Genomic DNA, 288,358 nt, shown 5'->3' with positions numbered 1-288,358 from the left:
GTGTGTGCGCACACGTGTGTGGATGCGTATGCTCAGTCATGTCTGACTCTTTGCAATCACATGGACCAGCCAGCCTCCTCTGTCCATGAAGTTTTCCAGGCAAGAATGCTTAAATGCTTAAGATCTCTAAATTGAAAGAGATTGAAATGTGGTGAGTTCCATCCAAAATGGAAGGTCCCTGACAAGGTCCAGAGAGCCATTTGGTGTGGACGGTCCTGTGTTTAAGGACAGCTTCCTTTCAGGAGTTGAATGCTCACAGCCCCTCTGGTGTGGAGGAGCCTAAAACACAGGTCAGCCTCAGAAGGAATCGCTACCTAAAGCCTTCATTAAAGTAAGTTGGAGGTGGAAGGACAGGTAAAGGTTGTAGAGGGCAGATGTGGTCAGATGAGGAATTAACGCTTTCTCCAGAGATAACTTCCTGGTGACCTCCTTTCTTAAAAAAAACAAAAATATATATATATATATATTAGAACAGGCATGTCTTCCTCCCCACCTCCACTCTTCTTTTCCTTCCTCCTGACAAGCAAACAATGAATCGGCTGTTTGAATGAGTGCTTTGAATGCCTCCTCTCTCACTTTTATATATTACCACCTGGATGGGTGCGGCCCATTGTTCTCTCCCTCTTTTCCTAGCTCCTCACTGAAAGGACACTGATACAAGCGCTGATACATTATTCAGGAGGATTCAATACCCAGCCTGCAGTTTAATAGGTTAGAGCAGTTTCCTTTCTGGGTAAAAGCACGGCCTTGTTTGAGTTGGAGAGGGACTCAGTCTCTTTCTGGCAGCTCCACAGAATCAGCGAAGGCATCTTGATGCCAACGTGGGCTTGGGTGGCAGTGGGGCCTGGAAAATCCACGCCTATGTAGCTGGTGTTCTCCAGCAATCTGCTCTCTGTGCTACCCTTGGCTTTGAAGGGCTTGACTGAAGATCCTGGACAGTTCCTGTGGATGCCTTAGGTTCCAATGGAACACCTTTCTCATTGACTTAGACACCATGTGGACTCTTTTGTTTTAAATTTTATTGGGGGTTATATATAGACTATTGAGAGTCACTTGGACTGCAGGGAGATCAAACCAGTCAACTGTACAGAAAATCAGTCCTGAATATTCATTGGAAGGACTGATGCTGAAGCTGACGCTCCAGTACTTTGGCCAACTGATGCGAAAGCTGACTCATTAGAAAAGACTCTGATGCTGGGAAAGATTGAAGGCAGGAAAAGCGGATAACAGAGGACAAGATGTTTGAATGGCATCACCGACTCAATGGACATGAGTTTGAGCAAGCTCTGGGAAATGGTGAATGACAGGGAATCCTGGAGTGCTGCAGTCCATCGGGTTGCAGAGAGTCAGAAGCGACTGCGTGACTGGCGACTGAGCAGCAACAGTAGTTGCTTAACAGTGTGTGTTAGTTTCTGCTGCACAGCGAAATGAATCACTTACACATATGCATACATCCCACCTTCTTTAGATTTCCCCCCATTTAGGTCACTACAGAGCACTGAAGAGAGTTCCCTGTGCTATACAGTAGGTTCTCGTTAGTTATCTGTTTTATACACAGTAGTGTATCGGCACCATGTGGACTCTTCAGTTCAGTTCAGTAGCTCAGTCGTGTCCAACTCTTTGCGACCCCATGAACAGTGGCACGCCAGGCCTCCCTGTCCGTCACCAACTCCCGGAGTTTACCCGAACTCATGTCTGTTGAGTCGGTGATGCCATCCAACCATCTCATCCTCTGTTGTCCCCTTCTCCTCCTGCCCTCAATCTTTCCCAGCATCAGGGTCTTTTCTAATGAGTCATCTCTTCGCATGAGGTGGCCCAAGGATTGGAGTTTCAGCTTCAACATCAGTCCTTCCAGTGAACACTCAGAACTGATTTCCTTTAGGATGGACTGATTGGATCTCCTTGCAGTCCAAGGGATTCTCAAGAGTCTTCTCCAACACCACAGTTCAAAAGCATCAATTCTTCTGCACCCAGCTTTCTTTATAGTCCAACTCTCATATCCATACATGACCACTGGAAAAACCATAGCCTTGGCTAGGCAGACCTTTGTTGACAAAGTAATGTCTCTGCTTTTGAATATGCTATCTCGGTTGGTCATAACTTTCCTTCCAAGGAGTAAGCGTCTTTTAATTTCATGGCTGCAATCACCATATGGACTCTTGCTGCTGCTAAGTCGCTTCAGTCGTGTCTGACTCTGTGAGACCCCATAGACGGCAGCCCACCAGGCTCCCCCGTCCCTGGGATTCTCCAGGCAAGAACACTGGAGTGGGTTGCCATTTCCTTCTCCAATGCATGAAAGTGAAAAGTGAAAGTGAAGTCACTCAGTCGTGTCCAACTCTTAGCAACCCCATGGACTGCAGCCTACCAGGCTCCTCTGCCCATGGGATTTTCCAGGCAAGAACACTGGAGTGGGGTGCCATTGCCTCCTCCGATATGGACTCTTGGTGGCCCTTTAATCACCAGAGGCCTCTAGTTTCAGAGAGAATCACAACAAAGCAGTGTGATACCAGCAGTCCCCAGCTCCAACAGAGGACTGCTAGTCACTGTAACACATTTCTTAAGCTTCTCCTGTCCATCTAAAAGCCCCTAACAAGTAAGATAGGGCCTGAGAAGCAAGAGGCTGGCGGTGTCAGAGCCAAGTCTTATCCCCCACACCCAACACACACAGACAGACACACACACACAAGTACACACTCCAAGCCTATCCTGGGGAAGGAGAGTAGAGCTTTGAATCCCTTATGAGATTAGTTTGGACAGGTTTTAATATCTAAAAGTGATCTGAGAGATATCAGATCTGCCTACAATGACACTAAGAAAATGATTGGACAGGACATGGTTGAAAGCAGTAATAAAAGTAGATAACAAGCCTTTTTCTTATGTATCCTTCAGTGTGAGGGTTTTCAAACAAACTGTTTACCTAAAATGTTTATTTAGTGCATGGTTTCTGTAAATTTTAAGTGTAGGAATAAAATAACACCATGGAGAGAAAAAGATATAGGCAAGAAATTTCACCTTTTTCTAGCTTTCTCCTCTGAGGCTGTTTCTTCTGTCCCTGAAAAGGACACCCTTGGCAGCCTGGGGTCTCTGAGCGCTGGGCAGGGAGTCATGAAGCTGGGGCCCTGGCTGCAGCCGCGGCACAGCTGCAGGCTCTGTGAAGTCCCCTGCCGCTATGGTCTTGGTTTCCTCTGTGCATCACCGGCATTCCAGGTGCTCCCAGATCCCCTCGACTTGCTCGTCAGGGACTCATAACCTGATCTTTGTAGGCACCAGAGCATGTGAAACACATCAGATGTAGGTTCAATACAACTCCAGTAATTTTCCCACATAAAACACCAGTGAGGTAAGTAAGGAGAGTCCTTCACTCCAGAGTTTATGTGTTTCTCTAAAAGTCAGATTAAATCTCTCTTACGTTCCAAAGTGGAGAATGGACATTGATGATGTAGCAAGAGCATAGTGTGGTGGCTGTGGGATGGGCAACCTGGGAGCCCTGAAGTCTCCACCCATCAGCCAATGGATCCTGGGAGCTGGCAGCAGGCTTCTTCACCACAGCTGTTACGCCATCTCAGCATTAAAGGATGCAAGGAAATACACTGAAGCTCCCGTTGAAGGAGAGGCTTATGGCTTCTTTATTTGCCCCTTAGAAAGTTTTTTAAAAGCTAATTATTATAAGAAAAATAATAGAAAATTTTCTTAATTATTAAATATTTTCCATATATGATAAGATGCAGATAAAACTAGAACAGCACTCATTTACCTATGCTTAGGTTTTTAAATTAACATTTGGCCACATTTGCTTCCAATTTAAAAACAATTAAGAAAAGGCAGGCGGGGAGGCAGGAAGGCAGGTAGAAAGAAGGGAGGGAGCCAGGAAGGGAAGGAAGAAGGGAAGGAAGGAAGGAAAACATCTAGTTGCAGTTGAAATGCGTTCCCAGTCTCATGTGAGAAGATAATTACCACTCCTCAAAGGTAGTAACTTTCTTATTGTTCATGCAGTTTTTCCTGCTCACATTTTTATTTTCTTTCTACATATTTGTTCATGAGTATATATATTGTGTTTTAATATTTTACATAAAGGGTATCCTACTGAAAATGATTTTTTGTAACTTGTACTTTTCATTCAGTGTTACTTTTTAGAGTAATCTATGTTGAAATAGGTAAATGTTATTTATTCATTGTACCTGGGCAAACTATTTCATGTATGGTGATGAAACCACACCATATGATCTCTTCCACTCTTGGAGAATAGTAACCTTCCAACCTATTCACATTACAACGAATGCTGCAGTGGACACCCCTGTGTTATATTTCCTTCAGTATCTGAGCAGCATATACCTGAAAGGGAAACTGACTTCTTGAAGGGTATGAGCCTCTTCTACATTACTATTTAGCAGATATTAAAAACTGAGTTATTGTGCAGGTTTATACCCCAACAAGTAATAGAGCAGTGTTTTCGTTCCTCAACATCCCTGCCAACTTTTGGTATTACCAAAGATTTGGATTTTAGTAATTTTGCTAAGTGTGAAATGGTATTGATCTCATTTGTGATTATCGTTGGCATTCCCTGATCACTGTAAAAGTTGAAGATCTTTTCATATGTTTATTAGTTTTTCAAGGCTACTCTTTAAGTAACTGTTTATAGCCTTTGCTCGCTTTTCCATTGGGTTGTGGCTATTTTCTTACTGATAGGTATTTCAAGCTATGAATGCTCTCTTCGTTGAAAATGTGAGTTGCAAATATATTGTTTATTCTGCTTCCTGCTGGTGAATGTGGCTGTCCTTCTTGTTGCAGTGGTAACAGCTGAGACTTGGGTTCAGATGTGGGGATGGAGAGAGAGTTAGCTCTTATTTGGCTTTGAGTTTTGGTTGTTCAGATTTATGCCAAAGCACTCATCACTAGCTCCAGCCCAGCTCACTACCAGTACTGCAGGGAGATTCGGGGCCCACGCTCCTGGTAAAGAGTTACCTGTTTTGTTTTCTTCTCATAGGAAAACAAAAGAAAACAAAAGAAGCCTGCTGCCAGGCTTCTTTGTGTACCTCATAGGAAAGGTAGTATTGTTTTAGAAGAGCTTGGGATCCCAGTATCTGTGTTTCATGGCTCCCTGCATTCAAATCACCTGACAAAATTCTAAAAATAATACTTTGGCCTTACCATAAAACAATTAAATCAGAATTTCTGAGGCTAGATTCCAGGAATCAATGTTTTAAAACTTTCCAGGTGATTCTAATGTGCAATCAGGGTGCTGAATTATTGCCTTAGACAGATACCATCTTCACCATGTCCCATGAGTATTTCTAACACTTTGAAGTTTAAGTCAAGACACCTGCCCTCATTAAGACTTATTAATTAGCTTTGGAGAGAGGTTGAGTTCTTTATGCAGATATGAAATAACTATTGACACATGTATTTTTAAATGCCCAAGAGACTGATTTTTATGCGATCCAACAAAGCTTCCAGATCTCATGCAGTGTTGAGGTCAACGAGCTAGGGGGTCCTGTATTCCCAGTGCCCACCCCCTCTATTATTTGATCTTTGTTTGGTCTCCTTGAAAGACAAAGATGCTCAGTCTGTAGCATTTTTGCAGCTGGAAGGATGGTCCCTGGAGCCTGAAGACTTCAATTTTCTGAGGTTTGCAGTCGTGACCCTGCAGGATTTACAGTGTTTTTGTATCCTAATTACTCCCTTCTCTATTTTCCAGTGAATCCATCAACTCAAAATCATTTCCACTGTGTTTTGCTGTGTTTTGGTTCCATGGAGGATCCTTTGGCTCTGACCACCTCAGATCCCATTCTCCAGGGCACCTGTGAGCTCCCCTCAGCTGCAGAGCCTTCTTGAAGTTTAGGCCAGAGGCCTCCTGCACACATCACAGGGGAAGGGATGTTCTTGAGTGATGCTGGGTCTCCATGGACAAACTGTTTCCACATTTGCCTCTCAGGCCACTCCATTCCTCTCTGTAGGGCAAGGGACATGGTTTCCTTTTTGCATTGGTAGACTGTTCAAATGCAGTCCCAGGGCTCCTTGGGGTATATGGGCTTGAGATAACTGGACTGTTTCTAAAAAGACGTGTGACTAAACTCTCGAAAGGAAATGTCTGCCGATGGAAACTACTAGGCTCTCCCTCCGTACTGTTTGACCAGGTCAATTATAGGAGGCCTGCAGGTCACTTTCCCCACCAGCCACCTCCCAGGTCTGCTGACTTAGGGTCTGTTCCTCACTATTCCTCCCTCAACAGCATTAATTTAAAAATTCTACTCGGCCATACTATTTAGCCTCTTTTCATGCTAAGGGCTTTTCCTTGATCTCGTTTTCCACTTCATTTCTTTATTTTTTTCTTAAAAAAAATGTTATTCTTTACTTCATGCTAATTATTTGCTTTGAGACTTGAGTTTTCCTTTAAAATTTTGTTCTCAATACTTCCTTCAGAAGGCTTATCCCACTCTGTAACCATTGGTGTTACCTCAGAAGGATGGATCTGAAGGGAATAACAAGATTTTCACTTTCTCTTAATAAAACTTCACTTTTTAAATATGGGCACATATTACTTCAGCAATTAAAATTATTTAGAAAATAAATTCAGTCATGAATAAAACTTAAAGTGCATCCTTTGGAATGTATGCAAACCATAATATATACATTTTATGATAAATGTATATATACATATATAAAAGCATACATATAAATATGTCCATGCTTATAAAGCACTTAGAACACCACTGAGCACATAGTAAACAAAAACAGATATGTGTGCCACCATTTAAGGAAACAAAGTGAAAATGAAGTTGCTCAGCCATGTCCAACTCTTTGGGACCCCATGGACTGTAGCCCACCAGGCTATCCGTGGAATTTCCCAGGCAAGAGTACTGGAGTGGGTTGCCATTTCCTTCTCCAGGAAATCTTCCTGACCCAGGGATTGAACCCAGGTCTCCCGCACTGTAGACAGCTGCTTTTACCATCTGAGCCATCAGGGAAGCTGAAGGAAACAAAGGGTTTGCCCTAAATCTGTATGTGAAAGGAAATTCTGAGTTAGGGGTGAAAATCCAGTGCTTAGCCCAGTATGAAGCCTGTCATACTGCTGACGGATACATTCCGATGTTTTCTTTGTTCTCATTTGAGAAACTGGAATGAGTTAAAGTCAAGGAGCGTGCTGAGGTTTAACTCGTAACATAGTTCCAAAGTGACACAAGGCATGATTTAAAGCCAGACAGCCTCCCCAGGTTTTTAGTTCTTAGTGGAAGTTGTCGTTCTTTGATTGATGACACAGGACTAGGGGTTCTGAACACCTATTGTGACTGACCCAGGGCTGAATGCAGCCAAGCAGATGGTTTGCTATGTTCTCCATACTTTTTCTGGTCCCAGTTTAAACCCTTGAAGTTAAGTAGCTATGACGTTGATCTAGGATGAATCCATCATCCGCTGCTCTGGCCCTGAATCATCTGGGCTATTTCCAGGCCAGATCAGGACATCCTGAACTTTGAGAGTGACAGTAGGCTTTGGGCCTTGACCAGAGCTTTGGTCACGTACAGAACTGGAGTTGGGCTCTAAGCTAAGATTCATTGGAGGTGGGAGGCAGAGTCACCCTGGAGCAGTCACAGGTGGGTTGGTCTGAATCAGACAGATTCCTGCTCAGACTACTGCCCAGCAGGGAGGTCAGGCTGGACCTGCTCCGACCCCAGCTCGGTGGGTTCAGCAAACTGAGTCAGCTGTTGTTTTGGCCCAGTTGAACTGGTGTCAGTATGGCTCTTCTAAGTTAGTTTTCCTTGAAGGCAACCAAAAATAGGATAAAACTGCATTTGCAGTATATTTGTTGCAAATAGATTTCTCTGATCTTTTTCTAAGACTCTTAGCTGCATTTCTTTTTTATTATAAAAATATTCTGAATATTAAATAAACAAAAAACTGTATTAAGTGGTTACTTTGGAAATGGGGCTCTTGCAAAATTAACAAAAAAAGTGTAACTTGCCTTTTTGGGAATGAGAGATTCTTCAGGGATTTGTGAAAAAGTACAGGGTCTTCTTTCGTGTTTATAGGCACTAATTCAAAGAATTAAAATGTTCATGGATCAATAACGCTACAACTGTTATAACTTCTGAGAGAATTCACCCTGCTGGGGTTTCTTTAAGGGAGAATATTTTTATGAGGCTTTACTTCGATGGGCGAGAATTAAGTGTGGATTCATGACTGCTTAGGGAGGAGTAGTTTGGGAACTTTCCTGATGACTGCATTCAGAGTGCGGAGCCAAGTCCAGCCCCTGGGGCCACAGAGTCATGTCCTTCCGGCTGTTCTAACTGTGGAGGGAAGTCCAGGAGCACCTCCCGTCCCTTGACAACTGGTAGGGTGGGGACCAGTCACTGCCATCCATGTCCCAGGCTTAAATTCTTACTTGGCTTGTTCAGTCTCTTTTAGCCCCATGGGTTCCCTTTGAGGATCTGGCTTTTCTAAAGGGATAGGAGTTTATTTATTTATAATGACTTCAGGACAAAATCAGTCATGCTGGAAGTGAATTGTATGTAGGTTTAATATATAAGATATTTAAGTATGTCAGTTTCATTCTCATTTCATGTAAGTTATCCAAAAACATAACCTGGCCAAAATATTGATTGTAATATTTCCACATGGCCCGAGTACTTCTATTTTTTATTAAGAACAGATGTGCTCCTGGTTGGAGTGTGAGTCCCCTTATAAGCTGTGTATACTTGATAGCATAGCAGAAATCCAATGAATATCTGTTAAATAAATGAATAAAGAATAAAGGATAGATTCCGTTGTGTTTTGAAGCATTTATCAAGTGCCTGTGTGTCCATGTATCAAATGTCTTGATCAGACACAAACAGCTACCCCTAAATCTGGCCAGTCTCAACCTCACACTTGGTATGTCATCCAAATAGGAGAACACCATTCTCCTCACTCCTAATCTAATGAGTTATTCTTGAGCATGACTTTAGGGTGTATTTCCATATTATACAATGGAGTTATCATATCTATATCAGCGTTTCTCATCCTGGTCACTATTGGCATTTTGGACCAGATAATTCTATGTAGAGGGGACTTTCCTATCCACTTTGGGATGTTAGCAACCTCCCTGGCCTCTATCCACCAGCTGCTGGTAGGACCCACCTCCCTAGTTATGACATCCAAAAATGTTGCTAGGTTGCCAGATTTCCTCTGCGGAAAACTCACCCTAAGTTAGAAACCATGGATGCATACAAAAGAGTAATATATGGTTGTGCCACCTTAAGCAATATTAAAATCACAGGAAAAAACCCAATAACCCACTTTGTTGTTGTTCAGTAAAGGTATTCTGTAATATTCTGTTGCAAGAAACACACTCAGTGGACTTTTCTCTGAGAAGCAAGGCTTCTGTTTTGGGAAACAAAAAAGTGTTAGGGCAGAGATGTGTAGTTATGAAACTTACTAGAAAAAAAAGCATATTTGACTTCTTTCGAAACAAATAGAAAAAACGAAGACCCAAAAGGTTATGAATGCTTCACATTAATAAAGTTAGTAATTAATGATAGTTGAGAAATGAATATGAGAAGGTAAGAATAGAAAACAGATATCTTGGTCTTTCTGCTCCAATCTCCCTTTCTCTTCCCAGAGCCCACCACTTTCAACATTTTTCATTTCAAGGAAAAAAAAATTTACAGTAAGGAAAGTTTAAGCTTTACTTAGGGAGAATTGGAATAGACAAATGTGTGAACTCAAGGTGGTGAACAGGGTGCTGACTTGAAGTGAATGCCAATTCCAAACAAATCAGAAGAAGGCCTGGGCTTTGCTCTCATGAAGAGAGTTTGAGACTATTTCTTACTTACCTCCCCTCCCTAGGAAGGCAGGATCTTCTTTTCCTCATGGTATACTGGCTACATATTTTGGAGACTGAGCTGTTTTTAGTTTAAATCTGATTGAATTTTCTCTCCTGGAGGGAGCTTACTGTGACGGGTTTTTTGGCCAACAGCTCTGTCCTGCCTTTGTTGAGGCTGACCTGTTGTGGTGATGCCAGGGACTCATTTACAGCCTTTTCCCTCGGTACACAGGGCGCCCACTCTTCACGGCACTATCCCGTTGTTCTGGAGAGAACAGTCCAGCCTTTGTCCTGCTGCTGAGGTCCTTGAATGGATTCAGGTTTCTGGTGAAATGGGGGCCTGTTGTTACAGTAGTTACTGTCCTCTCCTTCAGAGGTGCCTGCGGATTTCAGCTACTTTCCTTATTGAGTCGGCTCTTGAGAAAAGTCCTCAATGTGTTTGATGTCCTGAAGCTCTTGTGGCTCTTTATCTGAAAATGTAGACATTTTGAAGAATTTCTTAGCCTTCTCGTAAGCAGGCTTTTTATCCACTGAATGACTCTATTTATGTGTCCCAGCCACTAACACCCTAAAGTTCAGAGGCATACAAGTAAAAAGAGACATTTGTATGAGGAACAAAATATTTCAGGACAACAGAATTTTTCATTATTTGTGAACTTTCATGACATTTCCCCCCTCTTATTTCCATTTGTTTCTTGATTCATGTAGCTGCAGGCATCAATTAAGCAACAGCTGTATGCACGAGACTTCATTGGGCACAATGTGGGATACAGGGGTCCCTGGGAGGAAGGGGATCAGAGTGGCCAAGATTTAGAACTTGGGGATCTGAATACGTGCTGGATTTAGAAAAGACAGAGGAACCAGAGATCAAATTGCCGAATCATCAAAAAAGCAAGAGAGTTCCAGAAAAACATCTACTTCTGCTTTATTGACTTTGTCAAAGCCTTTGACTGTGTGGATCGCAACAAACTGTGGAAAATTCTTAAAGAGATGGGAATACCAGACCACCTGACCTGCCTCCTGAGAAATCTGTATGCAGGTCAAGAAGCAACAGTTAGAACTGGACATGGAACAACAGACTGGTTCCAAGTCGGGAAAGGAATATGTCAAGGCTGTATATTGTCACCCTGCTTATTTAACTTCTATGCAGAGTACATCATGAGAAACGCTGGGCTGGATAAACCACAAGCTGAAATCAAGATTGCTGGGAGAAATATCAATAACCTCAGATATGCAGATGACACCACTCTTATGGCAGAAAGTAAAGAAGAACTAAAGAGCCCCTTGATGAAAGTGAAAGAGGAGAGTGAAAACGTTGGCTTAAAACTCAATATTCAGAAAACGAAGATCATGGGATCCAGTCCCATCACTTCATGGGAAATAGATGGGGAAACAATGGAAACAGTGAGAGACTTTTTTTGGGGGGGCTCCCAAATCACTGCAGATGGTGACTGTAGCCATGAAATTAAAAGACTCTTGCTCCTTGGAAGAAAAGTTATGACCAACCTAGACAGCATATTAAAAAGCAGAGACATTACTTTGTCAACAAAGGTCCATCTAGTCAAAGCTATGGTTTTTCCAGTAGTCATGTATGGATGTGAGAGTTGGACTATAAAGAAAGCTGAGCACCGAAGAATTGATGCTTTTGAACTGTGGTGTTGGAAAAGACTCTTGAGAGTCCCTTGGACTGCAAGGAGATCCAAACAGTCCATCCTAAAGGAAATCAGTCCTGAATATTCAATGGAAGGACTGATGCTGAAGCTGATGCTCCAATGCTTTGGCCACCTGATGCGAAAGCTGACTCATTAGAAAAGACCCTGATCCTGGGAAAGATTGAAGGCAGGAGGAGAAGGGGAGGACAGAGGATGAGATGATTGGATGGCATCACCAACTCAATGGACATGAGTTTGAGTAAGCTCTAGGAATTGGTGATGGATAGGGAGGCCTGGCGTGGTGCAGTCCATGGGGTCACAAAGAGTCAGACACGACTGAGTGACTGAACTGAGCTGAACACATGTCAGCTTTGCCTCTTCTGGGCTATGTGATCTTGAGCAAGTCCTTTAACCTCTCTTAGCCTGAGTACTAACAAAATCAGAATATCAGAATACTAACAAAATCTACTTTATTGAGTTATTGTGAGAATTAATTGAGATACATTGGCAAAGCACATACTGCCATCGTTAATTTAATACTAATTTTGAAAAGAAAGCAACTTGTGGAGCAGAATAGAAGAAAGACATTTATGCACAGAATTATATCATGTGGTAAAGAACAATACATTCTAGGAGAAGTAGAAAGGAGGGTGTATCAGCAGAATAAATAACACTAGCTACTATAATGTACAAGCCTCAGGCCTGTGGTTTTGCATGGTAGGGATGGCTTTCCTCCAGGTGACTGGGCGGTCCTTGCTTCTTACATCTTGTGGTCTTCGAGCTTTCGAATGATTCACTTCAAGGTACATAGGAAAAAAGACAAGGAAAGTAGAAAGGTGGGTAGGGAAAAGGAGGGTGTGTGCATGTGAGATACTGCTTGGCATGTTTTGTGGCCAGGTATGTCTCTTATCTATTGATGTGTGATAAACTGCTCCAAGTTGAGTAGCTTAAAACAGCACATTATCTCTTTGGTCAGAAATTCTGGAGCAGCTTAGCTGGGTGGCTCTAGCTTTGGGACTCTCACATCTCAAGATTTGGCTGGGTTGCAGTCATCTGAAGACTTGAATGAGATTGGAGGAGCCTCTTCCAAGACAGCTCACTCACGTGGCTGTTGGCAGATGGTCTCAGTTCCTTGCCACATGGACCTTTCTACTGGGCTGTCTGAGTGTTCTTACAACATGGCAGCCGGCTTTCCCCAGAGCCAGGGATCTGAGAGAGAACAAGGAAGAAGTTCACGCCTTATGGCCTAGTCTGGGCAGTCACACGCTGCCATTTTTGCTCTGTTTGTTCACTAGAGGAGAATCACTAAATCCAACCCACACTCAAGGGGAGAGGAGTTAAGCTCCAATTTTTGAAAGGAGTATTGAAGAATTTGTGGACCAAATATATAAAGAGCACAGAGCTCCTGAAGCCCTTGGAATTGGCTAAGTGATAAGAGCAAAGTGAAAGGAATGTCTTTTATTTATAAGAAGTCCCTTTCAACCGTACCTGAACTTATTTTAATTTTTAATGTGGTGTGGGTTTTTTGAAAGCCTCTAAGGATGAGGGGCTGGTTGCCAGGGGAACCAACTTTCAGCCTCATTCCTTTCAATCTCCAGGCAAGGGAGAAGGGCTAAAGGTTGTGTTAATCACCAATCATGGCTATAGGATGAAGCCTCCATAAAAGTCCCTAAATTATGGGGTTCAGAGAGCTTCCTGATTGGTGAGCACATCCATGTGCTAGGAGGGTGGTACAGCCCAACTTCATGGGGACAGACACTCTGATGCTTGGGACCCTTCCAGTCCTTGTCCTATGTATCTCTTGATCTGGCTGTTGATCTATTTTATAATATTATAAACTGGTAAATGTAAGTAAGTATTTCTCTGAGTTCTGTGAATCATTTAGCAAATTATCAAACCTGAGGAGGGAGTCATGAGAACCCCAATTTATAGCCAGTCAGTCAGAAGTGCAGGTGGTAACGGGGACATGTAGTTGGTGTCTGAATGAGGGGGGAGTTTGTGGGACTGAATGCTAACTTCAGGTGGACGGGGTCAGAACTGGTCAAATTGCAGGATGCCCAGCTCTTTTGGGGTAAAACCCACACATCTGGTCACAGAAGTGATTAAACTAGAGGAAAGCAAGTTTTCTTTCACAGCTTCTAATGCCTTCTTTGCTCCTCAATACCTGTGTGTCCTTGGGCAACTTACTTAGTCTCTTTCAGCTTCAGTTTCTCCATCTGTATAATAGGAACAATAATACCTCTTTGAATAGGTATTAGGAGGATTTGAGAAAACACACATAAAATATTTTGGGCAGTAAATGGTAGCTCTGATGATCAATGGAGCCTGTTTATGGTGAAGGAAGAAACAGGCTGAGAGAGTTTTTAACAACTTGTTCCAAATCACATAGTAAATTAGGAACTGGATTAGAAACCCACATTAGAACCTCACATGAACAAAGGCATAGAGGTCAGAAATATCACCCAGCCTGGACCAGAGGTGGCAGAGGAAGGTTTGGGCAGAGCGGGGCAGGGCAGCACCAGCCCTTGAAAGCAGGAGACCAGCTTGAGATGGTGAAGAAAGAAACAGCAACCCACTCTAGTATTCTCTGCTGGAGAATCCCATGGACAGAGGAGCTTGGCAGGCTACAGTCTGTGGGATCGCAGGAGTCTGACACGACTTAGCAACTAAGCCACGCACCACCAGCAGCTTGAGATGGAAGCTACTCAGTTCTCAGGCGGGGTGGTGGTTTATGCAGACTTACTCTGAGGTTGGGTTGCAAATAGATGAATGGTATAATTAATACAATAGACTTTGAATCAGGGCTAGGAATACAGTCATTCAGCCACCATACTCAGTGGAGAAAGATCTACTAAACAGCAACCAGAGGCTTTTCATCATTCTCAGTCTGTAGTCAGGGAAACAAGGAGACTAAAAAAGATATTACCAAAGAAACACTGTTTTGAAAATATCCATAAAGGAAAGAGGGGAACTAGCTACGTATTCTGTGCCTGCGTTCCCATGGCAGCACATGTCTGTATAGGACATTACACCCCAAAGCATGGGCATAATCATGTGTGTGTGTTTGTGTGTGTGTCAAGGCAGGTATGGACAACCCACACCCAGCTCACATGAGTTGCAGTTGGGAGAAGGGGTGATAAGCCTGTGGTCTCCTGTAGTATTCCTTGTGGGTGAGGAATCCCCAGGAGCTTTTATTTTTCTTCTAAAAGCCCCCAAATGTGTACTCAAACCCAAACTTCTTTTCCAAGCTCCAGACCTAAATCTGACCTGCTTAGCAGACATTTTTATTTTCTTTGAATGTCACACAAACATCTCAAATTTCACATCCAAGTCCAAAATCATGATTAAGAGCCTTTTTCTTATTAAACTGATTTATTTTTATTTTTTATTGAAGTATGGTTGATTTACAATGTTGTATTAATTACTGCTGTACAGTGATTCAGATATGCATATATCATTCTTTTTAATATTCTTCCCCATTATGTTTTATGCTAGGATACTGAATATAGTTCTCTGTGTTCTACAGTAGGACCGTGTTGTTTATCCATTTGAGACATAAAAGCTTACATCTGCTAACCCCATCCTCCCACTCCATCCTCCCCAAATCCCCTCCTTGGCAACCACCAGTCTGTTCTCTTAAGTCCATGATTCTGTTTCTGTTTCATAAATAGGTTCATTTGTATCATATTTTAAAATCCATATATAAGTGATAGCATATGGAATCTGTCTTTTTTCTAACTTACTTCACTTAGCATGATAATCTCTAGTTGTATCCATATTGCTGAAGATTGGCATTATTTCATCCTTTTATATGGCTGAGTTTAAACTGATTTTTAATCTAGTCTTCAGTATGTTAGTAAATGACACCACATCCATTCAGGTATTCAGTCCAAATACCTGGACATCATTTATGTTTTTCCTTTTACTTCACCAAGTCCTATGTTCTCATACCCCAGATATAAGCAGCTGTCTTCTAATAATCTAATCTCAGAAGTGACATACCGTCACTTCTGCTGTGTTCCGTTCATTAGAAGTGAGTCAGGAAGCTCAGACCACATGCAGGGAAGGGGGATTCCACGTTTGGGGGCCATTTCAGAGGCTGCCCACAGCACTCCACCACTGTTGAAGCAGGTTCTAACCCTATTGTGCTCTTCCAAGCCCCACCAGGATCTTCCTTCCCCTCACCCATGAGGCCTGCTAGAAGTAGGGTGAATGCTTCTTTTGGAGTCCAGTGGTTGGCAGAGGCCTAACAGTGCTCTGCTGAACTGAGCTGAATTGTCCTTTCTAAGCCCTGGTCAGAGTGTGTAAACTGTGCTGATCATTGGGACTAAACTGAGGAGCTTCTTGAGCTTGTATCTCTTATGGCAAATGAGCTGTGGAGTAGCATCTCAGAAGTCATTTGTGGTGAGTATAGGAAACACCTGGAGCCTGGGGTCTTGCCTGTGAACAGATGGAAGGTGTTTTGGGTGGGGGTCAATCGTGTGTTGTCATGGAAGGAACTGAGGACATGGAGTCGGCTGTACTCTGGAATCCGGCCTCAGTACTCACTCACTGAGGGACCTTTGGCAATTTGTCATATCAATACATTAGCGTCTGAGACTCATCACTGAAAGAAACGGGAAGGTCTTCCTTTACTGTGGTTGTGAGAATCAAAGGGAGCATCTGGCATGTGGAGGCCACACATTTATTTCCTTCCCTCTCTTCTCTTCTCAGAGAGTCTCAACCTTTAGAGTCTCAACAAGCTGCCGGAGAGATTGCCAGCCTTACCTCACCCCCAAGAATCTGATCCAGTAGCCTGCAAATGGGACCAAGAAACCAGCATATTTAGATAGGGCCATGGTGATCAATGAGGTGACCCAACAACCACACCTTGAAAAACATTTTTCTGGAGGACACTGGAACTAGAGAAAAAAATAGAAGTCAAAGGATAAGGTCTCAGATGAATAGCAGGGGTCTTCTTCTGGCTACTTTATTATCTGGGTGGATGAGGAGTTGTAGGAGCAGCCAGGCTACTTTCCAGGGATGTCGGTCACAGTGACCTGAGGCCAGAAACCATGTTTATAGTAGAAGCCTGGTTTTTAAGCTCAGACAATGCAGTCTCCTTGTGTAAGGCCATAGGAGGAAACTGAGGACCCCAGAAGTTGTGCGTTACCCAAGTCCAGAGGTGTTCGTTTGTGACTTAATGTGTTCATTCATTCATAAAATTAATGGCCTATTACATTGAAGCTTATATAAAAGTACAGTACAGGTTCTCTGCCCTCAAAAAACGATGTTATAATATAACAATTTGAATCTCTATAAAGGATAACAGTATAGAATGGAGGAAAGTATAAACCGGGCAGTAGAAGGAACAAATTACGTAGTTGCAGGAATACGGGAGTGTGCGAGTGCTTGTGTGCTTAGTCGACTCTTTTCTTTGCGACCCATTGCACTGTAGCCTGCCAAGCTCTATGTCCATGGGATTTTTCAAGCAAGAATACTGAAGTGGGTTGCGTTTCCTTCTCCAGAGGATTATACCAACCCAGGGATCAAACCTGAGTCTCTTGTGTCTTCTGTGTTGCAGGCAGATTCTTTACCCCCTGAGCCATCAGGGAAGTCCCAGAACACAGAAGCTGTGGGCCCAAAAAAGATTTACTAGAAACCCTCGGCAGTCAGGATGAGACTTGAAAAGGGGATTTGATTTGAGGAGATAGAATGAGAGGAGGGCATTCCAGCTTTCCACCTTCAGTGAATACCTCTTTCTTGTGTATTGTTTTGTGAGTTGTTGCATATCCTTTGGTCTGTTTTTATATGTGTTACTATACATTGTTGTTATTCAAACTTTACTGTTAATTGTAATATGTTCTGTTTTGGGAAAAAGCTAGGCTCTGCTGTATTTCTTCTTTCTAGACAGTATTTTTTAGTAATTTCACCTGCATGTTTTCCCAACTTAGAGTGAATTTCTAATGTTCTAGAAAAATTTTATTAGCATGTATAAAGCTTCCAATTAATTAAGGAAGAATTAAAATTTCAGTATATAGTTTTCCTCTTCAAAAACTTTTTAAACTGCTTCCAGGCCTGCTTAGGTGCAAGGCCCACCCAGCATGCTGGATAAACTTGTATAGCCCCAGAGCATGTCACACTGGTTATCCAGTCTTGGTGACCCAGAGGAATATTATCACCACAAAGCCAGGAGAGTTTTATCTCTAGAACTTTCTGCCACACAATGACAACCCTAATTGACAGGATTAAACTACAGACCGTTGCCAGGCACCAGAATGATAAAGTCAGAGTGTCTCCCAGCCTGATTTTCAAATCAGGTAAAAAGAAAGAGAGAGCCAAATTCAGCCTGTGTGTGTCCTGATGCTGCCCGACTCTGCAGGTCTCTAAAAAGCTCTGGTCAATTACATGGGGCTTCATCGAGATGTTGTTAAAGAGAGAAAGGACTGACATGTGTTTATCTCCTGTTACGTGCCAGTTGTACAAATGTCAGTCCTTAAACCATACACCCGCTCTGTGTTTAGGTATACTCTCTCCCTTCTTTACCTCTTCTTCCAACGATCCCATGGGCAGTACATGTTCTTAAATTAAGACTTAAAGGTTAATTGCACATTGACGCAGAGCAGTCACTGATCTATTTGACTCCAAGGTCCATGCCTTTCTTCATCTACTACGCTATTCAGCCCCAACACCAAGCCCAAGATGGCACACATTAGTGTACAGATATAAACAGACATATAGATTGTCCAGAAATATTGGGAGATATGCACTTCCATTGAGGAAGTAATGACTGTGAGTTTTCCAGGAGAAAGAATACCCATAAAACCTTGCAATGCAGTGGTCTTAGGAGTGTGCTGGAGCTGTCTTGTATTGGCTTGCTAGACTTGTTTCAGTTTTCAGGAATTTTGTGAGCAAGTTGTTAAACACAGCCATTATTAGAAATATATAAACATTAAATAGATCTTATTTTAAAATGTCATTGTTACAACTCAGTGCTTTCTAATATTTTATTATATCCACTATTACCTCTGTTCTTGAGATAGAAATAATGTATAATGGTATCCTGCTGTGTACACTTCTTCCCAACTGATAAGCAGTCATGTTTGTTGATAGCTTGAGGTTGGCTATGGGAGTTATACCACACTCTGGAAATCAGTAAATATTGGGTTGGTCAAAAAGTTCGTTGGGGTTCGTAACATGTTATGGAAAACTTGAACAAACTTTTTGGCCAACCCAGTATTATAAACCAGGGCATAGTTTCTCCAGAAGCCAGTTGTTATACATTCACCAGCCACGGGGCAGTAGCCATACAGGTGTTGTTATGAAATAAACGATCCATAAGGACTAAAGAATATCATCCGCTGGCCACTCAATAGAGACCTGGTTGGGAAGTCAGAAGAACAGAAAGTCTGGAAAGTTGGTGAGCTGAGTAGTGAAGACTCCTTATATCAGAAGAGTGCTTGGTCTTTCAGACAATTGCAGCACAAAGATGCTTGTGTGAGCGTGACGGTGGCCCTGAAAGGGAGAGCCTGTGCCCTCAAGGAAAAGCAAGCCTCGTTTCTTGTGCTTACAGTAACAAAAGCCCTGGAGTGTGTTTAATATTCTGCTTCCTGGGCCTCAGTGCTAATGGCCAAGAAGGGGCAGCCCTGGCTGGTGAGGTGTGTAGTCACATACTCACAGCAGGTTGTAGAGCTTGGAATCTGTCTGGCTTTCTTTAGCTCACTGTGTTTGGCTCGTGATGCTGGGCACTGCCAGCCCATTGCCCCAAAGTATGTTCACTGGTTTATTCTGGGTAACTGTCACCAAAGGTCAGATTTAAACCTCCATGGAAATAAGGTATTTGGAAGTGAGTAAGTCAGAATAATTGGGAAGGGGTTCAGAAATAAAACTCATGGTCTCAAATGTAAAGTCATTCCTGTACTCTAGTGCCAAGAGTAGGGACCATAAAGTAAACTTGAACTTTTAGGGTAAATATGGTCTTGGTTGTGGTGGTGGTTTAGTTGCTAAGTCATGTTTGACCCTTGCGATCCCAAGGACTGTAGCCTGCCAGGCTCCTCTGTCCATGGGATTCTCCAGATGAGGATACTGGAGTGGGTTGCCAGTTCCTTCACCAGAGGATCTTCCCGACCCAGGAATTGAATCCTGGTTTCCTGTACTGCAGGAAGATTCTTTACCAACTGAGCTATGAGGGAAGCCCCAAATATGATCTTTCAGTTCAGTTCAGTCGCTCAGTCGTGTCCGACTCCTTGCAACCCCATGAATTGCAGCACGCCAGGCCACCCTGTTCATCACCATCTCCCAGAGTTCACTCAGACTCACATCCATCGAGTTTGTGATGCCATCCAGCCATCTCATCCTCGGTCGTCCCCTTCTCCTCCTGCCCTCAATCCCTCCCAGCATCAGAGTCTTTTCCAATGAGTCAACTCTTCGCATGAGGTGGCCAAAGTACTGGAGTTTCAGCTTTAGCATCATTCCTTCCAAAGAAATCCCAGGGTTGATCTCCTTCAGAATGGACTGATTGGATCTCCTTGCAGTCCAGGGGACTCTCAAGAGTCTTCTCCAACACCGCAGTTCAAAAGCATCAATTCTTCGGCGCTCAGCCTTCTTCACAGTCCAACTCTCACATCCATACATGACCACAGGAAAAACCATAGCCTTGACTAGACGGACCTTAGTCGGCAAAGTAATGTCTCTGCTTTTGAGTATACTATCTAGGTTGGTCATAACTTTTCTTCCAAGAAGTAAGCGTCTTTTAATTTCATGGCTGCAGTCACCATCTGCAGTGATTTTGGAGCCCCCCAAAATAAAATCTGACACTGTTTCCACTGTTTCCCCATCTGTTTCCCATGAAGTGATGGGACCAGATGCCATGATCTTCGTTTTCTGAATGTTGAGTTTTAAGCCAACTTTTTCACTCTCCTCTTTCACTTTCATCAAGAGGCTCTTTAGTTCTTCTTCACTTTCTGCCATAAGGGTGGTGTTATCTGCATATCTGAGGTTATTGATATTTCTCCCGGCAAGCTTGATTCCAGCTTGTGTTTCTTCCAGCCCAGCGTTTCTCATGATGTACTCTGCATAGAAGTTAAATAAGCAGGGTGACAATATACAGCCTTTGACGTACTCCTTTTCCTATTTGGAACCAGTCTGTTGTTCCACGTCCAGTTCTAACTGTTGCTTCTTGACCTGCATACAGATTTCTCAAGAGGCAGCTTAGGTGGTCTGGTATTCCCATCTCTTTCAGAATTTTTCACAGTTTATTGTGATCCACACAGTCAAAGGCTTTGGCATAGTCAATAAAGCAGAAATAGATGTTTTTCTGGAACTCTCTTGCTTTTTCCACGATCCAGCGGATGTTGGCAATTTGATCTCTGGTTCCTCTGCCTTTTCTAAAACCAGCTTGAACACGGTTCATGGTCTTAGGGATCCTCAAACTTAGTAGGTAGATACCCATGACAGGAACGTAGGTAAGATTTCTGTGGATATTATTTCTCTTCAATTATTTTTGTAAAAAAAAAAAAATTAGAAAGTGACTCATATCACTGTAAAAATTTTGAACAATATTTGAGATTATAAAACTGAAAGGGAGTTGCCTCTTTATCCTAGCTTTCCTGGAATAATCACAATATGTATCCCTCCAGAATGTTATCTACACACACACACACACACACACACACACACACACACCCTGCTACCTACCTACATAATTTGAAAAATTTTAGGTAAAAAATAGGATCATACTGTCTCCATAAATATTGAATAGTTTGGTGACTTGTTTAGTTCACAGTATATCTTAAAGGATCTAACCCATGCTTTCGGTGCATTAGAAAATTCAGTCATGTCAGTGTACCATAATATATTTAAAGATTTCTCTATTGAAGAGCATTGAAGTTTTCTTCAATGATATACAGTTAAAATAACATAGTCAATAAGCATCCTTGTAAGTATGTTCTTGTTTATAGTATAGTTATTTCTGTAGGATGGCTTCCAAGAAATAAAATTGCAGGGTAAAAATGTATGTGCATCTATACTTTTTATTCTGTCAAATAGCCCTTCAAAAGAGTTGTACCTGTTCCCTTCCCACAACCTTATAGTAAAATATCTACCCACCCCCCTTATCTTCACCAACATTTTATATAAACAGTCTTAAATTTTGGCTGAACTCAGGTGAAAACTTGTGTCTTGTTCTTATTTTACAATTATTTGACATTATTTACACATTTAAAAATATTTGTCCTTTGAATTTCCTGTTCATGCCCTTTGGCTTTTTTGTATTTATTTGAATACAAAATACTCATTTTTTTAATTTTATTTTACTGATTTGTTTGAGTTCTTTATATAGAACTTTTAATATCTTTATATATTAAGGAATAGATTAATATTTTGTTATACGCTACAAATATTTTCTCTCTGCCATTTATCTTTTATCTTTAGTAGAGCTATATTTTTGGCCATATTAGCATTTAACATTTTTTGTAGAAAAATCTCATCTGTTCCTTCTGGGTTTGAGGGTCTTGTTTTGGATAATTTTTTTTAAAGGCTGATAAGGGGAAGCCTTTAAGTCTCACTAAATGAATGTCATAAAGTAATAGCCAGGATTTACTTAATACTTCACTAGATAAACCTTAAAAAATGTTTTCCAAGTAAGATTAAGAAATGTTTTTCACAGCTCAGGGAAGAAAATGCAGAGTAGAAAGCTGCACCGAACCTTCTGTGCATGGGAGTGGAGTGAGGGAGGCAAACAGGACCCAGAAAGGTGTCCTGGTGTATGCATTTCACCTCTGGAGCCAATATTTAGCACTGGCATATTCTGTCTTTATTTGCCACATTAAAAGAAGAGAAAGAGAATGAGAAATCTGTCAAGTGCTCTGTATTTGAAAAGTGACCACTCTTTCAAGGCCAGGCCCATTCCAATTTTCTCTTTCTGACACACAGTTGAAGATAACGTATGACATCCTTCTAAAGGGACCAAAATGGGAACTGGTTGATGTTTCAGTTCAGTCCAGTTGCTCAGTCATGTCTGACTCATTGCTTGCCCATGAACTGCAGCACACCAGGCTTTCCTGTCCATCTCTAACTCCCAGAGCTTGCTCAAACTCATGTCCATTGAGTCAGTGATGCCATCCAGCCATCTCATCCTCTGTTGTCCCTTTCTCCTCCTGCCTTCAATCTTTCCCAGCATCAGGGTCTTTTCTAATGAGTCAGTTCTTCACATCAGGTGGCCAAAGTATCGGAACTTCAGTATCAGTCCTTCCAATGAATATTCAGGACTGATTTCCTTTAGGATTGACTGATTTGTTCTCCTTGCAGTCCAAAGGACTCTCAAGAGTATTCTCCAACACCATAGTTCAAAAACATCAATTCTTTGGTGCTCAGCTTTCTTTATAGTCCAACTCTCACATCCATATGTGATTACTGGGAAAACCATAGCCTTGATTGGATGGACCTTTGTTGGCAAAATAATGTCTCTGCTTTTTAATATGCTGTCTAGGTTGGTCATAACTTTTCTTCCAAGGAGCAAGAGTCTTTTAATTTCATGGCTGTGGTCACCATCTGCAGTGATTTTGGAGACCCAAAAAAATAGTCTCTCACTGTTTCTATTGTTTCCCCATCTATTTCCCATGAAGTGATGGGACTGGATGTCATGATCTTAGTTTTCTGAATATTGAGTTTTAAGCCAACGCTTTCACTCTCCTCTTTCACTTTCATTAAGAGGCTCTTCAGTTCTTCTTCACTTTCTGCCATAAGGGTGGTGTCATCTGCGTATCTGTGGTTATTGATGTTTCTCCCAGCAATCTTGATATTCCAGCTTGTGCTTCATCCAGTCCAGCATGTCTCATGATGTACTCTGCATAGAAGTTAAATAAGCAGGGTGACAATATACAGCCTTGATGTATTCCTTTCCCGACTTGGAACCAGTCTGTTGTTCCATGTCCAGTTCTAACTGTTGCTTCTTGACCTGCATACAGATTTCTCAGGAGGCAGGTCAGGTGGTCTGGTATTCCCATCTCTTCAAGAATTTTCCACAGTTTGTTATGATCCACACAGTCAAAGGCTTTGACAAAGTCAATAAAGCAGAAGTAGATGTTTTTCTGGAATTCTCTTGCTTTTTCTATGATCCAGTGGATGTTGGCAGTTGATCTCTGGTTCCCCTGCCTTTTCTAAATCTAGCTTGAAAATCTGTAAGTTCTTGGTTCATGTACTGTTGAAACCTGGCTTGGAGAATTTTGAGCATTACTTTGCTAGCATGTGAGATGAGTGCAGTTGTGCGGTAGTTTGAACATTCTTTGGCATTGCCTTTCTTTGGGATTGGAATGAAAACTAACCTTTTCCAGTCCTGTGGTCACTGCTGAGTTTTCTAAATTTGCTGGCATATTCAGTGCAGCACTTTCACAGTGTCATCTTTTAAGATTGGAAATAGCTCAACTCGAATTCCGTCACCTCCGCTAGCTTTGTTTGTAATAATGCTTCCTAAGGCCCAGTTGACCTTGCACTCTAAGATGTCTGATGCTAGGTAAGTGATCACACCATTGTGGTTATCCGGGTCACGAAGATCTTTTTTGTATAGTTCTTCTGTGTATTCTTGCCACCTCTTCTTAATATCTTCTGCTTCTGGTTGATATTTAAGTTCTTTAAATGGAAATAAACAATGTTGTTATTTTGAAAGGAATTAGTCAGTCTCTGAGAAACATAGGGCAAATATATTGGTTCTCTAAGCATTATTTTGCCTTTACTTAAAATATTAAAATCCTTATGCTCCTTTTGCCCTGGGATAGTTTTCCTTTTTACTTGAAATCATGACCAAATGAGAACATACCAGCAAGTTATTAAATAGCATTTCTCAAGTGGATAACTCAAATCTAATTACTCAAAATGCCTTCTATTAAATAGGGCTCCCAGTAGATGGGTGTATAATTGCTGGAAATATCTCATAATAGAATGAGAAAAAAGAAAAGACATTCATTTTCAACATTTTAGGATTGTATCTGTAAGAATTATAGTGTAGAGCAAGAAATGCTTAGTTTAGACAAGACTGTAAAACCAGTTACTATGGAGGGTATAGAGGATAAGAAAAAGAAAAGAACATTGCAGAAGGCATGTTGTGTCATAAAATACAAGTTAAGATAGTTGGAGAGGAAGCAAAAAAACTATACTTCTGATGCCAGGTGTCTGTATGCCATTGCCGCCATTGCCTAGGCATTGAGCAGTAAAGAAAGTGAACTTGCTGTCTTGCACCCAGAATGAAGTAGGACCTCATGGGTATTCCTGAGACTTGATGTGGAAACTCAGTGACAGGAATGGAAGGATAAGCATTGCCCGAGAGAAATAGACTATTAGGAAGATAAAATAGGAATGGAAATTTAAAAATCGAGGATGGCACCGTGCTGATGAATGTCTGGGTACAGACAAGGGGAGGGAGGGTTGGTCAGCGGCCCAGAGGTTGCCAGCACACACCCAACTTATTGGGCAGCTTCAACTGTTTGATTATTTTGCTAAGTCTCCTTAGTCCATAGACATATGTGTAGGTCACAGATGCCATATTAAGGAGTTCTGTCTTCATGTGGTGAAGAGCTGCCTAAATTTCTGAGGAGAAGGTGGCCTGTTGGGGTGCTGTATTCAAGAAGGCAGAGTGGAGATGATTCTTTGAATTAGGGCAGCAGCAGCGGAAATCCTAGAAGCACTGATAGAGCACCTATTATATGCCAGGCAGGCTACATAGTAGGCCCTGCAGATGCACAGTGTAGAGACAAACACCAAGCATGAGCTACAAAGTGACACCCAAACTGGAAAACAATGGGATGTACAGGAAGGAGCAGTTCGTTCTGTTGGGAGTTGGAGAAGGGTGAGCCTTCAGAGAGGGCGATAGCTGAGCTAGGTCTAGGAGGAATCAGAAACATGTTACAGACGTGGGGGAGGTGAGAGGGTGTGGGCAGTTCAGGCCGAGGGAACAGTGTGAATAAAGGCACAGAAGCTTGAACATTCCTGGCATATTCTGGAAACAGCGAGTAGCTCCAGGTCTGAGTGCAGGGCACTGGGCTGGGGGATGGGTGGATGGGGAAAGGCTACCTGGCTGTGAAGATCCTGTAAGTTTTTCTGGCAGCAATGGGGAGCTTTTAGAGGGTTTTTAGCAAGGCTGAGACTGATCAGAATCTGCAAAGACCAAGTGTGGCCGTAGTGCAGAGTATGTGCAGGGTGTGAGAAGCTAAAGACAGGCAGATCAGTTAGGAGACCACTGTCTTTAGATGAGTGAGCAGTAGATTCTGAGCGAGGAAAGGAAGAGGCAATGGAAACAGAAGACAGGAAACAGATGAGATAGAATTTGGTGACTAACTGGAGGTGGAACATGAAAGTTTCTGACCTACTGGGTAACCGATTTTGCCGTTCATCTAAAGGCAGAAATGAGGGAGGGGGAGCATAGGCAGGGACGAGTCTGAGTTGGGACATGGTGAGTGTTCCAGTTATCTATGGCAGTACAGTGAATGAATCCAAACACGGTAACACAGGATAACGATCACTTTAATATATAGTTATACGTGGCTCATCTGCTCCTGATCTGCGGCCTCTGCTGGAGACTGGGGATGACTCAGATGACTGGGACAGGAAGAGCTGGAGGGCAGGAGCCACTTCCGAGATGAGCTTTCTCCTGCTGTTTCTGGCACCTTAGTGGAGGAGACTAGAAGGCTGGCCTCAGCCCAGCTGGTACAATGCCTGCATGTGCCCTTCTCCACGTGGCAGCCTCGGAGAAGTGACTTCTCACATGGTGGCTCACTGTGTCAGTGGACAGAGGGCTTTAATGACCTAGGCTTGGAAGTTTGATGTCATGACTTCTATCTTGGTCTGTTGGTCTAAGCAGTCACGTGACCACTCAAATTCAAGGCAAGGGGCCACAGTAACCTCTCAATAGGGAGAGTGTCAAAAAGTTGCAAGCTATGTTTTGAAACTAGCTCAATAAATTTGAGAGAATAAAAAACAAAAGGACAAATGTGAGACACTGATGGACTCTACAGATCTCAGCAGCTGGTGGAATATTAGGTTAAGGAGGAAGGAAGCCTTAAAGCTGAATATGCACGTCAAAATTTCCCACATTATAACATTATTGCTAGAATCAGAGGGCAGACTTGGAATCAGACTACCCAGGTTTGAATACCAGCTCCATTGCATGTTAGCCATGTGATCAGAGGCAAGCTACATAATATCCTTGTGTCCCATTTTCCTTATGTTATCCCATTTTAATGGGTGTAATAATAGTAACCTACTTCAATGGGTTGGGGAGGATACAGTAAGACCTGTGAAGTTCATGGACTAGTATCAGGCACATAGTACCTTCAGTGCATGTTAGCAGTTACTGTTTATGAAGCATTCCACATGCATAATCTCACTTATTCCTTACCAGGACCGTCTGATGTATCTGTTCACATCATCATTGTTTAACAGCTAAAGGTGGGAGAGGTTAGGTGACATTTGCAAGGTCACACAGCTGGCAAGTGACTGAGCGGTAACTCAGAAACCTGCTTTCCTGCTTGCCTGGAGTTGGCTGTTTCCAGGCAGCCAGCACAACTGCTTCCCAGGCAGAAGCCTCAGGCCCACTCCTGCACCCACCCACACTGTGGGATTCGCTTCCTGGCAAAGCCACTATGTTTCTGGCATTGATATTGTCCTCCTGGGAGATGCTGTCGTGGCTGCCTAGGCCCTCGCCCACCGCCGGCATGTCTGATATTTACTAGAGGCGAGACCCAGACAGCTGTGACAGCAGGTGTGACTCCTGCTGCTTGAAGACTGCTTGAAGTCTCCAGACTGTTGCATTTGCTCTGGAGTCGGAGTGGGGTGGCGTCAAGCCAGTAGGAACTGGAGACTGGACGCTTCAATGTGCCCTCTGCTCCCTCTGAACCCAGCACCAGAGTAGATGCCGAGCCCAGATGTTCCTGCCGCCTTTCTGGGCACAGATGGCTGTGGAGGTTCGGGGCTCCTAAATAAGATGGGCCTGCCTTTCCCTGAAAAACCTAACACAAGCCAGCACCCTGGGGAAGGCTGGCAGCCTCCAGCAGCGGTCCCAGCTGGGTGGTCCCTCTCATGCCTTGGAGGCTCTGGCCTAGCTCAGGCCTTTTCTTAATCTCAACTTGCCCCATCTTCCTTATTTGGGGGGCTCAAAATCAAGAAAATAGTGAGGACAATGGTGGGTTTGAACAGCCTAAAACATCTGTGAGAAAATGAATCTTAGCTCATCTGAGATCCTGAAACTGTGGGGAAAGGAATAACAATGTCCCCTGCTTCCTGTTAAAGGTCGCCCTCCAGGCCCTGAGGAATTTTTCCTGAATTACAAAGGAGGAGCAGATCAAATGCCTGTCATAACACTCTTCAGAAAACAAGGAGCAACCAGAAGTTTCCATTCATCTAAGGAATCTTTGAAAATCCTGCCTTGGGTGGAGTGACATTTGGTAACAATAAAAACAGTCCCCTTGGCAGGGGCCCAGGGCACAGCCGGAGCTGACCAGTGGCCTGTTCCTCCAGGGGTGGGGCCTCACCTCTTCATGCTTCCAGGAAGTTCCCAAGAACGTCAGGAACCCTGTCTGGTCTTGCTGGGTCCCAGCCCGCCCTCCACCCAGGCTTCCTGTCCACCCCCATCACAAGAGAAGGCACCTTTAAGCCAGCGCTTTCCTCTTCTAAAGGCCAGTGAGGCTTCTTCACCTCTCCTCAGTGTAAGCAGACTGGAAGGAATCACCAGGCAGAGCTCCTCACAGATTCATATTTTCAACAAGTTATTTGGGTTCCAGCCCACTTCAGATCCTGAGGGGTGGAATCCTGGATGGCAAAACCAAAAAATTACCATGTCAGCTGTGCAGCAACTGGTCTGAGTGAAGCATCACCTCATGCTACTCTTCTCTTTATGGTTTTGTTTTTTTTAGACAAAGCTCTAAAATAACAACTAATATTTCAAAACAAAATATGTGCTTTTAAATCAATATGCAAAGTAATTTTTATAATTAACATCTCATGATTCCTACAACGGTTTGGAGAGATAATAGGAGATTTTATGTCCTTTCCCTTCTTCTCTCTGAAAAATGTAATTTTGATGTCTTTTTATAGCTGGCAGCACTGAAATATAACATAAGACTGAAGTAGCATAGAATTACCAGGTGTTTTTGTACTGTTGAATTTACTGGTAGTGATGTTAGGAGCAAAATGAAGAAAGGAACTTCCCACTTGACCATCTATCAGTGGGACACCCCTCCTTGCCATTACTGAATTCTTTTGAGTCTAGCAACTTCGGCATGATTGGTGTGATGAGAAATGTCAGCATGACACTGATGTCACTCTGTGGCCTAGGAAGGAATGTATCTCATACACACACACATATATATGAAAATATGCATTCAGAAGTATTCTTTTTCTCTCTTTAAAACAATGCTCCACTGTAACCATGGAATTGTTCCTAGTTATTTAAACAATTTTTATTTGCCCATTAAAATTTTCATAAAATCATGACTTCAAAGATGTGATAATGAACCTCACATCTGTCTGTCGCTTTGCAAATTTTAAAGCACTTTCCAATCAATTTTTAGTGGAGGTGATGGAATTCCAGTTGAGCTATTTCAAATCCTAAAAGATGATGCTGTGAGAGTGCTGCACTCAATATGCAGGCAAATTTGAAAAACTCAGCAGTGGCCACAGGACCTATGAGAGTGGAGAAATATCAATAACCTCAGATATGCAGATGACACCACCCTTATGCCAGAAAGTGAAAAAGAACTAAAGAGCCTCTTGATGAAAGTGAAAGAGGAGAGTGAAAAAGCTGGCTTAAAATTCAACATTCAGAAAACTAAGATCATGGCATCTGGTCCCATCACTTCATGGGAAATAGATGGGGAAACAGTGGAAACAATGGCAGACTTTATTTTTGGGGGCTCGAGAATCACTGCAGATGGTGACTGCAGCCATGAAATTAAAAGACGCTTACTCCTTAGAAGAAAAGTTATGACCAACCTAGACAGCATATTAAAAAGCAGAGACATTACTTTGTCAAAAAAGGTCCGTCTAGTCAAGGATGTATGGAAGTGAGAGTTGGACTGTAAAGAAAGCTGAGTGCCAAAGAATTGATGCTTTTGAACTGTGGTGTTGGAGAAGACTCTTGAGAGTCCCTTGGACTGCAAGGAGCTCCAACCAGTCCATCCTAAAGGAGATCAGTCCTGAGTGTTCATTTGAAGGACTGATGCTGAAGCTGAAGCTCCAATACTTTGGCCATCTGATGTGAAGAACTGACTCATTTGAAAAGACCCTGATGTTGAGAAAGATTGAAGGCTGGAGGAGAAGGGGACAACAGAGAATGAGATGGTTGGATGGGATCACTGACTCAGTGGACATGAGTTTGAGTAAACTCTGGGAATTGGTGATGGACAGGGAGGCCTGATGTGCTGCAGTCCATGGGATCGTAAAGAATCAGACATAACTGAGCAACTGAACTGAACTGAAGGGGTGTGAAGTGATTTTTTTCATTATGCTTTTGATTTGCATTTCCCTAATTATTCAAGATGTTAAGAATCCTTTCAAGTGTATACTGGTCATGTATATAGCTTTCTTGGAGAAATGCATATTTAGATCCTTTGCTCATTTTTTTAAATGGGCTGTTTTTAATTGTTGAGTTTGCAAGTTTTTTATATATTAAAAGTCTCTCAAATGATTTGCAACCATTTTCTACAGTGAGTTGACTTTTTACTTTCTTGATGGTGTTCTCTGAAGCACAAAAGTTTTTAAGTTTTATTAAATCTGACTTGTCTTTTTTTTTCTTTTGTTCCTTGTGTTTTGGTGTCATCTGTAAGAAACTGTTGACTAATCCAAGATGATAAAGATTTATACCTATGTTTTATTTTTAAGAGTTTTATAGTTTTCACTGTTACGTTTAGGTCAGTGATACATTTTGGGTTGATTTTTGTTACATGTAAAAAAAAGGGGGTTCACTTTTATTCTTTTGTATGTGGTTATTCAGTTATATCAATAACCTCAGATATGCATTTGACACCACACTTATGGCAGAAAGCGAAGAACTAAAGAGCCTCTTGTTGAAAGAGGAGAGTGACAAAGTTTGCTTAAAACTCAGCATTCAGAAAATGAAGATCATGGCATCTGGTCCCATCACTTCATGGCAAATAGATGGGAAAACAGTGGAAATAGTGACAGGCTTTATTTTGGGGGGCTCCAAAATCACTGCAGACGTTGACTGCAGCCATGAAATTAAAAGTCACTTGCTCCTTGGAAGAAAAGTTATGACCAACCTAGATAGCATATTAAAAAGCAGAGACATTACTTTGCCAACAAAGGTCCATCTAGTCAAAGCTATGGTTTTTCCAGTAGTCATGTATGGATGTGAGAGTTGGACTATAAAGAAAGCTGAGCAGCAAAGAATTGATGCCTTTGAACTATGGTGTTGGAGAAGACTCTTGAGAGTCCCTTGGACTGCAAGGAGATCCAACCACTCTATCCTAAAGGAAATCAGTCCTGAATATTCATTGGAAGGACTGATGCTGAAGCTGAAACTCCAATACTTTTGCCACCTGATGTGAAGAGCTGACTTCATTAGAAAAGACCCTGATGCTGGGAAAGATTGTGGGTGGGAGGACAGAGGATGAGATTATTGGATGGCATCACCGACTCAATGGGAATGAATTTGAGTAAACTCCGGGAGTTGGTGATGGACAGGGAGGCCTGGTGTACTGCAGTCCAAGGGGTCGCAAAGAGGTGGACACGACTGAGTGGCTGAACTGAACTGATCCAGTTATCTAGCACGATTTGTTGAAAAGACTATTCTTTAAATTGTTTTGGCACCTTTCTTGAAAATCAATTGACTATAGATGTATAAGTTTATTTCTGGAATCTCAGTTCTATTCCATCAGTCTGCATGTCTATCCTTGTCCTAATCCACACCATTTTGATTTACTGTAGCTTTGTGTTACGTTTTGAAACTAGGAAGTGTGAGTACTCCAACTTTGCTCTTCTTTTTTAAAATTGTCTTCCTATTCTAGCCCCCTTGCATTTCCATATGAATTTTGGAATCAGTTTTGATTTCTTTAAAAACAAAACAAAACAGGCACCTGGGATTTTGAAAAGTGTTGTATTTTCTCTGTAAACCAGTCAGGGTATTTTGCATTTTAACAATATCAGTTGTTCAGTCTTTGAACATGCACTGTCTTTCCACGTATTTAGATCCTCTAGTTTCTTTCAACAATATTCATAATTTTCAATTTAAAAGACTTGCAGTCTTTGAAACACTTATTCCTAAGTGTTTTATTCTCTTTGAGAGTGGGATAGAAATAGAATGAGTTAAAATACCATAGAGCTTACTGTTCTCACAGAGATTGTCATTTTTATTGAATTAATGTTCTTCTGGTTATAGTAAGTTTTTGGTTAATTTTCAAAGTTTTAAAGTACTTGATTTCAACCACTTTTGTCAGTGTCTCATTTCTTTCATGGAGAAATGAATTTTTCTGAAGTCTTTTCTACCAGAAATCAGGACTATTATTTATACCACTGCCTTATTTGGGTTAATTTGCTGCTCTCTGTGGAAATTTGAGACACAGAGACAGGTGACTCAAAAAAGAGGTATGAAGCAGAAGTTTATTGGGTCACAGGGCATCTTGGAGGCTTTATTGACAGACAGATAAATTGGGTTAAGGTTCCCATTACTAGGACCACAGAGTGGTGTAACTAAGACGTGGTATAACTAGACATTGTTTCTCCAGGAACCAGAAACGAGAGAGCCATCAGGTGTCCAGCAATAAGGCATGTTTCTTGGTACAGGTTCAGACCAGGAAGAATACCATTACGTCCAAAATCTAAGAATGACAAATGTATTTTAAGTGTCAACTTTAATCAATTTATAGTGATAACCTGGTGTTGAGAAGATTCTGTGATCATATGTGACAGTGCCAATCACTGTATCAATTTAGTCCAGCTAGAAAATAATGACCACTGAAATAGGGTGAATGTGGAGAACAAAGGGATAATTTAGGAAGCTGTGGGCAGAGTTAAATGAAGTTAATAAGTAGCACGCTGTACCATAGCCAGAAATAGTGATGACCACTTCAAGGCCAAAAGGACCTTTGATAGGATTAATTAAAGAAATGAGAGTTTTATTGACTGATGCACAGGTCTTCTTCTTTTTTGCCATTTCTTTACCACAACTGAGGTTAGTTGTAGTAAAATCAAGACTTTGTCCTTTAAAATTTCAGAATTTCATCTTGAAAATGCTTGGTTATACTTTTAGAGCTAAATAAATTATTACATTCTTCTGTCAAACATTCCAGCTCTATTTAATGTAGTGAGAGGTGCTATATTACCAGGCAACTTCACTGTAGACTTAATTATCTTAATTAATCCTCACAACAGCATTGCTTTGTTTGAGGGCCTCTAAGAGTGTGCTCACTTCTGACACTAACTGCAAGTTCTAGGGTCCCCAAGATCACCTTTCATTGTTCATTTATGCCTGACTCTTTGTGACCCCATGGACTGCAGCACACCAGGTTTCCCTGTCTATCACCAACTCCCAGAGTTTGTTCACACTCATGTCCATTAAGTCAGTTATGCCTTCCAACCATCTCATCTTCTGTCCTCCCCTTCTCCTCCTGCCCTCAATTTTTCCCAGCATCAAAGTCTTTTCCAATGAGTTGGTTTTTCACATCAGGGGGCCAAAGTATTGGAGCTTCAGTTTCAGCATCAGTCCTTCAAATGAATATCCAGGGTTGATTTCCTTTAGGATTGACTGGTTTGATCTCCTTGCTGTCCAAGGGACTCTCAAGAGTTTTCTCCAGAATTACTGTTCAAAAGCATCAATTCTTCAACACTTAGCCTTCTTTATCATCCAACTCTCACATTCATACATGAGTACTGAAAGAACCATAGCCTTGACTATATAGACCTTTGTCGGCAGGGTGATATCTTTGGTTTTTAATACAGTGTCTAGGTTTGTCATAGCTTTTCTTCTAAGGAGCAAACGTCTTTTAATTTCATGGCTGCAATCACCATCTGCAGTGATTTTGGAGCCTGAAAATAAAGTCTGTCACTGTTTCCATCTTTTCCCCATCTATTTGCCATTAAGTGATAGGACTGGATGCCATGATCTTAATTTTTTCAGTGTTGAGATGTTGAGTCATAAGTCAGCCTTTTTATTCTCCTCTTTCATCTTCATCAAGAGGCTCTTTAGTTCCTCTTCACTTTCTGCCATTAGGGTGGTATCATCTGCATATCTGAGGTTGTTATTTCTTCTAGTAATCTTGATTCCAGCTTCTGCTTCATCCAGCCTGGCATTTTGCATGATGCTGCTGGTGCTGCTAAGTCACTTCAGTCATGTCCAACTCTGTGCGACCCTATAGATGGCAGCCCACCAGGCTCCCCCGTCCCTGGAATTCTCCAGGCAAGAACACTGGAGTGGGTTGCCATTTCCTTCTCCATTCGCATGATGCACTCTGCATATAAGTTAAATAAGCTGGGTGACAATATACAGCCTTGATGTACTCCTTTCCCAGTTTTGAACCAGTCTATTGTTCCCATGTCCGGTTCTAACTGTTGCTTGTTGACCTGCATACAAGTTTCTCAGAAGGCAGGTAAGGTGGTCTGATATTTCCATCTCTTGAGGAATTTCCTACAGTTTGTTGTGATCCACCCTTAGGTTTAATAATTTGCTAGGAGTCACAGAATTCACTAAAGCTCTTATACTCACAGTTACAGTTTATTACAGTGAAAGGATACACATTAATATCAGCAAAGTTAAAAGGCGCATAGGGCAGGTCCAGGAGAGATCCAAGCGTGAGCTTCCAGTTGCCTCCCCATGGACTTGTGGACAGAACTAACTTCTCTCGGTCCTATGTTACAGATACATGAAATATTATCACCTGGGCTTTTGTGTCCAAACCTGAGTTTGGTGTCTAGAATTTTTATTGAGCTTGGTCATACAGCCATGGTTGACTGCCTGCATGGCTGACCTTTGTCTCCAGAGCCTGTAGTGGTCAAACTAAAACTGCATGGCTCAGGACCCACCCCCAAATGACCATATTGTTGCATTGACTATCTGGCATGGCCCAAGGTCCCCAGGTCAACAAAGACACACTTATCAGTCAGGATATTCCAGAGTCTTAGAAGTGACCTCATAGGAGCCAAGAGTAAAGGTCATTCCTCTCTTTGAAGTGAAGACAAAGTGAAGTGAAGTCGCTCAGTCATGTCTGACTCTTTGCGACCCCATGGACTGTGGCCTACCAAGCTCCTCTGTCTATGGGGTTTTCCAGGCAATAGTACTGGAGTGGGGTGCCATTTCCTTCTCCAGGGGATCTTCCTGACCCAGGGATCAAACCCGGGTCTCCCACATTGTAGACAGACGCTTAACCGTCTGAGCCACCAGGGAAGCGCTTCCTCTCTTTAGTCAGGGTTAATACTTTATTACACAAGCATGTAGGGTTATAGAATCCTAATTTAAAAAACAGAACGGAGGAAACCCTTAAGGCAAGCAGACATCTGATTGAGATTTTTCTTTTGTCCTTGTAGCTCAATGATACTTTCAGTTCAGTTCAGTTCAGTCGCTCAGTCGTGTCTGACTCTTTGCAGCCCCGTGAATCATAGCATGCCAGGCCTCCCTGTCCATCACCATCTCCCGGAGTTCACTCAGACTCACGTCCATCGAGTCCGTGATGCCATCCAGCCATCTCATCCTCGGTCGTCCCCTTCTCCTCCTGCCCACAATCCCTCCCAGCATCAGAGTCTTTTCCAATGAGTCAACTCCTCGCATGAGGTGGCCAAAGTACTGGAGTTTCAGCTTTAGCATCATTCCTTCCAAAGAAATCCCAAGGGTTGATCTTCAGAATGGACTGGTTGGATCTCCTTGCAGTCCAAGGGACTCTCAAGAGTCTTCTCCAACACCACAGCTCAAAAGCATCAATTCTTCGGCGCTCAGCCTTCTTCACAGTCCAACTCTCACATCCATACATGACCACAGGAAAAACCATAGCCTTGACTAGACGGACCTTAGTCGGCAAAGTAATGTCTCTGCTTTTGAATATGCTATCTAGGTTGGTCATAACTTTTCTTCCAAGAAGTAAGCGTCTTTTAATTTCATGACTGCAGTCACCATCTGCAGTGATTTTGGAGCCCCCCAAAATATAAAGTCTGACACTGTTTCTACTGTTTCCCCATCTATTTCCCATGAAGTGATGGGACCAGATGCCATGATCTTTGTTTTCTGAATGTTGAGCTTTAAGCCAACTTTTTCACTCTCCTCTTTCACTTTCATCAAGAGGCTTTTTAGCTCCTCTTCAATTTCTGGCATAAGTGTGGTGTCATCTGCATATCTGAGGTTATTGATATTTCTCCCGGCAATCTTGATTCCAGCTTGTGTTTCTTCCAGTCCAGTGTTTATTGTATATAAAAATTACTATACCACAAATTTCATGTACTAGACATCCTAAATGATGTGAAGGACTTTCAAAGGACTTTTTACTTTACAGCTTGACTTTTAAAAATTTCCTTCTCACTTTACTCAGCTCCCACCACAATGACATACTGAAGCCTCTAAATACCAAAGCAGAAATAAGCATAAAGAAACAGAAACAACCTAAATAAGGAAATTGTTTTTTTCAGTAGAGCTTAATCTGGAAACTCAGCATCCGTTAGAGCCACAATTAAGATTCTAGCCTTAAAAACTCTATTAGGTCATAGGCTTCTTCAACTCATTTGCTTGTGATTGTGAAACAAAGAGCTGAGAACTCTGGGCATCATTTTTGGGATGTTTCCTTCTAGTGCAAAGTTGACTAAAGAGTGAGGAAATGTGATTACCTAAGAGTAAAATGTTAGGCATTCTTTATCTACAGAATTTAAAAAGATAGTTTACAGAATCATTTGAAGAAAGTTTTATAATAAAGAAGTTAATCGGGCTTCTCTGGTGGTCCAGTGGTTAGGAATCTGCCTGGCAATGCAAGGGACACCAGTTCATCCCTGGTCCAGGAAGATCCCACATGCCGCAAAGCAGCTAAGCACATGTGCCGCAACTACTGAGCCAGAGCTCTGGAGCCCACGAGGTGCAACTACTGAGCCCTCAAGCTGCAAGTACCGAACCGTGCACCTTAGAGCCTGTGCTCCACTGCAGGAGAAGCCATCACGATGGGAAGCCTATGCCTCACAACTGGAGAGGAGCCTGTGTGCAGCGACAAAGAACCCGTGCAGCCAAAAAACTGAGTACATAAATCTTTTTTAAAAAAGTTTCCCAAAAAAGTTAATCATCACAAGCAAGCAAAAAGTAACAGGAAGGGGATAAGAGAGGATGAGATGGTTGGATGGCATCACTGACTGAATGGACATGAGTTTGAGCAAGCTCCAGGAGGTGGTAATGGACAGGGAAGCCTGGCGTCCTGCAGTCCATGGGGTCACAAAGAGTCGGACATGACTGAGCGAATGAACTGAACTGAGAAAGCAAACTATTTTCTCTCTTCCTCACAAAATTCACTCTTTCAGAGGTGTGAAGTCTGGTTATCCATCTTTGACTTTGTGGTACATGTAACAGCACTGGACTCTGCCTTCCTGGATGAAATACTATAGATCATCTTCAGCCAATGGCATTCTCTCCATAAATCTTAATAAGTTAGCAATAAATTTCTCTGGTCAAAAGCGCTTTTTTCCCTTCCTTTTTTACATTTTGATTTATAGCATGCCCTTTCCTGGGTGATTCTCCCTAATGGTTACATGTAGCCTGTGTCCTCTTTATACCATGAATTCAAATACCCAGTGAAATATCCTCTTACTAATAAGTATATTTTTTATATAACACATTAGTAATTAACTTGGCTAATTTTCTTTTTCAAAAAACAAACCTTTGTTGCACAATAGATTAAACCAATAGTTTCCAGACTTTATGGTTTCATAGACTAGGAAAATTCCCAAAGTTTTTTCTGGGGGAACTAACATAGAGTTGTCAAATATTTTCTTTTGCCAAGTAAAGACTCTACAAGGGAAAAAAGATCCCTAAAATCTAGTATCAGAATTATTTTACAAAAGAACATTTTTGTAGTTAATACATGAGTTACTCAATATGATTTACTGGTTTGTCTTATTTTTCTACTTACATCCTACTTTTTATTTTCAGGTTCAAGATCATTCTTTTAGTAATAATTTCAGAGAAGGTCAGTGGGTAATACAGGCCATTACTGTAAGTGATTAAAACCATGGACTCTGGGGAACAATGCCTGTGCTTGCAGCTGAATCCTACCAAAAATTTAGAGAAGAGTTAACACCTATCCTGCTTTCAAACTCTTCCAGAAAATTGCAGAGGAAGGTAAACTTCCAAACTCATTCTATGAAGCCACCATCACCCTAATACCAAAACCTGACAAAGATGCCACAAAAAAAGAAAACTACAGGCCAATATCACTGATGAACATAGATGCAAAAATCCTTAACAAAATTCTAGCAGACAGAATCCAACAACATATTAAAAAGATCATAAAAACATCATGACCATGTGGGCGTTATCCCAGGGATGCAAGGATCCTTTAATATCCACAAATCAGTCAATGTGATACACCATATTAACATATTGAAAGACAAAAACCATATGATTATCTCAGTAGATGCAGAGAAAGCCTTTGACAAAATTCAACATCCATTTATGATTAAAAAAAAACCCTCCAGAAAGCAGGTATAGAAGGAACATACCTCAACATAATAAAAGCCATATATGATAAACCCACAGCAAACATTATTCTCAGTGGTGAAAAATTGAAAGCATTTCCCCTAAAATCAGGAACAAGACAAGGGTGCCCACTCTCACCACTACTATTCAACATAATTTTGGAAGTTTTAGCCACAGCAATAAGAGAAGAAAAAGAAAAAAGGAATCCAGATTGGAAAAGAAGTAAAACTCTCACTGTTTGCAGATGACATGATCCTCTACTTAGAAAGACTCCACCAGAAAATTACTAGAACTAATCAATGACTATAGTAAAGTTGCAGGATATAAAATTAACACACAGAAATCCAATGAGAAAACAGAAAGAGAAACTAAGAAAACAAATCCATTCACCATTGCAACGAAAAGAATAAAATACTTAGGAATAAATCTACCTAAAGAAGCAAAAGACCTATATATAGAAAACTATAAAACACTGATGAAAGAAATCAAAGAGGACATAAATAGATTGAGAAATATACCATGTTCATGGATGGGAAGAATCAATATAGTGAAAATGAGTATACTACCCAAAGCAATCTATAGATTCAATGTAATCCCTATCAAGCTACCAACAGTATTTTTCAGAGAACTAGAACAAATAATTTCACAATTTGTATGGAAATGCAAAAAGCCTTGAATAGCCAAAACAATCTTGAGAAAGAAGAATGGAACTGGAGGAATCAACCTGTCTGACTTCAAACTATACTACAAAGCTATAGTCATCAAGACAGTTTGGTCCTGGCACAAAGACAGAAATATAGATCAATGGAACAAAATAGAAAGCCCAGAGATAAATCCACACACCTGTAGACACCTTATCTTTGACAAAAGAGGCAAGAATATACAATGGAGAAAAGACAATCTCTTTAACAAGTGGTGCTGGGAAAACTGGTCAACCACTTGTAAAAGAATGAAACTAGAACACTTTCTAACACCATACACAAAAATAAACTCAAAATGGATTAAAGATCTAAACATAAGACCAGAAACTATAAAACTCTTAGAGGAAAACATAGGCAAAACACTCTGACATAAATCACAGCAAGATCCTCTATTACCCACTTCCCAGAGTAATGGAAATAAAAGCAAAAATAAACAAATGGGACCTAATTAAACTTAAAAGCTTTTCTACAACAAAGGAAACTGTAAGCAAGGTGAAAAGACAGCCTTCAGAATGGGAGAAAATAGTAGCAAACGAAGCAACTGACAAAGAATTAATCTCAAAAATATACAAGCAACTTCTGCAGCTCAATTCCAGAAAAATAAACGACCCAATCAAAAAATGGGCCAAAGAACTAAACAGACATTTCTCCAAAGAAGACATACAGATGGCTAACAAACACATGAAAAGATGCTCAACACCACTCATTATCAGAGAAATACAAATGAAAACCACAATGAGGTACCATCTCATGGCAGTCAGAATGGCTGCTGTCAAAAAGTCTACAAACAATAAATGCCAAAGAGGGTGTGGAGAAAAGGGAACCCTCTTACATTGTTGGTGGGAATGCAAACTAGTACAGCCACTATGGAGAAACAGTGTGGAGATTACTTTAAAAACTGGAAATAGAACTGCCATACGACCCAGCAATCCCACTGCTGGGCATACACACTGATGAAACCAGAATTGAACGAGACACGTGTACCCCAATGTTCACTGCAGCACTGTTTACAACAGCCAGGACATGGAAGCAACCTAGATGTCCATCAGCTGACAAATGGATAAGAAAGCTGTGGTACATATACACAATGGAATATTACTCAGCTATTAAAAAAGAATGCATTTGAATCAGTTCTAATGAGGTGAATGAAACTGGAGCCTATTATACAGAGTGAAGTAAGTCAGAAAGAAAAACACCAATACAGTATACTAACACATATATATGAAATTTGGAAAGATGGTAACGATGCCCCAAATGTGAGACAGCAAAAGAGACAGATGTAAAGAACAGTCTTTTGAACTCTGTGGGAGAAGACAAGGGTAGGATAATTTGAGAGAATAGCATTGAAACGTGTATATTATCCTATGTGAAATAGATCTCCAGTCCAGGTTCAATGCATGAGACAGGGTGCTCAGGGCTGGTACACTCAGATGACCCTGAGGGATATGATGGAGAGGGCGGTGGGAGGAGGGGTTCAGGATGGGGAACACGTGTACACCTATGGCTGATTCATGTCAATGTATGGCAAAAACCACTACAATATTGTAAAGTAATTAGCCTCCAATTAAAAAAAAGGAATGCCTGTGCTTGAATCCCCATTTGGCCACTGACTAGCTGTGTGACCTTGGGCAAGTTACTTAACCTCCCTGTGTATTAGTGTCATCATTTCTAATATGGTAAATATTAATAATATCTTAAACTGTTGTGGAGATTACTGAGTGAAAACATACAAAGCACTTAGAATAGTACCCTGTAAAATTGTATTACATAGCACTTGTTGTTATTATTCATCTGTATATGTTAGAAAATGTCCATGTTTTGTCTTCATTCTTGAATTACAGTTTAATTAAGCATGAAATACTGTGTTGACCATTATTGCCTTTAGCATTTCAAGATATTACTCCACCATCTTCTTAACATCTGTTGTTGTGAATGCAAAGTCTGTTGCCATTGCGATTGCCTTCCCTTTATAGGCAAGAATCTCTTTTCTCTATTTGCTTCAAAGCTTTCTTTCTTTATACTTGATGTTCTGTGGTTTCATTATTATGTGTTCATGTGTGAGTTTAATTGCATTTTTCTAGCTCAAAATTATTTGCTCCTACAAATTGAAGACTCACATCTTTCTTCAGTCCTAGAAAATTCTTAATCATTGTGTAAATTAGGATGAGATTCTGCTGCAAGTGACAAAAGCAAACCAAAATACCCAGAAAAACTCTGAATCAGAGTAATGTATATAAGATAGAAGTTTCTTTCTCACATAAATTAGGCCTTTCAGGTGGTGTTTGATGATGCCATGGGCTCAGGGACCCTTCTATTTTATTGTTCCACCATGCTCCGCAAGTAGATTCTCTGCTCAAACCTTAGCATCTGCATTCCAGTTACTAGGAAGGAAAAAGTATAAAGAAGGGCCTACCTTCTCCCTTTAAGTATATTTCTGGAAGCTGTTCTGCTGTTTTAGTTATATCACAGAACACAGTCATATGGTCAGTCCAGATACAAGGGAAGCTGGAAAATACTGTCTTTAGGCAACCAAATTCCCAGCTGAAAATGGGTGATTCTATGAATAAGGCAGAGGGAGAGATTGGGTTACTGGAAACAAGTAGTAGTCTCCCTCATAACCATTTTTCTGGATGCAGATTTCTCACGTATTCCCTCTATTATGTCCTTCTGGAACTCTCCATAACATTACATTCTAACATTCTGTTCTCTTTGCCTCCTTCTAATATGTTTTAATCTTTTTGTATTATATTCTGTGAGATTTACTCAGCTTTATCTTCCAATTTACTGCTTTTCTTTTGAGCTATGTTTTGTCTACTGAGTTAAGTTTTTTTTTAATGATATATATTTTATTGAAGTATAGTTGATTTACCATATTATATTAAATTCTGGTGTACAGCGTGGTGATTCAGTATTTTAACAGAGTATACTCCATTAAAAGTTATTACAAGATAATGGCTATAATTCCTTGTGCTACACAGTATATCCTTATTACTTTCCTATTTGATACATAGGAGTTTGTATCTCTAAGTCCCATACCCCTAATTTGCCCCTCCCCATTACCTCTCTCGTTTGGTTACAGCTAGTTCTTTTTTTTTTTTTTTTTTTTTTACAACTAGTTGTGTTCTATATCTGTGAGTCTGTTTCTGTTTTGCATATACATTCATTTGTATTATTTTTTAGATTTCACATATAAGTAATATCATACAGTAGTATTTATTGTTCTTTGACTTACTTCACTTAGTACAATACTCTCTAGGCCCATCCATATCACTGCAAAAAATGATATTTTTTTTATCTTTAGAATTTCTGTAACTTTTCCCCTGAAATTTGCCTGTTATTTTTTACTGTATTGTTTTTATTCTTTTATGTCTCAAATCATTTAAGTGTACTGTACTTACTTCATAGTCTCTCTGCCCTACTGTCTGTAATTCTTGGGGGAATGAATTCTCCTAACTTCTTCCCATAAAATAGATAGACACACACACACACACACACACACACACACACACACTAGTAACTGATATGTGACTGATAGTCATGTGTTAGTCACTCAATCTTGTCCAACTCTTTGCAACCCCATGGACTGTAGCCTGCCAGGTTCCTCTGTCCATGGAATTCTCCAGGCAAGAATACTGGAGTGGGTGGCCATTCCCTTCTCCAGGGGATCTTCCTGATGCAGGGATTGAGCCCAGGTCTCCTGCTTTGCAGACAGATTCTCTACCATCTGAGCCACCAACAAAGCTGTGTGTGTGTGTATGTGTTTTCATCTCCTCTTGGGCATTTCTTTCTATACTGTCTCATGTATCTAGGATTGTAAAGGGTTATTATGGAGCAGTTTTGTATTTGTCTCTGCCGGCAGCCTTCAGGTTTTCGTGATTTGAGCCAGCTTTTCTATTGCTATCTGTTTCAGTTTCCAGCACTATTCATGAATGCACATTTGGCCTACACGCCTGTGCACAGTTCAGTTTGGGAGATACGTCATGTGAGTGGTAATCATTCTTCTCTCTCCCCTAATTCTCAAGCTAATGAGAGGAGATATTCTAGAATCCTTTTCAAAGCAGCAAATCTCTTCTGGAATCCTGGCTGTATGTTAACCCCAACTCCACTGCTTGGAATCTCAGCTCCCTTTTCAGCTCCGATATTAAAATCCCAGCCCTTAAGTTCAACTTCTGATTCCACTTCTTCAGTTGCCTCTCTAGCCTCACTCTTTACTCACCACTTTTTAGCATTCTCTTTATTTCTGGTATTTGAGAATTTTAATTTCTTGTTTTAGTGCTTAGTTGTATATTTCAACTTTTGAAATATATTTTATTGAGCTTTTATCTGTGTTAGGCATGATTGGTGTTTTCCATGTCAACTTAGTCCATCATAGTGATAAAAAGTCTGGTAAAGAGAATTTTAAATCTCCAAAGCAATAGAATGAAAATCTTTCAGTAAAAGTGTTGAAATTATTTGCTTTGATGCTTCTTATACTGTCTTTGTTTACTCATTTGTGATGAGCCAGCATTGCCCTGTGGTTGACATTTTGGAATTAATGGACAAGAGTATTGGAATTAGATTCAGGTCCTCGCTCTGTTGCTTGGTAATTGCAGACTTGGGGAAATTACTTAAATTCTCTGAACCTATGATTAGCTGTAAATTTGACATAGTATTATTTGCCTGCTTCATAGAAGTTTTATAAGGATCAAATGAGATATTAGACTAAAAAATATATTAAAGCTTAAATCACATAATGTAAATTTATGGTATTATTAATAACAGTGTCAGGGATTGAAACCATTAACACATTCATTAAGAAGGTTTTAAAATATTATGTGAAGAATTATGGTTTGTTTGATTTGTTATTGTTGTTTAGTTGCTGAGTTGTGTCCAACTCTCTGTGACCCCCATTAATGAAACAACTTTTTCCTGTTTCCTGGTAAAAGCTATCATTCTATGAAAATACCTAATAAGGGAACTACATGGAAACATTCAAATATTCTGGCAAAATTTAAGAGCAGCACTTACACTGACAGGCAGTTATAAGTTTAATAGACTGTAGAATTCATTGTGGAGAGACTCATAGCAGTTAGAAACAGAATCGAACCTGAAAGTCATCATTGCATTTTGTTCTTGTTTATGCAAACAATGGATACTGAAAGTCCAATTACTATTTTGTACGGAAACATAAAACCTTTATATAATGCAGAAAAGATGTCCTCATACTTGAAAATATTGAAAATGTCAGACCTAGCCTATGGCAGTAGTCCACTAACTGGATCCAGACCCTCTATCCTTCACTAAAGCATGTTGTCTAAGGCAGAAGGACTGTAGCAATGCTCAGTGATTATCAGTCAACTGCGAGGTCTATCTCAGAGTATCTGTGGTCTACTCATAATTAAAGTACTAAGTTTACAAATGATTTACTTGAAGAAAATTAAAGATTGACTCAAGATGGCAGACTGATGATATACCTTTATCACTGCATACTAAATCTCATGTGTGTGTGAGTCACTCAGTCATATCCAACTCTTTTGCAGCCCCATGGTTGGGGCCCGTCAGGCTCCTCCATCATGGGATTTTTTAGGAAAGAATACTGGAGTGGGTTGCCATTCCCTTCTCCAGGGGATTTTCCCGACCCAGGGATTGAACCCAGTTCTCCCGCTCCTGCATGGCAGGCAGGTTCTTTACTGTCTGAGCCACTGATTTGGGCTAAATCTCATAAAAATAGTTAAATATTGGAATTCTTTTAGTCTGCTTTGTAACGAGACACCAGCTGTTCCGGAGTTCTAGCTTTATGCAAATTTCAGTTCCAACTCTCTACTTTGGAGGCTATAAGGTTCCAATTCTGTTCCAATGTGAATTAAAATTCAAGTCCAAAGCCTTTTTTTTTTAATAGTGTATTCAGTTGAGTTCAGTCGCTCAGTCGTGTCCGACTCTTTGCGACCCCATGAAATGCAGCACGCCAGGCCTCCCTGTTCATCACCATCTCCCGGAGTTCACTCAGACTCACGTCCATCGAGTCCGTGATGCCATCCAGCCATCTCATCCTCGGTCGTCCCCTTCTCCTGCCCCCAATCCCTCCCAGCATCAGAGTCTTTTCCAATGAGTCAACTCTTCACATGAGGTGGCCAAAGTACTGGAGTTTCAGCTTTAGCATCATTCCTTCCAAAGAAATCCCAGGGTTGGTCTCCTTCAGAATGGACTGGGTGGATCTCCTTGCAGTCCAAGGGACTCTCAAGAGTCTTCTCCAACACCACAGTTCAAAAGCATCAATTCTTCGGCGCTCAACCTTCTTCACAGTCCAACTCTCACATCCATACATGACCACTGGAAAAACCATAGCCTTGACTAGACAGACCTTAGTTCGCAAAGTAATGTCTCTGCTTTTGAATATACTATCTAGGTTGGTCATAACTTTTCTTCCAAGGAGTAAGCGTCTTTTAATTTCATGGCTGCAGTCACCATCTGCAGTGATTTTGGAGCCCCCAAAAATGAAGTCTGACACTGTTTCCACTGTTTCCCCATCTATTTCCCATGAAGCGATGGGACCGGATGCCGTGATCTTCGTTTTCTGAATGTTGAGCTTTAAGCCAACTTTTTCACTCTCCTCTTTCACCTTCCTCAAGAGGGTTTTTAGCTCCTCTTCACTTTCTGCCATAAGGGTGGTGTCATCTGCATATCTGAGGTTATTGATATTTCTCCCGGCAATGTTGATTCCAGCTTGTGTTTCTTCCAGTCCAGCGTTTCTCATGATGTACTCTGCATAGAAGTTAAATAAGCAGGGTGACAATATACAGCCTTGACGTACTCTTTTTCCTATTTGTGTATACTTTAACAAATTTTTTTTCAAGTCCATAGCCTTTAAGACCTCTCTCCAAATCTTCTAACAACCTCCATTCCTTTCCCCAACACACCAAAGCTTGTTAAAATAATGAGGTAGTCTACAAATGAACTTATTTACAAAACAGAAACAGATTGACAGAAAAAACCAAACTTATGGTTACCAAAGGGAAAAGAGGGTTGTGTAGGGGTAAATTAGGAGTTTGGGATTGTCAGATATGAATTATTATATATAAAATAGACAGGGTCGTCTGGTACAGGGAAGTATATTCAATATCCTGTAATAAACCAAGATGAAAAAGGAATATGTACATGTATGTATAACTGAATCACTTTGCTGTACACCAGAAACTAGCACAGCTTTATTATAAATCAGCTATACCTCAATAAAAAAATAATAAGGTAGTCTACATGTGTTGACAAGGAGAGATCTTCACAATAGGAATTGATACATAAAATAAGCAAGTTCTCTGTTTTGGAATTGAGGGTTTCTCTGTTTTGTGAGCTGGGCTATGAATTTTATTGTTCCATTTTATTCAGCATTTCAATGTATTTGTAATGAAAAGGATTCACTATTTGGTTTAATCTGCCATGTTGTAAGAAGCAGAAGTCCCCAATACACAAATATTTAATAATGGCATTAGGTTGTTTGCAGTCTATTAAAATGTCTTTAGTGAAGGAATAGAAATATACCTAGAGTCTTACTAGTACTATGGATAATAGAGTGCAACTGATAAGTTCCCCTGGAAAGTTGTTGTGTACATAAATACTCTTTTAGGCATCAGAGGAATACTTTACCTACTTCCACTTGTGTGCAACACAATACAACAAGCTTATAATAGACACATTTTTTGGCACAAAATGTATCAAAGAGAATAACTGGAAGAATTAACCATACCAAACTGAGCCAAAAAGGCAAAGAGTGAGTTAGTGCTAGAAATAATTTAAGTAAAATAGAAATCAGTTTAGGAAATATTTTGATATTCTAGGTACTCATGTCTTTGAATTAAGTGGGTATGTTTGTGTATCTTGTACTGGGCGGAATGTTTTTAGTTTTCTTACTCTTAACTGTGCATAAAAGGGTTCAAAATTTTAGAATAAGGAGGAAAATTCAAGTATATGGGAGAATGTTATCCTTAAATTTAAATTTTATTTATAGTAATAGTGATGATGGTTACATTGGTCACTGATCAGTGTGCATGATCTCATGCTTAATATCCTTATGAAGTTGCTATTATCCTAATTTTATGGATGAGGAAACTAAATTCTAGAGAGTTTAAGTAATTTATCCAAGGTCACATCGCTTATATGTGCTGGAGCCAAAATTTCAACCCCAGTTTGATTCTAAAGCCATGATTAACGACTATCTAACAGGGCCTCTTATATTTGTTAATTACATCCATTGTTGTATAAAACAAAGTTGTTATATTTATAAATATGACATAGAAATATGTCTTATGTCCATCACTCATTGAAGACCACACTTGAATTTTTGGTGTATTTTATTATCCCTTTTTCATCTTCCCATTTTATATAAATTATAATTTTTGAGGTTATTGATCAAAGAAAAAACAAACTTGAGGGCCTGTATGATGATTCTGAAATTTCTCTATGTTCCAAGGTTTGTTTGTTTTTTTTCTAAAGAAGGTAATTTATCCTGATTTGTCTTGACTTTTTATTGGTGGACTTAAAGGATCATGCCTGGTGAGAAGAGCATTTACCACGGCTATTTGAAAGACTTTTGCAATCTTCTCCCTTTTCTCAGGCCTTCTGGGGGAGGCATTGGCTGCCACTCTGATGTCTGTTTCTGATAAGTGAGTTTTAGTCTCTAACAACTCCTGGGAATTTTGTCGGCAGAGACCGGGTGAGATCATTTTGCTTTCCGCTGAGTTTCCTTTCTCTGTTTTTTTGGACTATTCTGATGAGCGTGACCCTGAAGCATTCAGTAATACCTCTGTTCTCTCAGGAACTGTTGGCCTACTCCCTGGTTTTATCTCTGTCTGCACAAAAACTCCATGTCTCTGGAAAGGAAAACAAAGTTGATGTTAACCAGGGCACACAAGTTGCTGGAAGATGCAGCTGTGACCTGAGTTCATGTATTAGCTCAAGTCCTGGTTGAAACAGGCTCTTACTTCTCTGCCTGTTCATTAGCTGTCACCTTAGTCTGAAACTGTAGACTGCAGCAGCATAATTATTATTGGTGAACCATTCAAACAAAGTATGAACAAAGGTGCACCAGAAAATGAACAGGAAAGGAAAAGCAAAGTCAGAGGAGCATCTCATTATCTCTCATTCTCAATTTTTCTGTCATTTGGATTGTATGAGACTATTCATATCAAGTTTCCTTTCTTGCTCTTTGGTTTGCTATGGAAACAGTAGAAACTGCAGTTTAAAGACCTAAGGATTTATGATTGCATCGCAAACAGGTATTAGTTCCAACAACTAATAGTTGTGAAATGTTATTGTTAGCCATCGTGAAATAGGAAAACAAACATCTGTAGTTGGTAAAAAAAAAAAAAAATAATCCAGCAATTGGCTGTTACATTATTGTTTAAATTTATAAACCTGATATGCATCACCCTGCTACATATATACAGAAATTTATCAAATTGCTTTGCTTTCAGTTCAGTTCAGTTGTTCAGTCGTGTCCGACTCTTTGCAACCCCATGAATCGCAGCACACCAGGCCTCCCTGTCCATCACCAACTCCCAGAGTTCACCCAAACTCATGTACATCGAGTCGGTGATGCCATCCAACCATTTCATCCTGTTGTCCCCTTCTCCTCCTGCCCCCAATCCCTCCCAGCATCAGGGTCTTTTCCGATGAGTTAGTTCTTCGCATCAGGTGGCCAAAGGATTGGAGTTTCAGCCTCAGCATCAGTCCTTCCAATGAACATCCAGGACTCATCTCCTTTAGAATGGACTGGTTGGATCTCTTTGCAGTCCAAGGGACTCTCAAGAGTCTTCTCCAACACCACAGTCCAAAAGCATTAATTCTTCGGTGCTCAGCTTTCTTCACAGTCCAACTCTCACATCCATACATGACCACTGGAAAAACCATAGCCTTGACTAGATGGACCTTTGTTGGCAAAGTAATATTTCTGCTTTTGAATATGCTATCTAGGTTGGTCATAACTTTCCTTCCAAGGAGTAAGCATCTTTTAATTTCATGACTGCAGTCACCATCTGCAGTGATTTTGGAGCCCCCAAAAACAAAGTCTCTCACTGTTTCCACTGTTTCCCCATCTATTTCCCATGAAGTGATGGGACCAGATGCCATGATATTTGTTTTCTGAATGTTGAGCTTTAAGCCAACTTTTTCACTCTCCTCTTTCACTTTCATCAAGAGACTTTTTAGTTCCTCTTCACTTTCTGCCATAAGGGTGGTGTCATCTGCATATCTGAGACTATTGATATTTCTCCCCGCAATCTTGATTCCAGTTTGTGCTTCTTCCAGCCCAGCGTTTCTCATGAAGTACTCTGCATATTAGTTAAATAAGCAGGGTGACAGTATACAGCCTTGACATACTCCTTTTCCTATTTGGAACTTGCTTTATGCTAAGTGAATGATTTTACTAATTTGAACCAAATTCCAAATACTGTGATCCAAAATGATGATATCATTCTTTAGTTTTGATTATGACATGTGTTTAAGATTTTTATCCTCCTAATAACCATGTTAGTTTGTTTAAATCAACTTTGAGAAAGATGATTGTGACTTGAAAAAGCTTGGAGTTCTAGCATAAATCTATCCACCATCATAAAGTATTAAATAATTGATTCTAAATACTGTCTCACCTTTCCCCGAATGGGCTCATTGGGTGTTTTCCTGGCATCATATTGATGTATAAAAGAGATGCGCTCTCTAAAGTTCCTTTGAAGTTCTGCTGATGCATCGGGAGAGACAAGTGGAACTGAGGGGGAAAAAGATTTTCTGAAGGTCAGGATACAAGTTAGATTTGTATATGGAAACATAAGTATTTATAATATTTTGCTTTATAAAGAATGTGAATGAAACTAAATTGTTTTAAGTATGCAAGGTTACCTAAACATGTCTAAATAATACTATGATAGATTTATCATTCTTTCTCTATGAGAAGAACCAAATCAAAACAACCAAATTAGCCCCACATGTGGAATTGCTAGTAATTTAAAAAGCTAATATTAATGCAATTCAGTTTAGTTTAGTCCCTCAGTTGTGTCCAACTCTGCAACCCCATGGACTGCAGCACACAAGGCTTCCCTGTCCATTACTAACTCCCAGAGCTTGCTCAAACTCATGTCTCGAGTTGGTGATGCCATCCAACCATCTCATCCTTTGTTGTCCCTTCTCCTCTTGCCTTCAATCTTTCCCACCATAAGGGCCTTTTCCAGTGAGTAAGCTCTTCACATCAGGTGGCCAAAGTATTGTTGGAGTTTCAGCTTCAGCATCAATCCTTCCAATGAATATTCAGGACTGACTTCCTTTAGGATTAACTGGTTTGATCTCCTTGCAGTCCAAGGGACACTCAAGAGTCTTCTCCAACACCACAGTTTAAAAGCATCAATTCTTTGGTGCTCAGCTTTTTTTATAGTCCGACTCTGACATCGATACATGACTACTGGAAAAACCATAGCTTTGATGGCTTTTAAAAACCTACTGTTAGATCTGCTTCTTGCACATATACCAACCAAAGTGCTAGGAAAAGCATAAGTACAATTTATTTGTCAGGTTTTTTTTTTTTTTTTTTTTTTTACTACTAGAAAGGTTTTGAGAAATTTATGCACAAATTGCTCTCAGATAGCACTGACAGATCAACTGGAAGATTCCAGGGCTGCTGCACCTAGAATTAAACACATAATTCTTTTCATTTCCTATTAACAGAGGCTCTGAAACTTTGCAAGAGTATTAAGCTCTCTAAAAATCACTTTAAAGTAATCTTTTAATGTGGGTAATAGCTATCTATGCAGGGGTTTATTATGTTGGACTCTCAATGTTAAAACTTTTTAATTTTTAAAACTCACTTTATTTCTGCTTTTAGCACACAATGTTATATAAGCAGTCAGAGTAACACCCAGTTTAGTGACATAAAATTCTGTCAAGGAAAAAATTAAAACTTTCTCCTTTTTATAGAATAGCATTGAAACATGTATATTATCATATGTGAAACAGATCGCCAATCCAGGTTTGATTCATGAGACAGGGTGCTCAGGGCTGGTGCACTGGGATGACCCTGAGGGATGGGATGAGGAGGGAGGAGGGAGGGGTGTTCAGGATGGGAAGCAGATGTACACCCATGGCTGATTCATGTCAATGTATGGGAAAACCCACTACAATATTGTAATTAGCCTCCAATTAAAATAAATAAATTAATTTTAAAAAATAAATAAACATTTCTCCTTTTTATAGAAAAGACATACATAAGGTAATTACATACATATCACTACCATATCTATCGAGTGATAACAAGAAACTGATAACAGTGGTTGCTGCAGGAGGATGGAGTTAGCGGACTGGAGGATGGAGGTGGAGAAAGGTGGATTCACTTTCACTCTTCGTCCTATTGTACCATTTGAATTTTGTACCATATGCATGTATTCACTATTAAAAAATAAAATTTAATTTAAAAAATGCCTTTAAAATTAGGGAGTGGGTATAAAAAGGAAAAATGTTAGTAAATTTACATTTATTAAGTATTCACAAATTCAGTTCAATAGTCAGACATTAATATAAACTAATTTTACTAGCAGGAATGAAGCATTCAAACATTTATATATTACATGATATGAGATGGCATTCTTTTCCAGCTACCAGGAAAAAATGCTAATTGATAACATTTCCTTGATTTCTAACTGAGATCAGATACTCAAAACTCATTTTCTACCTAATCATTACCTTTCCTTTAGGATTTGCTATCACACAAAAGATAGCAGGTGCCAAAAATTTGTGGACAACCACTAAATTGAGAAAATTCCAGCCATAACATATTTTTCTACCAATTTGGAAAAGACTGTCAGTTTTGGGGTAAATGTCACGGTACAGCTCACAGAATGTTAATGTTTCCAGGAACATAGTCTGATAACTTTGTGAATAAAATGAAGCTCTTCTAATTTGAGGCATTAATTAGGTGGAGTCAATGGAGTATCCAAAGCATGGGCTTTGGGAAAAGATAGACGTGTTTTCAAATTCCAGCTCTCCCACATATCCCACCCGTGTCACTTTGGACAAATCACTTCTGTCTCTAAAATGAGGATAATAATACTTCCCTTTCAGAGCTGTGAGGATTAAAGACAGTGTCTATAAAGTCTCCAGGATGATGGACCAAATTAGAAAGGGATTTCCAAGTTAAGGCTGCAGGAGAGCTCTTTCATATCCTGACAAAAGGGAAACCATCAGGCATGAATTCAATGAACTATCAAAAAGACTGTGAGAAAACTATAGAGTTTAGTAAACCAGTATGAAGTGTTGGTGGCAGCTTGGGCTGGAGGATAGGAGATCCGAAATAGCCAGTGGAGAATAGGTTGAGAGCTTTTCAGATCTGCTCTTGACTTACCCCTGCCTTGCCTTAGGAAGATCATTGTTTGCCTGAAGGCAGCAGAAACTGGCAGCAACAGTCTAGCCATCTGTTGTCGACTTAGTGACATCAGTGAAACAGTACAGAAATCCCTCCAGGGTAAGAAGCTGATGAAAATGGATGCATGCGGCCCCCTTGGGCATTTCCTCCTCCAGCATTCCCCTAGCAACTGTCAGTGCTGGTGAATTAAAAACATCAAGAGCTTTCTCTCAGTGACGCCTCTTTTCAGGAGTTTAAAGGAGAAAGGAGTGGAGACCTGACTAGAGGATTGGTCTCAGTAGGGACAAAAAATAGAGATGGTCAAAACCTGGTTTTGTGGGGCCTGACTCACAGCTGGCCCAGCTTGACCTTCATCTTCTTGCCTTAAATTCACTGGGAGGCACACAATCCAAGCCCTGGTCTTTAGTCTTGCCCTCATAGAAGTTGATAATTCCCCTTGTGGAATATGACCTAAAGTTAAACTAGAGAGACACTGTAAAAGAAAGACAACAAAATTTAAAACATGTATGTGAAGGAGAATTATTAGAACCTATGCACCAAGAATAGAATAAGCATAACAAATATCCTCAAAGATATAGAAGGTATTAATAATAAAGCAAGAATGAGAACATAAAAAAGAATCATGTAAAATATTAGAAATGAAAAATTAATAGTTGAAATGGAAATGATGAGATAAATAACATTTATGAACTAGAAAGTCAGACTGAGATGCTCTCCTAGAAGACATCTGGAAAGGTTAAAAGAATAAAATTAAAAAGCTAAGAGACATGGATGATAGAAATACTAATACTAGAATTCAGGAAATCTAGAAGACAGAAAATGAAGTGTTTAAGGATGATAAATATATTAGAATTAAAATCCAGAGGCCTCAGAGTGAAAGGGGTCACAGATTACCAAACAGGTAGCAGGGTCAGAAGTAAGATGGAGCCGGTGAGGCCCATGGGATGCAAATTTAAGGAGGCACTTGCGCAATGCTGGGAGCGAGTGCGTCCCTACATTTTGCACCCTGGATCTCTCATTTGGCTCACACTCCTCCAAATCCTGCATGGTAGATAAAGAAAACTTATCTTAGACATTTTATAGAGAAATTTAAAGTCATGTGAGACAAAGAAAAAATTTTAAATGTTTTCAAAGAGGAGAGGTAGATTACCTGCAAAAGAGTAAATAAGCAGATTTATATCAAACTTGATAACAACAACATTGGACACATGATAACATTAATATTTTTTAAATATTAAAGGGAAAAGTCTTTAAGCCTGGATTTTCTATATCCAGCCAAACTGTCATTTAATTATGAAGCCAGAATAAAAAATATTCGGAGGCAAAGAAGGCCTCAGAATATTTTCCTGTAAAACAGATCACTTCAAAAAATTTCTAGAGGAAGAACTCAAGAATAGAAATAAATCAAGAAGGGTTTATGTTTAAACCTTATGTGCCTAAGGTTTATGTTCAACTTGAGTTTAAATATCAAAGAATAAGTGAAAGTTACTATCTACTATTATATTTAAAAATTAAAGGCTTAAGGAAAGAAATATCTTTAAATTTATAATGTTAAAACTAGAATATTAATTTAAATCATAAGTAACTATAAGCTCTTTCTGTATACAAAGACTTCCTTAAAACATAAAAAAGATCTACTGAAACATGAGCCCTTCAAAGGATTAACAACTGGCTTACTTGCACACTTGACGTAACAATAGAATCCAGATGACAGTGGAATAATACCTTCCTGGTATAAAAGCTAAGTAACTGTGGATCTAGAATTCTATATCCAGCTATACTTTCATTCATTAAAGAGTGAGGGCAATTTAGTTTACACAGTTTCAGACAAAGAGAGGTCACGAGTTGGCCATTCCTAAATTCTAATGGAAAGAACTATTTAAAGACATTGAACTAGTGTGTTACACTGATGGCCCCAAAGAATCAGGCCTTCCAGTATTCACATCCTTGCACAGTCCCTCTGTGAATGTGAACTGGCATTGTGATTAACTTCAGTCAATTGGAGGCAGAAGCAATATCATGCCAGTTCCAGGATAATGTTTAAGAAAACACTGTGTTCTTGAGAGCCCTGAACTGCCATGTAAGAAGTCCATCTACCCTGCTAGAGAAACCACATTCAGAGACCAAATGCAGAAGGAGAGGCCCAATTATTCCAGCATCCTAGCTGGGTTCCGTCCTCAGACGACCTGTCAACTAAATTAAGCCACTCAAGTGCCCAACGATAAGACCAGCCAAAGAACTGCCCAGCTGAGCACAGCCCAGATTGCAGAATCATGAGCAAATAAAATAATTGTTGTTTTAAGCAACTAAATGTTGGAGTGACTTGTTAGGCAGATAACAGCCAGAAAGACTTCAGAAGGAAGTTAATTAAATCATCTTTTAAATAGGACCTCCCAGAATCTTAAAAGTAGTAACTTAAAAAAATATCTTCATGGAGACTAATAAAGAGGCAAGGAAGGCAATCTAGAGTATTACAGAAAGAAGTTCCTTACCCAGACATTATTAAAAGTAGACATAACTACCATATTCATTTATGCAAATATATGAGATTTTAAAGGAAGCCCACAGTAGTGAAGATCATCTAAGTGGGAAAACATCAAAGAAGATATTCAAGTTCTTAGTGGTTACTTAAGAATTCAAATTGGACCCAAAATAATTACTTAAAAGAAGCCTTGTTAGATGAGGCTTCCAAAAGTAAGGCAAAGTCTATGAAAAATATTTGAAATCCACTCTCTGTTTCTTGGAAACTTCTAATTAAAATAGGAATTTTCCAAACAAGTTGGTGTCTGGCCATCTATATTTTATCAACAAAGGCAGGATTTGTTCAAGCACACAACTTGCTCCTCATATTAATGGGAACTTAGCAGTTTTTACTTTGAAAAATGTTCTTAACTTTTTGTTTGTATCTACTTAAGAAAGCATTCCTCAGTATAATTTTTCTATTAGAAACCCCATTCTTCAAAGTAGGATTTATTTTCATCTTAAATAAAAGATTATTAATGTAAAAACAACAGTACAGATTTTCAAAATACAGTGAAAAATAAGAAACTTAAATACAATTATAGCAAGAAATCATTGTCATACCCTGATACAGAAGAAGCAACACAAACTAAAACCTATTTTAGAAAAATATTTTTAGCACTGTATCTGAATTTGCAAGAATGTTAAAATATTAAGTAATTTATAACCAGTCAAAATTTCATTTAAATTAGAAATACCTCCCTTATAAACTAGATCAGCTTTTCCAATTTATAAAGTTTTATTATATAAAACCAAAAGTGAACACTTACTTCTACAGCGACTCAGATATGATGGAGTATAGCCATTTGTTAAACTGACCATGGATGGTAGCCAGGAAATTGTGTGGTGGTACAAGACATAAAGGGCACTTTCATTATCAGCACAAGATGACATTACTAAAATGCCAAAAGCCAGGCGTAATTAAGTGGGCTGATGGAAAAGAATAACTATGAGATGACTTTTGTTAGTAACGCATGTTTATATACACGTTTTCTGTCTGTATGCATATATATAAATATGTACACATGTATATATACATTAAAAATCGACATATACAGACTGGTTTGTATATACATTTTAAAATGTTATATAAACTAAAATCATTCTCATCTAGTATCCAAACACCATCTAAACTGAATAAATTGCAGGTTTATGTTATGTGTTATTAGTTTAAGTTATATTATGACTTTATATAATCTACTGAATAATATGAATTATCATTTAACTTAATAAATAATTGTTGAGTCTGGGCATAGTGGTAGGACCTGGAATATAGTAATGATCTTGGCAATGAGAAATACCAATAAAAGAACAAGAGAGAGAGAGGAAGAGACAGAAAGAGGAAAAAGATAGTACAGTGATAGTAAAGAAATTAAAATGTCTTAAAGCCTTAAGGAAACAAAAGAGAACTAAATATGAGCAAAGATACTAACAAATTTGGAAGTTGGGAAGCAGATGGATAAGTGGCAATTGACTTGAGTAGATCCCAGAAAACTGGAAGCTAAGTGCTTGTGGAGGAGGAGGTGGGGTGAAAATCAATCTAGTTCATGCGTTTGGCATCAGATGCTTCTGAGGCCAGCAGCATGCAAAGTGGTGCAAGGTGAATCTGTAACCTGAAGATTGCCTGAGGGATTCCCAGATTTTCTCTCCCCTACTCCAGGCAGAGCTTGGAGGATTCCTCTTTGAGAAAACTAACAGACCTATAGACAGTGATTATGGTTGTTCCTTTATGAAATGGCCAGGTCCTGCTTGTTCATCCTAGAACAAAGCCTGTCTCTGTGTTGTCTTCCACCATGTCCCTTCTTGAACCAGAGAAGAAACAGCTACTTTCAGAGAAAGTATTGGGACTGACTGGTTTGCTCACAAAAAAAGTCAGTAACTGGCAAAGAATCACAGTCAATGATGAAACATGTCTAGATATTTTAAGCAGTCCATTTACCAAAATTTTATTGAAGTGCAAAGGCATTTTCTTTGAGGAAGTGTCTGTTTGGAATTTCACTTTGTACTTTTTGCGCAAACCACACCCTGATGCATCCTTTTCAGTTTGTTTCTTTAACACAGAATGGAAACTTAAGGAAGCTTTTGAAGGAAAATGAGTTACAGCGTCCTTCAAAATTTTAAAAATTTGTGCTCTCTCTTCTTTTACAGTTATTTTACCCACTCTTAGTTAGCATTTTTAAGTTAGTGAATGACCTTTTAGCAAGTCTTTACTAAAGCATTCAACTTTGAATGTTTTATAGAAAAAACTACTTAAAAAAAAAACCCAACTCAGATCCTTGGAAGGATCTTGTAAAAACGTAAATGATATCACTCTCCCCGTTTAGAGCCTCCAGTTATTTCTCATTGTTTGTAGAATAAATGTCAGATTCTTTGCTGTGGTCTACATGATCTACCTACTTTATCTCCTGCTGGTCCTGATATCATGGTATGGGGATTTAGAGAAGGAGTATATAACTCAGACCAAGGAGGCAGAGAATACTCTTTTCAGAACCAATTTTCGCCTGTGTACTTGGTTCTGAAACAAACATGACTTTCAGGAGACCAAGTAGGTAGTGCCTGATCTGTGTGTTTGTGTTAGTCGCTTAGTTGGTCCTACCCTTTTTGACCCCATGGACTGTGGCCTGCTAGGCTCCTCTGCCCATGGAATTCTCCAGGCAAGAATACTGGAGTGGGTTGCCATGCCCTTCTCCAGGAGATCTTCCCAACCCAGGCATTGAAGCTGGGTCTCCTGCACTGCAGGCAGATTCTTTCCAGTCTGAGCCACCAGGGAAGCTTTAAAAAGTTCTATGTTGTGTCTATAGAGTGATGCTAAAAGTTGAAAACTACTATATAGTATTTACAATATATTAACAATCATATGAATTTTGTTCATTTAATGACCAAATACTGTGCTAGTACTACATTTCTTTCTCATTTGATCCCATGCCCGGTGTCACTAGGGGTTAAAAAAGGTTCTAGTGTAAATGTCAAATAGAATCCTCTTTGCTAGGTTAAAAATGGTTTCCCCTGAGATCTTTGAAGACATTAACTCCATTGTGCTCTTCCAGCAGTGTTGCTTAATTCCATATACTTATTCTTTAGGTGGTGACTTGGTTTTCTTTTAATGGAAACTTTTAGAATCTTTTTATAATTGTTGTTTACAGTTTCATAGTGATATGTAGGTGTGTCTCTTTTTTTTCCCCTTCATATTTTTAAGTACTCAGTGGACTCTTTCAGTGGCTTTCTTTTAATTGGGAAATTATTATTATTTTAGAGGCTGTGTAGAATACTGGTTATTTTTAATTTTAATATTTGCTGCATGGCATATGGGATCTTATAGTTCCCCAACGAGGGATCTAACCTGTGTCTCTTGCAGTGGAAGTGCAGAATCTTAACCACTGGACTGCCAGGGAAGTCCAAGTACTGGTTATTTTTACAGGTACTAGAGTCAGAGTGAGTTCAGACACCAGTTATTTGCTGTGTAGTCTTGGGGGAATTATTTTTTAAAACTCTTAAACTCTGGTTTCTTATCTGAAAAATGAGAGTATTAATAGTATTGTGCTCAGTCACTCAGTCGTGCCCAAATCTCTATGACCCTCATGGACTGTAGCCTACAGGCTCCTCTGCCCATGGAATTTTCCAGGCAAGAGTACTGGAGTGAGTAGCCATTTCCTACTCCAAAGGATCTTCCCAACCCAGGGATTGAACTGCATTGGCACACGGATTCTTTACCACTAGTGTCACCTATACTATTAATATTATATTCCATAATGTTGCTGTGAGAATTGAAAGAGTTAACATTTAGAAGTTTCATAAAGTACCTGGCAGATAGTATATGCTTAATAAATGTTTAGGGCTTCCCTGGTGGCTCAGATTATAAAGAATCTGCCTGCAATGCAGGAGACCTGGGGACACGATTGAGAGGCCAACACTTTCACTTTCAATAAATGTTATGTGTGGATAATTCTCTCTCTTTTACATTTACTCTTTTCTGGAGCTCCAGAAGAGTTGGAACTCCAAGAATGATTCTCTATTTTGTTTTTATTCTCTCATATTTTCTAAGGTTTTTGTCTTTGTTTTTTTTATGCTCTGTGATATTTTCTTGACTTTATGCTCCAAACTAAAAAATATATATAATTTGGCATAATTCTAATCTTTGGTTGTGCCTTCATAAGTTAAGAATAGGAGAGGAGACCAGTTTGAAATACTGAACTAACTAGTGTGGTAGTTGACATCTGGCTGAGACACTGGACTCTAGCAGCCAATGTGGGGAGAGGTTAGAGTGCTCATGACTTGGAGAAGTTATTTCAGTAACCCTCTAATTCTCCCTCCACACTTTCCATTTTGCTTTGTCTCCTGACTGAGCCTTCAGACACTTCTGTTTTTTTTCAGGCAGATTGGCTCTCCTTTGTTGCGTCTCCTTCTATATATTCTACATTATTGCTTCTTCGCTGTCTTTTATCCATCAGCAGTCTTCCATTCCTTCTCATATGTCAGAAAGCTCTTCCTTCCCTTCCTCTCATTTTATGGGTCTTTTGTGGGTTGACTGCTTTGGTATCATGTAGTAGGGTTGTGGGAGGCAGGGGATTTAGATGTTTCTGCTCAGTCTACCATCTTGAATTAGAAGTGGAAACTTTATTACATTCCTAAAAGAGACACCATTGTTATAGATTATCTCATGGCTTGTCCTCCCGATGTATTGCCCTTCTTGAGGTGGAAATGATATTAAATATGACTATTTTCTAATATCCGACCTTCAGTCTAGCTGCCTTTTGTATCCTTAACTAGACTGGCCAGTCACTGAGGCCAGAAGGCTACAACTGAGGGACTGTTGACCTCAAAGCAATCCTTCACTGCTTACTGTTGTGTTCAGAAAGTTTGATATTTATCTTGTGAACTTTTGTATAGGGTGAGAACAGAGAGGGTACTCAATAAATACATTTTTGTTTGGACTTGATCCTGCACTTCTAGTTGTTGTTAAGTCGCTCAGTCATTTCTGATTCTTTGCCACCCTATGGACTGCAGCACACCAGACTCCCTTGACCTTCTCCATCTCCCCGAGTTTGCTCAAACTCATGTCCATTGAGTTGGTGATACCATCCAACCATTTCATCCTTTATCGTCCCCATCTCCTGCCTTCAGTCTTTCCCAGTATCAGGGTCTTTTCCAGTGAGTTGGCTCTTCACAGCAGGCCAGGGTATTGGAGCTTCAGCTTCAGCATCAGTCCTTCCAATGAATATTGAGGGTTGATGTCCTTTAGGATTGACTGGTTTGATCTCCTTGCTGTCCAAGGGATTCTCAGGAGATTTCTCCAACACCATAGTACAAAAGCATGAATTCTTTGGCACTTAGCCTTCTTTATGGTCTAAATTCCACATCCATCCATGACACTAGAAAAACCATAGTTTTGACTATACATACCTTTATCAGCAAAGTAATGTCTCTGCTTTTTAACACGCTGTTTAGATTTGTCCTAGCTTTTCTTCCAAGGAGCAAGCATCTTTTAATTTTGTGGCTGCAGTAACTATCTGCAGTGATTTTGGAGCCCAAGAAAATAAAGTCTGTCACTGTTTCCATTATTTTCCCATCTATTTGCCATGAAGTGATGGGCCAGATACCATGATCTTTTTTGACTGTTGAGTTTTAAACCAACTTTTTCACTCTCCTCTTTCACTTTCATCAAGAGGCTCTTTAGTTCTTCTTCACTTTCTGCCATAAGGGTGGTGTCATCTGCATATCTGAGGTTATTGATTCTTCTCCTGGCAAGCTTGATGTCTGCTTGAAGACTTGCTAAATGGAGAAGGAAATGGCAACCCACTCCAGTATTCTTGCTTGGAAAATCCCACGGACAGAGGAGCCTGGCAGGCTACTAATGCAGTCATGGGGTCAAAAAAAGAGAATTATTAAAAATTGTATTCCCAAATAAACCCTTAAACATACATAAACTGCAGTGTTTTATTGGAAGTATTCTAGTTAATTAATACTGATGAAGATTCACATTCAGGACAAGAGCTAACAAAAATGGTTCTTTCTTCATAGGCTCTTCCCAGACCATGGTAAACCACCACTCAGCCTTAAAAATGTGAAGCACTGTTATCTCTAAACATGTATTGATATTAGTGTCATTGATCAAATACAATTCACCTAAGTGAAAGAACTCGAGTGAATTTTTTTTTTTTTTTTTTTTTGGTAGTCATTTGGGGGAGGAGGGAGCCATGTTTTACTTCATTTCACCAGTAGAGTCAATTGACCTAGACTTTTTTAGTTGGCTTAGAAAAATAGAAATAATTTCTCATTATGGTAAAAGTAAGTTAGTAAATGTGGGCAAAAAAAAAGGCTTGCCAAAAAATCCTACTCCTGTGGCAGAGATGGGTAGGACTGGGTTAAGAAATAGAAACAAATTGAATAAGTGTGAAAGACTTAGATATGATGATGATGCCATCAGGTAAAACAAATTTTAGATCTCAAACTCTATGAATAGTGTATAGAACAGTATTTCCTAAATTATGTTTTGTGAGATACCAGTCATGTAGATGATCTTCTGCAAAGGATGGAGTTGTCTTTTACATTCAAACATAGCATACTTCATTCCTCTTCTTGGAAACTCATTATGCTTATGCTTAGAATAAGGGTTTTAAGACTTCTGTAGTAAGAAAAAAACTGTTTCACTTTATAAATTCAGTTTTTCCCTGTTTTTTTTTTTTTGAGCAGTATCTATAAACATCATAAAAACTAGTGTCCCTCAGTGTGTTTTTTGAGAAATACTGCTTGTTAGAGTTGCCTCCTATTTTAACAGTTACAGTTTTAAAAGTTTGCTGGCAATAATGTGCAGAATGCCACTATATTTCTGACTTGGAGGCTAGTGTTATCAATGATTATTACAATTTTTATTATGTTACATTAAACATGTTTAGAGCTAAATTGTCCACCAGGAAGGGATGAGAAATGAACTTGTCAAGGGCTGCACTTGCCGCATATATATTTTCAACTCCTGTAGAGGACTAGTTTTTCCCAGGAGGTAAAAGCACATCTAATACATCTTAATTTGATAGCAGTAACTTGAGACATGGCGACATGCTAACCTTACCTATTCCGTAAGAAGGCTTTTGCAACTTGCTGTATTTGACTGGAGAAACCAATGGGCATGTTGGCTTCTTAAAGTCACTCCTCTGGGTGCTCTTAGTGTCATAAGGTGGTTGGAATGGATTTTTCAGTCCTTTACTATGTGGCCACCAGTCACCCTTCATGAGAAGGAAAATGGAAACATAAAATTGGATATTATAAGATATTTTCATGTGCTGTTTGATGTCTGTGAATGTTTAGTAATTTGAATCAACAAGTTACTGGATTTTTCTAGTACTAAAATACAGTTCTGAAATCTAGGAATAAACGTATTGAATATTTTCACAAAGGCTATATTTCTTAAAAGGCATCTAAAAATGCATTATCACGTACTTTTAGCTAAAATACAGCTGCTAAGTTTTTAAACTACCTTCTATCCACAGATGGAGTGGTAAAAATCAACAAAATAGTTATGTTTCTATGTTTTATACTATAGTTATATATATATGTACACATGTATGCCTATGTATTAACATATAGTAAACATGATTTAACCTAAAATTTACATTCTGTTCTTTTCCTTTCAGCAATACAAATAATGTATTATCATCTAAGATGATGGTTTTTTAAAGTTTTTAGTCCATGACCCCTACCACAAAATACATTTTATGTCATGCAAGAGTATCCACTGCATACATTCACATATAACTAGAGGTTTCACAAAACAATACTTATTTTTATGACATGCAGTGCACTTGGCTATTTTTCTATTATATTACTTTTTTATTTTCATTTCATAAAGCTGGTTGCTGTCCACATGGATTTATAACTCACTAATGACTCAGTTTGAAAAATTTTGTTCTAAGCAGAAATATCTCCAGTGTTACTGAATTTTTCATAATAAAACATGACCTAAGTGTGAAGCAAATGAAGAGTCTACATTAGCCCATTTGACAATTTGATCTTCTAGAAGCTGAGAAAGCAGTGAGGTGAATTGTTACTTGTCTTAGAACTGCCTAAAAAATTTTTCATCTGGTTGATCAGGTAGAAGAGGACCTTGGGAAAAGGGAACTGTGATACCTCAGAGTTCTTGGATATTAGAGAATGAGAGTAACCTTGCTGCTGCTGCTGCTGCTGCTAAGTTGCTTCAGTCATGTCCGACTCTGTGCGACCCCAGAGATGGCAGCCCACCAGGCTCCCCTGCCCCTGGGATTCTCCAGGCAAGAACACTGCCTGGAGAGTAACCTTGGGTATATTCAAACAGCTACCCAGGGCTTTAAAGAAAGAGATCATCCTTTTAAAATATCAACTGTTATTGCACAGTCAGAGACTTTAAAATATGATTCAAGGGCGATAAATATGAAATTCTAGTAAGTTAAATTCTGAAAATACAATTGAAGCTGCACTGATTTAAAAAAGGAGGAGACATCTAAAGAAACCTATATGGCTATATTAGGGAGTTAGCTTTCAACTGAGCTAATTTCCAAAGAGACCTGTATGTATAAAAAGGTGCACAGTAGTAGATTCAAAGAAAACATACTCTAATGGAGTCATCTTGTCAGGAGATTGTCAAGAAGCTTAGATAGCAGAAAGTTATGAAAATACCAAAGGAAGGAAAAGTAGGGTATTCTGGGGAAAGAAATCTATTATAGCAAGAAATCTCGGAAAGGCTTAGAATTCGAAGTGTGCCTTGTTTAGAGCTGAAGTCAGAGCCATTCAATCCAAGGTTCTTCCTTAAGAGAAATTATCTTCAAACTGAAAAGATGGGATGGGGACTTCCCTGGTGGTCCAGGGGTTAAAATTTCACACTGCCAATGTCCGGGGCAAGGGTTTGCTCCCTGGTTGGGGAACTAAGATCCCACATGCTGTTTGGCATGGCCAAAAGAGTCAATTATCTATTTATTTATTTTCGACTGTGCTGGGTCTTCATTGCTGCTGGCTTTTCTTTAGTCTCAGCAAGCAGGGGCTACTCTCTAGTTGCCGTGCACTGGCTCCTCATTGTGGAGGCTTCTCTTGTTGCGGAGCACGGGCTCTAGAGAGGGTTCCCTACTCACGAGGTTCAGCAGCTGCAGAACATGGGTTCAGCTGTTGCAGTTCCTGGGCTCTAGAGCACAGGCTCAGTAGTTGTGGTGCACAGGCTTAGTTGCTCAGTGGCATAAGGAATCTTTCCAGATCAAGGATTGAACTTGTGTCTCCTGCATTGGCTGTCAGATTCTTTATCACTGAGCCACCAGGGAAGCCCCCAAACGATTAAAAAAAAAAAAAGATAAGATGGACATGGACCAAAGATCATGTGCATGAACTAAGCCCTGCACAGTTTAAAAGAGTTCGACCTCCCTTTGCAACTGGTAATGAGGGCCAGTAACAACCTGTAACCAGAGGTAAAAATGAATGTTTGCACAAATCAAAGAATTTTGGAGTAGGAAAAACCGGCTAATGCCTCATTTTTCAGAATGAACTTAAAAGTGAATTGCGACAAAGACTACTTGATGTAGATCCGAGGAATTCTAGAACAGATCACTACACAGATGGCATCTTCTAACTCTGGCTCAAAATAGTTTCGTCTTACTGTTGTCAGAGTGCCTGCTTCTTGCTCTTCTCTACTCTGTGATTACTGTGGTGCTTATGTCCCAGGGTCTAGGCCTTCTCTCCCTTATTCTTGACACAAGGTGTTGAGGTGTGTACCAGTTCTACCAGATATGTACACACACTGTACAGATGAGAAAACTGGTGGCAGATGAAGTAACTTCCCCAAGGTGTATCTCTACCAGGTAGCAGAGCTGCACCCGATTCTGCCCCCATCTATTGGTGTGAGCCTCTCATTTCTGTGCTGCACTGCTATCGCAAATCTGCTGTGGAAGGCAAAGCCAGACAAACACCAAGTTATTTAAATTATTTCAAAAATAAAAAGAGGCTATAAGTAAATATCTTGAGAAAGATCTTCTATGATAAGGTTTTTTAAAGATTATTATTATTATTATTTTTGGCTGTACTGATTCTTCATTGCTATGCTGGTTCTTCATTGTTGTGTTTGGGCTTTCTCTAGTTGTGAATGAGTAGAGAGCTACTCTCTAGTTTCAATAGGTGGTGGTGGCTTCTCTTGTTGTGGCACCCAGGCTTAGTTGCTCCACGGTATGTGGGATCTTCCCAGACCAGGGATCAAACCTGTGTCTCCCACCCTGGCAAGCAGATTCCCAACCACTGGACAAACAGGGAAGCCATATGATAAGGTTTTAAAGTATTTTCTTTATATAATCTTCTGTAGGTCAGAAATTTATTTTGCTAACATCCAAGTTACTGGAGAAGTGACTCTGGAACGAGTGACTTCTGGTAGACTTCAGTTTTTTCCCTTAAACCAGAGTATAGTGCAAAAGCTAGCCTTAAAGCAGAGATTGTTCACCTTTCAAGAAAACTTGAATTTAGAATTTTACCAAAATGGTCTCTCTGGTTTTACAGATGCATATAAGGAAAATAATGAGCAATTTTTCTTGTTGTGATTGATGATTTTAAGACCCTTGGAGTTGGTGAGTGTTCTGATTACTGTCATCAATTGGATGAATCCTCACTTCAGGAGAATGAAATCCTACAGTTAAAAACTTTTTTTATCTTTTCTATTTCTGGATAGTTTGCCCTATGCCCCCAAAGTCTGGTTCCTTCCTAGAAGACTGAAAGCGAGTATGCACCCAGATACTTGTGTATGCCCTTTTGGTCCAAGCATTTGCTCAGATTATAAAGATGAAAGGTAAAGGTGGAGGCTTACTTTTTTTCCTTTACCTCACGCTGAAGGGGAGGACTAAGGATAAAACTTTACCACTCTGTGTACAGTCACTTACACTGGATTGCGAGGGGCTGATGTGGAGTTATTTATGATAAAGGAGACTGGAAAAGGCCCGCTCTGTAATTGCTCTGTCTAGGTTTTGGGGGTCAGACCACAATCCTGCAGATTGTAGAGGGAGTTTTGCCTAAAGAAAAAGTTGTTCCCCAAACTTTGGACCCAGAGAGAGGATGAAGTCCTCACTTCCAGCCCAGGGTCCCTGCCCCAGGATGGCCAGCACTGGGGCTCCATGGTAGGAAGGTACCTGGAGATTCCTAACGGCAAGACCTACTATGATGTAGGCTCCTGGAATGCCCAAGAGCCGTTGTACTGCAGGCCTCTTGGCTACACTTGGAAACCACTGTGAGGCCATCTCTATATTATACTTCTGTCATCCCAATATCTTCAGAAATGCATCACTAAAATTACTTCCATTCTTTGAGAAACTAAGGGAGAATCCTGGGGGGATATAGCGAAAGCAAGTGGGATATCCTGGAGAAAATAGTTAAGAGAATGTTAGAGGTGGTAAGCCAAGCTCTAGAGCAGCCTGGCCAAGATGACTGCTGGTCATGATGGGGGTGTGGTGATGGGGGTGCTGTCTGTGGAACATAACATTATACTGTAGGGATTCCTAGGGAAATACAGACTTTTGACAACAATTTACACATAGATAATCATATGTTTTTTAGTATACCTCCGTGGCTTTGAAAAATTTGTGTTATGGCAAACACTAGAGTTACATTGTATCCACATTCCTCTGTATTTTGTTGTGGATCAGAAAGAATGCTGAAAAATACCTTTTTAAGCAATTCATACTTTGCTCAATAACAGTTACTCTTTTTTTTTTTAATAGTGAAAACTTTTATATTTGGAATTAGCCACCTGGACTCAGTTTAAATGATCCCAATTTTGTTGGCAACATCCAAAGCAGCATAGTCAGGAGCCAGTCAAACATGCACCTTCTTCTCTCCATCAGGCCTGCTTAGGATGTTGTCCTTAGCCATGTCAATGTCATAGAGCTTCTTCACAGCCTGTTTAGTTTGGTGCTGGGTGGCCTTGACAGCCACAGTGAATACCAGTGTGTTGCTGTCTCTATTTTCTTCACGGCTGACTTGTGGTGAAGGGGAATCTCATGATGGCATACTGGTCAGCTTTGTTTCTCCTAGGGGCGCTCGTCCAAGGATATTTGGGCTGCCTCCTGAGCCGCAGTGTTTGGGCCATTGGAAGGTGGGTGACCTCCAGATCTTTTGTTTGTGGCTGTGGACGCCTTTCAACACTGCTTTTTTGGCCTTTGCTTTGGTTTCAGCTTTGAGAGGGGCAGGGGCTTCCTTCTTTGCCTTCGGCACCATTTTCAGGAAAAGGCAACAGTTATCCTTGAATTGTGTTCTGTGGAATACTAGTTCTGCAGCATGTTAATAAGTATTATATAAAAGAGGTTTCCATAGTTAAATAGATTTTACAAATACTAAGATAAGCAAGTTAAACAAGTTTACCAAAGGATTTCTCAGAACCTTTATCTACTGATGTGAATTGTGAAGCTCTCAGAAGGGTATATAAAAATACAACTTTTCCACAGCATATTTGACTTTGAAGCTTTATTTTGTTGAGCACATAGCCAAAGGTTAGTGCTCCAAAAAATATAATTTGTAAAACACTGACCTAGTATAATTGTCTTTGAAATATCAATATTTACCAATATTTTAAAATATAAGACAACCAAATTAGTTTTCATTGGAACTAACAGAGCTGAAACTTGTTTTTACTTTTTCTAATATCACCAATTTGATGTCCCTATGTAGAACTATATAATTGATTATTTAGTTTAAAAATCTTGCAAATAAGTAAAATCAACCAATCTGATATGCTAAAGACATTTTCTTAAAAAAATACATAACATATATGTCAATTTAAATATTTAAGTAACTTTATTTTCTTTACTCATTTTAAAGCCTTTATTACTATAAACCAGTTAATTTTTAAAAACCAAGGTAAACTTTATTTATTTATCTATTTATTTCACATTTACACACAGGGCTGTGGTGTGCTGTTTCATGACATGAATAGTTGATGTTATCTGTGTAAACAGAGCTCACAAAAAGCAATCTCTATTTAAATGTTAAGTTAAATCGGAATTATACCTAACCTTCTCTGGAGTAGGAAATGGCAACCCACTGCAGTGTGCTTGCCTGGAAAATTCCATGGACAGAGGAGCCTGGTGGGCTACAGTCCATGGGGTCACAAAGAGTTGGACATGACTAGGCACACCTAACCTTACATGGCAAAGGGACTTGGCGGCTATGACAGATGATCTTGGAAAGGGGAAATTATCCAGATTATTTTTTTCTAAGGATCCCAGTATAATCACAAGGGTCTATAGAAGAATGAGGCAGGGAAGTCAGTCACAGATTTGAAGATGCTATGCTGTTGGCTTTAAGAGGGGTCTGTGAGCCAAGGAATGCAGCAACCTCTAGAAGGTGGGAAAGACAAGGAAGTGGATTCTTCCTTAGAGCCTGGTGAAGGAACCAGCTCTGCCAGTGGCCAATGAGATTGACTGTGGACTTTTGAGCTTCAGAACTGTTGAGAATAACTTTGTGTTGCTTTAAGCTATGGTTTTAAGTTTGTGGTAATCATTAACAGCAACATAGGAAACTAATACAATAAACCTCAACAAACCTGATTCTAAAAAAAGATAATGGACTATATTTAATATAATAGTGAATGAAAGTGTGATTCAGCTAAACTGAGAGTCCTGGGTCGGAAATGCGACTGTGACATTTGCTTACTATGTCATCTCAGGTTATGTTAATTTACTGTATTAGAGCATGTCATCACTAAATTATTTCCAATAGTTTCTCCTAGAAATAGTTGTCCAGATTAAAGGATATAGTTTACATGAAACTCTTAGCTCATTCCTAGCACGTTGCACACTTTCAATAATCGGTAGCTATTTTTTATAGGAAGTATTTGAATTATTGAGTATCATGGAAATTTTTATAATATCTGTCACAAATACAATATTTTAGAAGAGATTTCTTCAATAGCCGCTCCTCTCCCTAAGCACTGCTGAGTGACTATAATCTGATCCAGTTGAGAAAAACAATTATTTGGATTCCTTCTATACAAACACACACATTGTTTGCATGCAAACATTATCTGTGAGTATTGTTCCAGATTACTGCTTTTAACTATTGGATTATAAAAAGGATTAGTCTGAGATATGTCACACCCTCTAAGTAGTCTGTGACAAAATGATCCTGCAAAACATTTCTGAATCTAAATCTATGTTTGTACGTAATGAACATCGATCCAACCTGATTTTCTGGCTCTTTTTTGACATCTATGTAGGGAACTGGTTCATTGCATGTTCTTACATTTGTGTTAATGAATTTAGCATAATATACACGTCCTCTCCCAACACATGGTTTTGAATGTTGAATACTTTTTCCAGGTTTTTTTTCATGTTTGAATTCTTCTTTTTCAGTTACATACAGTATACCAACATCTTCTATTTTATGCTGTCTGAAAAACATAATTAAATAGTATATCCTTTATTCCAATGAACATTTCAGTGCTGATTGATAATCATATAAAATAAGATTTAAATATATTTCGGGTGTCAAGACAATTTAGGCTTTATTAATAAATATTAGGGGATGGTGCAATTAAAATTTGAGAAGGTATCCTCTCATTTGAAATCATATAAAAGATAAAGATATTTGTTTTAATCGTGATTCTTTATTACTATTATACCGATGCAGTGTACAGACATTTGCTTGGAGTAAAGAAAGAGTAGTGATTTGATCATTCTTACAAATCATGTTTACAGTATTTATTCAGGTTCCTATGTCACATGCTAATTTTAATTCATCTTCTTTAAGTTAGTTATGTAGTAAATTTAGTTATCTGGACAAGGTGACGAAGCCATCTAGTTAATTTTAAAGGCCCACCTAGCAGACTTACAAAAGCTCCCAAATGAGCACTATTATTTATCTTTTCAGGAAGAGACCACTATGCAGACATCAGAACAGCTAATTCAATCTCATCATTTTTTGCTTCTAATGACTACCCTGGAATAAAAATAAAAATTATTGAGTTTTTTTCTAATGTTATCAATAAAAATATTTTAAAGGAATAGTTTATAAAGTTGTTTCTCCTTTCAAATGAGTAATAGACTTTATAAAAGGTGCTTTTTAAAAAATTTCAGATACTTGAAAAATAAAGGTAAGAACAAAATATTGAGTTTAGACTTTTTATGTAGAAAAAAGTCAAAGCCCTGACCCATGGAAGGTGAATGAATATTAGAAATTTATAGAGAAAGTGAATATTCTGTTTAGCTTTGTCCATGGCCCTGCTGCTACTGCTGCTAAGTCGCTTCAGTCATGTCCGACTCTGTGCGACCCCATAGAAGGCAGCCCCTCAGACTTCCCCGTCCCTGGGATTCTCCAGGCAAGAACACTGGAGTGGGTTGCCATTTCCTTCTCCAGTGCTTGAAAGTGAGAAGTGAAAGTGAAGTTGCTCAGTCGTGTCTGACTCTTCGCGACCGCATGGACTGCAGCCTACCAGGCTCCTCCGCCCATGGGATTTTCCAGGCAAGAGTACTGGAGTGGGTGTCCATGACCCTACCTTACTTCAAACCAAAGCCAAGTCCATCTCTTCTATCTTGTCAGGTTTTCCAGTTAAAACCCTCCAGTGGCACAACTGAAGCGACTTAGCAGCAGCAGCAGCAGTGGCTTTCCATTGCATTTACGATAAAACACTTCGTCCTTATCATAACTCTGAGACCCTGTGTGACCCTACTCCCGCTAATCTCTTCAGTCAGACTGCCTACCTTCAGTTCCTGGAACACACTAGTCTCCTCTCCCCTCAGGGCATCTGCTGGACCCCACAGCTCCCTGCACAGCTCCTGACTCATTACCATTTAGGTCTCCAGCTGAAACCTCATCTCCTCAGAAGCTTTTGGGCTTCCCTAGTGGCTCAGTGGGTAAAGAATCCAGAAGCTTTTCCTAGACTTCCCCTTCCCACACCATGTATTCTCTGTTTTAGTACTTTGTTCATTTCTTTCATAACACAAACTACGATTTATCATTTATGTACCTATTTTTGTTTACTTGTTCTAGTAAGCACTACAAATATCCTTTACAAGCCATTAAGTTCCATGAAGGTGGTGACTGGGTTTCATTCATCATTATGTACCCAGTATCCAGACAAGTGTCTTGCCACTATACTGTCTACACATTTCTGGTGAATCTGCTGGACTTGTCTGTCACTCTGGCTTTGTGTTAGCTATACACACCCAACCCTCACCCAGAACACACACAATATTCAGGACCCTTGGATTCCAGTTCCCTGTGTCCCAACAGAAGTTGCTGTCTGTGAAGGGTTTGGAAAAAATGATTACTGGTTAAGTGTAAATCACTTCAAAGGCTTTTCCTGTTATCTTTTCAGAAATGAATTTATTTAAAGGCCATTATCATCGTAGACTTCTGGCATTAGTTTTTTCCATCTGCTTCTCATAGTTGTAACCCAGAAGTACATTTGTACTAGAATCAGGTCCCTAAGGAAAGGACTGTGGCTGTTTGCTCACATACTGATGCAGTCATTTGATTAAGTATTTGTGGTCTGAGTGGCTCTAGATTGACTCATAAATGTGAAATATGGAGTTCTTAGTTATCTCTTACTAGAAAGAAAGCACAGTTAAAAATACTGCTGCTGCTGCTGCTAAGTCGCTTCAGTCGTGTCCGACTCTGTGCGACCCCATAGATGGCAGCCCACCAGGCTCCCCTGTCCCTGGGATTCTCCAGGCGAGAAGTGGAGTGGGTTGCCATTTCCTTCTCCAGTGCATGAAAGTGAAAAGTGAAAGTGAAGCTGCTCAGTCGTGTCTGACTCACAGCGACTCCAGGGACTGCAGCCTACCAGGCTCCTCCGTCCATGGGATTTTCCAGGCAAGAGTACTGGAGTGGGTTGCCATTGCCTTCTCCAGTTAAAAATACTAGTGGGCTCTGAAGTAAGTCAGACCTGGGTTGGAATCCCAGCTCTGCCATTTACTGTCTGAGCTTTGGTTTCCAATTCTTTGCATGGTAAGGACAATAATACCTATCATAAGACATGTGAGAATAACGTTAAATCATTCATTCTTTCAATAAATATTTGCGTTATATGCTCGCTGCTGTTTGAGGCACTGAGGATAGAGAAGCAACAAAGTAAACAGAGCTTACATTTTAGCAGGTGAAGGCAATTGAGAAATAAAAAGTAAAATATATAGTCTTTTAAGTACTGAGGACAAAAATAAATCAGGGAATGGGGGAAAGAAGCCCGTGTCTATGGGAGGTAGGTGGCATTTTTAGATAAGGTGGAGGCTGCATTATGAAGGTGGCAATGAAAAAAGGAAAGAGGGGAGAGAACTAAGTGGATATTGAGGGAGTGCATTCTAGCAAGGGAACTGTAGCTGTCAAAGCTTTGCAGCAGAAGTACCTGACCTTAGGACGGTGGTTTTTCAAGCGTGGTTCCTGGAGTAGCAGCCCTGGTATCAGTTGTTAATTTGTCAGAAATGCAAATTCAAGGGCCCCCTCCCTAACCTACCAAATCAATCTTTGGGGCAGGTTCCCAGGAAATTCTATTATTCTTATATACATTGAAATTTGAGAACCACCATTTTAGAGACAAAAGTATCAGGCTTTGGAAGCAAATAACCTGGCTTCACGACAGAACAAGCTGTAACAAGCTGCTTGATTGAATAGTTCTCAAAATTAAGGGTACATCACAATCACCTGGAGGTTTTGTTAACACCTAATTATCATGCCCTTCTAGAGTTTCTGATATGGTGCATCTATGGAGAGAAAGGGAACCTCTCACCACCTCCCAGAATGTGCATTTTGAATAAGTGCTCAGGTGATGCTGACGCTGTTCTGGGGACCACACTCAGAAAGTTACTGCAGATGTAGCAGGGAGGCCTCAGTGCTGGAGCAGAACCCTGTCAGAGGGAGGCAAGTCCAGACAAGGCCAAGGAAAGCAAAGGACACACAGTGGCCTCTGTAGAAGCTTTTCCTCTGCAGTGGCCAAGGATGAACAGGAATCTAAATTTATGCTGTAAAAAGACCACGCAGAACGCTGCCTTGAGTGGGAATGACGGTAGAGATACTGGATCGTGGAGGAGTCTGCATTTATTTTCAAGGTAAAGCCTACAGAATTTGCTAATAAATTAGATGTCAGAAGGAATGGATGATTCAAGATGGTATATTGTCAGGAATTTTAGGCCAAGAAATGCATGTAAATTGCCTGATACATTGTAGGCGCTCAGTAAACAATGCGTTTTAAAAAGTATTATTGCACTCAATACTAGAAGTTAGAGTAGGAAAGGGGATTGGCAGAGGAAAGGCCCTGATGGCCTGAAGACACCCTTCGGATCTCACTTAACCCTCCCCCCAGGGAAGAAAACATTTTCGGAAGGAGAAATAGAAAACCAATGCTCAGCACTTACTGCTGCTTATCCTCCTTTCCCTCCATGGGCTCCTACGGTCTGACTCGAGGCAATGAGGAGCCTCACAGGAAAACCATGGACTAAACCCTGCCAGGAAAGGGACGCGCGTAGAACCCGCGACTGGAGAAGCCGCGACTGTGACTTGTACGTTGCTAAGCGACAGCAAGCTGAGCAGGAGGCCTCGGAAAGCGTGGGAGTGGCGGGACTAGTACTGCGCAGGCGTAGTAACCCTATCGGCTCTGCAGCAAGAGGGTGAGGCTGGCGATGGGGAGGGAGTGGCTGGCTGGATCTGACTGTGTACTTCCCGGACCGCTGTAAGCTCCGCTCCCTATATCCGGCCGGGCGGGGTATTTATCAGGGCCCAGTCTGTCTTTTGGGATCATCAAGGGGCGATTCCGGAGCCTCCCGCTCGGCCCTTGGCCCTGGTGCGGGGTGAGGGGCTGAGTTATTCGCATCCCTGCATCGTCCACCCTCTAGAGCCCCGCAAGATGCCACCCCGGTTTTGCCCACGTCTGCCAGAGCTGGTTCCAAAAGGGCAGGCAGGCAGGAGAGAAGCTTGTTTCCCCATGATCCATTAAATACTTGAGTGCAAGTCATGATTTGCTGCTCCTGAGTTGCTTAGTCTTTGCATGAGAAAGCTTGGCTGTTATGTTCTCCATGATTTCTGACACATCCTCCTTACCCTGGCTGGCGGCAAACAGTAAAATAAAGCAAGGAAACACTTATCTCCTACAAATGAGACTCCCCGCATTGTGGGCATCTGCTCCAGCCTGAGCGGGGTTCAGAATCAGGTAGAGGAGGCTGGAGGCTGTGGCAGCAGATCGAGGCCTGTACGTATAGCCCTTATCCAAAAAGAACAAGTTCCTCAGAGAAGCAGCTGATGACTTGCGTCCACTTTCGGGCCCTGGAATGTCTTACCTCATTTCACCATTGCTTCCCAATTTCCACTACCAGAGCCAAATGTCTTTGGTATTGCTCGGGCATCTCCCTAGATAATGGGTAGAGAAGATTCCTTTTTGAATTGAATTCTGCTGTATATTGGACTATGCACATGTATATATTTTGTAACCCAGCCTCAGTCTTAGTATGTGTTTACATTTACCTTGAAAGATATGGGGCAGCAGAGGTTTGTTAAGGTAGGATCGCAGGAATCATTGCACAGAAATGAGCTTAAGAGGAAGAAGAGTAAATGAATAGAAGTTTGATGCATAGTGGGCTTCCCTGATAGCTCAGTTGGTAAAGAATCCACCTGCAGTACAGGAGACTCCAGTTCAATTCCTGGGTCGGGGAGATTCCTGGAGAAGGGAAAGGCTACCCACTCCAGTATTCTGGCCTGGAGAATTCAATGGACTGTATAGTACATGGGGTTGCAAAGAGTCGGACAGGACTGAGCAACTTTCACGTTCTTTCACTTTCATTACCTAGACACCTGAGTGTGGACCTTGTTGACAAAAAGACAAGAGTGTGTGTGAGTATATGGTTATGTGTATGTGTACTCAGGGAGTTAAGGAGATGAGTAAATGTGTGTGAGAAGAATGGGTTGAAATCAAAAGCAGGGAATTAACATTAAGTGAACTCCTGCTTGGGAGCCCAGCATTTGCTCTGACTGAATTAAGTGCCTCATACTCATCTATTAAGTTAGGTTGCATCCTAACTATTAAACTGTGGTTGGGAGCATAGCCTTGGCGGACATCAGTGTTTGAACTCTGATTCCACTATCGAGTAGCTGGTTCAGTTGAGTGAATGTTCTGACTTCTCAGTTTCTTCACAGAATAGGGAAAGAATAACCTAAGGTTTTGTGAAGTTTTTTGCAAAATTTCCAACCAACTGTAGAAAATTCTTCAAGAGATGGCAATACCAAACCACTTGACCTGCCTCCTGAGAAATCTGTATGCAGGTCAAGAAGCAACAGTTAGAACTAGGCATGGAACAAAAGATTGGTTCCATATTGGGAAAAGAGTATATCAAGGCTGTATATTGTCACCCTGCTTATTTAACTTATATGCAGAGTACATCATGCTAAATGCTGGGCTGGATGGAGCACAAGCTGGAATCAGGATTGCCAGGAGAAATATCAATAACCTCAGATATGCAGATGACAGCATCCTTACAGCAGAAAGCGAAGAAGAACTAAAGAGCCTCTTGATGAAAGTGAGAGGAGAGTGAAAAAGTTGGCTTAAAACTCAACATTCAGAAAACTAAGATCAATGGCATATGGTCCCATCACTTCATGGCAAATAGATGGGGAAACAATGGAAACAGTGAGAGACTATTTTTTTGGGCTCCAAAAGCACTGCAGATGGTAATTGCAGCCCTGAAATTAAAAGACTCTTGCTCCTTGGAAGAAAAGCTATGACCAACCTAGACAGCATATTAAAAAGCAGAGACATTACTTTGCCAACAAAGGTCCATCTAGTCAAAGCTATGATTTTTCCAGTAGTCATGGATGGATGTGAGAGTTGGACTATAAATAAAGCTGAGCGAGGAGGAATTCATGCTTTACAACTGTGGTGTTGGAGAAGATTCTTGAGAGTCTCTTGGACTGCAAGGAGATCAGTCAGTCAATCCTAAAGGAAATCATTCCTGACTATTCATTGGAAGGACTGATGTTGAAACTGAAACTCCAATATTTTGGCCACCTGATGCAAAGAACTGACTCATTAGAAAAGACCCTGATGCTGGGAAAGATTGAAGGCAGCAGAAGAAGGGGACAACAGAGGATGAGATGGTTGGATGGCATCACCGACTCGATGGACATGAGTTTGAGTAGGCTCCAGGAGTTGGTGATGGACAGGGAAGCCTGGCAAGTTGCAGTCCATGGAATTGCAAAGAGTTGGACACGAATGAGTGACTGAACTGACTTTCGAACTCTAGATGATTTAACTCAGGAGCACGGAGAGGAGAGCCAAACATGTACTAAGTCCTCAGTTATTATTAGCTATTATTTTCATTGAGCAATTTGATCTGCATATGCCACCAAATGTCTTAAGACTCAGTCAACTCTCATCATTCCATCTACTTTCTATTCTAGTCTTCACCAATCTCTTGAAGTGCCTAAATCCCGTCACTGTCAGGGACAATCTCAATTGCTTGATAGGAAAAAAAAAAGTTTTCTCAACTTTCTGTCTCTCCAAACAACATATTCACCTGCATTCATACAGGATGACAGTTGTTTGATTCTATTTTGAGTCATATAGTATTAGTCTAAAATATTAATGTATTTCTGTCAGTCTCTTTTCAGCTGTTAAGTAGTTTGTGTATGTGTAGGTTTATTAAGGGATATAAAAAAGATTGTTTAAAAAGAAATTGTGCCTTTTATCTAGTGTGTTTCACTTTTTCTATTTCTATTCAGTGCTTACATTTCATTTAGTCTATGTTTTCCAGTTTCTCCATCTCTTCTTGCTTTTTTTTTTAATGTTCTTTCTCAAGCCTTTGTCAAGCATAGGCCTTTGTGTGTGTGTGTGTGTATATATATATATGTAACCTACTATATATATTTTAGAAAACATGAATTTTTGCCTGGCTAAAAAATTTATGACAGTTTGATTCTACTTGTTTAACTTAGTATGAATAGAATGCTAGATTTCTAATTAAAAAAAAACATATGCAACAAGCAACAGAGGTTTACTATATCACACAGGGAACTATAGTCAGTATCTTGTAATAACCTATAATGGAAAATAATGTGAAAAGTAATATATGTGTATGTATATAACTGAATCACCTTGCTGTAAACCTGAAACATTGTAAGTCAACTATCTTTAATTATATATGTGTATGTATATATATACATATAAAGAAAAAAGATATTCTGCCAACCAGCAAAGAAGTCATAATCTATTTATGGATACAGGAAAAAATTCTGAACCACATGATATTATATAACTCATAGTCACAAATTTTCAATTTCAGTACTGATAATACAATATTATAAACATGTGCTCATCATTTATTATTGAAACATCCTCTGCAGGACACTGAAAAATAATATGAATTTTTATAATAACTATTGACAGTTTTATTTAGAAAAGTGTACTGAAGTACTGTTAGTTTTTTCTACCATCAACTGGTTAACCTGACCTAGCAGAGACACTTAAACCTCTCTGCTGTAGATTATTACTTCTACAGAGAGATAGTCAGATTACATTGTCCTTATGATCCATTCTAGCTGTAAAATACAGTGATTCTGTTGGAAATTTTTTGTCTGAAAATCAATGAACACACATGGAGTTTTCTCATTTGTGTTAGGTAATTTGGATACTTGTCAGTGAAGAATTCAAAGTGGTATACTTAAATTGTGCAAGATAAAAATACCAGTGCTATTTGAGCTAGAACACCATATGTGAGGAAACACAATAGGATGGAAATTGCTCATCCAAAATGTTATAGATGCAGAAAATTGTCAACACTTTTTTTTGAACCATAGGAAAATGCCAAAAATAATGAAGGTGCAGTTGTATAACCTGGTGGGAAAGCTGAGGCTCAGGAGGCTCCTGCTTCTCAGTTCTTTCTTCAGTGATGGGATACAGGTGAAGATCTCAAGAAGACGGCAAATAAACAAAGCTATCTCTAATTTTATTTATGGTTTTAAAGGGAGGTTTTTTTGCCTCATTTACATTTTTGTAAGGATTAAATTACAAAATACATGCAGATAACTTATCCTCATAAGTAAAGTGAAAAAAATACGAAAGTGTTAGTTGCTCAGTCGTGTCTACTTGCAACCCCATAGACTGTAACCCACCAGGTTCCTCTGTCCTTGGGCTTCTCCAGGCAAGTATACCGGAGTGGGTTGCCGTTCCCTTCTTCAGGGGATCTTCCTGACCCAGGTTTCCTGCATTACAGCCCAATTCTTTACTGTCTGAGCCACCAGGGAGCACACATTGAAAACTGGCTGTTAGTATTCTTCCTATTTTTATAATTAACAGGATAGAAAATTCATGAAGTACATGCATTACATTGTCTTTATTTCATTACCTTCGACTATAAGACTTTCATTAAGCCAAAATACACATTAATTTGAGGGCAGTGGGAATGAGAAATGTTAGTTTTGTTTATCTTTGAGGATGGATAAGTTCGGATGAATTACAGATATGAAGTGAAGTGAAGTAAAAGTCACTCAGTTGTGTCTGACTCTTTGTGACCCCGTGGACTATACAGTCCATGGAATTCTCCAGGCTAGAATATTGGAGTGGTAGCCTTTCCCTTCTCCAGATATGAAAGGGACTATTAATTTCCCTCTGGTCCAAGTTCAAAGTCAATTGATTATATAACAAGTAAGAAGTGTTGTGTCTCTTAAAAAGTAAAGATGTCTAGTATAAATCATATAGATCACTCCAATGTAAGTGACCCTGGATGTATTCATGAGTATGGATTTATTCATATAGATGTATAAGTTAAAACTTTAATTTTATGAAGTTTCTTGAAATAACTAAAATAATTACAGCCTGGGTTACTCAAAATCATTGTTAGAAATCAATAGTTAGGTAATTCACCTGACTGAAGGAAGAAGACTATATTTTACAAATTTGAAGGGTTCTATAATTTCATAATTCAAGATTCATTTTTAATCCAACTGTGGTCATTCATATAGAAACTGTGTAACCAAGGATGAATGAAAGGCTAGTCTTGGGTGGCTAAAATAGTAGAGGGCCATTTTGGTACTGTTCAAAGTAGAGTGATCATGTAGCTAAGATTTGTGAATAGCTGTGGACATATAGGCAACTTCACAGGTGACTCAGTATAAAGAATCTGCTCGCCAATGCGGGAGTTGCAAGAGACGCAGGTTTGATCCTTGGGTCCAGATGATCTCTTGGAATAGGAAATGGCACCCCACTCCAGTGTTCTTGCCTGGAAAACTCCATGGACAGAGAAGCCCAGCAGGCTATAGTCCATAGGATCACAAAGAGTTAGACATGACTGAACATGCATGCGTGCGCATACACACACACACACACACACACACACACACACACCACACATCAACATAGAACTTCTTAAAGAAGGAACAATGCAAAATGAAACATGGTTGGGTGTTACCATTATCAAAAAGTTAGAAATCACTAGTCTAAGCTGTCATTTTGATGGTTTTCTGTTTTTATCTAGCTGCTTTTTTAGGCTGTTTCCCTTTGTCTACTTGAAGACTTCCAGAGATAGTCATTTTCCTTGCATGTTATTACCACATCTTACCTAATTATTGAGCTGTCCAATATATATTGAGCTCCTTGTATATTCTGGCCTGTTCTCATAGGACCATGAGATTTTAGTCTATTCATTTGAGATTCTCAGCACCTAGAAAAGTACCTTGCAAACAATACATCCTATGAGCAAGCTTGTCCCAGAAAAATTCTTCATTATATAATACAAACTGTATGTTACCTTTCATTTTCAAGTGTTTTATGGATACAGATTATAATTGTCCAACAAATTCCTTAGAGAATCTTGACATTTTAAAAATGGTAATAAAAATCACCTTTAAATTTAAAAGTTTTTTTTTAAACTGAAGTATAGTTGATTTACAATGTTTAAAACTACTTATTAAGCTAAGCAATTTATATTCTTCAACTTCTGCCCTTAAAAAATCTATCTTTGATCCTTTGGATGATACAAATTGCTATTCTCTGTATTTTCCCTGGAGTAAAGAACAAATATTTCTTGAACTTCAGAGTTAGTTGACCTGAGTTTAAATACTAGCTCTGTGATTAAAGCCCTATGGTTCTGGGCAAGTTATTTAAATTCTTTTGAGATTTAGATTTTGAATATGCCTCTTATTAATCTTTAAAAAATAAACGAATAAGAAAAGATCCTGAAAGATTAGGGATAAAAGCTTTTATCTTGTAGGATTGCTATGTTAAATAAGATATGCATAAGGCATCTCGGACAAAGTGGGTGCTCAGTAAGTATGATTTCCCACCACTCCTCCCCATCTTTACCCCTTGTGGAAGATTACCCAGCTAGACGATGATACAGCTGGGATTTGGTTTCAGATCAGTCGCTCTTTTTTATACTACCTTGCCTCGACATCTAGTTTCTCTACTTCTTCCTTTAAACCATAGCAGTAAAAATTGAACATTAAGACTCTAAAAAAGGTTTTCCTAGTGTCATTATGGTATTATGAGAGTAGGTAAAAATAACTGGAAAGAGTAAAATTGGCTAGTGTTTTAGAAGTGGAAGCCTCCCAGACAGGAAGCTGCACTTGGGGAGGAGACCACGATAACCATTTACTGGTGGCGGAAGGGGAGTGAAAAGTGGACGTTTCCACTATCAACATGTAAAATGTCACCATACACAGTGCATTCTGGCAAGTGTGCAACAGTTAGAGCTGATGTTTCGGTTCCATGGTTGGTAAAGCAAACCATAACAATCCAAGAATAAGCACACAATCACAAATCACCACCACTCCATGTAAACTCATGACTGTGGCGCCACAATTTCAGACTATGCCAATGAACTGCTAAACAATAGTAATAATTTTTATATGGATGGATGGTCTATCATATAGACCTGTGACAGATTAAAAACTACTTTCCTTCTGTACCAAAAGAGAAGGGTTAGGGGCTAACTTAAAGCTTCTATTTAAAAAAAAAAAAAATGAAGGTAGGATATACCTAAAAATAAATCACAGTTGACGTTGTAAATAGGAAACTCACTTTAAAAACACTTTAATTAATAAGGGTTAGTTTAGTTTACTTCAAATACCTCCTTCAGGTCAGTATATACAGGCAAAGTCATGTCCGACTCTTTGTGAGCTCATGGACTGTAGCCTGCCAGGCTGCTCTTTCAAGAATATTCTCCAGGCAAGAATACTGGAGTGGATTGCCATTCCCTTCTTCTAGACCTGTATCATTCCTTTCAGAGTGGTACGAGGGGAGGTGGAGTTGGTATGGCAAATGACCATTCCACAAGTCATCACTCTTTCTAACATATCCTTTTCCCCTTATGTAACTCTAATGGTATTACGTGCTTCAAGCTGTATTTAATTATTTCAGTATTTATAAGATTTGCAGGAGTTTGGAAACTTAACCATGTTTTTATCCTCTTATAGTAAGCCTGGGAGCAAACTGTTTACCTATTTATCTGATTTAAGCTTTCTCTTTGCTTCTTCTTTTCTTTCTTCTTTCTTTCCCTCCTTCCCTTCCCTTCCTTCCTTCCTCTGCCAACCTCTGAGGCTTTAATAATGGGTTGTAAGATTCTGGAAAAGAAATTTTACTGTATTTTAAGAGAAAGTAGGCAGCATTGCAAAAAATGTTTTGCCAGGTAGAGGATCGATATGGGAAATATCACAGTCTTTACTTAATACTTGGATAATGGCTACTCAAGCCCATGAGGACTGCAGGGAAGACTTTTGAGCCATTGTTGAAGGCCATTGATACCACAATGAACAAGGGCCTGGGCTTCCTTGTTGGAAACCAAGATTGGTCAAGAGTGACCTTTCTGAGCCTCTGTGTCTTTGTGCACTCAGATACTAACACCTACCCTACATGCTGCCACAAGGTTAAAGGAACATTTATACATGAAAGAACTTTGTAACTTCCCTTTATTAAGTGCATCAGTTGGACCATAGTGGTGTCCTAACCTCACCCTCTTGGGGTTAGTTTCAAAAGATGAGGCAGCTCCCTGTGTGTTAAGTAGTTTGTCTTAGCATGTTCTTTGGCAGCAGCCTTGCCTTAACTTATGCTTTTTGTTTATATTTTAGGCTCTGTTTGTTTGTTGAGCCTGCTATTAATCCTCTATTTAAGCCATATTTTATCTGTGTGAGAATATTGGGCTGAGAACCTCATACACAAGGTAATCTGCTCCAAACTCATATTTCTCTCTCTACAGACAGGCCAGAATAGTACAGAAAACAGGACCAAATAATTACCTTTAGACATTTATTTTAACTGGAATATGAGTTAATTAAATTGGATGAGAACAGAAGGTCTCCCTTATGGGAAAAGAGAATGATTCTAAGTATGTTATTTCCCTAGTGAATAGTTGAGGTTACATAAAATAAAATATATAGAAGGTATGTAATTTTATCTTGGATATACTTCATGGGGTTATATCCCAAACTTTATTTTCTTTCTATCATTTTCTATTCATATATAGTAATGTGAGACTTGTGATTTTTTTTCTTATGGTGACTCTCTTTAAACTTTTTATTTTAACCTTCTCTAAGAATTTTTTATACTTTTTTACTTAGATCTATTACACTTTTTTTTCTGAATTGAATATAAGTGAGACTTAAATTCTACTTCCTATTTTTAATATTCTCTTTCCTCTCATTCAGTATTTGAAGGAATATAGCACAGTGGTTACATACTGTGTCCTGGAATTGAACCATCTCTTAGCAACATGACTTTGAGTAAGTTTTATCTTTCGGAACCTTAATTTCCTCATAGTAAAGTGGTAATAATAATGGCCCTGCCTGCTTTCCTCATAGTCTTTTTGTGACACTAAAATTACACCATCTGTAATATACTATCTGCCATGTGGTTGGAGCTCAGACATTAGTTATCTATTAGCATTACCATCAGGATATAAGCACTTCCAGAGTTGAAACTGTCTCATCTTCCCCTCCGTGCACCTACCCCCAGGCACAGTGCTTGGCATCCAGCAGATTCTAAGTAGATGCTGCTGAATAAGCAGCCCAAAAGTTAAGTTTTATGTAGTCCCTGCTCTTTCTCTTCCACTCACTGGTTTCTCCCTGCTTCTGTAATTTTCCTAGTTATGGTACCAGAGGCTGGACTCTTGGAGTATCCAAGACCTTCATAGTTTTGGAGGTATAGTTGATAAAAAACATTATATAAGTTTTAGGTACAACATAGTGATTCACAATTTTTAAAGGTTGTATTTGATTTATAGCTATTATAAAACATTGGTTATATTCTCTGTGTTGTATAATATATCCTTGTAGCTTACTTATTTTATACATAGTAGTTTGTACCTCTTAACCTCCTGCCGCTATCTTTCCCCTCCCCACTTCCTTGTCTGCACTGTTAATCGCTAGTTTGTTCTCTATAGCTATGAGTTGGATTTTTTTGTTGTTATACTCACTAGTTTATTTTTCAGATTACACGTTTAAGTGATACATACAGTATTTGTCTTTCTCTGTCTGACTTATTTCACTAAGCATAATACCTTCCGGGTTCATCCATGTTACTGCAAATGGCAATATTTCGTTCTTTTATGGTTGAGGGGTGTGTGTGTGTGTGTGTGTGTGTAGCATCTACGTTATCCATCTATTGATGGACACTTTAGATTGCTTACATATTTTGGCTATTGTAAATATTGCTGCTTGAACATTGGGGTACACGTATCTTTTTGAATTAGTGTTTTTGTTTATTTTCCAGAGAGACGTTTGTGTTTGATTGAGCAAGAAAGGGTTTTTGTTTTAATCAGACTATATATTTTTCCTTGGGTGTTATTTCAGCTGTCTCTTAGCCCTGGGCTTCACACTCTCAGGAGGTGTGAATCTTCGTCTTAGCACTGGCTCCATTGCCTCACAGCCCCACAGTTTTGATCCTCTGGTCCGAATAGTGTATTCTTTTACCATAAACCATCTTCACTTCTGCTTTGCTCTGTTTTGTGGATGTAGTTATACTTATGTGGTTATACTTCTCTTCCTTTGGGGAGAAGGAATTTATTTTCACCTTTGTCTGTGGGTTAGAAGGAAACTGTTGCTGCATTTCTGGCACCCCACGCTCCTCCTGCTTTCATTGCCCTGGAGAACAAATTTGCTCAGCAGACTGTCAGAACAGGACCTTGACTGGGACAGTTTTACTAGAGGGCAGGTTCACTGGATTAAAGGTCCGTGCTCAGGGGTGGTGCCTGCCCCTGCCCTCTCTTGTACTTCCTGTCTCCAGGAATTAGACAAACTAGACACGGTCTGTCTCCGCTGGCCTGGCCACCGCAACCCTCCCTCTTCTACCTGCAGCTGGATGGACCTGATGCAGCAGTCATCCATGACCATGCAGCTATTTGGAGAGGACATAGAATTCAAGGGAGGGGGCATTGGAAGTAAGAGGACTGACTTTGGCTTCCTGCTCTAAATGATTTTCTGTGATCCAGCTTTTACTTGTAATCCACTTTTAGGTCCTTGTCCAGTTAATAAAATCAGTATTTTGTTTGCTTTTTAGCGGTGGTTTCTTGGCTGCATGCTCCTTCAGCAGAGACTTGCAGAAATGAGACCAAAGCCACTTGCAAAACCAAATTGTCAACACCATTCTCCATCCAGTACAGCCTACTTTGCAGGACCCTTTTAGACAGCATTGTAAGGGTCTTTTTCTCAAACTGGGTCTTTTTACAGCACTGAGGGACATAGCCTGATCTAATCCCCTCCCATTCATGTTGTTGACAAAGGAGGGAGTGCTGTCCTGGGGTTATGGGTACGGCTGAACACACGACCCTGGACACGGGCCGGGACACACAAGACTGGCAGCAGTTTATTAGCCACATATGCGGGACATCACGCCATGCAGGACCACATGGGAACAGAGTGGACAACCAGAGGCTGTGGGAGGCAGGCCTTCAGTGTCAAAAGAATGAGATCACCCCTGGTTTCCACTGGAGGATGTGGCTGGTTGGTTTGAATAATTTTGAAGGCTGGCAGGGAACTGAAACTGGTTACTCAGGGATAAGCAAGAAGTGCATCTGGTCCCTTGTTAGGAGGGTTGTTTGGCTCCATGACCTTTTCCTTGGGAGAAGACTAGCAAAGAGAACTTAAGAGTTATAGGCTGTCTGAGACCCTCCTGATTTCATTAGATGTCAAGGAAACACATAACATCAGGCCTTAATTCTAGGGTTTACACCACATAGACTATACTACTATAACATTACTAATTACATCAGAATTTCACTCTAGATGTGTGTTTGTGAATATCTTGTTTCCTATTGAAATTGTGAGCTACTCGGACAACCAGCATTTCAAAAACAGTTCATGTTATGATTTGGGGAAAAAAATAATTTGCATTAAAATGGTCTTTTGTCACATGTCAAAGTGCTATTTTCAAATTTAGTCACACAAATACCATTGAATACATCCAAGCTTTGTCTTTATCATGGCTAGATTTTTTTAATGTAGCAAAACTTTTAGTAGTGAAGGATGTGCTGTGTAGAACTTAGACTTGTTTCTGTTAAGAGTTTGAACTCAGGCTGGCAATGATGCCCACATATACACAGATTGCTGAATTAAAGACGTGATATGCCATGGATTGACAGTTCTAATCATTTAGTTACCCACGTTTGCTGACATTTCAGAAGAGCTAATGGGTTTTTTCCCACTCTCTTTTCAAACAATGGGTGAAACAATAAAATGAATGGGACATTAACATTCTTTTAAAATCAGAGTTAAGCTACAGCCTAAACACCAGAATGCTGATGTCTCAAATGTATTATTCAGACAGCATATTGTAGGCATGAATGGGGCCCATTAAGAGGTCTTATTGTTGCTAAACTGAAGTAGGTTGGTTTGAAGAAGGGAATGTAAGGAGGTCATAGATTGGAAGAATTTATAGTATATTCCCTCAACTTTCTAAAAACATTTAATATTAAATCAGATATTAATTTTATTCAGCTCAATTTATGTCCATTAAACTAATTTTATTTTCTATGATTATGAAAGTATTTATTAAAGTTTACACAACCTAAGTGCAAATTCTTCCCCTTTTAGTTATAATATACAATTAGACAAATGACTGGAAGTTTCAACATTTAATTGATTTTTATATTGTCAAAGAAATCCATGATGTCTCTGAGACAGAATATCTTTCCTTATATTTCTTACAAATATTCCTATTGAGATCCATCACAGTACAAACAAAATAGTAAAGAAGCCGCTGATTTCACTTTAACGTGAAACCTTAAAACTGAACTCCTTTAATAAAAAGAGATTTCCGTTGCTACACTCTGTTGGCATAGAAATTTCTATCAGAGATTAAACACTACTTTTAGAGATTAAGTGCTAATTCAGTTTTTAAAGCATTAGAGTTTAATTCTAAAAACTTTCTGGTGAAAGCACTGCTTATCAGTCCAAATTAGGTATTAGGAATGTAATGCATACATTTTTAAATGGATGTTTTCCTATTATAAAAGGAATACATACTTATTCTAGAAAAATTTGATGGACATATATATAAATCAAAATCTTACAAGCTGGAGTCAACCACTGTCCAGTTTCAGTGGATTCGTTTCCATTTCCCCCATCAATCTAGGGCTGTGCTGTCCAATGTGGCAGCCACTAGCTGCATGTAACCTAGCCTCCCTGAGCCCCATACTCTCTCTCTGCTCTTTAGCAAGGCATCCAGGTGCTGTTTGAATTCCCTCTTTCTGCTCCTGCAGTCTGGAAATCACCGTTAGGCAGAAATTGTGGCAGTTTTAGGACTGACTTCATTTGCTCCTCTTTTTCTCAGGGATCACAGTCATACGCTGCCTCTTGTCCACTGTCTGACAACAGTTTGTCCAGTGTTCTGGTTGTTTACAAGGGAAGATTAAGTCCATAGGTTTTGTCACTTTATTCTATGTGTCTATTATAATTGGCATATGTTTGGCTTATGTGAGGACTTTTAATAAAGGAATTTAACCTATTTTTTATATATTGTCATGAATATATAGTGGCATGAGCGGTAAAGAATCTGCCTGTTAGTACAGGAGATGTAGGAGATTTGAGTTCAGTCCCTGGGATCAGGAAGATCCCCTGGAGTAGGAAATGGCAACCCACCCCAGTATTCTTGTTTGGCAAGTCCCATGGACAGAGGAGCTAGGCAGACTAAATCCGTGGGGTCGCAAAGAGTCGGACATGACCGAGCACACACACACACACACACATCATGAATATGCAGTCTTAAAACCGTCATCTTAGTTTAAGCCCTGGGAGGAATATTTCTCTTCCTATATTTAATTCAACAAGTACTATTAAGTGCTTACTATGGCCATGCATTATTGTAGATGCTGCAGATAAGGAGATAAAGTTGGGTACAAACTTACACAAATTCCTGCCTTAATGTAACTTACACTGTGGTGAAAGAAAATAAGTATTAATAAAATATGGAATATTAGTTAGATGGTAAAAAGCACTATGAAGATAGTAAAGAAGAGCATTCGATAAGGAGTTCGGGGAGTGAGTATTTGACAGTTTAGGGAAGGGAAGGGAAGGATTCACTGATAAAGTGACATTTACCCAGAGAGCAGTAGGAAGTGACGTCTGGGAAAAGAACATTCAGTTCAGAGGAGACAGTAAGTAGAAAGACCTGGGGGCAGAGGGTGCCTGGGCATTCAAGGAACAGCACAGAATTCCGTATGGCTAGAGCAAGGAAACATGGGAGAGAGTAGCACGAGGTAAGGTCAGCCGAACAAGGCAAGGCCAGATTGTTTAGGCCCAGGAATGATTTTGGTTTTTACTGAGAGTAAAGTAGATTACTGTCAGAGAGTTTCGAGCTGAGAAGTGACATGATCTGATTTCCATTTTAATGGTATCTCTCAGTGTTGTGTTGAGTTTGGACAGAAGAAGGGAAAAGGTGGAAGCAGGAAGTTCAGTTAAGAGGCTATTATATGGTGGGCTGCCGTCTACGGGGTCGCGCAGAGTCGGACACGACTGAAGCGACTTAGCAGCAGCAGCAGCATATGGTGACTGAGATCAAGGGTATTGCCTTAGAGTTAGTGAGAGATACTTGGATTTGAGCATAAATTGTTAAACTTTTTACTATGGAAAATGTAAACAAAAGGAGAGGGAATGGTCTGAGGATCTCCTATGACCCACTAAAGAGGAACTAAAGAGCCTTTTGATGAAGGTGAAAGAGGAGAGAGGGAAAAGCTGGTTTAAATCTCAACATTCAAAAAATGAAGACCATAGCATCTTGTTCCATCACTTCATGGCAAATGGATAGGGAAAAAAATGGAAACAGTGACAGATTTTCTTTTTCTGGGCTTCAAAATCACTGCAGATGGTGACTGCAGGCATGAAATGAAAAGATGCTTGCTCCTTGGAAGAAAAGCTATGACAAACCTAGACAGCGTGTTAAAAAGCAGAGACATCACCTTGCCGACAAAGGTCCATATAGTTAAGGCTATGGTTTTTCCAGTAGTCATGGACAGATGTGAGAGCTGGACCGTAAAGAAGGCTGAGCAATGAAGAATTGATGCTTTTGAATTGTGCTTCTGAAGACTCTTGAGAGACCCTTGGACAGTAGGAAGATCAAACCAGTCAATCGTAAAGGAAATCAGTGCTGAATATTCATTGAAAGGACTGATGCTGAAGCTGAGGCTCCAATATTTTGGCTACCTGATGTAAAGAGCCAACTCATTGGAAAAGACCCTGATGCTAGGAAAGATTGAAAGCCAGAGAAGGGAGTGACAGAGGATGAGATAGTTGGATGGCATCACTGACTCAATGGACATGAGTTTGAGCAAACTCCGGGAGATGGTGAAGGACAGGGAGGGCAGATGTGCTGCAGTCCACGACATTGCAAAGAGTCGGACATGACTTAGTGACTGAACAACAACAATGACCCATTTTAGTGGTTGTCAACTCATGTTTAATCTTGTTTTACCTATATCTCAATCCACTTCCTGGCCCGTCCTTCCTCCCGCTGGATTATTTTTAAGTAGATGATGGACATTTGAAGACAACAACAGGAAGAAGTCGATGATTTTTTTTTTTTTTTGCCCTGAGTGTTTACCTTTAAGCATCTCAAAATGAAGTGTTGCCACCATCTACAAAGGTGTAGTGTTTGTAGGAGGAGCCATTGGCTAAAGTGGAATAAGTCTATGGGAGAAGTAAATTTGGAACTCAGTTTGGGATACCAAAATTTGAAATGCCTAATAGAAGTCCAGTCAGAAATGTCGAGCAAGCTCTTGGTTAGATGAACCCTAAGTTGAGAGAATAAGCCTGGATGTGACATGTCAGTTTTGTAGTTGTCAACATGTACATAATACTTGAATTTATGAGAAGGGTGATATTGCCAAAACGATAAGTACAGATTCCGAGGAGAAGCTGTCCAGGGCCTGAGTTCTCAGATTCTCCAAAGTTAAGAGATTGAAGAAATGAGGAGGAATCACACAAAAGAAGACGGAAAAGGTGTGAATGCTGAGGTAAAAGGAAAGTCAAGTCAGTGTGTGATGTCCAGGAAGCCAAGTGAAAACAAGTGCTGACAGTTAAAGAGGAAGACCGAGATCTGACCGGGGAGTTAGGAACTCTGAAATGAAATCTGAGGAACGTTGGTTGACAGGCAGGGGAACATGGTGGAAACAGATTCAAGAATGGCAGGATTGGATCACAGCGGGTATAGACAATGATTTTCCGGGGGTTTGTCTGTAAATGAAAGAGGTATGTGATTGTGATCGGAAGAGTCAAGAGAGGGAGAAAGGACAGTGCTATGTGTCAGCTGCTGGGAAAGAGGCATTCAGTGGGAAACAAAAGCTGATGATGCGAAGTGAGAAGGGCAGGGACAGCATCCTTGAGGTTATGGCATCCAGGTGTCCAGACAGCTCACCTGTGGTAACAGGAAGGAAAGTGGAAGTACTTGGGCACAAATGTGGGTAGGTAAGTAAATGCATAGGTAAGTAGGTAAGTCAAGTGGTAGAAGCTTGTGGAAGTTGTCTTCTGCTGGAAATAGAAATCAAAGCTGAGGCTGAGTAAGGAGTAAGTATGGACAGGTTGTCTAGGATGGTGGGAGAGTGAATAGAGACACAGAATAGTTCAGTTCAGTTCAGTCGCTCAGTCGTGTCCGACTCTTTGCAACCCCATGAATTGCAGCACGCCAGGCCTCCCTTCCATCACCAAGTCCTGGAGTTCACTCAGATTCACGTCCATCGAGTCAGTGATGCCATCCAGCCATCTCTGGGCAGCAAATAGGTCCTTTCTGAAGTGAATGCTAGAGGGTTTTTTCTTATCTTTTTACCCAGGCTTTATGTATGGGGCCTCTTTTCAGTAAATTTTGCTTAAAATTTACTGTTGTTCCTAACAGTTTAACTTTATATTGTATAGTTTATAATTATATACAATAACCCAAGAAAGTTTTCTTGTATCATAACTGATTTTTCCTTTTGTTTCAATTATTCTGGCTTTTCCCCTATGAATTTCTATCATTGATTTTTTGATGGGCTTATTGACCCGCTTTCTTTTTTCTATATTAATAATTTGCTTTTTTACATTTTCATCTCTTTTTCCTGATGAACTTTCTAGATTTATTCTCTAGACCAGCGGTTCCTAAAACTGCCAGCTTATCAAAATCACCAGGGGACATTTTTAAACATGCAGATTCAGGGACAAAACCCACAGAAGTCCTAAGTAATTCTGACAATCAGGCAGGTTTGACAGTCACAGGTCTATATCACTATCGAACTTTGCCAGTTACTAATTCCAGTATGTATTACAATTCTTCTGTTCCTTTTTGGGTTGCCTATAGTCTGTCCATGGCTTAGTGTGTGAGTATATGTGTCTCAGAATATAATTTTTATATTCGATCAGTCGTGTTCAACTCTTTGTGACCCCATGGACTATACAGTCCCTGGAATTCTCCAGGCCATAATATTGGAGTGGGTAGGTAGCTCTTCCCTTCTCCAGGGGATCTTCCCAACCCAGGGGTTGAACCCAGGTCTCCCACATTGCAGGTGGATTCTTTACCAGCTGAGCCACAAGGGAAGCCCAAGAATACTGGAGTAGGTAGCCTATCCCTTCTCCAGTGGATCTTCCTGACCCAGGAATTGAACCGGGGTCTCCTGCATTGCAGGTGGAATCTTTACCAACTGAGTTATCAGGGAAGCCCTTATATTCAACTAATTTTCCTTAATCCATATCTTTTAATTTGAACATTTTCTCCTCAATGGCTCCCTGCTCCTCTTGTAAAGATAAACATTCATTATACCCTATTGAGGATATATGCAGATATTTCCTTAAATTTTATTTTTTCCTATAATAACACTGAGATAGGTACTTCCTCTGACTCTAACGGCTGTTATTCCATTTTACCTTGGCTATAGTGCTTTTTTGAATTTCAAGGCTGACTTTTTTCCCATTTATTCATCTTTGAATGAAAAGAGTTTGGTTATACACTGGCATTTGGCAACAGATGGAGTGAATTCCTCTTGGGTCTAAAACCTGAGAATGGTTGATCTGCTCTAATCCAGTATTTTATTACTGTTTTGCTAAGAGATTTTCAGAAACCTTAAATTTAAAAAAATGATGAGATACATCAAAGATACAGGATATATAAAATCATGTATAAAGTCTGAGTAATTATAAAAGGAGCCCTTGTAAGGTTACCTTTCCTTGGCTTCCATACTTTCAGTAAAGGGACTACCCAGTTAGCTACTACCTGTTGCTTCTCTCCCATGTGTGCTATGATTTAGTTTTGTTATCCTAAATAATGGAGAAGGAATAGCAGTTGGGACGAGAGACGGGAGAGATGGGTGGATTCTCTTTTTTTGCTACCCTGGAAAATAATACCTGAGCAGAAGGATTTCTGGTCATCTTTTTCTGATTGGTGTAGATGTTGCATCTTGGAAATAATTGTACACACCATCTACCATTTTATACCAATTTCCTGGCTAAATATTGCAGGCATGTTCTTCTTAATCCAGATTCATACGCACTGAATTCAGTGGAAATTTTGCCTTAATGCATATAATTGAATGACCTGACTCTCTGATCCTTGCTCTTTAGAATTGTTTTGAAACAGACACTCCATTTCCAATATGGTGAATTTCCTGCATCTTTTCCTTCTCTATGTGTCTTCTAGTATTAAAAAAAAAAAAACTAGAAGGAAAAGCAAAACGATGTCACAATTAGAAAATTGTATTCACTGATTCTTGCATAGTTCATTGTGGCAACATGGAAAATAAAACTAATGAAAGAAAAATGTAGTTTGAGGATGAAATAAGTATCTTGGACATTCAACCAAGAACGTTTACCCTCCTTTCAGCAGAGGAGAAGTCATAAGTCTTTCTCTCTAGGAGGGGCAAGAACCCACCTTATAGAAAAATCTGCTAGTGAGATCACAGAGCAACTAGATTTTTTAATGCTAAATTTTTACATTTTTATCAGACTTTGGTTTTATTCAAGACCACTTGAACCTGTTGAGAAAAGGAAAATTACCTTTTACATGTAATTCTAAATGTTAGGTTGACATCTCCAAGATATCCTTATAAAGCACATTAAGCCACTAATTATATTTTTGTATTTCCTCTTACATATTATTTTTTCTGGTAACATCAAAATAGAAAAGACAACAGAACATTAATTTCACGAATATTTTAACTACCGTGGACCTTTATAGAGGCCACTATGAAAATTAAAAATTTATGTACTCACTCGTCACAATAGTAAAAATGTCTGCAGGTCAAGTACACCTACCACACTGACTGACAAGAGTGATCAAGAGAATGGGCAATGCATTTGAGTTTAGCACTTTTAAACATTTGGAAAAGACCCAAGATACTAGATTTGGTCTTTGTTGTTTCTTTGTTTGAGGCGGAATTCATCTCAAACTATGTTGTCTGAAGAATCCTAATATAGGAAAGAAAGGAGAGTAGGGCTGCTCTTCTTGGGGCTCTCAGCTGCCCAGCTTCTTCATTGCCCTTCAGTAGCTTTCCTTCCATGTCCTGGGAGGTCTCTGTCTTAATGGGAATCCTGGGAGAAGTCCCAGTTTAGTCTAACTTCTTGACTTTGTGATTGAGGGCACCTAGGCACACAGTTAATCCCGGGGTGGGCTGAGCCCAGAATGCAGGTCTCCTGATTTCTAGACCAGAATATCCTCTACCATACCATGGTGCCTATTTTCAGTTCCCAAAATGAGTTCCAGACATGAAAATCTTGTCCTTTTAACAAGTAGTGAATATGCTGTGATACCTGTGTTAATGGAGGCCAAGGAGAGCTACTATATGAAAAATATTTCCAAATATAAGCTAATTTTTAAAAGTAGATTGTTTGTTATCTTTATGAGTTTAGAGACATGTGCTTCTGAAAGATCCCTTTGATAGAGTTGAAAATGTTTCATTGTAAAAATGGTGACCACCTTCCAGCGAAGTCCAACTACTGAGGGTTGTTGCCATATCCACCCCCATGGCTTAGTTTCCCCCTTCAGTGCTTCTCTGCTCTTTGTGCCTACTTCTGAAGCACAAGCCTTCTTCAGGCTGCAAGGAACTCCCCTTTGCCCAGAGATTCCCAGTCTTTGATGAAACTTGAATTGCTTTTTCTCAAACTTAGAAGCCCACAGCTTTCCTAATAGAAGAATCTCCCATTTCTACCACACCCTTATTTCTTCTGTGCACCCAACCTGCTAAAGGATCCATCTTTTGCATCTTCCCTGGTAGCTCAGCTGGCAAAGAATCTGCCTGCAATGCGGGAGACCTGGGTTTGATCCCTGGGTTGGGAAGATCCCCTGGAGAAGGGAAAGGCTACCCACTCTAGTATTCTGGCCTGGAGAAGTCAATGGCCTGTATAGTTCATGGGGTTGCAAAGAGTCGGACAGGACTGAACGACTTTCACTTTTCAGTTTCCAGTCAAGAGCTTTACTTCTCAGGTTAGCTTTTTAAAAAGGCATTTTTATATAAATATGAAACATAGTTACCTGCTTTAACAAATCATATTCCCCTAATTCCAGTGTGTAGCTTCTTGAGGAGGGTGTGGGTGTGTGGAGTGTAGAGACTCCCGGCTGACAGTCATTGGAATAGAAACCCATCTTTTGCTTAGTTGTTTTATTCTTTTTTTTAAATGCCTAATTTTGGAAAAATTAAAGCTATCAAGGTTTGTTATTAAACAAAATATATGTTTAATATGATAAATTATGTAACATCATATATTAAGATAAAATATGATATGTATATTTAAAACCCCCTGTGTAAGTTCAGTTAGAAATTTGCCATATTAACTTCACTGTGCTGTCTGGTCTCGATAACACATTTTTTAAATTGCCTTACCTTTTTTCTCTTTCTATCCACTCATAGCCACCCATTTTTAATCATTATCTACAACATTTTTCATCCAGTAATAGAACTTAGGTCTGTATTAATCATTAAGCAGCCTTGACTAATGTGATTCACTTTGTGCAGTCAGAAGATTGTGCTAGCAGAGTGTGATTTTCTTATGAAGAGAGCAGGGAAGGGAACTACCAAAGGAAATCAGGGTAATAAAGAGTGACATATTGGTGTCACTTCTGAGATTGCATTTTTCTAAAAGCATTTAGCCTTTCTATGTGTAAAGAGATACAGATTTTATTTTCAACTTGACTGTAAGAAATGTCTGTTTTACTTTCTCTAAGTCAAATTGAGCCTGCTTCAAGCCCCATCCTGGCTGGGAGGTGGGAAGTTGAATCTTTCATCCTCAAAAGGCTCATGTAATAGTCTAAAGTAAACAGAACGTTGAGGAAAGACTTCTCTGGTCTCTTGTCCATACCAGTTCCATGACTGCTGTCCAGGCCACCGTGTTCACTTGTAGCCAGGATGTCTTGCAGCACCTGTGGGGTAGCAATCTTGCTAGGGCTGGGAGCCCCTGTGCCTTGCATCCAGCTTCTCTGGGTGGACCATAGCTATTCCCTTCTCTGTTTTGGCCATCCCCCAGAGGTGCTATTGGGGAGAAAGAGGAAGGTCTCCATCTCTTGGGAAATCCATTGCCTTTAAAGTCTTGGACCATCTCCTTGCCCCCTTTGCTTTTGCCACTTCTGTTTCTCTTGTATCCACTAAAGGGGTAGTGTTTGTCTTTTTCCTCAACTTACAACATAATGCCCCCTTTAAAATGAAACCTTGGAAGAAAAGTTGTCTTCAGGGGATCTGGCACCAAAACCCTTCTTGAGACAAAGGAACTCAACTTGAACTAGGAGTAGGGAAATAGGAGAGCAAAACCCAAGCGAATAACACAACAGAGTCTTCTCTACCTGATGAGGATATTAAAACAATATGAAAGCTCTTTATTCCTTTAAGTGTATTTGGAAAGTTTAAAAGAGACACAGATGTATAGAATGGACTTTTAGACTCTGTGGAGAGGGAGAGGGTGGGATGATTTGGGAGAATGGCATTGAAACATGTATACTATCAGGTAAGAAACGAATCGCCAGTCTGTTTGATACAGGATACAGGATGCTTGGGGCTGGTGCACGGGGATGATCCAGAGAGATGATATGGGGTGGGAGGTGGGAGGGGTGTTCAGAATTGGGAACTCATGTACACCCGTGGCTGATTCATGTCAATGTATGGCAAAACCAATACAGTATTATAAAGCAAAATAAAGTAAAAAAAAAAAAAATTTGTCATTCTCTAATGCCATGTTCTCTTATGTACATTTGATATCGGTATTATCATCAAATTAATCATTGTGAGTGAACAAAGGCAGCCCATGCTTCATCTCCTTAATTATAACCTTGCAGCGGATAGAGGAGTGGCCTGAATTCTTTCTCTGTGCCATGGAGTGTAGCAATGGAGTTTTGCGTCATAGATAGAACGACGGCTTCTAGTCTGTATTCCCAAGGCATTTGAAATTATTGGACAATTGCAGGGGACAAGATCCAGGAGGCAAAGTGAGACCAAGCCTTGAGGGCTCCACAGAACCCCATTTTCAGTCATAATGGTTGCCCTTTTCCACTTGCTTTATGTATTAAATTCCATGTAAATTGGTTTAATGGATTCCATTGTTACAAAAATTTGGAAATCACTGAAGGAATAAGTGAATATGTGTGTTAATTGCTCAGTCACGTCAGACTCTGTGACCCCATGGGCTGTAGCCTGTCAGGCTGCTCTGTCTATGGGATTCTCCAAGCAAGAATACTGGAGTGGGTAGCCATGCTCTTCTCCAGGGGATCTTCCTTACCCAGGGATTGAACCAGGTCTCCCGCACTGCAGGCAGATTCTTCACCATCTGAGCCACTAGGGAAGCCCCTATGTAAGTATATATTGTACCTACAACATTTGAAATTCCCCAGTATTTGAGTTAAAGCTCTCCATTTCTCCAGAGTATAATTCTGTGGTGTAGAAATAAAACTTACCCTTAAAATATTATGTGGCTTAATTATTATCTGTATGTGAGAATCCCCAGATGACAGGCCAAATTTCGGGGATGTGCTGTGCTAAATCGCTTTAGTGGTGTCTGACTCTGTGTGACCCTGTGGACTGTGGCCCACCAGGCTCCTCTGTCCATGGGACTCTCTAGGTAAGAATACGGGAGTGGGTTGCATGCCCTCCCTCCTCCATGGGATCTTCCCAACTGAGGGATCAAACCCACATTTCTTAAAGTCTCCTGCATTGGCAGGCGGGTTCTTTACCACTAGTGCCACCTGGGAAGTCCCCAGATTTGGGGAACAGTGTGACTTATTTAGACTCTCAGTCCCTTTTCTGGTTCATAGGCCATCCATTATGGGTAGTTGCAAATATAATAAACCTTGCTGCTTGCTATATACTACCACTGTCATTTCTTCACTCCTCTGTTCACCATACAGAAGAATATGGTTCCTAGAAAACATTAAGCAGCTCCGATAGAAATACTGAATCATGTTCTCATTCAACCAGTTTTTAAAGTTAACTCTTTATTGATTTTAAGGCTATGCTGATCATCATATACATTTATATGAAACTATTGGTTATTTTGCTGTTGTTAAACAAAGTACTCAACTTTAACAAATTATTATTCAGAGGTTTTAGAACTCAATTCAGATAATACCCCAAAATAATTTTTAAGTGGTTATTTTATGTCCAGCCAAATAACATGTGTGTCATAATATTCCTTAGAATTAAAGATTCCATGAGACAAGTTTAAATAAAATATTCATATTAAATAATTTGTAATGACATTTAAAATTTTAGAATGCTAAATTTGGCTGGTTAAAAACATTGTTGACTAAAACTGTTTCATTGTCAACCATTTTTAGTAACGTAATGTTGCAGCTTTCGGAACAGAAAGTTTCTTTTTTTATCCTATTCTGCTACTGTCACTCTAGTATGCAGACTTAAGAATACAGTCTATTCTGTTGTACAGTATAAGCATTACAATTTTAACTTTTCTATTAGTATCGAATATTAAAACCAGAGTATTCAAGTTTAGAGATGGTTTTTTCATTGGAAAAGTTCGTGCGGTCAATGCGAGAACTAGGACTTCCAACCTTGCTCAGCCAGGACTTCCTACAAAAAATAAATAAATAAAAATTAGCATTTTAGTGTATATGGACTAGCTGAAATGATCTCACAATGACTGTGATAATAAGCAACTTCTGCATGTAATATAAAAGATATACATGACATCTCTCTCTCAAAGTTGTTCAGTCATGTCTGACTCTTTGTGACCCCATGGACTGTAACCCCTTTGGCTCCTTTGTCCTTAGAATTCTCCTAGTAAGAATACGGGTAGCCATCCCTCCTCCATGGGATCTTCCCAACCCAGGGATGGAACCTGGGTCTCTCACATATACATATATATATGTATAATTATATACACAATATAAATTTTATATCAAAATCATAGTTGAACATATAATCAAATATGGGTAAAGAAGAACTAATGACCAATTAAACATAGTCAACTCCTGATGATTTCATTGTGGAGTAATTTCCCTCCTTTTAAAATATCCAAGGTCATTATTACTTAGCTGTTATATGCAACAACATAAAAATATTTTTTATAAAGAATAAAACAATTCACCATGGGTTTTTCTTATTACCCAGGACACGGCAGATTATATATGCAGGATGAGAGAGAGAATAAAAAATGAATGTGATTTTTCTGTAAATATTTGAACAAATTAGATGAACATCTTTCTTAAACCATGTTGAATATATATATATATATATGCAGGATGAGGGAGGGAATAAAAAATAAATGTGATTTTTATGTAAATATTTGAACAAAATTAGATGAACATCTTATCCAAAAACCATTTCATATCACATATTAGCAAAGTAACTGCATTAAAGAGACAAATGTTCTGAAATTTTCTTTGCTTATATAGTACAATATTTTTTCTTAATTTAGTAGTGATATTGTTTGTTCAATTTATACATTTGGGTACTTACCTGAGATGCTTCGTATAAAATAAGATTACTGTAATATTGCTGACACATTAGATATTTTAACGATATTCAAGAATCTTTCTACCTATTAATAATTAGTTGGGATGAAAATTAAGTGGGACTACAGGTTAATAATAAGCATTTTTGTACAGATGATAGCTGTTATCCCAGTTGTTATAGAAACATTAAGTTTCCTGGCCCAGACGGTAAAGCGTCTGCCTGCCATGCGGGAGACCCGGGTTCGATCCCTGGGTTGGGAAGATCCGCTGGAGAAGGAAATGGCAACCCACTCCAGTAATCTTGCCTGGAAAATTCCATGGACTGAGGAGCCTGGTAGGCTACAGTCCACGGGGTCGCAAAGAGTTGGACACGACTGAGCAACTTCACTTTCACTTTCACTTTCATATCCCCAAAGGTCTTTGAGGTTGTGAAACTAGTGGTGTGTATAGCTATGCAGTATCGTATGTAACAATCTCAATAACCTTGAATTAAAAATATTTTCTAAGCTACAGTTGTCTGATTAGCTGAAAATTACTCTTAACGGGCTGGAGACGGATTCCAGTGATTCAAATTGCCCTATGCTGTTTGTTTATTTTTATCTTTTTGGCTGTACCGGGTTTTCATTGCTGCTGGCTTTTTTCCAGTTGCAGGGAAAGGGGGCTGCTCTCTAGCTGCGGTGCGCTTGCTTCTCACTGCGGCGGCTCCTCTCGTTGCAGAGATGGGCTCTAGGATGCCTGGGCTTCAGCAGCGTTGGCTCTAGAGCACAGGCTCAATAGCTGGAGCACACAAGCCTAGTTGCTCCGCAGCGTGTGGGATCCTCCTGGACCAGGGGTTGAACCTGTGTCTCCCGCACTGGCAGGTGGATTCTTTACCACTGAGCCACCAGCGAAGCTTGCCCTTTCGCTACTTAACTCTTCAATTACTATTAGAGTACAGTTGATTTACAATAGTAGTTTCAGGTGTACAACACAGTGATTCAATATTTTTATAGACTAAACTCCATTAAAGTTATAAAATATTGGCTCTGCTCCCTGTCCTGTAGATTAAATCCTTGTATCTTATTTATTTTACAAATAGCAGTTTGTTGGAACCCTCTTTTTGGTTCTTACTGTGACATTTTTTCTGGGTAAGGTGAATGTGTACTTCTTTTTCAGAAGATAAGCCATCAGCACAGTAACACATTTTCTTCAACTTATTTAATTGAAATCTTAAAAATCAAAATTGCACGTGTTGAAAAATAAAGTTTAGTTATTATGAAAAGGGCTGATGGCTTCAATTTTCCCAAATTTCCTTGAAATCCTCTAGAACAGAAAGGCCAGTAATAATAAAAAGCTAACAGTAATGAGGCACTGACTGTTTGCTCAGCACTGTGTTGAATTCTTTACTGTTTCCTTTAACCCACACATTAACTCTATAAGCTGTAGTCCATTTTCCCTATTAAGTTATTGATAAGGAAAGAGACACAGAAGAGTTAAGTAGGAGTAGGAGCCATGTTAGTGTTGACAAGGGGTCAGATTCAGGACATACTGACTGTGAAGGTATAGTCAATAGATTCGCTGACACACTGAATGTGGGTACAAGAGAAAGACTGAAGGATGACACTTAAAAGCTACTAGAATAGGATTGTCATGGACTGAAATGGAGAGACTGTGAGAAGGGCAGATTTGGGGGAAAGGTGAGAAGTTCAGTTTTGGAATGTTAAATCTGAGATGTCTATTAAACATCTGAATAAAATGCCGAGTAGGCAGCTGGACTCTGAATTTGGCCGCAGAGATAAAATTTGAATTTGTCTGCAGATAGACAGCACTGAAAGCCATAAGAATGGATGAGATCACCAAGAAAAGGAATGTAGACAGAAAAAGAAAGAGGCCCACAAGCTATGCCATAGGGCATCCCAAAGTTAAGAGCTCAAGAAGAACCAGCAAAGGAAAAGAAAGCATCCAGTGAGGCAGGAGGAAGACTGGGAGAGCAAGCGGGTCCTGGGAGTCAAGTGAAGCCCTCAGGGAAGAGGGAATGTCAGTCTGGGCAATGATTCTGGCAGGTTAAGTAAGGTGAGAACTGAGAGTTGACTATTGTGTTTAGCAACATGCAGGTCACTGATGACCTTGATAGAACAGTTTTCGTGGAGTGAAAGCCGTATTTGAATGGACTCAAGAGAGAATAAGAGAGGAACTGGAACCAGTGTGTGTGTGTGTATGAGAGAGAGAAGTGGAGGGGCCCTCTATGCCATGGCTCCACATATGCCATCCATGTTGCCTGACCTGCCTACTCACCTAGGAGTGTTCCAGCCATCTATCCCTTGGAAAGATGTGCTCTTTATGTGCTGCTCTTACCCTTGATAGGGGTGGCTCAGATCTGTAAATGGCAGAGGTGTTTTTCTAGCCGAAAAATAACCAGTCACAAATTTTTATATAATTAATGAGGATGAGATTGGGATGTCATTGTTTTCCAATTCCCTTTAATGTGAAAAGGAACCACATAATCCAACAGTACCCATTAATTCATTTCAATAAATAACACTGCATGAAAGGTATATTCTAGATACTGGGATGCATATATAGATATTTAAAATGGGGTTCTTTCCTCAACCCAACCTTATATCTAAAGCAATTAGAGGAATAAGAACAAACAAAACCCAAAGTTAATAGAAGGAAAGAAAACATAAAAATCAGAGCAGAAATAAGTGAAATAGAGACAAAACAACAGAAAAAAATCAATGGAGCTAAAAGCTGGTTCTTTGGAAGCAAAAAACAACCCGATCCAAAAAAATGCTCAGAAGACCTAAATTTTCTCCAGAGAAGACATACAGATGGCCAAGAGGCATATGAAAAGATGTTCAACATTTCTAGTTATTAGAGAGAGGCAAATCAAAATTACAATGAGATTATCTTATACCAGTCAGAATGGCCATCATCAAAATGTCTACAAACAATAAATGCTGGAGAGGGTCTAAAGAAAAGGGAACCCTCCTGCACTGTTGATGGGAATGTAAATTGGTACAGCCTCTATGGAGAACAGTATGGAGGTTCCTTAAAAAAGTAAAAATAGAGCTACCATGCTGTGCTTAGTCACTCAGTCTTGTCTGACTCTTTGGGACCCCATGAACTGTAGCCCACCAGGCTCCTCTGTCCATGGGATTCTCCAGGCAAGAGTACTGGAGTGGGTTGCCATGCCCTCCTCCAGAGGATCTTCCCAACCCAGGGATCAAACCCACGTCTTCCACATTGTAGGCAGATTCTTTACCGTCTGAGCCACCAGGGAAGCCATATGACACATCAGTCCCACTCTTGGGCATATATCCAGAGAAAATAATGGTTTGAAAGGATACATGCACCTGTGTTCATTGCACAGTGTTGTCCACAATAGCCAAGCCACCCTAAATGTCAAGCAGCCGTAAATGTCCGCTGACAGATGAGCGGTGTACAATGTCATGCGTGTGCGTCCTCCACAAGTGGCTTTGCTTTTGTGTACTTTACAGTACTTTTGCTGTGCCACACGAGGAGCTTCCTAATGAAGACCTGATGGACTTGGAAGCCCAGAGAAGGGACAAAGAGAGGCACAAGGAAGAAGTCACTGAAGAAGCAGAGAGACTGAGGATGCAGTCCAGTGCTGTCATATCATCCATGGCAGGAAGAGGAGAGCTACCACCCAGACATCACTGGCTCTTTCTTCAAGAGGACATATAGAATTGGAGCCAGAACCTGTGCCATCAGCGTCAGGCGTGAGTGACACTGCAGCTTGCCCTCCGTCTTCTATTGCTGACGACCCTTCAGCTCTACCATCTCCCACCTCCTCTCTCTCCTCCAGTCAGTAACTCTTCTTGCCTGTTCACTTGATGCCAGCCCCTGGATGCCAGCTCTTGTACCATATTACTGTACTTTTCAAGGTGCTGTACTGTTAAGATTTTTAAAAACTGTGTATTTATTTTATATGTATTATTTGTGTGAAAATTATTATAAACCCATTACAGTACAGTACTATATAGCCGATTGTGTTAGTTGGGTACCTAGGCTGTCTTTGTTGGACTTCTGAACAAATTGGACTTAGAAATGCACTCTCAGAGTGGAACTCACTCATAGGTAGGGGAAAGTGAAGTCCCTCAGTTGTGTCCAACTCTTTGTGACCCCATGGACTATAGAGTCCATGGAATTCTCCAGGCCAGAGTACTGGAGTGGGTAGCCATTCCCTTCTGTAGGTCTCCCATATTACAAGTGGATTCTTTACTAGTTGAGCCACCAGACATGGATGGACCCAGAGATTGTTATTCTAAGTGAAAGACAGATATCATATGATGTTGCTTACATGTGGAATCTAAAAAAAAAAAAAAGATACAAATGAACTTATTTACAAAACAGAAACAGACTCACAGACTTACAGAATGATTTATGATTACCAAAGGGGGAATGTTGGAGGGAGGGATAAATAAGGAGTTTGCGATTGACATATAAACACTGCTACATTTAAAACAGATAACCAACAAGGATTTACTGTGTAGTACGGGGAACTCTGCTCAGTATTCTGTAATAACCTAAATGGGGAAAGAATTTGAAAAAGAATAGATACATTTGTATGTATAACTGAATCACTTTGCTGTATACCTGAAACTAACACTGTTAATCAACTATAGTCTAATATAAAATGAAAAATAATTTTTAAAAGTTATATGTATTAAAATTATTCAATATTGACTTTACTTTTCATGAATATTTATGAATAAAGGTGAAGTATTAAAAATGAATAAAGCAAGCAAAGTCAATAATTGAATAATTTTTATTTATTTTCACAAAGAACTGGGTGATTTGACCTCCCCTTTCAAAGATGCAATCTGCTGATCAATGTTCAAATCTCCCATATTGCAGGCAGACTCTTTACTCTCTGAGCCACCAGGGAATCCCCCAAAATCTTCATGATACAGTGTTATCTATAATGACTCTTTGCGACCCCATGGACCCATGGAATTCTCTAGGCCAGAATACTGGAGTGGGTAGACTTTCCCTTCTCCAGGGGATCTTCCCAATCCAGGAATCAAACTGGAGTCTCCTGCATTGCAGTCAAATTCTTTGCCAACTGAACTACCAGGGAAGCCCTTATTTCTCATAAAGCAAGACAAAAAAGAAATCTTTGTAGACTGCTTTTAAAAACACACTTGGAAACCAATTATAGTAAATTAAACCAAATTATGTCTTTTATAAAATACGTTCTCTTGACTGATGCTTTTGCATTACTTTGAAAAATTATTAAACTTCAAGATTCCTGTATAAAAAAATAACTGTTTTGTCTACTTTTGTTCAAGTGTTTATGTTCCTCATTAAAATTTTGTTTGCTTCAATTCATATCCTGTATATTTCTTGGTAAGTTTATACTTAGATATGTACTGTTTTCTTGCTGTTGTGAACAAGATGCTTTTTAATTATCATATTTTTAAACTGGTACATACAGAAACTAGTGATCTCTCATGTTGTAATCAGATACCTTACTGAACTTCCTTGGTGATATAATAGTTTTTTCCTTTTCTTTGGAATGCCTAGGTTAACCACCCCATGTGTTTTTAAATTCATTCTGTCAGTGTTTAACACATTGACAGGATAATTTCAAATTGCTCTTTATGTTAGTTGCTCTAGCCACATTTTGGTGGCTCAGATGGTAGTGAATCTGCCTGCAATGCAGGAGATGCAGATTCGATCCCTCGGTCGGGAAGATCCCCTGGAGAAGGGAATGGCAGCCCACTCCAGCATTCTTGCCTGGAGGATTCCATGGACAGAGGAGCCTGGTGGGCAACAGCCCATGGGGTCGTAAAGAGCTGGACACAATCGAGCAACTCACACTGTCACTTTTTTTTTTTTAGCTATATTTTGGCTATTTACATGCCTTTCAGAGAATTGCTAGAGGGAAAAACTGAATTATGAACAGCGCACCCAGCCAAGAGGCCAGCAAGATCATAATATACTAATACATGCTCTAATTCCAGCATATTTTACCTATCATTTTGTAGACTCCATAAATACTGAATGGACGGTTGGATGGCTGGGTGAGTTATACTTGCTCGAAAGAAATTGAAGTCTATTATTTCTGCTGTAAATCTGAGTTGGCTTTGTGTGCATATATCTTTCAGATATTTTTATTTAAGCAACATGATCCACTGGCAGGCTTTAAAAAACAAAACAAAAAGAAAGAAAACAAAGGATGTAAACTGGAAAATTCTATTGATAAAAGTCATGTTACTTGAAAACCATGTTCTCTCTTCACTCTAATACAGGTGCCTTATGTAGAGATTTTGAAAATGAAACTGATTTTTGTGAAGTTTAATTCTCTTCCCAAAATCATGTTGTCTTTAACAATTATGAGGAAATAATAGAAGGAATTTTATTATGGATACACTTTCTTACGTAGTTGATGACAACCATACACAGTTGTGAAAACAATTTTTTATGAAACAGCAAAGGACAATGATCTTGTACATATTACATTTAAGTGTTCTGCAGGCCATCTTTGTATTAAAAAGAAATTAATAAAACACAATGCTAATAAATATTAAATGACCAAGGAAAAATCTATTCATTTAATAAATTAAAAATGCTGTGTTTTTCTATTCCTGTTCAGAGAGTCACCAACTCTCAGTCCCCTCCAGGTTTCCACAGCCTTGTCTCTAATTCGTGGGTACAGATGGCACACACTTAGCCATCAAGTACAGTAAGTGCCACATATTTATGGCCTTGGCAGCCAGCAAAGAGGCCAGCTGTGGCCTTCTAAAATGCACTTAGGCGTCTGCCCTCCCAGAGACCTTTCTTTGATGGTCTGTAGCTGAAAAGGGCCCCACTCCCATGCTGTTGTGAGCATCATGGGAATTGGCACATTCTATAATTGCTATGTTTATATGATTGTTTATGTATTCACTACCTGCCTCCTCCACATTAGAATACAAATTCTAGGAAGAGAGGATCCCCACCCTCTAGCAGGATGCCCAATGAGAGTGGGCCCTCAATATGTATTTACTGAATGCATTGAGTCTCTGTCACCTTTCTGCCCTCCCCAGGTCTGCACCTTCCATGCATGAGAGGAAGGGCATTCCTAGGGTCTGTGCACTCCACACACAGAAAGGAACCCTGAGCATGACCTGTTAACGCTTTGATTTTTATCTCACACAAAACAAAACCCTCGTGTATTTTTTTAAAAACTCTTTGAAAGGTAAAGACATAGTTGCTTTTATTACAGAAAGTGAATAAATATTTTGCCTGTGGCCGTCCCCTATGATATAACTCAAATAATGACAATATTCAGTCTCTTGAAGGAAGTTAGAGGCCTGTGAAAGTGAAGTTGCTCAGTCGTGTCCGACTCTTTGCGACCCTATGGACTCTAACCTACCAGGTTCCTCCGTCCATAGAATTTTCCAGGCAAGAGTACTGGAGTGGGTTGCCATTTCCTTCTCCAGGGGATGTTCCCAACCCAGGGATCAAATCTGGGTCTCCCACATTGCGGGCAGACACTTTACCATCTGAGCCACCTGGGAACTGACCTAATAACCTGAATATAAGCCTGTGAACAAAGTTTACTCGTGCAGTCTGTCCATGTATTTTTGCCAGTCCCTAAATTTTATTGTATTTCTTGTGACTGTGAGTTTACTCACTATATAAATAAACATAGTCACTGAACTTCACTCAGAGTTCAGTGACGTTCAGTGAACTCTAAGTGAAGTCAGTTACTATTTGAACACCACAGGAGGGTCAAGTCCATCCTGCAAACCCAGTCACGTGACATGCCACCACATTAGTCAGATTCAGCCCACGGTTGGTTGTATATGCTCATGCATACTGTGATTATCCTTAGACATTTTTGTTCATATCCCAAGTATGTACAGACACCCACTATTTATGTGCCGTATTAATTTTTAAAATTTTATGCTTCTTCTTCAAAAAAAAATCCTCCCAACATAATCTTGCCCCAAAGCTTAATGCTTATAGCAGGAGTGAAGTGCTTCTCTGAAAAAGGGAACAGTTGGGGTGGGGGGTGCAGAACCCCACCCCTCACCCCAGGCCTTTTTTTTCCACCAACTGCACCTCAGGCACCGCTGGGAAATCCTAAGGGCTCTGAAGAGCACTGTTTGAAACTTCCCTATTAACCTATCACTGAGCAAGAATACAGGAGCATGGCATGGAGGGAGACTCCATCACAGGTAGAGGTGGAAATCAACATAGAACCATCTGTTCTGCAACTCAAGCCAGTTAGTGTTTCCTGCAAAACATAGTAAACTTCTGGGGTGGTGGGGGAAAAAAAATCGCATCTAACAAATATCCTTCTCTGAAACAAAGAGGTGAAATGATCAATAAAGCATTTGAAAGCCAATACTATTAATAATTCAGAACAGTTATATTTCCTAGGACTAAAGTGGGGCAGCATAATCCTTTCACATATCTCTGCAGCACCAGTATAAAATGTAGACCATAGCAAGAAAGCAGACAGTAGGAAAAGACAGCTAATGAATTAAAAGCTAACGTGATGCATGCTGGAAAATATTGAGTTGTCTGCTCATTTCAAGCTTTCAAACTAACATTAATAATGGAAAGACAGCATATAATATTTTTGCTACTCTCCTTATTTAGCAAGTTTCACTGTTCAGTTACTTGTGGACAAATAATACATATTTATTATCAATACAAGCATTTTGAAGGCATTTTGATATAATGTCTAGAGTTTCTGTTAGGTATTAGTGAAGAGTTCAGTGATTATCAGGGGAATCCTAGGATATCCATAATTAAGCTGAGACCAGATTCTTCATCTTTAAAATAGGATAATACGACTTCACTGTTAGTGAAAGGATTAAAAAGAATGTATATAAATTGCCTAAGGCAATGTCTGACACCCAGCAGGCCCTTAAAAGCAGTTATTTTATTGTTCTCTGCCTTTGCTAAAGATGATGGACAGCCTGCTTGGCAAACTGTGAGCCTCCAAGGCACACACTTCGGTGCAGCTCCGCTAGTAAAAACTCTTGTTCTTGGTGGAGCTGCTTCTCAGCTTCAGTGGGAAACGGCATGTCACTCAACCTCCTCATTTATGCCCAGGACCCTGAGAACCAGCCAGCTGAATCAAGGGCCTAGATGTGGAGAAGGCAAAAGTGAAGGCATGACTGAAACCTCTAGCCTCTCTGCCACACCACAGTCTCCAGGTCCACAGAGTGACAGGCGTGCTCATCTGTTTCACTTAGTGGCAAGAAAATCATTGCTGGAGCACGGTGGCGATGGAGCGGACTTTGGGATCACTCTGCTTGGATGTGAATCCAGCCACCATTTCCCAACTGGTCATCCTGGGTAGGTTTCTTCAACTCTTAGTGCCTCATCTGTGAAAAGGAGAGTATGTAGCCTGCCTCAGAGAATTGTTATGAAGGTTAAACGAGAATCTGTGTAAATCGTTTGAAAGACTATCTAGAGAATACTCTTCCCTGGTGACTCACTGGTAAAAAACTACCTGCAATGTGGGAGACTCGGGTTTGATTCCTAGGTTGGGAAGATGCCCTGGAGGAGGAAATGGCAACCCATTCCAGTATTCTTACTTGGAAAATCCCATGGACAGCGAACCCTGGTGGGGCTACAACCCATGGGGTCACAAAAGAGTCGGACATGGCAGCAACTAACGAACAAAGGGCAACAGAAGCACTTAATAACCTTTAGCTATTGTATCAGTCAGGTAATGGAAACCACCTTAGCCAGTGTACATGGAGTTTAATAGAGGGAATTAACTCCTCACAAAACCACGGAAGGGCTAGAAGAACAGATCTGAATGGGCCTGTTGGAGCAACTCCATCGAATTGGCTGCTAAAGTATAAGCTGTTAAAACTGTGATTCTCATGCAAATACAATATGATGTGTCAAAGATTTCTATTCAATACATTAATTAATGAGGGAACCTGGAAGATTCTGATTCAAAGGAGAATTTAGACACACACATACATGGATATATTCATGCACACAATCAGGAATGCTGAATGAAACTTGCTAACAGATGCAGAACTTGTTAAAATTCTACACGGTAGCACTGTCCAACAGCCTTGTAATGTGAGCCTCATGTATAATTAAACGTTCTAGGATCCACGTTAAAAGTAAAATTAAATAGGTGAAACTAATTTTAGCAATGTTTTATCTAGTCCAATATATCCAAAATAAAGAGATATAATCTATATAAGTAATAAATTAACAAGCTATTTTACATAGTTTTTATGTCAAGTCTTTGAAATCTATTTTACGTTTATGATTCATCTCAATTCAAACATGCCACACTGAAGTGCTCAACAGCCACACGTGGCTAGTGGTTCCTGTGTTAGTCTAGTTCTAGAGGCTTTCCAGGGGGCTCGATGGATGAGAGTCCACCTGTCAATGCAGGAGACTTAAACGCACATTTGATACCTAAGTTGGGAGGATCCTTCTGGAGGAGGGCATGGCAACCCACTCCAGTATTCTTTCCTGGGAAATCTCATGAAGAGAGGAGTCTGGTGGGCTACAGTCTATGGGATCGCAAAGAGTTGGACACAACTGAGTGAGCATGCAGGCAGTGCTGATATCCAGTTAACAAGAACTTCATAAAACTCTACACTATGGGGTACAAAAGATTAGAAATATATATATATTTTTCCTTGTCCTATATGATAACAACAGTTTTGTAAACTCTTTCTGATCTGGACTTCTTCTTACCACTAGAACAGAATCCCAAGGAAAACCAACATTGACGGGCCAAGTGGCCCATCAGAAGCAGATAGAGGACAGGTAGAAAGAGGTACCAAAGAAGAGGGAGATGACCATGAAGTGTGGTGTTAGTGTTAGGGAACAGATGACCGAAACCTCCTGCCTTGGCCAGGCACGATGGTAACCACTTGCATGAACTGTCTCCTGATAGGAGGTCCCAATAAGGAACATGGTGGTGGAGGAGGATGCCAGCCCATAATATATCCTTCCAAATTCCCAGAATCCTTCACACTAGAACCCATCTTGGCTGAGATATGTGGATGCCTTCAGGAAGGACCCTGAGTCAGACCAATACTGGGCCAAGCAAGATGACTGGCCAGAGGCAACCTACAAACTACTTCACCATAAGTCCTGAGCTAGGTGGCTGAGCAGGACTCCCGGCTTCCCTTACCTTGTTGTTCGCTGCCCAGATGCCCCTTTCCAATAAGGTCTTTTGCTTTGTCAGCACATGTGTCTCCTCGGACAGTTCATTTCCAAGTGTTAGACAAGAGCCCACTCTTGGACCTTGAAAGGGTTCCACTTCCTGCAACATTAGGAAAGCTACGTATACAGAATATTTTTAAGGAGAGAGATGTCAACTTCCAAATGCTCCTGAGACCCAAGTGAAAGATGAACTGAAGGATACCTTGCAGACCTCTCCAAGATCAGCTTCAGTCACGTGGTGGTGTAAAATCCTGATGAGAGTGGACTTAGGAGTGAGGGGGAAGTGAAGAAATGAAGATGACAAGAACAGATCAGTCTCTAGAGCTGTCAGATTATGGAGAAGAAGAGAGACACAAGAGCTTCACACAACGTTAAGGTTCTGTTCTTGGCAAGCCGAGCTTGCCTCTTCTCTGAATTCAGTGTCTTCCAATATTTACAAGCATCTTGCCTCCGAACAACAGTCGAGGAGGAGTGCTTTAAGGACACACAGTCTAGGATGTTTTCTATTCCGGATGTGTTCAAATCTACTCCTACATGCAGCCAAATTAGAAGGGAGTTGGCCAGACTCGCCTGTATCCCCCCTGCCACCCCTCACCCTGACCTCTCCACTCCCCCAAAATGCTCACCAGGAAATTGAGTTGTTGGGGCGATGCCATTGGCTGATAGGCTGATAGTTTCGAGCCAAACTGTGACCCACCCAGCGCAGAGCCCATTATTTCAGACATTTTTAAAAGCTTTGTTGCTGGCTCTGTTTTATGTCCCCACCCTTGTTTTCAATCTTTTCTCACTTGTAAATGTGCACTCTCCTGTTACAGTTTTACATAGCCTCACAAATCACTTCGAGTTGTATTGGGAACAAAGTGAAGTATTAATATAAACACACAAAGCTGTGAGGGTTGTGTTTTTTTTCTTTTTCTCCTTGATGCTGTTCCCTTGATTTTTATGAAGGAAATCATTGGAAGGGGGTGTGGAGATTTATTTACAGAGTTTTACTTTACAACTGACTTTGCTAGATAGGTTTTCCATTACAGTGAGACACACATCATTCTGAGGTCATAAAAACATGTATCTACAGGGCAGCCTTCTCCACAGCTACCCTCCTGACCCAGGCCTTGAAATTGGGACTGTGGGGGGTGGGGGAGGGTGGAGGGGGTTCTGGCACTGCGGTCCTCCACCTCCAGGGAAAGTGGTGCTGATGGAGATTAGAGAATGTCTGGTATTAGAATCAGAATGCAGTTTAATTAATTACATCTCCCTCTTTTGAACTGAGGGGCTTCCCTGGTGGCTCAGATGGTAAAAAAAATCTGCCTGTAATGTGAGAGACCCAGGTTCAATCCCTGGATCAGGAAGATGCCCTGGAGTAGAAAATGGCAACCCACTCCAGTATGCTTGCCTAGAGAATCCCATGGACAGAGAATCCTGGTGGGCTATAGTCCATGGGGTCGCAAAGAGTCAGACACAACTGAGCAACTTCACACTTCACTTTCTTTTGAACTGAAAGCAACATACATAGTAAGCAGCTGTCATATTTAGTTTTCAAAGTGACTTTTAGATGAGGCTATCCAAACTAGGCATATAAATCCAAACTCAGAGTGGGATGTTTGCATTTGAATAGCATTAAAAGTTTCTGAGGTCTCAGAAATTATAACCATGAAGCTAAAGCCAGAAGATGGGTCCCACTGTGAAAGAAACCAGACTCCTTGACACTGGGTCTAGAAAGCACTATTTATTCTGGCAGTCAGCCAGGTGAGGACTCAACGTTTGGGAGCCTCTTCTCTTCACACACTATTTCCTGCTACAGCTAAACTTACATCAAAGACAGTAGCTAGCTTCCTGTAGACTCCTGTGAGGCATCATTACATTGGTGGAGACGCCAGTGGTCTTCAGTGGTCTAGCAAATTGATCTTAAAAGCTTTCTCTGAAATGATCAAGTTCAGGGGAACAAGTGCATAGTAACCAAATTCATAGATCAATTTATAAAAATGTAATACCATGTTTTCATTTATATTGGGTGCTCTATTTGTCAAATATATCATCTTATCTATACAAATTTTCCATTTGGGGAAGCACACTAATGAAACAGAATTACAATAGATGGTTCTTTCTCCAGTGTAGGTGTATTTTGGCCTAGGAGACATATGATAAAACCTTCTTCCCTAGAAAACACTGAAATGGCAATACTGAACACCTTTTAAAGAACTCGACCACCCACTGCTTTTCACTTAATACCTCATTGCCTCACACAGGTTAATGAGACTGTGGCTTTCTTTACAGTTCCTTTGTTCCTGAGGACACTCTCTCTTCACTTGGACTATACTGAAGCATATCCTAGTAAGTCCTGGTTTCTAGGGTGGAGACAAGAAAAACCTACCACTTACTGTCCCGTGTTTACAAACCCCACCTTAAGGCAGTTTGCTTTGAGAAAGAGGTGATTTGTTTCAATTTTGGAAGGCGAAAGATTTCCTAGACTTGACTTTCACTTTTCACTTTCACGCATTGGAGAAGGAAATGGCAACCCACTCCAGTGTTCTTGCCTGGAGAATCCCAGGGACGGGGGAGCCTGGTGGGCTGCCATCTATGGGGTCGCACAGAGTCGGACACAACTGAAGCGACTTAGCAGCAGCAAAGGAAGTGAAGGCCTTTCTAGCCAGTGGCTGCTGGAGTAGTAGGTCTTCTCCACAGAGAGAATTAGCCTGGAAAGGAATGTGCTGAAGGCTCATAATGTTCTCCATGGTGATCAAGCAATGATAATCGCATGGCAAGGTACAGCCAATGTTCTAATTAGGGAATGTTCCCATTACTACAGTGGCTTCATCGATGGGTCAGCAGTACTGACTCTGCTGCAGTGCAGGAGACACAAGGGACACAGATCTGACCCCTAGGTTCAGGAAGATTCCCTGGAGGAGGAAATGGCAACCCACTCCAGTATTCTTGCCTGAATAATCCCAAAGACAGAAGGAGCCTGGTGGGCTATAGTTAATAGGGTTGCAAAGAGTCGGATACACAGCACTTATTAGTATAGTTGCTACCCTCAAGCCTAGAGACTTAAAAGAATATCCTGCTTACAAGTCTACAGTGTGGATGGAACTTAGCAGGGAGAACTCACTTCGGCCATGCGTGTTGTAGAGGGCGGCTTGAAGCCTGAGGTCTGGAATAGCTGGATGGCTTAGCCACTCAGAGGTGTGGCGTGGCATCCTGGGAGAACTCAGTCACCTGGGGTTTGGCACAGCTGAGGCTCCTCAGGCATCTCTCTCCATGCCTGTGTGCCCTTCCCAGCATGGTGCTTCAGGGTAGCTACATTTCTTACACATCTGTCAGCTTCAGGGGTCCAAAGGCACAGCATCCAAGAGAACGAGCCAGCCAGGCGCAAGAGAATTGTTTATTCTAACCCAGTCTTGGAAGACTCTCAGGGTAAGCTCCACTGCGTTCTATTAGAATCCAGTCACTAAAGCTGGTCTCTCTTCAGGGTAGAGGGGTATCAGGTCCCACTTTTAGTGAGAGGAATGTCAAAGAATTTGTGGATTTGTTTTAAAATTACCACAATATGTAGGTGAAGAATCATAAGAAAATACACTATTTATTTATACATTGATTCAACAAATACTTATTGACTATTACCATACACTAAGTGGAGAAGGGAATGGCAACCCACTTCGGTAATCTTGCCTGGAGAATTCCATGGACAGAGGAGCCTGGCGGGGTCGAGTCCATGGGGCTGCAAAGAGTTGGACACGACTGAGAAAACTGTGGTGTTGGAGAAGACTCAATGAAGAGTTCCTTGGACTGTAAGGAGATCCAACCAGTCCATTCTGAAGGAGATCAGTCCTGGGTGTTCTTTGGAAGGAATGATGCTAAAGCTGAAGCTCCAGTACTTTGCCCACCTCATGCGAAGAGTTGACTCACTGGAAAAGACTGATGCTGGGAGGGATTGGGGGCAGGAGGAGAAGGGGACGACCGAGGATGAGATGGCTGGATGGCATCACCGACTCGATGGACATGAGTTTGGGTAAACTCTGGGAGCTGGTGATGGACAGGGAGGCCTGGCGTGCTGCAGTTCATGAGGTCGCAAAGAGTGGGACACAACTGAGCAACTAATACAAACACACACACTAAGAAAGCATTGTTTTTTAACATTTAAAAAATACTTTAGATATTCTAGCTCAAGACATTTGGACATGATTTTATGCATTGAGAAGCTTTTATTTATTTTAGGCCTAAAGTACTCAAACCAGCATAAAGTATCAGATGATAATAAATCATACATTTTATTGTCTAAGAGGAATATCATCTGAATAGCACAAGCAGGTTTTTATTGGAACTCATTAAAAGCCTGAGCTAATTGGTATAAATCCTCAGTTGATAAACAGACTCTGGAAAAGGTATTTGTGGAGCAAATTTGTGTAAAAGCAAATCATCTTTCCTACCAGCTTTACACTTGTAGTGACTGGCATAAGAAAAGTTTTCCTTTACTTCCAAAATATTTCCAGTCCCCTACGTGTGAATGGATTGGTTGGATAGACAAAGGGTTATCGGAGACCTCCAAATCCAAAGCATCATATTTTTTTTCCCCTCAAAATATTTTCAGTTGGCATTTATCCTCTCCATCTTGGCTTCTGGAACATCATCCTTTGTCTTCCTTCTACCTCTCCAGGGGATCCTTCTCAGTGGGCATTTCTCTTACTTTGTTCAGTCCTTACTTGGTGATCTCTGGGTTTCTGCTCTTAATCCTCTCCTCTCCTAATCTCCATCTACTCTTTGAATGAGTTCATCCTAGATTTAGCACAAAAGCTCCAGATTCATATAATCTACTGTCTATTCAGTCTCCACACTTGACTGCACCACACCCACCTCCACTTATGCCCTGTATCCCCTTCCCACCCATACCTCTCTCATCCAGTGTGCTCTTCCTCTTCATTCTGAATTTGACAGAATCTAGAGTTCTAGATGCTCAACATCCATGCACAGTCAACCATAATGTCCCATTGAGTCTAATAGTCTTTCATCTCTTCCATCCTTATTGCTCTTGGTCTACATCAGGCCCTTTTCCATTTGTCAGGAATATAGGTCAAGGTTAGCTCTGAGGTTTAGGGCCTTTATTTGAAAAATATTTGAGATATTTACCTTCTATCAACAGTATTTGGCTCTGAACACCTCCAATTGATTTCTCAGTGATGGGGGGGATCCTTTGTCAGAAAGGGAAAATGATAGATCATAATGTTTGCATTTTATCTTCCAATAGTTGAAGGTTATCTTAAAACAGCCACAGAATAAGATGAAGTGGCAACATGAAAAGCCCTGAGCACACGGTTATTAGATATCTGTTGTGAGATCTGGCTACAGAGACAAATGCAGCATGATCCCTGCCCCCAGTGGACTCAGTCTCGTGGGAGAAGCAAACGATGACAATTCAGGATGATAAATGCAATGATGAAGGGATGTGTGAGGTGTTGTTTGAGGAGGGTTTTCATTGTCTTCATTATCGTAAACCTGAAAGGCAGTGGAGGAGGGAGTGATACCCTAAGAAGGTAAAATGGGGCTTCCAGAAGATGCAAAACTGCTCTCTCTTACCAAAATCATGACAGCTCTGGATCCTGACATTGGGAATTTGGGAAATTCTCCCAGCTGTTCTCTCAAGTTACTCAACCTATTTCATTCCCAATCTCCACATCTCTAAAATGAAAATGTTGGTTTAGATCAGAGGTTGGCAAACTTTTTCTATGAAGGGCCAGATAGTAAATACTTGACGATTTGTGGTCGGTATAGTCTGTCATAACTATTTAGCTCTGCTCTTGTAGTGCAAAAGCAGGCACAGACAATATGTAAACAGATGGACCTGGCTGTAATTACAGTACAACTGTTAATTACAAAAACAGGCAGTGGGCTGTATTTGGCCCATGGGATGTAGTTTTCCAATGCCTGGTCTAAATGATCTCCAGGATGCCTTCCAGACTTAAATCCATTGGTTCATGAAAAGGCAGTTCTCAAATACCTGACATATTTTATGTTGTTTTTTAAATTTATTTTTGTTTGGTTAGTTGTTGATTGGTTAGCTCAGTAAAGATGAACATGGAGTTTAAAATTTAAGGTTTGGAGTTCGAGTCAGTGGGGGTCAGTTAGCTTCGTCTCTGTTCCATGACCACAAACCACACCACAGACTTCAACACATCCATGCTCCTGCTTGGAGCTAGGTACACTGCATGCCTGGACACGTGCCATCCTTTCCTACTTCTAACACAGCCCCTGCAATTGATCCCCTAATGATGGTGCAGCACATCCTTTTTACATATATCCCAACATCATGGAATTGTTTTCAAAAGAGCATAGTATTTTTAAGGAAATTTGTCAATTTAATAGCAAGCGTTAGGGAATCCCCATGAACAGAGAAGCCTAGGAGGAGTTGGGCATACACTGGGGAGTCTATAGGTAAAGAGAAACATCTCATCACCTTTTAATAAATCAAATGGGTTTTTATGGCTACTAAGCAAAAGAATCCTACAAAAGCATGCTGCTGTGCTTATAAGCAAAAGCAGAATCAAAAAACCACATAATGCAAATGCCAACAATTCTCCCCACTTTCCCTGTAGTTGACATTGTTCGTCAGTCCTAACACTTTTCTACACAGATCCTGGATGTGCTGTCAGTATCCCTCCAAGCATACTGAACCAGGAAGCTATGCTGAGTTGACCAGCATTTCTGTGCTAGATTAAAACTATTGTCCTAGGCAACAAAAGTTACTATGCCTTATTTTTCCCATCACTTTCCATCCCTACCACCAAGTCGCTGCTGCTGCTAAGTTGCTTCAGGCGTGTCCGACTCTCTGCGACCCCACAGACAGCAGTCCACCAGGCTCCTCCGTCCACAGGATTCCCTAGGCAAGAATACTGGAGTGGGTTGCCATTTCCTTCTCCAACCACCAAGCTGTTCTTATTTTAAAAGATATATTGAGACATATAACACTGGATGCAGCAGCTATAAAATTCAACTGTACAAAAATGAATATAAATCTCATCTAGAGGGGAGCATATATCAGTAAACTTTCATAGAGAAAAACTTGGCATTGTTTATTAAAAGCCTACATACTAGGTGGGTACTTGGGGCTTCATTATTCTACTTTTGGGTAGGTTTGAAGCCTTCTATTAAAAAACAAGTCTTGGGAGAATAAGATGGCGGAGGAGTAGGTGAACGTGGAGTACACCTCTCTCCATGGATACATCAAGAATACACCTTCAGACACAGAAGTATATGCAGAACACCAGCTGAGAGCGGACAGGAGTACCTGACCAGAGGAAAAGAATATACAGAACCACGCAAAACTCAGTAGGACAAAGGAACTAGGGGGAAAACAGGAGTGTTAGTAGGACTGGACCCACCCTCAGTGGGTGGGGGAACTGAAGCAGGGGTCCGATCCTCACATGGAGCAATTGTCTGAGTCAGAGGAGAAACATTTAAGGCTGAGAGCGAAACAGCTGATCTGTGGCAGCCTAAATGGAATGAGAATCAGAGGGTCCTTGGTGCAGCCATACATACCCCGGACAGGGACGAGGGTCCCCTGGAAGGCACAGCAGCTGGGAGCTGGAGCTGGGGAGTGTGGAGCAATCCCAAGGCGAGGGCTGCTGCTGACTGCAGAGAAATGGATTGAGGGGAGGTGAGGGAGGAGATTGTGGTGGGAAATGCCCGTAGAGAAAGCCGGGTAGCCCTAGAAGCAAGATGATACTGCTGAGTCAGGTGTAGGGGGTGGAGCCATCACCATAGCCTGTCTCTCCCCACACACCAGCATCAGCAGCTGAACAATAGAGAGGCTGGCCCATCAAACTCCTGACACACTGAACTACAGAGAAGGACCCCACCCAGGGTGCCCCTTTAAGTGCCGCACCGATCTACAGAGTAGGACTCCAGCCAGGGGGGCCTCTCTATGTGCCTGACACACTGAACAACAGAGAAGGACCCCAGGCAAGGGAGCCCTCTCATTGCCTGAACGGGTAGAGCTATGGCGAAAGACTGGCTAAAGAGGCCTGCTGATCGCCAGCTACAAGAGGCTAGAAAAAGACTCTGATAGGGCCCAAACTCCTGTGGTGGAAGCAGTCCCTGTCCCTGCACACCTGGTGCAGCCAGGGTCCCTGTAAGCCAAGCAGCTGCACTACCTTCACACTCAGCTCTCACTGGGGCAGAGCTGCCACAAGCAAAAAAGTCTTACGTCTATGTATGCAGGGTCGCTTCAGTAGTGTCAGACTCTTTGCGACCCTGTAGACTGTGGCCTTCGAGGGAACTTTGTCAGGGAGCGGGGGTTCTCCAAGCAAGAATACTGGAGCATATTGGCCAATACTGGTTGCTGTTTCTTTCTGCTGCTGCTGCTGCTGCTGCTAAGTCGCTTCAGTCATCTCCGACTCTGTGCAACCCCATAGCCGGCAGTCCACCAGGCTCCCCCGTCCCTGGGATTCTCCAGGCAAGAACAGTGGAGTGGGTTGCCATTTCCTTCTCCAATGCATGAAAGTGAAAAGTGAAAGTGAAGTCGCTCAGTTGTGTCCGACTCGTAGCGACCCCATGGACTGCAGCCTACCAGGCTCCTCCGTCCATGGGATTTTCCAGGCAAGAGTACTGGAGTGGGGTGCCATTGCCTTCTCCGGCTGTTTGCTTCTAGAGCACTATATTTCCTGCTGCCCTAGTTGCCAACTCCCTGAGTACCTGGTGCTGCCAGAACCCCTGTGACCCAAGCAGCTGCACCACCTCCACACCTGGCCCTTACAGAGGCAAACCCAAGTCCTCCAGGGCAGCCTCAGGAGCACACCCCAGTGGATGACCCATATGCAGAGGTGGAAATAAAACCACAATTGAAACCCAGGGGCAGTGTGACTAAGCAAGAAGATCCAAAATCTTCCATATGATCAACTAGGCACTCTGTGTCTATGGAATATATAAAAGGTCATTGAGAGCTCCCACAAAAGAAAACACACTATTTTTGATAGCTGTGGACATTGGAGGCAAGAACACCATAGGAGTAGGACCAGATTAGAATCTGAGCTGCCCCCACAGCAGGGCCAGAGATCAGCACAGTGTTGCATGGAGGGCATCCTAGGGAGGTGAAGTGGACTGTGACTCCCAGCAAGGGAAAGGACTCTGACAGCAGTGACTCAAGAAAAACATTTATTATTCTTATGTCTTGACTTGCTCTGTAGATTCTTTTGGATTATACTTTTCCCTTCCCCCTCCCCCCGCCCTGTTGTAGTTGTCGGCTTTATTGGCACTATGAAATCTAATTAAGCTTTTGAGCTTTCTTTTTTTTTTTCAATCATATTTTTTACTGCTGTTATAAACCTCTGCCTCTACCATGGGTTTGCAGTTCTGTGGAGTTTTCCTTTTTATTTCTCTTTTTATAATTTTAATTTTTTAAACTTATGATTATTTTTCTACATTTATTCCTTTGTTTGCTTTTCCTACTATGCTTTTCCCCTTGCAGTTAATCTTTAAGGTATATAAGTCTTCTTTATCTACCTCTATTTAACTTTGCATATCTATTCTCTTTCTTTTCTTTCTTTCCTTTCCTCTCAACATATTTGTTAGTTTTGTCTTGTTTTATTCCCCAATTTGCACTGTGCTCCAGTTTTGTTTTCCAGTTTGTGTTTTAGTTAGTTTTGTTCTGATAGATATAATTTTTGGTTTCCTTTGTTTGCCAGGTCAATCTATTGTACTTTGTTTTTGTTGGACTGTTTCGATTTTGCTTATGGGTATATATGTATACGTGTATATTCGGTCACACTTGTTCTTATTGTTATAAACCTCTGCCTCTGTGTTGGGCTTTTGCAGTTCTGCGGAGTTTTCCTGTTTTTTTTTTTTCTTTTTTCTTCCTTCTTCCATTTCTTTTTTTCCTTTTCTCTTTTTTAGAATTTTAATTTATAATTTTGTTAAACCTATTGTATTTTTTCTACATTTATTCCTTTGTTTGCCTTTCCTATGGTTCTTTTCCCCTTGCAGTTAATCTTTAATGTATATAAATCTTCCTCTACCTCTATTTAAATTTGCATATCTATTCTTTTTTTCTTTTCCTCTCAACATTTTGTTAGCTTTATTTTCATTGCTTTATTCCCCAATTGGCACCTTGCGTTAGTTTTGTTTTCCAGTTTGTGCTTTAGTTAGTTTTGTTCTGGTAGATATAATTTTGGTTGCCTTTGTTCACTGGTTGATCTATTGTGCTCTACTTTTGCTGGACTGTTTTATTTTGCTTATGGATGTATATGAATTATGTATATTCAGTCACACTTTTTGTTGTTGCTGTAAACCTCTGCCTCTGCATTGGGCTTTTGCAGTTCTGTGTTGTTTTCCTTTTTTCTTTCTTCCGTTTTTTGTCTCTTTTTTATAACTTTAATTTGTTAAAAAACCTATTATATTTTTTATACATTTGTTCTATTTGTCTATTTATTCCTTTGTTTGCCTTTCCTATTGTTCTTTTCTCCTTGCAGTTAATCTTTAATATATATACATCTTCATCTGCTGCTGCTACTGCTGCTACGTCGCTCAGTCATGTCCGACTCTGTGCGACGCCGGAGACAGCAGCCCACCAGGCTCCCCTGTCCCTGGGATTCTCCAGGCAAGAATACTGGAGTGGGTTGCCATTTCCTTCTCCAATGCATGAAAGTGAAAAGTGAAAGTGAAGTCCTCAGTCATGTCCAACTCTTAGCGATCCCATGCATGGACTGCAGCCAATCTTCATCTACCTCTATTTAAATTTGCATATCTATTGTTTCTTTTCTTTCCTCTCAACATATTTGTTAGTTTTTTTTTTTTCCATTGCTTTATTCTCCACTTGGCACCTTGCTTTAGTTTTGTTTTCCAGATTATGCTTTAGTTAGTTTTGTTCTTAACTGGTAAATATAATTTTTGATTTACTTTGTTTGCCAGGTCAATCTAGTGTACTTTATTTTGCTGGACTGTTTTCACTTTGCTCATGGGTGTACATGTGTATATTCCATTATTTTAATTATTATTATTTGCCTGATTCTGTAACTGCCATTTGTCTGGGGTTCATCTTTGGTTTCTTGTTTTTGGATATTTGTTTTAATATCACTTAATGCCATAACAAACCACTTGTGGTCGTTCCTGACCAGAGATCAAGCACTGAGCCTTTGGAGTGGGAGCACTGACCCCAAGACCCTAGACTACCAGAGAACTAACTCTGAAGTGAAGTGAAGTGAAGTGAAGTGATGTGAAGTCACTCAGTCGTGTCCGACTCTTTGTGACCCCATGGACTGTAGCCCACCAGGCTCCTCCGTCCATGGGATTCACCAGACAAGAATACTGGAGTGGGTTGCCATTTCCTTCTCCAGGGGATCTTCCCAACCCAGGGATCGAGCCCAGGTCACCCACATTGCAGGCAGATGCTTTAACCTCTGAGCCACCAGGGAAGCCCCTCTGAGAACTCACACAAAGGAAACCACTTGAATACAAGACCTGGCATCACCCAACCACCAGTAGCACCCTGTGCAGGATGCCTCATCTAAACAACAAACAAAACAAAACACAAACCCAGTCATCAGCAGACAGGATTACCACACCTCACTCAGCCTTGCCCATCAGAGGAAAAACAAACAAAAACTCAGCACGAATCTCACCCTATATGAAACTTACACAAACCACTGGATCAACCTTAGGAGGGCAGAAACCAAAAGGAAGAAAGAATTCAACCTTGAAGCCTTGGAAAAGGAGACCTCAAACACAATAAGTTAAAAAAAAATAATGAAAAGGCAGAGAAATACTACACAAATGAAGGAATAAGCTAGAAACACAGAAGTCCAAATAAATGAAGAGGAGATAGACAAACTACCTGAAAAAGAATTCAGAATAATGATAGTAAAGATGATCAAAAACCTTGAAAACAAAATGGAGAAAATGCAAGAATGAATTAACAAAGTCCTAGAAGAATTAAAGAATAAACATACAGAGACAAACAACACAATTACTGAAATTAAAAATACTCTGGAAGGAATCAACAGCAGAATATCTGAAGTAGAAGAACAAATCAGTGAGCAGGAAAATAAAATGGTGGAAACAACTTCTGAAGAGCAGAATAAAGTAAAAAGAATGAAAAGAACTGAGGATAGTCTCAGAGACCTCTGGGACAATATCAAACGCACCAACATTTGAATAATAGGGGTCCCAAAAGGAGAAGAGAAAAAGAAAGGGTATGAGAAAAATTTTGAAGAATTATAGTTGAAAATTTCCCCAACATGGTAAAGGAAATAGTCAATCAAGCCCAAGAGGCATAGAGTCCCATACAGAATAAACCCAAGGAGAAACACACCAAGACACATACTAATCAAACTAACAAAGAGTAAACACAAAGAAAGAATATTAAAAGCAGCGAGGGAGAAGCAACAAATAACATACAAGGGAAACCCCATATGCTTAACAGCTGATCGTTCAGCAGAAACTCTGCAGGCCAGGAGGCAATGGCAGGATATATTTAAAGTATTGAAAGGGAAAAATCTACAACCAAGATTATAGCACCCAGCAAGGGTCTCATTCAAAATTGATGGAGAAATAAAAAGCTTTTCAGACAAGCAAAAGTTAAGAAAATTCAGTACCATGAAACCAGCTTTACAACAAATGTTAAAAGGGACTTATATAGTCAAGAAATACAAGAGAAGAAAAAAGATCTACAAAATGAACCCCAAACAATTAAGAAAATGGCAATAGGAACGTATATATCAATAATTACTTTAAATGTAAATGAATTAAATGCTCCAACCAAAAGACACACACTGGCTGAATGGATACAAAAATAAGACCCATATATATGCTGTCTACAAGAAACCCACTTCAGACCTAAAGACACATATAGACTGAAAGTGAGAATGGAAAAATATATTCCATGCAAATGGCAAGCAAAAGAAAGTAGCAATCCTCATATCAGACAAAATAAACCTTAAAATGAAGATTATAAGAGATAAGGAAGGATACTGCATAATGATCAAGGGATCAATCCAAGAGGAAGACATAACAATTATACTATGCACTCAACATAGGAGCACCTCAATACATAAGACAAACACTAACAGATATAAAAGGAGAAATTGACAGGAACACAATAGTAGTAGGAGATTTTAACACCCCACTCACACCAATGGACAGATCATCAAAACAGAAATTAATAAGGAAACACAAGTCTTAAATGATACATTAGGTGAGATGAGATGGATCTCATTGATATCTTCAGGACATTCCATCCAAGTGCAGAAAAATACATCTTCTTCTCAAGTGCACATGTAACATTCTCCAGGATAGACCACATCTTGGGTCACAAATCAAACCTCAGTAAATTTAAGAAAACTGAAATTGTATCACGCATCTTCTCTGACCACAATGCTATGAAACTAGAAATCAATTACAAGAAAAAAACTGTAAGAAACATAAACATATGGAGATTAAACAACACATCTCTAAATAACCAACAGGTTACTGAAGAAATCAAAAGGGAAATAAAAAAATTTCTAGAAACAAATGGCAATGAAAACAAAACTCAAAACCTATGGGATGCAGCAAAAGCAGTTCTAACAGGGAAGTTTAGAGCAATACAATCCTACCTCAAGAAACAAGAAAAACATCGAATAGGCGATCTAACTTTACACCTAAAACAACTAGAAAGAGAAGAACAAAAAATCCCCAAAATTAGTAGAAGGAAAAGAAATCATAAATATCCAAGCAGAAATAAGTGAAAAAGAAATCAAAGAAATAATAGTAAAGATTAATGAAACTAAAAGCTGGTTTATCTTTGAGAAGAAAAATAAAATTGAGAAGCCTTTAACCAGACTCAATCAATAAAAAACAAGAATCAAATCAACAAAATTAGAAATGAAAAAGGAGAGGTTACAACAGACAATGCAGAAATACAAAGGAATATAAGAGATTATTATGAACAACTATATGGCAATAAAATGGATAACCTGGAAGAAATGAACAGATTCTTAGAAAAGTTCAATCTTCCAAGACTGAACCAGGAAGAAATAGAAATTATGAGTAACCCAATTACAAGCACAATTGAAGACATGATCAAAAATTTCCCCCCCAAAAATCCAGGACCAGATGGCTTCACAGGAGAATTCTGTCAAACATTTAGAGAAGAGCTAAAGCCTACCTAAAACTCCTTCAAAAACTGCAGAGGAAGGAACCCTACCAAACACATTCTACAAGGCCACCATCACCCTGATACCAAAACCAGATGAAGACAACACAAAAAAAGAAAACTACAGGCCAATATCACTGATGAACATAGATGCAAAAATTCTCAACAATATTTTAGCAAACAGAATTCAACAACACATCAAAAAGCTCATACACCATGATCAAGTTGGGTTTATTCCAGAAATGCAAGGATTCTTATATATATGCAAATTAATCAATGTGATACACTATATTAACAAATTGAAAGATAGAAACCATATTATCAGCTCAATAGATGCAGAAAAAGCTTTTGACAAAATTCAACATCCATTTACTCTTCAAAAAATGGTCATAGAAGGAACCTACCTCAACATAGTAAAGGCCATATATTATAAGTCTATGGCATACATTCTCAATGGTGAAAAACTGAAGCATTACCCCTAATATCAGTAACAAGACAAGGGTGTCCACTTTCACCATTATTATTCAACATAGTTCTGGAAGTCCTACAGCAATCAGAGAAGAAAATGAAATAAAAGGAATCCTGATCGGAAAAGAAAAAATAAAGCTCTCACTGTTTGCAGATGACATGATACTGTACATAGAAAACCCTAAAGATAGTACTAGAAAATTACTAGAGCCAATCAGTGAATTTAGCAAAGTTGCAGGATACAAATGCAATACACAGAAATCACTTGCATTTCTATATACTAACAATGAAAAAATCAGAAAGAGAAATTAAGGAATCAATCCCATTCACCATTGCAACCAAAAGAGTTAAATATCTAGGAATAAACTTACCTAAGGAGACAAAAGAACTGTACAGAGAAAATTATATGACATTAATGAAAGAAATCAAAAACAACATAAACAGATGGAGAGATATTCCATGTGCCTGGGTAGGAAGAATCAATATTGTAAAAATGACGATACTACCAAATGCAATCTAGAGATTCAATGCAATCCCTATCAAATTACCTATGGCATTTTTCACAGAACTAGAACAAAAAATTTCACATTTTATATGGAAACACAAAAGACCCCACACAGCCAAAGCAGTCCTGAGAAAGAAGAATGGAGCTGGAGGAATCAACCTTCCTGACTTCAGGTTATACTACAAAGCTACAGTCATCAAGACAGTATGGTACTGGCAACCAAAACAGAAATATAGACCAATGGAACAAGGATAGAAAGCCCAGAAATAAACCCATGCACCTATGGGTACCTTATTTTTGACAAAGGAGGCAAAAATATACAATGGGGCAAAGACAGCCTCTTCAGTAAATGGTGCTGGGAAAACTGGACAGCTACATGTAAAAGAATGAAATTAGAAAACTTCCTAATACCATACACAAAGATAAATTCAAAATGGATTAAAGATCTAATGTAAGACCAGAAACTATAAAACAAGAGGAAAACATAGGCAGAACACTTGATGGCATAAATTAAAGCAATATCCTCTATGACCCACCTCCTAGAGTAATGGAAATAAAAGCAAAACTAAACAAGTGGGACCTGATTAAATTTAAAAGCATTTGCACAGCAAAGGAAACTATAAGCAAGGTGAAAAGACAACCTTCAGAATGTGAGAAAATAATAGCAAATGAAACAACTGACAAAGGATTAACTTCCAAAATATACAAGCAGCTACTATAACTCGATGCCAGAAAAACAAAGAACCCAATCAAATAGTGGGAAAAAGACTTAGACATTTCTCCAAAGAGGACATACAAATGGCTAACAAACACATGAAAAGATGCTCAACATTGCTCATTATTAGAGAAATCAAAACTATACCGGTCAGAATGGCCATCATTGAAAAGTCTACAAACAGTAAATGCTGGAGAGGGTGTGGAGAAAAGGGAATGCTCTTGGACTGTTGGTGGGAATGTAAATTGATACAGCCACTATGGAAGACGATATAGAAATTCCTTAAAAAAACTAGGAATAAAACCACCATATGACCCAGCAATCCCATTCCTAGGCATATACCCTGAGGAAACCAAAATCGAAAAAGACACATGTATCCCATTGTTCATTGCAGCACTATTTACAATAGCTAGAACATGGAAGCAACCTAGATGTCCATCAACCGATGAATGGATAAAGAAGTTGTGGTACATATACACAATGGAATATTACCCAGCCATAAAAAGGAATGCATTTGAGTCAGTTCTGATGAGGTGGATGAACCCTGGAACCTGTTATACAGAGTGAAGTTAAGTCAGAAAGAGAAAGATAAATAATCATATTCAAATGCATATATATGGAATCTAGAAAAATGGTACTGAAGAATTTATTTGCAGGGCAGCAATGGAGAAACAGACATAGAGAATAGACTTATGGACATGGGGAGAGTGGAGGAGAGGGTGAGATGTACGGAAAGAGTAACATGGAAACTCATATTACCATATGTAAAACACATAGCCAATGGGAATTTGCTGTATGGCTCAGGAAACTCAAAGAGGGGCTCTTATCAATCTAAAGGGGTGGGATGGGGCGAGAGATGGGAGGGAGGTTCAAAAGGAAGGGGATATATATATACCTATGGATTATTCATGTTGAGGTTTGACAGAAAACAACAAAATTCTGCAAAGCAATTCTCCAATAAAAATTTTTTTTTAAAGTTTTAAGAGTGTCCAACGAAGATAAAACTATTAACAGTAGTTGATAAATGATATTATATAAAAGTAGGCTTCCTTGGTGGCTCAGCAGTAAAGAATGCACCTGCCAATGCAGGATACACAGGTTCTGTCTCTGGGTTGGGAAGATCCCTTGGAGAAGGAAATGGCAACCAATTCCAGTATTCTTGCCTGGGAAATCCCATGAACCGAGAAGCCTGTTGAGCTACAGTCCATAGGGTCCCAAAGAGTTGGACATGACTTAGCAACTAAACAACAACAACAGAAGTTATATAAAAGTATAATCTAAATTAAGTGATAATATAGAGCTCAAAATTCTCCAAGCCAGGCTTCAGCAATACGTGAAACATGAACTTCCAGATGTTCAAGCTGGATTTAGAAAACACAGAGGAACAGAGATCAAATTGCCAATATCCGCTGGATCATGGAAAAAGCAAGAGAGTCCCAGAAAAACATCTGTTTCTGCTTTATTGACTATGTCAAAGCCTTTAACTGTGTGGATCACAATAAACTGGAAAATTCTGAAGGAGATGGGAATACCAGACCACTTGATCGCCTCTTGAGAAACCTGTATGCAGGTCAGGAATCAACAGTTGGAACTGGACATGGAACAACAGACTGGTTCCAAATAGGAAAAGGAGTACATCAAAGCTGTATATTGTCACCCTGCTTATTTAACTTCTATGCAGAGTACATCATGAGAAACGCTGGGCTGGAGAAAGCACAAGCTCGAATCAAGATTGCTGGGAGAAATCTCAATAACCTCAGATATGCAGATGACACCACCCTTATGGAGGAAATTGAAGAATTAAAGAGCCTCTTGATGAAAGTGAAAGAGGAGAGTAAGAAAGTTGGCTTAAAGCTCAACATTCAGAAAACGAAGATCATGGCGCCCAGCCCCATCACTTCATGGCAAGTAGATAGGGAAACAGTGGAAACAGTGGCTGACTATGGGGGGCTCCAAAATCACTGCAGATGGTGATTGCAGCCATGAAATTAAAAGACACTTACTCCTTGGAAGGAAAGTTATGACAAACCTAGACAGCATATTAAAAAGCAGAGATGTTACTTGGCCAACAAAGGTCCGTCTAGTCAAGATATGGTTTTTCCAGTGGTCATGTATGGATGTGAGAGTTGGACTATGAAGAAAGCTGTGTGCTGAAGAATTGATGCTTTTGAACTGTGATGTTGGAGAAGACTCTTGAGAGTCCCTTGGACTGCAAGGAGATCCAACCAGTGCATCCTAAAGGAGATCAGTCCTGGGTGTTCTTTGGAAGGACTGATGCTGAAGCTGAAACTCCAATACTTTGGCCTCCTGATGCAAAGAGCTGACTCATTTGAAAAGACCCTGATGCTGGGAAAGATGGAGGGCAGGAGGAGAAGGGGACGACAGAGGATGAGATGGTTGGATGGCATCACAGACTCTATGGACATGGGTTTGTGTAGACTCCGGGAGTTGGTGATGGACAAGGAGGCCTGGAGTGCTGCGATTCATGCGGTTGCAAAGAGTTGGACACAACTGAGCGACTGAACTGAACTGATAGAGCTCTAACTCAGTTGGTAAAGAATCTGCCTGCAATGCAGGAGACCCAGGTTCAATTCCTGGGTTGAGAAAATCCCCTGGAGAAAGAAATGGCAACCCACTCCAGTATTCTTGCCTGGAGAATTCCATGGACAGAGAAGCCTGGCAGGCTACAGTCATGGGGTTTCAAGAGTCAGTCACTAGTTAGCAACTAAACCACGACCACAGAACTGAAATCACTTAATGTCACCTTATTGTAGAAGGTTTTATGCCTATGATTATTTAGCATATATAATATTATAAAACAAATTTCACTATTGAAACCATTTTACTTCTCTCTTACTATGCATACTAGATGATGTAAAAGTTTATAAATGAATGAACTATTTCTGTGAAAATAAATTAAGATTACTAAAAGTACTACCCCACAGGAGGGAGAAGAATATCTAGAGGAAAAGCAAGAGGGAGGCTTATTTTTCACTGAATATCCTATTGTTCCTTCAGAATTTTTTTACATCTAGCATGTATTGTCTAATTAGATAAATAAAATGTGACAGCCTCACACTGGTCAGAATGGCCATCATCAAAAAATCTACAAAAAATAAATGCTGGAGAGGGTGTGGAGAAAAGAGAACCCTCTTACAGTGTAAATTGGTACAACCATTATGGAGAACAGTATGGAAATTTCTTAAAAAAATAAATACAGAACTACCATATGACTCAGCAATCCCACTCCTGGGCATATATCCAGAGAAGACCATAATTTGAAAAGATACGTGCACTCCACTGTTCACTGCAGCACTATTTGCAATAGGCAAGATATGGATGCAACCTAAATGTCCACTGACAGAGGAATGGATAAAGAAGATCTCATACATACATACGATGGGATATTACTCAGCCATAAAAAGGGATGAAATAGGGCTTCCCTGGTGGCTCAGTGGTAAAGAATCCGCCTGCTAGTGCAGGAGACACAGGTTTGATCCTCAGTCTAGGAAGAGCCCACATGCTGTGGAGAATCTAAGCCATGTGCCACAGCTACTGAGCCTGTGCTCTACAGCCCGGGAGCTGCAGCTACTGGGCGCGGGTTCTGCAGCTACTGAAGACCGCATGCCTAGAGCCTGAGCTCTGCAGCAAGGGAAGCCATCGCAATGAGAAGCCCGTCCACTGCAGCCAGAGAGCGGCCCCCACTCGCCACAGCTAGAGGAAAAGCCCGCGCAGCAACGAGGACCCAGCACAGCCAGAAATAATCAAATAAATAAGGGGTGAAATAATGCCACTTGCATTAACGTGGATGGACCTAGAGACTGTCATACTAAGTGAAGTTAGGTAAAGACAAGTATGTGATACTGTTTATTTGTGGAATCTAAAATTTTTAAAAATGTACAAAAGAATTTACTTACAAAACAGAAATAGAGTTACAGATGTAGAAAACAAACTTATAGTTACCAGGCAGAAAAGGAAGGGGAGGGGTAAACTGGGAGAGTAGGATTGACATACCTACTACTATATATAATATTGATAACTAACAAGGATGGGTAGCATCCTCCTCTACTCAGTACTCTATAATAACCCACATGGGAAAAGAATCATAAAAAGAATGATATATGTATAACTGATTCACTTTGCTGTACAGCAAAAGCTAACATTGTGAATCAACTATACTGTAATGAAAATTACTTTTTAAAATGTGATTCAGTGATTCTCATCCTAAAGTATCATTGAGGATGTAGGTAAAGATTTTGCCTCAAGAATGTCCATTGTATGTAACAAGAAAATAGTTCAAGCAATTTAAATGTCCAATAATTAGGAATGTAAGTACATGACTGTATTTCCATATAAAGGACTACTAGCTGTTACAGTTATTAAGATGAATTTTTATTGATAAAGATGTTTGTAATATGGTATTGTTTTATAAAAGCAAGTTGTAAAACAAGATGTATAGTATGGCCTCACTTTTGTAGGAAAATATACATGGAAAAATATCTGAAAGATGTACAAAGTGGTAATGATATCTCCTGAAATATGGGCAGTTTTTTTTTTCTTTTCTCTTTGCTTGTTTTCAAATTATTTTCATAATTCTCCAATGGATATGTATCAATTTTAAATTAATAAAAATATTACAAATGTGTTTGAAAAATGCCTAAGAGAATAAAAACTATTTTTCCCTTTCCTATGGGAAAGAACAATCTGAACACAGAGCAAAATATAAACTGTGATCAAAGTCAGTACAATGAATGGTGAAATTTTACTGGCAATGTCTCTTCTTGGGAAGTAATGACATCGAGGGTTAACGACTATGCAATATTTTACCAATGGTGTTGTCTCTAAAGGTGTGTTATAGGTAAAGACGTGTGTTAGTCGCTCAGTCACGTCTGCCTCTTTGCGATCCCATGGAGTGTAGCCCTACCAGGCTCCTCTGTCCATGGAATTCTCCAGGCAAGCACACTGGATTAGGTAACCATTCCCCTCTCTGAAGATCTTGTCCACTGAGAGGTTGAACCTGGGTCTCCTACATTGCAGGCTGATTCTTTACCATCTGAGCCACCAGGGAAGTACCCATGTTAACTCCAACATGGTAATAAGGAGTGATTTTTCCTTGTGTGTAAGTAAGTTTTATAATATTGAAAAACTGTTAGACTAACATATTTATGATGTATTATTAACAAAGGAAAATGGTAGCTAAAGTACCCAAACTAACGACATGGAGACACCAGACATTTTGAGTAAGAGACTGTTTTTTCTTTAAACAGTGGTTCTTAGATGCCACGAAGTAGGTGGCAATGCCTTAACCATATGGATGCTGTGAGGCCCAAGGGCCTCTTCCATTCTTGCCTAGGAGAGTGTGCTAACCTTCTCTCCTTTCATACAACACAAGTGGGAGATTCTTATAGATTAAAATGGATTAGTGAGGCTGTGGCTAGATGGTGGAGGGTCTTGTACAGCTTGCTGAGGATGTAGAATTTTTTCTGTAAAGATGTGAACCGAGTTGTATTTCTGAATGAAGAGTCAAGCTGCCTGTAGAGGATAGATTAGAGGGAGTAAATACTAAAAACAGTATACCTAGATATTTATAATTTCTTTAAAGAAATTTCTCCTATGAGGGATAAAAAAGACCAAACATGTAAGCTATTTAAGTTTCAGCTTCAATTTTTTTCCAGAAAAAGATGTGTGATATATAAATACAGAACCCAGAGCAACTGCTATGTAAACTGCTACAATGAATATAGCTAGTAATATGCTTAATGCTGCATTTTACTTTGACTAAATATTAACAAGAAATTACATTAAATTGGAACTTGCTGTTGCTGCTGTTAAGTCGCTTCAGTCGTGTCTGACTCTGTGCGACCCCACAGACGGCAGCCCACCAGGCTCCCCCGTCCCTGGGATTCTCCAGGCAAGAACACTGGAGTGGGTTGCCATTTCCTTCTCCAACGCGTGAAAGTCAAGTTGCTCAGTCGTGTCCGACTCTTCATGACCCCATGGACTGCAGCCTACCAGGCTCCTCCACCCATGGGATTTTCCAGGCAAGAGTACTGGAGTGGGGTGCCATTGCCTTCTCTGAAATTGGAACTTACTTTGTCCTTATAAATACTCTATTAGACAAACCAGGCAGGGCTTGGATGTTCATTAGAAAACAGCACAGGCTGACATGCCAAATTCTCCTAAATGGAATTCACTTAATACACTAGATTCTATAATCTAGTGTATTCTATAATCTGCTCAGTCATTTTCCAGAGCTTGGTATCCTTAGAAAGAGGATTGTTATTGTTAAATCCCTACATGGCTGCTCCACACTCTGAGAGCCGTCAGCCTCTCCTGGTGAGAGCCTCAGGAAGCACTTGCCAAAATAAAGCACGAGAAGATGTCTCATTTCCTATCTTATTCCAAGATTTTTAGGGAAAATGTTTTTAAAATGGTTTTCTTTCCTGATCTAAAATCAGAAGTTAAAAATAGTCAAGTGGTATTAGTTTACTTACAAAATTTAGATCTGTTAAAAGTATACTGATGAGAGTGCTAACCTCTGTTACACAGTCCCACAAAGCTGATCCTCAGTTTCCTGTGGTTGGGAGTGACACGGTGAGATACGCGACAGATGATGAGATCCAAGTGGCCAGAGGTCACTGAATAAGTAAACTCGGGTCCAGGTTCACACTGGCCTGGCTGTCTTTTAGAGAATATAGCTGAGCTCACATAATTCAAGGGCTGATCTGAAATTTACTTCGAGTAAATAAAGAGCAGCCCCATGCAAGTCAGCCAGTAGAGCTGGATCCTTTTAACTCAAGGTCAAAATAAACTGTGTGTGTGTGTCAGTCGTTCAGTCGTGTCTGACTCTATGCAACCCCATGGACTGTAGCCCTGCCAGGTTCCTTTGTCCATGGGATTTCCCAGGCAAGAATACTGGAGTTGGTTGCCATTCCCTTCTCCAGGGCATCTTCCTGACCCAGGAGTCAACCCCTGTCTCCTGCATCTCCTGCGTTGCAGGCAGACTCTTTACATCTGTAGTATTTTGTGACTCATAAACCTTTCCACAGTTATATATACACAGTCATGAGCCTCCTTAAAATTTTTTGAAGTGACTTTATCACTTTTGCACAGTATCATCTGGCAGGATTCCAATGGAGAAAGGGCAGGAGGGGGAAGTAGACAACCACTCTAGAACTTGGAACTTGGTCCACAGGAAATCTTTGAGGCCTGGTGGAGTCACGCTGTTCTAGCACAGAGATAAAATTTATCGGTATATTTATTCAGATCAAGGTTGCTTAGATGAGGAGGTTTTTTTTCTTCTTTTATATCTTACCTTGCACAGAACTTTAATATTAGGAAGCCTGAAAGAAGTCTAGAGAATTCAGGACCGTCTCAGTTCAGGTTGCCATGGCATTTTCTATAACTGAGCCCTGTACCTCTTCTTGTTGATGATGTAAAAATTATGCACATGATGAGTAAGTTACTACCAAAATTTAATTAACTTTATGTTTTCCTTTTCCTGTTCTGGGACAATAAAACTAGACACTATGACAAAGTATAATATGTAAAAAAAAAAAAGAAAGTAAAGTCATGTGTGACTTTATTGCCTGTTTCTCAGGTTGCAATTGAATGCAGCTATTTTGATTTAGTTAAAGGATATGGAAAGCACCATCAATGATCTTTACTATGGCAGCACAAACCTGCTGCTATGATGACGTCATTCTCCTTTGTATTCGTGTTAGAGAAACTGGTCTGGTCTCTGTAATGGTTTCTTTTCCAGCAATATTGAGGCTCATAAAAAACTGACTCCTTATAGCTCTTCCCTCCATATGCTTCCTTTCATTAATATATAAAAGCTTAGTTTAAAAAATTTGACATTTCAGTAATTTTTGACAAAAATATTTCATTTCCCTAGATTTCTCTTTTAGTCTCAGACAACAGTAATTCTATAGTTCAGTATGATGCTGGTCTTTGTGAAGCTCAAGAGACAAAGCCAGACACGTGTGCATATTGCAAATTCCTGTTTTTCTTCCACAAATAACCTTCGTAACTATTGGCAGTATAGGTCTCCTCTCCCTCCCCTCTGTGGCTGGGAATGGAGAGGTGGCAAGAAAGTTGTTGGGACATCTGCTCAGAAGTTTTCAGACATAAAGATTTAGAAATATTAACTGATGACTACAATGAGATTTTAAGTTTAACATCAGTAATTACAAAATCCACAGATTCTATGCTTCCTGAAGGCTGGGTAGCTTCCTTTGGAATTTTTTTTTTTTGGGCATAAAAAGAGAACATGCTATTAATTAATATGCAAGTAATTGTATCTTTTAAGGGTGCATTTGAAACACTGTGTTTAAATTACAGGAACATAATTTTTGGTAATTTTCTATTGCATGCCCAGAGATATTAAGATTTGCTCCCCATAGTTCATCATTTATTCAGAATTGATTTTGGACAGGCTCTAGTTTGATTACATTTGAATAGTCACAGCTTTGTCACATTGTTGCTAGACAGCAGCACAAAGATAAAAACAGCCAAAACAGCTTTGTCAGAGGACAGTCTACTTACCACAGTTCCCAATCTGAATCCTTTCTAGGCTTTCTGCTTTCCTAACCTCAAGTGTTCTTTTCAGATGAAGATAAGCTGACCTCTGCTAAGCATCTTCTCATAAAGAGGTTCATGACAAATGCTATCTTTATAAAAAAAATTCCACAATTGCAGGGTGAAATGACCCTACAGGAACCTGTGTTCTAGCACTGAATATCTCCTGTGAGAAGAACATTAAGACTCTTGTCTTCAGTTGATTGATCGATGCATTCATTCTGTATCAACAAATATTCACTGAGCATCTGTCATGTGCAAAGTAAGAAGAGTGGTTCAAGAACATGGAAAGTATAGTCTGTCCTTGAGGAATTTACAGTCTTGAAGAAGAGTAAAAGATGTGTTCAACAACAGTCTGCTTGTCAGAACTGGATCATTCATTATCTGACTTTTGCACTGTACAGATGAGGGAATTATGGCAGAAAGGTGAAATGACCTGCCCAAGCCACACCCCTGGTGTAGAATCACTGGGAAAATGACAAGACCACTGTCTATGGAGCAAGTCACTTATCTATTACTCACTGATGATACTGGACAAATTACTTAACCCAGTGAGCTGAGCCAGACCTCAAAAGGCTGATCTGGGTTGAAAGGCTGGTGAGAAGAGGAACACAGACTTCCTCCAGGACTGCTTTCACTCACGTTTACTGTGTGACCTGGAAGCAGGAAGTGTGAAGTGTACGTACAAGATAGGGATGAAAGCAAGCTGATGCAGCTTCTCCATGTCTCCCTAGTTTCTCAGGCCCTTGGCTAAAGTTCAGTTGCCAGGGTTCCACAGGGAGTGAAAAACCTGCCAGGTCAAGGACTCCAGAACCACAAACCATGGCCTTTCACACTCAGACTACCATAGTTAAACACTTCCATATTCCATTTCTCAATGCTCTTGGGGGCCTAGCATAGGACAGCCATACCTGCTCAACTTCAGCTCCCTTCCCTATGGTATTTAATAGTATATCTATTCTAAGCCTCAGGCAAGATGGACTATGTAAAGTGCCTAGTATGGTGCCTGACCCACAGAAGGTGCTTGCTAGATGGCTCTCTTAGTTGAGGAATTGACAGTAGGATTCAAGTCTGATAGAAGGATTTAAGTCTCTTTCTCAGCCTAATGCTCAGCCTTTTAATTCACAAATGGAAACTGCTATTTAGGAAACTGTTATTCACTTTGGAATGATACATTAAAGGGAGAGATAAAACTCATTATTTGCAGAAAGCACTACATGTATAGAAGTCCTAAGAAATCTGTTTAAATTTATTATCCCATCAGTTTATCAATGTGCTCAGGTTTGTAATGAATTTACCATAATTAGATGCTTTTTTAAGTTCAATAACTTAACAGCCAGTTCAATAACATAATAGAAAGGAAATAAATTCCATTCTAAAAAAAAAAAAAGATGGGATGGATGAATTTAACAGAATTGCCTATGACATTTATAAAGAAGATTTAAAGACTTATGAGCCATATGTAAAGAAAACTATAAAGGTATATTAGAATGTATAAAATAAGATGAGCAAATTGAGATATATATTGTTATCATAGGCAAACAAATTTTACCAAGTAAAATTTACTATTTGTTAAATGTTAAAATTCTGCACTAACAAGCCATAAGTCATGATGCTGATCTAGTTCCCAGCAAATTCTAAAACAAAGTATAATAATTAAATGATTAAAGTAAAAAAGTGTGGGACATATAGAAATAAATTTAATGTATCATATAACTATCATAATTAAGAAAGGTAATATTTAATATTAATAATATATTTATTGCCTAATTCTATCTCATAATTGCCTAATTATGCTTTAATAATTGCCAGGGTAACTGGCAAACAAACACAAAACAAAAAGTGATTTAGATAAGCTCTTATAACACATTATAAGAGTAAGCCTCTAGTGGATTAAAAAGAGTAAATATTAGCTTTAACTCTTAGCAGAGCTATGAGGGAAAAAATCAAATATTAATGAAATCTTTAGAGGAATAGTATCTTTGAAAAGCTTAGGGCAGTAAAGAAAATCACAAAGGAAAAAATAAATAGCTCAACAACATAAAGTAAAACAATGGTTCTAACATAAAAAACTAACAAAATTAAAAGAAGAGAAACATAATTGGAAGTATCTGTATCGATCATGATAGAACAGTAGTATTTATAATATATAAAGAACTTACTCAAATTTCAAAAATGTTAAAACCTCAAGAGATAAATAGTCAAAGTATATAAACATACAATTCACTTATGAAGAAATACAAGTAAACTGTATACATTAATCACTTCTTAGAAGGATATTTATAATAGCAAAATACTAAAAACAAAAAAAATGCCCAATATAAATAACAATTCAATAGACTGTTATATAGTCATTAGAATTGTAATTATGAAAACTTAAAATTGTTATTAATAGTGGAAGGAGTGAAATAATAATTCTGTTTTATAATACACATCAAAAAAGGCAACAATGAAAATCACTATTGACAATAGTGGAATCATGGGTAATAATTTTTCTGTAAATTGAGAAGGAATAAGGAAACCCCTATACTAATAGGTGAACAATACTAATTATTAAACATTACAGAGCCTAACATTGGTTGTATTTTTCTACATACAGATGAAAGCACAGAGTTAGAAGAAACCAGGAGTATTAGTGTCAAATGGTAAGTTATTAAGCTTCCTAGAGTAAGGATCTTTTACTGCTCCAGAACCCTACAGAGAGCACTCATGTTTCCCAAAGGCACCAGAGAATGCAAGGACACACCTTGAGAATCAAGTGTGTGATTCTGCCACACTTTGTCTGTGGAGCCTTGTTCTGTGCTGTTGATATTGTTTGTCTTCCTTATGCTGTATTTTCACCATAATATTTGCTTTAAAACTGCCTGGATTTGGACAAATGTCTCCTTTTTCATGTGAATTTACTTTTTGTAAGTTCTAGTATATTTCTGTTTATTTGTATAGTCCTTGATCTTCTTTTTCACAGCCTCCCATATATAAGGCATAATTTAGATTTCAGTTCAGCTCACTCAGTCGTGTCCGACTCTTTACGACCCCATGGACTGCAGCACACCAGGCTTCCCTGTCCATCACCAACTCCCGGAGTTTACTCAAACTCACATCCACTGAGTTGGTGATGTCATCCAACCATCTCATCCTCTGTTGTCCCCTTCTCCTCCCGCCTTCAATCTTTCCCAGAATCAGGGTCTTTTCAGATAAATCGGTTCTTCACATTAGCTGGCCAAAGTATTGGAGTTTCAGCTTCAGCACCAGTCCTTCTAATGAGTATTCAGGACTGATTTCCTTTAGGATGGACTGGTTAGATATCCTTGCAGTCTAAGGGACTCTCAAGAGTCTTCTCCAACACCACAGTTCAAAAGCATCAATTCTTCAGTGCTCAGCTTTCTTCATAGTTCAACTCTCACATTCATACATGACTACTGGAAAAATCATAGCCTTGACTAGACGGACCTTTGTTGGCAAAGTAATGTCTCTGTTTTTTAATATGCTGTCTAGGTCGATCATAACTTTCCTCCCAAGGAGTAAGTGTCTTTTAATTTCATGGCTGCAGTGACCATCTGCAGTGATTTTGGAGCCCCCAAAATAAAGTCTCTCACTGTTTCCCCATCTATTTCCTATGAAGTGATGGGACCAGATGCCACAATCTTAGTTTTCTGAATGTTGAGCTTTTAAGCCAACTTTTTCACTCTCTTCTTTCACTTTCATCAAGAGGCTTTTTAGTTCTTCTTCACTTTCTGCCATAAGGGTGGTGTCATCTGCATATCTGAGGTTATTGATATTTCTCCTGGCAATCTTGATTCCAGCTTGTGCTTCATCCAGCCCAGTGTTTCTCATGATGTACTCTGCATGTAAGTTAAATAAGCAGGGTGACAGTATACAGCCTTGATGTACTCCTTTCCTGATTTGGAACCAGCCTGTTGTTCTATGTCCAGTTCTAACTGTTGCTTCTTGGCCTGCATATAGATTTCTCAGGAGGTAGGTCAGGTGGTCTGGTAGTCCCATCTCTTGAAGAATTTTCCAAGAGTTAATAACTCAGAACAACAGACATGGATTTGAATCTTGACTCAGTTATGTGACTTTGGGCAAATTACTTATTTGTAAACCTTGGAAACTTATTTTATCTATAAGATGGAAATAATAATACTTCATAAGTCCATCTAGTCAAGGCTATGGTTTTTCCTGTGGTCATGTATGGATATGAGAGTTGGACTGTGAAGAAGACTGAGCGCCAAAGAATTGATGCTTTTGAACTGTGGTGTTGGAGAAGACTCTTGAGAGTCCCTTGGACTGCAAGGAGATCCAACCAGTCCATTCTGAAGGAGATCAACCCTGGGATTTCTTTGGAAGGAATGATGCTAAAGCTGAAGCTCCAGTACTTTGGCTACCTCATGCGAAGAGTTGACTCATTGGAAAAGACTCTGATGCTGGGAGGGATTGGGGGCAGGAGGAGAAGGGGACGACAGAGGATGAGATGGCTGGATGGTATCACTGACTCGATGGACGTGAGTCTGAGTGAACTCCGGGAGCTGGTGATGGACAGGGAGGCCTGGTGTGCTGCGATTCATGGGGTCGCAAAGAGTTGGACACGACTGAGCGACTGAACTGAACTGAACTGAAGGTAATTATGAAGTTTAAACTAAAGGAGATAATTCATGTAATGTACTTGGGTGTTATACCTACTTGGAACACTGTAAATTCCCATGTAAAGACATATCAATATGGTACCTGAAACACTAATCAAAATTTTAACTCTTAAGAACAAACTACAACTCACAACCTTAAAATTACTCTATTTCTTTCAATACATTTGATAGGTCAGATCTTGTTATCAGAGAGTCATGGCTTAATTGAAAAAAGGAATTTCCCTTATTTTTCTGTCTTGTGTTTGTCTTTTTAAAGATGCCTTAAATCCCTACGGATTGGAGTCATGTATAAATTGACAGAGATACCAAGTTTCCTTAATCACAGCACCTAACTGAAATTTTCTATTTACTAAAATTGGAGAGAAGACAGAGAAAAATGCATTCATTCAATCTTGGCTTTATGAGTTTAGTAGTCTAACCACCTCATTTCACTACTGAAGGTTGCGGAATCATCAGAATCAAAATACCAAACTATTTGATTCAGTTCATATTTAAACTTCTGAAATGAAAATGAATCTCAGTTGAAAAGTTCAAGTAGGGAAGGAGGGGCATTTCAAAGGAATTAAAATGTGGTGGCTCAGGTTCAAAGTAGCTATGGTTGGCAGAAAATCAAAGCTTTCCAAGTTGTGTCTTAGTTGTCAGTGACTGGAGTGTAGGTTTTCTGTATATGTGCTTTTTAACACTCCTTGAAATTGATAAGTATAACATGAGCATTACTTGGACTTCATTTGATTTTATTTGAATTTCAACAGCTACCAACAGATGTGCTTAGAATGAATAGGCCCTGATTCCCAAATAGCACAGTATTTCACATCTATTTTAGACTATGAAATGAGAGCCGACTCCAGGAAGACAGCTCTGAACCTTTTTTCCAGCTGCAGAAATAACTCCTCTTGCTGCCCCCTGACCTACACCAAGGGAAGCTGCTTGAAAAGATATTCTTTTGCCAGCGATCATTCTACCACTGCAAGCCAAAAATGGAAAAATAAACTAACGTCTTCTCTTCAGAAAACTTATTCTCACGGCCCCCAGAACCAGGTAGATAAATAAGGAAAACCATAGATTTATTTTTAAATTCCCGTCTCATTTTCCAAAATGGTATTTTTATTACCTTAGAAAATGGGGCTTCTTTGCTATACAATAGAAACTAACACAATATTATAAAGCAACTATACCCCAATAAAACTTAATTAAAAAAAAGAAAATGGGGCCTATCAACTAACAGGACACTGTTAATCTTCTCCAAAATAAGTTAATTCATCCAAGGACACCCCTCACCGCAAATTCCTTGGGACTTTGCTCCATCAGTTAATTCCCACTTGCCTCAACCAATGCGCTGTCCCTCCCCTTGGTTCTCAGACCTTACTTCAAGATGTACAAGCTCTACTCACTGGCAAGTAGAAACTTGTAACCTGAATTCTTCTCTAGCTGTTCCCCTATCTTATTTCTTCCCTTTGCACCTGAGCTTCTGGAGATGACAAATCCCTATTGAGTTAAACGGAAACTCTGACTTTGCTTTCAGACATAATAATGACTTTATCGGGTGCCTCTCTGTGCCAGACACTCTGATAGGCCTTAACATATTTTTCTTGATTAAAAAATACATGAATAATTCATGCTCATTATAAGAAATTAAACAATTCAGAAACCGATAAAGGCAGCACCAACATCTTCCCTACGTAAGCTCCACATTATAATTGTTACAACCACCACTAGAGAGAAGATTTATTGACCATATTTCATAGATGAGAAAACTGAGGCTGAGAAAAGTTCGGAGTATACCCTGTAGTGTTTAACAGAAAGAGCTTTAGAGTCTGGTTATCTGGGTTCATTTCTCAACTTTGTAATTTACTATATGTCCACTGATGCTTTCGAACTGTGGTGCTGGAGAAGACTCTTGAGAGTCCCTTAGACTGCAAGGAGATCAAACCAGTCAATACTAAAGGAAATCAACCCTGAATACTTACTGGAAGGACAGACGCTGAAGCTGAAACTCCAATACTTTGGCTACTTGATGTGAAGAGCTGACTCATTGGAAAAGACCCTGATGCTGGGAAAGATTGAGGGCAGGAGGAGAAGGGGATGACACAGGATGAGATGGTTGGACAGCTTCACCAACTCAATGGACACGAGTCTGAGCAAACTGTGGAGATAGTGAAGGATAGGAAACCCTGGTGTGCTGCAGTCCACGGGGTCACAAAGAGCTGGACACAACTGAGTGACTGAACAACAACAACAATGTGTCTGTGAGCGAATTACTTGTTATTTCTGTGCCTCAGTTCGCCTATCTGTAAAATGGGGCTAATAATAGTATCTAGTTCATAGGATGCAATGAGGATATAATATGCTAAAGCATAAAAATATCACTGTTCCTTAAGAAAAAAATCAAAAAGAGAAATTATTTTTAAATAACAGCTAAGAAGAAAACACTAACAGCAATTAGAGCAAAATTCTGTTCACCATTCTGCAACTAGTATAGAGTCTGAGTTTTTAAACCTGCTGGAAATTTCTACCCCAAAAATGATATTTGTATTGCAATGATGACACCATCAGTGGACTTTGCTTTTTAAAATCACACTATTTTTTTAAAGATCCAATAATATTATTTCAATTTTTCATGATTAACTAACTTTCATTCATTTGTTATAGTATCAATTTTATTATTTTTAATTTATCTCAGGCTAGAATGATTATGTATGTTTAACATTTCGATATTATAAACATTTTATATACTGTTTTAACTCATATTTTAAATTTTTGAAATGGCTCTGTGTGTCCCTGGCTGATTTGGTTCCCCCTGCCATCTAGCTCTACCCCCCACCCTACACAGACCTCAGCCTCTTTACAGTTTTATTAGGCACTGGAATGTATATTTGCTTTCTGTCAGTGCTATAATGGTAGAAAACTACTAAATCATAATGATTAACTTTCCCAGGGTAAATCATTACCCACACCCTGTTAACTCAGATATTTTCTCCCTACTTCTCTATATTTATATGCTAGTTCTAAGAGGCAGCAGAGATGACCACAGCTATAAAGCTACTTGGTTAATCACTCAAAACTTCTTTTTTACCATATCCTTTGCAAACACAGTTTAATGGTCTTTCTCTGGGAAACAGAGCAAATTAACAAAGTGTACATCTCCTTCTCTTGTGTACCAACACTCTTTTGAGTCTTTAACATAATGCATTGAAGCCCCTGGCTTTCTAAACTGGGTGGCCTAGCCTGAAGAACAATATTTCTGTATGTTAAGTCACTAAACAAACACACTTGTTTAAAGAATTTAGGTCAAGAAAGAGATTCCTTTCAAAACAACTAAGAACCAAACAACAATATTTGAGGAGTCAAAGAAAAATAAGACTATACAATTCACAGGCTCTCTTCATTCATCTTATATTAAGTTTAGTTTTTTGAAACATCTTGCTGTTTCTGTTTCCCAGAAAATTTAAACACTTCACAATTCGATGATGTGCAGATTTGTAGCTAAACTGCACTCCCCTCAAAAAGCCACCTTCCTTCTTTACTCATGGTTTCTTCTTCTATCCTTTCTCTTTTCTGCCCCGCCCCCCCGCCCCCCGCCCGCTTCTTTCTGTCTCTAGTTGAGATTTTGTACTAGCTCTCTTTGTTGTTGTTAAGTCACTCAGTCACGTCCGACTCTTTGCAACCCTATGGACTGCAGCCTGCCAGGCTCCTCTGTCCATGGGATTTCTCGGGCAAAAATACTGGAGTGGGTTGCCATTTCCTTCTACAGGGGAATCTTCCCAACTCAGGGATCGAACCTGTGTCTCCTGCATTAGCAGGCAGCTTCTTTATGAGCCACCAGGGAAGCCCACTAGCTCTCTTTACTCGTCTTAAAAAAAAATTTTATAGTCAAGAGTGTTTCAAGCCCAAAATAAAAATCATATTTTGTTCTTTTTAGCAGTTTCCAGTCCATACTGCAGGACACAAGAAAAATAAAAGACCCTCAAAGAGAATAACATTTCACACTGAACTCAAAGAATATTATCACTACTAATTTTCCAATTAAAAAAACATACATATTTCCTGTTTTTGATCAGCTAATATATGTGACTTTCTTCTGAACACCTTAAGGAAATATATATAATACAGGCTCTGTGATGTTAATATGAAATTCTAAAGGTACCTGCCTTCTAACTAATTTAGCCAAAGGTGGTGATGTTAGATAATTAACCTTAAAATACAGACCCAGCTTTAAATCTCCTGACATCAGTTTAGATCACCTAATGCCCTGCATGCTTGCTGCTCATGTCATTCCCCCGCATTTCTCAAGGATTCTAGTTACTGGCTTATTCTCACTTCTTTCAGTGATTTCAGTATGCACATTGGTGATCCTTCTCACCCAGGCCTCTTGGTTCACTGATGTCCTCCCCTACAATGACCTTGTCCTCAAGGTGCCTCATCAGAGGCCTAGTTGGATGGAGGAGTCAAGTCCTAACCAATCTCCTGCAGTCCACTCTCAGACCACTGTCTCTCATTCTTGTAGCTTCCTTTGGTACTTGACCCCAGGGACCCTTCGATTCCCTGGGTATTGCAATCCATTGATCAGGCCACCTTTTCACTGCCCCCACCCCTACGTCTTTTATTGCTCTAGCTTAGATTCTCAGATCCATGATTATAATCATTCTCTTATCCTTCATGCTTCAGTGCTAAATCCAGCTCTGCTTCTTCATGCTGCACCTGTAAACTGCATGTGGTTGCAGAAAAATTCACAGCTACACTGATGTGCCTCATTTAAATTCATGATCTTATTGCTGTTTGACAATCATAGCATATGTCATCATCCTGTCACTCTCCGATTCTCCAGACAACTATTTCCTACTTGTCTCTTCCCAGAATCCTCTGCCCCTTACCTCATCCCCTCTTTCACTTGAATCGAATCTTGCTTTCTCCTTTACTGAGTACACAGAAGCGATGTGAAGAGAATTTCATCGATTCCATCATCACTTCTACCCACCAAACAGCATCTACGCCCTCATACTTTGCCTTCCTGCTGGTTCCCACAGTGACCTTGTCATGTTCCAACTAAAGGCTGACTTTTCCTCCTCTATTTGGGCACTAGATTCCATCTACTCTCACCTATTCAAGGACGTCCCTCCAATGATTCTCCTGTCTCTTCTCTCCTACATCATGAATTTTTGCCCGCTGCTAAATCATTCGCATCAGCAGGAACACAAACTTCTTTTTCTCCCATTTCAAAAACCTTTTTTGGAACCACTTTCTCCACTAGCCATCATCCCATTTCTTTAGAGCAAAACTTCAAGGGTCATATATACTTGCTATTTTCACTTTCTCCCTCCTGGATTTTCTCTTAAAGACATCACAGGGCATCCCTGGTGGCTCAGTGGTACAGAATCCACCTGCTAGTACAGGAGATATGGGTTCAATCCCTGGTCAAGGAGGGATTCAGTCCCACATGCCTCAGATCAACTAAGCCTGTGGGCCACAACTATCGAGCCTGTGCTCTAGAGCCCACGAGCCGCAACTGCCGAAGCCCGTGCACCTGGGAGCCTCTGCTCTACAATGAGAGAAGCCACTGCAAGAAGTCTGCGCACCACAACCAGAGAGCAGTCCTTGCCCAGCACAATGAGAGAAAAGCCCACACGGCAGCGAAGACCCAGCATGCCAAAAAATAAATTAAAAGCCATTACAGCCACGCTGTCACCCCACCACTCCTCCAAAACAGTTTTGTCAAGTGATGACTCCATTTATTCCCCTTCCAGGCAAACCCCTCAAAAGAGTGTCAATATTCACTGTCTCCAATTTCTTTCCTCCCATTCCCCTTAAAATCTATTCTGACCTTCATCACTTTTGTTGTAAAATCCATTGGTCAATTCTCATCTTACTTGACCCATCAGCACCACATCACACAGTCGAACTTTCCTTTACACATTTGGCTTTCAGCATACTGCACATTTTCAGAGTCTCTCCTCCTTCACTGGTCTCCCCTTAGTCTCTTTGCTGGTTCTTCCCCTTCTTCCTGACCTTGTAATTTTGGAGCCCCTAGGGCTTGGTCTATTGCTACTCACATCCTTAGTGATTTCATCCAGCTTTAAATATTGCTTTAAATATCATGTGTGCTGATTACTTCCAAGTGTGTATTCCCACCCTAGACCTCTCTTGTGCTCCAGTCTCATAATGCCCACTTGTTATCTCAACTCTCATCCAAAGTCATCTCAAACTTAACATGTCCAAAAGCAACTTCTGATTTTCCTGCAAAGGTCTCTTCTATCATAACATCCCTTATATCTGCATCTGGCAGCTTCATCCTATCAGTTGCTCAGGTCAAAATTCATGTAATCATCCTTGACTTCTTTCCTTCTCGTATACCCTGTATCCAGTTCATCATGAAATCATGCCAGCTTTACCATCATACTATATGCGCTACCCAAGTCCACTGTGGAATATCACCTTCACCCTGATTACTTTGATAGCCTTCTAAAACATCTCCCTGTATCTATCATTGTCCCCACACAGTCTATTCTTCACTCAGGAGCCAGAGTGATCCATGCAAAATGCGTCCAATTTTGAGTCCTCTGCCCAAAATTCTATAGTGGTTTCCCACATCACTAAGAATAAAACCAAACTTTTTACAATATTATGTAATATCCTGCTTGATCTGGCCTCTTTCATTCACCCTGCTCCAGTCACACTGATCTCCTTCTGGTTATTCCCTGAACACCCTAAGCATGTTCCTGTCCTAAGGCTTCTGTTTAGCTCCTCTTTCTTCCTAGAATGCTCCTCTCCAGAACATCCACTGAGCTAAATCCTTCCTTCTTTGAATTTTTGCCAAAATCTTTTCAGTGAGGTTTCCTCTGATGTGCTCAATCACATCCAACTCTTTGTGATCCCATAGACTATAGACTCAGATATGTAGATGACACCACCCTTATGACAGAAAGTGAAGAAGAACTAAAGAGCATCTTGATGAAAGTGAAAGAGGAGAGTGAAAAAGCTGGCTTAAAACTCAACATTCAAGAAACTAAGATTATGGCATCTGGTCCCATCACTTCATGGCAAATAGATGGGGAAACAATGGAAACAGTGAGAGACTTTATTTTTTGTCGGGGGGGGGGGGGGCATCCAAAATCAGTGCAGATGGTCACTGCAGCCATGAAATTAAAAGGTGCTTGCTTCTTGAAAGAAAAACTTTGGCCAATCTAGACAGCATACTAAAAAGCAGAGACATTACTTTGCCAACAAAGGTCCGTTTAGTCAAGGCTATGGTTTTTCCAGTGGTCATGTATGGATGTGAGAGTTGGACTATAAAGAAAGCTGAGCACCAAAGAATTGATACTTTTGAATTGTGATGCTGGAGAAGACTCTTGAGAGTCCCTTGGACTGCAAAGATATCCAACCAGTCCATCCTAAAGGAAATCAGTCCTGAATATTCATTGGACGGTCTGATGCTGAAGCTGAAACTCCAATCCTTTGGCCACCTGATGCGAAGAACTGACTCACTGCAAAAGACCCTGATGCTGGGAAAGGTTGAAGGCAGGAGGAGAAGGGGACAACAGAGGATGAGATAGTTGGATGGCAACACCAACTCTATGGACATGAGTTTGAGCAAGCTCTGGGAGTTGGTGATGGACAGGGAAGCCTGGTGTGCTGCAGTCCATGGGGTCACAGAAAGTCAGACATGACTGAGTGACTGAACTGAACTGAGACTGTAGCCTACCAGGCTCCTCTGTCCATGGGATTTCCCAGGCAAGAATACTGGAGTAGGTTGCCATTCTCTTCTCGAGGGGATCTTCCTGATTCAGGGATTAAGCCCACATCTCCTGCGCTGGCAGGCTGATTTTTTACCTGTGCCACCTGGGAAGCCCTTTTCTCTGACTACCCTTTCAAAACCACAGTCTGCTCCCAATTCCCTACCCCCACAACTCTCAATCCCCTTACTCAACACTATGTATTGTTTTATCCGTAGCACTTATCACTTTCTAATATGTTTTGTTTACTTTTTTATTATTGTTTTTTCCTCTGCTAGAAACTCCAAGAGTGAAGAAATCTTTGTTCTCTTTAATAATATATATACTAAGAGCCTAAAATAGTAGTAGGCATGCCACAGGCACACAGTAATGTGTTCCTTGAAGGTTAAGGAAGTATTTGTCTCAAACCATTTAGCCTCATGTTAATCTTGTAGGAAGTTTTTTTTTTTTTTAACCCTTGATTCTGTTTATTTCTATTTAGTTTTTTCATTGCATTTCAGTGTTGAGTTATATTTCCACAAATTCATATATTTCATCCAAGTTTGAAAATGTACTAGTGTAAGTTTGTCCAACATGTTCTCTTATATTTCCTTAAATCAGTACTGTAACTATATTTTCCATTCCAAATATTGTTTACTGATTCCCTCTCCTTTTATTATTAATCTTTGGTTGATACTTTTTATTTATTGTCTTTCATTAATTTCTCCTTATATTCATCATTACCTTTTCTCTCCTTTCTCTGGCCTAACTCTGCTGGTCTTGTACACACTACTCAACTTAGTCTATGATGAGTGATACAGTGCTCACCAGTATTTTCAGCTTCCTTCTCCTTGCAATCTCAGCGAAGGTTTTTACTTCTCTGACCCCTTCAAGTTAGGCAAGACCATCTGACCAGCTCTGACCAATAACATATGTCACTTTTAATGGAAACATTTAAAACCCTATGCATGGGGAAAGGATGTTCCCTTCAATAAATACTGCTTGGTCATTCAGACAGTCATATGGGGGAAAAATGAATCTTGACTCCTATCACACCATTGGCAAAAAGCAACTCCAAATGGACTGCAGATATAAATGAGAACAATAATAGAAAGGCAAGATTTCTTAACAGGGCACAAAAAGCACTGATCTAAAGGGAATATATGATTAAAAACTTTTGTTCATTAAAAGACATCACTGCTGTTGCTGCTGCTAAGTCACTTCAGTTGTGTCCAACTCTGTGTGACCCCATAGACGGCAGCCCACCAGGCTCCCCCATCCCTGGGATTCTCCAGGCAAGAACACTGGAGTGGGTTGCCATTTCTTTCTCCAAGACAGTGAAAAAGCAACTCAGAGGGGAGAAGATATTTCCAATACACAGATCTGAAAAATGATTTGTATCTAGCATGTACAATGGATTCCTACAACACAAAAAATACAGAATATGCAACAGAAAACATGGAGAGAAGACTCTTAGACTTAACACAAAGCGGATATCCAAAAGGTAAAATCAAAGCCACGTGAAAGATTCTCAGTTCCTCAGACACTAGGTACATGCACATTAAAACCACTGTGTGACAATGTCACACATGCACCAGAATACTGAGAATAAAAGGGTGGCAGAACCCGCAGAGCTAGGCTAGATGAGATGAGAGTGTCTACAGACTGAGGGGTGAGCATCAGGAAGCTGAAGGGTGGGTCTCCTGAGACTGCAGGGTGGGTGGCGCAACCCCCTGGTTTGCATGCGTGAGTCTTTTGTGAGGAAAACAGATGCCAACAAACAGCTGGTCAGGCTGGCCTACATGAGCGTCCCTGTTAGAGCCAAGGGATCCCTCCTCCCCAAGCCCATACCTTCACTACTCCTGACCACGCCCTGGGAGAACCGGACCGCAGCAGTGCCAGAAGCTTCTAGAGGAAACCCAGGTGCTGGAGACGAGTGAGGGCAGCTTGGAGACTGCTGCTCTCCCACCGCTCCAGCTTCCGGAGGAGGGGGGCGCACCCCAGGCCCCCGCGGACCCCAGCCCTACTCCCCAGCTCCCAGTTGCTGGGGCTCACGGTCGTGGAGTGGCCCAAGTGGGACTAGAAGAGGTCGGGCCACCCAGGGAGGGCAGGGAAGCAACCTCTGCCTCTGGGGCAGCCAACAGCAGCCTGGAAAATGGCTGGGAGAAGGCCCTAGAAACCTGTGACACCGGGAGGTCAGAGTCTGAGCTGACGGCTGGAGGGAAGGCTGCGGAAGCTAAGACCGAAAGGGGCCCCATCTTCTCAGAAGCAGCGAGCCACGAGGAGAGGGTTGAAGTGGAGAAGCCGGTGGGTGGGGAAAGGGAAGTGGTGGAAGAACGCAGAGGGGTAAAGCAGGCAAAGGACGAGGCAGGGCCCCCAACCCGGAGTGAAGGTCTCCACCTGAAGGCCCTGGAGTCCAGCCAGCTGGAAGTGGACGCTGGGAACGCTCAGGCTGGCCCGGCCTTCCTCCAGGTGGAGCGCAGGTACAGGCGCGTGCGTCAACACTACCTCCAGTGGAGGAAGCGCGTCATTCGGCACATCCCCGGCTTCTGGGTCACTGCCTTTCGGAACCACCCGCAGCTGTCTGCCCTGATTAGAGGCAGAGATGCAGAGATATTCCGCTACTTAGCCAATTTGGAGGTGAAGGAGCTCAGACATCCTAGGATGGGCTATAAATTCAAGTTCCTCTTTCGAAGAAACCCATACTTCAGAAACAAGTGGCTTGTGAAGGAATACGAGGTCACACCCTCCAGCCAAGTGGTCTCTCTTTCCACTCCGCTCATATGGCACCCGGGTCATGAAGCCCAGGTCTTCCTTTATAGGAACCAAGACCTCATGTGTGGCTTTTTTGCCTGGTTTTCAGACAACAGCCTTCCAGAGTCTGACAGGATTGCTGAAATTATCAAAGAGGACCTCTGGCCAAAGGCACTGCAATACTACCTATTGGATGAAGCGCCCTATAGAGCTAGACTTCTCCAGATAAGGGAACCAGTGGAGACCCCCGGGCCCCCTGGGTTCCAATCTGGCTAACCTTTGCCCTTGGGAATACTCCTCACAGGTCCCCTGCCACCTCCTGCCCGACCTGGGCCTTGGCTTCAGCAAGGGTATGCCTTTTACTGGTTTTGTGCTGACCTTTCTACACCTTCCCTCCACCGGACGTTCAGTTCTCTTAGCTTTCAAGACTGAGACCTTTGTGGCCATGCTGCTTCACATCCCCACGGTCTTCTTGATGTCCTGTGTTAACACTACATGCGGCACCGTGGTGGCTCACCTTCTAAGCCAAACAAATGTAGACTTCTCTGCCTTTGTCGGCACTGCTTGGACACTGTTCCCAAGGCTTCTGGTCTAGTTACTACCTACCACCTGGATTTTCAGCTATGTTTAAGAGCCTGTTTTACTCATTCTGCTCTGCACATGGCCTGTGGACAACTGCTGGGCATTAAATAAAGTCAAGAGAGGACAGCAATGGGCTGCTTGGTCTCTGATTTATGCAACCCTATTGCTCTTCCTGCTTCTCTGATTACCTATTGCTGCCTGCAACTGGATACACCCACCACCTTAGGCTGCCGCCTGCTGGATGAACATTTTCTAGACCTTGTCAGGTCCACTTTCTAAGTTGTTGGTAAACAAGAATCTTCAGAATTGGTGGTAGACCCAGGTTTCCTGCCAGCATGTAAAAGACCTTTCTATTTCTCCTCTGGGCTTTGCTGCTGGCTCAGATGGTAAAGAATCCACCTGCAATGCAGGAGACCTGGGTTTGATCCCTGGATTTGGAAGATCCCCTGGAGAAGGGAATGGCTACCCACTCCAGTATTTCTCCTCATTCCTCACCGTCACTCAGGAACCCTACTTTTACTGTCAGGCAAGTGGTTGAGGGGACAAGTTAGACTCATTTACATGGCAAGGATAATGATGGTGTCCTTGACAAGTATCAGGTTTTCTCAGCCTCAACCAGTAAAGCCATGCAAAGGTTAGCTACTTTGATTTGTCTCCCTTCTTCCTCCTGAACATGATGAAGAGCCAGCGGTGCCAGGGCAGACAAACAGCTCCTCTTCTCTTTTTCCCTCTCTTTCTTATATCTCTCCTATCTCTTTTTTAAAAGTGGTAGCTCAGAAACATCTGCAGAAGCAGGCTTTGCTGTTTTTGTGTGTGTGTGCTTAGTCACTTCAGTCTTGTCCGACTCTCTGCAACCCCATGGACCATGGCCTGCCAGGTTCCTCTGTCCATGGGATTCTCCAGGCAAGAATACTGGAGTGGGTTGCCATTTCCCTCTCCAAATCTGACCTGAGACAAGCCAAAATGACTGTCACAAGGAGGCGGTTTAACTTGGGTCTTTACTATTTCAAGAGGCAGAGAGATGGTCCTGTAAGGAGACTATCAGAGCCCTTACTCCTCTCTGCCTTCTTCCCAGCCCTCACCCATCCATAGCAATACCTAGACAGTTGGAAGAAAGGTAGATGTATATGGAATGAATGGATGGGAGAACTGAAGAGACTGGGGCGAGTGCCGCCCTAAGAAAGCAAACTGAACAGACGCCCAGAGGCAGAAATGACCCAGGGAAAATGTGGGCCCAGAATGAAAACTGGGTTGGCTGAGAGCCTGCAAGGAAGGGATATCTTCTCTTGTCAGTGGTGATGGAAGGAGAAATATTTTTCTCAGGATTGGGATGGGAGAACTGAAGGTAGTTGAAATGCTGACTATGTTGCTGAAAGATGGGTTCTTTAAATAAATTCAAACAATGCAATTATGTGGAAGATTAATACCCTTAATTTCACTAGTATTTAGTAAAACCCTATTACTTTCTCTGTTTCTGTTTACTGGGAAGATGCGGCTGTATACGTTTTCTTTTGCTTTCAGTTGAGAACATTTGAAAGAATGTTAATCTCTTTCTTGTACAATATGGAAATTTTAGTGAATATTCATGACGATTTTCAACGTGTTTCTGTTAAAATTGTATCTTTAGAAGTAAAATTAAATAACTTGGTCTTGCCAGACTCTGAAGACTTTGGAAATTATTGTCTTTATGGAAAAATAACACACAAAAAATTTGTGGCTCTGACTGTCTTCACAATTTATCCTGGTAACAACTTAATAATTGATGTATCTCTCTCTCTGAATGGCAGAAATACTTGGGGGGTTCTCTGTAAAATTGGAAGTGTACCATTGGCATATTTTTCTTTCCTTATTTGCATGTTGGTAAAATAAAAGCATGTCAGTATAAAAAAAATAAACTAAAAAGATGGAAAATAGCAAGGGTGGAAAAATACACAAAAAAATCAGAATGCATGTACACTGCTATTGGAAGAGTAGCTTGGTAAAAATACTTTAGAAAATTGATTGGCAGTGTCTATGCACACCCTCTGATCCAGCTCTGGGAACATACCCAACAGAAATACATATATATTCACAGAGACATGCATGAAAGTGTTTATAACAGCACAGTTCTAATAGCGGGAACTGCCCCCAGAATCCATCAACAGCAGAAAAAGTAAGTTTTAAAATAGACACATGATGGAATGCTATGAGAAAATTTTTAAATTTTGCTTATATGAAATATTACAAATGGATCTCACAAACATGAGCTTGGATGAAAGAAGCTAGATATAAGAGTGCATGCATGCCAAGTTGCTTCAGTCATGGCCAAATCTTTGTGACCCTATGGACTGCAGCCCACCAAGCTCCTCTGTCCATGGGATTCTCCAAACAAGAATATTGGAGTGGGTTGCCATGCCCTCCTCCAGGGGATCTTCCCAACCCAAGGATCGAACCCAGGTCTCTTACACCTACCTGCATTGGCAGGTAGATTCTTTACCACTAGCACCATCTGGAAAGCCCCAGACACAAGAGTACATGCTGTATAATTCCACTTATATATGAATTTTAAAAACAGATAAAACAAATCTATGGTGGTAGAAGCTGAAATAGTGATTCTACAAAGAACAGTGAAGAGTCTAAGATTTTATTCTGCTTACAAACTATTATTTTAGTCTGTCTAGTTAATGGATGCTGAGTCATAGACAAAGAACCTTACAGCTCAAAAGTCTATGTCAATAGACTTCTTGACCCCTACTTCCTAATTGTGCAATATGAAGACAGCCAGGTGACGCCTGCACACGTACTGGGCGGCATTACAGGAGAGGAACCTGAGTTTAGGTCATCACAGTCTTTCATAATGGGAAGTGAACATACCTACCCTTTGCACTGAAAGGAGACATCTTTAATTCATTAAAGAATATGAAAGTGTTAGTCATTCAGTCATATCCAACTCTTTGTGGTCCCACTGGACTATAGCCCACCAGGCTCCTCTGTCCATGGAATTCTACAGCCATTCCTTTCTCCAGGGGATCTTCCTGACCCAGGGATCAAACCAGGGTTTCCAACATTGAAGGGAGATTCTTTCCCATCTGAGCCACCAGGGAAGTCCCATCAAACAGTCTAATAAAAGACAATAATAAGAGATACAATTTTTCTATATTTTCAAGACTTAAGCAAAACTGCCCTTTCCTGTAAAGAAAAACATTCTCTGTTGTCTTTCAAGGCTATCTAAATAAGCTTGAAAAGATACTCTGAACAAAGGCAGGCAGTATCTCTGCTCACAAGATAGGCAGAAATATCACAGACCCATGATCACTGTCTCCCCAACAGCTGCAGAGGGTGGAAGGGCTGGTATCCCAATGACTGGAAGGGAGTGTGATGGTAGATTCTGAAGGGCTGGAGATGTCTGTCTTGATCTGGATGGTACATACATGGGTGTATTCAATTTTCAGTGCTTCTTTGAGTTGTGCACTTGTGAAATGTATTTTTCTATATGCATATTTAATAAAATATGCCTACTTAAGAAAAACAAAAATTGAAGAGAAACCCAAAGTAAGCAAAGAAAAAAAACCCCATCATTTTTCTGGAACTTTAATGCGAGAAGATGATTGGCCAATTTAAAAGTATGTTTCAGATTTTTGGGGGGTAGGCTATAAGTCCATGTATTAGATATCTAATAGGATCATTTTCTATACCACAAATGGTTAAAATCCATTTCCTGGGGGGAAATTTTTTATCTTGGTATATGACATCAACCTTTAGTATCTATATTGCTCCCGCTCATTTTATCAACTGACTCTTATCAGAGTTGAGTTGTAAACAGTTGATTAATCATTACTTGTGATGGTTCATTTTCAAAGCTTGGTTCTTCTAGCTAAATAAATGATAAAATTAACATATTACTTAACTCTGTTGTTCAGCAAAGATGATGCTATTTCTGAGACTTGGCCCCTTCATATACTTGCTTCTTAAAATGGTCTGTATCAGTATCAGTTTCATATCCCTTCTTCTAAGCCCTCCCTTTATTTGAGATATAAATATTTCACTGAGTTAAAAACAGAATTTCAAACTATACCTTTGGCACATGCCATAGAAGACGGCAGTATTAATAGCAACAAAATCTTCTGCAAAACTGAAGAAAGCATTTAGTTTGGCTTATTTGAACAAAATCTTTCCATTTCTGTATATTATAAGATATATGGGGACAATAAGGATACTTCAGACCTTTAAATGGCAGATTTTTTAACATAAAGGATATAAAAACATGTAATAATATATAAGATCAACTTACTGCCTTTGAAACATAAGGTAGATTTAATTAGACTATTTACAATTCTTACTGTCAATTCATATCACACATTTTAATTTTAAATGGCATCCACATGGATGGCTTGCCCCGAATTTTCCAATGGCAAAATTTTCTCTTTGCTATTGGTAGCTGGAAGCAAAAGAGACATATGATTCAATTTCAGAATCCTAAAATTCAAGTTTAGTCTGTCTTACCAAAATAGATGAGGATGGAAAAGGTGGTGGGTCGGATTTTTCAGTTTAGCATTAAACTAGGGTCTAGAGTGTTAAACTGAGTTATAAGTTGGGACACTTGGGTACCTGGGTTCTAAAGGGCTCTGCCATAAACTAGTGCTGTGCTAAGTGCTAGTGCTAAGTCGCTTCAGTCATGTCCTCTGTCCATGGTGATTCTCCAGGCAAGAATACTGGAATGGGTTGCTATGCCCTCCTCCAGGCGAGCTTCCTGACCCAGGGATTGAACCCAGGTCCCCTGCATTGGTAGGCGGGTTCTCACTAAGCCACCCGGGAAGCCCCCAAACTAGGTAAACCAATTAATTCTGAAGACACAGTTTTCCTCATCTTTTCAACAAGTTTGAAATATCTTTTCTTCTAAATCTGAAGATTTACTTACCCTTAAGTATAAGCCTTCCCCAAGGTTCTGTAGCCTCCCCAGCTTACTTTATCTCTGCTCTTCCTAGGTGACCTTAGCCACTTCCAGAGCTTCTGCCATCACCTTTGAGAAAAGGACTCAAATTGGAATCTCCAACCCTCAATCCAAGACCAGGGTCTGACCTGTCCATTTGCACAGTGTTTCCAGAATTGCTCTCCCTTTCTCTATCTGTTTTCACTTCAACATCTCTTGTCTATATTACTAGAAATCTCCAGGCTTCCCTACTTGAATCTGATCTTTCTCTTCCCATCATTCATACTACTGACAAAGTGATCTAATCCCTTTGGCACAAATATCTTTGCACCACTGTGGAGGAGACATGGGTTCGATCCCGAATCTGCAAGACCCCACATACCACTGAGCAACTAAGCCCATGCACCACAATGGTTGCGCCTGTGTTCTGAAGCCTGGGAATCACAACCCAAGTGCCCTAGAACGTGTGCCCCACCACAAGGGAAGCAACTGCAGTAAGGCTGCAATTAGAGTAGAGAGTTGCCCGTGCTCATGGCAACTAGAGAAAGGCCCACACAGCAATGCAGACCCAGCACAGTCAAAAATAAAGAAAGTTATAAAACAAAAACACCACTGCCTACAGAACAAAGTCTTAACACCTTACTATTGCATTCAAGGTCAGTTCCAGTCAAGCCCCTGCCCAACACTTGCCAGAGTCCGCTCCCATTGGAGTCCGTGCTGTTCCTCAAGCAGCCCATGCGCAGCCCTGCCTCTGTGCCTTTGCTCATGATGTTCCCTCATCGTGGATTCTCTTCCTCACATTCTTATGTTTGGAAATCCAACCATTCCTTCTGAATTCAATTCAAATGCCATCTCCCCTAAATAGCCTCTGAAACCTCCTACTTCCCATAGAATTTATTTCATACAAGTTTATATTTGTTAGTTCTTTATATGTGTTAGTAGTTTATATGCCCTTTTTCTCAATTTTAAATTATTTAAGGGGCACGATCATGTTTAGGTATTTTTTTTTCTGTGATGAGTAACACATGGTCCCTGTCCTCAAGTAACCTACAGTATTGCATAGAAGACAATGTACAGCATAAAAAATACTAAAATAAGGGCAAGCATAGGGTTCCATAGGACTGTGTAAGAGCACTATTTCCCACACCTGAAGATTAGGGGTACTAAGGAAGGCATATACTATTCAAAGGTGGCTTTTAAATGCCTTCCTAGATACCATATGGTAAGCTTCTTCACAGTATGCAATCTATTTTTTCATCTATATATCCTTAAGGATACATATGTTTAGGACAAATTTGGCACTCCAAAATTACTTAATGACTCTGTAAGCAAAAAATGCCTGAGTCCTTTACAGCTCTAATGTGTAGCTGCTGCTACTGCTGCTGCTAAGTCGCTTCAGTCGTGTCCGACTCTTGGCGACCCCATGGACTGCAGCCTACCAGGCTCCTCCGTCCATGGGATTTGCCAGGCGAGAGTACTGGAGTGGGGTGCCACTGCCTTCTCCACTAATGTGTAGAGTACGCATCATACTAGTCTTTTGTACTAGTTTATTCCACTGAATGGACAATGATAAAAAAAATTAATTGGCTAATGAAAACTTAATTTTAAAAAGGTGATAACATAATTTTAGGCTTGACATTTTAGGTTAAGTGTTAATTTCCATGCCTGTCCATATAATTCCTAAGAAACAAGAGCTAGGGCAGACTTCAGTCAAATCCTCACAAGTGTCTTAGTTCTAAGTCTCAGAAAGGAGGTTATGTCGATAACTGAGCTGTTCTGCAATTATTATTAATCAATTGAGTCAAAATTGTTATATTTGTTCCATGACCTGTAATTTTATGTTATTTAAAGAAAAACAGCAGGCTTTATTATAGCCCTTCAGTCCAGTTCAGTTCAGTCACTCAGTTGTGTCCAACTATCTGTGACCCCATGGACTGCAGCATGCCAGGCTTCCCTGTCCATCACCACCTCCCAGAGCTTGCTCAAACTCACGTCCATCAAGTCAGTGATGCCATCCAACCATCTCATCCTCTGTCATCCCCTTCTCCTCCCGCCTTCAATCTTTCCCAGCACCAGGGTCTTTTCCAATGAGTCAGTTCTTTGCATCAGGTGGCCAAAGTACTTGAGTTTCAGCTCCAGCATCAGTCCTTACAATGAATATTCAGGACTGATTTCCTTTAGGATGGACTGGTTAGATCTCCTTGCAGTCCAAGGGACTCTCAAGAGTCTTCTCCAACACCATAGTTCGAAGCGTCAATTATTTGGTGCTCAGCTTTCTTTATATTCCAACTCTCACATCCATACATGACTACTGGAAAAACATCATAGCTTTGATTACCTGGACCTTTGTCGGCAAAGTAACGTCTCTGCTTTTTAATATGCTGTCTAGGTTGGTCATAGCTTTTCTTCCAAGGAGCAAATGACTTTTAATTTCATGGCTGCAGTGACTATCTGCAGTGATTTTGGAGCCCCAAAATATAAAGTCTCTCACTGTTTCCATTGTTTCCCCATCTATTTGCCATGAAGTGATGGAACTGGATGCCATGATCTTAGCTTTCTGAATGTTGAGCTTTAAGCCAACTTTTTCACTCTCCTCTTTCACTTTCATCAAGAGACTCTAGTTCTTCTTCACTTTCTGCCATAAGGGTACTGTCATCTGCATATCTGAGGTTACTGATATTTCTCCCAGCAGTCTTGATTCCAGCTTGTGCTTCATCCAACCCAGCATTTCGCATGATGTACTCTGCATATAAGTTAAATAAGCAGGGTGACAATTTACAGCCTTGATGTACTCCTTTCCTGATTTGAAACCAGTCTGTTGTTCCATGTCCATTATGTTTTTCCATAATGTCCATGTCCATTATAGCCCTCAACAACAGGCTATCCTAATAATAGTTCTCATTTATTAAGGGCTACATCATAGTTTCACTTTCCTAAGCACTTCATGTACATTATTCTCTTAATCCTTATAAAACTCTACAAGGTATTCCTGATTCCATTTTGCAGATTAGGAAAATGGGACTCATTTAAAGCCAGGATTCAAACCCAAGTCTGACTCCAGAATCCAGTACCTATATACAAGTAGAAATGCTCCTAATATCTTTTTTACAGTAGAAAATAATTTGCCAAATGGATACGATTTTCCCCATTTGTATACAAATTTTCTTAGCATATAAAATGTTTACTAATTTTGATGTTTATTAATGAAAGTTATGACACATCAAAATCAGAAGTACAAGACTTCTGATTGTTTTCTCCTGTAAGGACTGTAAACATGTTATGACCTAATTTCCTCAGCAATATGAATACCACCTACAAATGAATATAAGACACAGTGGCATTTTTTGACATATCTGTTGGTTCACATCTCTTTGCTAAAGCCACTGTCATAGCTGAAGCATATTTTCAGGTGTTCAAGTGGCTCCAACAAGCTTTTAGCCTTAATTCCAGGAGTAACCAGAAGTATTTGGAAGACAACACACTTTGTCCAAGAAGACCAAATAGCAGAGGTCTTCTGAGTAGGGAAGGGATTATGTCACTGTCTAAAAATCCTTAATAAACTTGGCTCCTTGGCAATGGGGAAGAATGCAGAGCCAACAGCACATATGAGATCCCAACAATATGATGGAAATAAAGGGATAAACGGGAAAATTTCAGGCAAAATGTACAATGGAGGAGAAAAATATTCATAAAAATTTTTCAGTGTTAATTTTGTGTATCCAAAAGAACACTGGTGTGAGACCTAAGATAAAATGATTTTTAGTTCCAGCTTGCTTTCTAGTCTAATTTTGTGACTTCTGGAGGAAGTGATTAAAATTTATTACTGTGATTCAGTTTATTACTCATGATAGGAGTGAGGTAGACTAAAAAGTCTTCAGTTTCCTTTTAGAACTTTGATCTTATCATGCTAGGGAGACTGCAAATTCACACCCCTCAATGGCACTCCATTCCAGCACTCTTGCCTGGAAAATCCCGTGGACGGAGGAACCTGGTGGGCTGCAGTCCATGGGGTCGCTAAAAGTTGGATATGACTGAGCGACTTCACTTTCACTTTTCACTTTCATGCATTGGAGAAGGAAATGGCAACCCACTCCAGTGTTCTTGCCTGGAGAACCTCAGGGACGGGGGAGCCTGGTGGGCTGCCGTCTCTGGGGTCGCATAGAGTCGGACATGACTGAAGCGACTTAGCAGCAGCAGCAGCAGCAGCAGGGCTTTATTATTTAGAGATAGGTTTAAACGTAACAAAGAAATTAGATGGACACTTTCTTATCTTGATAAAATATACCCTGGTCTTAAAGTGATCATCATGCCTGCTGGGGCAGCAGTAGAGGCGTTCCCACTAAAGTCAGGAACAAAGAAGGATGTTCGCTTGTCACCACGATTATTTAACAGACAATATGGTTAACAAGAGAGAGAAACTAAAAGTATAGAAATTCAGAAAAGGAAATAAAATCTATCACAATTTGTGATCATTATGGAAAATCTGACGTAGTCAGCTGGAAGGTACTATAAACAAGGAAATTTAGTTAAGGTAGCATGATACAGAATTACTGTATAGATATCAATACATTTCAGATGAAAAAACAGTGAGTTTAAAAGTGAAATGGGGAAAGACTCCATTTACAATAGCAACAGTAAAAGATGAAATATCTAAGGAAAAAAATGTAAGAAATATGTAAGATTTACGAATACAATTTTAAAGCATTCCTGGAGGAGACAAAGAGAACAGCATACCAAGTTTTTAGATAGGATGTCTTAACCTCATAAAGTTGTCCTTCCTAAGATAATTTAGAAATTTATTGTAATTACAATATGAAGGCCAAAAATTGAGAAAGGGGTGAGGGAGAGACAAGCAAATTTCAAAATACATTTTTAAAAAATGGCAAGGAAAGCCCCCAAAATAAACAGAAATGAGGGGTTACACAATTTAATGTAAAGCTACATACAAGAGTAAACAAATGAATCAATAGGATGGAACAAAAAGTCTAGAAATAGACCCCAGTGCATACAGAATATGGTATATGATAAATATGGCATCTGAAATCAGTGCAGAAAAGAAAAACAACTCAAAAAATTGTCTTCAGACAGCTGGAGAGCCATTTGTAATAAAATTAAGCTGGATTCATGTCTCATGCTACACAACCAGGTAAATTCCAAAGGAGCAAAGATTTAAATTTAAAAAATATGAAATCCTAAAAATACTATAAGAACAAAGGAGACCTTCTTTATTAACTCGGAGTGGGGAGATCTTTCTATTATCTAAACTCTGGAGGCATAAAGGGAAAATATTGATAAATATACCTACTTGAAAAAAGTTTTTAATCTACACGGTAAGGATAAAATCCATAAGAAAGTCAAAAGAAAAATCACAAACTGGAAATGCATAAATTCATACCAAGCAGATTTTTAGAATGGTGAGAAAGGATGTATATGAAAGGGCTGCAACTTACTGATTTAGAGATTTGCCAAAGAAGGAAGTTAACTTCAGATTATGCAGTTGGCCATCCATATCCATCGGTTCTACATCGAAAGATTCAACCAACTGCAGACTGAAATATATTTAATTCCAGGAAGTTCCAAAAGCAAAACTTGAATTTGCCATGTGCCAGCAACAATTTACATAGCATTTGCATTGTATTAGGTATTGCAGGTAATGTAGAGATGATCTAAAATATTCAGGAGATTGTGCATAGATTATATGCAAACACTACACCATTTTATATAAGTGCCTTGAGCATCCTCAGATTTTGGTATCCACAGGGAGCCAATCCCACTTGAATACTGAGAGCTGAATGTATACTTTACCTAAAGCACCAAGTATATGTCAGATACAATCCTATTTTCCATATTAATGGAAGAAACCAATAATCACACCACCACTGGGGTAAAATGAGTAGCAAGCTTGCAATTGTCTCAAGGACATCAGTGATGGGCCAGGTCACCTCAGGATTACTAATTCTGTAAACGTATTCTATTTATCAAAACCTGGTGGTTCCATCCTGTTTGATGCTATGCTGTAGTTGCTGCAGACTGCAATGACTGCTCTGTGAAAGTCATTTCTGCAGTAGTATGTGTGAGCTTGCACAGATTAACTCAAATGTTATGAATACAGCCAACCAGCCATTATGTTCACCAAGCATGCAATGTAGTCATGGTGTCTGCACTTTCGTTGCGCCTGTTAAAAATACACAGGTAGCTTCTCTCATATACTATTAGCTCATCTAAAATAGCTTCATACTTCTAACAGCAATACATTCAATGAATAAATCGGTACTATATGATTTATCTCTTGAACAGAAATTTTATTTGATCATTCAGGAGAAGAATATAACTACTTTCACTCCTCCTGACGTAAGTCTATCTCATAGAGGAAAAAATGTAAAACCGCAGAACTTTTTGCAGTATCTTCCCCCATGTGACTTCATATAGAAACAACACAGTAATATCAGAGGTTTCAATTAAAGACATTTGAGGGAAACCCCAGGGTTATTGCACCTGGAATCTTTTCAGTTAATTTTTTTCAAGCTAGGCCTACCTCTTGAGCACCTGAGAACACATTTCAAATACATTTTACTAATAGGTTTCTTAGGTTCAATATCACATTTAAAGCAGCTGGAAATTTTAGAACAGTCCAAGTACACACTTGGCTATTTCCATGGAAATTTGGATGAGGGTCAGCTGGCATATGCCATAAATAGTTTCCCATGATAATGCCAAAATTACAGATTAATTCAATTTATAATAACTGAATTGACTTAATTAAAAATCTTTCATTTGCAGGCATTTGCTCAGAGGAGGTAGGGTGCTCCACTTTTCACTCCTTGCTCCAAGGGTGAAAAGAATATAATCCATGGACCATGTCTATGGCCACTTGTTCTCCAGCTAGCCAAAGGCAAAGAAAAGAACAAAAATAAAGTGAAGATTTTACCAAGAAAAATAAAAAGTTGTGAAACCTCTTTACTTCAATAAGATTCAAACTCATCCCTTCAGCCTGAATGTTTTCTTCCCAGAATTATTAAAATAAATTGCTAGATCTGGATTCCATGGCAAAGGTAAAAGAGATCTCATTTCGCAGCTTAAGCCACTGAAGTCAGAAAAACACAGTCAAGGTCAGGCTGTTAGGTAATAAATCCCTAGGTCTAGCCCTCAGGCTTTCGGACTCCTATATCATTATGTCCCTCACTCCATTTGTGGGAGGGTTGCTCATTTCACAGAGATGCTCATCTTAATTGCAACCATGGTGAGACTTCCCGGGTGGTCCACTGGTTAAAACTCCAAGCTCCCACGGCAGGGGGCACAGGTTTAATCCCTGGTCAGGGAACTAAGATCTCTCATGCCATGTAGCACAACCAAAAACGAGAAGACTGCATGAACTGGAATGTTCTCTGGAGAAACCCAATGCTCTGTAACAACTATAAATTGCACCCTTTGTAATAATATAAGCCTCAGTCTTGGGAATTTTTACTTGCTATGGTATTGATGAGGGAGGGAATGCTGAAATGACATTCCCTTATTGCTGAGGTCCAATAAAAATGGGAAAACTGAAAGTTAGAGAATGAGAAAAGTATTTATGTCTTTAGGTGTGCTACAGGAGCTCTGATTAGAGACAATTTTTTCAAGTTCTTAGAAAAACATCCCAACAGTGGACAAGGGAGTGATTTCTCCAGGTTACAAAAGTTTTGAAGTGCCACTTTTTGGAAAAAGGCAATTTTCTTTTATGACTCTCTGTTTGCTATATCTTGGTATGCATGCAGGTTGACTCCTGAATGAGGTGTGTTTTCCACCATAAATTAATAAACTGATAATCTACTTTTTCACTTAGTTCAAGGATTATGGTTTCATGCCTCATGTAAAACTTAGCTTATAAAAATACACTACTGAGATATGGTGACACACTCCCTACCCCCCACACTGCTGTGGGTGTGCTCCCTCCTACCCACCTTCATTACAATAACCCCAGACCCCTCTCAACCATCCTTGAGGTCACACAGGTAGGAATACAGCTTTATCTTCATTCTGAGAAGAAATTCCCACCTCTAATGACAGAACTCTCAGCCCCTGGGCTACTGGGGTTACACTTTCTTCTGGGGAATGCTTGTAATTTTTAATTGGTGAGTAAATATACAATTTTTTATATAAATGCTTTAAATTTGGGACTTATTTTTAAGGTACATAGTTCTCACAAGAGAACTTTAAAAATAAGTTCATATGTAAACATATGACTATTTAGAAATATTTACCAGTTTCTTCTTCCGTCTTCCACCATGAAAACAGCTTTTTGGCTTTCTGGTGAGCCATGACTAAGCTCCTCTATTTAGAGCTTGTCTGCCATCCCACCTTCTTAGGTCACCATGGGTGGTAAAGTAAGAATCATATTAAATTTTAGCTCAGCTGTAATAATGCTGTGTCCCTTTCTAATCTTGGTGGCTTAGACAACCCCCTGGGGTTTCTTAGTCATTATGAGCTCAGTGCTTCTAACAGGGACAGATGGCACAGCCCCAAACACTCCTCTAGATCAGAGCAGATGCTAACAACCCTACTTCAGAGGTGAGGAATGAGAGGAGCAGTCAGGTGCTGGATGCTTTCCTCCTTAACTTTGCCACGAAGCATTTATTCACCTCATTATTCTAGACTAGAAAATACATGGGCAGTAGGGGAAGTTCTGAGTTGATAACTGTCAGTTCCATTTCTGTTTTGAAACTGACTGAAAGCACAAGGCAGAGGCCATTCTCACTCTCTTTATAGGCAGTGAAATGTGAGAGTATGGCTTCTTTTCTTTCAGGCAGGATCCCTTTGAGACATTCCTGGAAAAGCAGCATAGGCCGTGAACATCAGGAAGACATGCTGACCTCAGGCTAGAAAAATACTGGAGGTGCCAGTGAGGCAAAAATATTACTATTAGAGGAGTCAGTTCTCCCGCCAAGGAGCTCTGACCTACACTACGATTCTTTCTGGGCTTCCCTGGTGGCTCAGATGGTAAAGCGTCTGCCCACAATGCAGGAGACCCGGGTTTGATTCCTGGGTGGGGAAGATCCCCTGGAGAAGGAAATGGCAATCCACTCCAGCACTCTTGCCTGGAAAATCCCACGGACAGAGGAGCCTGGTAGGCTACAGTCCATGGGGTCGCAAAGAGTCAGACACGACTGAGCGACTTCACTTTCACAATTCTTTCTAAGTAGCTATAATGATGGCATATGGTGTGTAGGTCTAGGCATGATAAGTGGATTTATGATTTATTTAGGGAAATAAATTTACAAAAGATAAGTAGAAGATCAGAGTTAGGTTTCTGGCCTATAAAAAATGATGTGTTCACATAAGTCCCTAAATAGCTACATAATAAACAGATGCCTCGACAAACCACAAATGAAGTAGACCAGGCATTTCCCAGGTGCTGGCCAATTTAGCCTTTGTACTTACAAGTATTCACAATATTTTGCAAAAATAATTAAGTTTTTTTATATGCATTTGCTGTAATTTCACTCTATGACAAATACTTGAAGAGTTTTGAATGTACCTATTCATTAATTCACTGGAAAATAATGCATATTATTTGGTAGGTGCTATGAACACTCCTGGAGAAGGCAATGGCAACCTACTCCAGTGTTCTTGCCTGGAGAATCCCAGGGATGGGAGAGCCTGGTGGGCTGCCATCTATGGGGTCGCTGAGTCGGAACGACTGAAGCAACACAGCAGCAGCAGCAGCAGCAGCAGCAGCAGCATGAACACTCCCAAAATTTGTATGTTGAAGCCCTAACTTCAGTGTGATGGTATCTAGACGTGGGGCCTCTATGAGATAATTAGATTGTATGATATCAAGAGCTGGGTCCCTAATGGTGGGATTTGTGCCCTTACAGGAAAAGGAAGAGATACCAGAGCTTGCTCTCTCTACCACATGAGAACACAATAAGAAGGCAGCCACCTGCAAGCCAATCCTCACCAGACCGTGACCATGCTGGGACCCAGAGCTTAGATTTCTAGCCTCCAGAACTTAGAGAAAATAAGTCTCTGTTGTTTAAGTAACCTGGTCTATGATATTTTGTTATGACTGTCCAAGCTGCCTAATGCAGTAGGTTTAGTTTTCTTTCATTAAAAGCCTTTAAAAATTTATGGAACATATGTCTAAACTAAATGATGAGACACCAATTAATTTAAACTAATAAAAGAAATATTTCCAAACATGCTTATGTTCCATTTTGCTCTTTTAAGTGAGAATCACAGAAAGAAATGTGATCAATGACACTATCTTCACACACAAAAGAACAAAATATAAGTTAGAATACTTGCTTAGTTTATTTCTCCTTGTCTGCTTTCTTCACTATCATTAGAGAACTCGATCTTCTTATATTCATCATCCATTAGTCATTCATTTGTCCCACAGTTGTTTATTGAGCATTTAACTCTGCTTCAGATACTATTCCAAGGATTGCAATATAGCTGGGAACAAAAAAGTCTCCTCTCTCATGGAGTTTATTTTCTAGTGAAAGGAGACAGAAAATAAACAAATACATATTAAATATATAATGTGTCATATTTAATAAGTGCTGTGAAGAAACTGAAACCAGGTAAAGGCTTAGAGCACAATGAGGGTAGAAGAGGAGGAATCTAGGCAATAATTTTGAAAACATGATCAGGGAAAGCCTCTCTGAGAAGACCACATTTTACCAGAGACCTGATCATGCAAAGGAATGAATCTCAGACATGTTTGGAAACGCTTTCCAAGCTAAGGAAGCAGTATTTTCAAAAGTCTCAAGGCTTGCTTGTTAGAAAACCAGCAAAGTAGTTAGCAACAAGTATGTGAACAAGATAGAGAGAGGCAAATAGGTATCCATTCAGGTATGACCAGAAATTTAGTGAGAAAGTCTCCAGAAAGGAGGGAAGAGAGAATGAGAAAAAAGTAGTATTTGAGAAGATAATGGCTGAGACTTTCCCAAGATTGACAAAAATCATAGATTCAAGTAGTTCTCTGAACCTAAAACAAGACAAACAAAAGAAAAGCACCCTGCAGCTCATTATAGTAAAATGTTGAAAATTAAAGAGATAATAATAGAAGAAAACAGAGAAAACAATTAATTTCAAAGGAGCAAATAAGGAGCGAATAATATTCACTCAAAGGAGCGAATATTAGACTAATATCACCTAAAGAAAGTAGGTTAATTTCTTTAACCTACTTTAAAGAAAATATTAAAGATGCAGGAAGGAATGAAGAACAACAAAAAGGACAAATGTGGACAAATATAAATGAATTTTAACTGAATATAACAATAGTTATAATAATATACTAGGGGATTTTAAGTATATAATAATATATTAGGGGATTTTATATATAAAAAGAAAATTCATAAACTATAGTATACAAACCATATTTGTATCAAGCACAGAAGACTTTAAGGCAAAAACTATTACTGCTGCTGCTAAGTCACTTCAGTCGTGTCTGACCCTGTTCGACTCTACAGACAGCAGCCCACCAGGCTCCTCCGGTATATTTCAAAATGATAAAAGTTCTTTAGTAAAAGATAGTAATTCTAGATTTTTATATATCTAATAATATAGCCCAAGATTATATATTAAACAAATATTGACAAAACAAAATAGAGAAATTAAAAAATAGATTTTAGCATATCTTTTTGAGGTACAGCAGAAGAAGTAATTTACAAGGATACATAAGATTTGAAGAACACAATTTGTATGTGTGATCTAATAATCACAATTTATTTTTATTCAAAGTAAATTCTTTGACTACTTGGGAATTAGACTAGAAGTTGTAACAAAAATACTCTTAGAAAAATCTATGCTTGTAAACTAAGAAATACACCTCTTAATAACCCATGAGTCAAAGAAGAAATCACAGTGAAAATTAAACATATTTTGAAGTGAATGTTCATGAAAATTTATGAGACACATTTATCTCACTTCAAGATGAAAATTTGTGTCTCTAAATATACATATTAGAGAATAAAGCTAAAAGGCAATGAGCTAAAAAATAAGTTGTTCAAAAAAACTTATACCTACAGAAAATAAGAGGATAGAAATAAAAACATAAAAACAGCAATAAATAAAATAGAAGACAAATATACAATAGAGAAGATCAACAAAGCTAAAACATGTTTCTCTGAAGTGACAAGTAAGTTTATAAACCTTGATGGAGAATAATGAGATAAAGAAGGCAAGCTTAAATAATCAGTATCAGGAATAAAGGAGACAGTATCATTACAGAGTCTTCAGATATTAAAATATAAGACTATTATGAACTTTACATCAATAAATAGTGCATTTGTAAAAAAATATCAAGCTTTATGCTTAACATTATATACATTACAGTATGTACATTATATTTTAATTTAAAAGGGCAAGAAAACATTCATCTTACAAAAACTGACAGCATAAGAAAGAAAATGTAAACAGTTCTCTACTTTAAAATCAAATCATTAATTAAAAACCTTCCCACAATGAAAACTGTAGGCCTAGTTGTTTTCACTGGTTGATTCAAACCAAATACTTCAGGGAAAAATAGTATCTTAGACAAATTCTCCCAGAGAATAGAAAAGAGAATGAAAAACATCCTCCAGCTCATTTTATGAAGCCAGCTTAACTGTTATACAAAGTATGACAAGAGCATTAGTTTATAGAAAGAAAAAAATTATGGGCCAATCTCATTTATAAACACAGAAGCTAGATGCAAGGTAAATGAATACATAAATATGTAAGAAAAAGAGCTAATACATAATGATTACATTTGGTTTACTTTAGAAATGGAATGTTAGTTGAACATTCAAAATTCAACCAGTAATCTGCAGTGACCAAAGATAGATCAGTAGTTGCCTGGGAGCCTGTATAGAGGAATGAGTGAGGGGGAAAAGGACCAAAGAGGGAATACAGAGGGACATGAGAAAACTTTTGGAGGGGAGTGACATATATGTTCATTATTTTTATTTCAGGGATGATTTCACAAGTGTGTATATATATATGTGTGTGTGTGTGTGCGAAAAATGATCAAATTATTCTATATACTACAAATATGTGCACTTCTTATATGTTATTATATCCTACTAAAGCTATTAAAATCCTACTAAAGACTTCCCTGGTCTACCAGGGAAGACTACCGTCTGTTCTCAGACGGTAAAGCATCTGCCTACAATGTGGGAGACCTGGGTTCGATCCCTGGGTTGGGAAGATACCCTGGAGAAAGGGCAACCCACTCCAGTATTCTTTCTGGAAAATCCCATGGACTAAGGAGCCTGGTAGGCTACAGTCCATGGGGTCGCAAAGAGTCGGACTTGACTAAGCAACTTCACTTTCACTTTTCAAAGCTATTTTAAAATCAATGTAACTTATGACAATGACAATAAAGAATCCACAAGAACACAACAGATTTAGAAAAAAAATTAATAAAAGTCAGCTTTCATTCATGATTTAAAAAAAATAACTTCTAGCCAACTGTATTGGCAATCTCCCTAAACTAATAAAGAATATTAAAAAAAGAACAACCTATAGTATCATAACTGAAGATAAACTGTTGATAGCTGTCAGTGTGAGATTAGAAACAAGATAAAGACATCTTTCCAGTACCACTTTACCCCTGCTCCACCACCCTCCTCCATGGGTTTCAACTAAGTAGATTAACATTATTCTTCTGTCTAGTGATTGATTGAAGGAAGGGTAGGGATAAGCCAGTCAATGCATTCCTACACCCCTAGTCCCTGTGATTATGTCAAATGCAACACAGTATCAAAATTGATCCAGTCAACAGAAGTCAAGAATTTTGTCTGGGAGAATAGGAGTTCTCCATTTCCATGGAAAATGTAAAGATATCAGGTCAGGAAGTGCTTCAGCCATTTCTAATACAATGAGGGAAGCGATGAAGGAAGACAGAGTGAGAAGAATCACAGAGAAATAGAGCCCAGTGGAAAATTACTCAGTTGTATGTATGAAAAAAGAAAAAGATACCTTTGTTTTTTGAGCCAAATCAGCTCTGATTCTCTGTTTATATTCCATAGCCTCCTAACCTATTCAGTTCAGTTGCTCAGTCATGTCCGACTCTTTGTGACCCCGTGAATTGCAGCACACAAGGCCTCCCTGTCCATCACCAACTCCTGGAGTTCACTCAGACTCACGTCCATCGAGTCCGTGATGCCATCCAGCCATCTCATCCTCTGTCGTCCCCTTCTCCTCCTGCCCTCAATCCCTCCCAGCATCAGAGTCTTTTCCAATGAGTCAACTCTTCACATGAGGTGGCCAAAGTGCTGGAGTTTCAGCTTCAGCATCATTCCCTCCAAAGAAATCCCAGGGCTGATCTATAGTTGGCTGCAAAAAGTCATGAATGCAAAATGTGCATAGCATAAGGCAGATAAAAGTCAAAAGAATACTTGTTTCAAAAGAAAACACACATAGGCCAAAGTCAAGGCAGAAAGTCAGAGATCAAAAATTATCTGAAAGAACTGCAGTTATGATTAAATGAAATAATATATGCAAATCACTCAGCACAGTACTGGATGCATACCAAAGTGTCATTATTAACTGCAGATAGCAACAGCTAATGGTGCAGCAGGCTGTGTGGAGTGCCCAGGGAGGCAGGAAACAGTCTTTTATATCAAAAGCATTTTCTGATCATTTTAAATTATATAACTGTCTTGAGTGGATAGTTCTGGTGCCAATGAGTGGTAACAGCTTTTACTGAAAGCCTAATTTGCAATTTTATATACATTTGTTTTTTCATAAGGATCCTTCTAGATAGGCATTATCAGCGACTGAAAGAAACTGAAAGTCGCTCAGTTGACGGACTTTTTGCGATCCCATGGAGTCCAGGCCAGAATACTGGAGTGAGTAGCCGTTCCCTTTGCCTGGAGATCTCCCCAAGCCTGGGGTTGAACCCAGGTCACCCGCACTGCAGGCTGATTCTTTATCAGCTGAGCCAGCAAGAAAGCCCAGAATAAGGTAGTGGGGAGCCTATCCCTTCCCCAGGGGATCTTCCTGACCCAGGCATCAGACTGGGGTCTCCTGCATTGCAGGTGGATTCTTTACCAGCTGATCAGCAACTGACATATCACAAAACAAACTGAGAGGTGAACTAAATTGGCAGCTCTTTAAACGGTAATACCTGCATTTAGCACAGGTTCCAACTCAAATCCATGCTCATTCTCCATCTCAGGCCAAATATCTCATGTGAGACAAGACTCAAAAATGCAAATGAACAATATCAATTTAGAAAATTTATGTTAATAGAAAGTAACTGCATTTCCTGGATGCATTCTACGTTTTAACATTTTTTCTTTTATACATCTCAGACCCATTTCATAACAAAGCTATTTACTGGACAGACCATGAGAAATGCACAGATTAAGCAAGAGAAGTATTTCTGGATAGAAATAACCCCCTATCACACCAGTCATCTAGAAAATAGCCTCCTAGCACAAATAAAACTAAACCATGTTCTTAAAAACATTCAGGGGAAAATTTTTAACAGCACTTAGCGAGGAGTGGCTGTGTGGTGCTGGAGTGGGGAGTGGCCGTGAAGAGATCCCCCATGTCCAAGGTCAGGAGCGGTGGCTGCGCTTTGCTGGACTGGCTGTGAGGAGATACCCCATGTCCAAGGTCAGAGAAACCCTGGTAAGATGGTATGCGCTGGAGCGGCTGTGAGGAGATACCCCACGTCCAAGGGCAAAGGAGAAGCCCCGGTAGGATGATAGGAAGGGTGAATTTGCATTTAGAATCAAACCCCATTTCCATCAGAGACACTCAGAGGGCTCAAACAAATCTTGTGCGCACCAGGACCCAGAGACTCTATAGAGACCGAGACAGAACTGTGAGCATCCCCTGAGGAGGTACGGGTCAGCAGTGGACTGCTACAGGGACAGGGCTACGGGTGCTGCAGACCTGGGTATGGCATGGCCCTCTTGGAGGAGGTCATCATTAACCTCTCCATAGAGCTGCCAGAACTTACACAGGACTGGGAAACAGACTCTGGGAGGGCACAAACAGAACCTTGTGCACCAGGACCCAGGAGAAAGGAGCAGTGACCCCACAAGAGACTGACCTGGACTTGCCTGTGAGTGTCCAGGAGTCTCCAGTGGAGGCCTGGGTCGGTGGTGGCCTGCTGCAGGGTTGGGGTCACTGAGTGCAGCAGTACATGCATGAGACCTTTTGAAGGAGGTCTCCATTATCTTCATTACCTCCACCATAGTTTGGTCCTGACTTCCCTGGTGGCTCAGACAGTAAAGCGTCTGCCTACAATGCAGGAGACCTGGGTTCAATCCCTGGGTTGGGAAGAACTCCTGGAGAAGGAAATGGCAACCTACTCCAGTATTCTTGTTTGGAAAATCCCATGGATAAGGGAACCTAGTAGGCTATAGTCTATGGGGTCTCAAAGAGTCAGACAGGACTGAGCAACTTCACTTCAAATAATAGCGAGGGAACACAGCTCCACCCATCAACAGAAAATTGGATTAAAGATTTATTGAGCATGGCCCCGCCTATCAGAACCAGACCTTTTCCCTCTCAGTCAGTGTCTCCCATCAGGAAGCTTCCATAAGCCTCTTACCCTTCTCCATCAGAGGGCAGACAGACTGAAAACCACAATCACAGAAAACTAAACAATTTAATCACATGGACCACAGCCTGGTCTAACTCAAAGAAACTATGAGCCATGCTGTATAGGGCCACCCAAGACAAACAGGTCATGGTGGAGAGTTCTGACAAAACGTGGTCCACTGGAGAAGGGAATGGCAAACCACTACAGTATTCTTGCCTTGAGAATGCTGTGAACAGTATGAAAAGGCAAAAAGATAGGACACTGAAAGATGAACTCCCCAGGTTGGCAGGTGCCAATATGCTACTGGAGAAGAGTGGAGAAATAACTCCAGAAAGAATGAAGAGATGGATGGAATCAAAGCAAAAACAACACACAGTTGTGGATGTGACTGGTGATGGAAGCAAGGTCTGATACGTTAGGAGCAATACTGCTTAGGAACATAGAATGTTAGGTAAATGAATCAAGGCAAACTGGAAGTGGTCCAACTGGAGATGGCAAGAATGAACATTCACATTTAAGGAATCAGCAAACTAAAATGGACTGGAATGGGTGAATTTAACTCAGATGACCATTATATCTACTACTGTGGGCAAGAATCCCTTAGAAGAAATGGAGTAGCCATCATAGTCAACAAAAGAGTCCAAAATGCACTACTTGGATGCAATCTGAAAAAGGACAGAATGATCTCTGTTCATTTCCAAGGCAAACCATTCAGTATCACAGTAATCCAAGCCTATGGCCTGACCAGTAATGCTATAGAAGCTGAAGTTGAACGATTCTACGAAGACCTACAAGACCTTATAGAACTAACACCCAAAAAAGATGTCCATTTCATTATTGGGGACTGGAATGCAAAAGTAGGAAGTCAAGAAACACCTGGAGTAACAGGCAAATATGGCCTTGGAGTACAAAATGAAGCTGGGAAAAGGCTAATAGAGTTTTTCCAAAAGAATGCACTGGTCATAGCAAACACCTTCTTCCAACACACAAGAGAAGACTCTACACATGGACATCACCAGATGGCCAACACTGAAATCAGACTGATTATATTCTTTGCAGCCAAAGATGGAGAAGCTCTATACAGTCAGCAAAAACAAGACTGGCAGCTGACTGTGGCTCAGATCATGAACTCCTTATTGCCAAATTCAGACTTAAATTGAAGAAAGTGGGAAAACCACTAGACCATTCAGGTATGACCTAAATCAAATCCTTTATGATTATACAGTAGAAGTGAGTAATAGATTTAAGGGACTAGATCTGATAGACAGAGTGCCTGAAGAACTATGGACGGGGGTTCGTGACATTGTACAGAAGACAGGGATCAAGACTATCCCCAAGAAAAAGAAATGCAAACAAAGGCTGTGAGACAAAGAAGGCCACTACATAATGATCAAAGGATCAATCCAAGAAGAAGATATAACAATTATAAATATATATGCACCCAATATAGGAGCACCGCAATATGTAAGACAAATGCTAACAAGTATGAAAGGGGAAATCAACAATAACACAATAATAGTGGGAGACTTTAATACCCCACTCACACCTATGGACAGATCAACTAAACAAAATTAACAAAGAAACGCAAACTTTAAATGATACATTAGATCAATTAGACCTAATTGATATCTATAGGACATTTCACCCCAAAACAATGAATTTCACCTTTTTTTCAAGTGCTCATGGAACCTTCTCCAGGATAGATCACATCCTGGGCCATAAATCTAAACTTGATAAATTTTAAAAAATCGAAATCATTCCAAGCATCTTTTCTGACCATAATGCATTAAGATTAGATCTCAATTACAGGAGAAAAACTACTAAAAATTCCAACATATGGAGGTTGAACAACACACTTCTGAATAACCAAGAAATCACAGAAGAAATCAAAAAAGAAATCAAAATATGCATAGAAACTAATGAAAATGAAAATACAACAACCCAAAACCTGTGGGACACTATAAAAGCAGTGCTAAGAGGAAAGTTCATAGCAATACAGGCATACCTCAAGCAACAAGAAAAAAGTCAAATAAATAACCTAACTCTACAACTAAAGCAACTAGAAAAGGAAGAATTGGAGAACCCTAGAGTTAGTAGAAGGAAAGAAATCTTAAAAATTAGGGCAGAAATAAATGCTAAAGAAACAAAAGAGACCATAGCAAAAATCAACAAGGCCAAAAGCTGGTTCTTTGAAAGGATGAATAAAATTGACAAACCACTAGCCAGACTCATCAAGAAGCAAAGAGAGAAAAATCAAATCAATAAAATTAGAAATGAAAATGGAGAGATCACAACAGACAACACAGAAATACAAAGGATCATAAGAGACTACTATCAGCAGTTGTATGCCAATAAAATGGACAACGTGGAAGAAATGGACAAATTCTTAGAAAAGTACAATTTTCCAAAACTGAACCAGGAAGAAATAGAAAATCTTAACAGATCCATCACAAGCACGGAAATTGAAACTGTAATCAGAAATCTTCCAGCAAACAAAAGCCCAGGTCCAGACGGCTTCACAGCTGAATTCTACCAAAACTTTAGAGAAGAGCTAACACCTATCCTACTCAAACTCTTCCAGAAAATTGCAGAGGAAGGTAAACTTCCAAACTCATTCTATGAGGCCACCATCACCCTAATACCAAAACCTGACAAAGATGTCACAAAAAAAGAAAACTACAGGCCAATATCACTGATGAACATAGATGCAAAAATCCTCAACAAAATTCTAGCAATCAGAATCCAACAACACATTAAAAAGATCACACACCATGACCAAGTGGGCTTTATCCCAGGGATGCAAGGATTCTTCAATATCCACAAATCAATCAATGTAATTCACCACATTAACAAATTGAAAAATAAAAACCATATGATTATCTCAATAGATGCAGAGAAGGCCTTTGACAAAATTCAACATCCATTTATGATAAAAACTCCCCAGAAAGCAGGAATAGAAGGAACATACCTCAACATAATAAAAGCTATATATGACAAACCCACAGCAAACATTATCCTCAGTGGTGAAAAATTGAAAGCATTTCCCCTAAAGTCAGGAACAAGACAAGGGTGTCCACTTTCACCGCTACTATTCAACATAGTTCTGGAAGTTTTGGCCACAGCAATCAGAGCAGAAAAATAAATAAAAGGAATCCAAATTGGAAAAGAAGAAGTAAAACTCTCACTGTTTGCAGATGACATGATCCTCTACATGGAAAACCCTAAAGACTCCACCAGAAGATTACTAGAGCTCATCACTGAATATAGTAAAGTTGCAGGATATAAAATCAACACACAGAAATCCCTTGCATTCCTATACACTAATAATGAGAAAGTAGAAAAAGAAATTAAGGAAACAATTCCATTCACCATTGCAACGAAAAGAATAAAATACTTAGGAATATATCTGCCCAAAGAAACTAAAGACCTATATATAGAAAACTATAAAACACTGATGAAAGAAATCAAAGAGGACACTAATAGATGGAGAAATATACCATGTTCATGGATTGGAAGAATCAATATAGTGAAAATGAGTATACTACCCAAAGCAGTTTACAAATTCAATGCAATCCCTATCAAGCTACCAGCCATATTTTTCACAGAACTAGAACAAATAATTTCAAGATTTGTATGGAAATACAAAAAACCTCGAATTGCCAAAGCAATCTTGAGAAAGAAGAATGGAACTGGAGGAATCAACTTGCCTGACTTCAGGCTCTACTACAAAGCCACAGTCATCAAAACAGTATGGTACTGGCACAAAGACAGACATATAGATCAATGGAACAAAACAGAAATCCCAGAGATAAATCCACACACATATGGACACCTTATCTTTGACAAAGGAGGCAAGAATATACAATGGAGTAAAGACAATCTCTTTAACAAGTGGTGCTGGGAAAACTGGTCAACCACTTGTAAAAGAATGAAACTAGATCACTTTCTAACACTGCACACAAAAATAAACTCAAAATGGATTAAAGATCTAAATGTAAGACCAGAAGCTATAAAACTCCTAGAGGAGAACATAGGCAAAACACTCTCAGACATAAATCACAGCAGGATCCTCTATGATCCACCTCCCAGAATTCTGGAAATAAAAGCAAAAATAAACAAATGGGATCTAATTAAAATTAAAAGCTTCTGCACAACAAAGGAAAATATAAGCAAGGTGAAAAGACAGCCTTCTGAATGGGAGAAAATAATAGCAAATGAAGCAACTGACAAACAACTAATATCAAAAATATACAAGCAACTTATGCAGCTCAATTCCAGAAAAATAAACGACCCAATCAAAAAATGGGCCAAAGAACTAAATAGACATTTCTCCAAAGAAGACCTACGGATGGCTAACAAACACATGAAAAGATGCTCCACATCACTCATTATCAGAGAAATGCAAATCAAAACCACAATGAGGTATCACTTCACACCAGTCAGAATGGCTGCGATCCAAAAATCTGCAAGCAATAAATGCTGGAGAGGGTGTGGAGAAAAGGGAACCCTCCTACACTGTTGGTGGGAATGCAAACTAGTACAGCCACTATGGAGAACAGTGTGGAGATTCCTTAAAAAATTGCAAATAGAACTACCTTATGACCCAGCAATCCCACTGCTGGGCATACACACCGAGGAAACCAGAATTGAAAGAGACACATGTACCCCAATGTTCATCGCAGCACTGTTTATAATAGCCAGGACATGGAAACAACCTAGATGTCCATCAGCAGATGAATGGATAAGAAAGCTGTGGTACATATACACAATGGAGTATTACTCAGCCGTTAAAAAGAATTCATTTGAATCAGTTCTGATGAGATGGATGAAACTGGAGCTGATTATACAGAGTGAAGTAAGCCAGAAAGAAAAACACCAATACAGTATACTAACACATATATATGGAATTTAGAAAGATGGCAATGACGACCCTGTATGCAAGACAGGAAAAAAGACACAGCTGTGTATAACGGACTTTTGGGCTCAGAGGGAGAGGGAGAGGGTGGGATGATTTGGGAGAATGGCATTCTATCATGTATACTATCATGTAAGAATTGAATTGCCAGTCTATGTCTGACGCAGGATACAGCATGCTTGGGGCTAGTGCATGGGGATGACCCACAGAGATGTTATGGGGAGGGAGGTGGGAGGGGGGTTCATGTTTGGGAACACATGTAAGAATTAAAGATTTTAAAATTTTAAAAAAAAGTTAAAAAAAAAAAAAGAAATGCAAAAAAGCAAAATGGCTGTCTAAGGAGGCCTTACAAATAGCTGTGAAAAGAAGAGAAGTGAAAGGCAAAGGAGAAAAGGAAAGATATACCCATTTGAATGCAGAGTTCCAAAGAATAGCAAGAAGAGATAAGCAAGCCTTCCTCAGTGATCAGTGCAAAGAAATAGAGGAAAACAATAGAATGGGAAACTAGAGATCTCTTCAAGAAAATTAGAGATACCAAGGGACCATTTCATGCAAAGATGGGCTCGATAAAGGACAGAAATGGTATGGACCTAACAGAAGCAGAAGATATTAAGAAGAGGGGGCAAGAGTACACAGAAAATTTGGACAAAAAATATCTTCACGACCCAGATAATCACGATGGTTTGATCACTCACCTAGAGCCAGACATCCTGGAGTGTGAAGTCAAGCAGGCCTCAGGAAGCATTACTATGAAGAAAGCTAGTGGAGGTGATGGAATTCTAGTTGAACTATTTCAAATCCTGAAAGATGATGCTGTGAAAGTGCTGCACTCAATATGCCAGCAAATTTGGAAAACTCAGCAGTGGCCACAGGACTGGAAAAGGTCAGTTTTCATTCCAGTCCCAAAGAAAGACAATGCCAAAGAATGCTCAAACTACTGCACAATTGCACTCATCTCACACACTAGTAAAGTAATGCTTAAAATTCTCCAAGGCAGGCTTCAGCAATACATGAACCATTAACTTCCTGATGTTCAAGCTGGTTATAGAAAAGGCAGAGGAACCAAGAATCAAATTGCCAACCTGTGCTGGATCATCGAAAAAGCAAGAGAATTTCAGAAAAACAGCTATTTCTGCCTTATTGACTATGCCAAAGCCTTTGACTGTGTGGATCACAATAAACTGTGGAAAATTCTGAAAGAGATGGGAATACCAGACCACCTGACCTGCCTCTTGAGAAATCTGTATGCAGGTCAGAAAGCAACAGTTAGACTGGACAAGGAACAACAGAGTGTTTCAAACAGGAAAAGGAGTACATCAAGGCTGTATATTGTCACCCTGCTTATTTAACTTCTATGCAGAATACATGAGAAACACTGGGCTGGAGAAAGCACAAGCTAGGATCAAGATTGCCAGGAGAAATATCACTCACCTCAGGTATGCAGATGACACCACCCTTATGGCACAACATGAAGAAGAACTAAAGATCCTCTTGAGAAAAGTAAGAGGAGAGTGAAAAATTTGGCTTATAAGTTCAACATTCAGAAAACTAAGATCATGGCATCCAGTCCTATCACTTCATGGCAAATATATGGGGAAACAATGGAAACAGTGTCAGACTTTATTTTTGGGGTCTCCAAAGTCACTGCAGATGGTGACTGCAGTCATGAAATTAAAAGACGCTTACTCCTTGGAAGGAAAGTTATGAACCTAGACAGCATATTAAAAAGCAGAGACATTACTTTGCCAACAAAGGTCTGTCTAGTCAAGGCTATGGTTTTTCCAGTAGTCATGTATGGATGTGAGAATTGGACTATAAAGAATGCTGAGGGCCAAAGAATTGATGCTTTTGAACTGTGGTGTTGGAGAAGACTCTTGAGAGTCCCTTGGACTGTAAGGAGATCTAACCAGTCCATCCTAAAGGAAATCAGTCCTGAATATTCTTTGGAAGAACTGATGCTGAAGCTGAAACTCCAATACTTTGGCCAGCTGATGCGAAGAGCTGACTCATTTGAAAAGACCCTGATGCTGGGAAAGATTGAAGGCAGGAGAAGGGAATGACAGAGGATGAGATGGTTGGATGGTATCAGCCACTGAATGGACATGAGTTTGAGTAAGCACCAGGGTTTAGTGATGGACAGGGATGCCTGGTGCGCCGCAGTCCATGGGGTCGCAGAGTTGGACGTGCCTGAGTGACTGAACTGAACTGAACAACTAGATCTAGGAAATCTTAACCTTTGGAAGGAATATACAGTTGTATCGTTTTTAGGGCTGTTATAAAATATGGAGGTAGTACGATAAACACTACTTGCTTTTTATTTGTTTCCTCCATTGAATAAAAGACAGAACTAGGAAATGAAAACTATTTAAATAAATGATTTTCCAAAATACTACTATCATGAATATTCACTCTGTCTTTTAAGGATACAAATCAAGAGCTCCTCAAATTACCGACATCCTCCAATAGTTATTATAAACATCAGAAACAAGGAATATGAATAATTAAACAATTTCATATTCAATTATTCTTCCTAATAATCTCCCAAATGGCTTAGCAAAATCTACAATCAACAATTACATAACATACTATGGTTTTTAAAAAATAATAAATAAGAATAACTTGGATTATGCCACAAGACATATGTGAAAGGATTCTATTGAATTTTTCAATTATGGCATGAAAATTCATCTCCCTGTTCCACAGTCCTTGAGTATTTCAATGTCACTGCTATATGACCTCCCACCATCTCCCACAGAAGCAGGGTTGCTGTAGTGGAGAAATAATATTAGCAAAATTAGCCTCTTGCCAGGAACTCTAACCCAGTTGGGTTAATTTGTAATGGCCTACCTGGCTCCCTGCCCCTGCTTTTCTTTCCGTCTGAGCTGAATCTATTAAATTAATCTGACTCAAAGTTATGCATCTGACTCCAGGGCCAACTCCAGCCCTCAGCAGGGGAGATAACATAAGAAAACCTCTGTCAAGATCTTCCTGCCTCTGCCCTGAATTACTGTTCCTCTGATTTTTACTCCAGTCCACCATGATTGGGCCCTTGTCTTGTATCCCAGTTTCCTGTGGCTGGGTTTCTCACTGCAAAGTCTTAATCTCTTGGTTACAGGTCCCTAATACTTAGCGGGAGACTCCCATAGTACTCAATGTCCTTTGGGATAAACTTTTTTTAGGATTACCTTAATATTTAAGGTATTTGTGCCACTTCCTAAAGAATCTAGAACTTTGCCTCTGTTAGGGCCATATTCCACCAATCTGCACCAAACCCTCCCCATTAACACTTACGGATGGACTAGACTCTCACATTCATGGGAGGCAGTATGGCATCCTGGTTAACGACATGGTTTCTGCAATCAGGTTCCCTGGCTCTAAAAGCTAGCAGAGCTATGAATGACCTTGAATAGGATTCTTAATCTCTTTATACCTTGATTTCTTCATCTCCACAAAAGGGATAAAGACATCTGCCTTGCACGTGGATATCTAACCAGTAGATAATATATATTACTGTATCTAATAAACACTGTTGCTGCGGCTGCTGCTAAGTCGCTTCAGTCGTGTCCGACTCTTCGCGACCCCATGGACTGCAGTCCACCAGGCTCCTCCGTCCACAGGATTTTCCAGGCAAGAGTACTGGAGTGGGGCGCCATCGCCTTCTCCAAATAAACACTGAGCCCTCTTTAAATATTATTGTTGTTTAGTTGTTAAGTCATGTCTGACTCTTTGCAACCCCATGGACTGCAGGCCTTCAGGCTCCTCTGTCCATGAGATTTCCCAGACAAGAATACTGGAGTGGGTTGTCATTTCCTTCTTCAGGGAATTTTCCTGACCCAGGTATCAAAGCTGGATCTCCTGTATTACAGGCAGGTTCTTTACCACTGAGCCACCTGGACAACACTCTTTAAATGTTAGCTTGTTGCTATTATTATGGTTCTTATCTACCCATTTATAGAATTATAGTCTGTATTATTATTTTAGTCCCTGTTTAACGCTGAAGATCTGCCTGATCCTATATGTCTACTATTTTCTGATCTATTCTATACTTTATGTAAATTCCTCCTTTCTAATTTATAGTTTATTTGGAAAACTCAGCAGTGGCCACAGGACTGGAAAAGGTCAGTTTTCATTCCAATCCTAAAGAAAGGCAATGCCAAAGAATGCTCAAATTACTGCACAATTGCACTCATCTCACACGCTAGTAAAGTAATACTCAAAATTCTCCAAGCCAGGTTTCAGCAATACATGAACCATGAACTTCCAGATGTTCAAGCCTGTTCCATTCCTATAAGGCCACTTAGATCCTCAGTCCTGGAGATTTTTAGCTCTGAGCTCAGAGATGGAATCTGAAAACAATCATGTGTGGAACTCTGCATCTCACTTCATAGTCCCAAATATTTGTGGAATTTTTATAAAATATGAAAAAGAATAAAGATTAAATGATACAACATCCATTTACAGAATTCTGTTCTTATTCTACACAATGTTGGTACCACTATTCATGCACATAACAATACCTTAGGTTAACAAAGTCATAAAATATCACCATCCCATATATTTCAAAGCTGCATCATAAAAAGTGTTACATGTGTGACAGTTTCAGAAGCAGGGGAGCCAGAATAAGTGTGCATATTCTATAAGTCAAGTAAGAGAAATAAGAGATAGAACAAATGATTTACTCCAAACTCCTAAAGAAGAATCAAACAAAAACCCCAGTCCAAACATCTAGTACTAAGCTGAACTGCCCCAGATTAGGGGGTTGAAGAGGAGATTGTTACACATTCTTTGAAAAACAGATACTCTAAACACACATAAGCATTCAGACTGGATTTAAAACTGAATGTATCCTAATACTAATGGTCCAATCTGAAACTGTGAAGCATCCAACTTCCAACTCAACCCTTATTCAGTATTTGTACCTAATAGCTTGCAGGCAGATCTTCATATATATTTGCCTTCACCAAAATAACAGGCTCTTACCCAATTTCATAGACATGGGCAATTTATCATTCTTCCAGCGAAGTATATTGATAAAAATTCTCAATCAGAGTAGAAAAATTGTATTGCATTTCTGTAAGCATCAAAATGAGTGTGCTACTAAGAATTAGCCAGGGTAGTAGGAACGCTGAATCATTTTCAGTGGTCTTTTCTGTAACTCTAATGTAGGAGTAATTTTTATCCTGGGCTCTCATAGTTACTGAGAAGTGTTGACTCATTGTAAGGGAGTGGCAGGGCTTAGAGGAGGGATGTGGCCTCTGCCAAATCTAAACCTGGGGCAAGAACACATAATTGTAAAAGACTCTGTGTTCCAACCCAGGGCTGAACTCTGTCACCTCCTTCAGTATTTACTTCTCCTCTCTGTGGTTTCACTTAGGGATCGATTACTCAAACTCATCTTGTGACCTGCGGCCCATGAATTACCCCGCTGTTACTTTTCAGGAGGAGATCACAGAAAGTACATTCACAGCTGTTTAAAATTAACACTTCTTCCTTATCAGAAACGGCCCCACTCTTTTCCTGACATCAACACATTATTGAAAATTCTGTACTGTAATTCTTTGTCTTTCCTGACTCTGCCCTTTATTACTGCCTACGGCCAGTAATACCAACAGACTGTCAGAGGAAACTGTGGCCTCACCAAGGCACATAAAAATGCCAGACACTCCACATCTTTAAATGCTGGGTCCAGACTTAACTAGGAGAATCCGTTTTTACTCGTATATTAAAATATTTTTGGTTTTGATTATTGAATGTGCAATTGGCTACCATGTCCCAAAACATCCAGGACACCATGTGAATTTATGGTAATGTTGAGTACATGGGTCACACTGGACTGACTGGGGTTTCTGCATAAATACAAACAATTGAGACCAGTGTGTTTAGACAAGACTTCATTTTCTCACAAACTTTCCTGTATTTTCTCTAAATATTTAAGTTAAAGTAGGCACCAAAGTGCCACTCTACTGGAATAAAACATTAATTAGTAGAAAACTTAATTCAACACCAGATTCCCCACCCTCCCCTTCCCAGCCTCCAGATTTCCTGCGGTGAGTTTTTAAGCTGAGGTTAGCTTCCCTGGATTACTTGGCATCTTCTGGAATACGCTCCCCCTCATTGTGCTAGCCTCTGAAAATGTTCTATTGTATTATTTGTCTAAGAAAGAAATAAGTAGGGAAAAATCCTTAAGGCATTCCAGAGCCAAAAATGATTACCACTAATTGGGAAGAATCTATATCACTGGATCCTCACTCGTACGAATAATGGAGCATTCACTTGTTTCCTTTAAAAACTGTCAAAGATAAAGATCACTAGCAATTTAACTTTTGAATTTCATACAAAATATGAAATTAAAATGATGCCTGAAGACTTGGTGTCCTGTAACAAGAATACAAACTAGCAATAGAGTACCTCATGGTGAGGACAACGTCCCTGAAATCTAAAAAGAGCATTTAAGAAACCTGAAAGGTGACAAACCTGTACAGAAGCACTAGTCCTGTCACTCCTCATCTATTAAAAGAAAAAAAGTGTTATTACAAGATTTTGTTTGTGACAGTTTAAACACCCATAAACTTTTTCTTTTCTGTGTGATTTAAACAATTAAAAATATAAATGATGGAAATATCTAGAAACAAATAATGAAAACATGTGACCCAGAACCTATGGGATGCAGCAAGAACATTTCTAAGAGGAAAGTTTATAGCAATACAATCATACCTCAAGAAACAAGAAAAATCTCAAATAAGCAACCTAATCTTGCATATAAAGTAACCAGAGAAAGAACAACAAGCAAAACCCAAAGTTAGTGTAAGGAAAGAAATTATAAAGGTCAGAGCAGAAATAAATGAAATAGAGACTAAAATTAAGTTTTAAAAAATCAATGAACCTAACTGCTGCTTCTTTGAGAAGATAAACAAAACTGATGAACCTTTAGCCAGTCTGATCAAGGAAAAAAAAAAAAAGGAGAGGACTCAAATCAGTAAAATTAGAAATGAAAAAGAAGTTACAACTGACACTACAGAAATACAAAGGATCATAAGAGACTACTACAAGCAACTATATGCCAATAAAATGGACAACCTATTAGAAATGGACAAATTGCTAAAAAAAAAAGTACAAATTTCTTGAACCAGGGAGAAATAGAAAATATGAACATATCAATCTCAAGTAATGAAATCAAAATGGTGATTTAAAATCGTCCAACATTGTTAATGATTAATAATGAAAAGAGCGTGCAAGACGGAGTCACAAGAACTAGCTTCTTTACTGCTCCACTCACACTCTGCCCATCCTTCTCCTGGCCCAGCCAGAGGGGCAGAGCTGTGTTGTCCACAGACGGACTGGAAAGCTTTGGAAGGCAAAGGACTTTATCTTGTCATAGTGTGTGTCCCTAATAACTAACATGGTGCCCGGCACATGGTAGATACTCAAATATTACCTGAAATGATTGGGAATGATTTCACAAGGGCAGTAAACAAGCCCTGTCAAGGCTGGGCCTCTGGCTGGTAGTCCCCTTCCTGGCCATCTTTCAACCACTGAGGATTTGAGGACTATCCATTTTCAAACACACCGCAGGAATCCATTCAAGAGCAACCTTCTTTCTCCTCCTCCATCCTGCCAACATGTTTGCCTCACAAACACAATCACTAATGTCTATAGGTTCTTTACAAAGCACTTTCACATACAGTGTTTTATCTAACCCTTACAACAACATTCTGAGTTAAGTAAGGGCTTCCCTGGTGGCTCAGTGGTAAAGAATCCACCTGCAATGCAGGAGACTCAAGTTCTATCCCTGCATCAGGAAGATCCCCTGGAGAAGAAAGTGGCAACCTGCTCCAGTATTCTTGTCTGGGAAATCCCATGGACAGAGGAGCCTGGCGGGCTATAGTCCATGGGGTCACAAAGAGTCAGACACGACTTAGCTACTAAATCACCACCATCAAGGTAGATATAGTCCCCAACTAACACGTAAGGAATGAAAGGTTTAGGAAGATTAAAGAGTTTGGTCAAGGTCACATAATGATAAAATGCTCTTTTTTGCAACCTCAGTATTAAGACTAGACTAACAATAACAGAACTTAACATCAGTGTTCCTATGTGGACACCTGAGACATCCCACTTCCAAAGGCCTCACATTTGGGGTCTGCCCCGTCTTTCACTGACTCTCCCTTACAACTGCTTACATGTTAGAAACACATCCTAATGCAATGCTTTGCTTAATAAAGAAAATAATATTTGCTAAATGAAAAACAGCGCCACTATAACGGAATATAAGAAAACATGAGTTCCTCAAAACACCACTAAGGTGTTTTGTTAAAGTCAATAAGGTTTGACTTAAAGGAACAAATGTCTACCAAATTACTAGGGAAACTGCTTCCTAAATAAAAGATGAACCAATTAAAATTACATTAGAAATGAGTGAGAATTAAAGTTCTTTTGGTCAGTGGGTTTTCAGCTTTCTCCCCTTTAAAATAATTCTGACAGGAATTAAAACTTTAGTGGCACATTGTGTAAGACAAGACAGTCTGGGCTGGATAGAAGCAGAAAGCAGTTTTTCAACCATTTCTAACATAGGGTTGTACAACCAAGTGCCTCAGACCGTTTAAATTTATACCAGCATCTATATTCTGGGCTCATAAACAAACCAAGCTCTCAAACTCCTGAAATTCGCTCTGAATAGCTAATAGGAAAAGTGGTCTGGAAAAAAATCACAGAAAAAGCTTACATCCAGATTTATTCTGTAATTTTTGTAAATCACATTTTTGGAAAGAGGTAGGAAGTAAGTAAAATTCTAAAGATAGGCTTTTTCTTAGTTATGTAAAGTATTTTATTCCTAATCTGAGAAAAATAGCTCTTTCTTGTATTAGATGTTTTCAGTTCTCACCATTTAAGGTTAGTTGAACAAAATTGTTGATGTTGAAATGTCAATGAAATTCAAGTTAAAACAGAGCTAAATGAGGGCTGTCAGACTAATGAGACTAATTCCAAATTTTGTTTTCCCAAGAGAATCTCCTCATTTTTGCTTTTAATGAGATAGAGACAAGAAAGGCACATACTAATACTCTAGCTTGGGGGAGAGATGTGACCCCCAGAGTTGTCAGGTACCTGGAGTACCACGGTTTCAAAAGAAAGGGAAACCTATTCTACAAAATAGATGGAGAAGAATCTGGGGGCGGGGGGGGGGGGGGGGGAAGGGGAGGAGGCGGGGCATTACAATTAAGGGGCAAATGCTTAGTGAAGGCATGTGCTGTAGAAGCTAGAAAGGATGGCACTTTATACCCAGATTGCTGTGGCAAATGGAGGTGGCCTCCAGACATGTACAGAAGGGGGACTATATGAGTATAAGACTTGGGAATTAGAAATTGTGGGGAGAGTTTCAGGCTTCCAAAAGCTACAAAACCACTTGGGTCTAAGCTAATTATAGACAAAAGACTGAGGCAATTTCCAGGTGATATCTGATGCAATACAGCAACTGATTATTAGGAATTGCACATCAATACATATTAGATAAATCAGTTTGTAAATGCTATCTTTTCTTGCACTTCTACTCTTCCAAACATGAAGAACCCAGTGATGATAATCACATCATCTCTCAAGTCAGACAGACAAGTCAAATCCTAGCTCCCCCCTTTCCTAGCTGTGGGACTTGACCTAGTCACTTAACTTTTCTGAGCCTCAGATCAACAAAAAATAGGACATTACAAAATAAAGACTTAGGAGAGACAAGAAAGGAGATCACATGATGATTAAGGATCGATCCAAGAAGGAGATGTAACAGTTGTAAATATTTATGCACCCAACACAGGAGCACCTCAATACACCAGGCAAATGCTAACAGCTATAAAAGGGGAAATTGACAGTAACAATAATAGTGAGGGACTTTGACACTTCACTTACACCAATGGACAGATCATTCAGACAGAAAACTATAAGGAAACAAAAGCCTTAAATGAAACATTGGACCAGATAGACTGAATTGATATTTATAGGACATTCCATCCAAAAGCAGCAGAATACACTTTCTTCTCAAGAACACACAGAACCTTCTCCAGGACAGATCACATCTTTGGGTCACAAATAAAGCCTCAGTAAATTTAAGAAAGTGGAAATTGTTTTCTGATCACAATTCTATAAGATTGTAAATCAATTATAGCAAATAAAATAAAAAAAGAAATCAGTTACAGGAAAAAAACTGTAAAAAACACAAACACATGGAAGCTAAACAGTAATGCTACTAAATAACCAATGGATCGCTGAGGAAATTTTAAAAAAAAATCTAGAAACAAATAACAACAAAAACATGATGAACTAGAACCTGTGGAATGCAGCAAGAGCATTTCTAAGAGGAAAGTTTATAGCAATACAATCCTACCTCAAGAAACAAGAAAAGTCTCAAATAAGCAACCTAGTCGTACATATAAAGTAACTAGAGAAAGAACAACAAGCAAAACCCAAAGTTAGTGTAAGGAAAGAAATTATAAAGGTCAGAGCAGAAATGAAATAGAGACTAAAAAAACAATTTGAAATAAGATCAATGAAACTAACTGCTGTTTCTTTGAAAAGATAAACAAAATTGATGAACCTTTAGCCAACCTCATCAAGAAAAAAAAAACTGGAGAGGACTCATATCAGTAAAATTAGAAATGAAAAAGAAGTTACAGCTGACACCACAGAAATACACAGGATCATAAGAGACTACTACAAGCAACTATATGCCAATAAAATGAACAACCTAGAAGAAATGGACAAATTCTGAGAAAAGTACAAACTTCCAAGACTGAACCAGGAAGAAATAGAAAACATGAACATGTCAATCTCAAGTAATGAAATCCAAATGGTGATTAAAAATCTTCCAACAAACAAAAGTCCAGACACAGAGAGCTTCACAGGTGAATCCTATCAAACACTTAAAGACCAGCTAACTTATCCTTCTCCAACTCTTCAAAAATCATGGCAGAGGGAAGAACACTCCCAAGCTCATTCTACAAGGCCACCATCACTCTGACACCAAAACCAGACAAAGATACCACGAAAAAAGAAAATTACAGGCCAATATCACTAATGAACATAGACACAAAAGTCCTTAACAAAGTATTAGAAAATAGAACCCAGCGAACATTAAAAGGATCAAACACTATAATAAGTGGGATTCATCCCAGGGATGCAAGGATTCCTTAGTATAAGCAAATCAATCAATGTAACACACCATATCAACAAGTTGAAGAATAAAAACCATATGATCATCTCAATAGATGCAGAAAAGCTTTTGACAAAATCCAACACCTATTTATGATTAAAACTCTCCAGAAAGTGAGCATAGAGGGAAGCTACTTCACATAATAAAAGCCATATATGACAAAACCAGAGCAAATATTGTGAAAAATGAAAATATTTTCTCTAAGATCAGGAAGAAGACAAGGATGCTCACTCACACCACTATTATTCAACACAGTTTTGGAAGTTCTAGTCACTGAAATCAGGGAAGGAAAAGAAAAGGAATCAAAGTTGGAAAATAAGAAGTAAAACTGTCACTGTTTGCAGATGATGTAATATAATGCATAGAAAATTCTAAAGATGCTACCAGAAAACTACTAGAGCTAATCAATGAATTTGGTAAAGTTGCAGGATACAAAATTAGGTACAGAAATCTCTTGCATTCGTAACACTAACAACAAAATATCAGAAAGAGAAATTAAAGAAACAATCCCATTTTCCTCTGCAACAAAAAGAATAAAACACTCAGGAATAAACATACCTAAGGAGGCAAAAGACCTGTACTCAGAAAACTATAATATACTGATGAAAAAAAAATCAAAGACCACACAGATGGAGAAATATACCATGTTCTTGTATTGGAAGAATCAATATTGTGAAAATGTTTTATATTATCCCAAAGCAATCTTTACCAATGGCATTTTTAGATTTGAGCAAAAAATTTTACAGTTTGTATAGAAACACAAAAGACTCCAAATAGCCAAAGCAATCTTGAAAAAGAAAAAGAGCTGGAGGAATTAGACTCCCTGTCTTCAGACAATACAACAAAGTTATAGTAATCAAGACAGCATGCTGCTGGCACAAAACAGAAACACAGATCAATGGAAGAGAATAGGAAGCCCAGTGATAAACCCACACACCTATACTCATCTAATCTATGACAAAGGAGGAATGAATATACAGTGGAGAAAAGACCGTCTCTTCAACAAGTGGTGCTGGAAAAAACTGGACAGCTACAAGTAAAGAATGAAATTAGAACACTCCCTGCTGCTGCTGCTGCTGCTAAGTCACTTCAGTTGTGTCCGACTCTGTGTGACCCCATAGACTGCAGCCCACCAGGCTCCCCCGTCCCTGGGATTCTCCAGGCAAGAACACTGGAGTGGGTTGCCATTTCCTTCTCCAATGCATGAAAGTGAAAAGTGAAAGGGAAGTCGCTCAGTCGTGTCCGACTCTTCTCGACCCCATGGACCGCAGCCTACCAGGCTCTTCTGTCCATGGGATTTTCCAGGCAAGAGTACTGGAGTGGGGTGCCATCGCCTTCTCCCTAACACCATATAAAAAAATAAACTCAAACTAGATTAAAGACCTAAATGTAAGGTTGGACACTATAAAACCCTGAAGAGGAAAACAAAGGCAGAACAACCTTTGACATAAATCACAGCAAGATCCCTTCTGACCTACCTCCTAGAGTAATGAAAATAAGAACAAATATAAACAAATGGGACCCAATTAAGCTTAAAATTAAACTCTTTTGCACAGCAAAGGAAACCATAAATAAGACAAAAAGACAACCCTCAGAATGGGGAGAAAATATTTGCAAACAAAGCAACTGACAAAGGATTAATCTCCAAAATATACAAATAGGTCTCGCAGTTCAATATAAAAAAATCAACTAACCCAATCAAAAAATGGGCAGAAGACCTAAATAGATATTTCTCCAAAGACATACAGATGGCCAAGAGGCACATGGAAAGATGCTCAACATCACTAATAATTAGAGAAGTGCAAATCAAAACTACAATGAGGCATCACCTCACACTAGTCAGAATGGCAATCATCAAACAATTTATAAACAATAAATGCTGGAGAAGGTGTGAAGAAAAGGAACCCTCTTGCACTGCAGGTGGAAATGCAAATTGATACAGCCACTATGCAGAACAGTATGGAGGTGCCTTAAAAAACTTAAAAACTGCCATATGACCCAGCAACACCACTCATGGGCATATGCCCAGAGAAAACCATAATTTAAAAAGATACATGCACCCTAATGTTCATTGCAGCACTATTTACAATAGGCAGGACATGGAAGCAACCTAAATGTCCATCAGTGGAGGAATGGATAAAGAAGATGTGATACATACATACTTTGGAATATTCAGTTCAGTTCAGTTCAGCCGCTCAGTCGTGTCCGACTCTTTGTGACCCCATGAATTACAGCACGCCAGGCTTCCCTGTCCATCACCAACCCCCGGAGTTCACTCAAACTCACGTCCATCGAGTCGGTGATGCCATCCAGCCATCTCATCCTCTGTCGTCCCCTTCTCCTCCTGCCCCCAATCCCTCCCAGCATCAGAGTCTTTTCCAATGAGTCAACTCTTCTCATGAGGTGGCCAAAGTACTGGCGCTTCAGCTTTAGCATCATTCCTTCCAAAGAACACCCAGGGCTGATCTCCTTCAGAATGGACTGGTTGGATCTCCTTGCAGTCCAAGGGACTCTCAGGAGTCTTCTCCAACACCACAGTTCAAAAGCATCAATTCTTTGGTGCTCAGCCTTCTTCACAGTCCAACTCTCACATCCATACATGACCACTGGAAAAACCATAGCCTTGACTAGACGGACCTTTGTTGGCAAACTAATGTTTCTGCTTTTCAATAGGCTCTCTAGGTTGGTCATAACTTTTCTTCCAAGGAGTAAGCGTCTTTTAATTTCATGGCTGCAGTCACCATCTGCAGTGATTTTGGAATATTACTCAGCCACAAAAAAGGAATAAAACTGTGCCATGTGCAGAGATGTGGATATGCCTAGAGACTGTTATACAGAGTGAAATGAGTCAGAAAGAGAAATTTGCATAATATTATGTGGAATTTAAAAATAGTTAGAGATGAATTTATTTGCAAAGCAGATATAGAGGCACAGATGTAGAGAACAAATGTATGGATACCAAGGGGGGGAATAGGAGGTGAGTGAATTGGCAGATTGGGATTGACACATAAACACTGCTATGTATACAATAGATTAACTAACGAGAACCTACTGTAAAGCACAAGAAAGTCTACTCAGTGCTCTCTGGCGACCTAAATGGGAAGGAAATCCAAAAAAGGGATATATGTATATTTACAGCTAATTCACTTTTCTATACAGCAGAAACACAGCATCATAAAGCAACTATATTCCAATAAAAAATTTTTTAAAAACCGAAACAAAATTAAAACTCTTTCATAAATAAATAAAAGAGTAATATCTTACTTAAAAAAAAAAAAGGACAAAGCACCTTACAACATCTGGCATATAGTAAGTGCTCGATAAATATGTGTTTACTGATTGACAGGTTTGCTATGAAAGAAGATGTGGCATGAATGTCAAGCACATGTCTGGCCAGGCCCACAATAAATGTTAGCTGTCACTCCTATAGTCATTCCCTTTAGTGATGACCTGAAGTACCAACCAAGTCTGTAAAAAGGAAAGTGCTTCATATCAGGCATTTTACTTAAAATTTGCAATGGCCACACCACAAGAAATCCCCAATTGATTAGTATTATATGCTATTACTTTGCAACTAATAAAGCAGGCAACTGATAATCTAACCATGTATTATTATACATTTTATTAATGAAAAGATAAGAACATATTTTTATAGACAGTATATATCAGCTATTGCCACAATAATCCTACAGAATAAAGCACCTCAAACAAAAAGCTGGTTTATTCTCATGCTCATGGGTCTATGTGTTAACTGGAATAAGGCTGCTCCAGGCTGGGCTTGGTTAGGTGGCTCTGCTTCTGGCTGTGGGTTGGGCTCAGGTTCATTCCACCTGTGTTCACTCTGGGACCAGGCTGAAAGTGAAAGTGAAGTCGTGTCCGACTCTTTGCGACCCGTGGACTGTAGCCCACCAAACTCCTCTCTCCATGGGATTCTCCAGGCAAGAATACTGGAGTGGGTTGCCATTTCCTTCTCCAGGCTGAAGGGGCAGCAATTTCCCGGGGAAAGCCCTTCTTATGACAAATTACCAGTGTGAAAAACCAAAGCCCAATCATGAAAGCATACTTAAAAGTCTGTGTCACGTCCACTAACATCCCATTGACCAAAGCAAGTCTCAAAGCCAAACCCAGCATCAGTGGGTGGGAGCTGAACAACAGTCAAAAAGTACCCGACAATGAATACTGAAATTTTAAGTAGTTGGTTGTAATTGCATTATAGTGATATATCTGTACTTCTACATGGATTTAAATTCATATTAATGAGCTCTAAAAAGAAAGATCTTATGGTAATTAAGGAGGAGATTCTGAAGAGATGAGGTACTAATGATGAAAATTTCTGATACTTCAATTACTAAATAAATGAGGTAATTCAAGCTTCAGATTTATAATTACACAGGAAGTATTTCAAGCATGTTTTATGTTTCAGTTGAATCAGTCTTTTACTCAAACTGCTATGTCAAACCATTAAAAGTAATTGATATTATTAAAGTAGAAGATAACATATCCTCCTATGTTGTGAGATTTACAGTTGACTAAATACATGTCATTTCTTAGAATTAATATCTGTCATTTAAAAAATCCATGAGTATATCTAGGGAAAGCTCTAACACACCTCAATTATTCAAAGAAAAAAACTTTGCAAAATGTATTAAGATTGATTTTAAAAGGAAAATAAAACATTGAGTCAACATAATTGCTTTGAAGTTTAAGCATTTTCAACAAATGAAAAATTTGGGGATGAAGAAATAGACAACAAAAATATACTTAGCCAAAGGAGCACCAATCTGTTTTCAATCTATGTTTTATAAATTATTCAGTGCAAGCTTAGAGAAATGATTTTAATTAAGAAAGATTATACTTGGGTATTAATATGATAAAATATTCTGACATAATATTTGAAATCCATGTGAAGATAACAGAAACAAAGAATTTCTTGGCAATATAAAAAAATAAGTTTACCAGAAAATTTGAATTTTAGAGCTCCATTGTTCTGTATCCGGGGCTTCAAGTGAAACAGTATTAAATATCCATTTTAGGTATTAGAGCCTCCTTAGAACCAACTGCTTTGGTAAAAAATGCTATGAGCTATCTCAACTACTGGAAAGCAAGTATGGCATTATATATCAATGACTTCTAATTTACTAATCTGTGAATTGCTCTTTTAAACTCTAACACGTTATCATTTCTATTCTACTTTCCCTTATTATTCCTCTTTTCAGAAATCCCCAATAGATCGGCTGATATGAGCGAGTCTCCAATCCACGCTCCTCATGGTGGCACACATAACCCTCCATAATGTTGTCCCAACATATTTTCCATTGCCCCTTGGTATATAGGCATTACTCCTGCCAAGCTGGTCTAGTGATTCAAAAATACTTTAAGTGTATTTGAAAAAAATATACTTGCAAAACAGGCATCTAGTACCTCTGTATAATATTTGATCCATCTTTTACTTCATTCAAGTCCCACCTCCTATATTAAAGATTTCCCAGTTAACTCCATCTTCCAGGGAGCTCTTCTACCTCTAATCTTTGAAAGCATTTATTGCCTGACTGTATATATGTAATTTATCACATAGGAGTCTTAAACTGTTGAACTTGTCACGTGTATCTATCTCACCATCCTTTAGTAGATTATAACGTCTTTAAGTGTAACTTCCATAACCAAGACACAGACCCATCCAAGATTCATTCTCCTTTTTCTACTTATGAATAGAACACTATTTTTCCTTGGATGGCAATGCACCAATTTAAAAATACTCACCTTCCAAAATCCCTGGTAGATGGAAAATGCCCATGTGACCCAAGTGCTGGCTAGAGAGATAAGGCCTCTATTTATAGAGGTCTCCAGTGAAGATACTGTTCCTGATTGAAAGGGACATAAACACGAATATGCGGCTTGGAGGTGGAAGAGCCTCATGTGACCACAAGGGCAAGAGCTATACCTAAGGACCAAAAAAACCTGCATCATCGACGACCTCATGACACCACTGAACAGCCCTAGACTGTCTACCTCTACCCTTCTCTTTACTTGAGAAAAACAACTGTTGGGTTAAGCTACTCGAATTGGATTTTCACTACATATGGCAAAACATGTAGCTTTGTGTAAGAACATTTAAGATATACTCTCTTAGCAACTTTCAAGTGTAGAATATAGTACTGTCAACTATAGAAACTGTATTTTATATTTTTGATGGGAAGATATAAACATGTCAATCTCCCCAAATTAATCTTTACATTTAACACAATTTTAAGAAAAAAATTCAAGTTGTAAAAAATGATTGAAACTTGACAGATTATTCTCACATTTGTTGATCTGGAAGATGACCAACTGTCAGACTAGCCAAAAATTTCTAAGAGGTTTGGCTCAACCAGACATCCACTGAAGCATACTATAGACACTCAATAATTGAAACAGTATGGATCTTGCAAAACAATGGAATAAATCAATGAAACAAAACTTTAAGGCCTAGGAACATATCCATTTATTTATATAGATCATTGTTTATGACAAAACTGGCAGAGGCATAACTTAAAGGTTTTAGAAATAAATAGATTCCTGTCTCATACTATATAAGATAAATTCTATATTGGTTTTAGTTTTAAAATAGAAAATACCAAAGTACTAAAAGAACACAGGCCTGAATAATTTTAAAATATTTGTATTGCGAAGGAATTACTAAGCATGATCCCAAAGGCAGAAATCATAATGAAACTGACAGACTGGATTCATAAAGATGTAAGAATTATGTATGGTACAAACTCCAACATAAGCAATTATCAAAGAAGTTTTTAATGGCCTAATTTTTGATCACCTGAGCTTTGTTAAATTTATTTATTTTATAATCAAAACACTGGCATGTCAAAAGCCATTAGTAATGATCATAGGGATATATATATTTACTGACACAAAGATATTTACAAAAAACTTGTACCTAATTATGTATGGCATGCTTCCAGTTTTATAAAAAATTGTGTACCTCATCATAAATTTATATATTTCATTATGTAGTTAAAAGTCTGGAAGAATACATATCAAAATCTTAATATCAACTATCTCTAGATGGTATTATGACTATTCTTTTTATTTAACATATATCATCTAATTTTTCTAGAAGTAAATTTATATTACCCAGATAATAAAAAAAAATGTATTTTAAAATTTTTTCATGGTGAAAATAGCCAAGACATAAAAAAGAGATAGTTTCTATTAAACTGTGGTTATTTCTAGGTGGTAGGATAACAGGTGACTTAAATTTTCCTCTTTACATAAAGTTTTTGAATATTTTTATACAGGAATATATTTATTCAATCAAAATGAAATGAACTTGATTTTTAAAATGCACCTGACTACTGTGCAGCTACAAATTATACAACTATTGTATAAACGGAAATCTGCTAACCCTACGGGTGAACTGACTAATGAAGAATGCAGCGCATGAGCTCCTCAGTTTCACACTTATCACCAGGATCACATGTAATAAGCTGTGTGTACCATGTCAGAAATAAAGCCATTTTCTTTGTACTCTTTTAGTGTTTTCACTCCTGTTTTGATGCTGGGAGCAGGGAAGTAGATAGTAAAGGCCTACAATGACAAACCACTATTAACATGATCATAACTGGGTTATTCCAGACCCAGTAAAGCACACAGAAATTAATTCAGTCAGCAGTCCAGGGAAAAAAGAGATTACATCTGAGGCTCCAGGATGATGGATGAACTCAAACTAAAATTAAAAAGCAAAACAAAGTAGGAAGTCTATGTGCAACTTGATGCATTATCTATGACAACTGTTTCCTCTAATATGAAAGGCAATCCATGCACTACAGTTATCCAGAGATCATGCTCTCCCTCAGTGTCATTAGCCAGAGGAATTAACAAATTTTCCAAAAGATTCCAATATCTCCAAAACTAAATAAAAGCTTAGGTAACATGAAGATCAGTTAACAAAAAAAAGTCTCCAGCTTCAAATGGAAAAACAATCTAAAACATGCCCTGCTAAAAACTGAACATGGTTACACCATCACCCCTATTACTACACCAAATACCAAATTCATTCATCATTCATTCATTTCTTCATTTGTGTATCCCTTCATTCACCTACAGTGAATACCTACTATGTGCCAAGTTCTAAAGCAGGCAGTAGGTGGAGCTTACAACCAGCCCCAAATGTAAACATGTTAACACCCCTGACTGAAATCTTGCCACATATAAATTAGCTAAAAATAAATTAGGACAAAAAAGGAATAAAGCAAAATTCCTGGCATCATGAGAGATACAGGTTTACACTGACTAAATGTTCAAGCACTGATTGTTCTACCCTTCTGATAAATTAGAGATAGAAATAATGAATTTTAAAGTTGTAGAAGAAAGACAGCACTGTAGTGTAGAGAAATGGGAGACGTAAAGGGTAGGGGGAAAAAACTGGTGAGCCTAGAGTTAAATTTATTCTTTAGTAAGTGAATCACTTATAATATCTAGGAATTAAACATAACCAGTAGAACCTGGAAACTGAACATCATAGTCCTCAGAGTAAAATAAAAATTATATTCTCAAACGGAGAAGTAACTACACTGCCCATAGCCCAGTCTTGTTATAGAACACATCAAAGACAGTCTTTATAGTCAGTCTTTCACCTCAGCTAAGCAGAGCATGATCCTCACAGCCTCCACAGAGCAAGAACTTCCCCTAGTTAGGCTTGTCTCAAAACCTAGGACATACCTAATTCTTTGTATTTCATGTCTGGTCCTGGACATCAAATGTAAACAGCAGTGTAATGTTGTACTTTAATAGAGGATCTAGAATTGAGAATCTATTTACCAGCATACTCAGATAGAAATCTGGTTCTCTCCATCAGGAACTGCTGAATACCCTATAGCAGTAGTTCTCAAACTAAGTTCTATGAATATTATTATTAAAGTCTTATGATATTTAAAGAAATTTTATTGTTATGACCATCTTTAAAAAAAAGAAGTTTTAAGGATAGTCTGCAGCTCTGGGATGACCCTGTGCAACTGCGTATTGCTTTACGATTTTTATGCAGTAATTTGTATGTGCAACTGAGTTTGTTGATTAACATCTAGGAAAGCTATAACTGGAAGGCTTTATATAAGCAAAGAGGTGGGAGAGACCAGCAACATCTCTGACTATGCCAACTCATATCAATTTACTAGAAATAAGTATGGTCTTCATTTTCCAAAAAGAGTTTCTGTACCCCTGATCCTTAATAATAGTTGCATCAGATATTTACTTAATGAACATATCAGTTAGGCTAGCTTTTTCTCCAAGTAATAAAGCTTTACACAGTGGCCAAGTGATACATCTTTAATGTGCTGTTTCAAGACTACTCATTGGCAAAGATGAGGTTTGGTTTGCCTAAGTTCCAATCAGAGACATAAAGGTTTTAATACTGCTTGAAATACATACTACATAAACAGGCATTTGCTGAGTAAGTATTATCAAAATCCAAATACAGAAAACAGATGAACCATGGAACCACAGTTAGGGTGACATGTTTCTGCTAAAATTCTCCGTATCAACACTGTTTCAGCAAAGCAGTGTCACCCATCTCACTAAACCCATGTTGATTTAAACTCAATTATAATGTTCATCTGAACTGTAATGGTGTTGTCATATTTAATTTCTACATTTGTTTTGATTTTATTTAGCATAAGTTATAAGCATAAAATACATGTGTGCATACGAAGTAACATACTATGTGCATACTGAATAACATAAGTAATACAAGAAAAATGAGGAATTTAAGTAATATTGTAATAGTTTCAGTCAATACAAGAAGTCCACAGCAGTTTTATTCTTCAAGAGGATAGGCTACGTCCCTCAACTTGAGGAACTCTGCTTCGTGACATAGGTTAGCTTTATCCAGGATTTAAGAGAAAAATAACATAGTACCATGGTTCTCTACTTTTTATTTCAAATGATGTTTTCTACATCCTTGCATCTGTTTTGTTTCCCAACTTCCCAGCTCAAAGGGGCAGGCCATCGGGAGGTGGCCAGAAACGGACACCATCAGGAAAAGAAACCCCTTTTGTAACAGTAACTATACTGAATGTAACTGCTATCATTTTTGTCTAAACTGTCAGTTTCTGTAGAGACAGGATGGCGTCAGAACCTGTCACAACTGGGAGGCTTAATAAATGTTTACAAAATGAAGGTCATTTTCTCAGCTCTTTTTACTCCAGTCTGGTTTAAACAAACTGTGTCAGAACCCTGTCTTAATATAGTTACTTTAGCTGTGTAAGAAATACTCTACAAGAAGAGGATAATTTTGTTGATGGAACATATAGTCACGATCTACTAGCAAGTATTGATATCCTTAGAGACCAGCCTCTATAGAAGGCTCTCTGAATGATAAGAAACAATGCTAAAATGATGCAAACAGTACATTCAAATTTTCCAGAGAAAATAAAAACATGAGTAACTTTTATCTCCTTTCCATAAAAACCATTAACTGTGAAATAATAAATTCCCCAAACAAGTCAAATCTTCAACATGGAATGAAAAAAGCAGTATATTCAAAGACAGTATTTAAAATACCTCATTTAAATATATTTTAAAAATCTACTGAGCCAGAAAAAATGAAAAAATTCCCTATCTCCCCCACAAAAAAACAATATTTTAAGAAAATAGATTTTAAAAAAATTCCTGGGTGGTACTAACCTGGAAGCCAGCACACATTCCTAGCTTCATTCTTAAGAACTGATGAAATACATCTGCAAAAATAAACAGCTTGAAAAAGCTGAGCTTGCCCAAAGAAATTAATTAAAAAATAAACCCAAAACTTGCTTTTGTCATTTCCTCAATACTTTTCTCTAATAATGGAGAAATCAAAGTATAATCAACATATACAATCACAATAGGGTGTAAGGATACAATCTGACAAATGACTAATCCTATAAAATTTGATTTATGAGACAGTATTGCTCAAAACTATATGAAAGTCACATTTTTTTTCTTTTTACTGTTCCCTGTAACTGGGATCTATTGCAAGACCTGAAAAAAAAAATCTCTTCTTCCCTTCCAAAGTCTAAACATAAATGCTTATCAGCAGGCTTCCTAATGAGTTAAGTCAATCACTAGGCCACTATTTCAATTTGTGTTTCTGCAGCAGAGCGCCTTTGGAGCTAAGAAAATCACTTGTGTTGTATCCTGCTATTTTGGACAAAAACTAATTTCCTGCCCAACCCTGGGAGTCACATGATTCCAAGCTAATGGAAAGTCTGCTTTCCATCATAAAATGAAAAGTCATGTAGAGATCAAGCTCCAACAATTAAAAAGATACACACACATGCTTAACTTCCATTCACCATCCTAGGATTTAATAAGAACATCGTAGTATTCTTAGGGAAAACAAGACTGTCATATAAGTTGAAAATAAGAAGTCCAAGATTAGGGACAGTATATTATTAATATCAGGATCAGAACTGAAAGAGAAAGAAGAAAGGAGACAGAGAGAGATCCACTCTAGGACTACAGGGGAAAAAAATAACTAAAAAGATTTTTAAGTGAATTGAACTACATAAGAGGAAGAAAAACTTAGAGACAAAAATAAACAAAAATGTTAGAGGATGAATCCAACTAGACGACCTCTAACTGAATCATGCAAGGTCAAACAAAAAGCAAGCTCGACATCTCTCCGAGTTGGAAGCATACACCAACCACAGGAGGAGCACAGCCCAGAAGATACATTTTATGGATATGTGTGAGGTCCTGGAACATTTTGTGTTGTAACAATTTTAGGATTTCAGAAATTCCACAGGATAGCAAGCTTTTCAACCTTCTTTCTCTAATCCACATTTTGGCCACTATTCTAATTATGTGTTCAACAATGCCCAATTTTGAATGCACACAGAGAACTTGAAAGCTAAGCTTCAAAGGACAAACTGAAATAAAACTATTATATAGATTACCTTAAAAAATATTATGGAAAAAGTCCAAACTGAAAAGAAGAATGGTTTATAATCAACAAGGATATATTGTACAGCACAGGGAACTTTATTCAATCTTCTATAATAACGTATTTGGGAAAAGAATCTGAAAAAGGGAATGGATATAGATATCTGTATCTATATCCATACACATCTATAATGTGTATAACTGAATCATTTTGTTGTATACCTGAAACTAACACAATATTGTAAATCAATTATACTCCAATAGAAAATAAAAATTTAAAAAAAAGGATGGCATGGTTTATATGTTTTATGTCCCACTCAACTTTGGAGTACTAAAATACACATTTGAACCTTGATTACTAGCGAGTTGTACTAAAATTTGAATCCAAGCTACTCCAAAAATCTAGCTACTATTTTCTTTAATTGTGATTCATACCTACATTGACAAAAATGTATGCAAGATGCTAGTGATAATTAATTTTATGTGTCAACATGGCTAGACTACGGTGCTCAGTTGTTTGGTTAAACACTCAACTCGATGTTGCTGTAAAGATTTTTAAGATTTGATTCATGTTGATAATCAGTTAACTTTAAGTAAAGCAGATTATCCTCCATAATGTGGGTGAACCACATTTGATCAGTTGAAGATGTTAGGAGCGAAGACTCAAGTTTCTGAGAGAAGGAACTCTGCCTCCAGCCGGTGACTTAACTACTTTACCTGAATTGCCAGTCAGCCTGCCTGCCCTACAGATTTCAGATTTGCCAGCTCCCACAATAATAAACCTCTTTCTCTTTTTCCATATCAGTTCAGTTCAGTTCAGGCATTCAGTCGTGTCTGACTCTTTGTGACCCCATGAATCGCAGCACGCCAGGCCTCCCTGTCCATCACCAACTCCCGGAGTTCACTCAAACTCACATCCATTGAGTCGGTGATGCCATCCAGCCATCTCATCCTCTGTCGTCCCCTTCTCCTCCTGCCCCTAATCCCTCCCAGCATCAGGGTCTTTTCCAATGAGTCAACACTTCGCATGAGGTAGCCAAAGTACTGGAGCTTCAGCTTTAGCATCATTCCTTCCAAAGAAATCCCAGGGCTGATCTCCTTTAGAATAGACTGGTTGGATCTCCTTGCAGTCCAAGGGACTCTCAAGAGTCTTCTCCAACACCACAGTTCAAAAGCATCAATTCTTTGGTGCTCAGCCTTCTTCACAGTCCAACTCTCACATCCATACATGACCACTGGAAAAACCATAGCCTTGACAAGACGGACCTTTGTTGGCAAAGTAATATCTCTGCTTTTCAATATGCTATCTAGGTTGGTCATAACTTTTCTTCCAAGAAGTAAGTGTCTTTTAATTTCATGGCTGCAGTCACCATCTGCAGTGATTTTGGAGCCCCAAAAAACAAAGTCTGACACTGTTTCCCCATCTATTTCCCATGAAGTGATGGGACCAGATGCTATGATCTTCATTTTCTGAATGTTGAGCTTTCAGCCAACTTTTTCACTCTCCTCTTTCACTTTCCTCAAGAGGCTTTTTAGCTCCTCTTCACTTTCTGCCATAAGGGTGGTGTCATCTGCATATCTGAGGTTACTGATATTTCTCCCTGCAATCTTGACTCCAGCTTGTGCTTCTTCCAGCCCAGCGTTTCTCATGATGTACTCTGCATAGAAGTTAAATAAGCAGGGTGACAATATACAGCCTTGACGTACTCCTTTTCCTATTTGGAACCAGTCTGTTGTTCCATGTCCAGTCCTAACTGTTGCTTCCTGACCTGCATATAGGTTTTTCAAGAGGCAGGTCACCCATATGGATGACCATGTATGCTGTGTGCATTGTGTGTATATACATATATTAGTATACCACATACACATACTATGTTTCTGCTTCTCTGGAGCACCCTGATTAATGCAATGCCCAAAACCACAATTAAAAGTAAGTGTATCGCATTTACTCTATTATGCAGATTTTATAACTTGAGGAAAACACTGGCTATCACACAGACAAGATTTTCAAATCATTTGAATAACCTGTGTTAATATGGAGGAAGCCTCTGAATGTTCCCTCTATAGTGCATAGCTTTCATTACACATACTAAGAGTTTAAAACAGATTGCACCCCCTACAGGGGAACATTTACTTTGCATTTCCAAATTATATTTCAGAGTAAGTGAATTTCACTTACTCTACAATTGTGGAAAAGATCACAAGAAGATTCAGTTGAACTAAAGTAAATGGATTGGTACACCTGTTTTAGGAAACAAAGACACACCAATACAATGGAGAATTTATATAATGCTAACAGGCAGCAGGTATAAATAAACGATGTCATTTGTGAAAACTACAAGTCTGAGGTCTGTCAAAGCACAGAGGATAAACTATCTTGTTTTCAAAGTGCCATTTAGTACATTCATTTTCAGCCAGACACAATAAAGGTAGAATTTACTAATTATACCTTTAGCAAAGTGACAGACAACTTAATTAGATGAAAGCATATAATAACATGTTTGGGATATAAACATTTTATAAACATCACAAGTCTTGGGAAAAAAAAACTTTTTAATTGGGTAGGAAAACAATTCAGAGTCATTCTCTAAGCATAGCCAGCAATGATGGTAAATAACAGATCTAAACTGCAATTCACGACATGTGCCTCTAGTTCACAATGTTATCCATCATAAATGTTTAAAAAAAATATTTGCAAGCAAATCAATTACAATGACATCTTTAGGCCAAGGTCCCAAACTTAAAGCCAAATGTCTTCAAGGAGAGGGAATTTGACAAAAATGTGGGAAGTGTCAGGTGTAAGAGAGGTATGGGGGGCAGGGGGCAGGGTTTGCATGTCCCATCAAAAGGTAAGCTTACATCTGAGGCTTCCTTGATGGTCCAGTGGCTAAGACTCAGCTCCTAGTGCAGGGCTCCCAGGTTTGTCCCTGGGTCAGGGAATGAGATTCCACATGCTGCAACTAAGCAAGACCTAGCACAGCCAAATAAATACTTTTTAAAAAAATAAAAGGTAAGCTTACATTAAAACAATACAACAGCTTTATTCTATCCCAACAGTATGCATCAGTCCCGGGTAAAATTCAACAAACTGCTGCTACCTGGTGATACTTGAACTAGAGAACAGAAGTAAATTAGAACAGTAAATACATGAATTAAAGAGAATATAACTGTAAATATCTAGAAAATTATCTTCTAAAAGGGAATTTGCTTGATTAGTACATTACTCATAATTATTTATATAAATTGAACCCTAAAGCAAAGTCTGTATCACATGAAAGGTTCAAAATTCGTTGCAGGTGAGTATCCCTGATCCAGTTATGTGAGATACTTCGGTGACTCTACAGATAACAGGCTCTAGGGGGAGAGTTAAACTTCAGGAACTCGAGAATTTTGGAAAAGGGATTTAGGAAAGGAACGAAATTGTTTAGGAAAGACTACTTAGAGGAGATAGCTGGTGAGGGAAGTCTAAGTCACTACAGGAAGGATGCTGAAGAGATGAATCTCCACCATTTCCTGATCCTTGCGTGAAGATGAAAGCATCTCACAGCGGCACAGTGGTGTGACTGCTGCCTGGCCTGCATACAACTGTTAACTCAAGCCACCCCAGGAGAGTAGTGGAGGGTGGGTGTCTGGTAGGAACAGGTGGGAAGAGGAGATGCATAACTGGTATCATAAGAGGACATGCAAAGGTTTTGTGAGAACCTAAGGACAAGAACAAACAGCTGTCCTCCCTGTCAAGAATGGAGGTTTCTGCCCCTCACATGGCCTATATGCTTCTCTTTGGCGTTACCTCTTCAATGCTGACTAGTTCCTCCTGGTTCTTCATCTTGCCTTTGACTAAAATAGCCTCTTTACACCCCGATGTGTTTCACAGTTTTTGAGCTCAGTTCCTGTGGGTTATCGGCAATATCCACTGTGGCCCGACAGACTTCACTCACCACACCTCTGTGGGTGTTAGGAACACACTCCTTTGATCTGAAGAAAGCAAAGAAACTTCATAGACATCTAACAGACTACATAACAGCTCAAACTAGGGAAACCAGAATGGACAGAACACGCAGCTTTTACCAAGGCCAAGTCAATGCAAAAAACAATAACAGTTTAAGAAGAATGTTTAAGAGGCTACCCAAAAGAGAACAACTACAAAAATTTTTGGAGGGGTTTAAAAAAAACATGAAATCTAGGGATAAAATTCCAGTAGAGGAAGAAAAATAGCTAGTGATGAAAACCAAACTAGTAAACTGGAAAGTGAAGTAAAGGAACTATCATATAAGAAAGCAAAAAATACAAAGAAATGTAAATTTCTGGTAAAAATATGAGGCATTCAAGACAGATCCAGAAAGCCTAGTATGCAAATATTCAGAAAAAGCAAAAAGAACAGATGCAATGATCAAATAGGAAAACTTCTGTGCTGAAGAAAGAACTGAATTTTCAGATCAAAGGAGTTCACCAAATGCCAGGTATTTATAATGGGGGGCGGCGGGGGGAAGACACACAATTGACAAATTATGATGAAGTTTTTGTAGTTTAAGAGTAATAATCAAGTCATAAAGAGAGCAAGAAAAGACTACCCACAAAGGTAAACTGCCACTGGATCTTTCATAAGCCACTCAGGAACCTGAGAGATGTATATATTTTAAAGAAAAAAGGACTGTATTCCAAGACCCCTATGTCGAGGAAAGATATAATCTATATAATGCAAATGAAAAAAATTTCAAACTTATAAGGAAATTCATAAAACAAATCACTTTTTTTATTTTAAGGAAAAGGCATTGCAAGAGTACTCTAAGCTGATTCATGTTAATGTTTGGCAGAAACCAACACAATTCTGTAAAGCAATTATCCTTCAATTAAAAACTAAATTGATTTTTTAAAAAAGACAAAACAGTACTCTAGGTTCAACGTATTTTAAAATTTATTTTTAATTGGAGGATAATTGCTTTACAATATTGTGTTGGTTTCTGCCATACAGCAACATGAATTAGCCACAGGTATACATATGTCCCCTCCCTCTTGAACCTCTCTCCCACCTCCCACCCCTTCCCACTCCTCTAGGTTGTCACAGAGTACTGGGTTTGAGTGCCCTGGGTCATACAGTACATTTCCACTGGCTATCTAACTTTACCTATGGTGATGTGTATGTTTCAGTGCTCCTTTCACAGTTCATTCCTCTTCTTCGCCTCTGGGGCCCACAAGTCTGTTCTCTACATCTGCCTCTCCACTGCTGCCCTGCAGATAAAGGGCACCAGCTGCGGCACTGCCCTGCGCTACCATCTCTCTAGATGCTGTATACATGCATTAATACATGATATTTGCTTTTCTCTTACTTACTTCACTCTGTATCTAGGTTCATCCGCCTCATTAGAACTGAGTCAACTGCATTTCTTTTTATGGCTGAATCATATTCCATTATATACATGGACAACTTCTAAAATCAATGCAATACATTATATCAATAGAAAGAAGGAAAACCAAAACATCTGATCAATTCAACAGACCCAGAAAAACCACTGGACAAAACCTAGGACCTTTTCATGATTAAAAACCACAGGAACAAAATAGGAATAAAAAGGAGTCTTTTCAACCTCATGAAAGACGTTTATAACAAAACCATAGCTAACATTATTCTTAATGGTGAAAGATTTCCCCCTAAGGTTAAGACGAGATATCTGCCCTCACTACTACTTCTACTCAACCTTGTACTGCAGGTTCTAGTCGGGGCAATTAGGAAAGAAACAAAAATATAAGACACCCGGATTGATAGCTCAGTTGGTAAAGAATCTGCCTGCAATACGGGAGACCCTGGTTCAATTCCTGGGTCAGGATGATCCGCTGGAGAAGGGATAGGCTACCCACTCCAGTTTTCTTGGGCTTTCCTTGTGGCTCAGCTGGTAAAGAATCCACCTGCAATATGGGTGACCTGGATTCATTCCCTGGGCTGGGAAGATTCTCTGGAGAAAGGAAAGGCTACCCACTCCAGTATTCTGGCCCAGAGAATTTCATGGACTATATAGTCCACGAGGTCGCAAAGAGTCAGACACGACTGAGAGATAGTCACTTTTACTTTCAGATTGGAAAGGAAGAAGGAAAACTATCTCTATGTGCAGATGACATGATTCTGTAGATAGACAATCCTAAGAAATCCACTGAAAAACTATCAGAACCAATAATGGGTTTAGCAAGGCTGCACAATGCAAGATCAAATCCAAAAATCAATTGTATTTCTGTGAAAATCTGAAAATAAAATTAAGAAAACAACCCTATTAACAATAGAATCAAAAGGAATAAAAGACTTAGGGATAAATTTAACAGAAGAAGTGCAACACTATGCATTAAAAACTATAAGACATTGTTGAAAGAAGTTAAAGAAGACCTAAATAAATGAAAAGAAATCCCATGGTTATGAATTCTAAGACTTAATATTGTTAAGATGTCAATACTCCCAAACTGATCTATAGTTTTGGTAAAATCCCCATTCAAATTTTAACTTTTTTTTTTTTGCAGAAATGGACAACCTGGTCTTAAAATTCATATAGAATTGCAAGGACCTACAAATAGCCAAAAACATCTTCAAAAAGAAGATTAAAGTTGGAGGTCTCACAGTTTCCAATTTCAAAACTTACTATAACCAGTAATCAAAACTGTGTGGTACTGGCATATGAACAAATTATGGATCAATAGACTAGAACTGAGGGTTCAGAAATGTGTCTATGTACCCATAGTGAATTGATTTTCTACAAGGGTATCAAGATTATTCAATGGGGAAAGAATAGTCTCTTTAACAAATGTTGCTGGGAAAACTGGATACCTAAGTGCAAAGGATAAAGTTGGATCCCTAACCTTATACCATATGTAAAACTTAGCTCAAAGTGAATCAAAGACCTAAATATAAGAGCTCAACATATAAATGCTTAGAAAAAAATAGGTATAAATTTCCATGACTTTAGCTTCAGCAAGATCTCTAATATGTGACAACAAGAGCATGAGCAGCAAAAGAAACATGAACATCATCAAAATGAAAGAATATTGTGCTACAAAGACACCATCAAGAAAAGAATCCATAGAAGGGGAGAAAATATTTGCAAATTCTATATCTGATAGGGGGCTAATACGCAGGATGTTAAAAAAAAAAAAAGAAAGAACTCTTACAACTCAACAATTAAAAAGACAAATAACCTAAATGTTTTAAAGACAGTCAAGGGATTTGGACAGAAATTTCTCCTAAGAGTATATACAAATAGCTAATAAACACACAAAAACTGTTCAACATCATTAATCATTGGGGAAAAGCAAATCAAAACCAAATGAGATATCACCACATGCTCACTAGGATGCCAAAATTAAAAAGACTGTAATAAGCATTAGTGAGGTTGTGGAGAAAAACTCTCATATACTGCTTTGTCAAATGGTACAGTCACTTTGGGAAACAGTTTGGCTACTCTTCAAAAAGTTCAACATAGAGTTACCAAAGGACCCAGAAATTTTAAGAGAACTAAAAACATGTCCACGTGAAACTATGTCATGAATGTTCATAACAACATTATTCATAATAGCCAAGAAGTGGGAACGATCTAAATGTCCAAGAAGTGATGACTGGGTAAACAAGATGTGGTGTATTCATATGATGGAATATTATTCAGTCACAAAAAAGAATGAAGTATTCATACATGCTACAATGTGAATAAATCTTGGAAAACACTATGCTAAGTCAGTCACAAAGGACCACATATTGTAAGATATCATTTATATGAACAGGCAAATCCATGGAGACAGAAAGTAGGTTAGTAGTTGTCAGAAGCTGAGGGTACAAGAGAAGGAGTGACTTATATAAAGAATATAAGGATTCTTTATGGGGTGATGAAAATATTCTGCAAAAAGATAATGGTTGTACAATGTTGTAAATATACTAAAAACCACTACATTGTTCTCTGTAAATGGCAGAAGAGGACATCAGATTTGAAGCACAAAAAACGATTCAGTGCATAGTTGCTGCCTTAAAGACAGAGAGAGCCACAAGGCTCCTGAGAGTTGAGAGTTAACCCCAGAAAATAGCCAGCATGTAAGCAGAAACCTGGACTTCCCTGGTGGCTCAGACAGTAAAGAATCTGTCTACAATGTAGGAGACCAGGGTTTGATCCCTGGGTTGGGAAGATCCCTTGGAGAAGGGAATAGCAACCCACTTCAGTATTCTTGCCTGGAGAATTCCATGGACAGAGTAGCCTGACAGGCTATAGTCCATGGGGTCGCAGAGTTGGACACGACTGAGTGACTAACATAGACACACACACAAGCAGAAACCTCAGTCCTACAACCACAGAAAACTGAATTCTGCCAACAACTCGAAAGTGCTTGGAGGTGGGTTTTTCACCAGTGCCTTCAGATGAGAACTCAGCCCATTCAACATCTTGTTTTCAGCTTTGTTTTGCCCCAGTCAGAGAATCCAGCAATGCCATGTGTGTGATCAGGTCACCCAAGATGGCTGTTCTCTTGTTCTCTGTACATCTCCTACTTGACCAGTCCCTGCTCCACCTATATCCTACTCACATGACTGACTGACCTACCTTCTTAATCATGGAGCCTAGTCAGTACGTGCCTACACACTTGTCCCAGTCTCAGCTATGGCTGTTCTAATCTGTAGATGAGAACTTCCCTATGAAAGCTTATCAAAGGAGTGGTGAGGGGATATGCTCCTCTGGTTTCCCTGGTAACTGATGAGCCAGCCTGATGATGTCAGTTCCCTCCTCCTTCCCCAATCCTCTCACCTCACATCCTGCCCACCATCTGCTACACAGGGTGGGGTAATTGCTCTAGGACCTTGCTTCAGTTCGACCCCATGGACTGTAACCTACTAGGCTTCTCCATCCATGGGATTCTCCAGGTAAGAATACTGGAGTGGATTGCCATTTCCTTCTCCAGGGGATCTTCCCGACCCAGGGATCGAACTCAGGTCTCCTGCATTGGAGGTAGATGCTTTAACCTCTGAGCCACCAGGGAAGTCCTCAGACATGTAAGCTCCCCCCATCCATTAGACCACTGATGTCTCTGTTGCTGATTCTGGGCTCTTTCTTCACTCTTGAAGCTGGGCAAGGACATGACTTGAAGGCCTGTGGGGTGAAGTCCAACACCACGTCAAACATCTGACTGCAACACTCAATAAATGGGTGTTGTCTAAAACCATTAATTTTGTCAGTCAGTTCAGTTCAATCACTTAGTCATGTCCAACTCTTTGCGACCCCATGGACTGCAGCATGCCAGGCTTCCCTGTCCATCATCAACACCTAGAGCTTGCTCAGACTCATGTCCATTGAGTCGGTGATGCCATCCAACCATCTCATCCTCTGGCATCCTCACTCCTCTTGCCTTCAATCTTTCCCAGCATCAGGGTCTTTTCTAATGAGTCAGTAATTAATTAACTTTGTAGTAGTTAATAAACAAGCGTTATTTTAAGCTATTAATTTTGTAGTAATTTGTTACATAAGGATAGAAAACTAACACTCTCCCCACAGAAAAAGTGGCTGGGTCTTTGTGAACACTGTTCACCACTTTTATCAGTAAAGGCAAGGAAGTTTAATCCCCCTGGAGAAAACCAATGGGACAGTCAGCGGAGAAGTCTCCCAGCTTCTCCCCAGCCTAGGGAATGGGGAGAGGGAAACTGTCCTGGAGATGCAGTCTTCATGGTTCTTCAGAGGGTCCTCAGAGACACAGTGCCCCTGGCCCTATGGTAACAGAGCCCAACTCCACAGCAACCCTTCACTGACTTTTCTGGCTCCCCTATTTCACTCTCCCTTCTCTATTATTCTGCTTCCTGGGATCACCTCCCAGATAAATGGTCCACACCCAAGCCTGGATTGCAGGCTCTGCTCCCTTGGGAATTAAGTTGTGGCAGAAATCTGTAGATGGCCCATATATACACATTCAGCCCCTTTTCTGCAGTAAAAGAACCCTAGTTTTACTTGACATGGCAATATGCCCAGCTAAAAGCATTTATTTACCACCCCTTCCTGTGCCTAATGAAGCACAGGTCACCGAATGGAGCTCCTAAGAAATCGCTTTAAAGGCAGATGACCCAGTCAGGAAGCAGGTCTCTTTCCCTTCTTTCGTCTTGCTGCCTGGACTGTGGATATTAAAGCTGGAGCAGTGGCAGCCACCCTCCGACTATGAGGAGACATAGAGCATGAAGTCTGGATCCTTGTGACTAGAGCACTGCCACTCAAGCCCTAACTGTATCCTCAGGACATCTCTCACATAAGAGAAAAACAAACCTGTGTTTTCTTTCAGCCAGTATTACTCGGGTTTTCTGTAACATACAGCTAAGCCTATTTGTAACATTTACTCAAGAAATAAAATCTGTGAATCACATGGAAGATGACTAAATGTCCAAGAAGATGTGTGTTAGAAGCACTGAAGGAACTGACAAAAGCAACATCCCAAAGGAACTAGGAGAGCTAACAGAAGAGAAATGCCAACTCATAGAGCGAGGCACACACTATTTTTGAAAATAAAAACCTGCCCATGAAAATTTAATTAAAAACAAGAGAGTTATACAGCTTAGCCACTTCTGAGTTTTGAGGTCTCTAGTTTGATTTAGTTTGAGGTCCCCAAAATAAGCAAATGCATGTGGTTCTCTTTTCCTACTTCCACTTGAATAGTCATTATCAAAAAGCAAAAAAAACCCTAAAATAGCTTTTAGAGTTTTCACTAGTGATACCGACTGAATATTTATATTTTAAGTATCTTCACAGTCAAATGACCACCTACTGCCTGGATAGCATTTTAATTAGGTGTAAAGGTATATAAAAGAAGAAGATAATTCATTCCTAATCCAAAGAGTTTTCATATCTAACTAGGGACTGAGTCCTTTACCTGTGGAATCTGATTCTATCCCAGGAGATAGTGTCAGAATTGAGCTGAATTGTCAGACACCCTGCTGGTGTCTTTTCACTGTTATACAGTGTTCCCCAAGGAAAATGCTGATGGGGTGAAGGAGAATCTGCCTTGAGGATTATATATATATATATAATGACTATTTAAAACTCTGATTCTCAAATCTTTTTGAACAAAGTACAAATAAAATTAAATGAATGAATTATTTTACTCTACAATTTAAAACAAATTAAGTCAACCATAAATCACAATATTTCTATTGTCTCCCAATTCATAATGTCAAGTACTTTCTAACATATTATTACTTTTATATTTTTATTGTATTGTATTTTGTATTATTATTTTTGTATTTGCAAGTACAAAGAGAATATCTTAATTACAAAACATATAAATTGCTGCCATTATTCCACTAGAATGGGCTTTCTGTGAGATAATAGTTGTCGATCATTCCAGACTACTTCCAGATAATATTGTAGGTTAAAAAATATAAGGTTGATTTTTATCATTAGTATATATCCACATAATTATTAAATGAAAATTTGACCTTGTAAGCAAAATAAGAACACACGTGAAAGAAAGCAAACAGAAAGAAAAGTTTTGTTTTACCTTGAGCACTAATTATGACGGTGTGCCAGGTTCAGGAATTATGTACATGATTCAGACTCATGGTGGAGTCAGCCCTGGGAGTTCATTTCAGTTCTACAATCTATAAGTGATGCCTGTCTCAAAAGTTTCTTCACCCTCCCTACACTTTAGTTTCCTCAACCGTTAAACTCTAATAACCACCGTTTTAGAGAGTTAGACTTGGAATTAAATGAGATAATAACTGTATTAATGTTTTAACAAATACACAAGCATTCAGCAAATGGTACCTATTATTTCTACAGCTCCAATACTTTGGCCACCTGAATCAAAGAGCCCACTCATTGGAAAAGACCCTGATGCTGGGAAAGACTGAAGGCAAAAGGAGAGGGGGCGGCAGGGAATAAGACGGTTAGATAGCATCATGGACTCAATGGACATGAGTTTGAGCAAACTCCAGGAGACAGAGAGGATAGAGGAACCTGGCATGTTGCAGTCCACGGCGTTGCAAAGAGCTGGACATGACTTGTGACTGAACAACAACAAAAATTATCTTCTGTTATAATAAAGCTTAAATGTGCATTATTTGATAAATGGAGACGGTAGACCTTATTTTCTTTAAAGGACAGCAAAGACCTCAATAGATTAAAACTTAAACCAAGTCCTTCAACCTGAAACCAAGTGTAGGTTATGGGAAAGGCTTTTTGTTTTCATGCCTAAGTCATATCTCTAATACTTTTATTCATAATATGGCCTAGTAATTGAAACCTAGATTTCTTCTTCCATTTAAAAAAATATTCTAAATCTCTATTTTTTAAAATAACAGGCAAATACAATGAATACAGTGGCAGCAAGGGCTTTTTTTTATTAATAACACAACTTCCCAGGTTTTTGCTGGAGTTAGAACCTGATACCATTACAAATGGATATGTTATCTACATTTTTATTTGGAGCCATGCTCAGATTTTTGGATTTCACCAGAGGAGTAATATTTTTAAAATTTTGAGAAGCACCACAAGTTGACAACATTTTATATTTCAGAAATATTTTAATTAAATAGAGATAGCAAGGATATTTTAAAATAGAGCAATAAAAACAGGAATACTAAGGGAAATTTTAAACTATAATCTCCTATCTAACGCAGTTAATTAAAGAAAGAATAGTTTGACACTCTAAGAGGAAAAGCATACTTTCGGGTTAAGAAAAAATGTTCTTTCCCAAACAAGAATAGCTGGCCTCCCTATACTGATTTATATATGCTCTGTGTGTTTATGCTAATTTGCCTCATTTCTCCAAGGATTAGTTCTTGGATTTAAATTTGGGAATCTTCAATTCAAGTACTAACAAGATTTGATAAATTTAAGATCTTGTGTCTTTAACTGCACATGCCAGATACTATTAGCCAGAATGATTCCCAGCTCTCCTTGGAACCTACATTCTAGTGCGTAGAGATCAATATCAAACAAATTAACTAACATGTTCAGATATTGATTGGTGCTAAGAAGAAAAATGAAGCCGGTTAAGACACAGAGACAGAGCGGAAGGAAATGTATTCAGAGAAATCTTTAACTAGGGCATATCCAAGTAGAGATTCTAATAAAATTAGGGAGTGAGTCATTTGGAAACCTGTGGGAATAGTGATGGTTAATAGTCAGAGAGCATTTTCTCCTGTGCTAGTCAGTATCCTAACTGCTTTACACAGGTAAACTCATTTAATCCTCTTAACAAGTGCATACAGGTACTATTATGATCCCTATTTTACAGATAAGGAAACTGAGGCTCAGAGAATTAAGGTAACTCGTGTAAGTCACACAGCTAGTAAATAGAAGGGTTGAATTGGGAACCCAGACAGTCGGACTCCAAAATCTTTCTCTTAACCATCATCACTATACTCTGCCTCTCAGGAACACCAGGAGCAAAGACCCTAAGGTGATAGATAATGCACGTGTTTGGCATGTCCCAGAAACAGCAGGAGAACCCAGTGTGGCTGGAGTTGGGGGTAACAAGAGAGACTGAAACACATCAGATCAGAGAGATGGTTGGTACAGTGGAGGAGGGGACCAGTTTACGTGGGACCTTGAAGCACGCCATAAGGACTTTGGGTCTTATTCTGAGTGAGATGACCAGGCACTGAACCATTTTGAGCAGAGGAGAATCAAGACCCAACTTGGGTCTTGTAAGGATCACTCTGACTGCTATGCAGAGAGGAGACTATATTGACTGTGCTGTGTTGTGCTTAGTCGCTCAGTTGTGTCTGACTCTTTTGTGACCCCATGGACTGTCGCCCTCAGGCTTCTCTGTCCATGGGGATTCTCCAGGCAACAATACTGGAGTGCATTGCCATGCCCTCCTCCAGGGGATCTTCCTGACCCAGAGATGGAGCCCTGGTCTCCTGCATTGCAGGTGGATTCTGTACTGTCTGAGCCACCAGGTGAGCCCGACTATACTGGGGACATAGATCAAAGCAGGAGCCAAGTTTGACAGCTCTGCAATAATCCCAAAAGGTAAGTGGTGGTTTGGACTATGTGATCACTGAAGTGGGGGGGAAGATTATGGATCTATTTTGAAAGAAGAGAATTTAGTGATGGATAGGAGATGGGAAGAGAAAGAAACAGAGGAGTCATGGATGACCAAGGTTGTGACCTGAGCAAGTAACTGTAAGGGGCTGTCATTGCTTGTATAGGAAATACTGGCGAAGGAACAGGTTAAAGTGAAGATGCTGATTCAGGAAGTCAGAATGGAGCCTGAGAATCTGCACTTCTAACATGTTCCCAGGTGATGCGGATGCTGCTGTCCACGGAGCACACTTGTGAACAACAAGGCTCTACACCTTGTTTTGTTAAACAATTTCTTCCTGATTTTAAGGAAAAAAGTTCATCTTAAAAATATGAAAATTACCATAAAATAATTCTATACCCAGAAATACTGTTAATATTTAGATGTACATCTTTCCAGGTTTTTTGATATGTTTACATGTTTATGTACATAATAGGAAATATTGTTTAAGAGAATTAAAATCCCATTGTATCCTACCACTTGTTTTTTAAATATAGTGAACACCTTCCAGTTTCCTTAAACATTTTAAACTATTATTTCAATCAGATCAAAACATACAAACTAAAAATATTTAACTTTATTGAGTTTCTGTGCCAGACTGTTTCTTTTCTATAGCTCCCATCCCTAGTGATGGTGAATGGAAAATGTTACTTTTGGGAACGCATGTACACCCGTGGTGGATTCATGTCAATGTATGGCAAAACCAATACAGTATTGTAAAGTAAAATAAAGTCAAAAATAAATAAATAAATAAATAAAATAAAATAAGTGACATTTTAAAAACAGGCATTTAAATATTTTCAAAATATTTTAAAGACTGTGTTTTGGGTAAACATGCTATCATTTTAAAGTTCAAACTCTATTGGGACTGTGTTTCTCTTTCCAAAAAGCTTCCTTCCCATTCCTTTTTCCCCCAAGATGGCACCTGAGCCCCTGACTGCAAGGCAGAGTGTGTCCTATGCTGGTGACAGAGGTGGAGAGCCTCTGGTCCAAGGGTGGCCCTGTGGGTCCTCACCAGCCTCCACTGAGATGCCCCTTGACTCTCTGGCTCACCAGGCAGTACTGCTTGCTGAAAAGCAGCTGGTTGCAGGACTAGGTGGGCACACGCAGGCCTTGGACCTTGCCTGTTGTTTCTGGTGTTTGGCTTTCTCATCCTTCCTTGGGTCTCTTGCAAGTTACTTATTCCCTCAGCTTTTCTGTAGGCAGCCCCGTCCAGCCTTGTGTGCTCAGGCTGTGGGCCCCCCAAGGCACGTCTCAAGCCTGCCACCCAAACATCTCCCTCCAGCCCTGCAGTCCTAGGATATGGGCTGCATCAGGGGCCAGTACCATTCCTGTGCTCCAGGATACTCCATGTCCTGCCTTCAGGTTTTTAACAAGAGGGCAACAGACTCTCCCATCTGAACCCCTGTTCCTCTCTGTACCCAGTGCAACCTGAAAGGCTTCCTTCCTTCCTCCTTCCCTCAGATGGGAAGAGCACCTATATTAGATCAAGTCCTCTCCTACTTTCTGGCTTAGAGTAAAACTATTCACTCAGACTACTGTGTTTTTCTCCTAAAACAAAGAGGAAATTAAAAACAAAATTTGTTTCTCGTAAAACAAATTTGAAATTAGAAACAAATGCTGACTTTAAGATGGATCACTATGGATAAAGAGCAATAATTTGAAATTTAAATAGCCCCTTTGTCTTCCTTCTCCCATGGTGTAGTATCTCAAAAATATTTTTTGGTTATATTATTCTTAGTGAGTGAACAATATTTCATTATACAGATACTATAATGTAATCCTCTATGATTGAACACTACAATCGGAATTTTCTCCATTAAAAATAACTCGCTTATACATAAATCTAAGCATATCTAATTATTTCCTCGGTGTATATTCCTATAAGTGGAATTACAGACTGAAAGGAAAAGGTATGATCACTTTCAAGGTCTTTTTTGGTACATACTTCTAGTTTATCTTCCAGAAATATTTATATCAAAGCAAACTGTAGTGGCTGAGAAAGGCTATATCTCCACATACTTCCCATACTAGATATTATCATTCTTTATTTCTCTCCTCTTTCAAAATTGAGTTGAATTTCACATAAAGTCAATCATTTTTAAAAATAAATTTATCTATTTTAATTGGAGGTTAATTACTTTACAATATTGTATTTGTTTTGCCATACATCAACATGAATCTGCCACAGGTATACACATGTTCCCCATCCTGAACCCCCTCTCCCTCCTCCTTCCCTGTACCATCCCTTTGGATCATCTCAGTGCACCAGCCCCAAGCATCCAGTATCATGCATCAAACCTGGACTGGTGACTCGTTTCATATATGATATTATACATGTTTCAATGCCATTCTCCCAAGTCATCCCACCCTCTCCCTCTCCCACACAATCCAACAGACTGTTCTATACATCTGTGTCTCTTTTGCTGTCTTGCATACAGGGTTATCATTACGATCTTCCTAAATTCCATATATATGCGTTAGCATACTATAAGCATCTGAATGCAGAGTTTCAAAGAATAGCAAGAAGAGATAAGAAAGCCTTCCTCAGTGATCAATGCAAAGAAATAGAGGAAAACAACAGAATGGGAAAGACTAGAGATCTCTTCAAGAAAATTAGAGATACCAAGGGAACATTTCATGCAAAGATGGGCTCAATAAAGAACAGAAATGGTATGGACCTAACAGAAGCAGAAGATATTAAGAAGAGGTGGCAAGAATACACAGAAGAACTGTACAAAAAGATCTTCATGACCTGGATGATCACGATGGTGTGATCACTCATCTAGAGCCAGACATCCTGGAATGTGAAGTCAAGTGGGCCTTAGAAAGCATCACTACGGACAAAGCTAGTGGAGGTGATGGAATTCCAGCTGAGCTATTTCAAATCCTGAAAGATGATGCTGTGAAAGTGCTGCACTCAATATGCCAGCAAATTTGGAAAACTCAGCAGTGGCCACAGGACTGGAAAAGGACAGTTTTCATTCCAATCCCAAAGAAAGGCAATGCCAAACTACTGCACAATTGCACTCATCTCACATGCTAGTAAAGTAATGCTCAAAATTCTCCAAGCCAGGCTTCAGCAATACGTGAACCGTGAACTTCCAGATGTTCAACCTGGTTTTAGAAAAGACAGAGGAACCAGAGATCAAATTTCCAACATCCAGTGGATCATGGAAAAAGCAAGAGGTTTCCAGAAAAACATCTATTTCTGCTTTATTGACTATGCCAAAGCCTTTGACTGTGTGGATCACAATAATCTGTGGAAAATTCTGAAAGACATGGGAATACCAGACCACCTGACCTGCCTCTTCAGAAACCTGTATGCAGGTCAGGAAGCAACAGTTAGAACTGGACATGGAACAACAGACTGGTTCCAAATAGGAAAACGAGTACGTCAAGGCTGTATATTGTCACCCTGCTTATTTAACTTCTATGTAGAGTACATCATGAGAAACGCTGGACTAGAAGAAACACAAGTTGGAATCAAGACTGCCGGGAGAAATATCAATCACCTCAGATATGCAGATGACACCACCCTTATGGCAGAAAGTGAAGAGGAGCTAAAAAGCCCCTTGATGAAAGTGAAAGAGGAGAGTGAAAAAGTTGGCTTAAAGCTCAACAGTCAGAAAATGAAGATCATGGTATCTGGTCCTATCACTTCATGGGAACTAGATGGGGAAACAGTGGAAACAGTGTCAGATTTTATTTTGGGGAGCTCCAAAATCTGCAGATGGTGACTGCAGCCATGAAATTAAAAGACGCTTACTCCTTGGAAGGAAAGTTATGACCAACCTAGATAGCATATTCAAAAGCAGAGACATTACTTTGCTGACTAGGTCCGTCTAGTGAAGGCTATGGTTTTTCCTGTGGTCATGTATGGATGTGAGAGTTGGACTGTGAAGAAGGCTGAGTGCCGAAGAATTGATGCTTTTGAACTGTGGTGTTGGAGAAGACTCTTGAGAGTCCCTTGGACTGCAAGGAGATCCAACAAGTCCATTCTAAAGAGATCAACCCTGAGATTTCTTTGGAAGGAATGATGCTAAAGCTGAAACTCCAGCACTTTGGCCACCTCATGCGAAGAGTTGACTCATTGGAAAAGACTCTGATGCTGGGAGGGATTGGGGGCAGGAGGAGAAGGGGATGAGAGAGGGTGAGATGACTGGATGGCATCACGGACTCGATGGACGTGAATCTGAGTGAACTTTGGGAGTTGGTAATGGACAGGGAGGCCTGGCGTGCTGTGATTCATGGGGTCGCAAAGAGTCAGACACGACTGAGCGACTGAACTGAAGTGATACTGCATTAGTGTTTTTCTTTCTGGTTTACTTCACTTTGTATAATAGGCTCCAGTTTCATCCACCTCATTAGATCTGATTCAAATGTATTCCTTAATGGCTGAGTAATACTCCATTGTGTATATGTACCACAGCTTTCTTATCCAGTCATCTGCAGATGGACATCTAGGTTGCTTCCATGTCCTGACTATTATAAACAGTGCTGCAGTGAACACTGGGGAACATGTGTCTCTTTCAATTCTGGTTTCCTCGGTGTGTATGCCCACAAGTGGGATTGCTGGGTCAAAAAGCAGTTCTATTTCCAGTTTTTTAAGCAATCTCCACTCTGTTCTCCATAATGGCTGTACTAGTTTGCATTCCCACCACAATGTAAGAGGGTTCCCTTTTCTCCACACCCTCTCCAGCATTTACTGCTTGTAGACTTTTGGATTGCAGCCATTCTGACTTGCGTGAAATGGTACCTCATTGTGGTTTTGATTTGCATTTCTCTGATAACGAGTGATGCTGAGCATCTTTTCATATGTTTGTTAGCCATCCGTATGTCTTCTTTGGAGAAATGTCTATTTAGTTCGTTGGCCCATTTTTTGATTGGGTCATTTATTTTTCTGGAATTGAGCTGCAGGAGTTGCATGTATATTTTTGAGATTAGTTGTCAGTTGCTTCATTTGCTATTATTTTCTACCATTCTGAAGGCTGTCTTTTCACCTTGCTTATAGTTTCCTTTGTTGTGCAGAAGCTTTAAAGTTTAATTAGGTCCCATTTGTTTATTTTTGCTTTTATTTCCAGTATTCTGGGATGTGGGTCATAGAGGATCCTGCTGTGATGTATGTCAGAGAGTGTTTTGCCTATGTTCTCCTCTAGGAGTTTTATAGTTTCTGGTCTTACATTTAGATCTTTAACCCATTTTGAGTTTATTTTTGTGTATGGTGTTAGAAAGTGTTCTAGTTTCATTCTTTTACAAGTGGTTGACCAGTTTTCCCAGCACCACTTGTTAAAGAGATTGTCTTTAATCCGTTGTATATTCTTGCCTCCTTTGTCAAAGATAAGGTGTCCATATGTGTGTGGATTTATCTCTGGGCTTTCTATTTTGTTCCATTGATCTATATTTCTGTCTTTGTGCCAGTACCATACTGTCTTGATGACTGTGGCTTTGTAGTAGAGCCTGAAGTCAGGCAGTTTGATTCCTCCAGTTCCATTTTTCTTTCTCAAGATTGCTTTGGCTATTTGAGGTTTTTTGTATTTCCATACAGATTGTGAAATTATTTGTTCTAGCTCTGTGAAAAATACCATTGGTAGCTTGATAAGGATTGCAGTGAATCTATAAATTGCTTTGGGTAGTATACTCATTTTCACTATATTGATTCTTCCAATCCATGAACATTGTATATTTCTCTATCTATTAGTGTCCTCTTTGATTTCTTTCACCAGTGTTTTCTATATATAGGTCTTTAGTTTCTTTAGGTAGATATATTCCTAAGTATTTTATTCTTTTCATTGCAATGGTGAATGGAATTGTTTCCTTAATTTCTCTATTTTCTCATTGTTAGTGTATAGGAATGCAAGGGATTTCTGTGTGTTGATTTTATATCCTGCAACTTTACTATATTCATTGATTAGTTCTAGTAATTTTCTGGTGGAGTCTTTAGGGTTTTCTATGTAGAAGATCGAAAATCATGGCATCTGGTCCCATCACTTCATGGGAAATAGATGGGGAAACAGTGGAAACAGTGTCAGACTTTATTTTTTGGGCTCCAAAATCACAGCAGTTGGTGACTGCAGCCATGAAATTGAAAGATGCTTACTCCTTGGAAGAAAAGTTATGACCAACCTAGACAGTATATTCAAAAGCAGAGACATTACTTTGTCAACAAAGGTCTGTCTAGTCAAGGCTATGGTTTTTCCAGTAGTCATGTATGGACGTGAGAGTTGGACTGTGAAGAAAGCTGAGCACCGAAGAATTGATGCTTTCGAACTGTGGTGCTGGAGAAGACTCTTGAGAGTCCCTTGGACTGCAAGGAGATCCAACTAGTCCATTCTGAAGGAGATCAGCCCTGGGATTTCTTTGGAAGGAATGATGCTGAAGCTGAAACTCCAGTACTTTGGCCACCTCATGTGAAGAGTTGACTCATTGGAAAAGACTCTGATGCTGGGAGAGATTGGGGGCAGGAGGAGAAGGGGACGAGAAAGGATGAGATGACTGGATGGCATCACTGACTCAATGGACGCGGGTCTGAGTGAACTCCGGGAGTTGGTGATGGACAGGGAGGCCTGGCGTGTTGCAATTCATGGGGTCGCAAAGAGTTAGACACGACTGAGCGACTGAACTGAACTGAACTGATGTAGAGGATCATGTCATCTGCAAACAGTGAGAGTTTTACTTCTTTTCCAATTTGGATTCCTTTTATTTCTTTTTCTGCTCTGATTGCTGTGGCCAAAACTTCCAAAACTATGTTGAATAGTTATGGTGAAAGTGGGCACCCTTGTCTTGTTCCTGACTTTAGGGGAAATGCTTTCCATTTTTCACCATTGAGGATAATGTTTGCTGTGGGTTTGTCATAGATAGCTTTTATTATGTTGAGGTATGTTCCTTCTATTCCTGCTTTCTGGAGAGTTTTTTATCATAAATGGATGTTGAATATTGTCAAAGGCTTTCTCTGCATCTATTGAGATAATCATATGCTTTTATTTTTCAATTTGTTAATGTGGTGTATTACATTGATTGACTTGCAGATACTTAAGAATCCTTGCATCCCTGGGATAAAGCCCACTTGGTCATGATGTATGATCTTTTTAATGTGTTGTTGGATTCTGATTGCTAGAATTTTGTTAAGGGTTTTTGCATCTATGTTCATCAGTGATATTGGCCTGTAGTTTTCTTTTTTTGTGGCATCTTTGTCAGGTTTTGGTATTAGGGTGATGGTGGCTTCATAGAATGAGTTTGGAAGTTTACCTTCCTCTGCAATTTTCCGGAAGAGTTTGAGTAGGATAGGTGTTAGCTCTTCTCTAAATTTTTGGTAGAATTCAGCTGTGAAGCCTTTGAACCTGGGCTTTTGTTTGCTGGAAGATTTCTGATTACAGTTTCCATTTCTGTGCTTGTGATGGGTCTGTTAAGATTTTCTATTTCTTCCTGGTTCAGTTTTGGGAAGTTGTACTTTTCTAAGAATTTGTCCATTTCTTCCATGTTGTCCATTTTATTGGCATATAATTGCTGATAGTAGTCTCTTATGATCCTTTGTATTTCTGTGTTGTCTGTTGTGATCTCTCCAATTTGATTTCTAATTTTATTGATTTGATTATTCTCCCTTTGTTTCTTGATGAGTCTGGCTAATGGTTTGTCAATTTTATTTATCTTGCCTGGAAAATCCCATGGATGGAGGAGCCTGGTAGGCTGCAGTCCATAGGATCGCTAAGTGTCAGACACGACTGAGGGACTTCATTGTCACTTTTCACTTTCATGCATTGGAGAGGGAAATGGCAACCCACTCCAGTATTCTTGCCTGGAGAATCCTGGGGATAGAGGAGTCTGGTGGGCTGCATCTATGGGGTTGCACAGAGTCAGACATGACTGAAGTGACTTAGCAGCAACAGCAGCAATAATTTTAAAGTGAACAATTCAGTGGCACTTAGAATATTCAAAACACTGTGCTGGTATTCTATTTAATCTTTGCCAATTTGATGGTTGAAAAAATCTCTCTTTAAATTTGTTTACTAGGGATATGAAACATTTTGAATATATTTGCTAATCAATGCCCTTTCTTTTTTTTTTTTGAACTGCCTGGCTATTTTTTTCTATTTGTATTTGGGGGTGCTGTGTTTTATGCAAATATTTATTATATATACTTACAACCTATATAATCAACTACGCTGACAATTTACCTTTTGACCATAAATTTTGTTTATGCTGTCCCTTGGTATATAAACTTTTAAATACTTCAAAATCATTCTGTATTTCCTTCACATTTTATTCAACTTTGTCTATAAAGCCCTCACTAACTCCAAGATTTGATATCTATATTTTCTTCCTGTTCTTTAATGGTTTCACCTTGACACTGAACTCTTAACCTGGATAGGATTTATTTGGTAGGAGGGAGGAAAACTTATGCTTCCAAATGGTCTCAACATTGTTTACTAAACAATCCATCTTGATCATACAGTAATTACATAAATCAGGGTCTGTTTCTGAACTTTCTTTTCTATTTCATTGACGTACCTGGCCTGTATTTGAACCATAATGCTAAAATTACTGTACTATTTTAAATTCTCTATTCTTCTAAATAAGTTTTAAAACACTCTGTTGTTTCTCTAAGAAACACTGCTGGGAGATGATTACTGTATTAGCTAAGACGTGCTAAGCCACAAAAAGACTGAAAGTCAACTCAAAGAGGCTTAAACAAAAACGAAATTGACTGGCTTTCAGCTGAATCCAAAAGTAGATCAAATATGAGGATTGCTTGAAACAGTGGCTCATCAATGTCATTAATAACCCATTGTATTTCCATCTCCTATTTTCCGGCTCTGCTGTCCACTATGTCAACTTCAGCCCATAGCTAGGTCTCCTCATGGTGTAGGATGGCTGCCATTGTATCCTCACTCGCATGTAGCAGAAGACTAGAAGCCACTAGCAAACTGTTTTTTGTGTGTCCTGGCACCAATTTTTTTTAACCATTCACAACTAAAAAGGACATGATTAAAATTATTTGCTTGGATTAATCAGGCGCAACCACAGATCTGGCATGGAATGGTGTTGGAAAGACAACAGTTTTTATTAAAATTTGAATTTCTTTAAATGCATTAAGTAATTTGAAATGAACTGGTATCTTTATAAAATGAACTGGTATTTTTATAATATTGAATCTTTTAATCCAAAGACAGAGCATCTCCCCTATTTAATCAAGTTTTCTGCTTGTCTATCATGTATTTTAATAATGGTTTCTTTACATATATTTTATACATGTATCTGTTTATTCCACGAGTCTATTAAATTCTTGAGCATTTTATTTAGGGTTCTATCATGAATACGATCTTATTTTCTATTATATTTTGTACCTAATTGTATGATTTGAGACTTATTTCTTTTTTTAGTTTCAGTTTAGTGTCCTTCCTTCCTTTCAGTTTAAACTAGCTTAAGCGGGAAGGAAGTTTATTGGGTTATATAACTGGGACATCCTAGGCAATAATGCCCTTAGGCCTCAGCAAAAGGCCCCCAGCCCTGGGCTCATATCCTATAGCACCCCCACATACAAAAAGACAAATAGATTTACTGCAGAATAAGAGTAGCCTCTGCTACTCAGGACATGGCACTTTAGTACTGCAAATGCAACCTGTAATGTTGAACATTCACTCTCATGACTAACATTGTTCAGGCCCCTGGAATGTTTCTCTGTATTTCTTGCCCTGTGTCCTCAAGAAATGATTATTTGAAAATACTGTACCACCGTGACCTTGGAGACAGACCCTGATCCTAATTAAGAACAGTTTCATTGAAAACAAACTTATGCTTACCAAAGGGAAAGGAGGGAAGGGATAAATTAGGAATTTGGGATTAATAGATACATACTACAATATATAAAATAGATAACAACAAGGACCTACTGTATAGAAGGGAACTATACTTAATATCTTATAATAACCTATAATGGAAAAAAAGTTTTAAAAGAATATGTATAACTGAACCACTGTGCTATACACCTGAAACACAACATTATAAATCAAATACAAGATTAAATTTTCAAAGGATTAAATTTTAAATTTTCAAATTTAAGTAGTTTTCAAAAAAATTTTTAAATTTATTTTTAATTGGAGGATAACTACTTTACAATATTGCATTGGTTTCTGCCATATATCAACTTGAATCAGCCGTAGTTTTATTAAAATTTGGTATTAATTATAATGGTAGTTCATCATTTTAAAGATTTTAGAAGATAAGCATTTTGTAAAATATTTTATAACATTTAGTCTTTCAAATTTTTGCAATTACTTTAACTTACATTTTTGCTGAAATATATTCAAATTAGGTATATTTTTAAATTCTCTTTATAAATTTTTAAATATTTTAGATTACTACTGTGAATAAAGCAAAAATTAAGTGAATAAGTTTATTATAATACTATCAGTGATTTTGCTGAAATGGAAGCAGGGAAATAAATCTTAAGGAATGAATTATTCTATATTACCACTTATCCTAAAATTCTGGCCCATCCTCAGAATGCCCAGGTTTATATTGTAAAACTCAACATACGGCGTTCCCTGATGGTCCAGTGGCTAAGGTCCTGGTGCTCCCAGTCCTGGGTCTGGGCAGGGAGCCCAGGTTTGATCTCTAGTCAGGAAACTAGATCCCACATGCCACAACTAAGAGTTCCCATGCCACAACTAAAGATGCTGTGTGTGCAACTAACACCTGGCACAGCCAAATAAATAAGTAAAAATAAATATTCTTGAAAAGAAAGAATAAAATTCAACATATAAACATAGAGTTTCTGGACCTCTGTTTTCACTCTTACCCAGACCCTGTAATAATTAGGGGAGGACCTGATCCTTAGTTTATGTAGCCTATTCATGGGTGGATCCAGGGATTAAATGACATTGTCTAGGTAGGATGTCTTCTGACAGTCCAGTCATATCCCAGGCCAGTAGAAAGTGGGCTTCTTTCTCTCAGTGTTTGTTATTAATTCTGCTTGGACCATCTGCTCATCTTTTAGATGAACCATGGTACTCAGCCAAGTGGGGCCATGATCACACCAACAGCTTCTCAGCTGCTGCTCTGTATCTGGAAGCTGGGGGGCTCATCGAGTAGGAAACGGGTGATTTCTTAAAGATGTTGGCAGTTAAAATTAAGTCCATCACATTGGAACCTAAGGTAGGTACTTAATTTTGCAAATTTATTTTATGGCTTCCCTCTTATCAAACTCGCTTACTAATTCTAACAGCTTTTCTGTTGGTTTTGTTGGTTTTCTAGGTAGATAATGTCATAAAATATAAATAATGATAATCTGTCTCCTGCTTTACAAGATCTTATTTTGCTTTTATTATATTGCCTCAAACTGTCAAAGCAGGGTTCAATGGTGGTGATGGCAAATCAGTTTAGTTGCTCAGTTGTGTCTGACTCTTTGCGACCCCATGGACAGCAGCACGCCTGGCTTCCCTGTCCATCACCAACTCCCAGAGCCTACTCAAACTCATGTCATCGTGTTGGTGATATCCTACCTTATTCCTAACCTGAACTGGATTTGCCTTTAGCATTTCAGCATTAAATATTTTGATGTTTTCTTAAAGATATTCTTTGCTCTTTCAATGTGAGGTCTTTCCAGAACTTTATGGCCAGGTCCACCTGCCAAGTTTTGGGGATCTTGGGTCTGTGGGCACTGCTAAACAAACTGCTCTAAGTTGAGTCACTGCTAGTCATGTAAATTTGCATGACTAAATCTCTACTCCTCCAAACCCAAAGCAATCCAAAAGAAAGGCTGTCCAAACACCAAACAGAGGTCATAAGCCTCATATTCTATTTTTCTGCTTCCTTTGTTACTGTTAATAGAGGAATAGTAGAATTTTTTTAACAGGCACATAAATAAGCATTTGGGGGTACTTCCCTGGTGGTCCGGTGGCTAAGACTGTGCACTCCCAATGCAGGGGGTCCAGGTTCCATCCCTGGTCAGGGAACTAGATCCCACATGCCACAGCTAAGAGTTCGCATGCTGCAAGCAAGAGTTTGCATGCCACAGTGAAGATCAAAAGTTCTGTGTGCCACAGCTAAGACCCAGAACAGCCAAACAAACAAATATTTAAAAAAAAAAAAAAAAAAAAGCATCTGGAGCTTTGTAAGAGAAGGCTCAGATTTTAAGATTTATGACCTATATTTTAAGCACTTTGTACATGTTTATTTTATTTCACAACAAAAATTTAACATAAAATGTCCTTACTAATAGGGTGAAAAGTTGTTACCACTACTCAGAAAAACCAATGGCAAGAAATGGCTTGTGAGTCACAGCCAAATAAGATCACTAAGTGAACTCTGACAAAGTAGGATGGTGTCCACTTTACTCACTATATATATTTCCAAGGGCTGGCACATAGTAAGTGCTCAGTAAGTATCTGATTAGTTAAATTGATCATTGCACAATGGGCATCATAGAATTCAGGTTATATATAATTTTAAGACAAGAATACTAATGTGTATAATTTTAAGACAAGGATACTAATGTGTATTTGTGGCCTGGTAGAAAGTAATGCTTACAAACTAGGAATTTTCTCTGATTCAATTCCACAGTTACTGCCAGTAGTGAGCATTATTGTCATCTATGCTCAATCTGATGAAAGTGAGAGGAGAGTGAAAAAGTTGGCCTAAAGCTCAACATTCAGAAAACTAAGATCATGGCATCTGGTCCCATCACTTCATGGCAATGGGGAAACAGTGGAAACAGTGTCAGACTTTATTTTAGGGGGCTCCAAAATCACTGTAGATGGTGATTGCAGCCATGAAATTAAAAGGCACTTACTCCTTGGAAGGAAAGTTATGACCAACCTAGATAGCATATTCAAAAGCAGAGACATTACTTTGCCGACTAAGGTCCGTCTAATCAAGGCTATGGTTTTTCCAGTGGTCATGTATGGATGTGAGAGTTGGACTGTGAAGAAAGCTGAGCACTGAGGAATTGATACTTTTGAACTGTGGTGTTGGAGAAGACTCTTGACAGTCCCTTGGACTGCAAGTAGATCCAACCTGTCCATCCTAAAGGACACCAGTCCTGGGTGTTCGTTCTTGCCTGGAGAATCCCAAGGACAGGGGAGTCTGGTGGGCTGCTGTCTGTGGGGTCGCACAGAGTCAGACACGACTGAAGCGACTTAGCAGCAGCAGCAGCAGTGCGTGAAGTGAAAGTCACTCAGTCTTGTGAGCCCATGGTTCTTGTGAGCCTGCCAGGTTCCTCTGTCCGTGGAATTCTCCAGGCCAGAATACTGGAGTGGGTAGCCGTTCCCTTCTCCAGAGGATCTTCCCAACCCAGGGATGGAACCCAGATCTCCCACGCTGCAGGTGGATTCTTCATCATCTGTGCCACCAGTTTGCATGATTATCTTTTTTTTATTCATTTGTTAATTATCTGACTCTCGAGAGACAGTGCTATGAGAGTAAGTAAATTATTCAACTTGTTCCCAGTTATATCCTGGTGCCTGGAGCACATAGTTAAGTGCTCAAACAATATTGAATGTGTTGAATGAATGAGTGAATGAATGAATTGACTTAAGTACTTATAATAATAGAGAAAAGTTAACTTAAGTAAAGAAACCTTACATGAGGCCACCACATAATGAAGAGACCTAGCACCCCAGAGTTTTAGAATTCACAGTTACTTTGTTCCAGTCTCATACTCCTTGATTAAAACCCTACTGTCACTATTTTCAACTATGGTGCTATTCTTATGCAAGCTACATGGTGATCAAAACTATATTCTCCTTCTAATTCTTTCCACTAAATGATTTATATTTTTTCTAGAATTATGAGCACATAAGCAACATAAAAGTGTCAACTAGTCTATTTTCCAGTATCCAAGCAAAGCCTGGCCCAGAAAACAGAAAGGTAAAAGAAGTAAGTAAAAATGTTGTTTACACCAGCTGAACTGTTTTAAGAGCCCAGAACTAAGGACCTTGAGGTTGTGGATCTGAACCACAACCTTGCTTTAGCCTATGGGAGCTACAGAGCAAAGCCAGCCAACCATCTTGAAAATACATTTCCTTTGTCAGTATAAACACTATATAAAATAAATCAGATAAATTAGAAAAAAAAATCTCCATCACTACTGAATAAACAACTCAAGGGACATGCTCTATCTATACATAATATAGTGGTCATTTTAAAAGATTTTTACTGGGAGTTTTTAATGGTATTATAAACCCTTGATATGTTAGGATTAAAAAATCAATAAAAAATTATATGTTTACTCCAACAATAGAGAATTGTTAAAAAAAAAAACACACACTAGTAAGTTTATATGATGGAATTGTATGTGACAAATAAAAATCACATTTTAAAAGAACACTTACAGGAGGGGGAAATGCTTTCAGTTCATCTTTGTATCAGTCATGGTGCTGCCAGGAATGGTACATTCAGATTGGGTGACTGAGAAGAGTAGCCATTTACCAAGGATTGGGCAGGGATAAAGGAAACAAATGAGAGATGATGAAGCACCCCAGGGTGCTGGCATCACTGGGGAGTCATCACCATCCAAAGGATGGAAAGGAAGGGAGAGAACCATTACCTGAGCACAGCAACACCTGTAGCTGTCCAAGAGGGCTTTGTGGGAGGACCTATGGCCTCAGGTAGAGAAATGATGAGCCTTCCAACCCACAGCCTGGCAAGGAGGGACCTAGGGAATAAACACCCAAGTCTTTCTACCCCCCTCCATTTCAGAACCCAACTGGAAGGTGGAGAGTAAGGGAGCCCACCGATGGAATCCACAAAAGTCAGTTTTCCAGAACAGAGCTGGATGGTACAGGGTGAAGCATTGATCTGAAGGAATAAATGGAAAATACCCCGCATAATATTCAGTAAAAAATCAGACTGCAATACAGTATTACAGGGTAATCCCAAATTTGTAATTATATACATAGGTCAGGCTCCCTAGCAAACAGACTAAGATTTGCCTGCAAGAAGTCTGCTGTGGAGTGCTCTTGGGAACGGTAGCTGTGAGGGGAAGCAGGGTGGGCAGAGGGAAGAGGCTGAACTGTAAGATGGTTACTACAGAGGACTCTGCTGATCATAGAAGGAGCACTGGAGCTGGGATGGCCCTGAAGAGTGGTCCCAGCTGAGGCAAGAAGGCTGGGCTGTGGTAGTCCCTCAGCAACTGATTACTGAATACAGGCTGCCCCGTGAGGCCAAGGGCAGTGCGTGGACAGAGCCATTAGCTAACCTGCTGCACTGAGCGTGCATCCTCCTCAAGGGGGTGGGGTGGGGGCAGGTAGGGAAGGCCACCAGGTCCACTAAGATCGCAGTCAACAATGGCTGCTGCTGCTAAGTCGCTTCAGTCGTGTCCGACTCTGTGCGACCCTGGAGACGGCAGCCCACCAGGCTCCCCCGTCCCTGGGATTCTCCAGGCAAGAACACTGGAGTGGGTCAACAATGGCTGACTCTGGGTCAAAGAACTATGGATAGTTTCCTGCTCTGCTTTTCGGGTTTTTAAAATACTTTTATGTTGTTCCAAATGTTCTAAAATCTATCACAATATGTATTAGTTCGGAGAAGGCGATGGCACCCCACTCCAGTACTCTTGCCTGGAAATTCCCATGGATGGAGGAGCCTGGTAGACTGCAGTCCATGGGGTCACTAAGAGTCGGACATGACTGAGCGACTTCCCTTTCACTTTCTACTTTCATGCATTGGAGAAGGAAATGGCAACCCACTCCATTGTTCTTTCCTGAAGACTCCCAGGGACGGGGGAGCCTGGTGGGCTGCCGTCTATGGGGTCACACAGAATCGGACACGACTGAAGCAACTTAGCAGCAGCAGCATGTATTAGTTTGATACTCAGTAAATTTAGTTTGGAAAAAAAGGAAGTACGAGTTATTGCTGTATGATAATCTGTGTATTCCTAGAAGATTTAGAACAGAAATTTGTCTTCCCTTGTAATTCTTATAATTCCCAGTGTGATGCAGATGTATGTGGGAGAAGGTCGATACATGTGGTTACACACTCCATAGCACGGATTAAGCACTGAAGTTAGAGGCGACTGTTACACTATTAATACTTGGTTGACCAAAAGGTTCCTTCGGTGAGTGAGCATACTGTTTATTAAAGTTCCCGGTGAAAAAGAAAAATGTCTTATTTGTACTTAAAACCAAATGAACTTTTTGGCCAACCCAATACTTCAGTGTCATCAGTGTGATATCAAGTACACCCCAGTCAGTTTAACTTTTAATGCTGGGAATGGCCAGGTAACTTGCTATCAAGAATCACGATTCAGAGTGGTCAGTTGGCATGATATAAAAAAGGCAACATTCCAGAGGCAGCTTCTACAGATCTTTCTGCCATTCAATGAATAACACTTTGCTATTACACTATTTTATTAATAGGATTTTATTCTTGGATTAGTGGCGTATTAGCACAATGTGTTCAAAATATATTATTACTGGTGAAATTAAAAGTATTCAAAGGACTTCCCTGGTGGTCCAGTGGCTAAGACTCTATGCTCCCAATACAGGGGTCCAGCTTCAATCCCTGGTCAGGGAACTAGAGTCCATATGCTACAATGGAAAGACCCCCGAAGATCTCGCATGCTGCAACTAAAACCTAGCACAGCCAAATAAATTAATTCTTTTAAAGTATCCAAAATATGTGGATTGGTTTAAATGACGTGGAAACACCCCTCAATCACCCTTGTACAAACATTAAGAATCTAGCAATTACAACGTGTGCCATTAGAGACATTAGGGGGTTGATTCTTTAATTGGTCCCATATCTAGCTTCTGGCTTCAGAGAGAATTCTGACTGCATAGGTGCCCTGTCTTTCTCCAGTGGATTTTGCATAGAGGATGAAGTGTAAACACTTAAAAAGAATCCCACAGAGCAGCAGAATTCCTTTGAGTTTACAGAAAGTCTGAATGAACTGCTTTGAGCCATTTGTTAATAAATACTTGGTTAATAAATACCTTTTGTGTCCCTGAGCTTTGCCTGAAGCCTGCTTTTATTATTACCTGGTAGCAAGTGTGTGAGAGAGTAGCTAAACACACCACCTCCTTTACAGTTCTTACTATTCACCAAAAAAGCCATGCATGTCTAAATTGGCTTAGGCTCATTTTGCAACATGCACTCTACTAACCAGGCTGAATACAGAGGACATCAAAAGAGGATATTATTATCCTTCTGGAACAATCTACTGATTCAAGAATACTGTCACATTCTATTTTTAGGAGTAAATATATCGACTTCTTCATGTAATGATTCCTCTCTTTCATTCTATTAATTAACTCATTATAAGCTGTTGGTAAGTTCCAGCCAATCAGCGTTCTTAATCAAGGGTTCATGAACTACAGCCCACAGGTCAAATCTGGCCAGCTATCTGTTTTTGTACAGCCCACAAGCTAAGCACAGTTCTGAAGTGCTAAAATCGTTAGAAAAAATGAAAAGAATAATGTTCAGGTCATGTAAGTTATATGAAATTCAGATTTCCGCATTCATGAAGAAATTTTGTTGGAACACAGTTTCATTCATTATTTACAAATCATCCATGGCTGCTTTTATACTACAGTGACAGAGTGTGGTAGTGACTGAGACTATTAGGCCTGTGAAACCTAAACTATCTGCTGTCTAGTTCTTTACAGAAGAAGTTTGTTGATGGGATACATTATTGAACAAGTCAGGAGATAGGCTCAATTCTCCTATGAGTGTAGGTTCCAGAGGGAGATGGAGGACAAACACAGAAATACCCAAAGGCAGAAAGTGCTATGGCAAATAAGAGTGATGTGATAGAGACTGACACCAGGCCCACTGAGATGGAGCCCAGCTAAGTCCTCTCTGAGGAAGCGATGCCTGAGTGGGGAACTGAAGGACAAGAAGACAGCCATGTGAACATGAAGACCCCTCACGCTTGAGCTACTAGGGAAAGGAAGAAAGGGCAAGTGGGGCAGGTGTATGGACAACAAGGGAAGAGTGGCCACGGGAAGGGTGGTATGTGCTTCTCTTCTTTCTAAAGACTGTCAGCGACACTAAGAATCTCCCTGGAAGTTGGTGACGACGGCTGAAAAGTCATTCAAAACCACTTGGTCAACATAAAAAACTGTCACAAGGGCAGACAAGCTGAGAGATTCTACCATTTCCCTCAGTTCACAGCCCCCGAAGAGGCAGCAAATCATCTGTGAAATTCCCCTCCCTCCTCCCACTTTTCATCTGCGAAAAGGTGAGTGAAGGAGAGGAAATCAAAGTAACAGAAACCTCTCAAGGTCAAGGTGCAGGAGCTATAGGCTAGAACAGGAGCTAGAGACATTCCTGCAGCTCAGTTTCCCCCCTTTCCTTCCCCCATCCTCACACTGCTCCTACTCCAGGGAAGGAAGATAATTGTATCTCCACACTCATTTACAGCCACAAGTTGTACACACTGTTGTGTGGTTGAAGATCTGGAGAAATGAAGGAAATTCAACCTTACTTGTTACAAATGTGTTCACAAATAATAACATAGGATCACTCTGAACAACTTCAAAAGCTTTACATAAAGCACCTGACTTTTGTGCTCTCTCTTTGCAAACATTTATATGTATTTTTAATGACTATGGTTGGAGGGAATATGAATTTTTTAAAACTGATATTCCTATTGATACAAGTAAAGAAGTCAGCACCTTTTTAGAGAAAAACAAGCCTCTCCAGAGGGGAGAAAGAAATGTAATTAGAAATGTATTAAGGTTAAAAAGCTGTTTTTAACTTGTTTCCTAAGAAACCAGAAATAAAACTGACAAGTACAACTTCCAAAGAAGCTTAGATCTATTTACTCTATTATTAAATTTTCCACTTTCAATTTTTTAAAATAACTAATTTGAAGTTAAAAAAAGAAAGTTCTTACATGAAATAAAATTAAGTTCTCCAGTTAATTGTGTTTGTGAGTCTTTTACTAGAGAAAATTGACCTCCATGAACAAAGAAATTGCCAGGGTTGCTCTCAAACAGGTTAATAATGTATTTTGCAATCATTGTAATTTTTAAATAACCATAACTGTCACCATCATCTGCTGAATTTGTGCAGTAACTTCCTGGCAGCTGAATTTATTTAATATGAAAGTAAATTAAAACTTAGTAGAGAGACAACTGTAAAGTCATTCTTCTATAATACCGTTTCATCCTACTCAGTGTCTTCAGTATGAGAAAAAAAGTGATTGAAAATTGAGCTCGTATTTCTTTTTAAAGTCCTAAGTAGTTGCATGAGATGAAAAGGTCCATATTTGGGCCTGGACAGAACAGATATGAAAGACAACCAGCAGGGAGCTGAGAATCTGTGATCAACCAGGAGCCTCAAAAGTCATGTGCTTAGCCTCCTGTGCTCAGGCCCTAGCACTTAGCTGAAGAAGCAGAGCCATAAAAATATAGCCATGAGTGAGAACCCTCTGCCCACATTTGACTGCCTAACTATGTCCCATTCCAAAAGCTCCAGGGCTTCAGATAAAGAGGTCAAGAGACCAAGAGTCTAAAGCATATTCTTCTATCTTTTGCCTGTCTGAATCCTTTCTTTCTCAAATTCCCTCTTTTTTGTGAAGGCACATTCACAAATCCTGATCTTCAGTCTAACCAGAGAAATGAACAGGCTTCCAACCATCTAAGGGACTGTGTCTGTTCTGACAAAATACTGTAATAAAGTGTTACAGGATTTGGGAATAAAAGTTTTCCTCCTGCATAGAATTGACAACCAAGTATTATCATCATCAAATTCTGAAAGGAGAAATGAACAACTGGAGCCAGATTGCTCCTTGGAAACTTAAGAGAAAGATGCACAGTTGTGGACCTGCAAAAGGCAGCCTCCTAAGTGCCATGTTCTTGGGGAGTCCACTACCTCACTTAGTGGTGAACCCAAAGTTCTAAGAGTGTGAACACTGGCTGCTAGTCTCATTTAACCAGAAGTCAGGTGCAACCATACTGGGGAAATGAGGGGAGGAAAGTATGGTATAAGTGGTAAAAGAGTTACATCTTCATCTACCATAATAGAAAGTCAACAGATAATGCCTAAAATTAATGATTTAAGAGACACCAGTGTGAGAATATTATTTTGAAATCAGGAGGCATGCCCAAAGAATTCATTAAAACAGTGATTGAGGAGTAAGAAGGGATGGTTTGGAGTGGGGTGCCTGCCTTTAAAAAAAAATATTTAAGTACTACTAGACTTTTTCAACATGTGCAGGTTTCAATATTATTTTATTAAAAAAACATAATTAACATATAAAAACATTTTATTTAAGGAAAAATCTAATAATTTTTGTGGATGTTTTCTGTGTGCTGTTTGTCAAAAATGCCTAGGGTAACATGGGTATATCTGATAGATCATAGTTGGTTTTACATTCCTACAGGTTGAAGTTTAGTGAGTATTCTAATGTGGGGCCAAATTAAGAGAAGCATATCTGTATATATGTCAGTAGAGCCCATAGACTAGAAATCAAAGTAGGGGTTTGGGGGGCTGGAAGGATGTCATGGACATGCTCCAAGTCACAGAAGCAGATAAAACCAGGCAGACCTACCCAAAAAAATAGAGACAAATAATATTCAGGGACACAAGAACACAGTGGCCATCTGGTGTTGGCACAAATGGTGCTATACATGCTAACTGGCTTTAGAAGATTCATTGCTAAAATTATAGACAGAAATCGTCACCAGGGGAAGGTTAACTTCTGCTAAATAGCTTCCAGTTTTACTTTGGAGAAAGAATACCATGTAAAATGGTTTAGGTAAAAAAAAGAAAAAAAAAAGAAAAAGGTATTTTATTCCTGTAAGATTCCTATTTGGCTCCTCATGCAGAACAATCAAGTTTTACAAATCCCAACAAGTTTAACGGAGTGAAAAGTGGCACCAAAAATAGAGCTTTGGCTTATCTTAATGTTGGTCACTCAGGGTGATCATTTTATATGGGATTTAAGTGAACATATGCAATACAGATTTTGCCTTTATTATCCTTAGCAAGCCTGGTAGGCTGCAGTCCATGGGGTCGCTAAGAGTCGGGCACGACTGAGCGACTTCACTTTCGCTTTTCACTTTCATGCATTGGAGAAGGAAATGGCAACCCACTCCAGTGTTCTTGCCTGGAGAATCCCAGGGACGGGGGAGCCTAGTAGGCTGCCGTCTGTGGGGTTGCACAGAGTCGGACATGACTGAAGCGACTCAGCGGCAGCAGCAGCAGCAGCAGCATCCAGAAAATGACAATACTTAAAAATTTATTTCTAACAGTTATTATAGATACATTCAGACTATAGAGTTAATATTTCATCTATAATAATCGTCCTCTACACTAGCAGTGTCTTACTTACTTTACACTTTCCCAAGAGATACTTTATATTCATTCTCACAGCTCTTCCTCTTTATTAACTTGAATTTCTTCTAATTTAATTCAATGATTACCATATACATATTTTTAAATAACTCAGCCAATATAAAACAATAGTTGACTTCTACTATACTTGTCTACATATTATCCAATAATGTGTCTAAAATTATGTTAATAACTATTCCTTTGGTAATATCCGACTGCTTTCCATGGTTCCTAAGTCATCATTCATGTTGCTCTTATCCTTTATTGGACAGTCTGATGTAGGACATTTGACTCAGTGGTTTCGTCTGGGGCATGTTCTGATAAAGCAAAGAGGAATATGGACGTTTTGATGAAACACTTTTGAGAAATCTACACCAAAAGATAGACACAGTTTTTATTATAAATTATAGTAACACCAGTGGTGGAGAAATGGGATGGAATGAGGCTCTCAGATGGCAGGGAGCCCAGGATCAGGTGAGGATCCTGATTTTGCACATTGTATGATAGTTTTTAAAAGTTGGCTTGTTGTTTAGAATTTATTGAAATATTCTATTCTCAAAACAATTGCATCAGTACAGACTGACAAAGACCATTTAGCTGTTATTCTGATTCTTTAGATATCTCCTACCCAACTTTCTTCCCATTGGATTTTCACAACAACCTCATGTACTATAAGATTACAGACATCACTTTTCACCCAAATAATTCAGAAAACTGAATTTTAAAACACATTTTCCTACATAACCATGATGTTACTACTAGACCTAACAAATTTAGCACTAATTCCTTAATGTTCTTTAATAATCAGGCCATATTCAAATACCCCCTATCAGCACCTCAAATATTTTTTACAGCTGGTTTGTCCCAACTAGGAAAAAAATGTGACAGAAATATGGAAAAATATTATAACTGCAAAATCTAGATATAGATGTTCATTATGCTATTCCCTTAACTTTGCATGCATTTGAAAATTTTCATAATGATATAATTCTTTCACACATTATATCTTTGCAAAAATGTCTATATACATGAACAAGGTGGGAAGTTTCTAACTCATGCTACTGAACCCTGTCCTGTTTGATACTGCCATATTTGGAAAATTATGTAGAAAGGATATTTATCATGTCTCTTAGTTGATGTGTGGGGAATAATGAATGTGTTACATAGCTGAATCAAGATTCAAAAATAAAGCAAGGACTCGTAAAGAAACGATTGGTGACACACTGGGTATATTTTTATGTTAAGTAAGAGTCAGAGTAGAAGGTCACAGGTCACTAGATATAATGATGAAGAAGGGACCTAAGGCATACCATCTAGCTTTTGTGGCAGCTAGAGCAAATGGAATTGTTGGAGGTAGTAGGAAAATAGGGTTTTTCCTTTATTAAGAGGGGCTGGTGCCCTCCCTGCCTATGAGCTGTATCTGTCAGTTTTGTCAGAAGATGCTACCATGGGCACTGCTCCTATGAGCACTGGGGTGGTAAATATGCAAGTAGGGAAGAAGTGGGAATGGCATGGCAAGTGGGGCTACAAAAGCCAAACTGCTATAGAATCTTCAGTTTCCGTTGTTATGGAAGGCAGAGACGATGTTACCTTTATATCCACAGTTTCCAGCACTCCGACATAGCAGATACTTCACAGTGTTTGTGGAATGAATGAATGCTTTCCTACAGGCTACAGGCAATAATCTATTCATCAACAGATGTAGAGATGCAAAAAACAGACTTAGCCATCTGGATGCTCTAAGGCAACACCATGGCCACATGGAATATACACACCTTGGTCTCTTTGGCTGCAACCAAATATCCTGTCAATAATTGAGGCTGTACCCAGATAAGAACATCAACAATGAGGCACCATTGGACCAGGCTCTAATTTTACTGGGTGACTGTCTAAACTGGAATGTAAAGCCACAAACATCACAGGAGAGAGGGTCACATGAGTGTGTTTTGGCATTATTAAGACACTGTGTTTTCTACAACAATTTAAGTTGAGTGGTTCAGACTCTAATACCCTTACATGGGTTCCAAGGATTTGGGGAGAGATAATATTTTGCAAAATGGCCAGTATGTGTAAACTCATAAGCCTCACAGTTAAATCCTTACCAGTCTGGCTCTGGCTCACTTTTAAAATCTCTCCCAGTCAGAAAGTCTAAACTCCATGGTGGTGGTGCTGTTCAGTCACTCATCATGTCCAACTCTTTGTGACCCATGGGCTGCAGCATGCCAGGCTTCCCTGTCCCTCACTATCTCCCAGAGGTTGCTCAAACTCATGTCCACTGAGTCGGTGATGCCATCCAACCATCTCATCCTCTATAGTCTGAACTATTTCCATATTCCCGTGTAGTTCACTTATGGAAGTTGCACCCTGGTCCTACCGTCCTGTCTTTTATGGAGCTCCCCGTCCACTTCTTCACTCTGCTCTGAATATCCAAATTTTACTCGCCCTAAAGTCCAAATCAGACTCCATAATTTTAACCTCTTTTGGTCTCTTGAGGGTCTACCACACTTCTCTACCATTTAACAGAGTGCTCTCTGTATAGGTAATTACATTTCATAGGCAAAGGTTTTATTTCCTCAGGTAGATCATAATCTCAATGCCAAGAATTTTTAATTTCCCAAAGTGCCTAGCACAATGCTTCACATGGGAGGGGTGCTAAATAAATATGAAGCACTCAGTGAACGATTCCAAACATTTGTGAACCACTTCTTTTTGTCTGAAACTTTGTCTAAAACAAACTTCTAGTCTTTCTGGCTTCATCATGCCATGAATAAATTTCTCAGCTAAAAAAATAACTCAATCCTCAAGTGTTCCTGCTGCTGCTATAGTAGAGGGTCTCAGAGACGGAACCTGGCAAACAATACCCTCTTGTCGCATTTAATAAGGGTGAGTCACTTTAAACTAGACAAGTGAGCACTGTATTCCAGAAACTGTCTCTTCCCACTGTGACTGAAAAGAAAATATTCATTGATTTTAGATATATTAAACCAAAAACATACTCAGAAATAATAGGTAACTTTCATATGTGTGTATGAGTATGGTCAATATCCTCCATACTCAAAATGTGCTCCATGGATAAACAGAATCCATCTCACTTGGGAGCTTGGATTAGAAATGCAGAGTATCAGGCTCTATCTCAAACTTACTGAGTAAGAATCCTGTTTTTTTAACAGAAACCCTAGGTGATTTTAAAAGCCTTGAACAAGCCCAAAGTGGGCAGAGCTGATTGCACTGGAGATTTTTATGTAGGCTCCCGAGAATATAGGCTTTCTGTCCTTTCAAAATAGTCTATACCTGTGGTTCAACACTTGCCGGACCCCACTGCCAGGGTTTCTCATTTAGTAGGTCTGGGATGGGACCCCAGAATCTCCATTTCTAACCAGCTTCCAGGTGATGCCTATGGTGATGCTGCTGGTCCAGGAATCACAACCACTGACTCATATCACCTAAAACTCACATGTTGCATATTCAGGGGATTCTGGTTCAACAGCACTCCCAGTAGAAGGGAGAATATTAAGATAGCAGAGAGGAAAGAGCAAAAGAAGTGGCAGCAAAATGTTTCATTTGTGTTACAGGAAGATAGCAGTTAAACGTTCCTTTGTACCCAGTGGGGTAAAAATAGTTGAAGAAATTACTATAGCAACAGCTGTGTTATCCTCTAGGTTTTTTTCTACTGACAGTTCAGAAAAGGAAGCCCGTCTTCCCATCTTACAGAAATTCTGTTTCAACACTGAGCCTTATCAAAAACAAAAGCCACAGGAAACAGATCCCATTCGTTAAGGACTATGAGGTAACAATACAGATTTAAGATGCATTTGAAAATGACTCTGAGGCCTGGATTTGGATTCTTTGGTCAAGCAGTGAAACAAAAATGAGTTTTTTATATCTATGACTCTAAAACCAGAAAAGGACAGCAGAACGATGTTGAGAACATCTTACAAATTTTTAAACTTTAAAAATAATCTCAGTTCCTATTTAAGAGTCTCAAAATTATAAATAAAGCAATATATGTATGTATAAACTAAAGAGCTCCACCTAGAGTTGAAAAAAATATTACTTAATGCACACAAATAGAAAAGCTCCATTCACCCGTATCTTATATATAGTCTTTTTTGTTGATGTTGAAAATAACTATTTTTATGAAATCTTTACAAAAAGGATAACTTTCTGAAATCTGAAATACTATTAATTAAAGGAAAAGTGAGTTTCAAATAATGCTGTAACTTACTTCTAAAAATTTGATAGTAATATTTGTTATTATGGATGATTTAGAAGCCATTGTCTTAAAGCAAAGTATGTGAAAGTTGGGATCATGTTTAAATCATCATAAAGAAGATTAAAAAATGGATTCTTACCTGAACTTGTTGTGTGACCTTCAGCAGCTCACCTTCCAGCTCTGAATTTTCTCACCACTGAGGATTAAACAAGATCAGTGGTTCTCAGCCTGACTGCACTTTGGAAGTATCTGGGAATATCAAGAAATCAATGCCTGGGTTCTACCCCTAGAGATTCCAATTTAGTTGTCTACTATTAGGCCTAAGGTAGTCGCCTTGAAAAAGCTCCTGGGTGATTCTGATATGCACAGAGGCTGCTTTGGATCAGCTTGTTCGATTGCACCCCCCAAACCTATGACTCTAGTTAGTGGTTCTTATGCTTCAAGTACTTCAGAGTCACATGGTAGTCTTGTCAAAACACAGATTGCTGGACTCACTGACAGCTCCCCCCATCCCCCGCCCCCCTGGGCTAGGGCTCCTGATTCTGCGGCGGCCCAAGATTTTGTATTTCTAACAAGTTTCTGGGCTTCCCTTGTGGCTTAGCTGGTAAACAATCCCCCTGCAATGCTGATACTACTAGTCCAGAGTCACAGTTAGAGAATCTGTCCTACATGGTGACCTCAAAGCTACACTTCCCTAACTCCCCGGATTATTCCTCTATTTTATCAAACCACAGTATGATATTGTTAATTAGTCTCCCTGATTCCCGCCTCTCTACCTCCAGTTCTTAGCCCACACTACCAAGTTAACATCCTAACCCCCAAATTCTGTGCTGCTCCCTGACTGAACTTTTTCCATGACTCCCCAGTGCTGAAAGAAGACAGGACCAATAACACAACATACAGGATTTTCACAGTTTGACCCCAAACGTCCTTTCTAATCTCAGCTTCCAACAGTCCCTGTCATTTGCCTGTGCTCCTGTCACTTGTATCCAAACACACACAAAGGCTCAGTGCCTTTGTGCCTGGTATTCCCTTCTCCTGGCATGTCCTTATCCCACTTTCTCTTTTGGACATGCATGTTCTGTCTGTTCTGTGTGCCAGGACCTGTGCTAGGCTTGGGGAGTTTGGGGAGAACAGGAAGACCCCTTCCCTTCAGGAGTCTTGTGATGTGGTGGGCATTGTAGAGCAGTGAACCCACACCATTACCCATCCCCCTCCCTCACTGTATATTTTCTCTATATTATGAAGTTTTTGACATCTTAAAAAACCCTTTCTGGCTGGAGACAGGATGCCCCCCTGGGGGCTTGCCAATTCTTAGAGATAGCCCTGAGCTTACCTTTAATGCAAACTAACCCCTCTGAGCCCTACCCCCTCCACTGGGCCCCGCATCCCAACAGGCAGTAATTCTTTCTCTTAAATATCCCTCGGGCTTCCCAGGTGGCTAGTGGGAAAGAACCCACCTAGCCACACAGGAGATGCAAGAAATGTGGGTTCCATCCCTGGGTCCGGAATATTCCCTGGAGTAGAAAATAGCACCCCACTACAGTATTCTTGCCTGGGAAATCCCATGGACAGAGGAGCCTGGCGGGCTACAGTCTATGGGGTTGCAGAGAGTCGAACAGGACTGAGCAACTAAGCACTTCCTTAAACATCCCAGGGCCAGATTCCAGGCAGCTAGGGACAACCTCTACAGTCCAAAGCCCTCCAGAATGATTCCAATAGCCAATCCTAAACTTTTCACATGCCCTGCCTTGCCTTCCTACAGATACCCTCAACAAAAGCTCTGGCCTAAACCTTCCCCTTGCTGCCTCCTGATTCCCCTGCGGTTGTCCCCTTGACTGTGCAAGGCATGCCTAGCCTTCTGTCTCCAGGACCTGTGAGCATAGTAAACTTTTCTCTGGAACTTCAAATAGGTGGCTCCATCAAACTGACCATCTTATAAAAGAACACTCACCTTGGTTACCATGGCTGGGAAGCTGGCTACAGCTAGAGATGGCCCATGTTGCACACACGGAAATGTGCTGCAGGCTGGTGGGGGCGGGTGGGGGTGGGTGGGGTCGGCGGGGAGGTGCCGAGTTTGCTTCCCAGGTAAAAGGGAATGGACCCAGGGCCATCCCCTCCTCCAGCCTTCAGCCACGGTGCTGGAAGTGGGAGCAGTCCTTTTGCAATCATGAGGGAAAAAGATAAGAAAACCCCACAGACCCAGGCCCTGACACTGAGGACCAGCACACAGAATGCAACATCCACTGACCTCCAAGCCCCTTTATATCTAAGAACAAACCCCCCCACCTGTTGGAGCCACTTGCTTTAAACTCTCACTACAGCTGAAAGCATTTTCTGGGGGTGGGATGGAGGATAGCAAGCAAGTAATTCCTATCAGCGGTGCTAAACGATGTGAAGAAGCAGAGCACAGGGTGGGTGAGAGGGGATAGCAGCGTGAGTGGGGTTAATCAGCGAGGCTTGGAGGTAAGGGAGGCAGAGGGGAGAGCGTCTGAGTCCTAAGAGAAGAAAAGCACGGTGTGGCGAGGGGACTGAAATGCCAGCAACAGGGAGAGCGGCCAATGAGGCCAGAGAGGCAAACCCAGGCCCGCCCCCTCAAGGTAGGAGGGAGCACCTTCCACCGGGCACCCCAGCTCTCCAGTCCCAGGCTCCTCCCTTGTATTTCCCAACCTATGCTGAATTCACCTGCTTCCCTCTTTCCCCCAGACAGTTTGGACTTTTCACAATACCTTTAATCATTTTGTACCCTCAGCAGGGAGATGGAAAGACACTAAACACTCAATGAATGAAAAAATTATCATGATACGCTATTTTAACTGTTTTATCCAGTAAGAGGGCTAATTTTTGACTGTTTTTGAGGCCCAGTTCTGCAGTTGAACCCTACCACCCACCCAGTCTGCCATCTTTACATGACTGGATGAGATGCTTGCCCCATTTGAACTTATTGCTGTTAAACTATTAGGTGACCTTCAGTGAACCGGTCAGCTCTACAATTTCCTGATTTTCAAGTATTTTTTAAAAGCACAAAGAGCTTGATGTTAGCACCACGGCGAAAGAAGCAGAAATACTTCTATTAGGCATTGAAATATTATCCATATTTGTTTTTAAATAGCAGGATTAGAGTGGCTTTATTTAATTTCAATTTCTTAATTTTTATAATTGACTTGATTCACTTAAAATCATCCAATTGTTTACTTACAAATTGCAAAGGCGAACAAAATTTTCTCATCCATGAGTCCTTATTTGACTCAGTAATTATTTGAAAAATAGTTCATAGACTATAATTAAAAGTGAATCACCAAGTTTAAATTTAAAATGCATTCAAATTTAAAATGTTTAGGAATCAACAATTTAAAAATATTGGGCAAAGCACACACTGTGGTCGGGGAGGGCAGCAGGGAACAGTATTTTAATGGTCTGTGTGCTAAGGTACTCAGTCGTGTCTGACTGTGACCCCCATGGACTGTAGCCCGCCAGGCTTCTCTATCCATGGGATTCTCCAGGCAAGAGTACTGGAGTGGGTTGCCATTTCCTTCTACAGGGAATGTAAACCATAGGCTTTACTTAATAAAAATGCATCGATACTGGCCCATCAATTGCAGCAAATGTATCACAGTAATGCAAGATGTTAATAACAGAGGAAGTCAGTTGGGGAGAGATATATAGGCACTCTCTCTACTTTCTGTTCAATTTTTCTGTAAACCAAAAACTGCTCTAAAAAGTAAAGTCCATTAATTTTTTAAAAATGTGTTCCATTGTGCATTTATTAAATATGATGAAGTAAATTCACATATTTAAAGTGTAAACGTTAAAGCAAAAGTCATGCATCTAAGTACTCTTAATAAGGACGTTATATTGCAGAAGAAAAACAGCGACTTAGAATTTGAGCTCTAAAACCTGATATTAGAACTCTGACTCCACTGTAGATATTTTTCATGTTCCTAGTTTTCCAACAGAGTAACTGATATCAAGTAAGTTACATTAAGTATTTTTTCCAAAATTACATCTTCTCAGTGAATTTTTGTTCTTCTGAAAAACATCTGTCTTCCATATCGCCACAGAACATGTCATGAAAAACACACATGCACACACACACACACACAGATAGAACATCTATCAGAACTTTCTTAATAACACTATCAGTTTGTAAAAGGATTTAAATGAATAAAGTATAAAAATACTAGCAAAGCACTTTAGGATTCTTGGATGATAAAGTTAGGAAAAACGAGCAAGTCTGTTAACATAGAAATTCATGCCACTAATGATCTGTCAGAGAAAAGTTATTTTTACAAATATTAAATAACTTTGAATCTGACACTACCTAATTATTCATGAAATCCATTGCTTCATTCCTATCCTCTTCTGTAACTGCTAGAAATTTAAAACAATGGCATTTTATAGTCAGAGCAAAAGGCTGTTATAATTTGACATTCCATACAAATGCTATTTGTGAAAAGATAAATACAATTATATCAATGAATACATCTAATCTACTTCTGACTCAAACTAAACACATTTTAAGTATATATATGTTATCAATTCCATATTGAACCATAGAATCTTAGTTGTTCAGGATCTTTGAGGATGTGGTCCACTGGAGAAGGGAATGGCAAACCACTTCAGTATTCTTGCTTGAGAACCCCATGAACAGTATGAAAAGGCAAAATGATAGGATACTGAAAGAGGAACTCCCCAGGTCATTAGGTGCCCAATATGCTACTGGAGATCAGTGGAGAAATAACTCCAGAAAGAATGAAGGGATGAAGCCAAAGCAAAAACAATACCCAGCTGTGGATGTGACTGGTGATAGAAGCAAAGTCTGACGCTGTAAAGAGCAATATTGCATAGGAACCTGGAAGGTCAGGTCCACAAATCAAGGCAAATTGGAGGTGGTCAAACAAGAGATGGCAAGAGTGAACGTCGGCATTCTAGGAATCAGCAAACTAAAATGGACTGGAATGGGTGAATTTAATTCGGATGACCATTACACCTACTACTGTGGGCAAGAATCCCTTAGAAGAAATGGAGTAGCCATCATGGTCAACAAAAGAGTCCGAAATGCAGTACTTGGATGCAATCTCAAAAACGACAGAATGATCTCTGTTCGTCTCCAAGGAAAACCATTCAATATCACAGTTATCCAAGTCTATGCCCCAACCAGTAATGCTGAAGAAGCTGAAGTTGAACGGTTTTATGAAGACCTATAAGACCTTTTAGAACTAACGCCCCCAAAAGACATCCTTTTCATTATAGGGGACTGGAATGCAAAAGTAGGAAGTCAAGAAACACCTGGAGTAACAGGCAAATTTGGCCTTGGAATGTGGAATGAAGCAGGGCAAAGACTAATAGTTTTGCCAAGAAAATGCACTGGTCATAGCAAACACCCTTTTCCACCAACACAAGAGAAGACTCTACACATGGACATCACCAGACGGTCAACACCAAACTCAGATTGATTATATTCTTTGCAGCCAAAGATGGAGAAGCTCTATACAGGCAACAAAAACAAGACCAGGAGCTGACTGTGGCTCAGATCATGAACTCCTTATTACCAAATTCAGACTCAAATTGAAGAAAGTACGGAAAACAGCTAGACCATTCAGGTATGACCTCAATCAAATCCCTTATGATTATACAGTGGAAGTGAGAAATAGATTTAAGGGCCTAGATCTGATAGAGAGAGTGCCTGATGAACTATGGAATGAGGTTCATGACATTGTACAGGAGACAGGGATCAAGACCATCCCCATGGAAAAGAAATGTAGAAAAGCAAAATGGCTGTCTGGGGAGGCCTTATAAATAGCTGTGAAAAGAAGAGAGGAGAAAAGCAAAGGAGAAAAGGAAACTCTGAATGCAGAGTTCCAGAGAATATCAAGAAGAGATAAGAAAGCCTTCTTCAGTGATCAGTGCAAAGAAATAGAGGAAAAGAACAGAATGGGAAAGACTAGAGATCACTTCAAGAAAATTAGAGATACCAAGGGAACATTTCATGCAAAGATGGGCTCGATAAAGGACAGAAATGGTATGGGCCTAACAGAAGCAGAAGATATTAAGAAGAGGTGGCAAGAACACAGATGAACTATATAAAAAAGATCTTCATGACCCAGATAATCATGATGGTGTGATCACTAATCTAGAGCCAGACATTCTGGAATGTGAAGTCGAGTGGGCCTTGGAAAGCCATCACTATGAACAAAGCTAGTGGAGGTGATGGCATTCCAGTTGAGCTGTTTCAAATCCTGAAAGATGATGCTGTGAAAGTGCTGCACTCCATATGCCAGCAAATTTGGAAAACTCAGCAGTGGCCACAGGACTGGAAAAGGACAGTTTTCATTCCAATCCCAAAGAAAGGCAATGCCAAAGAATGCTCAAACTACCGCAAAATTGCACTCTTCTCACATGCTAGTAAAGTAATGCTCAAAATTCTCCAAGCCAGGTTTCAGCAATACACGAACCATGAACTTCCTGATGTTCAAGCCGGTTTTAGAAAAGGCAGAGGAACCAGAGATCAAATTGCCAACATCCACTGGATCATCAAAAAAGCAAGAGAGTTCCAGAAAAACATCTATTTCTGCTTTATTGACTCTGCCAAAGCCTTTGACTGTGTGAATCACAATAAACTGCGGAAAATTCTGAAAGAGATGGGAATACCAGACCACCTGACCTGCCTCTTGAGAAATCTATATGCAGGTCAGGAAGCAACAGTTAGAACTGGACATGGAACAACAGACTGGTTCCAAATAGGAAAAGGAGTACGTCAAGGCTGTATGTTGTCACCCTGCTTATTTAACTTATATGCAGAGTACATCATGAGAAACGCTGGACTGGAAGAAACACAAGCTGGAATCAAGATTGCCGGGAGATATGCAGATGACACCACCCTTATGGCAGAAAGTGAAGAGGAGCTAAAAAGCCTCTTGATGAAAGTGAAAGTGGAGAGTGAAAAAGTTGGCCTAAAGCTCAACATTCAGAAAACGAAGATCATGGGTTCTGGTCCTATCACTTCATGGGAAATAGATGGGGAAACAGTGGAAACAGTGTCAGACTTTATATTTTGCGCTCCAAAATCACTGCAGATGGTGACTGCAGCCATGAAATTAAAAGACGCTTACTCCTTGGAAGAAAAGTTATGACCAACCTAGATAGTATATTCAAAAGCAGAGACATTACTTTGCCAACTAAGGTCTGTCTAGTCAAGGCTATGGTTTTTCCTGTGGTCATGTATGGATGTGAGAGTTGGACTATAAAGAAGGCTGAGCACCGAAGAATTGATGCTTTTGAACTGTGGTGTTGGAGAAGACTCTTGAGAGTCCCTTGGACTGCAAGGAGATCCAACCAGTCCATTCTGAATATCAGCCTTGGGATTTCTTTGGAAGGAATGATGCTAAAGCTGAAACTCCAGTACTTTGGCCACCTCATGCAAAGAGTTGACTCATTGGAAAAGACTCTGATGCTGGGAGGGATTGGGGGCAGGAGGAGAAGGGGACGACAGAGGATGAGATGGCTGATGGCATTACTGACTCGATGGACGTGAGTCTGAGTGAACTCCGGGAGTTGGTGATGGACAGGGAGGCCTGGAGTTCTGGGATTCATGGGGTCGCAAAGAGTCAGACACTACTGAGTGACTGAACTGAACTGATAGTAACCTAAATCTTCCCAGGTGGTGCAGTGGTAAAGAATCTGCCTGCCAAAGCAGGATATGCAGGAGACTTGGGTTTGAGCCGTCGGTTGGGAAGATCCTCTGGAGGAGGGCAATCTGCTCCAATATTCTTGCCTGGAAAATTCCACGGAGGAGGAGGGAAATTCCAGAGGAGCCTGGCAAGTTACAGTCCACTGGGTTGCGAAGAGTTGGACACGACTGAGTGGGCACACACACACAGCACATACTACCTTACTATCCAGTGAGTGAGATCTTCTGTAACACCCTTGACTCTTACCTACACCAGGAGTCTGGAACACTTTCTGTTAAAGGCCTGATAGGAAACACCTTGTGTCCATCCAGTCTCTGTTGCAAATGCTCATCGCTGCCTTTGTAGCACAAAAACAACAGCAGACAAAACAGGAACAAATGGGCATGGCTGTGCCCCCAATAAACCTTTATTTATAAAACAGAGAGTAGACCCGATCTGGCCAGAAGGCCACAGTATGCCAATGCCTGATATAGATCCCTCCCAGTTACTGATAAAATTCCATTAGATACATTTGACACCTTCAGAGGAAAATTCTCTGCTGGGGGGACTGAAATAAGCAAATTCACCCATTGCTATAAATAAATATTGCCTTCTGAAACAACACAGAACATCTCTCCTTTGCCTTGTATCAGTCCTTCAAATACTTGAAGTAAACAATCACAATTCCCTCAAGTAGTACTTTCTCCAGTCTAAATACCCCCATGCCGTCAAGCATTCCTTCTATTATGACCCAGTTTTACCGACCACGTGACCAACTGATCATCCTGTTGTATACATACCCGAGTCCATTACCCTTTGAAGTGCAGAGTAGAGATACATGACATATGGTTTTCAAAATATGCAGTAATCAAGATGGAATTTTAATTTTAGAATTTGGCTCACTGTCTCCAAATACAAATGTTTTTAGTTTCCTGGGGGTTTTGTTTCAACAAAATTACTATTTAGTCTTTAAGAAAAATATATTTTGTGTAGATATGGCCAAAGGTTAATGCCCAGTGTCATAACTCTATATATTAATTTTAAATGATTATCAAGAAATAGAAAGTACTTTTTGTTTCATTTTGAAACAAAAAAAAAGTGGGCTTAATAAAAGGATGAATTCAAAATGGTTCCTACACATCAAAAAATGTTGGCAGAACTTACCTCTACAATTGGAATCATAGTACAGTTTACAAAAGAAAACCATCAGTCATTTTTTCAGAGAAAATGAAACACAGAAGAGGAAGAAAAACACACACACAAACACATACATCTGCAGTGTGTCCTTGGATGTTTCTGGCCTGTTAGTAAGAAGAGAGCATGGTTGCTATAGTCAGAGCTAGGATAAACCTCTAAATGATGGTCCTTGTTTTATTTCACATTTCAATAACTTGGGAAGAGAACATATCCATGTTTTAAAAGATAATTTAGTTCTAATTTCCATGACTTATTATCATAGCATTCTAAAAAATGTTTTAATAACTAGAAAAAAATAATTTCATATTTATATAGCTATAAATGCACTACATTTGGTCTGACTTTATAACCCATTTCTGTAACTTACTGTACTTTAATTGTTTGATAATTCAGTACCTTAAAAAGTATATTGCACATAGTAGATGCTAGAGGAGTAACGGGGAAGGCAATGCCACCCCACTCCAGTACTCTTGCCTGGAAAATCCCATGGATGGAGGAGCCTGGTGGGCTGCAGTCCATTGGGTCGCAAGAGTCAGACATGACTCTCACTTTTCACTTTCACTTTTCACTTTCATGCACTGGAGAAGGAAATGGCAACCCACTCCAGTGTTCTTGCCTGGAGAATCCCAGGGACGGGGGAGCCTGGTAGGCTGCCGTCTATGGGGTCGCACAGAGTCGGACACGACTGAAGCGACTTAGCAGCAGCAGAGGCGTAAATTCATTGTTTAAAGTATAAATATTTTTATTTGTAGCAACATCACAATTTATATTTGTTAAGTCTGATTTAAACTCTCTGGTGTCTGCTTCCTGCTTGCTTTATCATCACAAAAGCTCTCCCTGGGTAATCCCATCCATGTACAAGACTGCAAACACTATCCACATACAGATGACAACCAAATTTGTTTCTCCAGCCCAGTTTCTCTGCAGGGATGACCCAAATATCTGAGAGCCTAGTGGCACTTCCACCTGGACAGTCCAACTGCCACTAAGACAGCGTGAGCAAAGATGGAACACCCTGGGTGATCTCATGATAGGGAATGTTTGCTGATTATTCATTAGGTGCCATGTGCTGTGCTCAGTGCTTCATACGGATTTTCTCATTTAATCTTCACAGTGCAGTTAAACATGACATTTCCTTTTACCTGAAACCCCATTCAAATGATAGCATCCAAAATATGAAATATGTAACCAACATCACTCATTAACTACCTAGTATCCATCCCCTTGCCCTTCTTCCTGGATGAATTGGAACAACAATTTGTTCAGAGCATCAATATGTCAAACCAATTTCTTAGTCTTCTTTGCAGCAAGGAGTAACTATAGGACCATATAGAAGCCAGTCTGTTTTGGGAAGTTCAGGAAACAACACAATCCTTATTCTTTCCTTCCTTCCTCCCGACTTAATGATGGATATTATGTGCAGCTGCACCTTTTCATTTTCTTGACCATCAGGGAAAGGCCAAGAGAAGCACAGAGACACTAGCTCTCATATCACTGAGCTATTGAACCAAGGCCAGTAACCATCTACCTCCATACTTGTTACTGAGAAAAATGAACTCCTGTATGTTACAACCATTTTCAGTATGGTTTTCTACCAACCTACTGCTGAAAACAGTCCTGTTAGGTACAAAGCTGTAGTGTGAATTAGAGACTTCAACAAACTAGAGTAAAGCAGGAGAAAACACACTAGAAGAAAGAGCAACAGACTAGGAGGAAGAGCAACTGCACAGAAAAACCAAGGATGTTACACCCCAAGTGTCTGCAGCGTGTTAGCTGCTCAGTTGTGTCTGACTCTTTGAGACCCCATGGACTGTTGCCCACCAGGCTCTTCCATCCATTGGATTTCCCAAGCAAGAATACTGGAGTGGGTATCCATTTCCTCCTCCAGAGAATTTTCCCAACCCAGGAATCAAACAAAAGTCTCCTGCACTGTAGTCAGATTCTTTACTGTCTGAGCCACCTGGGAAGCAAAACCAACGAGAAACAAGTTGACTTACGTCATAGAACCCATGGAAGACTGGGGATTTGGAGGCACCAAGGCACCAAAGTGCTTCACTCAATATGCCAACAAATTTGGAAAACTCAGCAGTGGCCACAGGACTGGAAAAGGTCAGTTTTCATTCCAATCCCAAAGAAGGGCAAAGCCAAAGAATGTTCAAACAACCACACAACTGCACTCATTTCAAATGCTGGCAATACTCAGAATCCTTCAAGCTAGGCTTCAGCAATAGGTGAATCAATAACTTCCAGATGTATAAGCTGGATTTAGAAAAGGCAGGAATCAGAGATCAAATTGCCAACATCCACTGGATCATAGAAAAAGCAAGAGAATTCCAGAAAAACATCTGCTTCTGCTTCATTGACTACATTAAAGCCTTTGACTGTGTGGATCATAACAAACTAGAAAATTCTTCAAGAGGTGGGAATACCAGAACTCCTTACCTGCCTCCTGAGTAACCTGTATGCAGATCAAGAGGCAACAGTTAGAACCAGACATAGAACAACAGACTGGTTCAAAATTGGGAAAGGAGTACATCAAGGCTATATATTGTCACCCTGCTTACTTAACTTATATGCAAGGTACATTATGTGAAATGCTGGGCTGGATGACTCACAAGCTGGAATCAAGATTTCTGGGAGAAATATCAACAACCTTAGATATGCAGATGATACCACTTTAATGGCAGAAAGTAAAGAGGAACTAAAGAGCCTCTTGATGAAGGTGAAAGGGTTGGCTTAATACTTTACATTCAAAAACACTAACATCATGGCACCTGGTCCCATTACTTTACGGAAAATGTGAGTGGTGGAAGAGCGGAAACCATGACATATTTTCTTTTCTTGGGCTCCAAAATCACAGCAGATGGTGACTGCACCCATGAAGTTAAAAAACATTTGTTCCTTGGAAGAAAGGCGATGACAAACTTAGACAATGTATTAAAAAGCGGAGACATCGCTTTGCCAACAAAGGTCCGTATAGTCAAAGCTATGGATTTTTCCAGTAGTCATGTACGGATATGAGAGTTGGACCATTAAGGCTCAGCACCAAAGAACTGATGCTTTCAAACTGTAGTGCTGGAGAAGGCTCTTGAAAGTCCCATGAACTGCAAGGAGATCAAACAGGTCAATCCTAAAAGAAATTAGTCCTAAATATTCACTGGAAGGACTGACACTCAAACTGAAGCTCTAATACTTTGGCCACCTCGTGCAAAGAGGTGACTCACTGGAAAAGACCCTGATGCTGGGAAAGATTGAGGGCAAGAGAAGAAGGGAGTGACAGAGGATGAGATGGTTGGGTGGCATCACTGACTCAACAGACATGAGTTTGAGCAAGCTCCGAGAGACAGTGAAGGACTGGGAAGCCTGGTGTGCTGCAGTTCGTGGGGTAGTTGAGAGCCAGTCATGACTTAGAGATCAAACAACAACAACAATAAGGACTGCAGAAGACAGGACCTAAAGATGTAGCATTTGCAGCTCCCCAACAAAAAGCCAGCTCTCCATCAGTCACCACCATTCCTCAATTCAACAAGTCTGCAATTACATGTTTGAAAATTTCCTTATGAATCTGTTTATTCTTGGCTGTCTGTTCATATTTATGAGAAAGTCACTGGAATATGATTGTAGGGCAGGGCTGGATATGAAAGAGAGAAGCAAAACTTTCAGAAAAAAAAAAAAAGACAAGGAGGAGTGAAAGGAAAAAAAGAGAAACTTGGAGGAAACAAAAAGCAAAAAGCAGAAGAAAACTGCAAAATCACATTTTCCTCAAAGAAATATGAAAAAAAAAAAAACAAGAACAAGGCGCTATGAAGTAGAAACAATCAAAATATTGGAGCAGAAACAAACAAAATTAATAGGAAGTTTGGAAGATGAAGTTGAGGCAGTTTCCCAGAAAATGAAGTTTGGAGACTAGGTGAGAAAAGTCAAAAATTAAAGGATCAGGGCCATGCAGAAATCTCAAAAGACGAGAACCACGAAGTGAGAGAGAGGAACTTCCCTGGAGTCCAAGTGGTTAAGAATACACCTTCTAATGCAGGGGACTTGGGTTCAATCCCTGGTCAGGGAACTAAGATCCCACATGCCGTGGGGCAATTAAGCCTGCATACTGCAACAAATGAAGTCCACAACTAAAGAAAGCCTGCTCGCCACAAGGAAGACCCAGTGAAGCAAAAATAAAAAATAAAAATTTTACCAGTGAGGGAGGAAGAAATTGTCAAAGGAAGACAATTCTCCTTCTCTAAGAACCCAACATCTAAAGTGAAATCAAAACATGCATGAAGGTAGATGATTGTGAAAATGCAGAAAAAGAGTAAGAAATTGAACATCTAAAAAGTTTTCTGATAGGAACAAACAGATGTGGCTCCCAAACCTTTGTATGAAAATGACATCAAATCTCTCAGCAGCAACACAAGAAGTCATGGAACTATGCCTTCATAGTTCTGAATGGAAGATGACTTGGGGCATAAGATTTTATAACTCCAACAACCGAGTATGAGGGTAGATGAAGGCAGGCAAGGACAAAAACTTTTTGTCTCTCAGGAACCTTCTGGGGGGAAGCATATGGAGAATTAGGTTTCAACAAAATAAGGGACTAAATCAAGGTAATGAAAACATGTGACTGAGGAAAGAGAAACCCACTCTATGAAATGGGCAAGGGGCTAAACACCAGAATGACTGCTGTTTAGGAAGAGAGGAAGACAAGCTTCTGGAGAAAAGTATAACTGATAGGTTATGAGATGTACTTGGACATTTGGAGGTAGGTCTTCTCTGGGGGTTAGAAAAATAGTTTGATAGGTATATGGAGTTTCTTTTAGAGAAAAACAGTAAAGTGTTAGATTGAACAATATGAAATTTCTGTTTTGTAGTTCCAAATTTTGTCCAACATTGGCTATTTTATATGGTTCAATGTAACTTACAAGTAAGTAACATGATGCAAGATATCTGCATCAAAAACTCTAACAATAACAAAGGAAACGTTGGAGGAATATGTGAAATAAGAATGTCAGATATTGTTCTTGAAACTAGGTAACAGACACATGGGGTTGGTTCATTGCCCTGTATATATGTGAACATCCCATAAGAAAAATGAGTAAAAACAAAAGAAGGAAAGAAAATCATGACAACAGAAAACGTGCAAAAGTTCAGTAATCTTTCAAACACCTGGAGGAATTTCCACTTAGCAATGCTCAGATGAAATCCAGTTACGGGACCACCGGGCACAGAAAGAAAAAGTCAATGAAGGCCCATCTGCACTAGACCATCACTCACAGTGGGTCAGGCAATGTCAGGCATGTTTCACACCCCCCATTCCATCCTTGAGAGCTTCCAAGGTGGCACAGTGGTAAAGAATCTCCCTGCCAATGCAGGACACATGGGTTTGATCCCTGGATGGGAAAGATCCCCTGGAGTAGGAAATAGCAAGCCACTCCAGTATTCTTGCCTGGAAAATTCCATGGACAGAGGAGCCTTGCGGGCTACAGTCCACAATGTCTCAAAGAGTCGGACATAACTTAGCTACTGAGCATGACGGCAGCAATTCCACCCCTTCCTTTATGCGTTGACTCCAGTGATTCTAAGGATTGCTCTGCACAACAAAACAGTACTGACAGCTTAGATCTAACATTGAATAAGGCAATCATTTTTCACTGCCCATCAATTTCCTCCCAGTTCATTTCTCTTCTTGTCCAAACCAGAGTCCAGGATTCATCATTCTATTCATACCCTATAAATACCCTAAAGTCCTGGCTCTCTCATTTCTGGTCTTTGTAGCTGGCAACAACCAGACCTGGAATGAACCCTACCTCCTGCTTCCTCTGCATCTGTACACAGAAAACTAAATAATACTGGAGAAAATTACTTAAACCAATTGACAGGCTTAATGTTATATTTATTATTGCAAATCATAAACTGGCAATTTTACTCTTGTTGCTGTTTTAAAAGCAGCTAAGTAACTTTAAAGAAACAAAGTGTAAAAAAAGAAAGAAAGTGTAAAACCAATAGCCAATCTCAAAACAAACCAATGGATGCCAAAACACTGTCATGGCACCCACAAGGAACTAAAAAAATAAATGGCAAGTTAGAAGTCTACTCACAGCAAAGATATTTTTCAAGAATGAAGGTAAAATAAAAAAACATAGAGACAAAAAAATCTAAAACAGTTTTGAGGTAACACATCATCAGCAGGCCTAAATTAAAGAAAATACTAAAGAACATTCTTTTGGTAGAATGGAAATATTCCTACACAGATGCCCAGAGAATTTAGGAAGGAAAGGAGCAACAAAAATGACAAATATATGGAAAAATCCCCCAAATACTGACTTTTAAAAATAATGTCTTATGAGATCTAAAATAGAAAATTAAAATATACCACAAGAGCATCCAAATAAGCAGGGAGATAAATGGACGTAAAATATCCTATAGATCTAGCACGGTTGGAAAAGAGAATAAAAACACAAGTTAATATCAAATTTTGACAAGTTATAGCTGTATGTTGTATCTCCAGGGAAAGAACTAGTAAAAGAAATAGAATATACAGCTTCTAAACTAATAGAGAAAAAAAGTAGAATAATAAGAAACAGTCAATTCAAATGAAGGTTAGGAAGAGGAAACAACATAAAACTGATAAAGCAAGTGGAAAGAACATAGTAAGATACAAATTTAATTCTGAATATATCAGTGATTCCATTAAGCTTAAATGGAATAAATAGCCTAATTTAAAAACAAAGGTTATATGACTACATAAAGAAACAAAACTCAACAATATGCTGTTTACAATGGACACATGTAAAACATAATGAGAAAGAAACACTGAAAGTAAAACAATGGGAAAAATTCTTTGCAAATACATTTAGAAATTAAACCCATATAACTCTATTAATATCAGGTAAAACACACCCACACACACAAAGTAACTTTAAGGCAAAAAACATGATTAAAGATAGAAGCAATGATAGAAGGCTTAAGTCACCAGGAGACTATAAGTCTAAATTTGCCCGTGTCAAACATTGATAACATGGACTAAAAATACTATACATATGTATATATAGTATTCTGTCAATTTATATATATCAGTTAATATTTTTGTCAATATATTTATAAATATATCTACCAGAGAATATATATATGTGTGTGTGTGTGCATATATATATACATATATAAGTTTAGTTGCTCAGTCATGTCCGACTCTTTGCAACCCCAGGGCCTGTAGCCTGCCAGGCACCTCTGTCCATGAAATTCTCCAGGCAAGAATATTGGAGTGGATAGCCATTTCCTTTTCCAGGGGATCCTTCCAACCCTGGGATGGAACCTGGGCCTCCTGCACTTCAGGCAGATTCTTTACACTCTGAGCCACCAGGTAAGCTCCAGTATACTAGTATGTAAATATACGTAGTCTATGGGGTTGCAAGAGTTGGACATGACTGAGCGACTAAACAACAACAAAAGTAGTACCTACAAAAAAACTTATACCAAGTGTACTGTTTACAAGTAAAATGTTGAAAGTGTGATATCAGTAACAAGACATGGATGCCAGTAATCACTCCTGCTTCTGCTCAATATTGTACTTAAAGCCCCAATCAGTGTAGAGGGCAAGAAAAAGAAATAAAATGTGAAAGAATAGGAAAGTAAAAAATAAAACTCTCATTATCCTCAGATGATAAATATACAAAATTCAAAAGAATCTTCATGTAAATTATTGCAGTCAACAAGTAGGTCTAGAAAAGTCTCTGAAAATAAGGCAATATACAAAACTCAATTGTATTTCTATATATTAGCAACAAACATAAAAAAATGCTTTAAAAGGTCACATTTATAATAGCATCAAAACTACCAAATACCTCAGGAGGAAATATGTAGGACCTTTATGCAGAAAATTATCATATACTATTGAGAGAATTAAAGAAAAAATAAATGAGAGATTTATCATATTTATGACATAAATTCTAACTAAATTTATCTAAAAATTCAGTGCAATCCCGGTCAACAAGTTATTTTGTGGAACTTGATCTAAAACTTATATGGTAATGAAAGGCACTGAAATAGCCAACACAAAGTTGATGAAGCCTAAGTTAGAATAACTTGTCTACCAGATGCCAGGACTTAGGAGAAAGCTACAAAAACTAACATGGCATGGCAGTGATGCAAAGATAGACATACAGGCCAATGAAACAGAATACAGAATCCTGAAACAGATCCTTGCATATGACTCACGGACACTTGATCCAAGGCGATACTACAGGAGAAAGAGATTTGCTTTATACTAATTCATCAACCCATACATTTATATATTATGCATTTTTCTATGTGTGTGTTATAGGTGAAAGTCACTCAGCTGTGTCCAACTTTTTGCGACCCCACAGACTGTAGCCCCCAGGCTCCTCTGTGATGGGTATTCTCCAGGCAAGGATACTGGAGTGGGTTGCCATGCCCTCCTCCAGGGGGTCTTCCTAACCCAGGGATCAAACCCAGGTCTCCTGCATTGCAGGCAGATTCTTTACCAACTGAGCCACCAGGGAAGCCCAAGACCACTGGAATGGGTACCCTGTCCCTTCTCCAGGGGACCTTCCTGACCCAGGAATCAAACCAGGGTCTCTTGCCCTACAGGTAGATTCTTTACCAACTGAGCTACCTGGGAAGCCCCTTGTATGTGTTATAGATCACTATTAAAAAAACAAAAAAACATGAGTGTATTGATGATTAAAAGTAATGATAGTAAAGTAATACAGAAGAATAAAATCACTACAAACTACTATTACACTAAATATAAAGAAACCGAGTTAGTGTATAACCAATTACACTAAATTTGAAGGACTGAATTCTATCACTCAAAGAGAAAAATTTTCAAAATGTGTTAAACAACTAAACATAGCTCTATGCTGTTTATAAAAAGCACCCTTAAAATGATCAAGAAAGGATAAAAATATAAAGGTAAGCATAGAAATACGAAAGAAATGTAAATTTAAAAGAAAGAAGGGGTAGCAAGATAGAAATTAAAAGCATTAAAATGTATAAAGACAAGCAATACATAATGAAAAGGATACTGTTTATGAAGATGACACAAGTTATAAGTGTATGTATCAAACACAACAGCAAAAAATACAAAGAAAATTAAATTGCACTGATAATGATGAAAATAGTTATAGAGAAAGAATTTGATACACTTCTTTCATGGGAATTCCTTGTCAATCCAGTGATTAAGACTCCATGCTTTTACTGCCAAGGGCCTGGGTTTGATCCCTGGTCAGGAAACTATAATCCCATTAAGTCCCATGGTATGAAAAAAAAAAAAATACACCTTTTTCACAATTAAATGGATTTAGTTGTCAAAGAATGGAGTAATATAATCAACACATTCACAGATAAAGAGATAACTAGCTAGCCACATAGATAGACAGACATATAGATTTGAAACCTTTTCAGGTCTTTCTTACCAGCCAGCATTGTTAGGTGTCTCCCTAACAGCCATGCCTATCTCTCTTCCTTTTTAAAAAAATAATACTTATTTATTGGCTGTACTGGGTCTTCATTGCCGCGCGGGCTTTTCCCTAGTTGCGGTGAGCAGAGGCCACTCCTCACTGCAGGGCAGGGGCTTCTCAGTGCAGTGGCTTCTCCTGTTGCGGAGAACAGGCTCTGAGTACACGCGCTTCAGGAGTTGTGGCTCATGGGCTCTGGAGCGCAGGCTCAGTAGCTGTGGCGCACAGGCTTAGGTGCTCAGAGGCATGTAGACTCTTTCCACATTAGGGACTGAACCCATGTCTCCTGCACTGGCAGGTGGATTCTTTACCACTGAACCAACAGGGAAGCCGTCTCTTCCTTCTTGATACCAAATCCTACTTTTTAGAAGGAAAGCTAAAAATGCTAAAGTGAAAGTGAAGCCGCTCAGTCGTGTCCGACTCTCAGTGACCCCATGGACTACAGCTCACCAGGCTTCTCCATCCATGGGATTTTCCAGGCAAGAATACTGGAGTGGGTTGCCAGTTCCTTCTCCTGGGGAATCTTCCCAACCCAGGGATTGAACCCTGGTCTCCTGCACAGCAGGCAGACTCTACCATCTGAGCCACCAGGGAAGCTAGAAAAAATGCTAGATACTTTCCTAATACCACTTGCAGCCAGGACACAGGCCTGAGACCTTGCTCTGTCCAGTGGGACCTGTAGGGAAATCTGCTGGGGTCTTTTAAGAATATTCTCTCTGAAAAGAGAGCATCATGTGATGAAAAAGCCTCACATGCCTTCTGCTTTGAATTGATCCTGTGAGGATGTCAAGGACTTGCAGGAAAACAGAAGAGATAGAAAAGTCTGCAGGGTCCCAGAGAAACTGACCCCAGAACCCTAACATAATGGAGCCACAGAACCAGCTGTGGAACTACTACCTGCCCCAGTCTTTTTGGAAAGTAAGCAGAATCAGCCCCTTCATTAAGCTACTTTTAATCAGATATTCTATCTCTTGCAGCCTACAGCATCCTAACTGGATCACCCATTCTAACTGATCTATCCAAAACAAATCATGTCATAAGAACGGTTTGATAATTTTTTAAAGTAGAGATCTTTTAGGTCCCATTCTCAGATCTTCAGCAAATAACAACAGACATATGTAATAAAAGGCAACTAAAAAACATAACCACTGGAAACTTAAAAAAACACATAACAGAATGCCATTGGATATTTTCTCATAGAGCAAATAAAACATGAAATTACAAACTATCCAGAAAACAATGAAAATAACACTTTTTAACAAAACCTATGGAACAACACAATGTGTTTAGGTGAGTGCTAAGTCGCTTCAGTCGTGTCCAACTCTGCAACCCTATGACTCTGCTAACCTATAGACTGTAGCCTGCCAGGCTTCTCTGTCCATGGGGATTCTCCAGGCAAGAATACTGGAGTGGGTTGCCATACCCTCCTCCAGCGGCTCCTCCTGACCCAGGGATCAAACCCGCATCTCTTATGTCTCCTGCATTGGCAGGTGGGTTCTTTACCACTGCTGCTGCTGCTGCTAAGTCACTTCAGTCGTGTCCAACTCTGTGCGACCCCATAGACGGCCTCCTACCAGGCTCCTCTGTCCCTGGGATTCTCCAGGCAAGAACACTGGAGTGGGTTGCCATTTCCTTCTCCAATGCATGAAAGTAGAAAGTGAAAGTGAAGTCGCTCAGTAGTGTCTTTACCACTAGCACCACAGAAATGCCCGCGTGTGTGCTTAGTCACTTCAGTCGTCTCTGACTCTCTGTGTTCCCATGGACCATGGCCCACCAGGCCCCTCTGTCCATGGGATTCTCTAGGCAAGCACACTGGAGTGAGTTGCCATTTCCTTCTCCAGTGATAAAGTAGGAAGTGAGTGAGTGAAATGAAGTCACTCAGTTGTGTCCAACTCTTTGCGACCCCATGAACTGTAGCTGACCAGACTCCTCCGTCCGTGGGATTTTCCAGGCAAGAGTACTGGAGTGGGTTACAGAAATGCCTAATCACTATCATTAACCTAAAAAGACTAAAACTAAAGGCAACTAACACTCATGTTGAAGACTCAGAGGCCAAGCAATAAAGAAATAAAAAAGAGGGCATTAATAATAAAGATAAAGGCTGAAATTAAGGAAATGAAAAACCAAAAAAGTAGAAATGATTAATAAGTCCAAAAAGCTGTTTTTTAAGATATACCAACAAAATAGATAAATTTCTTCTGAGACTGATTAAAAATGAAAGTGAAAGTGAAAGTCACTCAGTTGTGTTGGACTCTTTGCGACCCCATGGACATATACATTCCATGGAATTCTCTAGGCGAGAATACTGGAGTGGGTAGGCTTTCCCTTCTCCGGGGGATCTTCTCAGCCTAGTGATCGAACCAGGGTCTCCTACATTGCAGGCGGATTCTTTACCAACTGAGCTATCAGGGAAGCCCAAAGGAAAATGAGGAGAGAATCAAACTTTACAAGATTAGGAATTTTCAAAGGAGATATAAACACAGATACAAAAGAGATTTTTAAAATTATAAAATCTATGACCACAAACTTGAAACCCTAGGACAACTGGATAGTTCTCTAGCAAGATATAAATGAATATCTTTTATATTCATTTATAATATAGCAAACCCAAATACACCAACCACAATAGATCAGATTGGAAAGGCCTATTATTAAGAAGGCACTAAGACCGAGTGATTTCAGCTAACCTAAGAACAGTAATTCAGCATTATTTAAATTATGTCAGAATGAATGAAAAGGGAAACAATACATTTCATGAGTCAGCAAAATTTTTAACACCAAAACTTGATATAGTAACCACTATATAGGGAATATATTTTATAGGGAAACTATAATCTTACTTTTTAAGTTACAGATGAAAAATTTCTAAATAAAACATTGGGAAGCAGTATTTAGGAATGACTCAAGACAATAACACAATATGACCAACCAGAGCTTCATTCAAGGAATACAAGAGTGAAAGTCAATGTAATGAAGTATGTTTACCAAAAATCAACAGCACACATCAATACGCTTAGTGAAAAAAGAAAACCATTTCAAATAAAATTGGAAATCAGACAGGAATGCTTGCTATGGCTATTATTATTTAACACTGTCATGAGGATGTCTGGCAAATGAAATAAACACTGGAAAAAAAGACACACTATTTTTGCTAATTACAGAATTGTATACTTAGGAAATCCAATAGACTATAGTTTACAAAAAAAAAACAGCCAACAGTCATATCTGGTATAATTAACAAGAATATTTGATAAGGTAACTCTATGACACAAAATAAATTTACAAACATCATTAGGCTTTTCTTATTCTGGCATAAACACCCAGAAACAAAAATGGAAAGAATATTCCATGTACAATAATGAAAAAAGCAATACAATATTGTTATAGACTGAATGTATCCTCCCCAATTCACAGGTTAATAACTTCATTTCCAATGTGACAGTTTCTGGAGGTGGGGCCTTTGAGAGGTAATTAGGTCATGAGGATAGAACCCAAATAAATTAGATTAGTGTCCTGATAAGAACAGGCCAGAGAGTTAGCTAGCTTTCTTTGTGCCAGTGGAAGGAAACAGTGAAAAATCAACTGTCTGCAACCCAGAAGAGGGCTCTCGCCAGAACCCGACCAAGCTTATACCCTGATCTTGCACTTCTAGCCTCCCTGACTCTGAGATCTCAATTTCTGTTGTTTATAAACCACCTGGTCTAGATGCTTTGTTATAGCAGCCCAAACTGACTAAGACAAAGAGGAATAAACTCTGTAAGGAAAGCATAAAACTTATATGATGACAACCATAAAATCACACTGAAGGATAAATGTTAAAATCTGAGCAAATGAAAAGATATCTATATTCTTTTTTATATATAATTAAATTTATTTTTTAAATTTATTTCTTTTTAATTGAAGGATAGTTGCTCTACAACATTGTGTTGGTTTCTGCCAAACATCAACATGAATCAGCCATAGGTAGATATCCATATTCTTAGATGGAAAGAGTTAATATCAATTCTCTTAATATCATAAAAAATGTGCAATTAAAAAGCAAGTAAGATATGGGCTCCTAAAAGAGGAAAGAGACATTAGGTATCATAAAAGCTGAGGAAATTAGAATAAACTATTGGCTCTACTTAATACCAGTTCATCAGTACTGGCTCATTAATCGTAATATATGTACCATACTAATATAAAATGTAAATGGGGAAAATGTGAGGATAGAAACCCTCTGTACTATCTTCACAATTTTTCTGTAAATCTAAAACTGTTTTAAAAAATAAAGTTTTATTTAAAAAATATTTGTTAAGACAATTAAGTCTTTTTTACAAAAACCTATTCTAATTAAATGGATAAAAGTATCTTAAAGTTTAGAGAGAAAAATAAATGCCCAAGAAAGCAAAAAAAGAATGAAAAAGAATAATGAAAGAAAATATAAAGTCACTGACATTAAATTAATATGGAATATTAGTATAAGAATAGATACATCAAGCTATACTTGGTCACCTGATACAAATAGCTGACTCACTGGAAAAGAACTTGATGCTGGGAAAGACTGAGGGCAGAGGGGAAAGGGGGTGACAAAGGATGAGATGGCTGGATAGGATCATTGACTCAATGGACATGAGTTTGAGCAAACTCATGGAGATAGTAAAGGATAGGGAAGCCTGGAGTAGTGCAGTCCATGGGGTCACAAAGAGTCAGACACGACTGAGCGACTGAACAGCAACCACAACAACGAGATATATCAATCAGTGGACCAGAAAAGAACAGCCAGAAAATAATCCACTTCACATGAGATTTTAATAAACGACAAAAATGTTTTTCAAGTCAATGGGGAAAGAGTGACTATTTAATAAATAGTGCTGGCACAACTGGCAAGCCATCTGGTAGAAAATAGTCTTCACTCTAATAAATAAAAAACAAATTCCAGATGGAATAGATGCATAGTATAATAAATAGAGCCATTAAAAAATTAAAAGGAAAGCTAGGAAACAACACTTACAATCTGTTTTCTAAACTAGAAAGAAAAGACAGCCATATTTGAGTTTATAAAAATGAAACACAATTTATGTGACAAAAGCTTTTATAAACAAAACTAATAGGCAAATGATAGATTTGGGAAAATACTTGAAAAAGAAGTAAACAGTAATGAGCTAATAGTCATCACCAATATACAAAGCGCTCTTAAAAACTGGCAAGAGACAAACAATCCAGTGGGAAAATGGGTACAAGATGTGACAATGGAATCTATGAGAACAAATCCACACTGCATGAAGATGTTCCAACTAACTAGCAATTAGAGAAGTGCAAATTACAGAAAAACATATACATATATATCTATACATTCCTCTACACCCAATCAGATGAAAGAAAAATGAGAGAGCAACAACCGTCAACAGGATAAAGAGAAAAAAAATTGTTTACAGCTGTTGAAAAGCAGCTGGGCAAATATTTTTAAATTAAAAGTACACTGACACTTCAACCAACAAATCACACTCCTGGAAATCGATCCCACAAAAACAAAATCACAAATAATATGTTTATTACAGCATTGTTCTTACTGCAGAAATAAATAAAAAGTAACAAAATGAGTTTGCACTGTAAGGTAATAGATAACAATACATTTATACTGTGGAATATTAAGCAGACATTAAAAAGAACGAATTAATGGTTTATCTTTGACTTGGAGGGATTCTCCTGGATGTATTTTTAAATGATAAAGGCAAGATGCATAGAGGTGGATATACCATGATCTCATTTTAAAAAAGTAAACATTGAACAAAACCCTAAAACATATGTGCACCTGAATATGTGTGTGTGTGTGTGTGTGTGTACACACGTGTGTTGTGTGAATGTGAATTTGGAGACAAACATGGAAGGAAACACACAAATTGCTAACAGAGATGATTGACAGTGTGGTGAGGAAGAAGGGTTTCTGGGGCTGAAAAGGAAAAATGGGCAGAATATATGCTGTGATTACACTGATATTAAGGAGGTAATGAAAAACTTGCTACAACATGGATTAGGGTACATCATGATTGGCATGTGTCCATCCTCCACATGGTCCCCATTCTCAAATTATTTCACAGTCATCTAGCATTTTCTCATTCATTGATTAGTTCTGCATGTCAGTGTTGGTAAAGAATCTGTCTGCTAATGACGTGGGTTCGGTCCCTGGATTGGGAAGATTCCATGAAGAAGAAAATGGCAACCCACTCCAGTATTCCTGCCTGGGAACTCTCATGGACAGGGGAGGCTGGCAGGCTACAGTCCAAATTGTCACAAAGAGCTGGACACAACTTAGCGAATAAACAACAATAACATCATGTAAGTATCATAGTCTTCTCATTTGTGCATTTTGTGACTACTGAAAAATATAATTTTTTCCATTAAATATTACCCCACATGTTATCAAATTGAACTTTGGACCCCACCCTTCAAGTTGAGGTATAGTTTAAGCACAAATGCAAATATGTACTTATATATAAAGAAACTGGAAAAAATAAGGAGTTGGTAGTTATATATTTCCTGATTGTTGAATGTCCATAAAGTTTAAAAAAAGTAGTAACAGAAAAATATGCATAAAGCTTCCTATTTCAGTAAAAACAAGCAAAACCCTAATTATAAATGTACAATTAAATATTTTAAGTGAAAAAGAAAGCTTCAGAAAGGATTCACAAAGTCACTGGCCCAGGTTACATAAAAAGGAGGGAAGTAGAAGGGAGGGGGCGATTACTAGCTTTGCTTTTATACCTCTGATATTTTATTACTTCATTTACTATAACAAGCAAAAAAGTATTGCTTTTGAAATCTGAAAATATTACGTAAAGAAAACAAAAATAAATTGCAAACAGCAAAATAAAATAAATTGGGTATTAATAAGTACCTATCTTATAAGATCTATTGTGTAGATTAAATGAGATAATCCATGTAAGGTATTTAGCATATTAACCTAATATGTTGCAAACGCTCAATAAATAGGAGCTATGCTACAAAGAGCAGTGGAAATGGAAACTGAAAAGATAAGGTCTCTGAAAATGACACTGTGTGCACAAGACACTTTTCCTCTGTGACTGAATCTGATGTCCTTGGCACTGCAAGGACTCTTACTATAGTAACTCTACAGCTCATCAAACATAACGTTAATCGACAGTACAAATAAAATTACAATTAGACAAATAAGATAATTAAACAATACAAAGGGAATGCCAACCTTTTCGCCTTGCAGGTTCTTTAAGAACTTCAAGAACCACTCTGAAGCACTGTGCTCCTGCTCCTGCCACAGCCACTCAAGATGAGAAACACTCGGCCCTGAGCGTCCCCCTTACAAGGTGGGAGACAGACAGAACACAGTTCACACCGACTGGAGAATGGCGCTAAAGCCCTTTCTGAGGGTCTGCCCAAGTGGGCAGTTCATTCCTGAAAGTAGAAATTCCACTCTCAACTTTAAGAATTTCTTTGCTGGTCTGCATCAAAACATGTTACTTTAGTGATAGTCTACAAACGAAAACTGGTCCATCAATTCTGTTCTCACTGTCCAACCAAACGCCGAAATAAGTTCATAAATCACATGAGTGTGTTACCAGTCTTGTTACTTACATGGAATTGACTTTCTCTTCAGGGCCTTGCACTTGGCCTGTCACAGTGCCTTTACTGGTATTCTTCACCCAGCCAACCACTCCAATTTTCCTAGCCTCATCTTCAGTGTACTGGTTTCAGGAGAAAACAAGAGAGACAAAGTCCAGCGTCACACTTGATCCTAACTTTCAAAGAAGTACAGTCACAAAAAAAGCTGATTTTTTTTTTTCAAAAATATAGTCTATGCCAAAAACTGTGTAGCTAACCTCTGGTAATACCTACATTTACAAGAACCTTCATTTAAATGGTTTTTGTTTTGTTATGCTAAATTCCACATTCAGTAAAGACAAGCACGTTGTGAGAAAATAAACTGATGGTGGGAATTATTTCAGAAAACAATATCCACGATCCTTTTGGAATCCATAAAACTCAGTTGCATTGCCCTCACAATCTCCTAATGCTAAGCTACACACTGTCAATCTGGGTTCCAAATGATGATCACTCCAAGATACTCAATCACTGAGGAAAAATATCTAGTTACGATCAATACAAAGTACTGAAAGAGAAGATTCCAATGTTTTCTCTTGACTCTGTACTTGCACAAATATTATAATTGTCTACAAGTAAATTTATTTCTCCAATCATTCTTTTTTAAAATTCTTTTTCCCAATTCCAAATTTAGTTACGCTACCAGCACGTGAAAACCCAGAAACATTTTGATTTTGAATTACTTTAACTACATCACAGCAAAATTCTGTGGAACCAGTCTGCTAGCACTTTTTAGAAACATGGTTTTCTCCTATTTGGAGGCCAGGGTGACCAAGAGCTGTGCACTCTGTATGCCCAACTAAGTGAAGCAATAAAACCAAGATGATTACAGCTAGGACTGCTTAAGGGCTGGTTCTGAAAATAAGTCTTCCCAGAGAATAATGAAAAAGAAAACAATCTGAATTCTAGGGGAGGGTCTATCTCAAAATACGGAGACTCGACTTATGGCAACCTGTTCAAACTCTCAGAGGTTAGGAATTGGGACCTAGCTAGCGACTCCCAGCTTAAGCAGTAAGTGAGAATACATGCCACCTTTAACTTTTAGGAAAGGAGTACCAGATTTTAAAAATAGATATTCTTAAAGTATTTTAAAACAAGTAGATATTTTAAAATAAATATTTAAAAGGCACCAAGGGGTTTTAACTTTAAAAACCTTGGGGCTTCCCTGGTGGCTCAGACAGTAAAGAGTCTCCAGCGGGAGACTCAGGTTCTACTTCTGGGTCAGGAAGATCCCCTGAAGAAGGGAATGGCTACCCACTCCAGTATTCTTGCCTGGAGAATTCCACAGACAAAGGAGCCTGGTGGGCTCAAAGTGTGGGGTCACAAAGATTCGGACACAACTGAGCGACTACCACTGTCTTTCACCTTGGAGTCACTTCCTTATTCAACATGGGCATTTTTCATCGTGCATTTCAACATGTGTATCCTTGTTTGGAGAGATTCTTCCATCCAGGACAAGTGGAAGATCCCGCATTTTGTATTAAACATGTGTGTGTGTTTGCTCAGTCACTTCAGCATTAAGCATATATAACCAAAACGTTTAACTTGATCACCCCCAGAGAAGTACTTTTGAAATTCACAGATATATTAATGAAAAACTAGGAAGGCTGTAATGGACTGCTAGTCTGTAGTCTATTTTTTAAAAGACTGCTTTTAAAAGACAGTCTTCATAAAAATCTCAGCCAGTAATTTGAAAGAAATACAAATATTTCTTCATTTGCTGTCAAGGACAAGATTAGAACTAAGTATATACATAGCTGCTCTGTCTCTGTAACTAGAAATAACAGTGGAGGGAAGGGAGAGACGGCAGAAGATAATAAACAGATTGTACTGACTTACCATCCTGAAGCAAACACCTGTATGAAAGAAAGATGAAAAGAAATGTTAGTTTGTCTTCCTTTAAAAAACATATATTGCCTGACTTAGCTTTCTAGTTTATTAAACAGTAAATAAATGAAATAAACAAAACCTTTAATATCTGAATGCCTTCAGAAAGTGCTTTTTTAAAAACTTCTTTCCTTTTAAAACAAAAAGAGAAAAGGAAGACTATTTTGGAGAAAAAGAACAATGTTCTGAAACCAAAGTACAATGAAATGCCAAACTGCATATCATTCTATTAAAATGCTAAATAAAACAAAATAATTACTACAAGAAGAGTTGAGTATGCTGGCATAAAATTTACCTGCCCTCAGCTTTTAGAATGATTTCTTTAAGTGCAAGGACTAAATTCAAGTTTAAATGTAATAAAACATTTCTATTTTAATTCCAAATTCTGGAAAAGACAAAAGCACAGAGACAGGACACTGATCTGTGATCGCCAAGGGCCGGGAGTGAGGAGAAGAGGGGTGCCAGAAAGGAGCACGAGGGAACTTTTGGGGGTGATTGGACTGTTTTATGTCTCAGCTGTGCTGATGGTGCTTACATGACTTACAAATCTATGATAATTCATTCAATTGTATACTAAAAAGGGTAAATCTTACTGAATGTAAATTATACCTCAATTATTAAAAATTAGGAAAAATATTGGCAAATCACAGGGGATAGATCAAATCCATTTCAGAGAGGTCAACTGCTTTTCCAAACAGCAATTGAGCCTGGTTAAAATGATACAGATGAGATCAGTGGCTTAGATAATTTTATATAGTTTTGTAAGCAGATTTATAACAAGGAGTATTATTTGTTTCCTGAGGGGAGGGTACTGTGGTACCAGATGAATATGAAAAAAAAGAGTAGTGGAGCAATAAAGACTGGGTAGTATCACAAATGAAATGTTTATGGGGCTATACCAAAGATTTTAAAAGAAACCTATAAAATGTGGAAGAATAATGAGTGAGGAATACTGATTTGAAGGAGAATCAGAAAGGCAATCTATTTTATAGATGGAGGGAAAGACACAAGTTAGTAGATACATTTAAAAGGAATGGGTAAAAAACTCAAGAGAAACTTCTGGTCAACCAGACCACGTAAAAGAGGGAAACAAAATAGGCAGAACTGTGGAGAAGCATGCAGTCATTGTATCCTAAGAGAGAGGGGATCCCGGAAGATGCTGACTGAGCAGAGTTGAAGGTTTGGGTCCAGGCATATTGTGCATATCCCTTCTGAGTTTCTCAACAGTGAACAGTCCCAAATAATGTTAGCACTAAGAAAAGAAAGCACATGCAAGTAAAGTAGACAGAAACTGGAAACACAGTCCAGCTCTTTCCTACTCAAACAGTGGTCCAGGAACCAGAGGCAATAGGAACCTTGAGGATTTTTAGAAAAATCACTTTCTCAGACTCGTCCCCAGAACTAAAGAAACAGAAACAGGTTGCATCCAGGAATCCAGTTTTAACATGCTCTCCAGGTAATTCCTCTGCCCACTACAGTTTAGAGATTCAGTTCAGTTCAGTCACTCAGTCGTGTCTGACTCTTTGCGACCCCATGAATCACAGCACGCCAGGCCTCCCTGTCCATCACCAACTCCCAGAGTTCACTCAGACTCATGTCCATTGAGTCAGTGATGCCATCCAGCCATCTCATCCTCTGTCGTCCCCTTCTCCTCCTGCCCCCAATCCCTCCCAACATCAAAGTCTTTTCCAATGAGTCAACTCTTCGCATGAGGTGGCCAAAGTCCTGGAGTTTCAGCTTTAGCATCATTCCTTCCAAAGAAAGCCAAGGCTGATCTCCTTCAGAATGGACTGGTTGGATCTCCTTGCAGTCCAAAGGACTCTCAAGGGTCTTCTCCAACACCACAGTTCAAATGCATCAATTCTTCGGCACTCAGCCTTCTTCACAGTCCAACTCTCACATCCATACATGACCACTGGAAAAACCATAGCCTTGACTAGACGGACCTTAGTCAGCAAAGTAATGTCTCTGCTTTTGAATATGCTATCTAGGTTGGTCATAACTTTTCTTCCAAGGAGTAAGCATCTTTTAATTTCATGGCTGCAGTCACCATCTGCAGTGATTTTGGAGCCCAAAAAGATAAAGTCTGAGACTGTTTCCACTGTTTCCCCATCTATTTCCTATGAAGTGATGGGACCGGATGCCACGATCTTCATTTTCTGAATGTTGAGCTTTCAGCCAACTTTTTCACTCTCCTCTTTCACTTTCATAGCTCCACCTTAAAGGAAGGTCTGGGAAAGGCTTGAAAAGGATTTATATTGCAGGTAAGGAATTGTATCACAAAGGGGAAAACTTCAACCTTGCAGAGTACTGCAGATCTGATGAGTTCCCCAATAACGTTTTTAAATTCATGTCGGTAATAAATCATATACCTGCATATCAATATTGCTTCAGCTACTTCACAATTCAGCAACACTACATGAAAGAAACTACAGACAAAGAAAAGGCAAGAAATCCCAGTGCTGTACTCTAACTGGACTTGGTGTTGGAGCAGAGCAGGCATAATCTATCACTCAGGTTGCTCACTCCACCCTTAACCTCTTCCTGCCAGAAACACAGGAGCTGCCAGAAAGGGAGTAACAGCAAGCTGCCCATTCCCACGCCCCATCCCACCCCACCCCGACTCTTGGTGAAGAGCGACATCCTTTCAACATTTATGAATCCCCAGCAGCCTTTCCACCAGCTATCTGTAAACAGATGACAAAAAGGCCATTTTCTTAAGGTGACAGGGTTTGAGGAATTTTTCTAAGAAGTATCCAACACAGTGCAAGGTGAAGGAAATTACCTACTCTAGCCTGTTAATGAAATAGTCTTTTCACACAAATAATGTAAGAATTCAGCAACTCATAACAAGCACACTATTAGACATTGTAATTATCCACTTAACAAATATTCATTAATTGTCTAATTCTAAATGCAGAGAATGAGATGAGTAAATAAGATAGTCCCTGGCATCTAGGAGCTTACTAGTGGGGAAGACAGACAAAATGGCAATTAAAATGTAGACCACAACAGATGCAAAATTTCAGTTATAAAATCATTAAGTACTAGAGATATAATATACAACATGGTAAATATAATTAACATATGAAAGTCATTAAGAGAGTAAATCCTTAGAGTTCGCATCACAAGGAAAAAAATCTTTTTCATTTAATTTTGCACCTATATGAGATGACAGATATTCACTACTAAACTTACTATGATAATAATTTCATGATGTATAGGTCACATCATTATGATGCATACCTTAAACTTCTACAGTTGTTGCTGTTTAGTCTCATGTCCGACTCTTTGCAGCTCCATGGACTGCAGCATGCCAAGCTCTTCTGTCCACGGGGTTTCCCAGGTAAGAATAGTGGAGTGGGTTGCCATTTCCTTCTCCAGGGGATCTTCCTGACCCAGGGATCAAACCTCTGTCTCCTGCATTGGCAGGTGGATTCTTTACCACTGAGCCACCTGGGAAGCCCCCCAAAATGTATACAGTACTATCAACTATATTTCAATAAAAATGGGGGAAAATTTTTAATAGAACAATTATGAGTTGTAAAATGCATATATCAGGATGCAAGTGGGTGTTCATAGGACAAACAAATGACAGTCCTTGGGTGATTTCAGGGAAGGCTTATTGAAAATATGTTTAGAGTTGAGACTTGGATGATGAGCAAAATTTAGTATGATGAGAATGGAATAACATTACAAATGGAAGAACATGTGCCAAGTCCCAAAATCAAGAACATGGGTTATTCGGATACCATACATGGTCAAATATTCAAAATCATGTCATTGCACTCATTTTACCAACTATTTCTAGCCTCAAATTTCGTTTAAGACTTGCTAAAAAAAAAGTTTCTGTTTCGACTATTTCTAGAAAAACAGATACTAATGTCTTTACAGCCTCGTCCTAGTTACCCTAATCTCTCAACTGACCCACACTCATGGCCCCTTCACTCGTCTCTTTACGTCTAGCTCTGCCCTCCTACAGTCTAGTCTCCATAAAGCAGCCACAGTGGTTTTCTTTCCTTAAGTGAAATCACTGCTTCCACACCTTAAAACTCTCTGGTGGCTTCCCAGTACACTCAAAGATAGTCTGGTTACCACAGCCTCCAGGTCCCTTTCTAATCCCCGTCTCATCTCTTAGGACTCTCCTTTGCTCATTCCATTCCAGCAATTTTTCTCCCTTGTGCCCCTCAAAATGCCAAGTGTGTTCCTGCCTCAGAGCCTTTGCGTTTACTGTTCCCTCTGCCTGAAATGGTCTTCCCTCTGCTCTCCTCATAACCGGCTCCTTCTCATCGTTCATGTCTCTGCACCAACGTCATCTCCACAGAGAAATATTCCCTAACCAACTTCTCTAAAACAGCAGTGCACCCCTATATGTTTCTGGGATATGCATAACACCAATTACCATATGATGTTATTAGGGATTTGTTTACTTTTTTAAATTTCCTGTCTACGCTGTCAGTTATATTTGGGCCGAATTTTCTCTGTCTCGTTCACCACTGTGTCCCCAACATCTAGACCAGACTTTTGCACACAGCTGTTGAATAAATGAAAACAACATAGTTGTTGAATGATAGAACAACCAGCTGATAAATATTTAAGTGAAATGTTTCATTGTCCTGTAATAGCTTATTATTAACATTGCAAATATACATGCAACTATATTGATTAGAATTTAAATTTCATTTCAAAGTGATGATGATAAATTTACTGCACTCAGTGCTGGAAAAAAATTATAAGAATTCTATGTTGATTCCAGTATAACTTTACTACTTTATCTACAGGATAATATAGAGTGCTTGGTGTATGTGTCTGTGTATTTATATAGTATATACTATAAAGGGTAGCAAAAAGTCACTAATACTTAAGTTGACAAATCAAGAAATAGTAATATGAGTACGTTGCTTATAAATAACGGCTTAATGACCATAAAAATTGAAAAAAGAAATGTCTTAATTAGTTGTCTTACAGAACTTAAGAGGCCTTGGGACTAGGAGACTAGAGTAGGATATGGTGACTGTATTTGTAACCATGAATGGTAAGGGCACACACATTTATTAAAAAAAAATCTTAATACAATAGAACTAAAGGACTGTCCTTTACATTTAAGAGAATTAATTGTAGGCTAAGTTCATACTGCTTGACAAATTGGGTAGATAAAACAAGTGTTACTCATTGCTTTAAGCAGTGATTCAACTGAAAAAACATAAGGCTGAGATAAATCATATATGAAAGATTCAATATGTACTTAACAGAAATCTAGGTTGTCTTGGTTATAAATAAAATGTTTTGAGATTGAGACCATGGAGATCAAAGGCTTTCTGAAATATGTCCTTTTGCATCAAGACTTGGAAAATAATACCAAATGTAATTACTATGCTGTTAAATGTAATTACTATGCTGTTAAATGCAATTAATATATGAATATCTGTGGCAGACACTGTTAGCTGCCTACACAAAATCCACTTTCCCCTTGTTTTCTAACAGAATTTTTATGTTACTTTGGGGCAGCAACATGCTCTTCTGCATTTCCCAATCTTCCTTCTAAGAGGGGGCGCCCATGAGATGTAAGCTGAGACATCAGCTGAAGCTTTCAAGAAAACTCACTGACAAGGGCTGACTCAGCCAGGGGTCCATCTTTGTATCCTCTCCTCCTGAGTATATGGTGAGCGTAATGACTGGAGCTACAACAGCCATCCTGAAACCATGAGGGAAAGCCCAAGGAAATCGCAGAGACCTTGGCCGTGACATCCCTGAGGGATAGGACAGGTGAGGAGTAGGGAATGAAAGGAACTGCGGGGCAGGAATTCTTTGGTGGGGGGTGATGGAAATGTTATAAATTACATAGTAATGATAGCGGCGAGTGCTTCCCAGATGGCTCAGTGGTAATGAATCCACCTGCCAAAGCAGGAGATGCAACAGATGTGATTCAATCCCTGCGTCGGGAGGATCCCTTGGCGGAGGGCATGGCAACCCACTCCAGTATTCTTGCCTGGGAAACTCTATGGACAGAGGAGCCTGGCAGGCTACAGACCATGGGGTTGCCGAGAGTCAGACACTATTGACCTACAGAGCATGCACGCGTGCTGCAGATTTTACGGCTTATTTCTGGAGGAGAAAGTTTCTTTGCCCTTGTAATAGCTCCTTTAATGAGGAGAAATATCCATTCATGTGTCACTCCTGGCCACTCTTTACCTGTTCCTGACTCCTTGTTGGGGACATGCAGTCCAGTGGGTAAGTTTGGAAGGAGAAGCATACATAGGCCAGGTGCTTCCTCCTTTTCTTTCTGGGAACTAGATACTCAAAGGAATCACCCTTTCTGCTCTGCCCATAGAGGAAGCCCTGCTGGTGTCTGGGGTGCTGTGTTCGATTCTGCAGTATAGATCATTATAACATTCACTTGCCTGAAGACTGACACCACATCCCCACAACTCTGCCTTACCCATTGTCTTGTATGTGCTAAGTCATCTCAGTAGCGTCTGACTCTATGCAACCCTATGAACTGTAGCCCGCGAGGCTCCTCTGTCCATGGGACTCTCTGGGCAAGAATACTCGAGTGGACTTGTCAATAATTCACATAATGAAGAGTGGTGTTGTTTACCGAGCCCCTCAACCACAACCCTTACTTTAAAGCCTTAGAAGCAATGTATATCAAGATGTGTCGGGACCTCCAGGCCATTAGCTTTCTGAAGCAGTGGACCATGCAGAAACTAACTGTTCAAAGCTCTATAATACACTTGGAATTTTCCCAGAGTCTTTCTGAAAATCCTGATCCCTAGTTTGAAGCATACTGTGTAACAGAGGGAGGTCCACATAGAAAAAAGTGAATGTGGCCACAGTTGACCAGTATTGGCTGGAACTGAGCACTCTCGGGACTGGGCTTATATTGGAGATGATGCTTCCATGAGCTTCCATGGCCTCTCTGCACTGCTTCCACCCTGCTGGCTAAGGAGAAGGGAAGCTGATGTGACACACGCAGGATTTTTACAGACACACTGCTCTAGAAACTGGGACAGATGTCAGCTGCTTCGGTTATGAGTGCCTCAAATACAATATGCCACTGAGACCAGGCTCAATCAGCTGCAACCAGACCTTGCTTTGTGAAAAGATGTGTCAGGCAGGAACTCTGAGGTGAGTATTTGCAAAGCAAATCATACTTTAAATCCACAAAAAAACCATTAGTATTTAAAAAAACCATATGATGGATTTTAAACATCAGTGCCATTTCATGAAAAATCAAATTTTCGTATTAAACTGTACCCCCTTCATCTTGGGATTTGACTGTGTGTGTCAATTTTGAATGCAGGAAGCCATCCAGTCATTACCTTACAAAGTAGCCCTTAATGACTTTAAACATCTTTAACTGTTAGAAAGGTCTTCCTTCTATAGAATAAAATTCTGCCTCACCTCCACCTTTCACCATCCATCTAGGATCTGTCCCCTGGAGCTACACACCATGGCATGTTTCAAATAGCCTAAACAGCCATTATACTACTGTTTCTTCTCTAGGCCAACTATCCACAAGCACTTCAATTTAATTTGAGATACATGGGAGTCCATATCAGAAGCACAGCCTGTAGGGGATATAAAAACAAGCTAGCTTGACCTTTAAAATGCCATCCTCATTATCTCGGAAAAGGAAACGGCAACCCACTCCAGTATTCTTGCCTGGAGAATCTCGTGGACAGAGGAGCCTAGTGGGCTGCTGCCGATGAGGTCGCACAGAGTCGGACACAACTGCAGCGACTTAGTATGCTTGCATGCATTGGAGAAGGAAATGGCAACCCACTCAAGTATTCTTGCCTGGAGAATCCCGTGGACAGAGGAGCCTGGTGGGCTGCTGCCGATGAGGTCGCACAGAGTCGGACACGACTGCAGCGACTTAGTATGCTTGCATGCATTGGAGAAGGAAATGGCAACCCACTCAAGTATTCTTGCCTGGAGAATCCCAGGGACAGAGGAGCCTGGTGGGCTACAGTCCACGGGGTCGTAAAGAGTCGGACACGACTGAGTGACTTCACTATACACTATACACTACATTGTTGTAGTCCAGTAAGGTACTCCCATTCTAATCTGAGTCAACACCATAAAGTGAACTGCTGAATTTCTAATGTACAGGTGAACTAACATATTGCCACAATCCACTTCTCCAAGTGTTGTTAGTACTCACCTGAGCATAGGTAAAGCATCTACATACACTGCTTAATCAGTTCCTCTTTCAAAGGTGCAGATTATATTATTCTCAATAGCTAATTATGTATGGGAACATAGCAAACCACGCCATAGATATGAACCCTCTAAAAACACAGGTCAGTCCCCTACTCCCCTGTCCCTCATCCTAAAGCCCCCAAAGCAGCAGAAGTTGATGGGGAAAAAACATGGAGCTTCTTGAGAATGTGGAGATAAAGTAAAGGACAGAAAGGGAGGTGGAAAAAAAGAGTAACTTAAGAGTGGACAAACACTGTCTCAGCCAGGTGATCAAGGTTTTACATCAACAGTGGTAAGTCATGTTGATAGTGTGTACATTTGATACAGTGTGAAGAGAAAAGCACTTTACCTCTGCAGTCTTCCTCCTGATAACCCACAACCTTGGTCTTATAACAAAAATACTAGACAAATCCCAGTTTGGGAGCATTCTACAAGGTACCTAGCCTCAAACCACTCCTCTGAACCACCAAGGTCATGGAAAACAAGGCAAGTCTGAGAAACTAACACAGCAGAAAGAAACATAAGAGGACAAAATGACTAAATGCAATGTAATAACCTAGATGAATCCTGAACCCAAGAGGACTTTAGAAAACAGACTTTAGTTAAAAATAATATATCAGTGTTGGCTCACCAGTTCTGACAAAGGTACCATACAATGGAAGAAGTTTACCATAGGGGAAACTGGATGTGGAGTATACAAGAACTCTCTGTATCTTTCTAACTTTTCTATAATTCTAAAACTTCTATAAAACAACAAAAAATTATTTTTTTAAAAAAAGGGAAGGGATGGAAGTGTAGCAATGGAGGGCAGCTGCAGCCTGATGGAAGAAATGTCCACATACTGAAGTATGGGGAAGTCATGCTGGCTCATCCAAGAGTTGCCTTGACTTCTATGCTAACTAAAACAGTCTATTTGTGGGTTATCAAACATACACTGTATATGTGCTTTAACTATTAAATAAAAGGGTGTATTACCAAGAAGTAAAGTATATTCATGTTAAAGATTAAGGGACTTCCTCATCCATCGAGTGGTTAAGACTCTGCACTTCCACTGCAAGGGGCATGGGTTACATCCATGGTTGGGGAATTAAGATCCTGCATGCCACACAGTGTGGTCAAAAAATAAAAAAATAGTAAATAAAATAATAAAGATTAAATCCCTCCCTTTCTGGAACACCAATGCTGATGCTCCTTCTATGATAAGACTTTCTTCCCAGCTGCTAAGGTTAGTGACTCACTGTGTACATGCCAATCTATTTCTTTGAAATCTTGAAGGAATGAATCCCTAATTTGTTACATGCTCTTTGCTTTGATAAGATATAAGATATAAAAATCATGCTTCTCCAGAGCAGTTTCTCAGAATGATCTGAGGGACTGTCTCCCAGGCTATAGTCCTTAGTCTGGCTGAAATAAAACTCTTTCCTATTCCTATTATAGATTGTTTTTTGATTATTTCTGTCAACAAGGCTACAGCTCTATGTGTGGACTTTGCAGAAGGGTCTGAGGAGTAAACCCACTATTTGTAATATTATTTCCATAATAATTTCCCCGAGTTTCAAACAACCAACTTATAAACTATTTCTCGAAATGCAATCTGTTTGCAAATTAGGGTATGTGTATTTGAGAACAAGGAAGAGTATATTTGACTCCTGGAACATTTTGACTACCATTTTGTCACCAAGGATGATTTAAATTCAAACATTCTAAATGTTACAGCATACGTTTTTGGCTAGAAAGTATTTTCTGTCATAAGCGCCATCAAGCTAAATCAATTCATTGATCAGTTTTCTATCAGGACAGTCATTTTCCATTTTTTCCATATTAATTTTTATATAATTTAAGCATAGTTTCATTTAAATATTTTCATGACAATTTATCAGTCTATATTTTGTCTATATGTCCTTATATCTTCCTCCATGGTAAATTTACTTTCATAACCATTATTTCTAACAAGCCAGTATTCACTAAGATTTTTATTATTCTATACTTTTAAAAGATCTCTTTATTTTTCATTTTATATTATTAAATTAATTTCTTAAAGTTTTTATTATTTACTGTCAATAGTTTCTACATTATTATGACTCAGACAAAAAGCTAATGGTTTGTAATTATTTCTTAGGTACGCACTAGAAAATTGTGAGCAGTTCTATGAGACACAGAGAGACACAGGCTGGTGACACTGCCAACAAGTAACAGAGAGAGTCAGAGACCACAGTTTTGAACGAGCTGACTGCTCACTGACCAGGTCAAATGTCCTTGGAGGCAAAATGACCATAAAAACATCCTTAGGGTCATCTGGAATGATCTAGATGTCCAGGTCCAAATGTCCTACATCAGTTTATGTACATGCTCAGTGCGTAGGTTAGGAGGAAGGCAAGATAAATATGGAAAGGGCATTGAGAGGAGGAGCAATAGGATATAGTGACTAAGAGCACGGGCTCTGGTCGCAGTTCAAATCCCAGTGCCGCCACTTAACTCACTGTCACCTGGAAAAGTTATTTCACTATGTCTTAATTTCTCCATTTGTTAAATGAGGAAGCTGGTTGAGGTCATAGGGTTGAGGATTAAATGAGTACAGAGCTTGGCACATCCTAAATCCTCAGCAAATGTCAGTGTATATTTGTGCAAATATGTGACTATGGGTTTGTTCCACATACTAGGCCTTGATAAGCCAATAGTATGCATGTACTCTCACAACTTAATGACTGAAAAACAACTCTTCCATTTAATACACTGTAAACAACAGAGGTTATTGCCCTAAATCTGATTTTTAAACCTGACTGTTTATGTATGGGGCTTCCCAGGTGGCGCTAGTGATAAAGAGCCCACCTGCCAATGTAGGTGATGTAAGAGACTCAGGTTCAATCCCCGGATCAGGAAGATCCTCTGGAGAAGGGCATGGCAACCCACCCCAGTATTCTTGCCTGGAGAATCCAATGGACAGAGGCGCCTGGCAGCCAATGGTCCATAGGGTCAGAGAGTCAGACACGAACGACTGAGCCCACATGCTCAGCATGGGGCTCAGGATGCTCAGCACAGGGAACACTCTCAGTAAATGCCACACACATGTGTGTGCACACACACACTCAAATACTCCCATATCTGTCTAGTAAACAAAACACTTTGTCAAGTGACCTTTGTCACCATTTTCATATTTTATGTCATGTTTTATGTGCTTCAATGACTGTGTCCATTTTCAATGTAGATTACCATGTCCCTGGGTATACCAAAGACATGGTAAGGCATGAGGCGTACAAGGCATGAATAATTTTAAGTAATCAATTTCTTTATCTTCAACTCCAATATATATATTTTTCCCCTAAAACTGACCTGTCTTGAGGAGACAACAGTAGTCTGTCTGTATTTTCTTTTCTTATGTCCCTTTCCAGCCACCCTTTGAAAAAGGGGCCTATTTCTTTACAAAAGACATACTTTCACCCATTCTTTAGCTTATTCAGGTACATTGCCCCAAGGTGCAAAAACCTCTAAGTACCAAAATACAAAGATAATTTAACCTTCTAATCAAGGTTTCATAAAACACCCCCAGCTTTCTCCTGAAGACATGAATTTCCAAATAAATTTACCTTCTAAATAATGTTTACCATACTTTTAAATGTACTTATATTATTTTCATCAAATGTATTCTAATAAGAGTCACAATAGTAACTTAAGCCAGAATTTTAAAAAAAGAAGAAGAATAGAGCTTTATGGTCAAAGGAAATTAAGAAAATATATTATACACACATATATATGTACAGACATACTGCAGAACAGTTCAGTGGGTCACCAATCAGAACCACTCAAGCATAACACTCAGGTAAAATTCTATGGGGGAAATTGAATGGAAATCAAATTCAAACAGAAAACTTGGGTGCAATCTCAAAAACAACAAAATGATCTCTGTTCTTTTCCAAGTCAAACCATTTAATACCACAGTAATCCAAGTCTATGGCCCAACCAGTAATGCTGAAGAAGCTGAAGTTGAACGGTTCTATGAAGCCCTACAAGATCTTGTAGAACTAACACCCCCAAAAGATGTCCTTTTCATTATAGGGGACTGGAATACAAAAGTAGGAAGTCAAGAAATTCCTGGAATAACAGGCAAATTTGGCCTTGGAGTACAAAATGAAGCAGGGCAAAGGCTAATAAGAGTTTTGCCAAGAGAATGCACTGGTCATAGCAAATATCCTCTTCCAACAACACAAGAGACGACTCTACACATGGACATCACCAGATGGTCAATACCGAAATCAGACTGACTCTTTGCAGCTAAAGATGAAGAAGCTCTATACAGACAGCAAAAACAAAAACAGGAGCTGACTGTGGCTCAGATCACTCCTTATTGCCAAATTCAGACTTAAATTGAAGAAAGTAGGGAGAACCACTAGACCATTCAGGTATGACCTCAATCAAATCCCTTATGATTATACAGTGGAAGTGACAAATAGATTCAAGGGATTAGATCTGATAGAGTGCCTGAAGAACTATGGACAGAGGTTCCTGACATTGTATAGGAGCAGGGATCAAGACCATCCCCAAGAAAAAGAAATGCAAAAGGCAAAACTGGTTGTCTGAGGAGGCCCTACAAATAGCTGAGGAAAGAAGAGAAGCTAAAGGCAAAGAAGAAAAGGAAAGCTATACCATCTGCATGCCGAGTTCCAAAGAACAGTAAGGAGAGATAAGAAAGTCTTCCTCAGTGATCAATGCTAAGAAATCGAGGAAACAACTGAATGGGCAAAGACTAGAGATCTCTTCAAGAAAATGTGAGATACCAAGGGAACATTTCATGCAAAGATGGGCTTGAAAAAGGACAGAAATGGCATGAACCTAACAGAAACAGAAGATATTAAGAAGAGGTGGCAAGAATATACAGAAGAACTATACAAAAAAGATTTTCATGACCCAGTTAACCACAGTGGTGTGATCACTCACCTAGAGCCAGACATCCTGGAATGTGAAGTCAAGTGGGCCTTAAGAAGGAAAGCATCACTATGAACAAAGTTAGTGGAGGTGATGGAATTCCAGTTGAGCTATTTCAAATCCTGAAAGATGATGCTGTGAAAGTGCTGCACTCAATATACCAGCAAATTTGGAAAACTCAGCAGTGGCCACAGGACTGGAAAATGTCAGTTTTCATTCCAATCACAAGGAAAGGCAATGCCAAAGAATGTTCAAACTACCGCACAATTGCACTCATGCTAGCAAAGTAATGCTCAAAATTCTTCAAGCCAGGCTTCAACAGTATGTGAACCGTAAACTTCCAGATGTTCAAGTTGGATTTAGAAAAGGCAGAGGAACCAGAGATCAAATTGCCAACATCCACTGGATCATCAAAAAAGCAGGAGAGTTCCAGAAAAACATCTACTTCTGCTTTACTGACTATGCCGAAGGCTTTGACTGTGTGGATCACAACAAAATGTGGAAAATTCTCAAAAGAGATGGGAATAGCAGACCACCTTACTCATCTCCTGAGAAATCTGTATGCAGGTCAAAAAGCAACAGTTAGAACTGGGAACAACAGACTGGTTCCAAATTGAGAAAGAAGTACGTCAAGGCTCTATATTGTCACCTTGCTTATTTAATTTACATGCAAAGTGTATCATGCAAAATGCTGGGCTGGATGAAGTACAAGCTGAAATCAAGATTGCCGGAAGTAATATCAATAACCTCAGATATGCAGATGACACCACCCTTATGGCAGAAAGCGAAGAAGAACTAAAGAGCCTCTTGATGAAAGTGAAAGATAAGAGTGAAAAAGTTGGCTTAAAACTCAACATTCAGAAAACGAAGATCATGACATCCAGTCCCATTACTTCATTGCAAATGTATGGAAACAGTGAGGGACTTTATTTTTTGAGGCTCCAGAATCACTGCAGACGGTGACTGCAGCCATGAAATTAAAAGACACTCGCTCTCTGGAAGAAAAGCTATGACCAACCTAGTGAAGTGAAGTCACTCAGTCGTGTCTGACTCTTTGCGACCCCATGGACTATAGCCTACCAGGCTCCTCTGTCCATGGGATTTTCCAGGCAATAGTCCTGGAGTGGATTGCCATTTCCTTCTCCAGGGGATCTTCCCAACCCAGGGATCGAACCCAGGTCTCCCACATTGTAGACAGACGCTTTACCATCTGACCCAGATTAAAAAGCAGAGACATTACTTAGTCAACAAAGCTAGTCTAGCCAAAGCTATGGTTTTTCCAGTAGTCATGTATGGATGTGAGAGTTGGACTATAAGGAAAGCTGAGCACCAAAGGATTGATGCTTTTGAATTGTGGTGTTGGAGAAGACTCTTGAGAGTCCCTTGCAAGGAGATCCAACCAGTCCATCCTAAAGGAAATCAGTCCTGAATATTCTTTGGAAGGACTGATGCTGAAGCTGAAACTCCAATACTTTGGCCATCGGATGCAAAGAACTGACTCATTGGAAAAGACCCTAATGCTAGGAAGGATTGAAGGCAGGAGGAGAAGGGGATGACAGAGGATGAGATGGCATCACTGGCTCTATGGACATGAGTTTGAGCATGCTCCAGGAGTTGGTGATAGACAGGGAAGTCTGGCAAGCTGCAGGCCACAGAGTCCCAACGAGTCCAACAGAGCTCAGTGACTGAACTGAACACTTTCTGTTTTGAACGAAAGATGGCAAATATTAAATCACCACCATATTTATATTCCACTGGATAAATTTCAGTGATTTTTAACATTTAATTTAGAAATAATGGTAGTTCCAGTAAGCCAGACATTACATCCTTCGCAACGATTTAAACTTATGACGGAACAAAAAGAAGATAACATAATAATTCCTTTAGGAGCTACACTGGCAAAAGTATTACCATCCTACAAAATGAAGCCTCCAACACCATCTAGGAGTCTATTCTGAAACAATTCAACCACAGTAGTTTCAGTGGCAAGTAACGGGGGTCACTAGATCAAGGACCCTCCTCTTTTCCTCCCCCACTTCAGTTTGCCTTCTTGATGCGGACCCCTCGCACTCCCTTAGACGGCCCACTCCCAGCGCCCGGCTGTTCCTCCTTCTCCCTGCCTTTCTCCCTAAGGAATCTCCGCTCTCCTCCCCCGCCCACCCCAGCTCTCCTGCGCATGCGCCCTCGGTCTCCTTCCCGCCGCTGTTGCTGTGTCATGGCCGGGCGGAAGTCCCAGCCACAACGGGGCAGGGGCTCCTAGAGATGGGCTGTGCTTGTCGCAGCTTTCTATTCTTCCTCCCCAACACCTCTTTGATCTCCCGCTGTAGGCGGTCCCCTACCCTGCACTCTCCCGAACACTTCGTAGTCCACGGATTTGAGTGGCCTGGCGGTAGACATGGCGGCGGCGAGCCCTCTGCCGAGGAGCCGGAGCGGGGTTCGGGGCGCGGTGACTGCGGCGGCCGCGAGAGGGAGGGGGCACATGGGACCGCTTGGCGCACCCCGCGTCTGACACCGGCCCGGGACGCGACGCGCCGGGGTCACGCGTTGGGAGGTGGCAAATGAGACGGCGGGGACTGGGAGCGAGCGCAGCCCGGGATACCTGGAAGGCAGAGGCGGCGGGGCCCACGGCGACCGGAGGGCTCCTTTCCCCGCCCCTCCCTCCTGGGGGAACCCGACTCGCTTCCCGGGAGGGATGCACGCTCCGCGGCCCTGCGGCTTAATGGACCGCGGCGCTCCTTCCTCTGTGTCTGTAAACAAAAGCCGGAGGCTCGGCCCAGATGTCGGTAGTTTGGTACCCTAAAATGATTGCTTCTGAAATGAAAGATCTGCTAACCCAGTATTTCAGAGTACTTGGTTAGTAAATTTTTATTAAACGTTTAGATAACTGCCCCATCTAGGAAGTGATTTTGAGCCGTTCTTACGGTGGCAACAGCATCTGCTTCTCTATTAAGTCAGAAAGGCTTTGGGCCTGAATCCATATTCTAAATGGATTCTGATACATTCTAGGACGAGAACTTTAAAACTTTAAAAATCTAAACGTGTTAAACAAACAAAAAATCTTGTCTGCTGTTAACGGATATAGCTTTTTTTAAGGTCTTTGTTCAGTAACACCCCAATTGCCTGGAAGAAAAAGCAGTATATACTTTAGAAAATTTTACTTCCTGGTGAGACTGTTATGTCTTACAGCAACCCACCACTCCAAAGAATGTGGATGCAGCTATTGATAATCTGCTGCCTTCTAGAATTACAAGTCCTTTTACTTTTGAGAATTTGCCTTTTCAACATATTTATTGGTTTCAATACTTTGAATCTGGCCACAGAGTTAAAACAATCTTCTGCAATCTGGTTCAACATTATGTGCTATTTCTATTAGTACCAAAAATGATCTAAAACTTGGTTAGAATGTGGTTAAACCATATTAAAGTTAAATATATTCCGGAGGTGCTAATCCAGGTAATTTTATGTAATGAAGATCATGCTTCATTGCAGAGTGCTCATAACTTATTCTTCCTCTCATCTCCCTTTCAGTTCATCCCATGCAGATCCTAGAATCAGTGTAGGTCTCATGTCATTCTTTTCAGTGACATACCTTCAACGTCTTTACAGTGCATTTCAAATAAAACCATCCCATTCAGTGGACATGAATTTGAGCAAACCCAGGAGAGAGGGAAGGACAGAGGAGCCTGGTGTTCTACAGTTCATGGGTTCACAAAAAAGTCAGAGAGGACTTAGCGACTGACCAACTTCAGCATCCACTAATCTCTTATTACCTGCTTCTACCTATCCTGTAGGTTTTGTTGCTGTTTAGTCGCTAAGTCATGTTGGACTCTTGCAACCACATGGACTGTAGCCCACCAGTCTCCTCAGTTAATGGGATGTCCCAGGCAAGAATACTAGAGTGGGTTGCCATTTCCTTCTCCAGGGCAATCTTCGTGACTCAAGGATGGAACCTGCCTCTACTGCCTTGCAGGCTGATTCTTTAATCCTGCAGGTTATAGGTAGCCTATTTTAAAGACACTGGGATTATTCTGCTCTCTGAACACACCCTGACTTTTGAAAAAAAAAAAACACCTTTGCTCTTGGATCTATTTTATCTGGAATACATACCTACTCTAGTTCCCAAATCTTCCCCTAGCCTGTTAGTAACCTATGCAAGTACTTAGCAGATTTCATCCTAATTATTTGCTATCTTGACCACTAGTACTTTGCATTCTAAGAAGTAAGATCTCAAACTGGGTCCTATTCCTATCACTGATCTTGTCACTGACTGGAAAGGTGGACATTTTCCTTTTCTTAATCTTTTATTTTTCTCCATGTTTACCCCAAAGTACCCTTCCCTGCCAATTATTTTGTAGCAGTATTGTAATTTTAGAAGTGCAATGGCAACAACTGACATTTGCTTAGCTAAAAAATTGACTGTTTCTGCCAACAGCGGAACGTTAGTAAACAGAAATTATGTACCATTTCAGCATTGCCAATGCTGAAAGGATTGCCAATGATATGTGATTCTAAGAATAAAAAATTTTAAGTAAATGTTGCTAATGCTTAAGCTAACTTTAAACAATAAAACATTTGTGCATAATTAGAGAAAATTTTCGGAGAAGGCAATGGCACCCCACTCCAGTACTCTTGCCTGGAAAATCCCATGGATGGAGGAGCCTGGTAGGCTACAGTCCCTGGGGTCACTGCGAGTCGGACATGACTGAGCAGCTTTGCTTTCACTTTTCACTTTCATGCACTGGAGAAGGAAATGGCAACCCACTCCAGTTCTTGCCTGGAGAATCCCAGGGATGGGGGAACCTGGTGGGCTGCTGTCTATGGGGTCGCACAGAGTTGGACACGACTGAAACGACTTAGCAGCAGCAGCAGAGAAAATTTTTAAAATAGGAGAAAATCCATAACCCTAACACAACTTTTATCATTTTTGTATATTCTCTTATATTTGTGTTTTAAGTAGTTAAAATCATAGTATAAATTCAACTTTTATTCTTCCTTTTCCATCTTATAGTTTTTCCCATGAATATTTTAGTAATTTCATGATATTCTATTAAGTAGGCATAACCATCTACTAAGTGCCTGTTGTTACATACTCTGCCTCTAATTTTTCACTACCAAAAAAATACTGTGAAGGAAATATTCCTTCACACAGCTTTTTTCCCCATATTTAAAAATTACCTAGGGTAAAATTTACCAATTCAGAAGGTACAAACATGTATTCTCCCTGATGCACATTACCAAATCATTTTTCAAAGGGCTGTACTAACTGAAACGTATCATTGCCAACACTGTGTAAGTATATTATTTGGCTTCTGATAGAAACAAATGTAAGCAAGCTCTTCACATACATGATTAGGTAAAAAGTTTTAATTTTCTAACCTGAGAAATAGCTTTGGAATAACTAGGCTTTGTGTTACTCCCAGTTCAATTGAGAACTTAGTCATAGCATTGCCTTCTTGAACCCTTTAATTTGTGTGTGATGTAGGATCACATTTAAGGTAATACATAGAAAAGGAAAATCCTGCCTGTGTGATAAGCATGTAAAAAATGACCAGGTCCGAGAACCTGTGAAACAGTAACAGACAATAGAGTATCTGGGTCCAAATGACATCTGAACTGAGGAGGTATCACCTGTAAATGACTATAATTTGTCAGAAGTCAGTGGAGAGAGATTCCTAGAGTGATTTCTCAGAAATTTGGTATTGAGATATAACTGATGTCAGGGACGATGAAAATTACTTTATCCATGCAGACCCTAGAATCAACATAGGTCTCATGTCATTTTTTTCAGTGATATATGTTCAACATCTCTACAGTGCATCCCAAATAAAACGAATTGACTCAATGGACGTGAATTTGAGCAAACTCCTGGAGAGAGTGGAGGACAGAGGAGCCTGAAATGTTTTTGTAGTTTTCCAGTAGTCATGTATGGATGTGAGAGTTGGACTATAAAGAAAGCTGAGCACCAAAGAATGGATGCTTTTGAACTGTGGTGTTGGAGAAGACTCTTGAGAGTCCCTTGGACTGCAAGGAGATCCAACCAGTCCATCCTAAAGGAAATCAGTCCTGAATATTCATTGGAAGGACTGATGCTGAAACTGAAACTCCAATACTTTGGCCACCTGATGTGAAGAACTGACTCATTTGAAAACATCCTGAGCTGGGAAAGATTGAAGGTGAGAGGAGAAGGGATGACAGAGGATGAGATGGCTGGATGGCATCATCGACTCAATGGACATGAATTTGAGTAAACTCCGGGAGTTGGTAATGGACAGGGAGGCCTGGTGTGCTGCGGTCCTTGGGGACACAAAGAGTCGGACATGACTGAGTAACTGAACTGAACTGCACATTGAAAGAGCAGGACTTAACAGGATGTAAATCATTAACTGCCACAACTGAATCAGTTCAGTTCACTTCAGTCTCTCAGTCATGTCCGACTTTGGTGACCCCATGGGCTGTAGCACGCCAGGCTTCCCTGTCCATCACAACTCCCAGAGTTTACTCAGACTCATATCCATTGAGTCAGTGATACCATCCAACCATCTCATCCTATGTCATCCCCTTCTCCTGCTGCCTTCAATCATTCCCAGCATCAGGGTCTTTTCAAATGAGTTCTTGGCATCAGATGGCCAAAGTATTGGAGTTTAAGCTTCAGCATCAGTCTTTCCAATGAATATTCAAGACTGATTTCCTTTCAGATGGACTAGTTGGATCCTCTTGCAGTCCAAGAGACTCTCAAGAGTCTTCTTCAACACCACAGTTCAAAGGCATCAATTCTTCAGTGCTCAGCTTTATAGTCCAACTCTCACATCCGTACATGACTACTGGAAAAACCAAAGCTTTGATAGACAAACCTTTCTTGACAAAGTAATGTCTCTGCTTTTTAATATGCTATCTAGGTTCATAACTTTTCTTTCAAGGAGCAAATGTCCTTAAATTTCATGGCTGCAGTCACCATCTGCAGTGATTTTGGAGCCCCCCAAAATAAAGTCTCTCACTGTTTCCATTGTTTACCCATTTATTTGCCATGAAGTGATGAACTATGGACGGAGGTTCATGACATTGTACAGGAGACAGGGATCAAGAACATCACCATGGAAAAGAAATACAAAAAAGCAAAATGGCTGTCTGAGGAGGCCTTACAAATAGCTGTGAAAGAAGAGAGGTGAAAAGCAAAGGAGAAAAGGAAAGATGTAAGCATCTGAATTCAGAGTTCCAAAGAATAGCAAGAAGAGATAAGAAAGCCTTCCTCAGCAATCAATGCAAAGAAACAGAGGAAAACAACAGAATGGGAAAGACTAGAGATCACTTCAAAAATCAGAGATACGAAGGGAACATTTCATGCAAAGATGGGCTCGATAAAGGACAGAAATGGTATGGACCTATCAAAAGCAGAAGATATTAAGAAGAGGTGGCAAGAATACACAGAAGAACTGTACAAAAAAGATCTTCATGGCCAAGATAATCACGATGGTATCATCACTCACCTAGAGCCAGACATCCTGGAATGTGAAGTCTAGTGGGCCTTAGAAAGCATCGCTATGAACAAAGCTTGTGGATGTGATGGAATTCCAGTTGAGCTGTATCAAATCCTGAAGATGATGCTGTGAAAGTGCTGCACTCAATATGCCAGCAAATTTGGAAAACTCAGCAGTGGCCACAGGACTGGAAAAGGACAGTTTTCATTCCAATTCCAAAGAAAGGCAATGCCAAAGAATGCTCAAACTACCGCACAATTGCACTCCTCTCACACGCTAGTAAAATAATTCTCAAAATTTTCCAAGCCAGGCTTCAGCAATACATGAACCGTGAATTTCCTGATGTTCAAGCTGGATTTAGAAAAGGCAGAGGAACCAGAGATCAAATTGCAAATATCTGCTGGATCATCGAAACAGCAAGAGAGTTCCAGAAAAACATCTATTTCTGCTTTATTGACTATGCCAAAGACCTTGACTGTGTGGATCACAATAAACTGTGGAAAATTCTGAAAGAAATGGAAATACCAGACCACCTGACCTGCCTCTTGAGAAACCTATAATGCAGGTCAGGAAGCAACAGTTAGAACTGGACATGGAACAACAGACTGGTTCCAAATAGAAAAAGGAGTGCGTCAAGGCTGTATATTGTCACCCTGCTTATTTAACTTAGATGCAGAGTACATCATGAGAAACGCTGGGCTGGAAGAAGCACAAGCTGGAATCAAGATTGCCGGAAGAAATATCAATAACCTCAGATAGGCAGATGACACCACCCTTATGGCAGAAAGTGAGGAGGAACTAAAGAGCCTCTTGATGAAAGTGAAAGAGGAGAGTGAAAAAGTTGGCTTAAAGCTCAACAATCAGAAAACGAAGATCATGGTATCTGGTCCCATCACTTGATGAGAAATAGATGGGGAAACAGTGGGAACAGTGTCAGACCTTACTTTTGGGGCTCCAAAATCACTGCAGAGGGTGATTGCAGCCATGAAATTAAAAGACACTCCTTGGAAGGAAAGTTATGACCAACCTAGATAGCATATTCAAAAGCAGAGACATTACTTTGCCAACAAAGTTCTGTCTAGTCAAGGCTATGGTTTTTCCAGTAGTCATGTATGGATGTGAGAGTTGGACTGTGAAGAAAGCTGAGCGCCGAAGAATTGATGCTTTGGAACTGTGGTATTGGAGAAGACTCTTGAGAGTCCCTTGGACTGCAAGGGGATCCAACCAGTCCATTCTAAAGGAGATTAGTCCTGGGTGTTCTTCGGAAGGAATGATGCTAAAGCTGAAACTCCACTACTTTGTCACCTCATGCGAAGAGCTGACTCATTGGAAAAGACTCTGATGCTGGGAGGGATTGGGGGCAAGAGGAGAAGGGGCGACAGAGGATGAGATGGCTGGATGGCATCACCAACACTATGGACGTGAGTTTGAGTGAACTCAGGGAGTTGGTGATGGACAGGGAGGCCTGGCTTGCTGCAATTCATGGGGTCTCAAAGAGTCGGATACGACTGAGCAACTGAACTGAACTGATGGCACTGGATATCATATCTTAGTATTCTGAATGTTGAGCTTTATGCTAACTTTTTCACTCTCCTTTCACTTTCATCAAGAGGCTATTTAGTTCTTCTTCGCTTTCTGTCATAAGAGTGGTGTCATCTTCATAGCTGAGGTTATTGATACTTCTGTCAGCAATCTTGATTCCAACTTGTGCTTCATCCAGTTCAGCATTTCTCATGATGTACTCTGCATATAAGCTAAAT

At 39.6% G+C, this 288,358-nt stretch overlaps 2 protein-coding genes, 1 non-coding gene and 1 pseudogene across 3 annotated transcripts; all 4 read right to left on the bottom strand.

Moving 5' to 3' along the window:
- Positions 1–47,258: 47,258 nt before the first annotated feature.
- C11H2orf73 (chromosome 11 C2orf73 homolog) lies at positions 47,259–73,037 on the bottom strand. Its single transcript, XM_052649468.1, is given in 5 exon segments — positions 47,259–47,627; positions 49,404–49,519; positions 61,746–61,899; positions 68,846–69,053; positions 73,012–73,037. Coding segments are annotated over 5 exon segments (873 nt in total).
- Positions 66,428–66,883, bottom strand: LOC128056662 (60S ribosomal protein L23a-like; annotated as a pseudogene).
- Positions 73,038–96,483: 23,446 nt separating the features above from the next.
- On the bottom strand, positions 96,484–281,722 carry ACYP2 (acylphosphatase 2). The gene is made up of 4 exons (XM_052648828.1): positions 281,463–281,722; positions 265,951–265,967; positions 264,085–264,194; positions 96,484–97,089 (listed from the first exon to the last, which is right to left on the bottom strand). Exons 1-4 carry the CDS (start codon positions 281,602–281,604, stop codon positions 96,975–96,977), a joined length of 384 nt encoding a protein of 127 aa, XP_052504788.1. The 5' UTR covers positions 281,605–281,722; the 3' UTR covers positions 96,484–96,974.
- On the bottom strand, positions 130,190–130,317 carry LOC128057106 (U6atac minor spliceosomal RNA). Its single transcript, XR_008200287.1, has one exon. It is a non-coding gene; the product is annotated as a U6atac minor spliceosomal RNA (small nuclear RNA).
- Positions 281,723–288,358: the final 6,636 nt, after the last annotated feature.

This window comes from Budorcas taxicolor, chromosome 11, assembly GCF_023091745.1.
Source record: "Budorcas taxicolor isolate Tak-1 chromosome 11, Takin1.1, whole genome shotgun sequence".
Classification (NCBI taxonomy): Eukaryota; Metazoa; Chordata; class Mammalia; order Artiodactyla; family Bovidae; genus Budorcas; species Budorcas taxicolor.
This window is presented reverse-complemented; position numbering and strand designations above follow the sequence as displayed.

What these genes read in the sequence shown, in the direction of transcription:
- ACYP2 (XM_052648828.1), bottom strand. Translation starts at nt 281,604, where the DNA reads ATGTGCCCCCTCCCTCTCGCGGCCGCCGCAGTCACCGCGCCCCGAACC. An exon ending in GAAGAGAAAGTCAATTCCAT is followed by an intron (nt 97,090 to 264,084) that starts GTAAGTAACAAG and finishes TATTTTTTGTAG; the next exon opens with GAAGTCCTGGCTGAGCAAGG.